This window comes from Chelonus insularis, unplaced genomic scaffold, assembly GCF_013357705.1.
Source record: "Chelonus insularis isolate UGA/USDA-ARS -01 unplaced genomic scaffold, ASM1335770v1 contig_63_pilon, whole genome shotgun sequence".
Lineage (NCBI taxonomy): Eukaryota > Metazoa > Arthropoda > Insecta > Hymenoptera > Braconidae > Chelonus > Chelonus insularis.
In genome coordinates, this window is record NW_023276680.1 from 1 (window position 1) to 263,343 (window position 263,343).

The window sequence follows — 263,343 nt, forward strand, 5'->3', positions numbered from 1 at the left end:
TCTATTCCATTTGCAGATTTCTTGAACTCTTCGTTGAATTCTCTTAACTTTAGCTAAATCTCGTACTGGTTTTACTCCAGAAACTCCAGTCATGAAAACTCGATCTTTAACACTATTTTCTTTACCTCTTTGAGTATATTCACGATTTCCATATTGATTATGTTGTTTTTTATCCCCTTTGAAATTATCGTATTCTAAACACCAAGTTGGTAGTGGTGGTACAGGAAGTGCATCATTCTCATCATCATGTCGCCTGTATAACTCTTTAATGTAGTCTTCCTTATCAATTCCAGGAGGTCTAGCAGTTGAAAATTCACTTACAGCAGTATCCAAGTTAAATATGTTACTTTCAACTAAGTAACTTATTAAAATAAACCCAGTTCTATTAAAACCGTGGGTGCAATGAACTAGAATGATCATTAAACTCCTAAATCCAAAATCATTATACTCCTAACTTTAATATCATTGATAGCCTAAAATTTTTAATGAAATATAAGGATTAACTACCTCTTCCAAAAAATATAAAATTTTCAAAGAAGGCAAAATTTTGTTTGTTTAATCTGTTTTTATTACAGCCATTTTATTATTATTATCTTTACCGGTATTAGCTTATGCAATTACAATATTGTTAAGAGATTGAAATTTAAATACTAGATTTTTTTATCCTTCTGGGGGTAGCGATCCAATTTTTAATTCAATTATTAAGTAGTATTATTTGTCCTTCAACATTATCTATTCGTTTAATGGCAAATATAGTTGCTGATCATTCGTTGATGACAGGGCCCCCGGGGTTGCATAGATGTCTCTGCTCTTAAGATATGTCGCGCAACAACGGGGGCAGATTAGACTATAATCCGTCGTACCCCACTTTCGTACTGCCCTATATGGCAGTCTGAATGGGGGTACGTCGAACACGCCGAGCGCGAGACGCGTTAGCGACCGCCGACCAAAGCGGAGAAAGTTGGTACTACGGGAGGCCAAATTCCAAGCCCTGTGCCTGGGGCTGCAAAGTCAAAATATGACATGTAGGACCAGGTACAACTGGCCAATTGAGGTCGGACTCGTAGTGGTATGTTGTAAGGCCTCGGGCTTGTTACGTGTATCCCTGTGCCTGTTCTAGGTGCAGGTATATGCGTCCCGGGAAATGCCATCGCTAAGATAGTAGTGTAGTATAATTTCCTAGAGTTATGCCCAAAGTGGCGAGGTACTCATTACCGTCCTTCGGACGGGGGAAGCATGGCATGGCATTCGTTGATGACTTTATTAAGAAATTTTTTATCTATTTTAATATTTTTTTATATTTTTATATTTTTTATTCAAATTTTATTATTATTATTATCATCTTGCGATTCGTCAAAGGGCTCCGACCCACCTGGGGCCTGACCAGACAGGATTATCCTGCAGACACCCGACTCCCTCAGGTTTGGGGGTGAGCCGGGGCTGCAGTCGTTCAGTCAAAATTTTTCCCAAACGTCTCAGGATACGGAGAGAACCAAGGATGACCGCTTTCTGCATACGAGCCGCGAGAATCTCAGCCTGACTACGGCAGTCTGGTATTGTTCGAAGCTCTATCAGAAAGCGGTCCCTATGTATTCGTGATAGACATTTTCATGACCTCCATGAGCTCTCTGTAGCGTTCCTGTTTACTCTCTTCTTTTTTTTATTATTATTGTTATTAGAAATAATAGTTTCATTAATTATTATAATATTCTTACCATTATAATAATTTAATCAATTTTTTTAATATTTATAAAATAAAATTTTGTATATAATTATATTTTTTATATATCTTTTATTACAATATTCGCAAGAGGTATTCAATATGCTAACAGGTGGCGCATGGTGACATTTCATGACATTTCACTACCAAAAGGCACCCAATAACTAGTTATCTAGCCAACCAGAAGGGGTTTTCAATCACATAAGAATTGATTCTCGACCTGTGCACATCGTGTAATTTTCGCTGTGATATTTTTGGGTCCGATGATATCCACGGACACAACTTCTCATGGGTTTGTTGTAACAATAGTGCCCATTTTTCCCGGTGTTTGTATTTGCGATGTCTTGTGCTGCTGACAGTTCAGGCATCTCTTGACATAATTAACGATATCTTGTCTCATCTTGGGCCAGTAATAACTTTGATATATTCGTGCTGAGGTTTTGTAGTGTCCAAGATGACCAGCAGTTGGAGCATCATGATTCTCCAGTAATACCTGAGCACTAAGCTCTTCAGGCACCACTATCTTGCCCATTTCTGATGCAGTAATCCAAAAACTTCTCCGGAAATTGTGAAATGTGTGAGAACATCCTCTGGTACCATTGATCTTTCTCTCGAATATTCAAAGCAAAAACTATCTCATCGGAAGGATCATCCTCAACCTCTTCTTCAGCCTCGATCGGGTTACGAGAAAGTGCATCAGCGACCTTATTGTTTACACCCTTTCGGTAAATAATATCGAAATCGAACTGTTGTAAGAAGATACTCCAACGAGCTATACGACCAGCTGGACTTTCAAGTGTGTGAAGCCATTTTAACGATTGGTGATCTGTAATGACGGTAAACGCGTACCCTTCGAGGTAAGGTCTCATTTTCCGGACACCTCAGACAACAGCAAGACATTCCTTCTCAGTAACTGAGTAATTCTGTTCAGCTTTATTTAGTGTACGACTTGCAAAAGCTATGACATGTTCCCCATCATCATAGTTCTGCGATAGCGCCACCCCTAGACCATATTTACTGGCATCAGTCTGAAGAATAAATCTCCTATTATAATCTGGAGGGACGAGAACAGGATCTGATTGCAGGGCTTCCTTGAGTTTCTTGAACGATTCCTCGTGATCAGTAGTCTATTCCCATCGAGTGGACTTTTTCAGTAATCTGGTTAACGGAGCAGTCAGATTAGCACAGTTTGGGATAAATCGACGGTACCAGGAGATCACGCCAATAAATTGCCTCAACTCCTTTATGTCTGACGGAGTCGGAATTTCAGTAATTGCCCTAACTTTTTCAGGATCTGTCCGAATACCATTGCCGTCAATCAGGTGTCCAAGATACACCAGCTTCTTTTAAAGAAATTTACTCTTTCCCACATTGATACGTAGATTTGCATCTTTGAGTCTTCTAAAGACTTCTTTCAAGGTATTAACGTGGTCTTCCAAAGTTTTATTAATCACAATGATATCGTCAAGATAAACAAAAACGTTGGGTTTGAGTTCGGGACCTAGCACGGTATTCAACGTTCGTTGAAATGTCGCAGGAGCTGCATGTAGCCCAAAAGGCATTACTTTGAAGCGAAATGAGCCACGCCCTGGAACAGCAAAAGCAGTGATGGGCTTACTCTCCTCAGAAAGAGGTATTTGCCAGTACCCATCTTTTAAATCGATAGTTGAGATGAATTTAGCATCCCGGAGTTTGTCAACAGTTGCAATCACTTGAGGCAGTGGATATACATCATGCTCACAAATTTTTTTAATTTTTCGAAAATCAATACAGAAACGATATTCGCCATTTTTCTTCTTTACAACGACAATAGTAGAGCACCAAGGACTAGAGGTAGGCTCAATAATATCCCCCAACAGCATCTTATTAACGGCCTTGTTGATTACTTCTTGCAGAATTGGATTACGAGGAGTATAATGAGTCCGAAATGCAACTACCCCTGGCTTAACCCTAATGACATGGTCAGAAACATGGGTTGGACCTTGAATCGATTTGAAAGCTTCAAGTTCCATTCCAATGATCTCCCTGGCCACTTCTTCAGTCAGGATCGTGGTTAATTGATTTACTCCAACTACAAGACGACGATTGTCGTGAAAACGTATACGATATCTCAGTTTCTTCAAGTTATCTACCCCAAGTATCAGCGTACTACCCATTCCAGGCATCACAGTAAAAGGTAACGTATGTTTTCCTTTTCTTAAATAAGTCACCAACGTGACTATTCCAGTAATTGGCACTTCTTTACCATCTGCAACAGTTGCTGACCATTCTACTGTAGTAAACGTTGAAAATAAACCTTCCTTGCGAATCTCTCGCCACAGTTCTTCACCCATACAGGATTTAGTGGCACCTGTATCTACCAGTGCTCTAATTTCCTTATCGCCGACCTTCAGCTTCACATATGGACGGCAATCATCACTTATTCCATCATCTGATTCTGAGGAACCGTCACTGTCGCTGGAGGAACAGTGGATGGTAAAATTACTGGAATCTTTTGTGCACTTGACCCCTGATGGTCCTAGTTCTGTTTCTGGTTGTCGGTTCGACGATTTGACTGGTTCGACCGGTTTCTCGATCGGCTTCGATGTTGGTCGTTGTTGTTGCCTTTGTTCTGGTTCTGATTTCCGAGGTCCTGCTTGACCCAACCCGTGGCTCGCTTAAATTCTTTTTGCACTCGCAATCTCTGGTCAGAGTTTCACATTTACCACAACGTGAACAAAATAATTTAGGTTTATTTTTACACTGAGCCCGGAAATGACCCCTTTGTCCACATCTACAACAATCTTCCTTTGGGTTAAAAGCCTTATCTTCTTGAGTCGTTATCTCATTAGTCTTTTGCCTTCTTTTTGTCGTGTTATATGCGGTCTCGGGCATGACTGAATGCTGTACAGCTGGAGGCGGTTTGTAGGACTTTTCCGGAAGTACAACTCTTTCGTACTCATCGGCCCAACGAAGTAAATCTTCCACAGTGCGGACATCAGACTTTCTAATATAATATTTATATTGAGGTTTTAAATTCATGTAGATCCTTTCGACCTCTGCAACCTTGCTAAGACGACCATATCTTCTAATGAGTGTCTGAATAGCGATAATGTAGTCTTTAGCTAGCTCATTTGGACCTTGTGTCCTATTACGGATCTCGTCTTCGAGTTGAAGTTCTAGATTAACAGGTAGAAAGAACCCTTGCAAAGCTCTAGCGAAATCTGACCATGTCGTCCAGTTTTTAGACGAGTTTCGGTACCATAGTATTGCTTTGTCTTTTAATAAAATCGGGACACAACTGAAAAGTTGTGCATCCTGCATCCCATATGCCAGCTTCATCTCATTTACCCATTCTAAGAATGCAGTCACATCCTTTTCTCCATTGAAGGTGACTCCCCATTTCCTAACGAGGTCGAGCAACTGAAGGTCGAGACGAGGAGGAAAAGAAACATCTGTCTGGACTCGACACCCCGGAATATCACTCCCTTCTGCGGGAGGATCACAACCCCCTAGTGGACGCGTATGGCCGGTTTCTGCCATTACTGCACTTGTCCCAGCTTCACCCATTGGACCCCTTGGTCTTGGGACCTCTCGTTCCAGCGCAGTACTTAGCCTTGAGTCCCCTCCTAAAGTTCTTTCTTCCTCAGCATCATTGGAAAACAAGTTATCCTCGTCGCCCGATTCGCGAAAGTAAGTGTCATCTCCAACTTCAATACCCGGAGCGTTTTCATCCCCAGTGGCTGCAGCTTCAGCCGGTGATTCTGCGTTTGGATTATCTCGATAATAATTCCTGAGAATTTGTCTAAGCAATTGAACTCCACTTTGTTCATCATACGGAATGTTAAAGTGATCCAGATATTCTATCAAGACCGCACGCCCTGCTTTCCAGATCCTCGTAGTGTGTGCCGTCTCCATCTATCCTCCTTTCTTAACCACAGACCGGAAATGCAACAGTTAATGCCTATGCACTACTTAAAAACGTGAAAGGAGAAGAGCTTCACAACCACAAAAAGCTAAGAGCTTGGCTCAGTTGATAACCGAGAAATGAAAGTGCATTTACTATGCACCCCCTGAAGAAATACCTTGGAATTAATTTCTCACCGTCTTGTCAACAATGCACCACCGTTGCATCCGAATTCGTCGACCCCCCTCGCGAGTGTAACGATCAAAGATACGTTCCAACAGGATAAACAAATTCGGTCTCGGGTTTTTAATTACTTGATTTAGTAATAAAAAATTGCAAACAATATTTAGTTTATGATAGTCAATCATAATCAGTATCTTCACCAATTTAATCTGAGGGTTCCGTAAAATCGGGTCCCTGTTCGAGCGCCAAAAATGTAACGGTTACTTCCTGGTTAACTAAAATTTTACGAGAAATTTCAACAAATTTCTAATTTTTCCAGAACAAGTAATGTCAATAAAACTATTAATTACTGTGGTAATTATTGACCGATTTACATAGTTTAATCGACTATTTATTTTTATTCACTAATAATAATAATTGATATCGCACAGAACAGACTCAGGTGAAAGTGAAGTATTTTTGACTGCTTAAGCTCAGCGGTCCAGGATCCGCTCCAGGGAGTGTTACTTCCTCCCACAATGCCGAAAGATGGGCCTAGGATAATTAGTGAAGCTAATTATCCTAATTTATGTTTTTTTACCGCCTCAGAATTAACTTGGTGGTAGGAATTTTAAATTAACAGTGAGACCAAATTTGTATCGAACAATAAAAACAGTTTATTAATAATAGTTAAACACACACACACACAAACAACGTATTTACAGAGATTTGAATTTTGCCGCTGATTATGCAGACTTTCATCAGTCGGTAAACTAGAAATAACATAAACCGGTGATTGGCTCGATTTTACTTATGGCGAGTCGGTAAATAAATGACTATTTTTATCGAACCTCCCAGTGGATCAGTATTTTAAACTTAACGTTATAGGCCCGCCCTAAAATGGCGGCTTAGAAAAGATTAATTATAATGATGATTTTATTTACAGTGGTTTCGGTACAATGTTTAAATACTTTTAACCAATACAAGTCCTCTACCCGTGTACAATACAGACAAAATAAGTAGCTAGATGTGGTTACAATTACAGTGATTTTAACGAGAGTACTTCGGTTTTTAACCCAGATCACAATATTAATACTTCGCGTTTCTCGCGATCACAGACACACACGGCTTTTATGTCGCGTTTCACACCCACACAGACCCTAGTAAGACGACGGAGAGGTGAAATGCTCACACCCTAAGTTGTCCTTTTCAGAACGCCAAAAACGGTTGATTTAACGTGGTGAAATGCTCACTCACCTTAAATCCGGTCAAGTAGGTGAAATGCTCACACAGGCTTGACTGGCAGACACGATGCCGTGTTGCAACAAATTTTCCAATATATAAACTTATTTGCCCGCATAAAGTGCGCGTTACGGATTTGCCGTCGCCACCTAGTGGCTCAACATAAGCTAACCCATACGTATAGAGACTAGAGCTAAATTCACTACGCCCAAATACTGTAGGTTTTGTGAGTCAACCCTCACAAATGATGCAAATAGCATGTCCACAGAAAAACGACATTCTTCAGAAACTTGATTATTAAACTCATCAGTAAGTGGTGTTTTAAACGCGAGAAATTTATTGTTCATTGATTTGATACTTTTGCAAGGACATGATAACCATCGTGAAGGAATCATCCCTTCACTACCTTTGGAACTTCGGTTTGACATTGTTTTATCACTTCACCTTAACTGTATAAATTAATTATTTCTAATCACAAACACTCACTTTTACTCTTAAATGTTCGTTTTTATGTTTTACTTATGCAGTTGATATATAAAAACACAATTGCACTTATATTTTCACAAAAATATCACAGCGAAAATTACACGATGTGCACAGGTCGAGAATCAATTCTTATGTGATTGAAAACCCCTTCTGGTTGGCTAGATAACTAGTTATTGGGTGCCTTTTGGTAGTGAAATGTCATGAAATGTCACCATGCGCCACCTGTTAGCATATTGAATACCTCTTGCGAATATTGTAATAAAAGATATATAAAAAATATAATTATATACAAAATTTTATTTTATAAATATTAAAAAAATTGATTAAATTATTATAATGGTAAGAATATTATAATAATTAATGAAACCATTATTTCTAATAACAATAATAATAAAAAAAAGAAGAGAGTAAACAGGAACGCTACAGAGAGCTCATGGAGGTCATGAAAATGTCTATCACGAATACATAGGGACCGCTTTCTGATAGAGCTTCGAACAATACCAGACTGCCGTAGTCAGGCTGAGATTCTCGCGGCTCGTATGCAGAAAGCGGTCATCCTTGGTTCTCTCCGTATCCTGAGACGTTTGGGAAAAATTTTGACTGAACGACTGCAGCCCCGGCTCACCCCCAAACCTGAGGGAGTCGGGTGTCTGCAGGATAATCCTGTCTGGTCAGGCCCCAGGTGGGTCGGAGCCCTTTGACGAATCGCAAGATGATAATAATAATAATAAAATTTGAATAAAAAATATAAAAATATAAAAAAATATTAAAATAGACAAAAAATTTCTTAATGAAGTCATCAACGAATGATCAGCAACTATATTTGCCATTAAACGAATAGATAACGTTAAAGGACAAATAATACTACTTAATAATTGAATTATTTTTCACTTAAATTCAATTTCCGATTTTTCGAATTTTAATATATAATATTTTAAATCAACGGTTTAGAGTAACAGTGACGAAGCACTTTTCTGGAAATGACTAACTTTCTCTTTATCTTATATTTTTCAGCCTAAGTGGTCAAACTTTAGCCTTTGACAATTATAATTGCCTTGCCAACCTTAGAGAATGCAATAAAATCTATGATAGAATAAAGGCAGAAATGTAGGGCAATAATGTACCTGAACTCTCTTAAATGAGAATTAAAATGGGAAAATCCGCTGAAAACTTTAAAAATCACGTAAAGATACTTTAAAATAGACGAAACTAGTTTTCTTTGGAACGAAGATGTACAAATCTAATTATAAATTACCAAAACTTTGAAAGAAAACTTTGACTTTTTCGTAGTACTTTTATGTTTCAAATGATTTCCCCATTTAAATCCTTATTTACAACTGTTCAGGTACATTTTTACCCTAAATTCCTTACTTTATTCTATCATGAACATTATTGTGTTTCTAAATATTTAAAAGATTTATAGCAGAAAAAATCGATTTCTATCTTTATAGAAAAAATTCCCTTATATCTTAAAAAAAACCGCTTTTTGAAACTTACCGATATTGTAGCGAGCATTTATTATTGTACCATCAGATGTTTCGATAAGCATACAATTCGTTATACCTACAGCCTACATTTTTTTTTATCATAATTATTTTTATTTAAAGTTCAATTTTGGGAATCTCTTTTCTAATAAACTAATAATGCGTAGGGTAACATATTTAAAAACCGACATCGTGGCCTAAGTGGTAACGTGCCAGCCTGGCGAACTATGGGTAGCGGGTTCGATTCTCGGCCGAGACACGACCCATTTATAATATAGTCTTTTCTCTGACCACGATGAGCGGAAGGTCTCTCAGAGGGCAGTCAAAGGCGTAAGCTATCGTGCTGATGACTGTATAGTACAAAAGTGCTATTACCGCCACGATGCCCTTGGGGAACCAGGCGACACCCCATTGTAGTACAGCCTCGCTGATGCTGAGTCTGAAACCAAGACCCTTGAGGTCACCGGTAGAATCTCCTAGGGTAGGACGATTTCTTGTGGCAATTGGGGCGACCTCAGGGTGTTGCACCAGGCCTATAGATCTTGCCTACCTAAGGCTGAGGAAAACCGGGGAACCCATGGGGCTTAGCGGAATCTCCAAAGGCAGAAATAACGTTCTTTCGTACACCATATATAATATTATATTGGAAATCGACAGGGACTGTTTCGGGGCTCAGAAGGGAACCAAGGCACTTTGGGAACCTAGGGAACCTGCAGGCCTAAGACATAGACGACCGCCTTCACTGTGCAAACAGACCCTGTACAATGGCCCCGTGGCTAAGTGCAGGGGAAGGCGGGACATTCTAAGACACCTTCCAAAAGAAAAAAAAACGTATTTAAAATGTTTATTTTTTTATTACAATGCAATGCAGCATTTATTATGGGCTTAAAAATTTTTTCTTGAATATAAATGAATTTATAGTGAAATATTAATCTGTAAACGAACATGTTGTATTTGATTTAATTTTTAACTTTTCTAGCTCTGCAAAGAAAATAAGATTAATATGTAAGATACTATTATAACTAAGACTGCTTTAGTACATAATGTTTAATGTTCAATTAGTGATGATAAAATAAACAGAGCAGTAGGTAAGAATTGTATTAATTCTTTATTGAAAAACGTAAACGTAATACCCAGTACAGTGATGTAAATGACTGCAAAACATGTCATCATAAGATGTTTGTTATTTCAATAATTATTTGTGCAAAATAAACACATTTATATTTATTGTTATTATTGCACAGTTAACTGTGTAGGAAAGCAGTGAAAAACCGAAGGATGTATACGACAATGAAACAACAAATGTGTACTTATCTATTTCAGATAAAGAGAAAAAATGTAAAAATTTGAACGAGTTGTTGAATTATCAGGATATTGTGTAAAAAAATTAATTTATTTTATAATTTAAGATTTTATGGTAAAATTTTTTTATTTATTAAGAAGGGATATGCTGAAAATTACCAACAATTAAATCAGAAGTGAAATCTTCTCGCCACAGCACCAAATCCACCATATCTTCTAAACGAAGTGGTAGAATAATCTTTTAAGTTATGGAGGTATGGTCTTTCAGAAAAAATTTGAAAAAAAGGTTAGTCAACTGTCAGTTTTGCCAATGCAAAGCTACTATAATTATGGTTGTTATTTAAAATTTATAATAGATGATTTGAAAGAACGTATTACGGAATCAGAAGACTAGTTAGCACAAAAAAAAGAAAAAGTTTAATCATATAATAATGTAATAGTGGCACTAGAGAACCAGAAGTTTGAGCTCATCCAAGGTAAGGAAACTTTCCAATCTTATTCTATTAAAATGCGATTTTTTAAAAATATCTTATTAAATATATTTACAGAATTACATGAAGTAAAACAAAGAAGTGTTGACATTCGATTCTTTAAAATGTGTTGAATTTGAAGAAAAAGAAAAAATATGCAATGATATGCGGTGAGGTGGAGATGCTTATTTTTAACGAGGGCGATCTCTCTCACCTGTGTTGAATGGATGACTCTAAAGGTCACCAACTATCCTAACGTCTTTTTCTATACAATTTTCAAATTATGAGAGCAATCCAAGTTTATCAAAACGACTCAAAGACTTCAAATGAATCAAGTTATCTGCTTGAGCAATAAATGAATGTTTTCAGGGAGAATAATATTAACTGTAAGGTTCCCCGTAAATAAATAGATTAATTAATTACAATAAAACAAAGTTTAATTTATTAAGATACGACTTTCTTGAAATATAGTTGATTGACTCTCAAATGACAATAATTTAACATGAACTTGACTTTTTATATAATAAATGTCTCGATATAAAATTCAATAATGATCATATTACATTTATGTGATCAAAGACTCATATTTTGCATTAAAATTGAAGCATTTATGACTTCTATAAGATTCATCAATATGCATCTACTACAACGATACAATAATAGCATTTGCAATATTAGCAATAGTAATAAGAATTACATAAATTCATTCATAAATAACATAAAGAAAACCATTTAAGGTACGGCACCGCCTTGATTATTATAATAATATGAATAATCATTTAATACATAATTTTCCCATCAATACGGGCAAAAAAAACCATTTAATGTACGAAAAATCCATATGTCTGCAGCTCGAGAAATTAGTGCAATTGTGTCAATAATAGCCACCCTTTAGTTTAAGTCAATCACCCTCAATCGTACAAAGCAACTGGCTGGACGTACATGACTCGATTTGTTGACTTCTTGGAAAGCAACACTGGGCACCGGGTACAATACTGCGATCTCTGGACGTCTGGAAATCCGGAACACGTCGTCGATTAGTGACTGCTCCTTATGTCTCCTGTCTCTGGAACTTCCGATTGACCTCCGGACTACGGGCTGTCTTTTCCTGTCGTTGAATTCACAATCCTCTGCCAGACAAACAGTGCCGACAATAGTCTTGAATGACTTGACTTTTCTTGACTATGACAATCTGTCTGAGTGCACTAATATGACTACAATTGACTTTATAAAGAATTATAGAACAACATCATCGGCAGAGCAACTACTTTAGATGCCTAGTTGTCTATAGGAAGCTTCTGGGCTGAGTGGCGTCGGTTGTGCCGGCCGGGATCCTCGTGGCTTCGGTTATCCCCTCTTCTGCATGCATTTCTCCCGCTCAATTCCTTGATGCTGCTTTGCCTGGTATTGGAGGGCTGAAACTCCAATCAAGGGCGTTAGTTCCCGTTGGTAAAATCATTTGGAAGCCTAAGACATATCTGAAACTGGTATATTGCCGTTGGTCGAGCCCAACACTTCACAGCAATCAGGATCAAAACAAGGACATAGTAAATGATGTTACAAAAAATAACTTAGAACTAATGGGAGTATTAAATAAATTACAAAACCAAATGAATGCGGCATTAAACAAAAAAAGTGCATTAGAAGAAAAATTCAATAAATAATAGCTATAGTGAAAATAATATAACAGAAATTATTATCTAATTATCTTCTTACATGATTTTTCCTTATATTATTATACATCTCTTTATATTTCTTTCAACCTCTCAAATGAATAAAAATTATTCATTCACAATTATTTTTCCTCAATTCGTCAAAGTGAATGTTTTTTTTTATTGAGAAAACCATTCTTGTGAGAGTCATATCATACATTTATATCAATTTTTGTATCTTTTGTTATTAAAAAAGAAAAAGTTAACTTTTATTCTTATTAAAAAAAGAATCTTTCTTATCTGAAAAAACTGCTTTTTAGTAGTTACCGATATTATAGCAATCTTTTATCATTTTACCATCAGAGATTTTAATAACCATACTTGTAATACCTACAGTCAATCAGAACATGCTCTTATTTTAGTCAAAGAATACTAAGGTACATACATACCTTAGTATTCTTTGAAAGTTGGGTAATACTTCTAGAATTAGAGTCTCTTGTCTCTGTGGTAAGCAATGAAGAATTCGCATTTATTTGTGTCAAAAATTTGTTGGTATCGTAGAAATAGACCTGTCAAATTTATTTATTTTTAGAATAATCGTAGATATGCTTAAAAGGAATATATTCAATAATAGTTATGGTATGAGCAATAGTGCTAGAATATTAATTATGAAAATATCAATAATCACTTTTCAGACAGTTATTTTCGTATTATCCAACTTGAAATGTAAGTAAACAATTGAACGACTAAAGAAATATGGAAAAATGTACTAAAAAATCATGTATTAAGAAATTTTTCTGTACAAAAAAATCGTTTTATTCAATTTATGTCAGACTTTTATCTCCAATAGTAGCTAAAATGTTAGAATTCACGTTTTCTGAACAACTTGCTTACTTTACTTGTTAAATCCACTAGGGGCCGATAGCCATCTGCTACTCATGATTTTTAATATTAGCGTAGCTATCGATGATCACGTCTTATACGTATACTTTATCGTCTTCAAGTCTTTTTGATATTGTTGAGATGAACTTGGAGAAATTGCATAGACTTCAGTGTAGTCCACAAAACTTAATGATGATTTTATCACGAGTAGGAAAAATAAAATATCACTAAAAATACATGTTTCAATATTATTTGAGCGTACAAGAGAATTAAAAGTCTTTATAGTAGTGGGTCCGATTTTGCGAATTCCAAATTTTGACATATCTCCACGTTTTGAGACCCCCAAAGTCGAATACAAGAGTTTTCTTGTGAACGTCTGTGTGTGCGTATGTTTAGAATGATTTTTCGTCTCAATGATCTCAAGAACAAACAATGATATCGACGTGGGACTAATTGTGTTCGATGCATAATTACGCAACTGAGAATTGATTAGGTTTTCAGCAAAATCGGTTTAGATATTCTTTATGCAGAATCAAAAAACTGGAAAAAATAGTAAACTGCAAAAATTTTTCGTGAAAAATGAACTATGTGTAGGTAAAATGTACCAAGCAGTTTGGTAAAGCTACTTTACTGTCGGCTTTTGAGTAAATTTTACCAAGCAATTCATGGTAAATTTTACCTCAACATTTCTGTTTGAATTTTACTGAACTTTTGGGATATTTTCTACCGTCATTGTCGGTGAAATTTTCTTCTATAAACTTTTTTTTACATATCTTATGTATGTAGCAAAATTATTTCAAACTCGAAAGTATCTAATAAAATAGGTGGGTATTATATTGATAAGATAAACATTTAAGTACATCATAATGACTTTATTATTTAAAGATTTACCTTCTAGATGTAATATAATAATAGTTATTATTATATATATTACTTTGATATTGTTACTTTTAAAATGTACTGTTTTTACTGTTAATCTATAATTTTTGTCATATTTTTTATTACTCAGTAAGGCTGAAGATTTTTTTTGTTGGGGAAATTTCACTCAACGTGCTTGGTAAAATTCACCTAGATGGTTTTGTAATAATTCATACGCGTAGTTTGTAAAATTTCTCAGATTTCGAAAATATCACGTGTTTAAGCCAGTGTTAAGGGTAATTTTTTACGAAAATTTTTTTCATTGTAGATAACTCTTTTTATTCTTTCCACTGGAGAGTTAGTCATGTGGACTTTTTGGGTCGCACTGGGACTACTTAAGACCACCGATATTTTATTTAGTAATTGAATAAAATTTTTTTACGATTTTCACAATTTCTTGTAGATGGTAAGGTATACTTTAGAAAATATGAATAAGATAAGCCTATGTTACCCGAGTAAAAATGATCAGTTTTTGGGCGCGCCTAAAGGAGACCCAATTCGAGCCCAAATGATTTTTCAGGCTCTCAACGCGCCCAAATCAGGCCTAAAAACTATTTGGCCCGAAAATATTTTTGAGGTCCATAATGCGCCCAATCCAAGCCCAAAAATATTTGAAACCTAGAAAAGAAAAAAAAATTGTCATAAAAACTTATCATCAAATTAACTTTGGTGCTACAAATTTACATTTGTAATAATTTATTGTCATCATTGTCGAATATGATCTTAGAAAATGGGCTTCAATTTACTCGGGTATTCAATAGAATTTTATTTTTAAAAAGACACTTATAATGCAGCAAGTACGATACATGTATTTATGGTATGACTAAAAATTGATAAAATATATATTTTTTTAAAGGAATTTCTTTTGTGAACCCCCGCAAGAGATTTTATAAAAGGAAATGATAAATAGTGAATTACTGATTTCTGGGTAACTATAAAAGTGACACATAGAAAGTTATCTGTGATAACTATATTGTAAATTTGTCAAATCAAGAACGAGGATAGTTCCGTTTGACGTTCGTTGCCAGTCAGATATATTTTCATTTTGTGGTAGCATTATTAACTGAGTAAGGTAAAAGAAAAAAAATTTTTTTTATAATATATAAGAACATACTTTCTTTATGAATACTTTTAAAAAATTTTGCATCAATTCAGAAGGGTTCCGAAAAACGTGTACATATATATCTAAATTTCGTTTTTCTTTATTGATGAAGATGATGTTAGTTTGATCACAATCGCTGTTGACATAATTTTGAATCTTGCTTTCAAGAAAATTGAATTATTACTTGATATAATAATATAACTTTTTCCATTACAGAAATATGGAAAAATCTAATTACATATATGTTTTTTTAATAATGGTAATGCCAATAGTATTGTCTACTCCATTATTAACCACAAGTGAGAGTATTCTCGAAAAAGCATCAATAGAATCAATCATAGCACCATACATAGAACCTAATAGACTGGACAAAATAGATATAAATGTTTTTTTAGAAACACCAAGCTCTTTTTTCCAGATGAAGAAAATCAAAAATATCTTTAAATCAATTCTCGATATTTTCAATAATGTTAAAGAGCCAACAATCTCTGAAACTTTCGAGGAAATTACTTCTCAGATACATTCTGTTATTAATAAACTCAATAAAACTGGAATAAATCTTTATGATGAATCAAACATTTATACTGTCAGTAAGATTATAAATTCTAGATTACAAGGAAGTTGTGAAAACTTGAAAATATTGTCGAATTTAATCGATAATATTAATTACTTATTCAAAAATCACTATCTCGAATACTTAGATAGACATACTTCAAATGCTTCATTAAACGTTTTTATCTCAAAAGCAATGAGCTTAGATGCTGATGGTCCAGGAAAAAGTGCATTCATGATTGAGAAAATTCTTTATTCTAATGTAGATGGTTCATTAGATAGTAAATTTTTGGAAATGATTATCACTGAGATAAATGTAAGTATTTCATGTATTTAGTAAATCATTTCATTTTATTGTTTCTTTTTGTAAAATTATAAAAATTTTTGGTTTTAGAATGAAAAAACAACATTATGTTCAATTCGTCAAACTCAGCAACAACTTATATACAACTTATATTATTTATTCGCAACAACCGAGTTGAAAGCATATATCATGGTTGTTTCAGCTTATAAATTATACGCTATAACATTAAATGGTAATTTATTTATTTATTTTTTATATAAAATGAGCATAAAATTGGTGATAACATGTGAACTTTTTTCAAGATAATTACATCAAAGATTTTGAACGGGTTCAAGCTGAACATTTAGAAAGGATAAAAAATTATCTAATAATATTCCGTGATGCTATTGATAAATCTTCGATTGAAATGATCGTTTGTTCGAAAAAGTTTGAGATGGAAAATATTGCAACCCAGGTCAAAGCTATTAACAAGTTACCTAAAGAAAGTGATTACTCCAATAACAAGTTCAGTATAAAGGCTATTATTATTATGTACGGAATAAATTTTAGTAAACGGAAAGAAAGATAAACTTTGAAAATATTATTAATTTTTCAGGGTAGTAACTGGTGTACGATTCGTAATTAAGAACGAAATACTCCATCTGCAGATAGAGGAAGGTAAATTAATTCCAAATGGGCAAATATTATCAGGTAGTGAAGAATGGATACCCATTGATGATATGAATTACGCTGATCGTACAATTTATCGGAATGGACATTTTGCAAGAATGCATCAATGTATCGAATATCATTCTGTTACTTCAACAGATTACTGGCATCTTAGTGACGTAATAGCTTCACCGAATTTCATTGTTATTGGTATTAATACGTCGTAATTTTTTTGCTCTTTCTGTTTCGTATGACTGAGGAATAATTTTGCCAATGAATTTTCTATTTATGAAATAACATATTTTATAATCATAAACATGAATTCATTTTCATAAATGATTATTGCAGGTGCCAATTTAGAAGTTTATACATCAGAATCAATCAACAGTAAAATCATTTATCTCAGACTAAAATTCGCAAAAGTTAATATCACAACAGCTCAATTAAATGTCAGCCAAGAACGATACAGCGATGATTTAGAAACTTTTCCTGCAGAATTCAAGTAAATTTTTAGAATTGAAGTCTAATATCCAAATTTTGAAAGAATTATTGATAATTATTTTATTTTTTAGTAATCAGGACTTAAACAACGATGCTAAATATGTTTATCTTAGAGAAGTAGATACAAACTCATATGACTATATAGATCCTTATCAACAAAGACGTACTAAAAAAGGTCCCTTTATTGATTTACAAGCAATTTATGGGAACCCGAGATATCCTCTTATGGGTATTGGCACTTTTAATGAAGAGTCTATGGAAAATAATATTATTTCATTGAAAGCTTTTGTTTTCAATTTTTCATCCCTTGTGGATATCAATTGATAATTATGACTCATGACAGAATATATATTTTTTTGTATGATGAACTAATAAATATTTTGGAAATTTAACAAAAAATTATTTAACTGTTAAAAGAGTTTTGACTTTTCAATTATATTTTTATGCTTTAATGTATAAGAATTTTTTAATTATATAATGTATTTTATACTTTTATATTATGTTATTAATTAATGAAAGACAATATTCTTATCATTGGTTAAATGCTTTATATAATATAATATAGAGTATCACTATAAATTGGCAATTCTGTTTTTATTCCCAAGAAAAATTTTCCTGGATGGAAAATTATGAATAAATTCTTTTTGGCATAATAACAATAATGAGCGAGTTATGTAAAAAAACATCACTTTACAATTTAATTATTAGTTTATGGAAAAGATCTATAATTAAATTGACATTTTTGCATGCATTTCAATTTATTTTTATAAATTTTCTATATAATTATATAAATCATCATTAGTACTGTTCCTTCTTTCTGGTTCTTTTATTTATATAAAAATATAAATAAACATTCAAAATGCGCATACTTATCTGGTACAGACAGCACCATTTTTACTTTTTTTTAGTGGCATCAGAGAGAAAGTATTGGAAATGGGCATAACCATACTCTATAATAAGCAAAGAGCACGGTAGACATAGCTCTTTACATCGGATCGAGTCAACAATTCTTTACCTAATGAAATTCGTTTTCTTATAATAAAGCATTGTGAGAAGATAGAAAATATAATTTTAATTGAAATATTCATATACAATTTAATTATATTAATTAATACATATCGTATAGTAGAATCTCTCAGAGGTCCGATTTCAACAAATTTTTTGCGGATTAACTCGTTTTAATTCTTACTTCAAAGTATTTGGATACATTGTTGGCTCAAGTTTGTACTACATTTATTATGCTCTCAAAGGTTCGAGAATTTCAAATTGTCGGACCTTCGAGGGAGTTTACTGTATTTATAATTTAAGAAATAAGTTATCGAAACTTGATAAATGAATTTACTGTAATCAATTGTCTCTCTTTATTATTAAGTCGACGTAAATATAAAATTGCATGTCACGTAAATTAAAAGTTCTTTTCGTTTTAATGAAAGCGAGCACTTAAAAATCAAATGTTTTTCTTTTATTTCTCGAATGAGAAACAGAATAATACTCAGAATGACTATTAAGTCTAGAGTTGATGATCCATTTTTGAAAGGGTTTCGGTCGATTAATTTTGACTAAAATTTGTTAATCATGTTGTATTTATATTTTTATATATTTTTTATTCAAAATGATATATAAAATAGATTTTTATCAAACTGATGAATTAAGTGAACTCATCGAATAAAATTTTAATATTTTTATAAAGTTTTATTCTTCAACTTGAATATAAAATTACAAAAATTACAAGGCAATTAATGTCTTATGTTGATTCATTAAATTATTTTTTATTTATTTACAATACAATTAATTGTGATTGGAAAACTAGCTAAAAACTATTGCATCCTTAGCAACAAGTTGTTACTGTCGTGTGCCTTGCCACGAGTACCCTGTAATCAACAAGTGACTCCCGTTTTCTTGCCACGGAATTTCTGTATGATTCCTACATAATTCTTTTAGATCTACAGGTGGTAAGAAATTTCAATTCCACAATTCTGATAAATTTAAGTACATAAAAAATGCATGCTTATTAATTTATTTAATTTTACTCCCATTTGGAACAATTTGAAACAAATTATAAGAAAATTTAAAAAAGACATTTAATTCTAGTCACGTTATAATTGCATTAGAGCTCTTGTTTTTTATCCTGGCAGTATAGTTGACGAATAGCTTAAAAAGATAAAAAAAGATAATTATTTTTTGACCTTACAGAAAAATCTGAAAAATTGGGATAAGCGTGACGATTGTCCTTCCTCAGCACTATGTAGTAAGAAAATGAAAAATGGTTCGGAAGCTGTGGGATTTGCGAGGGTGTCAATGGTGGTTTAATAAAGACTTCTGAGTGTAGTAGTCACGCTCATATCATGCATTCTTCAAAGTCCTGGAATTTTCTTGAAATAAAGAATAGAAGTATTAATACAATAATTTATTTATCATTTATAGAATAATAATCGACGAAAAAAACTAATATTTCAGATGAATTATCGTTTAAAATAAGATAGATATTCCAATTTGTAATCTAAAAAAATGTATCTGATATTTTTTGTTAAATTAATTCATCACATATTGATGAATACGACAATCATCTAGTAGGAAAGAGTATAGTTGAAGAAAATCCACTCGTACAGTAAATAATGAAGATAAAAAAATGAAGAGGGTTGACAAAAAAAATATTGAATGTTCATGTATGTTTTAGTACACACATATAAATCATAAGTCTATGAAAAATTTAGCTTGATTCCTTCAGAAATAATGAAAGTTCGAATCTATTGGAGCTAAAGAATTTCATTATGATACGGGTGGTAGTGGAAGACGTGCGAAAGACAGAAGGGAAGAGAAATCGAAAAAGGGTGTGGGTGATAATGGCGATACGAGGAAATAGATGTGGGCGTGGGTACAATAAAGGGGATAGGTTGTGGAAGTAAGGCTCGTACGACTTTATGAAAGTGGTGGGAAGTTGTGGACCATGCGCTTTAGCCCTGGAAGCATATCGTGGTCATGAATTGAAAGAGGAAGTTAAGAAGCTATTCGAGAGACGTAGCTGACGTTACTAGAGATTGGGCCGGTGTGCCGGCAACAACATCAGGAATGCCACGTCAGTGGTTCAAGTTTCAATTAACATCGGGAATCCTGAGGGCTAGTAGCCACAAGTTTGGTATCTGAAGACAGAAAAGATTAGCAGAAACGTGAGTCCACTGTTGGAAATTTTTTCGGTGAGTATCAATTTTTAAAAATGATCTACAATGCATGACTTTAAAATTAAAATCAAATTTCCTTTTATTTTACGAATATCTTGGTTTTTCTTTTATAATCAGTAATCATCATGATTTAATCTGTCAGAAATAAACGCATGTTCGTGACATTCTTTTGTATTTGGACATTCATACTGCGCTCTCTTTAGTTCTCATTTCCACTTGTCACCACCAGAGAGCTTTCGATGTGGACAAAGAGCGACATATAGAGGTCAAAGTGACTTTAAACAAGTTTCCCAGACAGTCGGAGGTATGAACATAAAGTTGGAAATGTTCACTGAGGTTAATACTTAATAGAGTGATGCTAATAATATTATAAAGCAATCTGTATAACTTGGTACTTTGTTACTGGATCTAGGCATCTTGTAATTGCTAGTGATAACATTATTACTAGTAAGTCAGGGTAGCACTTGAGATGGCTATCTCTCTAGGTACCTTTATTCAATTAAATTATTATTCGTTATCAGTCTTATTATTACTGTCTTTCATTTAACTTTTTGTCTTCTCAGGAGATGAGTTTTCTTTTTTTGTTTAATAGCACAGTTGCCAATGAGCATATCAATTAGGAAGCTAGTTTATGGTCCTCGAATAAAAAAAAAAACATATTCTCTTTATAAAACTTGAATGAGATTAGATTTCTACTTATACTGACACGTAGAAAATTTGTGAGTACATCAGAGAGTGAGGAAGTAGGTAAAGCAAAAGCGTTTTCCACAGTGGATAATGTAATTGACAAAGTAACTCGTTTAGAGTGCAATATCGCGCGACAAAGTGGCGAGACGGGCAGCCAAATGGATGGGTGAGAAAGAACGCAGGGAGAAAATAACCCCAACCACGGGCTAGCATATTATAGAGCTAATAACCCTATATATATAGATATATATATATATATATATATATACATGAGATACACATGGCTATTTATATATATTTATTTTTTCATATTTTTAAACTCTATTCCTATGGTAATCGTATTGTTATTTATTATCCCACTATTTGCAAATAATAATTATAGTTATGAATTTATATAAAGCACGTTGCACTTGCATAATTATTTTATTTATTCTAATTACTATTAGTCTAGAAAATTCTAATGCAAAAAAATTTTCAATTTGGATGGAATTAATTGAAAATTGTAAAGCAGTTTTACCAATTAATGATCGATAGAAAAAATAAGATATAAAGTTGTGAAAAAAAATCTTATTCATGAAATTGATTTTCTTTAAAATAAGATTAAATTTTTTGCAACACATATTTTTACTTTTAAATGAAAAAATTTTTACTATCAATGATAAGCTTCTCGAAATCATTCAAACTATATTCAACATAATCTCATATAACTGAACTAAGTTTCAATCACATTAATATAGTGATAACAGCTTTCCTTCCTTCTTCTCTTCCTATTACGACAAGAGTCTCTTAATTGACGATCTTCTTAGTTTGATCACCGGATGCAAGTTCTAGCTAAAAGATCCAGCGATCTATTCAATGAGAACGTAACTTTAAATTTGAAGATACTAATTGGACCTCTTCACTCGAAAATTAACTTCTTATTGAGTTTTGATTCACTTAGATTTCACTTAGTGTTGCAACCTCTCTAAGTTGTTTATTTTATTTACATTGTATTTTAAAATCCTCTAAAAATAATTTTTGTTTTTTATTTGAAAAACACGACAAATTTATCATATTCCTTTACTTCTACATATATTTATTCGTTTTCCTCAATCTTTAATAAAATTTATTACACATAAAAATATACATTGTGCATGGTCACGTTTGATAATAATTTTTTTTAGATGTGACGTTTGACACGATTTTTCTATTAGCTACAGTCAGCTTTTTTCTTTTCATCGTGCATTTCAGGTGTGCAAACGTTTGTACGTGATAAATTTCCTCCCTTGTTATAAAGGATCAGGATTTTAATTGTCTTATACAAAAAGTGATTCTGGCAATTACATTTATGATGCTCAACAATGAAAAATGATTAATAGTAAATCATATAAACTTGTAAAAAATTAAATCTTTAAACTTTTTTGCATTTTAAGAGTCATAATAATGGTGTTAGATATTAACATATTTTAGTTTTTAATGTTTATTCACTATTTTTAAATATACATTTCAGATACATTCCTTATTTCTAATTAAAGTTTTTTTCCAATTTGAATATTTCTGCAACTTCTAATGAGTGCTAAATTGTTATTCTATTATTTATATTTTTAAAAAGATTCGTTGATAATTAACAAACTTTTTCGCGCTTATAAAACTTTTTAAAATGAAGAGATCTCACAATCAGTATTGAGGAGGTTTAACTCCATGAGGTTTACATTAAGGATAAGGAACATCACTATAGACTTAATAGCTAACTTGAAAGCTCAAAACGAAATTCCTCGTTCGAATGAATTCTTTTTATTGATTATTTAATTGTTAAGTACAATCTTCCAGTCATTTATATTATTCTATAGAAAATAAATGGAATTCACAGTAATTTTGAACTTACTGTTGTATTTTAGGAAATTAAAAAAAATATTTATGAAAAAATAGATTCAGATACTGACAATCAATAGCTAGAAGAGTTTTATATGGTACTGAAGATTGTTCAACTATTTTGTCAATATCGGACATAACTCTACATTGTAAATCCTGCAAATCTTAGAGTTCTTTTTTTTTAATTTTTACTCAAATGTTCGCAATTACCCTATTTTCGCAATATATTGATACCTTTGCGACAATAGTCGTAACTATGACAAGAACAATAATATTTGTATAAACAATATATATTTATAGGACAAAATGTATTTATGCTCTACAAAAATCAGATGCATTAATCTTTAATAAACTTTTTTGAAAACTACAATCTGATGTAAGAATTTTGAATAGGGCTTATGTACTTTTTGATAAAATTATAAGTAACCAACGATTGAAATATAATAAAATATTTTTATTTCTTAAAATATGATTTGATCCATTAAACTAATATAAAACTCCTCCAATAAAAATTGATTTTGTATTTATAAGGAGTTTTTATTTTTTATACATTTTTTATATTTAATTATCAATTTAGTGTGTATTTATTTAGTGTATAATTTTTTCTATGGGATTTTTTGAAATTTATGTGTCTAAAGTTATGGTTTTAATAAAATTGATTAATTTCACGATTCAATGGAGGCTAAAATAAACCGGAATTCGTGTGGAATATTTTATTAAGATAGAGGATTACTTTTTTTCTTGTCTGTATTGATAATTTTTATATTAATTGAATAAAAAATAAGTGAAAGCACTTACATCTACTTGAAACCTGTCGATTGCAAGCTACAAATGTCAATCGACCGTAGCTACTTGAATTCGACGGCCCTCAACAACCTGTTGTCATTCTGATTGTGTTGGTGTTGATTTCACGCAAAATTATATATTTATTAAATAATGGAAAAAGTTATCACAATTGTTATTTAAAATATGTTGAATAAATAGTTTAATCAATAATCGGTCCTTAGAAAAAAATTAAATGATAAAAATGAGAGAAAACAAGAATGAAATCATCAAAATGTTAATCTTTTGAATCAGTACTCGAGAAGTAAGTTCTCAATAAATAAAGTCAGTCATTCTTCTTATAATTACTAAGTAGAGACGTGGAATTGAAGAGTTTTCTCGTGAACGTAAGAGAAATTACAAGAGAAAGGAATAGTGAAGGTATTTTTCTTCGTCTCTATACATAGATACTTTTTTCTCTTTCTCACTTTCGATTCTCTTTTCGAGAAAATAATGCTTCCACCCCAGGGATTGTGTTCTCAAGAAAATGCTGATTGACTTCCTTTACTATTAATCCTCTTCTTTTACTGCCTCTTGTTAATATCAATAATTCATAATTATTAAAAAGAGTTGATGTAAAGTATTCATTTTCTAAATGAACTATAACGTGAAAAAATATGTTACTTTTTTGTGTGCACTTATCTGAGAAGAAATATTACACTTTGTACCAATCAATTATTCTAAACGGCGATGAAAAGTATTTTAGAAAAATGCACCTTAATAATGTGAGATAAAAATATAGATTGTCATAAAAGAATATATTCTACCAAATGAGAATAAAATATGGAAAAATACAGTTACAAAGACCAAATTTTTTTTAGTTATGGGGTACATTAAAGATGATTAATAATTCATTTTAATTTATAGAAGAAAAGCTCCACGTGTCAGCCATATATTGAATTTTTTCAACGACGAACAGGCGTGAGTCCGCGAAAAGTGCAGGAAATTGTGGTGAAAAGTAAAAGGCAATTTTCAGCCTTTAAGAAAAATGTAAAAACCCGAGATTACTTGAAAACTCGGAAAATGATTTCCGCAAATTTTATCTTTTTTTTTACACATTGACCAAGAAAAATGCGTCACAATGTCGTTAAGATTCTACGTAAAATCTCTTTCTTTTTAATGCTACCATAGAAGGTAATTAAATTGACTTTTGAATTACAAGGGGATAGGCAGTAAATGAAATATTCTGTATTGAGAAAGAAAATTTTAGTTGATCAAATTTTATTATTTTTTGTGATTTATTAAAAAATTTTTATTATTAAATTAATAATCATATTCTAAATAATTCAATTGATTTAAACCATTTGATAATAGTTTCTTTCAGTAGTTAGAGTAGCGATCCCAACAATAAAAGTAGAATGATGGCCGAGGGAACATGGAGCAACTGGCTTCAACGTTGCCGAGAATCTCGGAAGCTCGTTTTAGTGATAGTAGCAATTGCACTCCTTCTAGACAATATGTTACTCACTACTGTTGGTAAGTAATATTAACTTTTTTTTGTTATGTATCATTCATTATTGTCATAACACATTTTTAGTGAAAGTTTAAGAAAGGCATTTTTCCAGAGTTTCTTACATACATTAGCTTCAGTTTCTGTTAGTAGGTCAAGAGTACTTAGTTTTTTTAGATCTTTCCAACTGCCTTTTGAAATAAAGAAATAATTATTTAAAATCATTGACATCTAAAAAATGAAAAGTTTATATGTTCTAATTTATTTACATACACAGCACCCAGTGTAAATTTAATAATCAAATAAATTTGTACCGTCACTATATTGAAGACTACATTTTTATTTTTGTTGAAATCTTGAGAAATTGCCAATCGTATTAGGAACTGTAAAGGCATGTACAACGTCTATGTATTATAAATCGATGTCTTTCTCTCCTGAGGAAAGAACGGAGATTTGCTTGGATTAGATGAGATCCTTCTTTGAGTCATGATCAATTGAATGTCGAAGACCCCGTCAATTTATTGATCATAAAGAAAACGGGAGTCAACAAATTGGATAGATATATTCTTTATAAATTGACTTATTTTATTTTAAATTTTTAGATTAACTTCTAGCTAAAATGATCATACATTCAGCATATATTTATGATTGATGTCAATAAGTATGCATTATATTTTAAACAAATTGTTTGATTTTAGTTACTCGGGAAATTGAAAAAAAAAATTTATCCTATACGTATTATATATTTATATTGAATAGCCAGAAAGCAGTTTACAAATAGAGTGATTCATTTTTTCTCTTATGTATATTTTATTTTACATTTATTCAATACATCTATCAAAACAATTAAATTTGTTTAAAAAGATGAATAATAATAGAACTTTAAATAAACTCATCATATATATAAACTCTTTATTAAACTTCCAAGTCACACTTATTTTTGTTAAATTCATTTAAATTGTTTGGATCATTAACAGTTCAACAAATACGATTTAAATTAAATTTACTTGAGAAAGCTTCTTCTATCATAAGCTTATTGTTGGAATGTTTTTTCATGTGTGTATTCGATGATATCACTATTAATATTGTTCACTTTCATTTATCACATCAACAATCGATATTTTTAGCAATAATCTTTTTCAATTAGGACAATCTACGTCATAAGAAATTTTTTCATGCGTCCCAATTTTTGTATTGTTACATTTATATTTCCTTCATAATTTCGATTTTTATTGTATCACTTATACATCTATGTTTGTAAGTAGAATATTTATTGTAGTTTAAAGATAGAAATAAAAACCATTTGATTAATTCTAAAAGAAAATTTTATTACATAAAAAGGCTTTTGTACTTACTGTACAAAGTTATTTAGTCAATAGTAGAAATAGCAGCTTCAGATAAGCTCTCCAGCTATGAAGGAATTGATGGAAGTATTGTGAAGTGTAACACACGTGTGGTCAATCATTTAGTTCCAGCTTTTAACTCTCCACATCGTTGCTCCCTACTACCATTTTTCTCCCTCGTATAATCTTTAATTCAATACCTACTCATTCATGGTGTATGAGATTCACCCCCAAGTGCTATAAGAGAAGAATAGTAATCATGTGTCAAGAATATACCAATCCTGATAAGTGGTCATGCATTTATGGAAAATGTAATGTAGTATTTTTCTTTATTCACTGTCAATTTAGAATTATCCAAAATAAAATATACGAACTATCAATGGAGAGGATAATAACATAGTTAAGTTAATTGAATCGGATGATTATTTAGTTTATTCTTCATCTAAAAAATTTTTAATCTTAATCTTCTTAATGTGAAAAAAATGCACAAAACTTCCATTTGATTTATAAATACTGTCAACATACGATAAATCTTTGAAGAAGTGATTAAGTATTGGTTTTTTTGTTTACTTTTCTCGAATTTTATTACATCAAAAAACTTAGATATTTAATATGTTCTTGAAATATGTACTATATTATAGATATAAATAAAAATTAAATCCCTTGAAATATGCAGGACAATCAATTCTAGATTTTTTCTTTCAATTCGATTTACTTCGAGGAGGATTTACTATAGCTTTATGTTCGAATAAAAAAAATGTTAAAAAGATTTATTCGAGATTAATCAGAAAAGTTAATTAGAAACTACTTACAGGCCTTAGCTATTATTTATTATTTAATTTTTTTCCCAATTGTAGTTCCGATAATTCCGGAATTTCTCTACGACATCAAACATCCAAATGCAACGTTAAGTGAACATCTTGAAGGAGGACATCATGTAACTAATCCAACAACGATGATTCCTATTATTAAAACGACTCCATTTACTCCAGCTAAATGCACATGTCCTTCATCTAATGTTTCTGATAACAGTCCACTAGAATTTCTTCAAGCGACAAAAAATCCTACATCTGTCAGTGCACTTGGTAGGCATAATTGAAAGAATTTTAAACTATAGTTATTTGTTTTCATAAATTTTTATTGATATTACAACAAAAATAATGATATTATCATGGTAAAATGTTATCAAGGTCTAACGGTGAATACATCAAGTGTTAATATTACAACCAAAGAAGAGCTTGAAAGACTCCAGAGACATCATGAACTATTGGAAGAGACTACAGCAGTAGGCATCATGTTTGCTTCGAAAGCATTTGTTCAATTACTGGCAAATCCTATTGTAGGACCTCTGACACATAAGTAAGTGTTAACGTAATTTTATGTACTACTAAAATTTTCTTTATAATTTGATAAATTTCCTAAAACAAACAATTTGTATCACTAATAAAAATTTTATAATTAAATTTAGCTATAAAATTTTATTATAAACATTTCAGAATTGGTTATAGTGTTCCTATGTTTGCTGGTTTCATTATTATGTTTATATCAACTCTCATCTTCGCATTTGGTCGAAGCTATAGTATTTTATTTTTGGCCCGGGCTCTACAAGGTGTTGGTTCATCGTGTTCTACAGTTTCTGGTATTAATTAAATACTCAATAAGCTTCATAATAATAAATAACTTACATCATAATCAATAATTCAACTTATTTACTAGTATAAGTGAATAAAAAAAAAATTGATGAACAAATTTTATTTAAGGCATGGGAATGTTAGCTGATCGATATCAAGATGATAAAGAAAGTGGTAATGCAATGGGTATTGCATTGGGAGGACTGGCTTTAGGGGTTTTAATAGGGCCACCTTTGGAGGGTTGATGTATGAATTTGTTGGCAAATCAGCTCCATTCCTGGTTTTATCAGTATTAGCTCTTGGCGATGGATGTACGTAACATGATTAATAATTTATTCAATTTCATTATTTAATAAGAAAATTAATATTTAATTTAAAAAATCTCCCCCTCCCCCCTTCCCACACAAAACTACAGCTTATAAATAATAACATGACTTCACTTTCAGTATTACAATTGTTAATGTTACAACCATCCGTTGTTTACACTGAAACAACATCACCATCGCTAAAAGCTTTGATTTCGGATCCTTACATCATTATAGCTGCAGGTATAATATAAAAAATCATTGTAAATGCACGATTTTTCCTTTCCTTTATTTTGTTGGGATGTTCAATTTTTTTTAGGTGCTATCACATTTGCTAATATGGGGATCGCTATGTTGGGAACCAAGTCTACCCATTTGGATGATGGATACTATGGGAGCTAGTCGATGGAAACAAGGTGCTACTTTTTTGCCTGCCAGTATTAGTTATCTGATCGGAACAAATCTCTTCGGTCCACTTGGACATCGAATGGGAAGGTGAAATTTATATTTTCAATTTTCTACAGTAAACGCATGATCGATCATCTAACATTACATGAATTATTATTTTAGATGGTTAGCATCATTAATTGGGTTACTCGTGATTGGAGTATGTTTAATGAGTGTAAGTACTTACTTGTGAAATTACTTGGATCGATGACACATAAAATTTATTTATCTCCATTATTTTGTAAATTTTAATGAGTTTTATTCAATAAAAAATTAATTTTATTTTTTTTAGATACCGTTAGCCACAAGTATTAATCATCTTATCATTCCAAACGCCGGATTAGGTTTTGCGATTGGTATGGTTGACAGTTCAATGATGCCCGAGTTAGGCTATTTAGTTGATATAAGGCATACAGCGGTTTATGGAAGTGTATATGCCATTGGAGATGTTGCGTTTTGTTTGGGTTTTGTTATTGGTAAGCATCGATTATAGACTTTTGTTTTAGATAACATTCCTATGATTATATGTTTCAAAAAAATGTTTAATTTGTAAGGCAAATGGTGTATTATTATAGTAAATGATCAAATGTTACATGCAGAAGTTTATGATTGAGAAATCCATTTTAGGTCCTGCATTAAGCGGAACGTTAGTCAACAGTATTGGATTTGCATGGATGTTATTTGGAACTGCAATTTTGTGCTTCATTTACGCTCCTCTCATGTATCTACTCAAATCACCTCCTACAAAAGAAGAAAAAAAGGTAACAAATTATATCGTGAGTCATTTTATCTTAAAAATGATTCAAATAAATATACTTTTCGTTTAATTTTATATTTTCAGTCCCTTATTATTGGGGAGAAGTCATCAGTTCGGTACGTTACTTATGAAAATGAGGAAGATGAACCGTAGGAATCATTTTTTGTTTCCAATATATTCGATCACCACTAGATGAAAAATTAAGTAGATGTATTTAGAACCTTTAGTATATATATTCAAAATTCTTTAAATTCAAAGAAACTTTTAATAAGTTTCTATGTTGAATAATGTTTATTCATTTATATAAATGAATGGATATTTGAGATTAATCATCAAAAATATTAGATATATTGTTTAATAAATTAATGTCCGGAATTCCATCTCTTGAGGCTTAAAAAAAATTACCAATGACAATTGTTCTGTTTTGTAGATAGAAATATTGTATGGTCATATTAATTAATTTTATTCATAGGAATATTCTGAAAGTATTTTTGTTGAAAAATATGCATGATGCATGTTACAAGCTACGTGTACCACTTGTAATATAATTGATTGAAAGAAAATGAACTTAATAGTTACATTAAAATATCTATACTAGATCGACAACAACGACCAAAGTGGAGATAGACGTGAGGATAACTTTTGTTACACAACAAGTGAATTATTTATCATTGGAAATATTTAAACTATTTCTGTTATGCTTTATTAAAAAAAAAATAATGTTGTACATTAAAACTATGGATTTAATATTGAAACTACTTATGTTTTTAGACATCATTTTACTAAAATTAATTTACTTCAATATTTATAATATTGGAATAGTATAAATATTTATTAAAAATCGAAAGAAGAAAAGATAATGGACAATAGCGTTATTTAAATGATTATATAAAGTTACAAAAAGTGTATAATTAAATAATGATGAATTTCGGATGCAGAAAAGTATTTAAATTGTTTGATATTAGGTATAATAGTCATGATGATGTGTGGATATAATTAATAGTGAATGTTAATTTTATTGAAAGTAGTAGAATTTTTTCCTCAAAATTTTATGAACAAAATTTTCAATTCGGAGAGCCCCCTAGAAAGAATTTTCTGAATGGCTGCAGAGAATTCGTAATGTAAAGAAAAGCTAGGGATGATGAAGAGCTTTCCAAACTTTTGGCATTTAAAGTCTTAAAATTTCGAAGATTCGAATTATATAATGAAGGAACAGAATGTTCATAAAAATTGTACTACTTTCAATAATATATTTGAATGTGATAATGGAATAATTATTTTTCCAAGAGATGGTAAAAAATGTTGAAAGAATATCACACAGTGTAGTCAGAATGAGATGTTTATCAATGTTTCGCGATTAAAGTGAAATAATAAAACGGTTAAACATAATGAATTCGCGGTTGAAATCTACTACATGAGTGTTTAGTAGTTTATTGTTAAGAAAAAAAATGATCAAAAATGGAACCGTAAATAGAAAATTCGTAGAAGCAATACAAAGTTCATTATTCATATATAATTAATCTTCAGATGCTTCGACCAACTATATTAAGAAAATTTGAAATTTTATTCTGGATGTTTATGAATCTTAAATGTCTATTTCAAAGATACTTATATCATAGAGTAAACGATTCACAAATCAACAAAAAATATTTATAAAATACTGTCGTTGTTACTGTCATGTATTTATTGAATAGGAAAAATATAGTAAAAATCTCAAGATATCGCGTTCAGATCCTAAATTATACGAATTAAAAACTTTGAAGAATGTTGATGCGCAAAACGAGGTCTGGCTTTTACCCTTTACATATTAAAGCGGGTTGATTATAGGCATGAGTAAAATTTTGATGGTTAAACTATTTATTCGTAGGTTTAATCTAAGTGTTTGATGGAAAAAATCATATATTAAATATCGCCGTATTAGGTGTTATTTAAAATATTAATAGAAATTAATGGTGTTTACTGTTTCAATGTTTTAGGATAGAATATAGTAGGTTCCATTAAAAATATTTAGGAAGAAACTATATAATCTTTACATAGTTTAATATCAGATTTTTATCGCGAATTTAGGCTTCCAGAGGCCTACTCCTTATGAATAAGACGAGTCAATTTGAAAAAAATTATCGAATTACTAATTATTCGATATTAATGGATTTAATGAGATTTTGATAAACATCTACGGTACATTGTGTGATATAAGTTGAAGGGTTGAAATGATTAATCAGAACAGACTTTGAAATAGTATAAGAAATTTCCTTAAAAGGACTCTTAGATGATAGATTATACATAATTGTCATAGCAAACCTATATTTATATCAATGTTCGCAGTTGTATTTGATAAGTACAAGTGTTTGTTTCAATCAGTAAATATTGTAATCAGTAATCAGTTTTTAATTTCTTTATTTCATATTCTATCATATTTTCTATTCATGTATATGTGATGATTTGAATTTTATTTACACTTGTATATCGATACAAAGAGCGAGCAAATACTGGAAAACTGTTGTTTTACCTCAATCAGCATCGCCATATGCCGATGTATGTTTGAATTGCCAATGCAATCACAGAATGTAAAAACATAAAGAAGTATATTTATAAATTATATTATGAATTACGTATTGATGATAAATGCGAATAACAACGAAAACTATTATTATGTTTACAATAATTATCTTATGATATGAAAAAAACTTCTGATAAAAAACAAATAAAAAATATTAGGTTTAATTAAGAACATCAAATCATTGATGCAATACAAAGAAAAATTTGTTTTTTAAACGCATGTATTAATTCTCGAGCTGCTATTGTGAACAGACAATAAGCAATGACAAAGAGCTCAACTCCCGGAATCTAATGGATTGGAGTCTAGAGTTTTATTTCTTTTTTAATATTGAATATATATTAATTGAAAATACTTCACCTCATAAGAATTTTTTCCTCTCGTCATTCGTCCACATTGGCGTTAATATTTTTAGTGAAATTATTCATAATTTCATTAGATAACATAATATCACAATAGGTGATAATTTTCTTAAATAGATTATAAATCTGTCACTTCAAGTACTGTTTTAAATTTTTATCAACAGGTTTTTGCTATACATTATTAAGTATTGATAACAAAAAAAATTTATGTATTACGTTCTTACATACAAAAAAGAATTAAAAAGTTAAGAATAAGAATTTCAAAAATACATATGTATTGTATTTAAATCAATGAGCTGGTGTATGGGTCCGACATTTATCTGTTTTAAAGGAGAACAGCGAGAGAAAGATGCAATAAAAATCTTTCCGCAAATTTCTATATCTCACAATGAGTATTAAGTTTCATTGAACAGTAAAATATTATTTCTATAAATATTATTGTATTAATAAAATTTTCACGTATATCAAGAAATCGTATCTGTATTTACAATAAGCGTTCAACACACAGTAAAAATTGTGAATGTTAATTAGTATAGTATGAATAAATAAATTCAATGATATTCAGTGATCTATACATATATATATATATATGACAGGTTTAGGTTTTTAATGTCTTAAAATGTTAATTGCAAAAAGTTATTTAATAATAAAAATCATTTCGTTTGTCATTGACATTTTGAATAAGTACTACAATAATATTTCTTTTTTAAATACCTGATACATTTTATATTTTTAGTTTTTGATTATTTAAAAAATAATAAATAGAGTGCAATATTAATTAATATTGCACTCTATTTACTTTCTACAGTGTTTGGCACATTTTTAAAATAAAGAATTGAATCGGTTTTCATGAAACTTTTCTCTACTGCGAGAGACTGGAGGCACTACCTGAGGTAGCCAGGATCTGCAAACTGCTTACTTCAGGCAGGAATGTGGCGCTCCGGGGCCTTGAATCCCTCGAAAGGAGGATGATCGATTATCATCAGGGCATACTAGAGCTCCATGTCAAAACGCACTTTCCGGGATCAACTCCATTGCAAGAAACCACAAGTGAGACTGGGAAACCGCCAGGCGAGTGGTGACTTACGATCGGGTCAAATGGGCGGTCGGTACTTTTGGTCGCTACAGAAGCACGGGCACAGACGGACTATATTCGGTTCCGCTGCTAATGGGCGGCAAGCGACTATGGCTAAGGGTTAATTTTAGCAAAAGTGAACTGGTTCTATTGACAAGAGGAAGGAGGACGGATTTCCGGCCTGCATCCATCTTTGGTATACAGCTGAGCTGTTCGGAAACGATGTGCTACCTTGGAGGGACCCTAGATAGGAAGCACGAGGACAACCAGGTAAAGAAGGCCACGGTTACCTTTTGAACCTGCAGAAGAATGTTCAGCAATACATGAGGGTTGAATCCGAAAACAATTAAATGGCTGTACACAGCCATTATTATTCCCCAACTAACCTATGCTTCCATAGTATGATGGACCTCTGCTCGAAGGGCCGTTTGCAGGAGGCAGTTGAATGAGGTCTATAGAGCGGCGTTGTTAGTTATAACGGGGGCGTTGAGGACGACCCTGACCATGGGCTGCCTACTGAGCATCCCCTCAGCGGAGTTTATGGTGGAGGCGTTAGCAAAGAGGGCGGCCATCCGATACTGGCCTCAGAGGACCCCACGGGACTCAACTGCAAAAGGGTCGACCGATGCCCCAGGAAGCTGGAGTTCTCACCTGGGTATGAATTCCGCGCCAACCAAAGCGGATAAAACTGGTACTACGGGCGACGGAAATCCAAGCCCGCACCTGGGGCTGCAAAGTCGAAAAACGACATATAGAACCAGGTGTTTTCGGTTAATTGAGGTTGGACTCGTAGTGATGTGTCGCAAGGTCTTGGGCTAGATGCGTGTATCCTCGTGCCTTTCTAAAGGCGTGAGAATATCACGTCCCAAGTAACGCCGTCATTAGAAGTAGAGCCATTCCCAGAATTATGCCCTATAAAGCGAGGTACTCCAATAAAATGTCCTTCTCAGGACAGGAAAACAAGAACTGGGTATGGAGTCTTTTTCTTGGACAGACAGACCTGGATGGAGGAGGACGAGTAATCGCTTACCTCTAAGGGGCCTGTCTGGTACTTGGGTGGGCTGAAGACCAGAGGAGGAGAGGCTGGAGCTGGAATATGGTGCAGTGGACCAAAGGTGAAAGAATCCTACACTTGAGGCCGGAATGCGTCCGTTTACGCAATCCTGTTGTGCGCAATGCATATTGTGAATAGACATTGCGACGGGCAGCATTTCTATATCTGCAGTAACAGCTACGCTACTATTTTTTTTCGAAAGGAGAACATTTGAACGATTTCTGTAGACAATTAATGAATTCTTTTTGGTAAATAATGTGTCTCATAAGATCCTATAATTTATCAGTTAATGACGCCGTTTGATAAATATGATGAATATGGATTTAACCAAAAAATTCTTAGGTTGTGAATAACTTTTTTTAAGATAAATTATATTTCTATTTGATCGTTACTTTAAAGATGAGATAAGCTGGATTGTCATTTGATAGATAAATATTGATATTTTTAATTGAAATGAATAAGAATAAATGAATTTAATTTCAATTATCAAATTATATACATGTATTTGTGTGTATATGTATGTTTAAATACATCTTTTTATTTACTAATTTATGTAGTCACTAGTTCAACCAGTGAAATTTTTCTATTTTCTATAGCGTCACTGAGCAGTGCTACAAATAGTAAATATTCACATAGAATTAGTAAATAGTACTAATTTATTCTTAGAGAGCTGACATATAAATAATTATAAATTACTTTATGCAAAAAGTCTACTGTAGAACACCTGACAAGTGTTGATTGGTTTACAGGAGATTAGAAATCTAGGAAATTTATATTCTAGGTGTTATTGTATTGAGAACTCTAGGTTTGCAAGTACTGCTAAGATGCCCCAGGAGTATGTTTGGAACTCCCTTTTGGGGTTTCAGGACTCCTTGGGCTTTTCTGTCCTAGGCGGGTCTAGTTTGTATCCTTCCGGAACCGTGTAGAGTTCTTGTAGTCAAGTTGGAGATGTAGACACTTCTTGGAGGCTCGCTGTGCCCTCCTGGAATTGGGTCACACTTAATCCTGCCCTGCAGGTGGACTCTCACAGAGACTGTCTAGTACCAGGAAGCTCGGAATTATTTCGGAGGCACCCCACGACAGTTTGGCATTCATGGCTCGGGTTGTCCTTGATGGCGGGGAACTTCTCACCGTATGGATCACTGGAAGTAGCTCTGGTCACCTTCCCCAGGTTTCTCGTAGAAATCTCGTGGATGTGGAGGATCACTGGCTTGCACGTAGTCACTTGCTCTTTATCCACTTGTTTATAGTGTTGTAGAAAAATAATCGAAAAATCGATTGTTTGGCTTACAAAATCGATTTTTTTAAATCGAGCATGGTTCTTCCAATTAATTGAAAATAATCGATTTCTTTTTTTTTCGATTTTTCAACATCGATTTTTGATATAATTCTCATTTAAATTTATGCAAAATCGATTTTAACAATCGGTTATGATAATTTCGATTATGCAACTTTAAGGTTGTAATAATAAGAAACTTATTTATGGACATGAGATTTTTTTTAATAAAAAATTATGTATAAAATGGTTTTGGTGCTACAATTAAAAATAAGTAATTACCAGAGGAATCTCTATATTTATATGAATATATGTATTGTTACAAATTGTACAGTTTTAGCGCGTGTATACTATAGTGCAATAGCATTCCAATACTATAGTATCGTCTATAAACCCAAGATTCGAATCAGTTATGGCACTGACATTCTTATGTTTTTATTGTGGTAAATTGTTATTCTGGGTGTATTTAACAAAAACATTTCTTCTAATTGATTGTCGTAAAATAACTATGGCAAGTAAAAGTAAAATATGGAAATATTTTGTAAAAACTGACGAAGGGGGAAAATGCAAAATGTGTGATGAACATTTTAAATCAAAAAATACAAACACCAATCTTCACAATTATTTAAGAGCTATTCATAAAATAAAAGCTGAGCGACGACAACAAGTAAATGAACCATTGCATTTTGATGAAAATCAGGTATGTTTCTATGATGCTAAATGGAAAGTATCAATAATTTATTTATTTATATACATAAGTAAATTCATTCAATTACTTTTTTCAAGACTGTGAGTCATAATAATGACAATAATGAGGACATCCCTAATCGTCAACAACTAAAAAAAATCGTGAGTTATATGATTGAATAGTCAATTCTTTAAAAAAATACTTTTCAAGATATTGATTAAGATTATTTTACAGAAATTACAGTCTAGTATTCCTGAAATTATGGAAAACGTTCAGTCATATGAAGGTTGAAAATTAATTTTTTTAAATTTAAACATGCGAATTATAAATCAACTTAGTGACGTTGTTTTAATTTTCTACATAATTATATTATTAATAAATATTCATGATTTAAAAAGATTGTTTACCATTCCGAACGGTGGAAAAGCCAGGTTTGTTCGGTTAATGAAGACTTTGTGGACAAGATACAGAGTACCAAATAGAGACAAAATTTCAGATATAATCTATAATAAATACGATGTATTGTCCACACAAATTAAAGATAAATTTTCAAAACTGAATGTAGTAAGTTCAACGTGTGACGTGTGGACAGAAACTATGAACACTTAAAGTTTTTCGGGAGTGACTGCTCTTTACATCTATGACGATATATTACAATCATCTACAATTACAGAACAAAATTTAAACTAGAGTCACACCGCTGAATACCTTGGAAGAGAATTAGAAAACATTTGTACTGAATGGAATATTTCTCTCTCAAATATCTCCGCCGTAATGACTGATAATGCTGCTAATATTACCGAAGCAATTCAACTTACTTTTGGGCGTGCTAAACATCTTCCATGTATGGCACATCGAATTTATGTGTGACTGACGCGATAGCTAATACAGCAGATTTAAATATTCTGGTAGAGCAAGTTCAAGAAATTGTAGCATATTTCAAGCGGTGTGATGAATTGAAAAAAGTAACAGGCGATAATTTTGACGAGCCAACAAGATTAAAACAAAGCGTTATCACAAGGTGGAATTCTACATATTATATGTTGGAGAGATTTTTATTATTAAAAAAAGAAGTCGCTACAGTTCTATTACAGTTTGGTGCAGCACCAAACATGGTTCATGGCAAAGACATTGAAATTTTGCAAGAAGTCACTGATATGCTGAAACCTTTTGAAAACGTCACGCGAGAAATCTGTGCTGAAAAACATGAAACATGTGGTGAAATTATACCTACAATATATAATTTGATAGAGGATTTACAATGTTTACCATCTCAATCAGAAATATCAAAAAATCTTAAAAAACGGTTACTCGATAACGTTGAGAAAAGATTTGACAAAATTGAATTCAATTTAATACCAGCAGTGGCTATGCTTATGGACCCTCGTTTCAAGAAAATGGATTTTTAAAATGCTCTTGCTGCATCAAATGCCATTGCGCATGTTAATTCGAAATTGGAAGCGATGAAAAAATCTACTGAATGCGTAGTGATTAATGATAATAATGAAAATAAAATGTATGGTATATGGAAGCATTACGAGAAACGAGCAATAGAATCATTAAAATTGTTCGAACAAAACCATATTGGTCTCCATTTCGAATTAAAACAATATTTGTCAGAACCTACAATTGCATTCAACGAAAATCCACTTTCTTACTGGGTTAGCCGCAAAGGTTTCTTTACGTCTCTTTACAAAATTGCTGAAAAATATTTAGTGGTTCCTGCAACATTGGTTCCCTCTGAGCGACTATTCTCAGCTGCTAGCAACATTATGACGACGAAAACCGTATAAAACCTGAAAAATTACACAAAATACTCTTTCTGCAGTGTTTAAATGTGGATGAATGGTGATTAATCTTCAGAAGAATGCCAATAATTTTAAAATAACTTTAAGAAAAGTTTTTTTTACTATGAAAATAATGTTTATTTATTTTTATGTGAACAAATAATTTTTCAGACCAAACTTAAATTATAAATTATTTATTTTTTATTTAATATAAAATATTTTATGTTACTTTTCACTAAACGGATAGTTATAAAAAATTCATTTCTGTATTACCCATGTTCGAGAAATGTTTATAAAATTCTCTGTAGAGTAATAAGTTAATATGTAATAAAAGTTGCTTTGAAAAATATTTCGGATTATATGTTGATATTATGTTGAATCATGCGCGTTACAAGATTTGGAAACTGATGCCAATTAATTAAATTTTATACTCAAATATTAGTTGTATGAATAATACCTATTATAATATAGATTCTTATAATCGATAGTTCATGAACAATTTATCGTCTACATCGATGGCGCATACTTGAACATATTCGATTTAGTCCAGTCAAATGAGGGAAATGGGATAATTTTGGTTTGCTGCGGCCAAATTAATGATTTATAGATGACTGGATCGGAAATTTCGCGAGAAACACAATGGTGTAGGTTAAAATTGTTTGGCACGCATAGGGGGGGAGTAAATCGCGAAAAACCGCCCCCCTCGCGAATTTCTCGATTTCTATGATAGATATGAAAAAATGTTTTAAATAAAAGTTGTTCAGAATTTAATTTTAATAAAAAAAGTACTGAACACTTTTTTCATATCTATGATAGATAAAAAGTTATTCGCGACTGAAGCTTCACTATTGACAAAAGCTTCAGTCGCGTCTAAGAAAATTAATAAAAAATACTTAATGTTAGAAACATTACTTTTTGGCGATTTATTTCGAAAAATGCGATATTAAATTTCATTTTTAGAGAAAAATTTTTTTTTATTAATTTTTTCATTATTTTTATAAACAATGAATTATTTAAATCATTCCCATTTTGGTTCAAATGCACCGATCAGCCCGATTTTGGGCTCAAAATGTGCAGAATTAAAAATGGAACATTTCATCTATGCAAAGTTTTTTATTATTTTGCACCTGTTAAAAGTTATACAGGTATAACCAAATATTTATAGCTTTTGTCAATAGTGAAGCTTCAGTCGCGAATAACTTTTTATCTATCATAGATATGAAAAAAGTGTTCAGTACTTTTTTTATTAAAATTAAATTCTGAACAACTTTTATTTAAAACATTTTTTCATATCTATCATAGAAATCGAAAAATTCGCGAGGGGGGGCGGTTTTTCGCGATTTACTCCCCCCCTATGCGTGCCAAACAATTTTAACCTACACCATTGTGTTTCTCGCGAAATTTCCGATCCAGTCATCTATAAATCATTAATTTGGCCGCAGCAAACCAAAATTATCCCATTTCCCTCATTTGACTGGACTAATTGCTTATAATCGATATTTATTTTTTGATTCGTGCAACACTACTTGTTTACAAAATATGAGATTTTGAACGCACGAGTTTCACAAAGTTGGTTACCACACGACTCAGTAAATAGTAATTGCTACCAGGTCAAGTTTTCCAGACCTTTTATATGGCAATTTTCCCCTCTCTAGGTTTTACGTTTTTCTAGAATTTTCCAGGGCGTTCGAGGATCATGCAGGACTATACAAAATTCATTTTATTTCATCACAGAGCAGCCAGAGAAATATTTGCTTTTAAAAGAAGTTAAATAGGAAAATATAACGCTCGTGTTCATTTGTGCTCGAAACATTCCTTCGCAGTGGTACTAATCTTTGTTATTAGTGCTCAGTGATTATCATCACGCAACTTCTTTTTTTCACGCAGTAATAATCCACTCACACTTCAAGTGGTACTCTGTTAAAAATTCAACTGATTAAATTCTTAGGGTAGTGACACTCATTAATCTCATTCAGTGGGGCTCAGTGTTCTCAGTGAACTCAAACACTCATCTTCAATGCTTAGTTAATTCATTCAGTTGCATTCAACTTTCTGAACTCAACTTAGTGCTCAATCTAGTGTTCACTTCAACTTTGACTGAATTCATCGTTCGTGTTCTGCAATCTTTGGACTCATCTACTCATTACAATAGCTGATAAAAACAGGCCGATGAACTCAACACACCTGATGTACCTGAAGGTCATCTTAAACGACATCTCATAGTAGATGATGAGCTAGCTAGTGACTCAGATGCTCAGGGTGATCTAGACACGGACGCAGGTGGCACTCAACAAGAACGTTTGGAACCTTCTAGTACAAAAACTAATGACTGACCAAAATCTCCTACGTCCAAGGCCACCATGCAATGAAACTCGCTAAATTACCGTCTTCGAATCCAGTACAGGCATCACAGAATCCTGTTGGAAGAGGTCTATAATTGAGAGACCTACTTGAACTTATCACTTATAGTTGCTGACTTGCTCGCCAAACAAGATGTCCTTGACACAATTCCAGAGTTTAGTGGTAAATATGGTGATTGGCGGCCCGTCCGTGATTTATTCGTTGCCATGGTGAAGGACCACCCCATCATGCCAGCCGTCAAGAAAACATTAGCTCACAAGTCGGCAGACTTCTCAAATTGCCTAGTTTCATCAGAAAGTCAGCGGACGCACTCAATGATCTCATCCATATACTCATAGACTCACTCAATGCACTCAAGGCCCGTACAATACTGGGATCACCTTCTAGTTCCCCTGGTAACCCCCAAGCTTGATTCTAGCACCAAGGAGGCTTGGGAAAATAAACAGGGTGTATCAACTAAAATGCCTGAGCTCGTTGCACTGACGGAATTCGTCACGGGCAGAGCCCGAGCTCAGGATCGGCTGGAGAGTGCTCCTTCAACAAAATCAACAAGCTTATCCTTCAAATCATCACCACACAAGACTTACAAGTTCGAGCTTATATAGTAAGCGCTGAACTTCAAACAAGTACACCGCACTCATGAAGTGGTCCAACCAATACTCAACAGCACTCAGTTAGAGCTTAACAAGCCTCCAGATTCATTCAGAAGTCACTGGTAGAAAACCACAGTACCCATGTGAAATGTGTGGAGATCCTGACCTTACATTGTCACCTGTCAGGACTTCTTTAGGTTGACCAGGCAACTTTGATTAGAGTGAAGATCACCCACACTGGTGAAGACGTGAAAATCATCCGAGCTGATGAATAGTTTATCCCACTCTCGTGGTTGTTAGTTTTTCTTTATTACAGTGACCTTAACTCTCTTCTGGACCTGATGGGGCCACTAGCCGTGTGAAAGTCATCGTAGTAATAGTATTTCATTTGTAAAATTAATAAATTTGTGAGAGAAATTTGTAAACTACAATTACAGTCCATTGTTTTTTAATGTCACCCTTCTCGAACAAAACGTTTTTTAGGATTACGCATGGATGTTCCGAGGTTAATTGCCTTATTAATGGACAAATAAAATGTTAGAAATTGATTCAATTCCAATTTCTGGTGGACAATTCCACTCATGAATTAGCTAGTCATGTTCCTCCAATAGTTCTTGAATCAGAAACCGTGTCTAGTTTTTCTGAGCAGTATATGTCAATACCAAGTGTTCAAGTCACACCAGTTACAGAATTATGCACAACAATTTCAACAGAATCTGTTTAAGCAAATGTTAATTCAGAAAAATCAGTACCTTTACTTCTTCCTAAGCAAGAATCAGAGGTTAAATCTCCTATTCAAACGTAAACAGTAACCTCAATAACCAGAATGAATATTTTTTAATCTGAGATTGAAGAAGACTTTAAAACTTACAGTGCGCTTCCTTTGGAAGAACAAAACACAACAAAATTGTCGAAGATCGAGAATGATTTAGTAAAGAAAAAGTTAGTAAACTATTTTACTCATTTATTACATTATATTACCCCTTTTTCTATAGATATACAGTATGATCAGATGTAACAAAAAAGATAGAAAGTTTGCAACGATGGGAGATGGAACAAAATGCTAAAATAAAATTAGCAGGAGATGTAGCAAGGATACGATGAGAGTTGAGCGGACTGAAGAACGTTTAGAACAGCAGAAACTTTAATTTAATAACATGGAACCAACTTGAATTTTAACGCTAACTTCCGAGTTTTGATTATTATAAATAATCACAATAAGAGCTCATACTTTTTCAAATAAGGCCCGATCGTGATCCACGTCACCGGAGTGTCCTAGAAACCCGGAACGATAGTGCACTGTTTGCACCTCGAGTTGCAAAGGTCGAGTTGTGAAATATTCGTAAATGTTTCACGACTCACGAATGAGATCTAGGTCCCGAATACTCAAAACTACAGCTTTGTCAGCTGGGTCACTAAACTAAAAAGAAGAACAACAAAAAAAATCAAGAGCAGAAAACTTAGACGTTTCGCAAGAGGATTAAAGTTCTACTTCTAAAATTTTTATTTTATATGAAATTATTATTATCATTACAGAATTAAAACAGTTATAATATTCTGCAGCCAGTTTTTGTACATTATGGACTTTCATATGACTTTAACATACAATTTTGTATAAGTTTATAGCTATGTCACATTTTTGTTTCATTTATAATTATTGGCTAAAATAGCCATAAAATTGTTATCAACAGTAGTAACATCCGTTCCATGTAATGTTTATTTTCTATGGCTGGAAACGTCTACGATGAAAGTCGCAATCGACTAACTGAAGATCATTTCTCTCGTTTGCTATTCTCAAAGTCATTAGATTTATCGGAATGGTGCTTCTAATTAATTTTCTAGTTATTGAGTGCAATTGATTCAGTCAATGCCTTAAACGTATTTTTAAGAGTATCCAAAGATCAGTAAATATCATTAAATATAATTTGAATAAAGAACTACAGCAAAGTAGAAAAAAGAAAAGTAAATAACGAAACACCATATTTTCTCAAATTTCTTTAAGAGATTCAAGATTTTTTGAAGGAAATAAACTAAGTAAATTTCATTCTCTAACAATTTTTGTAGACAAAAATTATTATGAAGAAACGATATTTTAAAAATTCTGTCTAAATATTATAGAAACTTCTATGAAGAAGTTAATATACTGATAATGCTTCAAGTACTTAACTAATTAGCTTAGTCTTTTATTCAACTTATATTTAAATAAAATAATAATTAATTCAATAAAGTTTACTGTTTTTTAAAGTTAATATTAATGTTAATATCATAAGTTATTGTAATAATAATACTCAAGACTGAAAACTAATCGAATAAAGAGACAAAAGTTAATTAGTTTCATTGTTTCGAAGTAGAATCTGTTCCATGAAACTTTAGTTATTAAGAAGACACTCCTTTAAAAATTGCTCGTTTATAATGGGAGTGTGTATTGTTCAAATCCGATTGATAATAAAAAAACATTAAATAAAATGACTAATTTCTTATGATTGTAAATTGCCGCTATGAGCAAAGTTGTACATTTATGAATATCGATATTTTTAATTAGTCGTGAAATTGTAAATTCAAATTTTCCCGCTCATTTTTTATGTGATTCATTAAGGATGTTTTGTATATTTTTAGAAATAGCTAGAATTTATTGAAAAAAATAGGGGTGACTCCATCAAGTTTCCTAAAGTCTCACAAAAAATTTCAAGTCATTCCACTAAATTGATGAAAAGTTATTACAGATTTTTTTCTAATAAATCTACACGTAGTTATATGGAAATCGTGGTATCAAAAAAACATAAAATGCAAGAATATTTAGTACTTACAGTATTAATTATCAATAAAAAAAATAAAAATAAGCGACATTTACCGAATGATGGAAAATAGGGTTTCATCCAACGTGAAAACGCGGTAGCATCGCAAACATAACTATGACGAAAGTATAGCAAATTGAAATGTTTCTATAATATATGCTACTGTACAAATTCGAATATCATCTGAGTGAGTACAAATAAATCAACAGCTCAAGTTTATGATGAAATAAAATGTATTGATAAAAACAAAAGAATTCATACATATTTAAAAATTATACTTTTTCAAATACTAGCCAACAATTATAAAACTTAACGCAAAATAAAGCACTTTCCATTTATATGAATTCTTAGAATCTATGCCAGTTATTCTTCGATTGGTTGATAATTTACGGAACGAATTTGTTAATATTTAATATGGACTCAACCAGTCTATGATTTTTTCAATACTAGATTGGTGCATTGATTGTAATTGTTTTTCTTTTATTTTATTTATAAGGAATATTTCGAGAGCTTTTTTATCTAAAGCGTCGTGTTTGCTCTTCAAAATATCCATGCTGATTCCGGCTCGAGCTAATTTTTGTAAAATCGATAAACCAACACCATCCTGTATGCATAATAGACTGGACAAATTTTTTTTCACAACTACCAACGATTTTCAAGATTTGACTTGGTCTGAAAACGGCATTGCAGATTCCAACAAAGTGATGTTGGTTACGCTCAATTTCTTCAAAATTTTATCAAGAATTCCACAATCATGAATTGCATGATGTGCTTCAGTTCTAGCAATATTTAATATGTCAGCCAATTCTATAATTATGCATGAACCTTTACCCGTGACTTTTCTGATCACTTGCAACGTGTCAACAAAACCATAAATTACCGCCGAAAACTCACTTATTCATTCATTTTTAACAAGAGCTCGGAACAACCTAGGCCTATCAAAGGTTAAATTTTGTGTAGTGATACAATATTGTTTTTCAATGATTTCAACCATTCCAACAAACTATCTAAAGCTAATCGAAAATGAACGGATAATACTTTTTTTCATTATAAAAGAGTTCACCAGAACAATTTATCAGTCCATGGGCTTCATTTGCCTTTGTAGAAATTTGTTAAACTGGATTGATGTAGGTTGAAAAAGTATTCGCACGAAATTTAGAAGCAATTTGAAGAATATCGCAATCAGCCTCAAACCCAGAAAGTTCTAAATCCAGAATAATGATTAAAATTTCACAATTATCGTCTTCTAAATTTGCATCTTCACACTTGGCTTCATTTTCTGGTACCGCAAATTCTCCAGTAATGAACAATTGCTCTTATATATAACTGCTTCTCGATTTTCTTTCTTATGCCGTGGCATGGTACGGAACTTTTTCAGCTGCATCCGATGTTTTTTATACTCATGAGTTATTATTAATGCACGTCTTTTTAATAAAGCTTCATCTTTGAAAAGAACATGGCGTGTGTGATGTTTACCTGGTGACAGGGCTATTTTTTGCGTGTATCCTTCTCCAACATTCTTCTGTCCTACCACGCATGCAAAACGATAATCAGCAGATGTAGTTCTGCTATAACATCTTGATTTTGGAGCTTTGCTAGCCATCATAGCATTTAGACTCTCATTGGCATTACTAGATGCATCATTACAAAATTTTTACGCATTCGCTGCTAATTTATCAAATATACTTTTTAATTCGTTTAATAATATTTGATCTTCAAAACCTCCTGGGATAACCTTATGCACATAATTTTCCTGATCTGTCTTATAACCACACCAGATACCACATTTGGAATGATCATTAAAAGCATGGTAGGCAGGAATACCAATTTGGGGGGTTGTCCCCTCAATTTCAGAGGGACAAAATGTAGAATGGGGTTTTTTTAGGGGCTTTAAATTTTTAAGGGTAATTTGAGGGGTATTTTAAGAATGCTCCAAAATATGCCAAATTATAATTTAAATAGATACCTTTCATTTCTATTTTATTTTGGTGTAAAGAACCCTTTTTATAGTATATTGTTTAATTAAAAATCTTATAATTATTAAATAAATGATTCAATTTTTATGTAAAATAATATTCATAAATTATTTCTGATATTCCCATTGCTACAAATAAAATGAAAAGATCTCCAATATCGATTTTTATATTCAAAGAAAGGAGTACGTTAAAACAATTCTGAGAATTCTAAATAATGAATAGAACAACATGGTTTGAAAAAGTTCCAGGAATAAAAATGCTAAACGTCCACAGTTCATTTCTACAGCTTTACACGCGCAGTATACGGTTAAATAGCTATTGGATAATAACAACTTTTTAGTTAAGAGGTAATTAATTAGTGAAAATGAATTAATCAATTACATTTACAATATTATGAACAATGGAAAATACTAATGCTAGAGAAAGTGCAGTAACAGTGGAATTAGAGCCTATTAAAACCCATGCATTCAGACCTATGGGAATATTTTTAATTAATGGTATTAAACAATACGGGTTCTTACAAATAGCAGGTATGTATTTATTTATTCATTTGTTTTAGACTATTTTGATGAAAATATTTACATATTTATGTGAATTCATCATCATTTATAGAGAATTCATTTTTGTTTAAACCCTGTAAATTGCTCTGATTCGAAAATGAATTAAGTGAAAATGAGGATGATGAAGTAATAATGAGTGATGAAGATATGATGTGGAATGGCGAGAGAATGGCATGGCTTGATTTTCGGGAAGAATGATTTTTAAAAGAAATTTAACACTGTTGATATTTAAAAAATTACGAATCTGTTTGATAATGTCGAAAAATAATAGTCAAAAAAAAAAAATACTATCAAAAATATACTAAAGTTTGGAAAGCAAATCCAGAATTAAAAGGTAACAGTTTTTTCTTGTATTTTTCCTTTTGATTATAAATTTATGAATAGAATTGAATCATACTTGTAATGTTTTGTTGACGGTTCATTTTAAATTTTGGCGCGGCTTGCACTTGCGCGAAGGAAACTGCCAGCTTTTTGAAGTAGATTTGCTCCGTCTCATGCTTACCTCGTTTTTCTTTTTCTCTCTCTTTTTCTATTCTAAGCCATGGATGCTTCTATTCGTTTACACAATCTAAAGTTTATTTTAAATTATTTTAATTATTAAAAATTGTTTTTTACGAACTGTATTCAATTTTAATTCATTTGTGCAAAGTGTTTATATACTTATATAATAAAAATGAATCATTTCTCTATTAGAGGTAAATATGTGATGTACAATATAACCTCATAACTTATCTCACATGAATCTCTACTGACGAGTTTTGAAAATTTTTCATGTCACGATGTTTATGAAGTAATTGCTAGTTTTTTTTACAATAAATGTTTAAATTTCAGATTAGATTGCATCTGATAGCACAGATGACACCTTGGCTCTCTGTAAATATTGTAAGATAACCGATAAAGCTCACAATAAAGATTTGATTAGCCACTCAAGAACTGAAAAGCATAAAAAAGCGGTGGATCTAGAAAAATTGACGAAGTCATGCAAATCTTTAAGGGCCACATTCAGACTAGTTTTGTCAGACAGTTCAAAAGTAGCAAAATTAAAAATTGCAGCATACATTGCTGAGCATAGTGCTATTTAGGCCATAGATCATTTGATAGACATATTACCACAGTTGGATTCTTCATCAGATGCTCTCAAAAATCTAAAACTTCATCGCACTAAATGCTCTATGTTATTAAAAAATGTTCTTGGTCCATCTATGCCTGAATATTTAATCGAAGAAATCAGGAATTATTCCTACTCATTAATTATTGATGAAAGTGCTGATTTTTCGACACAGTAAATTTTGTGTATCATGGTGCGATTTTTTAAATTTAAAACTAAAACAATCGTCACAACTTTTTATCGAGTAATCAAATTAATAAATTGCAATGTAGAAAGTGTCTACCAAGTTCTAACAGGTCAACTTAAGAAGGATGGGATCAAATTAGAGAATATGATTGGTATTGGTGTTGATGGAGCAAACGTCACTCAGTAACTTCATTACTAAAAAAAGATTTAAGTGATTTAATAATTGTTAAATGTGTCAGCCACTTATTGCATTTGTGTGCTAAGAAAGCAGCTGAAGTATTACCTCGACAATTGGAATTTCTGGTTCGAGAAACTTATGATTGTTTTACCTACAGCCCCAAACGGTTAGAAGAATATTTTACATTATTCTCTACTTTCTAACGTTAAATTCGTTACGAATTCTTTCAATTGTTCTTCTGGTACCAATCAAAAATCTATTGTAAAAGATTGTGACGCGTGAGTGTCTGGTGTGCTTGCATGTGACATCACACATTCAATCGCATTGCCAGCCCTAACTCTCTGACCTTGACGAGTCTCTAGCCAGAGTTATAAACAATTAAGTAATATTTCGATTTATACTTTTGGGTTAGTTAAATTCTATTACATCAATTACTTATTAATTAATAATTTCGACACAATTAATCATTTTCATTTCTTTCCAATACTTGATCTTTGATTCAGTTCTATCTAAAAACTGGGTGGCACCCACAAATTGGTAATCATTAATATAAATTCGAAGTTTCAGTATTGCATGATTAAATAATTTTGTAAGTTGAATAAAATTTGGAATTCGTCTCAGTTTGATCAATTAAGTACGTATTAATTAAAAGTGGAAACGGGGGATTTTTTTTTGTTTTGTATTGCGTTGAGTTGATTTCTTGGCCACACATATCTGTAGGGTACAGCAACTTCCCCTCCAGGCGCGGTGCGGTTACAAAGAAATATTAATTATTCTTCAATTACATTGCATGCGAATAACTATTTATAAATATTACTATTGCAAATTTTTATCATTTTTGTTGGAGGACTGAAATTTCGACAGTTTCCATTTAATTCTTCTTGAATTATGATGATTCTTTGAGTAATTCTGGAGTTAATTTATTTCGCTTTTTTGTTTTAATTGATGATATACTTAAGAATGTACATTCACAATCAAAATTTGAACACAGGTAAGCATAAGAGTCGAAAAACGAGTTTGCACAATGTTACGTCTTGACCTACGATCTTGAGCTTGTGTAAATTTCCAATTGAAGGGAACTAGAAAAATTTGTTTTTCATTTTTTTTAAGGGACACAATGACGGTTATATCGTTTTAAATTACAACGTTTTAAAAAACCATTTTGCTATCAGCTTAGTTAATTTACATTTTCATGCAGGAAAGCGTGCTCATAACATATTATCATGCGACGATATGGGGCTTAAGGGTAGAGATTCGCATATTATATGATTGATGGTTATATCGCCTTTAATGTAAACTCGCAGTAAAAATCATGGAGCTGTCGCGTTGAGCAGTGCTACCGGAAAGACAGTTTAAATTCGAACTGATATAAAACCCATGAATTTTAATTGTAATCAAATGGACTCGCCGTTGGTACCGTAGGATCACTCATTCTGGTCTCTAATTCAGGAGAAAGAATAAAAATGATGAACTGTAAAGTTTTGTGCACTATTCACTCACTTAAGTTACTGTTTATGCACAATAGTCCATAAAACAAAATGAAAAATAACGCAAAAAAAAGTTCTCGGGGATTACTCGCACTACTTTATAGTCTAGCAGTATTTCGTGACTAATAATTCTAATGTCCTTCTTGGGGAGTGAGCTGGTCTGCGCCTGGCCGTCGGTGAAGATTCGGTCGAGCACTTGCTGTCCTTTGTGATAGTTCTTTATTATCCCACGCATCTGGACACGCCACCCAGCTCGGATACTCCTCTTTTTTGACTTGGGCATGTAGGTATCAATTTCAAAGAGCTTATCTTAACTGTTTTTCCTCAATTTTTAAGCTTAAAAAATTACATCAATAATAAATTCAGAAATCCACTTAGGAATCTACTTCGGAATCCACTTTTAGATTAGGTACTAATACCTAATCTAGAGATTAAGTGCGGGTCTCTAGTCTCTACTCTCTCACTACTCTCTAACGCTAGACCTTTATTGACGTCCTAAATCCCTTGTTAATATTTTGAAGTGAGAAAATAGAGTGATTCAGGCCGTTTTTACAATTTTGTAACAGAAAATGATTTGATTATTTAATAATTATTTAGTCTCAAGTAATTAATACTGAGAATATCGCCCTGGGAACATTCGGTGTATGATTCGACCATCTCGCCTTTTATTTAAATAATTTTTAGCTGATGCTGCGTGTAAACGCGCATACGCTCATGCCCACGTGTATGTGCACACACGTACCCCGTGATATAACGTATTGAAGTAATTGAAGATTTTTGGATTTCAAAATTTCAAGTACTTTTGGGTCTTAAAATTCTCGAACCAGGTTCCCAAAGGTGTATTTCAAAAATCACCAGGTAAATTATCTTTTTTTACCCGATTTTCAAATAATTAAAAGAGTCGCTTCGCCTTGTGAAGTATTAGGCGAGAAGAAAAGCGAGTAAGTGTTTATTCACCGCATGTTCCAGGTTTTTGCTTTACCGGCCTCAAGGCCCTCGTCTGCCCCGCCACTCTAGCGGTGGGCGAACGAGCTTACCGCTTGGCATTTTTAAACTTATTTTCTTTCTTGAAATACTAAACGCATAAAAATATGGTAAAAAGGAATAATTTTATATTGATGGCATGAATCGAATTCATGTCATAGATTCCGTGGTTATCAGGGGATCAATTTTTATTATATGTAGAACTATAAAAGTTTTCCGCTCGGACACTAAGTCTGCGCGCGTGCGCATTGGCTTTCGCCTGCTGCACGAACATGTGCATGAGACTTGAGTGCTTGGTGCGAATGGCAAACACATTTTATATATATTGTTGGGCGATATTTCGCAAAGCTTTTGAACAACATTGGAGTGTTCACCAAACATGACACGGGTTGTATCAGCAGAAAATCCTATTAAATTTGATAATTTCAATCTATACTGTGTGACACAGTTATAGATGATGTTAAATAAAAGTTCTGATGTTTTATCATTAACTTCTACCAGATCAAGAAGCTGTGTTTTAATACAAAAATTTTGTGATGAATATTTTATAGTAATTGCCAAAGTACTTTTAATTGGAATATCTATTGATTCATCAATAATAAAGGCGTATTTTACGTCAGAAATTGTTTCGTAAGTATTTTTTATGCTGATCTTGTTCCCATTTACTTCTATAATGCTGTTTTCGAGTCTGGAAAATGATCTACATGTAGTATAAGGTAGATTTTTCTATATATTATTAATTATGAGTATCTTTCGTCTTTATTATGCACACATTAATTGGTACTTACATTTTGATGGAGTACAATAAATATTGTTATCATTATACATTTTTATTCTTCAGGTTTATCTGGATTTTCATACAGGTATTCTAAATCCTCGTTCTTGAATGGCACTATATCGTCTTCAGCTGGAAAAGTATACCTCAGAATACTCAAAAATTCATCAAATTTATTCAGTTCTGGATCATTATATAATTTTGAACGATCTTCAAATGGAAATGAATCGCAACAAACACAAAATTTAATGTCACCACAGTTCTCACCAATCTTTCTGCAACTCACGCGCCACGAACCCTCGGTCCCCTGCCCCCTAGTAGAACGAAATCTGCGACCAGGCTCAATCGAACCACCAGGCTGCTCACAATGCCTACAAAGCTTACCCAAGAGAGCCCACCTTCTTTAACAGACAACTACAAGGAGCTCTCTTGTGCTGTACTTTCAATCAAGCCAAGAGGAAAGAGTGGATTGCGTTCTGCCATACTTCTAATGATCACATACCCTTCGGTCTGATCGAGCAAAAAATTAAAAATTTTAAAAACCGAACTCTCAACTTCTTTCCCGCCCCAATTTAAAAATTCCGGGCTCTAACGTAGACGCTTTTCTATCCTGCTACAGTTTGTTAATGCCAACCGCCTTTTCAGCCCGAGGAGGGCAAATAGGGGTATAGGCTAGGGCCTAATCTCTGTTCCCTTCTTCTTTGAGTCCTACGTTGTCGATGCCCCACACCACATTGATCAAAACTCTCGAATCCTAAAGTTTGCTGACGACTTCTACTTCATTGCCTCGAACGCCTCAATTAATCTTGATATTTAATCCATCCAACGGTCTCTCGATAAAATTACCCCATTTCTCTCGGTGAAAAATCTTTATATTCTGTCCTCCAAAACTCAATTTATGGTCTTTACAAAAAAAAGCACCCGTACACTTAACCTTACTACTAACGGTACCACCATCATCCCACAACTCCAGGCTGAACTCTTCGAAGTTATATTTGACCCCAAGCTAACATTTGTACCTCATTTGGCTCATGTCGCGTTGAAAGCAAAGACCTTTTTCCCAATAATCAAAATGCTTAGAACCACATGGTGAGATGCTAACTCTTCCATTCTACTCAACATTTAACGCTCCCTTATCAGGAGCTAATGGGAATATGGCTTTCATATTTTCTCCTTTTCAAACTATACCACTGTCACTAAATTAGAGAAAATACAATATCCACCCGAAACAGATATCGTTCGATATCCGTAAAAAAACGGCGCCACGTCACTGTTGTTTGAAAATCAGATATTTTCAAATTGTTCTCCATGAAAAAAATGTTTGAAATCATATAATTGCGCCAAGTTGAACTTGCCATAATCGCAAAACCATAAAATTGTTTTTATCAGTTGTTTAATAAAAAAATCACATATGTGTGCATAAGAAATTGTAGATCGAATGTTTGATCAAAATGTTAATAAACATTTGATAGCATAAATCTTATTCAGAATTTTCCTTCAAGTGTTTGAAGTGACCCACTAAAACTGCCATCATCGGATGAAAATAAAACTTTGCGCCATGTACACGTCTCAAAGGACTCTGCAAATAACCAAATTTTCATTTTTGAATAATCATTTAGAAAAATTCTGGAACATCAAAAAAGTTTGAAATCAAATGGAGTGCTATGTCATCTATAAAATTAAGTCTTTTTTTCTTTACTTTCGATGAATTGTGTAAGGAAATACTTTTTCGAATTTTCTTGAAATAATTTAAAAAGTGATTTTGTAGCTGGAAATTTACAATAAATTTTTTTTTGCAATCAATTTTTACTTAATCTGAAAAAGTAGCTAGTTAAAAAAAATATCATAAGACACGGCTAAATTTTTAAGAATTATAACCGGAAATCTTTTATCAATAGACAACATTACAAAAATTGGGCCACGTCTTATGACATTTTTTTAGCAATGTTTACAGCAAGGTAAGTTGATAACAAAGTCGAAATGATACCAATCTTTTCACACTGCAAATCCAAGGCTGTTATTCTTGAAGACACTTTCAACACGCTAAGCCTCTTCAATGTTAAATTCCGTAAATGATTTTTCACACACTATGAAATGTGTAAAAAGTATCTACAAATATTGTATAGTTTGTTTCTGGACATTTAACATTGAATACGCTTTATGTGTGTTCTTTTAACACGTTTTTGGAATCTTGGGATTTGCAGTGCACAAGGGTAAAGAGATTAAGTCTGACAAATGATATAGGATGTATTGGTTTTTTTCTATCTTTGCTACGATACAAGCTTATTCTCGCAAATTTGTCAGGGTGAATGCTATTTGACTGGTATAAACAGTAATAAATTAAAAGAATTGATAGACGAAAATGAGAAATCATTTATTTTTTCAGCTAATTAATAGAATCTCTTATTCATTGTTGTTCAGAATTAATTAATTCTCAATTTGAATTTGCCAGCTGACAGGAACTTCGGCGGCCATCTTGGAACTGGGTCGATAACCAATCGACCTAATAATCAATAATTCTTTATCTAGTCACTCATTTGACTTATTTTCTGTGTCCTTTTTGACTAATGAAGTTCCTGTCGCCATTCTTTCACTGTTCTCGTTCACGTGTACACGCCATTCTCATTCATTCTCAACAAATCTTACAATTTTGAGTCAATCATCAGTACTAGTGCTATTGTAAATCATCAGAAAAATTCAGGCTTTACTCTAAATCTATAATCAAGTAATATTTCACGATATTTCATTGTAAATTCAAGACATTTCATCAAAATCATTTTGCATTGCATTGATAGGCTAACGCCACGTGCACAATCATATTCTTGCTCAACTTGAGAAGCGTGCTGAGCTCGTGTAGGAGGTCAATAATACTGAACACACCAAGTTGAGTATTTTTTAGACATTCAATTCACATTCAGTAATTAAAATTAGACATTCAGTGATTTTGAGCGACATTCAGTCTTCCTAGTGAACAACTCAAGTTTGTCAGTGTATTAAGTGTACCTGTTAGTGCTGAAAATAAAGATATTTTATTTTTGTTATAAAACCTGACTTCCGTTTGCTCTGTTCCGGCACAATCATCCCTATCCTTAAACGGTTAGGTTAATTCACAAGTTGAGATTTTCTCAACATTTAATGGTCCTTCGAGCCGGATCAGAGCTCTCGGTTTGAAGTACAAATTTTTGGTGCTACCAGTGTACTGCTTTGGACAATCAAGTGTGTAAGTGCACAAAATGGCCGACCAAGACAGGAATAGTGAGGAGCAAGAGTCCACGACCTCGAAGCCTCAACCAACAATCAGCGTGACTCCTGACGATGGTGCAGAAGAGTTTGGTAGTCCAACCGATCAAATGGATAATCCATTAGCTCAGCCAAGTAGAAGATCAGCTACCGAAAGCATCATTCGGGTTGTTACACCACCCAATCCAGGTCTACCCATTCAACTAATGTTCAAAATCAAGTCTCAAATGGCTCGGCTACGCTTAGCCCAGTCATTCACTCAGCAAATCAAAGACCAACAACAGACAATCACAAAAGAAGAAAGACTCTCGCTGGAAAAACAACTAACAGCGTTACATGAGTCTTTCAATTCAGAACATCAAGTGCTCGAGGAGGTTTGGCCACCATCTCAACTTCATCATCCATACATTGCGGATGATGTCTTCGAGACATTCAACAAATTAGTCTCAGACTTCTTCATGATATCTGCTAAGGTAGCTTCCAAGGAGCCTCCAGCACAATCAACATCAACCAGTGGTGCATCTGATGTAGCACAAGCATCAGCCCGACTTCCAAAGTTATCAGTACCAAAATTTCATGGAACTAGTGCATCCTGGTTGTCATTCAGAGATCAATTTGAGTCCATGATAGCCAATCAACCTGGTCTGGATGAGGTAATCAAGTTTAATTATCTCAAATCAGCTCTTTCAGGTCCAGCTCTCTCTCTGGTAGAGAACCTTCCTTACACGAAGGAATCATTCACCAAGGCATGGTCGACACTCAAATCCAGGTACGAGAATCGCAAGAGGCTCATCAATGATCACCTGGAAAAACTCTTCAGCCAGTTTGCTGAGTCTAAAAGAGCTGCTCTTCATTTAGCCAAGATATCATCCCTACTCACCATTGTAGACAACTCATTGGACTCACTCAAGCTATTGGGACAATCAACCGAGAATTGGGATACAATTCTCATATTTCACATTCTCAAACAACTTGACCAACATTCTCGTGAGCTCTGGGAAACTCAGGACAATGATCTTGAGCGGATGCCTACGTACTCAGAGTTCCGTGAGTTTCTGCTGGCTCGGATTCGTACCTTGGAGAAACTGGAGCCACGCATCAAATCAGACAATCAACAACGCTCATCGCATTCAACTACAAGTGAGCGTAGATTCATTTGTGACTGCTGCAATGGTGGTCATTTCATTGTAGTCTGCCCAGAATACAGGGCTTTGCCTCTCGAACAACGATTGAGGACGGTAGACAACAAAAAACTCTGCAGGAATTGTCTTGGAAGACACAACACACCAGCCTGCACCAATAAGAACAGATGTAAGGAATGTAACTCCAAACATCACACCATGTTCCATTCACTTCTATTCAGACAATCATCAAGCAACAACAATCAAGCGTCTTCCAGGACACAATCATCACAACAATCATCATCAGACACTCAGCCTTCAACTTCATAGCAATGAGGAAGCGAAGCAGTCTTCGAAGAACATTCAAACAATTCACAGACATTCAAGCTTGCTGATGGACTTGCTCTGGAGGGTCAAACTGACTGGATGACCTTAGCACATGAGGTTTCGGCCTCAGGAGGGTTGAGGGTTCAGTTGGAATGGTCCAAAGGACAAGTTTAGAAGCAGCAAAATCATCTAGGACAATCAAGAGATCAGAATGACCACAAGACAATCAATCCACATTCAACTAGTAGTGCTATCAGCACACAAAATCATCAATCAAGTGACGTTAAATCAACTCAACTCAGCAGACAATCACCGACGAGAGCAATCTGCTCAAGTCAACCAATTCCAGGTCATCTACATGATGATCATTCAACGCTGTTAGCAACAGCAAAAGTCAAAGCCAATTTACACTCAGAGAGTTACATTGCACGAGTGCTCGTAGATCCTGGATCAGAGCTAACACTAATCACGTCTCATCTAGCCAATCTGCTGCAACTGAGAAAACACCATCAGACAATCAACATAAGAGGAGTGGGCAGCTCTAAGCTCACTCAAACAAAAGGTGTAACATTCTGCGAGCTACAATCATTATCATCCAATCATTCAGTACACATTCGAGCTCACATAATGAAACAGTTGACAGCTTTAATTCCAAAAGTGCCATGTAATTATCCCAACAATCACTGGCCTCATCTCAATGGATTAACACTAGCTGATCCAACATTCAACATTCCACAATCGATAGACATTCTACTTGGAGCTGACTGTTATGGACAAATCATCGAACAAAATATCATATTTCATTCTCCAACAGCTCCTATGGCTCAACTTTCTATCTTTGGTTGGCTAATTCTTGGTCCAGTAGCACCAAATTCATCAGTCAATCACTATCACATTCATCATGCTACTACAATCACGAACCATGAAGACATTCAAGAGTTGCTAACAAAATTCTGGGTCCAAGAAGAAGTCCCTATGTCAAATCAACATCAATTATCATCCTTGGACCAACAATGTGAAGATTTCTTTAAATCAACTCACTCTAGACATTCATCAGGACGATATATTGTTAGAATCCCACTCATTTCTTCACCCTCAGCTCTTGGGGACTCCTATACAACTGCGTATCGATGTTTGAGGCGTCATTTGAGGAGATTAACCAACGAGACTGAATACAGCAATCTGTACAGACAATTCATGAAAGAATACGAAGAACTCGGTCATATGAGACCTGCTCCAACAATCAATCCAGAATCTCAAGACATTCATCCATATTTTATTCCTCATCATGGGGTATTAAGGCCAAGTAGCACTACCACCAAGCTCAGAGTAGTCTTCAATGGATCCAGCCCGACGTCAACTGGAATCTCATTGAATGACATCACTCATACTGGAGCAAAAATTCAATTAGACATCTTCGACGTACTTCTTTGGGTTCGTCAACATCAATACGTATTCGCAACCGACATAACAAAAATGTATCGTCAAATAATGGTTCATCATGAAGATTGGAAGCTTCAACAAATTCTTTGGCTAGACAATCACAACAGAATCATCCCATATCAACTCACAACAGTAACCTACGGCACTAGATCAGCTCCTTATCTAGCAGTTCGTGTGTTACTGCAATTAGTAGAGGATGACGGCCATAAATATCCAAAAGCAACTCAGACAATCATTAAAGGCAGATATGTCGACGACATATTTGGAGGAGCAGATTCTCCAGAAGAACTAATTCAAGTTGCTAAGGAATTAATCAACTTGTGCAAGGCGGGCGGCTTTCCCCTTGCAAAATGGCAATCAAACAGTCAATCACTTCTTCAAAAAACGTCACAATCATCAGGCAATCAACAAAAAATCACCTTCGAAGACTGCACTACAAAAATTCTTGAACTTCAATGGAATCCAAGCTCAGACACATTCACATTCACATCAAAATCAGTCACTCATGAGTCAACATATTCAAAACGCCTCATTCTTTCAGAAGTAGCTCAAATTTATGATCCTTTGGGGTTTGTGTCACCAATCACAATCAGAGCTAAGATGCTTCTTCAAGAACTCTGGTTACACAACCTCAGCTGGGACGAACCAGTCCCACAATCAATCATCAATCGCTGGCTGATCATCAGAGAAGAATTCACTCAACTCCATGAGATTTCACTTCCACGATGGATTCACACAACCAGACACTCAACTGTGGAAATTCATGGATTCTCTGATGCTTCACAACTTGCGATGGCTGCAGCAATCTACTTAAAAATCAATTCACCGTCCACAGGGCCCAAAATCACACTCATCTGTGCGAAAACTAAAGTAGCACCAATCAAACAAATCACGATCTCCAGGCTAGAGTTAACTGCTGCGTTAATTCTAGCGAAACTCACGAAGTATGTTCGAGCTACACTCTACAGAGTGAACATACATTCAATTCACTTATGGACGGACTCGTCAATCACCTACTCATGGATCTATTCAATCGCAGGACGCTGGAAGGACTTTGTCAGGAACAGAGTAGTGCAAATTCAAGAACTAGTTGCGGACGCGCACTGGCACCACATTTCTGGCAAGGAAAATCCAGCGGACTGTGCTTCAAGAGGCATCACAGCCAATCAATTAAAAGATTACTCGCTATGGTGGAGGGGACCCACCTGGTTAGCTGAAAATCAAGAAAACTGGCCAGTAAATTCACCACCAGCTGACGAGGCTTGCAACTTAGAAGCTCGTCCTGGAATTTCACTCATCGCAGCAATTCAAGATACAATAATTCAATGGGACTTGGTCAACAGATATTCAACACTCAATAAACTACTTAGAATCACCGCCTTAATCATCAAATTCACTTCAAGACTTCGACATTCTTCAGTTACCAGTCCTTTAGCATCAATCACAACAGCTGACATCGAAAAAGCGAGAATCTTCTGGATAAAGTCTACTCAAGCAGCACATTTTCACCAAGAAATCAGGACTTTATCCAACAATCAACATCTTCCACCAAACCATTCATTTAACAGACTCACAGCATACGTTGACTCATAAGGAGTTCTACGAGTAGGAGGACGACTTCAGCATGCTCAGTTGAGTCATGATTCAAAACATCAATCAATTCTACCTCGACATTCACCATTCACCACTCTTATTATTCGACATTATCATTTAATCACGCTACATGGTGGCACTCAACTTACACTCACAACAATCAGACAACGTTACTGGATCATGGGTGGAAGAGCTCCAGTGAAAACATTCATTCTTCGGTGCATCGAATGTGCTCGACAAAGAGGCATAAGAGCACAACAACTCATGGGTCAATTGCCACAATCACGTATCACTCCTTCACGGCCATTCTCTCATACTGGCATAGACTATGCTGGGCCATTCACAATCAAAGCATCATCAGGCAGAGGAGCCAAGACTAGAAAAGCTTGGGTCTGCGTATTTGTCTGCATGTCAACTTCTGCAGTTCATTTGGAAGCAGTTAGTGACTATTCAACTGAAGCATTCATTGCTGCCTACAGGAGATTCACCTCTAGACGAGGATTATGCCAGACAATCTATTCTGACTGTGGCAGAAATTTCATTGGAGCTGATATAGAACTCAAGAAATTATTCACACAATTCACCAGAGAACATGAGGTCATCTCTAGATTCATCATCACCAACGGCACTCAATGGTCATTCAACCCACCTGCAGCACCACACATGGGTGGCAAGTGGGAGTCAGTAGTGAAATCACTTAAATTTCATTTGACGAGAACAGTAAAAGAATCACTCTTCACGTTTGAAGAGATCACCACACTACTGACACAAATAGAAGCCATTCTCAACTCAAGACCTCTAGAGCCAATCAGTGATGACCCAGAAGACATTCAAGCACTCACTCCTGGACACTTTCTTATTGGGTCAGCACTCAACACTGTTCCTGAACCATCAACCTCAGAACCTGCACATTCAATTCAAAATCGATGGCGGATGATTCAACGACAATCACAGCAGTTCTGGTACAGGTGGTCACAATCTTACTTACAAAAATTACAATCTATTTCTAAGTGGTTTTTCAGGAACAGAACAATTCAAGTTGGTGCACTAGCCTTGCTAACTGATGAAAGATTTCCCCCCCACGAAATGGCCACTCGTGAGGATAATTCAACTACACCCAGGGCAAGACGGGCTGCCACGAGTAGCAACGGTGAAGACACCAACAACGACGGTGGTCAGACCAATCGTCAAGCTAGCCATTCTACCAATCAAGCCAACTCCTGAAGCCCAGCAGCAGAATCAACCAGAAGACAATCATCAACCAGTTGCTGATGGCGGGCGGCATGTTGAGGATTAATTAATTCTCAATTTGAATTTACCAGCTGACAGGAACTTCGGCGGCCATCTTGGGACTGGGTCGATAACCAATCGACCTAATAATCAATAATTCTTTATCTAGTCACTCATTTGATTACTTTTGAGGGTCTCTGTTGACTAATGAAGTTCCTGTCGCCATTCTTTCACTGTTCTCGTTCACGTGTACACGCCATTCTCATTCATTCTCAACAAATCTTACAATTTTGAGTCAATCATCAGTACTAAAGCTATTGTAAATCATCAGAAAAATTCAGGCTTTACTCTAAATCTATAATCAAGTAATATTTCACGATATTTCATTGTAAATTCAAGTCATTTCATCAAATTCATTTTGCATTGCATTGATAGGCTAACGCCACGTGCACAATCATATTCTTGCTCAACTTGAGAAGCGTGCTGAGCTCGTGTGGGAGGTCAATAATACTGAACACACCAAGTTGAGTATTTTTTAGACATTCAATTCACATTCAGTAATTAAAATTAGTCATTCAGTGATTTTGAGCGACATTCAGTCTTCCTAGTGAACAACTCAAGTTTGTCGGTGTATTTAGTGTACCTGTTAGTGCTGAAAATAAAGATATTTTATTTTTGTTATAAAACCTGACTTCCGTTTGCTCTGTTCCGGCACAATCATCCCTATCCTTAAACGGTTAGGTTAATTCACAAGTTGAGATTTTCTCAACAATTGTAAATAATCGATGTGGCATGATTGCGTTACATAAGAATCGATTGATTGAGTGAAGTTTCAAATAAAGATTTCGACGTTTTAATGTCCCAATTCTAGATACGTAATACTTTGTGATAACATAAAGGAAAAAGAAAAAATAGGTCTGAGCACACTTTGTCTGTGCTAACACGACGAACTTCCTATTAGTGATTGTTTATAACAAATTTAAATAGTTATAATCAAGGTTCGTTAAAAACATCTAAATCCATGTGATATACACATTACTTAATCAATTAATACAATTTTTAATTGTTTATAACAAATTCGTATTGTTATAAACAATGTGTAATTTTTACGAGTCATATTTCATCATTAACAATATTATTTTGTTAAAAGCATCCAAATCCATGCTGACAAAGAACAGACAAGGATTCAAATTGGAATGTGCGAAAAACGGAGTTAGGGGCGTGGCCTAATCTGTATCTCGATGAATACTCGATAAAAGCTAATGGTCATTATTGATTGTATATTGAAAATCATTCCATGATGTCGATGTTGATTAGATAAAGAGATATTTACAATTAAACATTGCGTCTTGACGTCATGCTCAAACTTTTCTGTATAGAGTAGCGTGTTACTCGCCACTATAAATATGAGATGCGAGAGCGTGCTAGTTGGACGTAAGGCAATGGTTGGACCAGGGGCAAAATGTGCGGGTGACGTGGCGCCGATCATCTACTGCTACTCTAGATTTGGCAAATTACTCTCTCTGCAGAATAACTTGTTAGCACCAACAAAGATCTCGCATTAAATAAATTGCAAACACGAGCAGAAACGTTCGACGGGATGCATCCCGTATTTAGATTGTGATAGATCATTTAAATACTCACAGACTTTATACGCCAAGAATTCGGCGTATCGTGGCCAGTATCAGACTTGAACATCATACTCTGAATACTGCCGTGTTACTGATCCTAAAGGAGAGGAACAAATGACTGAGGGATTCATTATGGCTTACCAAGATGGCGTATTTTCAACACTCACCTATGGGCGTGATTTTATACACGAGCAACTCAAGGACACAAGATGCCGAGTTTGCTACAGCGATGTAGATGTGATGCTATTTTATGTCTAATCGACTTGTTCAATACTAACGCGCTCAGCCTACATTCACCGAAATAATGCCGGCTTAAGAGTGCTGTATTAACACCTTCGGCAGTCTTATCGTATGGATGAGACGCTTAGTGTTGCTGTAAGTGACTGATATTGTATGTGTCTCTTCAACGGCATCTCTAAGTAGGATAGTATGACGGGGCTAAAATAGGCCTAAGCTTGGGCCAACTTTGCAGAACTTTGGGCCAATCTTGTAAACTAGTGGTGGCCCAGCCATGGTGAGAATCTGGAATGATAGCACGGAGCCATGCATGGTTGCCACGATTGACCCACGCTTGATTTTCAAGTTGGGGCCATCTTTAATTGTCAAGACTGGCCCATGTTTCATGGGCAACACTGAGCCATGTTGGAATAATAATATGAACAATAAAAATAATTCCCATTACATTATCTATTGCTCTATATGAATTTCAATTACATCATATATAGAAGTTAGTCTTGTGATGGTGGAGGTAATTGTGGATGAAAAACTTTCTGACGTTGAGATCTGCCACCATCTCTGTCTTTTACTCCGGACAAAAAACGACTAACAGCAGTCACTACTGTTGTTTGTCCCTTGGATGCAGCATATTTGGCTGATAGAAATTCTACAATAATAAACATTATTATATAATCATAATTGATATTATATTTCTGACATATTAATTAAATATTTATTATATACTTTTTTTTTATTAATTTCATGATGATCGCGTGGACATCATCTTCTATATTAGTATTTCCAGCCGAGATCATTTGAAAAATATCCTCCCGTAAACAAATGTGTAGATAATTTTCTAAAAATTGTATAATAATTCATTAACTTGGAATAATTTGTAAGAATGCATCTGATTTATAAAAAACTGATAAATACCAATGCAATTTTCTTTTGTTGACTATTTTTTAAAGAATCATCAAATTGTTTGAATTTTTCGATTTCATCAAATGGCACATCTTCGCCAATCTCTTTCCATACTTTTTGTTTCTCTGGTACATCTCCTGAATACTGAATTGTTTTCAATAATAATTGAGTTTGTTCATTTATGGTGTGATTGATGCGTTGTCGAAGGCTCCTTAATTCTCATCGTAAGAAACCTCCCATGTACAGCGCCAAGCTACGGATATCGACAACTCTTAAAAATTGTAAAAAAATTCACCATACTATTATTAATTAAAATGTAAATAAAGAACAGTACTAAGAATTATCAAAATACATTGATAAAACATGAAAGAAACTTTCCATAACTTTTAGATTTAATTGAAAATTTTTCGTTTTGATAATTAGGCTTATTGATCCCTTGATTACAGTCTTCTGAAATTAAAATAAACTTAACTCTTAAAGATGTTGCAAACAACAACTCTGCATATTTTTTATCCTTAAAATGATAAATTATTATAACCCTTTCAATATTTGTTTGTATACAAACAAATTTTCAATATTCCCTTGTCTTAAACAATTACCATTAACGTTTAACACACTCTCAATGAAAAATATTCTATTGTTATCTAATTGTATAATATTATCAGGATGACTACATGAAACAGTGATACCACGTAATTTTACTTTGTTAATTTTGCGATAGTTTTTTATGGTGTTGCGAGAGGTTAATCGCAACCTGTCAGCTGGACTCGCTCTCGTCTTAGCTCGTGCTCAGTCGAGCTCACCCGATCCTAGCTCTTCTTTTAGCGTTCAACTAATTACAGCTCGTCTTCTCCAACGTAGCCAATGATAGTTGTCCTTCTATTGTGCTAGGTCTACGACGCCGACTACAACGTGTTTGCAGCCGTTTGTAAAATATTCTCTTATAAAATCTTCTAGGAAATCATTCGATAAATTTGGTTTTGAATCACCACAGCATAAGACTACAGATACAGGGCTGCTTTCATAATCACGATCATGTACTTTTAGTACAAAAGGCCACGCTTGAGTCACTGAATTATCAAAGAGTACAATTCCATCGATATGAATTTGTACAGATATAGTTTCCTTCTTATAAATATCTGAAGATATTATTTTTTCCAAAACATTTTCAATTCCGATGTATGTATAATTACTCGCTGTTTCGCGCTTGCTCATAATAGTTTACATAGGACGAGAGTGTTTCGTTCCCAATAATTGCTAAAAATTTTTTGGTAAATCTTCGTGACCTTTCTTTCGTAGAATTGTTAATAATTGCGTCACTACATTGAAATGAAAAAAAAAAAGAAAAACTAATTAAATTGAAATAACAAAAAAAATGGAGTTTATTTTAATTGTGACTTCGGAGCTCAACGTCCAATGTTGCTGTATGGATGGGGATACAGGAGCAACGTCAGGAGTTTTCAGGTGGACTTGGCAACGCTGGGACTCCGAGCCGTATCAATGAAGTAGTCATCCGACTCATACAATTGGATATTTTTCTAAAGTTTCATATAGTTTATATTTAATATGTATGTTTTTAATGATTTTCAGGTGCTGCGGTCCAGTTAAAGGTGTGCCGTCGCGGCCACCTAACTTATTTTATAAGATTAAGTAATCATATTTTTAATGCTAAGTATAACGCTGTTCTTCGCGTTTTTGGCAATTTGTAACGGAACATTAATTTTGTTTTATAATATTACTATTGCTGATTACTTCGAATTTAGTCATGGGAACGTCCAGTCAACAGATCCTACATCTCGCTTTTGTTTAAACTTTTGGCTGACGCTGCCTGTGAAAACGCATCAGTCGGTAAGCATGTATGTGTACACATGCACATGTTCAGTTTACTTATTTTTGTTGGAACATTTAAAATATGAAATTTAGAGGATTTTTGGGTCCTAGGTAATGAGACCCCTTTCAGGAACATATCGGCAGGTAAATTGTTAATATTTCTCGATTCATTGAATAAATAAAGTACCTCTCCGTGTCAGAGAGTATTAGGAGAGCATGAACGCGAAGAGAGAACCGTTAGCCGCGCGCCTCAAGTGCCCTACCATGCCGGCCTCAAGACCCCTGTCTGCCCTGCCGGGGCCTTGTTGCTTGGCATCTTTAATCTCAATTTACTCCTAAAATATGAAACATATAGAAAAATTATATATAATAATAAATTTTTTGTCTTGAATAGATGCATGAATAGATTTTATTACTAAAATCCCTTGGTTATCAGGAGATCGAACAATTATTCCCTAAAACTACTCAAATATGTTTTGAGCTCTAAGTTCACGCGCGTGCGCAGTGGCTTTCGCCAGCTGCACGAACATGTGCGTTGGACTTGAATGTAGTGGTAAGGATTAGGTACACCTAACTATAACTGTAGTAGTGTATTTTTATTTAGGAATCAACTCTATTAAATTCGGACCCGGTTCAAAGTATTGATTTAATGATACTCCAACTGTACACTTGCTGATGCATCAAACACTGGTCGTAACCTCGTTGTACTATTATCTTTCAACACATGACGATGAGGCAAGTAATGACCCCACATACTGTATTCTTTAGCTGGAACCTTTTCAATGATGCCTTCTTCGAGCCACTCTTTAAATACCTGTTCATATTCTTCATAAAGACCTTGCTGTTTTAATTTTTCTTTCGTCATCTGTAGTCATTTTTGGGGTAACTCTTGAAATCTCAAAAAACCTTCAATTGTCGTGAAAGGAAGAGTTTCTTTTAATGTTTTTTTTCGCATCTGATAGATCCGTAGTTGGAGCTTGAGCTCTTGTGTTCATGATCAAATTATGTTTTAGTTCATCAACCTTTTCTTTTAAATCATTTTGTAGACTTCTCTTTATGGAAGTAAGTTGATCCTTCATCTCTCTAGTCATTTTTAGGAATTTTGCATCCATGTAGTTTTTCAATAATGCTGTAAGTCAACAAATGAATTAAATACATTGCATATATTAAACTAAGTCCAGACTGTTACAATAATGCTACTAACCTTATTCGGGATGATTTTGGTCTATTTTATATGTTAAATCTTTCAAGACTTCTTCTGAAAAAAGTGAAAATAAATTCTTTTCTAATTAATATTATTTTATTAATTTTGAAAGAAAAGAAGTTCATTCCTTACCATATTGACCAACTTTTTTAATAGTTGATGTTTTTATATTTTGTAGTGATTCTACAGGTAATACTTTATGAACTCTCCTTGGGTCATCGATTTTGAAAATTAATCATAAATTATTAATTGAGAACAACGGCTCTATTCCCCGCTCCATTTTCTTCATTGTTCTAGGCGTTAATTTTTTGTGGCTGCTGTGACATTCTTTACCTTTGTTGAGAATTAATCAATTCTCAGTTTGAATTGCCAGCTGACAGGAACTTCGGCGGCCATCTTGGGACGGGGTCGATAACCAATCGACCAAATACTCAATAGTTCTCAATTTAGTCACTCATTTGACTAATTTTCAGTGTCCTTTTTGACTAATGAAGTTCTTGTCGCCATTCTTTCCCTGTTCTCATTCACGTGTACACGAATTCTAATTCTTCTCTCATAATTCTTTATTTTCTGAGTCAATCATTAGTACTAGTGCAACTTAAATTCAACAGAAACATTTCTCAGACATTCAATAAAAATTCAGTGAATCAAAAATTGACATTCAGTGATTTCTCACGACATTCAGTCTTCTTATTTAGTAACAAAAAATCTTTCAGTGTATCTTGTGTATGGTTGGTGCTAGAAATAAAGATATTTTATTTTTGTTATAAAACCTGACTTCCGTTTGCTCTGTTCTGACACAATCATCCCTATCCATAAACGGTTAGGTTAGGCTACGATTGCCTCGTTCTATTCCTCGATCAAATTATATAAAAGGAAAGTTCAGTATTTGAAATTAACACGGAATTATACAAATAATTCATGTAAAAAAATTACTCACGTGCGCATGAAATTATTGTCACTAGAAATAAATTCCATTCATCTTCTGGATACTTTAAAGATGACAGCCAGTCTGGTATTTTGCGATAATCCTTTTCTGGTGGATATTCACAGAACATATTGTTTTCGTTTATTTTTACAATCCACGATGATCGTACAAAGTCTATTTGGGACGTTTCTTTCTGTTAAAAACTTAAAAACTCAAATTCCGCGCCGTCAGCTGAGATGGCGCAGCACTCACTCCAGCACACTCTAGAGCCATCAGCAGTTCATGAAACTCACAAATTGGCGGCATAACGCCATTCCCGACACTCGACCGAACACGTACGGATGTTCAATCGTTTTATGCAACACTTCAAATGCTAAAAACTCGTGAATTTAGTGCAACACTCCACAAAAAAACACTTATCATTTCTCACTACTTCGTACAAACTCAACTAAGTGAACCAGAAGTGAAAAAGAAGTGCCAACACCAGCTCAAACATTCGACTGTGATCTTGCAGGTTAGCCGCGATCACGTGTACACTCAGTTGTTGTGTCAAGCCGGGCTGTAGATCCATAAAGTTAATAGAATGTGTGTATCAGTGCAACGACAATAGAGAAACTCCATCATCACTCAGCCAGAGCTCCACAACGATTCAAATTCATAGTAAAATCTTTCGAACACTCATGCATTGTGTTGATGATGTCTGCACTAACACACACTTATCATATAGACATGACACAAACATTGAACACTCAAATTAGCGAATTGGTGTGAAGCAAACGTGAATAAATATTGTTGATTATTTAATATAGGATCTCCTAGTTCTTTTTATTTTCAGCATTCCCTGAGCCTAATATATTTTTCAAACTTCTAACTGTAATCATCAAAGTGCTAAACACTTTCTTACTTTTTTTAATAAAACTTATGATGGCGTAAAGATAACTTTGATCATCACTTATTGTTGTAATTTTCAAAACTGTTCTAACACAATAAATTCCACTAGTTTTGTCAAAAACGCCAATAACATTTTGTGATGTTCACTGTGAGACTCACGGTGGGCAACCGATTTGGTTCTCAAAAATGTATATGTATTTACAATTCTATCTAAATTTTTCTCTTTCTCTTCTTCTTTCTCTCACTGATATTGAAATTCACTTGGTATATCACGAGTTAAATTTATCATCATGTGCTTTAGACAATTAACATGCTGCACGCGAAGATGTGGAGCACGACTTCTTGATAACCATATGTCCATTAGATTTTTCATCACTCCACTGTACAGAAGGTACATTGAATTTAATACAACTGAACATACTGGATTGAAATTAGGTATTTGAAGTAGTGTAGTCTCAAGGCCAACTGTATGGTGTTCAACTTGTCCTTTATTTATAAATGATTCTTTTGTATGAAATGATGTATATATTACGAGATAAATTCGTTTTTCATTTCAACCTTGTTCTACCTTGTTCTTTCGCAGACATAAAAGCCACCAGCTCCTTTAATGCACTTCAAATATGATCTAGCTGGAGAGTCTGCAATAAGAGCAATATTATAACACAAATACCTTTTCTTGCCTACAGTTACACCATCGTTTATCAATGCTTTTGCTTCTTGAATAAAATCATGTAAGCATTCACACACTTTTTTAGGCTTTGAATCATCACAATAAATCGCAGCAACGTAAGGTTTTCGAACATATTTATCATGAAATACTTTCACAGTTATTGGCTACACTTAAACTTGGGAGTTATTATATAACTGCATGCCATCAATATGCACAAATATACTTATTTCATCTTCTAAATACAGATCAGGTGAAATTATTTGTTTCAGATTCCTCTCTATTCCTATGTATGTATACTGTTTATTGTTTTCTTTACTTGTTTCCATTACCTGTAAAATTCGATGATGAGTCGTACCTAATAAGGCTTGCGTGGTTTTCGATAGAGACAGAAAACTTTCCTCTCTTAATAACAACAACAGCTCAGTAATCAGATTCAATTGCAGAGTATTCGAATTTCTTAGTGCCTACTAAAGAATTTTGTAATTTATTCCATTTCTGGATGTATTTTCGAATAAAAGATTAATATTTTCATTTGATGATGCTGACGCATTGAGAGTTTCTGTAACAGCATTTTGATTAGATGAATTCGATGGCGTTGTTGTGATTAAAACTTCTACATCAAGATTTTCACTAAAAAATAACGGAGACGTGAGAACTTCTGCATTTTCTGAACTGTCAAGGTTTTGATCAGCTAAACTTTCATCACGAGAGGACACACAATCCTCAACACTTTCACTACACTTATCTATATGTGCTATTTTTTTTTTAAACGATGTTTCTCAATACGACGCTTATTATTTGGCATTATTTTTATCTCTTAATATTGATATGTGGTCTAACTTGGATGGCTCTAAGTCAGATAGTCTACAAATATTCAAAATTGCTTAATGCCGGACTTGTCCATCGGCGCTTCAGTCATATTACTGGACCAATTGTCGAGAAGTATTTCCCTCATGGCCCAGCAGACAACTCTACGGCCCTAGTAACGCCAACAAGCACGCAGTCGAGCACTTGTGGTGACAGTTAGCTCCAGGCAAATCACGCGGTCGACTCTGTAAAATTTCTCGCAGTCAAATCGCATATTTGTGCAGCAAACTCACATTTTTTAGTCGGAATTCAGTTCAGTCGTTTCAATACAAGTCTCAAGAACAAACGTGTACTATAATAAACAGTCTACACAGTGCCAGTGGTCCAGATCAATCCGTTTTAGTGTTTTTGGGCGCGAAGCTGAGCTAGCGTCGACGCCATAGTGCCTCACGGACAGTCGCACACACAGTACACACCCGAACAACTCCACTGTAATTGTGTGCATGTTGCTACACGCTGTGGTAGAACAGTTTTTTTTTGTGATTTTATCATTCAGACAATTCTTTCAGTGATTGTTAGATACAGAAAATGGACAACTCACAAACATTTAGTGGTTAATTAGTAGTTACTTTTAAAAATTCATGGGCTAAGTGATTTTTGTATTAATAAAAAACTAGAAAAACCCGACTTTTTGAGCTGTGTGAACTCTCCCGCGAAAGAAAAGTAAAAAATTTTTTTTTAACGGATATCTATAGTATTCAACGAGAAAATGAGTGTGCCAATCTTAATTTCGTTAGTACCAGCTCCAATTTAAAAAAAAAATCAAAATAAAAATTTTTTTTGTTTCAAATAAAGAAAGGAAAATTCTTAAGGATTGTGCCTCGTTAGTAGATGATAGTACTGTTGTTTTTTTGTTAGTACCACTTCCAATTTAGAATTAAAGATTTTTTAAAAACAATAGTTGAGCTAGAATTCGTCAAACTAAAGTAACACTACAATGAAACTTGTTTATGCTATATGTAATTGAAACATTGATCCAAAGTGAGACCTTCCAGAGAAAAATAAAATGGATCTACACAGGTCCACATTATCGCGATGTTTTAGATCTAATTTAACCTAATTGGATCAACTCATATAAAAAAAGCTAAAGCAAATTTAATGTACGTAAATCTATGTACATCTAGTAAAATCAACACATATCTACGAAAATTACTGTACGTCTATGAAGATTTTCATTGATCTCGATATTTAATACATATACAGATATCACAGAAGATCTAAAATCATCAAAACAGATGTACACGGAACAAAGTAGATCTAGCTGCGCCGAAGAATAGATTGGAGTAGATCAATGTAGATCTATTTTACTTTTTCCCGGGTTTGCCGCTTATCAAAGATGATAATTCTATCATCAAACGAGATCAAACCTACACATATCCATCCTAAGAGTAAAATAACAAAAAATTATTCAATGAACGAAACAATCAATAGCAAGCTCAGTGTGTTATTCGATCGTAGATAATAATACCATTAAAAAACCTAATTATACCATTAGATATCCATGCTAAAGTTGGAGTAACAAGGAAATTTTTCATTGAACAAAAAAAAAGAGGTTAAACCCTAAGTGTTTCTTGTTAGTGGATGGTAATACCGTAATAAAATCATATTATACCATGAGATATCTATCCTAAAGTTGAATTAATAAGTAATTCTTCATTGAGCAAAAAAAAATAGGACATGCCCCGAGTGTTCTATGTCAGTAAGTGATGATATTATAATCTATTCTTGTTATACCATTAGATATTCAAGCTAAAGTTGAAGTATGCATAAAATAATGGATATCATTATAAAAACTGGTTTTGAAAGTGTAAAACACAATATTCGTTTTTAACCTCAAACCGTGTTTTTGGTAACCATTGGTTTCTTTTCTATATTTTTTAAAGATACTTTTATAACAAACTCCTAAATAATATTATAATTAACCTCTCAAACAACGAATTATTTTAGTTAAAACTCTTTTATCTTTAGTAATCATTGGTTTCTTTTGCATATTTTTTTCAGATAATACTCTGATAATGCTTTCTTCCCCATAGTTCACAAGTAACTTAATAACTAATACTATATTCAGCTTGAAGTATAAAATGCAACGTTGTCACGATCTCACTATTAACTTATGTTTAGTAGTGGGTGCGTGTATGTACATGGCGCGGTATCATGTATTGTATCAGGAAGGTATAAAATTTAATCCGGAACCCTCCAATAAAAAAAGATTTATAAACACAGCAATATTAATGTTTTTAATTTTTTTATTATCATTTAAGAAAGTCTTCAGAATAATTTACTAAATTTACAGCTATTTATTGGAATACTTGTAAAAAATAGAAATTATATTTTGGAGGGCCTGTACTCATTTTTTGATACGGCCCGGAGCGAAAGAACTACCTTAAAGAGGAAGAGGTTACATAATTCGACCGTATACATATTTTTTTTTTGTTTGTTCGCGGATAACTTTGTCGTTTATGAACCCATTTTGATAATTTTTTTTTATCGGAAAGGGAATATTCCCAAAGTGGTCCCATGATAAGGAAACCAGGATCTGATGATGGCATCGCAGAGAAATCAAAGGGAACTTTCGAAAATCGTAGGGGTGACTAGTGCGTTTGTTAGTTTACTGGTTTAAGTCGTTTTTTTTTTGTTAAAAATGATCTTATATCAGTATAAGTTATTGTAACTAGGTATCTTTCATACAAGTATTCTTGTTTTTTTAATGATTTCGAAGTTTTATCTAAAAAATGTCTAAAATAATTGATAAATTGAGAAATTCAGGTCATTTTCCATTTTTGCTAGTTTTTTGGTCCTGCAAAAAAAATGGCTGGACCGATTTTGCTGAAAATCTAATCGATTTTAAGTTACATAATTACGCGTCGAATGCAATTGGTCCCACATCGATATCATTTCTTGTTCTCGAGATAATCGAGGCGAAAAATAATTCTGAACGTACATACGCACACACGAACATACACACACACAGACGTCCACTGGAAAACGGTCGTATTCGACTCTGGGGACTTTAAAAAGTGGATATATGTCAAAATTAAGGATTCGCAAAATCGGACCCACTACTATAACTTCCCACTGGAAAGTTAGAAATAATAACCTTCAAGTTATGTCGTCTTAAAAGATGAAATAGACATTTACAAAATCATAGAAGAAGAGACTCGTGTAAGAATGATTTAAAAAAATCTCTAAAGATTTCTGGTATACATATTGATCCAAGACTTCAATAAAACTTTCCGTCCCAAAGCTTCAGGCTCCATGTAAATCATTCCACAACGAGACACAGTAGCAGGCGATGCTGATTCTAGGTCCATTGATTCATATAGGATTATATCTGTCATCTTTAGACTAAAAAAAAAGTTCCATGTAATGTGTGACAATCTAACTTACCCTCTGCTTATTTTCAGCATTTATAATAGCAATGTTTGATAGTTGGTTTCGAGTGGTGAATGGAAAAAGGTGTCATGAAATGTCCCGCCTTCCCCTGCGCTGAGCCACAGGGCCATTGTACATGGTCTGTTTGCACAATAAAGGCGGTCGTCTTAGGTCTTAGGCCTGCAGATTCCCTAGGTTCCCAAGTTGCTTTGGTTCCCTTCTGAGCCCCGGAACAGTCCCTGTCAATTTCCATATTGGTGGTACGAATGAACATTATCTTTCGCTTTCAGAGAGTCTGCTATTACAATGGGGTGTCGCCTGGTTCCCCAAGGGTATCGTAGCGGCAACAGCACTTTCTGTACTATTCAGTCATCAGCACGATAGCTTACGCCTTTGATTGCCCTTTGAGAGGCCTCCCACTCATCGTGGTCAGAGAAATGACTATATTATAAATGAGTCTTGTCTCGGCTGGGAATCGAATCCGCTACCCATAGTGCGCCAGGCTGGCACGTTACCACATAGGCCACAATGTTGGTTTCGAGTGGTTCACTAATGACTTAAGCGTACATTTTGCTAAAATAATCAGCATTGGCAAAGTTAGGTGACATTTCCGCTGACCACAATCAATTAATAATAATTAGACATAATGTTTAATTAAAAATAACATTCAAAATTAAAATGACTAAATAATTAATAATCTAACCATCTAAGTAATTAAAAATAAATAATGAAATTTTTTTTTTCCTTTTCACTGACCCGCCTCCCCTGCACTTAGCCACGGGGCCATTGTACTGGGTCCAAACTTATAGTAAAGGCGGTCTTAAGTATTTATGGGTTGGTACAGCCCGGCCTCGTAACAAAACTGCAGAAGCCTGTCCGTCCCGACCGTCACAAGAATGGGTGCGTCGGTTCCAAGGTTCCATAACAGGCGCTACCTGGGTTCCCTTAGCCCCGAACATTCCCTTATCATGTGGAGAGGCGTCTCCTCTTCCTCACCACACCACCGGCACGCGGATTCCTCTCTGCGTCCCAGCATCTTCATATGACGTCGAGTTAGCCAGTGCCTTGTGATGGTGCCCACGGCCACTATTAGCCTTCTTTTATGCAGTTCAATCAGGTCCCTACTCACTTGAGTTGTGGGTTTCCTGATGAACGCTCTGGTGTGCCTCATTCCCGAGGTCTTCGCCCAGTAGCTGGTGAATCTTTTGTGAATCCACTTGTCCCCCAGCGCCTTCACAAGTTCCCCGGGAGCGTTAATCTCCACTGGGCCCCTGTCACCTCCACCGATAGCGCCAATACGGGCCAGCCTATCTGCTTCGGTGTTACCGCTTATACCGCAGTGACTTGGTACCTTTAGCAGCTTTAGTTTATTGCGGCATGCCGTTTACTTTAATACCCTTCTGCAGTGGTCCACAAGTTTTGAACAGGTAGCCACTTGCGAAAGAGTCGTTAAGGCAGCATAGCTGTCACTGCAAATATAGATATGTTACCCAGTGCAATCCCTTCTGGTGATATGCATAGCGCATAACAGGATTGCGTACACCTCTGCCTGGAACACGGAAGCGTCCTGGCCCAGGGTGTAAGATTCTTCCACTCGTGGTACCTCGCACCAGATTCCAGCTCCGCCCTCTCCCCCCTTGAACTTCGCCCCATCCACGTACCAGACAGGCCCCTTAGAAGTAAGCGATTCCTTGCCTTCCTCCAACCAGATCCATCTGTCCATGAAGATGACTTTGTATCCGGATGAGAATTCTAGCTTCTTGGGGCAGCGGTCGACCTTTTTGCCACTGAGTCCCGTGGGGTCCTCCGGGGCCAGGATCGCCGCATGCCCTGCTCGAAAGCTCTTCCACTATCTATGGCTCTTCAAGCGGATGGCCGCCCTCCTCGCTAACACCTCCACCATCAGTTCCGGCGGAGGGATGCTCAGTAGGCAATAGCTAGGGTTGGGGTCGTCCTCAGGGCTCCCGTTATATCCAGCAGTGCCGCTCTATAGACTTGGTTAATTGCCTCCCGCAAGCGTCCCTCCTGACGGAGGTTCACCATACTATAGAGGCGTAGGTTATTTGGGGAATGACAACAGCTGTGTACAGCCATTTTATTGTTTTCGGCTTCAGACCCCATGTGACGCTAAACATTCTTCTGCAGGTCCAGAAGGTAGCCGTGGCCTTCTTGACCTGCTTGTCCACATGTGCCCACCAGTAGAGCTTCCTGTCTAAGATTACTCCAAAGTAGCAAACTGTTTCCGGGCATCTCAGCTGTTTGCCAAAGATGGAGAGAGGCCTGAAATCAGTTCTTCCTCTTGTAAACAAGACCAGTTCAGTTTGGCTGGGGTTAACCCTGAGCCCCCGAACCTGGCACCATCTCTCAACGATGTTGAGGGCCGTCTGCATCCTGAGGGACAGACTTCCCAAATCGTCGCCTGTGACCGTGATGGTCACGTCATCAGCGTAACCTTGAACGCTGAAGCCCGCCTTTTTCAGGTTCGTAAGAAGTTCGTCCACCACCAGGGTCCACAGCAGGGGGGATAGGACATCTCCCTGTGGGCAGCCCTTGGCCACTGCAGCTCGAACTTCCGTACCTTCTAAATGGGCGATGGTCATTCTATTGGTGAGTAAGTTCATGATTCAACGTGCAAGCGTAACGTCTGCTCCGAAGTTCTGAACTGCCTCCTAGGTCATGGAGGGCAGTCTCTACAGACTTGCCACTTTGGTAGGCGTGTTGCGCTGAGCACAAGGGCCTGGTGCACAGTGCGCTCTCCTTAAGGTAACAGTCCACAAGCCGCTCCAGCGTTTTTAGGACGAAAGAGGTTAGACTCATGGGCCTGTAGGCCTTTGCTTGGTCGTAGTGGTCCTTCCCCATTTTAGGTATGAATACCACCCTGACCGTCCGCCAAGCCTTAGGTATGTAACCCATGGCAAGGCAAGATCCGTAAATATGTACCAGTCTGCGTTACAGTCGCTCCCCGCCCATTTGCAGCAGAACCGGATAGACTCCGTCTGTGCCTGGACTCTTGTAGCGACCAAAGGTACCGACTGCCCATTTTACCCGATCGTAGGTCACTACTAGCCTGGGGGTTTCCCAGTCAGCCCTTACGAGCCCACCTGGTCTATCGGCCTCGCTTGTAGTTTCTTGCACCGGGGTCGATCCCGGAAAATGCGTTTCAATGAGGAGCTCCAGTATGCCCTGATGATCGTCGACCATTTCTCCTTCCGGAGATTCTAGGCCTCGGAGCGCCACGTTCCTGCCGGGAGTAAGCAGCTTGCGGATTCTGGTTACCTCAGGTAGGGCCTCTAGTCTCTTACAGAAGCTTCTCCAGGCTTCCCTCTTTACTGACTTGATCATAAACCTGGATTTCTTCCATGACGTTTTGAATTCAATCCATATCTGATCTGTCTTGAGCCTTTTTGTCCTGTTGAAGAGTCTCCTGGTTTCCCTGCAAGCCTTTTCAAGCTCCCTGTTCCACCATGAGACTCTCCTGCACTCTTGCATCACCCTGGCTGGGCATGAGCAACTATAGGCCCCTGCAATAGCGTCTTGTAGGTCCAGCACTGCCTCATCGAGGCTAGCCGGAGACCCTACACGCTCTTCCGTTCCGGGTTCCCCCATGAGTCTTTCTAGTTCCTGCTTCAACAGGCCCCAGTCAGCACTTCTTGAGTCCCTACGAAGTTGCGGTTCCACGACCTCCTGCCCGACCGAGGTAACAAACGTAGGTTTCTGCCCCCTGTTCAGGACTTCCAGGCCGTGCCGAGTGAGGTATTCTAGCAAGCTAGCTACTCTCTCGTTAGTGTCACTGCTGCCCCAGAAGGTGTGATGAGCGTTGGGATCACATCCTAGTGTAAACTCATAGTTCGCCCTTCAGCAGTACTCCACGAATCGTTTGACCTCCTCAGTGGGTGGTGATTCAGCAGAGTCATAAGGAAGGTATGCCGAGCCGATGACGACTTTAACCGGCTGCTTCCCCAGCTCTATTTTCACCTGTACTGCCGCCAGATCCCTTTTGCAGTATTGGCTGAGCCCCTTCCTGCAATAAGGTTCTTGGATCAGGGAAACATCGATGTGCTTTACCGCTAGGTCCCGACAATGTAGTTAGTTAATCTGTGAAATCTTTAACAGCCCCGATATCACAGGGATTTTGGCGCCGTTTGATTTCGCGTGTTGGGAATGGGATTTGGGATGCGGGAGCGTAGGAAGAAGTTATTCCTGCATAGAAGGGCCAGCCATGTCGCCGTCCCTTCTTGCGCCCTCTCCCGTAGAAGGGTTACTCGTAGGTTCTGCTCCAGGCCTTACCATATCGGTCAGCCTTATCTGAGACAGGACCCTCCTCACCTTTGCAAACTCCTGGTTTTTCGTGGGTCTCCCCCGTGCCCCAGGAGTTGGCGTAACCCGTACACTGGTCTGAGGTTTGCCTTCTCCACAGCGCGCCTTCTCAAGCCCCTGTTATGGCTTCCTCAGAGGTGGGGGGTTGGTAGGCCCTCCTGGTGTTCCCTTCTCCTTCGAGGCAGAAGCTGCATACGTTTCTGCACGCCTCCTCTTTCCTCTTGAAGGGGGGTACTACCTTGAAGGTCCCTGCCACCGGTAATTGTCTCTTTCCGGGTGTGGCCTGTTTCAGCCTTTGGCGCCTCGTAAAATCGAGCTCTGCCTAGGCCGCAGTCAAAACTCATTCCTAACCTTTTCAAGAGCTTTAATGACTCGTCGTCCACACCAATGACTTAGCTAGTCAGTGTTGGCGTCGCCTTCGTGCTCCATACCCGCCAAAGGTTGGTATGCAGTCCGGCGTTTTGGCCTTCGAGCCTTTTTAAGATCACCGCCGGATCCACCGGTGACCCGGGAAACGTCGCAGTGACCCTGGAGAGTCTTGGAACTTTCTCCCTCTCGAGAACCTCCTGCCAGCACTAGTTCCCCTTGCTACCTGCTGAGGGTCGCAGAAGGATAGAGGTCCGGCGCGATGGCCACCCTCTTGCCTCCCGCAGCCGCTTCAGCAAAGCTGCCAGGCCCAGGTGCTATGCGAGCCTTCTTCGCTCGACAATTTGCGTAGGGGGGGGGGGTGCAATCCTTCGACCTTTGCCTCTTGGTGTTACCCGCGGCTTCGGTAGAGGACCCCGACTTGGTGGAACTAGTAGCCCTGAAGTTGCCTTGCCTCCAGAGATTCCGCCGGTTACCACAGGGGCCCCCGGCTTCCTCTGACTTGGCTCAGCCTTCGCTCCGGCTGTGCTAGCTCCGGATTTCTCCAGTTCCAGCAACCTAGCCTTCCTCTTTCTCTTCTTCGCTGCCCCGCAAAGTCTTTTCTTATTGGGGCGTAACGGTGAATCAGGTTTATCGAGATTCTTCCCCTGATCCTCCTTGCCGGTAGCAGGTCGTTCCTTACAAGGCAGCTCGGTTTGTACCTCGCCGTCCTCGCTGGTTCGTCCCGCCTCGGCTTTTCCCAGTCCTATCTCTTCGTCAGAAGAAATAGGACCGCCACTACTCCGAATGTTACCAAGGTCATTCATTCGAGTCCCATAAGTATTGAGGAAATAAAGGTCCACCTATGCAGAGCCTCTTGCACAGGTAAGGCTAGCTACAATGGGGGATCGCCTGCTACCCCAAGGGCATCGTTTACGACACAGTGTCCCAGTGCTATTCAGTCTTCAGCACGACGGCTTACACCTTGACTTGGGGAGTTGGTCCACGGTGCCTCTTAAAGTGTGTACACACCCAAGCTGCACTTGCCAGCGGCTTCCCTCGGAACGCCTCGCCGCCCCCGAGGCCTCCACTCGGTATTACCCGGACAATGCTCCTATCCGCCACCTGGAGACTCGCCCGGTAAGTGCTCAACCAATGTTCCACTCACTCGTTTATAGAAATCGCGGAACCCCGGGAAATAATGAAATTAGTACTATCATTGCAACTGAACGAAAAAGAGCTTCGAGTTATCAGGTAATTCAGTTCTTCTTACATATCCTGGATTTATTGTAAACTGCAATTTTGCTATACCATCGAAACATTTTTTCAAGTGTCGTTGGACTCTATAAAACAACTAGTTATTGACGATTTATTTTTATTTCCTGACCTGTATTTGATTGTTGACATTAAAATCTAACCTTGTATGATCTTTAGTTTCAGATGAAATTTCTAACAATTCATTGTTCGACAACAAAAAGAACCTAGGAGAAAAAGCCTCTTCTTCTCCAAATAATCATTCAAACCCTTTTGAATTAAATCTAACAATCCAGTACACTTTTTTAAATGATCCAACATTTTATCTATCTCGATAACAGAAATAACCTTTGGATCCTGCACCACAGAGTTCATTATATCTCTCCAGATCTACAAACTCTCGTTCGCTGTATAATGTTTAAAAATGATTATTCAATCTAAAAGTATAAAATATTATTCATCTTTTTACAGAGTTTCTTTCTGGAATGGCTTAATATTGAAATATGGCGATTGGTCGGAATTGGAATTTGGATGAAGATGGAGGAATACGGAATGGTGTTTTATGTTTAAATATGCTATTTGGGGAACTTGCGAAAGCGCGGAAAGAATTCTATGTTTAGCAGGGGATTATTTCTGATGTAGGTTCTAAGGGAATAAGATAGGAAGTGGGTTTGGTGTCGATGGGCTCAGTGATCGGACTTTTCTTTCTACATCAGAAACCAAGTCTCCAATCTACCTATTTCAGAAAAATGTAGGATAAAAGGGGTATCTTATGTTACCAGGGATTTAAAGTGGTGTTCCCGCGAGTAGATTCTTATGTGACCTTGAAGAGAATTATACGTATTTGGCTACAAGAATGTAATGCAAATTCTCACTTACCTTTCCGAAGATATTGTTCTCAATATTCGGTGTAGCTTTCGTTCGATAAGAGGAAAATTAGAGAAATGGATCAATAATTATAGTGAGAGGTTCTTGGACAACCAACGTGCCGATAACGACGACGAGAATTCACAGCAATATAGATGTATGGACAAATGTCCTTGGGAAAGTAGAGTTACGTCTCCCTCGAGATGTCTCCAACCCTGTAAGGCATGCAAATAAGGGTACGCAAGGGATTGACCGGAATAATTTCTTCACACGAAAATTGAGATAGAAAGACTTTTATCATAAAGATGATTCCCCAACAATAATTCGTGGGGTTATCCCCCCGCGTCCTGAAGCGAGCTTTATAGTATCTTATTTGAATATTACAGAAAGTTATATAGAGACAATCGGGTCAATGATCCGGGTACGAGACGACAAGATTTACAATTAATTATTCTCCAATAAATTGATCTTTACAATAATACGAATCAGACAGGCGTTACAATATTGTTTCCGCTAGCTTCTCACGGACTCGCCCAAATGCCCTTGAATAACAAGAATGACTTGGGGATGAGCTCACCAGTGAGTGTCCTTTTCCTTCGGAGATGTTGAAACCTCACCCTTGCCGGGACTGCAGGTCTGGCGTTATACGTCGTCAGGAGTCCTGGAGAAGCACTGTGACTACCCGGCGTCCCTCGGAGGTTGCAGTGAATCGTGCAGGAACTTCCCTAGCTCCTTGATAGAAATGTCCTTCATGATGCCACGTTCCCAGCCTCGTTCTTCCGGCTCCCGGTCTTACTTTCCACTTTATTGCGTGAGATTAATTAGCGTACTCGACGAGCGTCGTTTGTGCGTGTTTACTCGGCGACGGCTGAAGCCTAAGTACTGACTGACTGATCTCGTGTCGGCGTGCTCGAGGCTTCGTTTTGGCGGGATCCCCTTCCATCTCGAGGCTCCGCCCACTCTGTCCTTACAGCGTCATTGGTCGAAGCTTCTGGTCGTTGATGTTTGTGACCTTTGAAGGTCATCGAGGAGTCTTCCGTACTGACGGCTGGTGTTGGTGGTGTTCAAGTTGTTCTGCAACAGTTCAAGGAGTTTTCCCTCCCACAGATGGCGTGATAAGTGTTTATGTAGTTCATAGAGACGATACAGACGTCGCCACTTGTCTCGGAGGGGCATGATAAGCTCTCGTATTGTAACAAAATATAAAGTGAATTTTTAATTTAGATTGTAAAATTAGGAAAACTTACCAGGTATTATATTCTTTTTTTTAATTAATAATGTATAATTAGTAACATAGAAACCGTTTTGTACATGAGGATACGTTTTTTATATAAATTTTTTACACGTTACCCATATGAGATTTTTTTTATCAACGTTCTGTGATGCTCAAACATATCGACATCTGCTATTTTCTGACAAAAACAAACTATTTACATATGTACACAAGTATAGTGATTTCCCTTTTTCGTCTGCTTTCCCGATCTGAATCACTGAATGAACAAGATGATGTTTTTATATCATTGTATTCGGTCCATTGATCGGGGCTTCTTTCAATAAAACTGATGTAGTGTGCAGGTTCTATCTTCATATCGTACTCTATTATCCCAAGTAATTGATAAGATTTTTCTTTTAATTGTATTTCTCGCGGAATATCATTCCAATCGAATTTGGTATTTCTCGAAAACCTTTCATAACATACGCAGTTCTACAATGCACACCATCCGTGTCGATGAACACGATTTATTGGATTTGACAGAAATATTTTTTACATGGTCGCATTTGATACGCGTCGATTTTCCCAAAAATTCATCGATACTTTCTTGCAATATTCGCATATTATTGTCCCAAAAATTTGTCATATCAAGTGATAGAACTGTCTTTTCCAGTATCAAGTATTTATAGCAATACTCTCGATACTCGCGTAAACTTTGATTGTTGAAAGATAGTGTACAAGCATTTATTAATGCAGAAGAATAATCAATGAGAATTTGTTCCGGTCTGGGTACACCAGTTTGCAGCCATTCTCGAAGCCAAAAACATATTGAATGAGTATTATGTTGTTCGGACAATAATTTTCCATGTAGTTCAATACTTGTCGATTTTCGTTTCTTGCCTCGACATTGTCTTTTTTTGAGGTGTTCAGGACATGATCCTTGTATTATGTAGTTAGTGTAAAATAATAGAATAAGAACAACTAATATTAAAAGTTAGTTTATTGAAAGTGCCAGATTCAAATACAGAATTAAAGACAAGACGTCTAATGTTAGCTAGTTTAATTATTGAATTCAAAATACTATCATCATCCTGAAATTTAATCCAATCGGAATTATCATTAATTTCACAGATAGTACGGAAAATATTATTATTAGAAGAACATTTTTCATTAGCATCCATTTTCAAACATTTCTTACAATCACATGGACGTCGAGATAAAGCATCGGCATTACTATGACTTTGACCAAGTCTATGTTGAACTTCAAGATCATATTAAAACAAAATTTCTAACCAACGAGCAACTTGGTCTTTAGGTGTTTTGAAAAAAAGTAACCAGCTAAGAGAAGCATGATCAGTTCTAATTGTGAATTGTTTCCGAGAAGAAAATGACGAAAATTTTCAACCAAAATAACAACAGCTAACAGTTATTTTCTAGTAACAAAATAATTCCGTTCACGACTATTCAAAGTCTTACTAAAATCCGCAATAATCTTTTCTGGATAAATAATTTCACTATTTTTTTTAATTGAAATTTTCTAAGATAGAACTGCTCCAATTTCAACATTAGAAGCATCAGTGTCAAGAATAAATGCAAAATTAGGATCAGGATAACCTAAAATAGATAAAATTTGTTTCAATTTTTGATTCAACAAAATGAATTCATAAATTCGATTCAGTACCCGTTAATGAGCATCTGTAAAACACAAAAGAATACGGTAATTTCAGTAAATTCCAAATAATATATCGGTCCAACCAATCTGAAACACGGTGTGTGATCGATCATTTTCATGGATTCCTATTTTTTCCCACTCAGATAGGTTCAAAGTTAATCGTTTATCAATCATACCATCATATTCAACTGAATCACTTTGTATTATATCATCAGGAAAGAACAGAAGAACTCACTCACTTCAAATTGATGTGCACTCTACTAACTGTCAAAAAAAGACTGCCAGACTGCGTCACAGGACGCTATGACGATGGTCACCGAGAGATAGTCTTAGTTTATCAACAATTTTGATTTGCTGATAGGATTGTGGAAGGAAGCGACATAAAAAAGGGAATAGTATTAAAAAAACAGTTTGGGAAAAACCCTGAATATTTGTCATGTGCGCGCCTCATGTTAAAAGGATTTTTAGCATTTGGCAGTGCGCCGTGATGTCCTAGGATGCGCAAGGATTACAAAAAACCCAAGCAATAAACTTTTACATATTCGCAGTTTTTTTTAAATACGTTTTGGCTATACATTTATTAAAATATTATTTTCTCTCTATTATCAATCTTGATTCGATTCTCTTTCAATCCGTCTGTTTCAATTAAATAGGTAACGCAACTCCAGGTATCACTCCAAAGACTATAAAAATATAACTAAATATTTTAATGTACATATGCACATGCTTACCATTTTCTACAATATATGCGAAGATTTTATTTCTCTTTTTTTTTCAATTCTGTTTTTCAGTTTATGTAGGTTATCAATCAAGATGCCACAAATTGCTGCAGTGACCCCGGATGAAATGATTAGTGCATTGAAAGATAGATTTAATTGTTTCAAAGATGATACTATATTGTTTCCTAAAAATCACATCATTTGGAAAGATGCTTCAAGAGCCTTGAATCACAAATTAAAACCCTTTTCTGTTTATATGTACATTGATAAAAACTGGCATAACACATTTTATGCTATCCATGAGAAAATTTTTTAATTGTCCGAAATGTCAAAGTGTCAAAAAAAAAATCTATGGATGACGATATTCACAATCCTAGAAAGTTATCTCTAATAAAGGGAGATATATTTTTCACTAACAAAGGATGGATGCAATTAGATTTTGGAATTTTGTCCTGGATGGGATGATATTATTAACGGCAAGTTAGCAGCAATAAATTATCTATCTTATGCGTACAAATTCGATCCATTGAATGTTTAACAAAATGAGGATTCTTTCTCAATTAGTAGTAACGGTACATGTAGTCAATGTTCTACTGAAATACGAATTCATGCAGAATTCAAGAGTTCATCGAAAGAAATAACATTCCATTATAATATTTTTGATACAAAGAGTATTATTCATAAAAAGAATCGTATCTTTAGAAAAAATAAATATTACCAGCTATCAGTACAACTGGTTTACCTTATAAAGAATTTAGTGATGTCAAATACGATGTTACAAATGCAGTACAAGATTTCAATGATGATGGTTACTTGATGAACTTACCTTAGAGTAATGCTGTTTATTCTAGATCAATTAGGGAAGTATCAATAGATCCCTTTTTTGTGATGTATTGGCTACCAGAACAAATAGATATTCGTAAGAAAATTAGCTTTGAAGCAATCAATATTTTATGCATCGATACTTTAACAACAAATATGATACGATGTATGGAAGGCGAATCAGCTGATATCACATTGTATTTACTGTCAGGATATTTTGAAGGGAAAATTCTTCCACTTTCACAAATTCTTACAAATACATCGAATGATAATATTTTGTCTATCTGGATTCGAGAGAACATTGTATCAATACCAAGGAAGTTTGATATCGTGAATGTTCAAATGTAACTTGTGTTATTAAAGACAACCGTTTTGTCCTGCACAAATAAAGAACAAGATCAGTATCTACTATATTGCTATCAAATTATTTCCTCATCGATAACATTCTGTCAATAATATTATTAGTAATGATAACAAGGATAATAATTTCGTTGACGATGAAATACTTAAAATCTTCAGTGATTGGACAAGTGTTGAAAAAAATGAATTGATGGAATTTATCTGAAAAATAAAAAATTGGTGCAATACAAGAAAAAGAATGTACCAACGAATTTTACTCTCATGATTTCATAGATACATCTTGCGTCATGTTAAAGTTTTTCGCTATTTGGACAAAAATTTTGCCTACAATATCAGCGGATACCTCTTTTTTCAATGACTTTGTTCTTGGTACTTTACAACATCATACCTCTCACATTGAGTATTTGAAGAATAAAATTGTGCCTAATACACAATCTATAGATGGATTTTTGAAAACTTATTACGAAAATGTTAAGAAATATATAAATGATCTCTCTAATGAAACTACTGAAATTGATGAACCTAATTTTCACTTCACAAACACTAGCAAAATGATTGATCAGAGTATTCACCCTAGAATAGATTCGAATCTGAAGATTTTGTTACCAAAATTTGACAATAAAAGTAATGTACTAAATAATATGACATTAAACTTATCATCATTTGTTTCATTAACTGCTAACAGTACGGTGGGAAACGAAGAAAATATGGTTGATCGTAAGAAGATTAGTGATATAAATATGAGTAACATAATACTAAACTTTTTTTTATGTAAAAATGGGAATCAAAAAATCTTGACGTCGGCAGGAACATTATTAAAAATTACCAACACTTGCATTCGATGCTATATTTAACAGCATAAATATAGCTTATCGCACGAGTCATGATTACCATAATTATGTTCTTCAATCCGACAATCAAACATTTTAATTAGTTGGTCAATGCGCAAAAAATGGATGCATGCCAGATTCATATCGCTTGCGAGCGGATATATTGAGCGCACGGCCACATTCCAAAATATCCACATGCGGAGAGCTCAATTGTTATTCAAGTATTTACGAAGTTATGAATGAAGTATTGCATGATGAGTTTTCTTTGAACATTCATCAGAATAGTGTTGATTGTCAACAAAATTTTGAAACGTCAAAGATCGTTCTTAATATAGAAAATAATAATAGCAAAACAAATGATAATGATCAGATCGAAAATTGTATTTTATCTTATTTCGATAATATTGATCAATATTGCAGACATTGTAAAAAAGAATGTCTAACAACATTCATTACTGGCTGTCATATATTATGCGACTTACGAATGCTGTATTGACAGTATAACAGTACGAAACAAAACTATGTGCAAAATAACAAATAATTTTGAATATCTGAATGTCCTCTCTCGTTAATCGTTAAAACTAAGTGTTATTAATTAGTTGCTATAATAGTTTATAAAAATATTCGTCAACAAGGACACTATTATGTGATTGCATTAGCTGATAAATGGATTAAATTAGATGATAATGGTAATTTGAGACCAATTATCCTCACCAATGAAGAAAAAGAGCGAACTTAAATGAGTCATAGTTTAATGTACATACGAGTTTGTAAATGAATTATTTATTAGCATATTTCTATGTTTGAACAGATAATAATTATTGGAATAAAACTAATACTAAACTAATAAAATGTGTTTGTCAATTAATGCAACCAAAAAGAATAGCTGCATGTTCTTTAAATTTAGTCATTAAAGATAATGACCAAAATTGTTAATCATAAGAATACGATTTAGTATTAGACATCAATCATCCAAATGTCAAACTGGTCTATGCTTAATTGCAATGTAAAGCTAATTCTTCTGGTTGGTTCAATATGTTTTAATACTGAACAATGGCATACATAAGACCGACGTAAAAGACGAATTAGAAAGGACAACAGAAAGTGGTTCAAAAACTGACTATTTTGAGCGTTCCGGCGAAATGTGCCGTTGAGCGCCTTTTTAATCAATTAAGATAAAAAATACGTCTGCGCACACTTTGTGCTAACACGACGAACTTCCTGTTATGTACCAGAGTACACAACATTTTTGTTAAAATAAAATAAAATATATTAAAGTTAAAAAAGAAAAAGAAACAGTAAGCAGAGGAAAGTCAGGTAAAGAAAAATCAATGAGTGAAGTCAGACTTGAAGGCACCAAGGGGAAACTCAAGGACGCTAGGTGGACAGACAGGTGAAGGAAAGAAGAGAAAGCGGGTGTAAAGGCAGTTCAAGAGGCCCGCACGTGGATAGCCTGACTAAAGGAAATTTGGATATTCAAATCTACCGGATTGGCAGAAAGAGCAATAAAGCTACCACCTCCAGCTTTTCAGAGGGGTTGGAACCCTGGATAAATAGTCCAGGTTTTTCCAAGGAACTTCACTCTCTTCCAAATTTTCACTGGGCACGGTGCAAATCCGAACTCAGCTTGATAAAATTTTTCAAACTCAGAATACTTTTAAATTAATTCTTGATTCAACTCTAAAATTCAAAGAATAATTTTTGGGCTTGAAATATACTCATCTGAGATTAAATAATCCTACGTGGATTTTCTCTCAAACAAATTGCATATTTAAATTCTTTTATTTTAATTTATTTATCTCCTAACAAAAAATTATTAAAATAAAAATCGGGAGTGTAAGAAGAAGGAAGATCAGTCAACTAGAAGGCTTCAACGAAGATTTCCAACGAGCCAACGACAACCTTTCACCAAGGCAGCCATAAAACCATAAAATCATCTCAACTACGCCGAAAGACGCCGCACCAACGCCGAGAGCCGAGAATCGAAGCGTCAACCAATCCAAGCAACTGCAGCCTTTCACGCGTATACAACCTTCTGCTACCTATCTACCTGTTTAGCCAAGCTGTAAAACAATTTAGTGAGTAAAAAGATGACAGAAATTAAATAAAGAATTGACTATCATAAGAACAAATCTCTATCTTTCTTCGAGAAAACTAAATGCACCAGTGTGGTTTGTAAAGCACTAAGAACCTTTCCTATTTCTTTAATTCTCCATCTAAAGTATATTCTGCGTGGTCTCCGCACCCATGGTGAGTAGAGGACGATTGGGTCTTGACTCGAAAAAGAGACTATTCTGTTACTGAGACGTAACACTTCCCATTGGTAATTGTTTATAACAAATTCATATTGTTATAAACAATGCGTAATTGTTGCAAGTCATATTTGGTTGTAAACAAAACTGGGTAAAATTTACGCCTGGTGTCAAATTTGAATACTAAACGTATAACATTCATTAACTGTAGATTATTTATAAATTTAAAAAGTATAAAAAGTTCATAAATGAGTTTTCATGAAAAAAAATAATAATTGTAATACGTTTTGTTCACTTCAATTATAATAAATAAATTACATAATTAATTAAAATTTCTATCAGATGATTTTTTTCTATTATAATAAAAAAAAGAATTTTCTTCTACAGAAGGAAAAAGATTAGAAGGAATTAATGAAAAGGTTTTTTTCAAAACGAAGAATTTAGATTTCATTTGAAATCATGAATAAGTTATTCAATTTTTATTGATTTACTGCACATAACATCTTAAATATTATGGCCATCTTCTTACAATATAACTATCACCATTGCTGATTGTTACAATGTGTGATAACACAATGGAATCTAATTGATCTAATCGTAGAATTTTCCACTCCCATATCATACTTGCAATTCTATATGACTTAGAAATAATTAGAAATAGTATTTTAATTTATCTGTATCACTTTTGATTCATATTGACGCGTACTATACGGAGACTGTTGTACTACTGAAAAAAACAGTATGTCTACGCATACGTATCGCACATATGATGATTACGAATACGCCCGAAGACAACTAACCGTTGTAATCTCACCACTTCAGAGTGTAGAGAAATATAACACTCTTGAATAATCACGCTTCAGAACAATATAACTTTGAGTCAACATTTATTTATAGACATAGAATCGACAATTAATAGAAAATCGACGTTTTCGGAAATTATTCCAGAACTTAGGATCAACGATAACCAATATAAACTGATAGCTGTAATTGCAAAAAGTTACGTCGATTTAGAAGCATATTATACAAGTTTTGTACATTATAATACAAACCAATGGGAAAAACATGACGCCATGAGAGCAGTTTCGAAGCCGAAAAAATTAACAGTAAAAGAAACAAGAATTGCATGAAATATTCAAATATGTTTTCATGCATGTAGAAGTAATAAAAAGTAAAACATGCATTTAATGGCAGTACATCCCGCAAACATACCATCATATACCAAATCAACCAAGATCTCAATTCTGATGCTTTCCAATAATTACGTTCTTCTAGCGATCTTAGTGAACGTGTAATACATGAAGGAGGTTGAATTGAGGTCAAGCGTGAATTGATAACAACTATAGAACCGAGTGCATATAGTCAGGCACCATTCCTTTAGCTGAGTCAAAACCTTCCAAATTCATTCAGACCGACGGCCCTTTAATGCCCATATTCGAATCCGGATAAATATTTTCGTGTGTTGCAATTTCCATTCTTAATTGTATTGAAGCGTCCGTACGATCAGTTATACATTTAGAATCTGAAACGAAGATTTAACGAGATCTGAAACGGAACCAAAAACGTACTATTTACATAAAAAGTGCAAAGAAGTTCGTCTACGTGATCTCAAGAAAAATGCAAAACTTTCAACGTAGATGATACATTTTATACTTATTGAATCCTAAAAATTTTTTATTTATAAATTATAAACTACCAGAACTAGTCTAGTATAACTTTTTAATTTCCAAAAATTTAGATAAATGTAGTTCACTTAAACTGATTAACAATAATTCATTTTTTAGTAAATTCATGTATGTATGTATATTTTTCAGGGTAGTTAGCTTAAATATAACATTGCTGTGCTATTAATATAAATTAATATAAAAATATGTATGTACTATTTTGAAAAAAAGTATATACCTGAAGTGAAATAAATATAAAAATAATAATTCTGTTAAAAATTTTCAAAAAATGTATATATGTATGAAGTGGCAAAAAGCGAAATTGTTGACCGCAACGCAATTATTGGCAATATTAATTTTATGAAATAACTTAATGTTTTGTTTTTATATTCATTTACGCTAGAATATTAATTAATTTTTCGTTAAGAAATAAAAACCAAAATTTATTACATTTATGAAATAACAATAACATGGCTAATAATGGCGGTGAGGCGAACAATTTCGCTTTTTACGTGAAAAATTTTTAAAAAGCGTAAAAATTTATAAAATTAGGCTTTTCTACGTTAATCGACGCCAATACATTTTTTTCGGATACTACGCGTTTTTACGCACAATAAAAAACATGTCTGAAATCGCGCACTCTCTTGTAAAATAGCGTAGATTCAGCGTATTTAGTTGTAGATTATATCTAAGTTTTCATTCTTTCGCGTAGTATGTTGTAATTTATTTGCCGTAATTTTTCATAGTTTATTGTAGTTTTACATACTTTGGCGTAAAAAATCGTAGAAATTTTTCCGCCAGGGATCTCAGCTCTTGAGATGTATTAAAAATCCCTCATGACCTTTGTGGTGTAGTTTTTGTTCCACCGAACAATTAATGTATGACTTGATTTTCACAAGATGGTTTATAACCTATTTTTTTAACTGCTTGTTTTAAAATGTACGATCTCTGTGATCCACTGACCATAATTATTCTGACCATGTGTTCTTTATCCCTGTTTCGTAGTACAGTCAGACTCCTCTAATTTCCTAACCCTTAATTTCCAATGGGTAGGCCTTACTCCTTACTTTTTTTCTCCCCACTCGCGCTACTTAGCATAGAGCGATACTATGACTCTCAATTTCCAATTTCGAGAATCATGTCTCCCGAGTTGGGGAAATTAGAGGTGTCTGACTGTATAACTCTTGAAGTTTGTGAAAAAACCTCTGGTGTTGAAGGTACATTTGCCAAAGTAGCTTCTTCATTACATTTTTCATAATCTTCTGCAGGTGCTTCTTTTGTTAGGTTATCTTTAGGCAACATCTCTCGACATAATAGTATGGAATGTTTTTTTTTCAACACCACTCACATTCGGTATTAAATTTGCATGTCTTATTACTGTGACCAGGTAACACACAACTGAAACGACAGCTCTTTTCTTCCACTCTGCTCCATTTTTTATCAATTGACATCTTTTTAGCTTTTTCACATCTTGTACTTCGATGATCTTCGTTGCAGAATATACGTTAGTAATTGTTATTATTTTAGTTGGAATTTAGTTGGTAAGATATCTTTTAGACTCTTTGAACGTCTTAACCGTACGGTTCGTTATTATGTCAGGAAATAGACTAAGCCTCTCCGTGACGTCACCTGCGCTTTTTTTCATGCTTCAGTCTCTGAGGGCGGTCTCGGTATTTCATCATTCTCCTCAAGGATTCAAGAACTAGTCAAACAGAGGATTTCAAGTCTTAACTCATCTAATTTCGACTGTGTGAAAAAGGCTTATTCTAGCAGATGGGCTCAAGGCCGTATCAACTAGACTCAAGGCCAGAAATTTCTCCACAAGGACTAGGCTACCGAGTTACATCAATCTGTTGACGGCTCCGAGCTCAAAGAGTGCGATCAAAGTCGTCTATGTTTTAATTAGCCTTATATTTCTCAGGGAATGCCTACAAGGGATTGGCTGGCATATCTGAAAGTTTGAATGAATTCAGACCGCACAATTAAATGATTTTGAGTAAGTTCCTTTTTTCCGTTTCTTTTATGTATTTTGACTGAATCCTAACTGTACTCTTGACCTGTGATAATTTTATAGTCATTATTATTTCTCAACTTAAGAATATTACGATTCTCGATCTAAACTGTGATAATATTTATAAAAATAATTATAGTACTAGAAATATTGATATTAATTGTATATATACACGTATATTCTATTTATCAAGCCTCTAAATTTTGTATACATGTCGGTTCGATCGATTCAACATTAAAAACTGAGTCGAAAAAAAAAAATTTTACTTTTTGATTTTTTTGAAAACGGTTTTCATGGGGTAATTCTCACCTCCGGGTGGAGAAATAACTTTATTTCCATTCTATACTTTGAGAATGCTGACCTTGTGACGTCAGCTTCTCTTCCTTGTGCTTAAAAACTCGCAATGAGTGTGAAGAGTATTTTTTCCAACTTTTATAGTAGGCGAAATTTAATGAAATGGCAAAGGACTTTTCATTCTTAAATTTTATTTATTAAAACTACAATAGATGCGAAAAAATGTTTATACAAAAGTTGTAGATGTTCATATTTTCTACAACTTTTATTTAAAATATATTTCTATATCTATAATAGTGTACACTAAAAACGTTAAAAAAGAGCTTTTGGAGCAATCTTCCCTCCTTTTCACCCTGACGCTGGGTTCGCAAACCCCTTAAAACTATCCTTGATCAAATTTGGCATGCCTAGGAAAATTTTAGTTAAATTTGACCGAGGTTGAAAAATTGCCGTTTCAAGTCTAACTTAAGTAGACTAAAACAACCAATACAGAAGAAGAAGGAGAAGTCGTTATTTTCCGAGTAAAAATAAATAGGCCCAAGAGAAGCCCAAAATGAAAAATAAGCCCAATACAGGCCGGATTGAAGCCCAATCTTGACTTAGAGAAATTTTCAGTGCGATTTGGGCGCGTTGTGGGCCTGGAAAAGAATTGTGGACTTGAATTGGGCGCGTTGAGACCCTGAAAAATCATTTGGGCTCGATTGAGTCTCCTTTAGGCGCCCCCAAAAACTTATCATTTTTACTCGGGTTAAACTAAAAAAAACATGATGTTAATATTAAAGAAACGTAGTTTAAATTTAAAAAATTGCTCTTTCAATAATTATCTGTTCAATATAAATAAGGAAAATAATGCATGAGAAAATTATCATATAATAGGTTATATTACCTATATCATATCATTTTTCATTAATACCAAAAATTTTTATATGAAAGTATCAGTATTGTGCGATATTAGAAGTATCGATAAAATAAAATAAATATTATGATAAAAATATGGAAAATATATTCTAAAATGTTTTTTGGCCGTCCCGACCAGCAAAGTCTTGGTTTCACCTTAACTTGGTAAAAAATCTCAAACCTTGTGATTTCGTGCTTTCGTCTGGGGATCAAGAAAAATCGTATACAACCCACGGCTAGATAGTTGGGTGCCCTGACAAATGGGACATAGAAACACGCCAGGAAATCCATATTTCTGGCCTTGGGGCATAATATACTATCTTGTTGGATGACCTTGACTACCGTGCATAGATCACGTTTTCAACTGTTTATAACAGATTCGATTTCATAAACGTGTTAAAATAGCATACTTATATCATGTAAAATGTCTATAAACAAACTATACATGATTTAGGAACGTCAATTAGTTATAGCCAACATGGCTAAATCATGTGTTGAATTGTAAGATTGTATGCTTCTTTTTTATTTTTTAACATAAATTTTTAAGTAAAATATTTTATTAGAATCATGTGATTTTATGTATATGATCAATATTATTATTAGATCAGCATGGTTATTTTTATAAAATGTAATCCATTTGAATAAATTAATGAATTATACATAGGCTTAATTTTTTCACAATTAAATTGAATTTTTTTTATATAAAATGTGAATCAAAATCAATAAAATATTATATAGTTGATGATATGATAAAGTAGCAATATGAAAACTCGATAAATTCTGATCCAACTCAACTTAATCTTTAAAACATTATGTTCTGTTGGTAGAATTAATTTTAAACCTCAATCATTAGGATATAATTGTTCATTTGACTCTTTTTATGATTCTTTATTATTTCATTCTTTCCTACCACACTATTTTTAACTTCCCATTAGGGAGTTATTGTAATGGTCCGATTTGGCGACGCTGGAATTTTGACAGATCTCGATGTTTTAACATGTGAGGAGTTCATATCGATAGTTTTTAAGAAGATGTATGTATGTACGTACGTACGTATGTACGTATGTGCGTTCGGGTTGCAAGTTATTTCTTTCGTTCACGGTTTCTCAAAAACTAATTAAGATATCCACTTCGGATCAATTGCATTCGATAAAGAATGTGACAAAGAACAGGTGAAAAGATTTTAAATAAAATTGGTCGATTAGTTTTTTTTTTTATGGGCAAAAAAAGAATTACAATACAAAACTGGCGAAGGTTTCAAACTTATATCTCGAGAACGGTTGGTCCTACAACAAAAAACTAAAGTACTTTTTTGTAGAGAATTTTCTTGCGAATATTTTATGTCCTATGTTTTTTTTCAGGGGACCTACCATTTCAAAGTTATTCAAGGTTAAAGGTCCCAAAAAAGGGAGGTATTGTACAAACAATAAAACGGTTGGTCCTAAAAATTGAAAAAACTTTTTTATTAATAATTTCGCACAGTTTACTATGATTATTTTAATTTGCTACGAGAAAATTATTATGATCGTTTGATTTCACAATTTCTGGATTTCAACATATTTCGACATTTTAACGTGTGGAATTCATATAAAAAAAATGAAATATCATAATGTCTTCAAAACAGTTATTTTTATGACGAAATCGATAACGACTATTTTATAGTACATTATTTTTTAAACATTTTCTGGTAATTTCCAAAATGTTTTTGAATTTTTGGTGTCGATTGTCACTAGGTAGCGTAAAGCTTAAACAAGTTGGACTTACAAATGAACATTGTTGCTGATACCTATTGTACGATAATGTTCATAAATTTCAGGAAAGCCAATTTGTAATCGAAATCGTCTAATGAGAAGTTCCTCGTGTGGGCGCCCCGAATGGCCTTACACCAATTTTTCTTTTTTTTTTTTCATTCAGACCTTCTGGAATAGCTGATGATCTCTATTCCCACTATAAAACTCTTCTTTCTTCAACTACGACTATTAAATCCGCTTCAGAGCTTGAAAATCTTGAAACGAAGAAGAATAATGATATGAATTTCGATATAGCATTTGAAGAAATCGTTAATATTATTATCTTCCCATTAGGAAGTTATTGAAATTGGGTCGATTGGTGAAATTTGAATTTTCATCATATCTTCACGTTTCATGGTATTTGCAAGCATACTGACCAATTTTTTATGTATGTATGGACGTCAGAATTTTTTTCGTTTTCGATATCTCAAGAACGGATTAAGATATCGACTTCAACCAAAATTAATTCAAAGGATATTATCATAAAGAAGATCGGAGTAAAATTTGAACAAATTCGGTCTAGCCGTTTTTTTTTATGACAAAATAATTAATAAAAAATGAAAAGATTAGCTATTTAAAGCACTTTTAAGTCAAACAATAACAATTTCATTTGAAAATTGAGTCGATACTGACTAGACATTATTGTTCACAACCAAATATGACTTTCAACTTTGTTATAAACAATTACTGATGGGAAGTTCGTCTCGTTAGCACAGACAAAGTGTGTTCAGACTTATTTTTGTATCTTATGACATGGGGTGGAGTAAGAGAAGAAATGGAAAGAGTTACGACAGTTTAAATGGATATGCTGCTATTATAGGTTTTTTAAGTAGTAAAGTTTTAGATTATATGACTTGCACTCGTAAGTGTAAATTCTGTGATAGAGGTCATAAAAAAGAGGACCATGACTGCTATAAAAATTTTGAAGGAAGTGCTAAGGCAATGGAGCCTGCTGCGGGGGCTTCATTTTTGAATTATAGCGCAATTTTGGACGGGCAAAATCTATGTGTTAGAAGAATGATAGGTGACGAAGATAGTTCCACTATACAAGCAACAAGGACTATTCACAGACTTTCAGATAAAAATCACCTTATGAAAGGGTTTAACAATGATTGATACTCTTTGCAACCACAATATAAAGAAATGAAAAATAAAAAAACTATACCGCATTTGAAAAAATGCCTTAGTTATGCAGTTGCGCGGAATAAGGGAAAGAGTTAAGAGCTAGCAACAACTTTACGGAGTATTCCAGACCACGTTTTTAATCAGCATCAAAATTGCGGTGATTGGTGTCACAGTAACTCGGATAGCGATTCATCTAAACAAAAAATTATTTTAAAAAGTCCAGAATTATACAATAAGTTGAAAATAATACTTTTCAAGTATGCAGCTAATGCACCTAAATTTTCGATTACGGCTTCTAGTCAGGCTAATGAAAACCTAAATAATATAATGGCTCATAAAGCTCCTAAGAACCAATGTTATAGTTTAACTGAGTCAGCTAATTTCCGATATGCGAGTGCTGACAATCTTATTTACTAGATGTAAAAAAAAATTTAACACTGTCACCTGGAAAGCATACATGCAAATTTATTGAAAAAAGAGATGAAATAAAACGAAAGAGAGCCACGAAAGCAGTATTACCTTCTTCTAAACGTCGACGGACTATTTTGACTGAAAATATTTTAAGTAATTTAAGGAAAAAAAATGGAGAAATCAGAAGGAGTGTAGCATCAGTCGAATGTTGGCTTGTTACAGGATGAAAATGACTTGAAGCTTTCATCAGATTGTCAAGATTTCGACACTAACTCAGAGGTATTATCGATCACTTCAAAAACTTGTAACTTGGTATTTTTTTATTTGGAGACTTCCGGATTAAGAAAGCATGATGAGATTTTGCAGATTGGAGCTCAATTTAAAGATCATTTATTCAGTGTTTACATTACTCCTACAAAACTACTAAATTCAGAGGCTTCAAAGCATACAGGATTAAAATTTATTTCAGGAAAATTATACTTCCATCATAAAGAAGTTGATTCTATTCCATTGGAAGATGCATTAGATTCGTTCAGACAATTCCTTAACTTTTCTTCAAAACCTTGTGTGCTTGTTGCACATAATGCAACCTTCGATTCTCTTTTTTTAATTCACGCTATTCTTCATAATAAAATGATTCAAGATTTCCGTCTCATAGCTGGTTTTTATGATACGTTTGCACTGTTTAAACAATGTTTTTTTCAAAGAAAAGGTGAGGGAAAGTTTAAACTCGAAACATTAGCTAAAGATTTTACTACTGATAAACTAAATGGAAGTTTTCGTGAAGCATTATACGATGTCAGAGTTTAAAAAACACTTACTTAGTTTATAAAAAAAAGATCTATATCAAACCTCTAAAAGTTTTGCAGATTCAGTAAAACGTGTGTTAGAATCACACGACATTACCATTAGATTACGATATTTGGAACCTTTAAAAATGTATTAACCAATACTATGCTCAAAAAATTAGCTAAAGAACGAATTTTACAAGCAAAATTCAATGAGAGAGGCGAAGATGGTTTATTAGAATTTTTAAAAGACAAAAAAAATAACGGCAAGCTAAGATTTACTAAACATCAGCGAATATTAAACGATATAGTAGTTTTTTTCAATCAAAAGAGAAACAATTAATTAAATATATGTTTTGTCTTAAACTTAAAAATGTGATATCTATTTATTATAAAAGTCAAAATGCTGTCACTCTAATAATTTTAATATTTTCGATGTAAAAAATTCTTATGTTTTGCGAAAATGCTTTAATAAATGCTTTTATTGAAAAATAAATAAAAATTTTAATTATCTATCAATAGTTTTGAAATGTTAATGGTTAAGCCTTAGTATACCCAGATAGACTTGGTTGATCATCATAAAATTCATACAACGATTTCTGGAAATTTTATGTCAACTTTCTGTACTTTTTATTTAATATATTGAATTTACTTCGGATTTCCACTAAATTTAAATCTGTCCAGTTGAAAAGCGATGGATCAGGAATAGGGTATTCCAATTAGCAATCAATTTTGATTATAAATTTGTGGAAATTTGAAGTAAATAATCCGGAATTTGTCTATCTGGGTATATAAAAATTCTTTATGAATATCACAGGGGTTCGCCCTCTTTTTAGCTAAATACAGTGTTAGATTTTTTCAGTATAAAATTTGAATGGTTATGTATGACAAAAATTCTTTCGTTCTAATTATAATAAAATTAAAAATATACAGAAAACTGGTTTTATTGTATTTTGAGCATATTTGTGTAACAATTGTTCGCGATTCTGGAGTTTTTTATTAAAATCTATCGAGAAGTTTAGTCAATAAAAATAAAAAACTATGATCGAAGAAAAGCAATGTGTATGAAGCATTGGCCGATTCTCAAAGAATAACGTACTTTGATAATTAATATCTCATCAACTAGACAGACGAAATTATTTAAATCGTGGGATTAGATAAATATTACTATTATGTATGTCTGTGATAAATTCGATCGATTTTTATCGACAAAAATTTTGCACAATAACTACCTTAACTGTTGATGATGAAGTAAAACTTATTGTGTTTAAGATTTGATTTGTTAAATAAGATTTAATTATATTAAAAACTTTTATAATAGAAAATTATTTATATGTAGAGATTTAAGCTATAGAGTAGTGATCGATACGCGTGTTGTGTATGAGTGAAGTTGGCGCATGGGCGAAGCGAGTGCGTTAACACGCCGTTCAAAAATACGCTGGCCAGTTTCGATTCATTTAGCAAAATTTGATTGGGTGTATTTTTCTGTGTTTTGTTTTCCAATTAAAATGAATTCATAATTTGGGGTCGATGGCTTCGAAAATGAATCGATTTAAAGTTGTTTTGGCATCTACTCCTCTCAATGTCTCTAAATATTTTCGTTATCACCTTGTGATATCTCATCGTTCTCAAATTCTTTATATTCATATTCATTATTGTGAATTGGAATTTTCCAGATCAAATTAGATCGAATTCGATTAGATCAGATTAAATTAGTGTCATATTTAAGGTTTGACTAAATCTAAATATAACTGAACTTATTTTCACCGGATATACATATTCTTATTCAGGATGACAAACTTGATAACTTACAAAGTTTTCAAGATAATCGGAAATGTATAACCTAATTTGCATAATTACCGATAATATTTCCATTTCAGAATTTTATAAATAAATGTTTTACCATAATGCAATCGATTCTAAAAATTTTAATTATTTCTTAATGAAAAAATTGATGAACTTTATCCTAAGGTTAACTTTATCAGGATCATTATTTATATTTTTTAGATATATAAACAAATACTTCGATTGAATTATTTATTTTTCAATGTTATCACGAGTATTTTGATGTATATTTTAAAAAAATGTACATATATTTACTTGTTGTGAATGTGATAACTTATATTATTATCACTTCTAATAATATTTTTATTAAGATTATAAATATATATTTTCCGTTAGAATATCTGTATTGCAACTGATAACTCTGCCTGTTACTGATAGACGTCATGTGTATACAACAATTTTGCTGGGAGGGAGAGAATCATGATGATTACATGAAATGGATTCAGTTGAATACTTGTAAGCGTACATACCTGAATAATAGGGAAAAATTGTGTGTATAAAGTGAAATTAATTGATGGAGCTCACAACGCTATTGTTGGTATTCTTATTTTTACTGATTGCTTATTTTTTTTATTCGAATATTAATCCTTTCGAAAAGTATGGAATACCTTATATTAAACCAGTGCCAATATTTGGTAATATGGCTACACCAATGTTATGTCTGACTTCATTTGGTGAAATGGTTCAAAAAGTATATCAGTTTAATCCAAAAGCTAGATATGTTGGATTTTTTGACTTTAATTGTCCAACAGTTGTGATACGTGATCCTGAACTTATCAAAGATATTTCAATCAAAAATTTTGATAACTTCGTAGATCATCGAGGATTTGTAAATCCTGAAAATGATCCTCTGTTCGGCAACAATTTATTTTCTCTTCATGGAGACAAGTGGCGTGAAATTAGAAACCTTTTGAGTCCTTCTTTTACTTCAAGCAAGATGAAAGGTATGTTCAAGCTCATGTCAGACTGTAGCAAAAATTTTACTGATTACTGGATAGAAGAATCTAAAAAAGGTCCTGTCAATATTCATTCTAAAAATGCTTTTGGTAGATATACAACCGACGTTATTGCCACATGTGCATTTGGAATTACGACTGATTCAATGAGAAATCCAAAGAATGAATTTTACGTTCTCGGCTCCAAGTCAACTAGCTTTCAGGGTTTACTTGCTTTTAAATTTTTCTTATTACGCAGTTTTCCTAATATTTGTAATTTTTTCAAGGCAAAACTTATTGATTCTAAAGTAGAAAAATTCTTTCAAAAAATTATTCGTGAAACAATACAAATGCGAGAAGAAAAAGGTATTAGCCGTTCTGACATGATTCAATTAATGATGGAAACAAGAAACAAAACAAGCCAAGGTACAAGGTTAACCATTGAAGAGATGACATCTCAAGCATTTATATTTTTTTTTGGTGGATTTGATACAACGTCGATTCTGATGAGCTTTGTTGCTCATGTTATCGCTGCGAATCCTACTGTTCAAGCAAAATTAAGAAGTGAAGTAGATGAAATATACAAGAAATCTAATGGTGATCCTACTTATGAAATGATAAAAAACATGGAATATCTTGATGCTATTATCAATGAGACATTAAGACTTTACCCCATTGCTCCAATTCTGGATAGAATTTGTACTAAACCTTTTGAATTACCACCTGCTTTGCCAGGAGGAAAATCATTTCCTTTAAAAAAAGGTGATTGTGTTTGGTTTCCAGCTTTTGGTCTTCATCGGGATCCTGCTTTCTTTTCTGATCCAGACGAGTTTAAGCCAGAAAGATTTCTAGTTGACTCCAAGTCTTTGTTGAATTCTCCAGCATATCTTCCCTTTGGCATTGGGCCAAGAATTTGTATTGGTAACAGGTTTGCATTGCTAGAAACAAAAATATTATTTTTTCATTTAATTGCTAAATGTACTTTGAAGACCAGTCACAAAATGCATCTTCCATTGACATTGGACAAAGGTGTTGCGACGTCAGCTAAAGGAGGATTCTGGTTGGTTATAGAACCAAGAACTTTATAATAAAAATCAAGAACTTATCAATTTATACTTATATATAGTTTAATCAACTACTTACTTACATGTAAAATATAAATAAAAATGTTTTATAATAATTATACTTTCTTATTTTGTTAATCGAAAATTTTTTAATACTTTTAACGCAATGTTTAGTAAAATTTTTATGTTAAGTACATAAGTTATTATTAAAGGAAGTAGACGGACATAAGTCTGACGAAAATGCTTGAGACAGAGCTGGCTACGAGGGAACCTGATCAAATATATTTCAACAACAGTCGGCAACATTGCATGTAATATTTCATATATATACAATTATGATTGTATTATTTTTATTATAAAATCTCAAAATCATACTTATTTTGAAGTGTTTAGTTTAAATAATACATTCAATCACCTAATTAAAAAATAAACAGAATGTTAAAGCAGTTTGTTACCATTCAATGGTTAAATTATCTATTGAAGGTTGTCGCTAGCTTGTATCTAAAAGTTCCTTCACTATTAACGACTGTTGAGTTAAAAATCTACAACAAATATACAATGTACAATTTGTTGATAAGAATTGATTATGTGATCTTTAATTATATCTTAATTTAATTATAATATTGAAATCATGATCATCTCTGACATGTCAATACTTAATTATATTATAAGTATGAGTCTTCTTTTTCTTAATTTAGTTTATGTAGCGTAGAAAATTAGAAAAAAAAATTTTCTTTATTGATTAACAAGAACTAAAAACAAAAAAAATGATCTATTTAAACTTTATAAAATATAGTTTATAAAAACATTATAATAACATAATGTGAACACATATCTCATAAATAATTATATCTCTATGATTTACATACTTAATGATATTAGTAAAGTATGAAAATTAAGCTGGAAATCATCGCAGTTTTTTTTAATAAGAACACTCTAAAAACACCAATTCTGTAACTCGATGTATTTAGGGAACATCCCATAAACTTGTATATTTTATCTAGATATTGAAACGCTCATCAGAACATGAATATTTTAACAATTTTGAAGTTTCGTCAACATTTTGTTATCAACTGTTCAATTATGTTTCCTTTTTACTTTTTGGACATTTATAAATTTCATTCAGATCACTTGGGCTTTTTATCTAAAGGTAAAATTTTTATTTTTCTCTACACTAGTGACAAAAATAGGAAGAGAATAAAAAGGTAAAAATGTTACAGACCGACGCAATATTCCTAGCTTACATTCAACATGTCCTATAAGTTGGCAGTTGTGCTTCCATGCAGCGACAGCTTGACAGGACATAGCTCTTTCTTTATTTTCTTCTTCCATCTCTTTTTTTTTCTAGCCCTTTTACGGTGTTTCAAAGAAAAACTTTATAAGGTGGCATCTGTGCGGGTTGGGTTTGACTGTTAGTGTCACTATCATTTTTTAAGAAACAAGTGAAAAGACAAGTAGTTTAAAATTGGGAAAAGGGTACACGAATGTGTCAACTGAGATAAGTGGCTGACACGTGTGTCGAAATACTTCGGGATTTTTGATTTAAGGCACGTAAATGAACTTTATTGAAATTGGAGAGAAACTTCTATTCTAAACTGCTTAGTTTCTACGTGTCTGAAGTCATCAGATTGTTTTCAAAACAAATTTTGTGTTATGATTTATATTTTAAACTAGTTGTTTATTGATAAAAATATATATAAATAAATGTGAATATGGATTTTTTTAAAAATATTTATCTTTTCAATATCGTTATCGCTATAACAAGATTAAAAGGATGTGAATTTCCGTAGACCGACCACATTTTCGCAAGCTAACAGCAATAGCAGTAGTGGTTTCGATCGGATTATGACTAGCGGTCGACTTATTTCCGTCGTACTCGGATTATCTTCCATTCCCTACGGCACTTCTAATATCCGTATAATCTCATTCCACGCATCTACGATGTTGAGAACACTTGCCAAATATGTATCAGCTAGCATGTGACAAATTTTATCCTTGCAGCATATCATTCTCTAGAGCAGGATATATGGGGATTATTATTGATAAAAAAACGTACGCTTAAAATATATGATCCTACGTACGTATTGTTCGTCATGAAATAGTAAATGCATGACGACTGAAGTAAATGAATAATAAAAATCAAAAACATATCATTTTTTAAAAGATGGATTTCATTTTTAAGCATTGTATGTATTGAAATATTTATTGATCATTTTTTTAATTTAAATATAAAAGCTTTCAATCTTTTTAGTAATGTTTATAAAAATTTATAGTATTATTAACCATAATGCTGTTATAAATGAAGGAAAATTATTGGAATCAAGTTTTTTTTTAACTAGAATGGTTTTCTCTAAGGGTAAAAAACCCGTATTTGAAATATGTTTTATTATCTTAGTATGATGATAGGAGTTATCGAATTTTACATAATGTTACTCAATTCGTGAACTATTCATGATTTAAATCATCCAGAGTGGTTAAAATAAAAGCTGCTGATTTATTATTAAAACTTTTTGCGTATTATTAAAAATTATTTTTCAAATTTCTACCTCTCATTACGTTTTGTTATTACACGATGAATCACGGATTCAGAAATATTTTATTTCAATGGACTAAAAAGAATTTAATATGATGCAATTCTGTAGCTGCATTCGAATGTCTAGGTATTTTTTATCATCAACCATTTTAATGTAAGGTTAAGTTAATTTAGTTGACCTAATTTATAGTTGTGGATACAAATGAAAATATATTCTTTTTATTCTTTAGCGTAAAATGAATTTAGTTTTAATTGTATTTACATCTAGGAATCAGTACAGCAATTCACCATTTTCATGAAAAAAATCGCTTTAATGATTATACGATTGCAATAGCTACAATGTAGCAATATAGACACTTTCCATGAACGTTTAATCATTTCTAGGATATTTTTCAAAGTCATTTTTTTGTAATGTTGAAGCTCGAGGCCTTGTGTACTATTTAACCTCCCATTGGGTTTTCATTCTTTTCAAATACTCGTACAGTTATTTCTTCTCCATCGTCATCTCACCTTTTAATGGTAACATCGCAAGTTGCACTATATTTCAAATGTCATATTAGCGAAGGCTATGCGTCTTCCACGAAGAAATGTCCATGCTAGTACCGTATACTCTATATTTCTTCGCATCACTAGATGCTACCTCCTCTTCTTTCACCAACATTACATACTGAAATCATATCACCTTTCAGACATGCTACCAATTAAAAATTAATGCTTCGACATGTTATACGACCTGTGGTCGACGTGGGAATATGTCGTTCGCAGTCAATTAACCCACTTCCTTACATACTCTGCTGTCTTAAGTGCCAAGTTGGATGTGAGAGACACCCACCAATACCTTTTATCAGACTATCAAAGTCTTATATCACTCTGGAAATTATCGGCCAAGTAAACGAGTCCTTTGGGTGTCATTATTGTTCTCAGGAATATTGTCAGTGATCGTCATTTATCAGACATATTCATTACTCACTCATAGCTTATTCTAGATTTTTTTGTACTGATTGTGAAAAATTTTCTCACTTTACTAATTACTTTTTTCTACTTTTGGTATTTTCAAAATAATTTTATTTTTCAAAAATTTAATAGTATAAAACAGTTTCATATACCATCTAATAAATAGTCTTAAAAGAATCAAGCAAAATCAATATAAGGTTTTTTCCTTCATATCTTAATCACTTTATTATGTTGAAAACATTGTTAGAATTCTCATAAAATTCGATTGGTACACTGCAAATCCAAGTGTACCATTCTTGCAGACACTTTTAATATGCTAAGCCTCTTCAATGTTAAATGTCGTAACAAACTCTAGATTTTTCACACACTATGAAACGTGTAAAAAATATCTACAAATCATAAATAGTTTTTTATGGACATTTTACATTAAACACGCTTTATATGTGTTATTTTAACACGTTTATAATATCCTGGGATTTGTAGAATAGTATAAAACAGTTTTTCATATTTTCTGAAAATAAACAGTATATTGAAGAAATCCAGCTGCGATAATTCTATAACCATAAAAATTTTAATTATTTCCAATATTTTCAAATAGCCGCGTGGACTAAGCATTGGTTGTGTTGCGTGCGTAAGTTTAAGTGATCGTATATGAATACCCATAGCCTCGAATTTTCCTAATAGAATATTCTTTACGAGGTTACAATCAGAATACATAAAATCTAACAGGAGTAATTTTTTAATTATTTGAATTGTTTTTAATTAAAAGAGTATAATATCTCCTGAAGATTATAGGAAATGATACTTTACGTTTATGAAATATATTGTTGCTAATTTTACCAAATTATAAATTTTTTCAATATACTGTTGAATAATTTGATAAAATTAGCTACAATATTTCTAAAAATTACTTTTTAGTCAAATAAATTTTACTAGAATTTATTGTAAACCTCGAGTATCTATTGACGAGACATTTTTAGTAATAAACTTTGCTTAACTCAACGATCATCCATATAAGTGAAGGAGTTTCTAGTAAAATTTTCTAGAATTCTAGCAATATTGCTAGTTTTCTTCTTCTAGCAATATGACTGTTTTCTTCGTCAAAATTGAATAGGTAAAAATATATATTACAGATGCCGTTAAGGATAATATTAATATAACAGTTTTGTAATAAAAAATTTATGATGAAATTTTTGTATCTTTCAAGATCATTCGATATTTTTTCTTACAAATTTATTTTTTATTTCTTTTAAATACGTTATTAATTATTAATAACAATAATGTCAGTGTCTAATGTGATCAATTTTCATCATTCATGTTCCATTTGCGATTGGATAATCTGTTAGAAAAGAAAAGAAATAGGATTATGGGTCACTTTTTGTTTTTATTCAATTACATTTCACTCTGTTAAATTATTATCAATTATCATTTTTCGAAGTTTCTATTTATTGCCAATACATTATTTTTTAATACATGAATTAGCTGATGAAAGACGTACCGTGTTCGCATAATGAACAAATAAACTATATTAAAGACTGGACCATAATCCTACCTGCTCTCCTATATATAATGAATCGAGATCAAAATAAATTTATTTATACTACAAGATTGAATGCATTATAGTTACAATATTTTCAAAAATTGTATTTTGCCCAAAATAGTAAGAGATATAATGTGTCACTGACAAAGCTACTGCATATACGTTGTTCTTGTAATCATCCTTTGTGTTTTCTCATATTCTTTCTCTCCTACTAACGTAATACAGTGTGTGTTTTATTGGTAGTTATCTTTACTTTATTTGCTAGTAATTTAAACTTCAAATTTGACTATTGTATACATGAAATAGGCAATTTCATTGTAACAATTTTATTTACAAAAAGAATCCAAATGCTTTTTTAACCAATAAAGTAACTCTTTGTTAATAAAATACCTACATGCATAATATTTTTCATTTCTTTGTTATTTTCCAAGTAAATATGGCCAGTACTTGCAATACATTTAAAATTTAAAAGTTGAAATTAACTTGAAGTAGAGAAATTAGATTTGTGTTTGCTTAGAACAGACAAAGTAGGAGATAACTTAAGAAGAAGGTTGATAAAGGATAATAGTTGGATGAAAGCAGAAACGAGACAAAGCAATATAGAATTTCAAGATAAATGGAATGAGCACTAGCTTTGCTTGATGTAAATCAAGACTATACCGAGCCTGACACTCATGAGATAATTTCAATCCTCCGAATTTCAACTTCTCTGAAGATAATATACTAATTAGAGATTCTCGAATCTAATAACTAATATCTATATACGTGATAGATAATAAAAATACAATTTATTAAACATTCTATGAAATTCTCTAATGTTCTCTTGTCCCTTTAATTTCTTAAATCAAGTTGAGTCAAAATGTTTTCCTTAACAAAAAGAATGGAAGAAATAAATAAACATTTATTTTCAGAAAAATTACTCAACATTTTTCTTGGCAATTTTTAATAAATTAAACGCAATTTCTAATGAATGAGAATATAATTAATGAAACTAATCATGAAATATTATTTAAATTACTAATATAAAATTTTAATGATTGTCAAATTAAATTAAAAGGAAATTTCAAATGAGTTAATGACGTACTTACCGCGGACGCAAAACTTTCTGATTAATCTCCGAGTTAATACCTCGGAGATTCTCCAGATTGAGGTGTAGTTATAGATATATAGCAAATTTAGGAAGGGGGAAACTATAACAATAGGTGCAAAGAGTCGGCGCAACCGTTGAATGTCGGAAAGGACGTAGTTGATAAAGGAGTGAGGAATAAAGAGGAGAAATAGGCACGTGGATTTTAGAACGCATGCGTTACGTTGTTGCTCCTGCAAGAATTTTCTTCTATGACCAGTCTGTGTCTCAACTTCGTTACGAGAAGATTTTTTAATTCCTTCGAGTGTTGTTTTTTTCAAATGAAAGGCAAATTTTATAATTTTTCAATTATTTGTCACCAATAGTGATTCATTAATATTTTTACTGTCTCAAAACTACATAAATAATGACTATTAATAAGTTTTTGGGAACAGTGTTTATCATCATTTTCATCCTTCATGCTGAGGGTAAGTACTATGATAAATTTGTTTAATACGTGTCTGAGAATATTTTTTAAAAATATTTAATACTTTCAAAATGAAAGATATCCAGTTAGAAATTAAATTTTTCGTTGAACTTGAATAAGGAGGAACGTTAATTTGACTGATAATATATATTAAGTTAATATTCTTGGAATGAAAATTAACTAGTGATTTTCAGAGTACTTGATTTATAAGTGAAAAATGATCTCACTTACAGCGTAGATACACAAACGGCTTATGGAGAACGATGAAAGTTGTTATTTAAGAATTGTGTGCGGATTATTAATGATAAAATTAACAGAGTAATTCGATAATTAGCAGGAAGAACAAAAAAATATCGTAGAAAATTCATTTATGTAGGTAATTACATAATAAGAGTAAAATTTAATTGGGTACGTGACAATATCTTATACGTACACGTGCTCCCAGGAGTGACTATAAAATTAGAGGTTGATGTTGGGGTTAGAAACTTGCGATTATGATCAATTTAAACACCTAAAATGTTTATAATTATTCTACGATCTATTGCAGGATGAACATAATAATAATAATTATTATTATTAATAACAATGAGTCATCTATTTAATGAATAACAATTTACTTAACATTAAAATGCTAATTTCCAATGGATCTTATTTTTTTGTTAAGTTGAAGCAAAGTATTTGATCGATTTTTATACAATATCTCGTTGAATCAAAAGTTCGATAGTCGATTTTTTCTAGAGAATTATTATCAATGAATACAGCCTGCAGCATAGCTATTTGAAAACATAAAATCGAATGGTCGTTAAAGTTCAATTGGCTTGCTAATTAATTTTCATGTAGATAGTCACACTTTTCCCCTCTGGGTAAAGAGAAAAATATCATACTGTATATTTAGTTCCATACGTTACGTAATTATTTCAATTTTTCTTTTTCAGTTCATTTAATTAACAGAAATCTGTTGAATTACTTCTGATATTCATAGTAATGATGTTTATATAAAATTGTATTTAATAAAATAACTTTTAACATTAAATTTGTCATGATGATTGTGCGAATAAACAATATCAAATGTTATTATTGTGTGTTTGCATAATCTTATGGTACGCTATATCATATAATAATATAGTTTATCAATAGGTCAATAGCATAAGAGCACTTGTATTTACCAACCACAAAGTATAAAATGTCACTTACACGTGGTGTTTTGTAAACCTCCAATGAAATCGCGAACATAACCACAACTATTTCTCGTCACCCACACAAAATTCCCTAGTTCATCCAATCATTCGATGCAAAAATTTGATCGTCATTCAACCCATTAAATTGAATGGGGGTAATTTTATTTTCATTGTTTTTAATAATTTGTTCATGTAATATTCATAAAACTACCTTGAAAAATAAAAAAAAGCTATTACTAACGTACTCGATAATAAAAGTTAATATTAAATTTGATTTTAAAAAATGCTGATATTTTTTGAAAATCTAAATTTGTTTTGTGAAAAATAGATCAAATTGAAAATAGATATAATACACAAATGTGTATACAAAAAGTCGAGTGTTTTCCACTTTGAGCAGAATACTTTTTTTTGTCATATATCTGGGGTGTTGATCTCACGGGCTTTCGGTCGGTAAAGGACCGGAATGAAATGAAATGTTTGACAATTTCATCTTTAAATTAAATTTCGTTCTTTTTTGGAGAAGGCTTCGCATTCTTCTTTATGGTCTCTATAAACCCATCCCGTGTTGTACTCTTATCCCTTAATTGTCTTAATGTTATTTTTATCGACATTTAAACTGTAGCAAAAAATAGTATGCACAACTCGGACGGTAGTTGATTGCATACTTAGGCATCTATTTTGTGCTCTTGTTGTTCAATAAACCACTATCGTAATAATTGTATTAGAAAAAAAACTTCTCTAAGATTATTGCTATGGAAGGATATATTTGTTCTCAAACTGTTGGGCTATTATAATTATGCTTTATTGTATTATTATAGTAATTAATTGATTTTACTCAGAAAAATTCGGCTTTTTGGAAGGCAAGCGCGGAATCGTGGGTCTAATATGTAAAAAGTTTTTTTAAACTTTAGTTTAAATTAGTACAAATGTTAAGGACTATCTTTATATCAATGAAGTTTACTCAGAGATAATTTCTCTGAAATGCAAGGACTACTCAAAAAAAAAGTAAATAAGATATTGTATTTGAATAGTAAAATAAAAATTTTTTCACTGTCATAATTACAGATAATAATGATGTTTTCAGTGAATTAATGGATGAATGGAAATTTTAATATTCATTCAATTTAAATATGACAATTTCAAAATATCGTAAATATTTTTTTTAATTGTACATGCTTAAAATAAAAGTTATTTAATAAATTAAATTAATTTTCACGAATTTTACTTTCCATATCTAAATATTTCGTTTTTATTATAGCATATATTTAAAATTGATTTTATTAAAAAATACTTCGAGCTGTAAATTTATTAGAGGAAGGTGGGGTAAAGTGGAACACCAAAAAAAACGTAAATCAACAAATTAACCATCAATATATTAGCAAATGTTAATTTTAAATCCATTAATAAATTAAACAATTGATAAACAAAAAGTGCAATAAGTGTTTTTAAGCTTATGTTCACGAATTAGTAAATTGTTTTATTTTGCTCCCACATTCCACTTTACTCTCCCTTGCTCTACACATAAGAATTATTAAATGAAATCGTAGTTGGCAGTTACTTAAAATTTTCCGTAGAAAATAAATATCAAGCTTGTTGCATATATTAATGATCCAATAAATATGTAATTTCGAGAAAATTATTTAAGGATTTGCTTTGAATATGCGTAGTATGATGAGTATTCAAAGTTTCGAGTTTCTTGACGCGTGACACAACTGTATGTAGGCACTGTAATGTACATATAATAAAGTACACTATAGAGAAATTATGTCTTCTGTATTCTGCTATTTTCCCTCATTTCCTCAAGCGTATTATATAACTTCTATAGAATATTGTATTCGAGAATACTTACTGCAGTTTATACAGTCTTTTCCGTATTAAGAAATAGAAAAGTAGTCTGTGAATTAAAATAATATTTGTTACAATTTAATATTTGACTATTTTTATTTTTTTTTATTCAACAGGAACATGATAAAATATGGTGGCAGTCATAAACATTGTTAACTGAATCAGAAAATCATATAAAAATTTTATAATACATTTCAATATTGAAAATTCATCAAATTACAAAAAAGAGAAGGAATTTTTGTTTACTGGTCCTCTTTTAATTCAAGCTTTTCAATACTGCATGTTCAGATGACAATAGTAACTCTTATTAAGCAGTCTTTTATTTAAAAATTGAAATTTTTATCATGACAGGTATTTTTATTTATAAAAGTTTAGTTTTTTTCAACTATTATCATCCATAAAACTGTTTTAAAATTAAACTATATGAATTTTTTCTATTTTTATTATTTATTCTTATTAAGTAACATGCAATATTAATATACCATAGAGGAGGGCGGATCAGAAAAGAACTAGTAAGCCAATAAATTACTGTAAATCGAAGGTGTGTTAAAATGACACACCTTGAGTGTGTTCAATATTAAATTGCTATACACAAACTTGTGGCTATTTCTAACATACTTCAAAGCATAACATTGAACACGTGTAGATAATTTTACTGTAACACATTTTGAATTTACATTAATAGAATTCATGGTTGGGTGCTTCACATTAATTTGCATATTTTTTAAAAGAAATCCAAAAAAGTGCTTGAGATATTAAAAATTTATCACGATAGTATGAATTTATGTCATTCAAATAAAAATAGCGCTTCTATGAAATTTTTATTCCATTTATGATAAGAAATTTTGTTTTATATTCAATAAAATAACGTGTAAATACTTGAATTCGATAAATTTTTAAATAAGTTTTCATTTTTCCACATTAATTTTATTTTTTTTTTAATTTTTTTGTATTTTGATTTTTTTATTTTTATTTTAGATAAAATAGAATTTTTTATAAATAATCTATTTACAGTTATTTACAACTTATGTGACTATTTTTTAATAAGTTTTGAACAATTTAATGACTCAGTATGATTACATTTAATTACATACTCAGAAAGAATTGTCAACCAAAAACATAGAAGAGGAATATAACGTTTATGTCATGGTTCGAGTTCCTTATCTATCTTGTAAGCAGTGTCAAAGAGAATTGAATGTCTGACAGAAGGAAATGCGAGAAAGTATCACATTATCCAAGCCAAAAGGATTTAGTATTTGAGATATTTTCGAATAGAATAGGAGAGAGCTGGGTAGTATAAGAGTAAGATAGAAGTTAAGAAACGAAGGAACAGACAAGGGTGGTATTTCTTTGGCGGCTGCGATTGTAACGTCGACATCCAAAATCCTTTTGGCCAGTCGTTTCCACCCGGATGTATCTCTAACTCCTACCCCTGTCTTTGCCTCTTTTCTTTTCCATGGCCGGGCGAATAAATCTATTACAGCGAAGGACGTTCTTTGTGAAGTTCTTGGTCGTCTAGATAGTTGGATGCTACGGAGTTTGGGTCGAGGACCTAGAAGAGAACACGAGAGAGCCAAAGAAGGAAAAGAGGTCTTGGTATGTTGGCTATTGTTCAAATAGTCTATCTGACAATAAAAACCTATGCACGTTCTTTAAAACATTTTTTTATTTTTATCAACGAATTCAAAGGCTTAAGACTAAAAATTGTAGGAATATTAGAAGAAAAAATGTTCTTACATCTATCTATCTATCAATCTGTTTATATATCTTTATTTTCTTTACTCTCTTATAAGTTTATATTGTTAGCCTTTTTTTTTATTTTCTCATTCTTTTGTCTTTCTTCCTTCTTCAATTTATGTCTTCTTTACTTTACGAAACCCTCGTACTACCAAGTTCTAGTTACAAATGGAGCAAGAAATGTGTTTGTATTTGGAATCTGGCCAGATAATCCGCAGTAATAAATATCTGTGTGTACAACGCTGTGTGATTGGTTTTATCTCGTTGTGTAGACACAACCCCTCTTCCTGACGTGCCAAAGGCTTTAGCTTTAACAGAATGAGGCAAGAAATATCTTGGTGAGAAGAGGAAAGCAATCAAATGAAAGGTGTCTGTGAAAACCACAACTCTGCTTTTTTATTTACTCTTGATTGAAGTTTTATTTATCGTGTATTACGTTTTATTCTAAATACTATATTTAAAATTAACCTTACATGTGTGTCCTTTGACTTTTAGTATTATCATCAGACCAAGGACTTCTTGGTTAAAAGTATGTTGAGGTGTTAGTAATAGATATCTAAAAGTCTTATTGAATATCGATGAATTGATAATTAATTTTTAGAATATTCCAGTAAATTCTCTAGAAAAAATAATGTGATTTATATTTCTTATTACGTCACAATATCTTCAAATGGTTTTTTTTAGTAAATAATAATATTAAATAGAACTCACAGAGATAAACTGTTTTACTACTTCTCTTTTTTATTGTTACTGTCATGAAATCATAAAAAATCTCTAATAATTTTTCTCCATAGTAAAAATAAAAGCTGTATGCTTTAATATAAATAATTAGTTCTTTGTTTGTGAAGTTCAGTATGGCAGGATAATTTTCAAAAGACTTTAAATTGTATTTTAAATGCTAATTTTGCATTATGCTGTTTTACAAAAGCAGTCAACGTTAATGTTTTCTGTTATTTTTACAACAAGCTACCTCTAAGTGTTCTTACAAATATTGAAGAGTAATTAGCAAAGTTTACGTTAATGGATATAACACAAATGAAGAGATAGAAAATGATTGAAACTTTTGTTAAAATTTTGTCAATCTGTCGAAAGATCTTGTTGCAACGTCAGCTTATCACCAAACTTGCTTGGTACCACATACTAAACCACAGTGGACCACATACATGGATATAGAATTCAACATAAAACAGCATACTACTAAGCCAAATGTTGGACGTACGTAGCTTAAAGGATGACTGAACCCACGAGTGAATTGAGCCAACTCGAATTTTCTCTTTCATCCTGGAATTCCTGCCATTCATCTTTTTTTCTTCGTGCATGTGCACTTTTAATTCTAACTTATCTTCCTAATGGCTTAAATTTGATTCAGAGCCAAAAAAAATCTCAAAATACTTTGTACTAGATTAATAGTCATTGTAGGGAATATGTAATACTATTAAATCATTATCAGTTCAGTTTCTTTTATATTTTATGAAATTTATTAATATTAATTGATTTAAACTGCTATAATAAATTGGTACAAAAAATTCCTTGTGTTTTATAGATATTTAAATTGATTTTATTTAATAAGAGTTGAAAGATCAAAATTGTAGAAGATTATCGAACTGGGCTATCATTTCATAGATATTTTCATTTCATCATATTTCCTTTTTGGTTTCTTTGCAACCCTTTTATGTAACGTTACCGTGTGATTCGTCATGGTCAGTATTAAAACCACAGCTTCTACCAACATATAGGCACTTAAACCTTTGGCTATCATCCAACTGTATAGGGTCTAACGTTCTCATAACGCCCGTTGGTTAAACATAAAAAATATACAAGAAAAGTAAAAAGTATAAAAGCAACAGTTTTAGTTGGTCGATGTTGGCACACATGCTTGGGTGGTTTTGCTCATCGGAATGGCAAGAAGAGAAGATGAATAAAAAAGTCTTGCAGTTAAGACTGTTACTAATACTGCAATAGTTTAAGCAATGTGATTTTAACAGGCTGATCAATAATTAATGGAACTAGTGTTAGTTTTAAGGATTTTCCTGTGAGTTATAGGTATTAGGTAAGATAAACGATATCTTCAAAGAATCGACCGCGTGCCTACCTAAGATTTATTTAGCTGGTCGTATAAGAAGAAAGAGTTTAGTGGTTTGGGTTCAAATGAGTGGTTTAATCGACACTCTAATTTAGAGCGGCAAGATCAACCAAGACCACACGATACTGCCACCACAACGACGATAAACCAAGTTAAAGGATCTTTTACTCCACTTACAATCTCTTTACAAAGATTCTCTTATCTTTTCCTTCTGATAAAACTTTTTTTTTAAAATTAATTCCAATATTTTAAATTTAATTAACAAGAAATTCTTAATTTCAAATTGATGATATCAATTTAAAAAAATCTATATCCGCTAATATTTTATTAAAAATTTAGGAATAATTTTGAATATATTTAAAACAAAGTACAACAAAATAAAATAATTAATTGTTACAAGTGCAGTTATTAATTAAATAACAACAATAATAAAAACACAGTAGTCATATTATTTTAATATAATTACTCAGGGGCTGCAACAAATTATTTTATCAATTTTCAAACTACTTCATTAATTAATGAAAAATTACAAATTACAAAATAAAAATTGTTTTAGTTTTGATTTTATCAAATTATCTATTTAAAATAAAATAAATAATTACTTCATAAAATATTTTATAAATGACAGTAAATCTTTTAACAACGAGGGATTCTTAATATTGCATGCCACTATATTGAATCTTTTTTACAAACAAATTCGTGAATTTTTTATTATAATTTTTGTAACAAACAAAAAAAACAATCGAAGGTTTAAACAAAGTCAATTCGTTCATACGATGAAATTTCTAAGTTAAAAAAAAGAAAAGGTCGAAACTTCAGTGAAAAGTTTAAGAGAGCAAAGAGGGGTGTACGCGCTCGATTAATCTCGCAATCTGGATGAAGTAGCTATGATAGACTCTATGAATAACTCATGAGCGTTACCATCTACCTGCTTTTCATGTAGAGACATTCAAGTATAATTCAGCCACTTCATTTGTCCTCATTATTATAACCGATCAATTATACAGATAGTGATTCACAGCTTAATAACATAAGTTGTAATACGAATTTCATCTTTCTTAATTTACTAAAAATATTAGAAAGCTTTGAATTTAAACTAATAAATTCGAAAATTTCACATGATATTTGTTTTGTTTTAAAATAGAATAAATTCAATTTGGTTCTTTAGCATGTTATTTGGAACTTGGAATTTCGAGCTGAAGGTTAGCTTAATCGTCTTATAATAATAATAGTGAGATACCTGCTTGCTTGCCGTGTAAAACGATTAAGAGTTCTCAACTATATGTATGCATATTAATTTTAGTATAATAATAAAAGTTATTATTATTCCATGTATTGACTTATTTATTAAGTAATAATTAATCAGAAGCAGAATTTATTATCGATCCTCATTTGCTTCATTTAACGCGATTTTCACTTGTTAATTAACATAAGCTGTATTTTTTTCAATATTCATTTACACTATATCATTGGATAATGAAAAAAAAAGTATTAAAATATTTTTCGTCTTTCAAGAAATTTTTATTTAATTAAATTTGTCAAGACATTTTAATGATGTAGATTACTACGAATCAGCCTTACTAGAATTTATATGTACTAGAGGCTAATAGAATAATTTTACCTTGAAGGATTGAATAACTTGTGTATTTTAAATAAAGTTTTTGATAAACGATTTTTATCCACATGTATTTAATGGCTTTATCGTGATTAAAAAAAAACAAAATTATTCTTTGTAAGATCTAAAAACTTTTCTAAAAGTTCATTGGCCAGTGAACAAATGAATAGAAAAACATGAGTGAAAAGCTCTTAATCTCTTTTACTAAAACCTTTCGAACATTTTCACAGTTTTCAATCGCTCTCCTACTCTTTTTGTTACGTTTCTTTGAAAAAAAATATTTATAGAAAATCGTCTAAATTTTTTCATTCTTCTTTCAGAAAAAATAAAAAAAAAATGAATCATCTATCTCGTCAAAAAAAAAGAAAATGAAAATTTATCAAAATTATCCAGAGTGTATTTTTTTATCACTTTATTCAAGGGATCGTTCAAGAAAGAATAGTGAACGTTGATCGAATGAAGTTAGATAAAAACGTAGGCATATCGGATGAACGGATGCAAAATTCAGAAGTGCACTTATTATTCACAAGAAATGAAAGATGAAAAAATTATAGTGGCCGGATTAGTCTTATTTGATCGACGTCGAAGTTCTGGCTATGGAAGAGGTTGAATTTCGTTTGACTAGGTCATGATCGATTGCCCGTGCATCCCGTTTCACCAGCGGAAATAACTCTATTAGTGATCAGTCTTTGTCCTTAGTACAGGTAGTAAATAATTGTTCGAGGTTTCCCGATATTAAATCAACAAACAAAATATCTCTGTAAAATATCACAATGCCAATTGATTTTTTACTAACTCCTACAATTCCATTTTAATAAATGAATATTAAAGTAACTTAAATCATTATAAATTTCACGATAAAAAATAAATGATGTAATTATTGGCTCATCAGAAAAGAGATGTGGAGTGTTATTTTTTATGTATAAGAATGATAAATTCTTAAGAAAGATAAAAATAACGTTGAAAAATAACGAGGAAATATGTTTGAAAGAAATGAAATTTATAGAGAATGCAGGAAAGATTTGCCGGAGGATAGTGAGGGCAAGCGAGGGCAATTGGCTGTGCTCACGCGGATAGAATAGGGCTCCAAGGCAATTTCATGACAGGGTCTTAGGATGATTGGATCACTGTCCGCATGTGTAGTATCTTCTATACACAAACACCTTATCAATATAACTCTATTATCACATGGCGTACGAAGAGTCCAATTACTGGAATATGGTGGTTTTTCTGTATAGAAAATATGAACTTATTGAATTTTCTCTTCTTATTTCTATGTTTGAAAGTTCTTTTATTTCCCTTGATATTTTCAATAATATCGTATCATTACCTCAATATTACTAATAATGAATCAATCAAGTTTAGATGGTATTGAAAATTTTATTTACTACTAAATTATTCATCTAATTATGAATCGGTTTAGAATGCAATATAATCGTTTTTATCATCAATCGCTATAAATTATTTTGTTTCACATTTTCTACTGAAATAAAAAATTCAACGTCTACTGCATTTTTCATCATCGATTGCGTGATTTCATTCGAATTATTGTTATTTATTCATCAACAAAATAAATAGAAGAATCGTTTTATATAATTTATTATGAAGTATAAAGTATCATTGATAAGTTGAATTTAGAATAAACCTAAATTTGAAATTGAAAATAAAAATTTTTTTAATCCACCAAGTTTTTCTCAAATTCACTGCATTTTCCATTCGATGTTTTTTTCTTGACTAATACTTAACATTTCATTGACCACCAGCGTGTATAGATAACATGTCTAAGTAATCTACTGTTTCAGCACGTAATCGACTGGCTATTCATCTCATGAATATTATCAGACTATATTTTTTTCGATTTTGTTTTCTCGCTCACTTAGTAGTTCGATCAATAATCCGATCGATTCTAAATTGAAATTAAGGTACAGGATAACACTTCAAGTACAATTATCGAAATTAATGGTTTGATAGCTAAAGAGTTAAATCACCATTGTAACATTCTGTACCATACATCAGTTTTATGCATATCCAATTAATTTTTATTAGATTATCTCCATTATCAAAACCATAGAATAATTTCTTCCCTAATAATTGAGATTAGTAATTTATAGTATCATGAATAAAAAATTGAAAATTAACTTTAATCGATAAATTTGATCTTCAACATTATGATAATATATTTTATTGATATTTTTACTGGAAAACTTCATTTACTTATTCACAAGTTTTTATCGAAAACTTGATTATACAAAATATCTTTAAGTATTGTGATGAAATTTGTTAGAGCAAAACAAGCAATGTATGAATTGTAGAAACAGTTACAAAACGACAAGACACAGCAAAACCGTCTATAGAACATAACCGACTATCGTAGTTCTTCGAATTCCATACCGGAAATTCCCTGCTGGGGAATGCATGAGCAACGTATTCTTGCCACAACCTTCCTTTCCTCTGGAGTCTCTCTGACGCGCCACTGCAAACAAAAACCACGCCAGTAGTTATTGTTTCTCGCTTTACGAGCGTGCTAACCTCATTTTAGTAGTAACATTTATGACTTTAAGTCGTTATACTCTCAAGCATAAGATCGTCACGATAAAACAAAGGAATTTAGAAATTTCAATTGATATCTAACTGAGAATTTTCATTTTTTTTATTTTTCATAAATTTTAAATGTACCTTTTCATGACATCATAATAATGTTAATGAAATTCATGCATATGTTAATATTTCCCAGTTGTTAAATATAAATTAGTATGGGTAGAGTAATAAACATGAAGGTCGTTGAATTGTGTGTTTGTCTGACCACTGGTGGACATATCTACTGTCGGACGCAACCACTTACGTAGGACGTGGTTTCACTGAGGCTTACAGAACTGTTGTTAGCGGCCAATCATAGTGATTCATTGCAACTGACCCTACATCTCTCTTCGTTCCTTTTGTAAATCCCTTTTCCCCTCTCTCATGAGACCAATCAATCCTCACACATAACCACGACAGTGTGGTTTACGTTCTCATGTGTAATTACACTATAAACTTTACTACTTTCATTAATTTTATTATCAATCCTCTTATAGCTTGAGATGATGCAAACTTTAGTTTATGGACCTGTTGAACTTTTTTTACCAAGTATTGATATCAAATTTTTTAATCAACAAATCTTTCATCTTTTGATACTGAAATATATATTTACTTCAATTTTCGATTTATATTCAACCTTTCATATGTGTATCTGATAAAATAACTCATATTAAATTTTAAGCTAATACCAAATATAAGTGCATAAATATTTGTATTAACATTTATTACTAGCACATTGGAGATTATTTGTTTGTTAATCATCTTCCATAATAAAATAAGGCGAAATTAGTGAAATTACGTGGATCTTTTGAAGTGGTTTGAAACTGAATGCAAAAGTACCCGAGTAAAAATAAATAGGCCCAAAAGAAGCCCAAAACACGCCCAAAATGGAAAATAAGCCCAATACAGGCCCAATTGAAGCCCAATCTTGACTTAAAGAGAAATTTTCAGTGCCTAAAACAAGCCCATTACAGGCCTAAATTTGGAAAGAGCCCAATTGAAGCCCAAAAACATTTTCTAGGTCTAAAACACGCCCAATCCAAGCCCAAACATATTTTAAAAATCTAGAAAAGAAAAAAAAAAACTTATCATCAAATTAACTTTCGGTGCTACAAATTTACATATTGTAATAATTTATTGTCATCATTGTCAAATATGATCTTAGGAAATAGGCTTGAATTGGGCGTGTTTTAGGCCTGCAAAATATTTTTGGGCTCGAATTGGACATGTTGTGGGCCTGGAAAAGAATTGTAGACTTGAATTGGGTGCGTTGAGAGAAAAGCTCTAGTCATAAACTAATTTTTTTGTTTTATTATTATCGTTTATAATTCATTGCCCTATTCATAAATATCTTTAAAATGCGTTGCTGTGTCTACAAAGCACTTTATTATGATCTCTTTCTCAAATTTCGGTATTAAATATTGATAAAATTTGATATGAAGTTAATTACTTTGATTCATTTTATTTAATTAAATAATATTAATATTTTGTGTTTTATTCAAATGCAAGGAGTTGTAATTTAATTTTATTACAACCGTGAAAATATTATAACTACAACTACAAAAATCTCATCTTTATGTTTCTTCATGCTTTAAGTCTAGATAAAAAAATTTGTAGCTACACAAAAATATTATTTTTATATGATTACATAAATTTAATAATAAATATAAAAAGATATTAAATATATTAATAGCTTTTTGCTGTATTTTGGTAAATTTAAAAAAACTGAATATTCTTTTTTGAATTTCAGTAATATCTGGAAAAATATTTATGTGATTATTAAAACAAAATTTAAATTTTATTCATGCTATTTCTTTAAATCTCATTTGAAAATAATTCCCAAGTTACTTAATATTGAAATGAAAAAACTTAAATGAGTAACTAAGAATGAGTAAGAATATACTTTTAAATAGTTGATAATAAAAATAATTGACTTACTTAAGCTATTATTCACTAACAATGTTAAATAATATAATTCAATTTAATATGCCATCTGACTATTGTATATAGTCTACGTACCTAGAAAAAGAGTATTACTTTTTCACTTTACTTTCATAACTGAATCGTTGAATATTAATGATAGTCCGCGGTGATGTCTCACTCTTCGCTTTCCTCATTTCTTTTTCTTTTCTCCTTATTTTCTATTACTTTTCTCCAAGCTTCTTAACGGGACAGCAATCCGCCTTAGTAAAATGGAAATGTGAAAATTATAAGAGTTCCTTAGTAAACTGTTCGAAATAATGTATCCATTATTGATATGATGTCCTCAGATCATTCAGAGAGTTATTGGTTTTAAACGATGGATTATTAATTTCATTGAGATTTCAATCCATGTCATTAAATTTTTTATTTATAGAACATATTATTTTCTTCAAAAAAGAATGAAGTAGTTGGTCATAAATGGATAAATCAGGGCAAATGTATTTAGAGCAAATTTATAAATATTCTTTCCAGAGTGTAAAATTATTCGCAATATCTTCATTGATCTGTTTAAAAATAATTTAATAGAAGACGAACCGTGTAGAAAATAGTTGATTATATTTAAATTGAGTCTAGAACATTTTGAAGTTGAGTATCTTATGGTATTAATATTTTTACATAAAATAAGAATTAAGAAAAACCGGGATAAGATAAAATTCTTCCAAAAAGTATCGGGAATAGATAAAATTTTAAAATTTTAGTTGAAACAAAGTAAAATAGAATAACTATATTCCAATTTTATAGTTCCTTTTTTTATAATTTGATAGGTCCTTAAGGAATTATAAAAACTATCAGAAATAAAACTTTCTGAACCATACAAAATAATATTTAAATTATCATTCCTTTTTAAATTCATAAAATTCTTACAAGAGCTGCCTAACCACGATTTTCCCTACTACAAGATTACTTTTAAATCATCCAAAAAATAATGATTTTGGAGGCAATTTTATAGAAATAAATTCAGTTGTTTTCCGATAGGCAGTAAGACTGAACCAGTCCAATTAACTGTGATCCAATGTTGGGCTAAGAATAGTTCAGTCTTGTTCCCTAGCAGGGTTATAGTTATGTAATAAATAACAATTTTTAATAGTATCCCAAATTAAACCTAGAATTTTCCTTAGAATTATCACACATCTCGTACAATTTTTTAATTGAAATACATTTTAGCTAACAACATTTTCTTTAAACATTTTTTTCAAAATCAAAACTAACTATATTCTAAACAAATGAACAAATTATAATACCTATTATTGAAGCATCCAAGGAGAACGTCATTCGTAGAGTATTAACAACACTTATTTAAAAATAAAAAATGAATAATTCGTAGGTTATCATGAGTTGAAACCGATGGACGGATTATACCCCAAATACATTTTTTGATTTATTACTGAGGAATGTATTTTGAGGATCAATAATGTAATACCCACATTGAGTCATCATACATAAAATATATTTTTATCATCATTATCGTTCAGCCTCTAAAGACTATTTTGCAATTACAAATCCTAGTTTATTTTATTAATTAACATATGATTATTCAATTATCTGCCCATAATTACACGCCTTCGTTAATGCAATGTTTAAACTCCAATTAGATTAGTATAAAATTAATTTACAGAAAAAAAAGTTACTGCTATTCATTACAAAAGTTCTACTCTCAAAGGAAATGAAAAAAAAAATAAAAGAATGTCTCTATTCGACAACATGCACCGGTAAATACATTCAACTTACTGCATTTTATACTTTATTTTAACCGTGGCTTTACTGACGATGAAAACGTAACAAAACTTGGCCACGTCGGATAACAAAAACTCGACAATCCGCTTCCCCACCCGTAAATTCACGGATACTCAGTGTTTCTCACAATATTTTTACTGTTTTTTGTCAAGGGGGTAAAACATTGGAATAAAATAAACAGACTGAAAAAATCACTTGACCTGCGTATACTGCTTCAAAGTACATTGATGTAAACTTTACTGATTCCGTCAACACTTTTTCCTAAAGTTTTAATTTAAGCAATTTTCCTTTACTTCCAGCATGAACGTAATATGTTGCATTGTTATTTATTCACTAATTTTAAAATATATGACAAAAGTAAAAAATGCATATGAGAAATTTATGCGGAATGTTTTTAGCATAAATATTATTAAGCTGCGTAAAGGAGAGACATCTGGTCGTTATAATGGAAGTTACCTCTCACATAATAACACTTGTTATTGATTAAAGAACATACGTATTATCTGATAATGGATGTTGAGATAATCTTTTGTATGTAGTAATAATGTATGTTTTTCACAATTATTGTACTTTGAAGCCATTACAAGTAGTCTTGATAGACGCATTAAAGATATTTATTATAAATTATAATAGATATTTACAAATGGAAAGTACACTTCAAATCCAAAATCCCGTCACACATGTTTGAAATTCACATAAATAATGGATAATACCATGAATGAAGTATAGTAATTTTATAGATACTTTTTACACGCATAACAGTATATGAAAAATTCACACTAGTTTGAACAATTGTTAATGGCACTATAAATGTAATACACATCAAATGAATGAATTTCACACGTGTATGAATCATCTTGGATTTGCAGTGTATGACATTCAGATTATTGTTGGAATGTTTTTTGAACACTATTGAAATAATTTTCTGAATGGTCGAACACAAATTACACAAGACATTATTTATTCAAATATTAATCTTAAGTATATTTAAAAATGTTAATGAAGAAAAAAAACAAGATTTCTATAATTATTCAAACAAATTTCAGGAATCCTAAAAGTTACTTAACTCTTATAACATTTTTTTCAAATTATTTTTATCACTCATCATTGAAAAAAATTTATTTTCACTGTTTATCTAAACAAAATTATTTATTTTGTACTAGTAAAGATTATTTGTTTTTTCTTTTTTACAATCTGCTTTATTGATTTAGAGGATATTCTGTATTTGTTTAATAATTTATATTATCTGTGTTGATGAAAACATAGAGTTAAATAGGAATACAAACTAACAATTAAAATAAAATTAAATATCTCCGCTATATTTTTTAAAAATTATCTTGTTATTTCCCACTTCACTTTATCTATGTTCTGTCATCAAGTATAGCTTAAAAGTCCATTTATATAAAATATAGCTTGATATTAACGATTGCTTTTGTTTTGTAATAGGCTATTTATGTGATGACGATGTGAAAAAAGCATTCGAAAGCTGCTAGACCTTCATTAAATAACTTAAAGATAGGATATCATACCCTATATTTTGGTCTTCAGATTCAAGGCTTATTTAGCGATCCTCAGACAATCATTTTTTCCCTTGACTTCTCCCTCTCAGTACACTCACATGTGACCCGATTGCCATCAAGGGTGAACATCTAGATCGACCATCCGCTTGACGATAACGAGGGCTCGAAAGGCCAAACACTTGGAGATTTTGTCGTCATTATAACCATAACAAAACCGTACTTAAAATACCACAATGTGCCAACCAGAATTTTCGGGGATTCTTATATGCTTCTCAATAGATCTTCAATCTCTAGCACATCTGTAACAATTTGACTTTTTCTATAAGTATATCAAGAACCCTTTCTGAATTAGTCACTTCTCTCTCTCTTTCTTGAGTAAAAAAATTCCTCTTTTACAATATCAATAATTAAACTAGTGATACTTGAAATACAATAATAATGGATAATTTTATTTAATATAAAATATAATAACAACAAAGTTAAATATTCATTATTGACTAAAGTAATGAAAATGAACTTGTAACATGTTTCAACTATTGTTTTATTAATATTAAAAATTGAACTAATACTTTCGTTTAGTTACGTTGATTATTTTAGTTGTTTAGAATCATGTTTGAACAAACAATTACTTGGGAAATTATCCATTAAACTGATGTGAAATGAATACAACTGAATATAATTTTTTCAACTTGACGGTTGAATTAGAATTGACTTGAGTTTTATCAGTTGATTGTACCAATGTGAACAAAACAATTCCAATTTCTGTTCGAATAGCTTATCAAACGCTATTCTATTCACCTGTCAGTTACTAGTTTTTCCAGTAACAGAATTTTTGTGCAAATAAAACCAAAAAATAAATAAATAAATAAAAACGAAAAACTATAAAAAGTTTTAAGACATTCTGAAGTCTTTTTTGTTTTTATTTTCAATTAATGTTGACTTAACTTTACAATTTGCAATCAATTTAATTCAAGAAATGTGAATAAATTACGTAAAATAAGACCATTACAATCAGATAAAAGTTATTTGGCTAGAAGTTAGATAAGTATATTAGTAAACAAAAGAGGATACATTTGTAAATAAAATTATCTTCACATTTTTCTCATGAATGAAATAATTTACCATGAAAGAAAAATTCATTCCTTATAACTAAACCCAAGTCTTCTTTTTTTTTACCGTTAAAAGTTTTATAAAAATTTTTTTCCCCTATAGGTTTCTCAAGCTCCTTGCTCCCTCCGGAAAGTAATCTCTCTTTATATACGGATAACGACGATCGATAATAATCGCTTGGGAAGATTCCGATGGTCGTATAAGAGGGAGTAAGGGTAGATTTGGTGAATGTGCTTGAAATGTGAATTGGTTTAAGCAACTAGCTGAGTCAACGTTCCCATTTCCAAGCTTTTCACGTGCCAAGAAATTTCATATATCGCATTAATACGTGGATTATACGCAGACGGAGTTATAACAGTCGATTCGAGGAGGTGTGGTACCTTCGTTAGAAATGAACGTGACTTTGTCACTAGTACTTTTCAGTCACATGCCAAGTTTTCATTCCACTCCTTTAAACCATCACTCCGTCAACCATTTTACATCTCTCAAGAGTTTATAATTCATCTTACAGGACTGTTTTATACATTCTAATAATTCACCAGTATTCTTACAACATAATTATAATCTAGAAAAATTTAATTGACATTGATTTATCTTATAAAATATATTTCAATGCCAATTAATTCTAATTTTTTACCTTTACTTTTTTTTTATTAATATTAAAAAGAAAAAAAAAAATTAATTCAAACCTTTCGTAATCCAATTTTTATTATAATAAATTATTTTTTATTATTGCATTAACTATCTCGAATAAAGTGAAAAAATTATGTCACTTTGTGATGTTAAGAGTCAAAATATTTGTATAAACGAGTTATATAACAAATTACGAAATTGATCAAATTAATTTTTTATTGAGTTTAATTTAAATGTATATAACTATTCAATTCTTTATGTCATTAAACTGAAACTAAAAATCAAAAATAATTGTTAAATTGAGAGCTGGTAATAGTTAAACTTGTTTTATTTATTGCAGTGTAAATGATGAAAATCATGGTATCAATCAATAATGTAAAAAATAAAGAGGATTGAATTACCAATTTTTTTTTGTGGCTAAGTACGCATTATTTATAAGTGTATGTGAATGCGCAATGTGCTAGAAGATGGTTCAAAGCGGTACGGGGACGTGAATCGCGTGACTATGCTTCCCCCTCGTCGAAGTCTTAAGCCCACCCCGTCACTCTTAGCATCTCCAATCTACGAAAAGCCTCTTTCTCTTCCTCTTCACCTTATGTCTATTTCCCTCCTCTTTGTTCGGTGGGTTGCTTTCGCTCTTCCTTCCTTCCTTCCTTCATGAAGGCGAACTGTCGACCGATACGGTGCGCAACTTCTTAAACCTTCCGCTTGTCAGGCTGCATGTTTATCTTGGAATATTTATGCGGACCACGCGCATCGCGGTTTCATCCTTCTTTTGCTGTTTATTAGCGCCACTCACGCAATTTCCTCCTCTGAGCTTTGACATTCTTCTAAAAAACTAAGAAATCAAAAGTTCGGTTACTTTTGTTAAAATTGTTTTGAAAAATATTTTATACACTATTTCAATAGATTAGTGTCAAAATATTCATACTAATAATGTGGTATGAAAATTAATTTTAACATTTACTTAAAGAAATCAATAAGTATTATCATATTTTATATAATATATTGTGTGCTTAGATAATGTATTTACATTCATATCATTATTAAATATTTTAGCATCAAAATCTTTTGCAGGATTAGTTTGACTTATTATAAATATTCAGAACTGAGTGACTAAATTTTAAAATAACTAATACTGTCCAGAGGTGTGAAATTAATTCGAAAGTGAAAATAAGTGAAAAAACTTAACTGAACTTTTAATTTTTTATTATCCATAAATATATGTAAAAAAATACTAACTATGAGATAATTACTCAACAAATATTAAAGTTAATATTTTATTGATTTAAAGATTTGGTAATCAATTACCAAATTATAGATTTTTAAACTTACATCAGCTTGATGTATTTAATCATGTTGGTAACCTATTCGGATTACATACAACATAAAGTTGAAATAACTAAACATATCTAAAAATTGATAGACGTCATAAAAATTCAATCTTCACTTTTTTTTTTGAATATTAAAACACTCGAAAAGTGGAAAAACAACTTCGTGTTTCACAAGTTCTCCAATTTTCTTTACATCTAGAATAATCATTAAAAAGGAGATAGTAGTGTCTAATAGATCAATAATAATTGATTTTTTCAAATTTTACCACTCATTAAAATGTCTGTTCACTCCGAAGCCTATGGCTCCAGAAAGCTTATATTTATAAACTTTTATTTAAAAAAGGGGGGAATAGTTATATCTGGGCTTGACAGGGTGTGGTCTTAAGGGTGCACTCTATTATATTTTTTCTTTCTTATAATTCGTTTTCTTTTTCTCATTCCGATTGCTAAGGAAACATCGATCCCACTTAATTGAACCAGTCACTGGGGTATCGATTTCAAGTCTACTCTCGCGTGACCAAAGATTCGATAATCTTTTTTCCGCCACTTTTTTTCTTCTCTATGCATTCCAAACGTGAAGATGAATTTTATGCCAGTTGGATGTGCAAGCTGTCCAGTGGAATTAGTGAATCGTGAAACGAACCCAGGGTATTAAATGGCTTGGGCTCGATGGACCACTAGCCAACCATGCAAATGTATTTTATTTCGATTCCGCTTACCTTGAGTCTTTGTTATATTATATGATGTTATCATGTTATCGCTAATAAATCTGTAGGAATCAATCAATTAATCGAATTCCTCGTTTTTTATTCTCAACGTTTTCAATTCTTACCTGACAAAGAAATTAGTAGATTCGAATGAAGGTTGAGAAAAGGAAGTCAAATATAATTAAAATGAAAAAAATATTGGTTTTTTTTTAATTAATCGTTATCCTGTTCCCTTTATTTCTTTAACGATCAAGTTCATGTTGAATTAGAATTTTTTAATGTCCATAGAAGTAGATAGTTTGTAAAAGTTAATTCATCACTAAATATTCTACATATCTTTTTATAATATAAATGCCAAATTGTTATCTAATTTTAATAAAATAATTTGTAATTTAATTTAGATATAATATGCATATATACAAAATAACCACTTTTTCCCAATTAAAAAACAGGCCTTTCTTCATGAAATATTTAGACTATGATTTAAGTGCCAATTTACCTTGAGAATTCAGCTGTTTTACGGCTCGCAAAGCTGCTGCAGGGTTGCAATTTTTATTTGTTTGTACTTCATATAATAGTATTATGTGTGTCTTTATTTTGTTGCATAATATTTGATGCCACAAGAGACCATAAGAACTGAGTTTCTCAAGCGACCGCTTCTGAATTTCCAATTTTATATCTTGATTAATAATTCCAAGCTTCCGACATGTAATACAATTTTTTTTTATGTTTCAAGTATTTTCGTTATAATTTTTTTCCCTCATCGAATAAGGAGAATTTTTTTTTTATTTTTCGTTTTTATCCTTACTCTCGTGTTTTTAGTACAGAGGACAAAAATGGACTCACGTATTTCAACGTAATTTCTGTCACATTGTTACGACAATACTTTATATACTGACGAGTTAATGTTTCGACGTTGCATTAGCTGTGATGGTGACAAAATAAGAGACATAGAAATAAACGTATGGCCTTTTGTACCATTAGATAGTGAAATAAAAATTTATTATCTTTTTGTCCATTTTTCCAATGGTATTTCGATGGCTTCTATTTTCTCTTTGTTAAAATTCAAAGCAATAATAGTTATTTATGCAAACATAATTGAACGAAAAGTGATACTTTCACCAAAGTATCGGATAACATTATATTATAGAATAAAAGCTTTTGTGTTGTGAGTTTATCAAATGAATAAAAGATCTTACACTTGCATAGTCAATATTGATAAAATATTGACGATGCTTTTTTATCGCAATTTATTTTCGTTTTTCAATAATACATATCGTTATTATATAAATAATAAATTGAAAGAATATGAAATTATAATCAAAGTAGTATTATCAATTGTGATGAAATAGGATTTCATTAATTAAAAGTTGGAAAAAAAAATTATATAATTAACTGATAAAGTCAATAATGATGTTATCTAATGGAATAAAATAAATTAATTTAATAAATGTTTATGGAAACCGGTATTTTCTTAGCAAGTATCAACCAATTCCAATACTAAAAGCTTCAGATAATGACTGGCAGTCACGTGCGAGCAAACACGATCAGAGTTTATTGAATCAACAACTTCGTTATCCTTATTTCTATATAGGTGAGATTGAATATGTGGATGTAAAAAATTAAGCTTATATTACACGACATGAAGCTTTTCAGTGGTATCGAAAAAAAAATCAACAAACATTTACTGATTTAATTTCATATCTTGTTGTTCGATAATAAATAATTCTCAGTTTTCACTTATTTTGATTCTTATGCCAAATAAAACAATGAATCTAAGTTTGCTGTAACAATGATTGTCTTATAAAAGTAACAATTAATTCATAATTATTATTTTGATGATTTTTGTCCTTGGTTTTGTTATTTTTTTGGAGTTAAGCAATTAATTATACCAAATTTTGGGTATATAAGCATTTTTTATTTACATCGATACAATACATTGTCTGCTACTAAATATTTACTTTAAAATGAAGTTTCATTTTTTTTTTCATTTGAAGTTTCATCTATAAAATGATTCTCATAAAATTTGTAGATATTACTATATGTAAAGAATAATGATAATATTTTTAAAAAATTTTTATGGATTCACTTAACATTTAGCATTATTTCATCATTTTGAATGGAACGAATAAATGTCAAAACATACTGATAGAGTATTTTGCTTGTATTTCAGGATATTGTTTAATTTTGTGTTTCTCGCTACAAGATTCTGCTGACCCACAGTTATTAAAATTTTATATTTTCTCATCATTCTCCTTCGTCTTATAAATAATAACTTGTTTCAATACCTAATATTACCACGATAATAGATATTTAGTCTATATTATCTTTTAATGAAATTTTAGTTAAGGAAATAAGGCGAAAGTAAAATTTTTACAAGCAATTGTAAATCATTTCTTTATCTGTTTTCGACGACAACAGTATTTTCTTCCTACATGTACGCATTGTTTTATTTAGTTTTATATATTCTCGTGCGTTAATACTTATGCATTCAATAGATAAACTAATATAATCCGTTGACAATCTTCATTCATGATTATCTATATTTCTGCACTTAACAGACCCAAAGATTTAAATTAATAAATGTACACTTGAAGCTGACTCAGCAAAATCTAACGACCTAATTAATTTCCTTCTTGCACTTTAAAATCAATCTGATTGATAATGTAACAACATATTTTTCAAAGATATGTTTGAAATCTTCTTCTGAAATATTACTTTTAGATTACTTCAACTTTTTTAAATTTTTTACTATTTTTCACTCTGACTGCTGTAATTTAATGTAACAGTTATAAATAAAATGCTTAGATGAGCTTGATATCGGTAAATTATAGAAGTATATTGAGATTGAAATTTGTTCTTATTTCAGTAATCTTCATAAACTGAATTAAATTATTTATTGTTCTAATATAATTCATCAGTTGGTTAAACTTAATGATATGTTACATTAATTTAATATAACTCAGTGAAGGTAGTACCAGACCACATATTTATTTCTCTCCGACAAACCTAGAATGTAATTGCTGCGCAATGGAAATACAAGTGGCCTACATTCATTATAGTGGAAAAGGAGTCAGCCGACTAGAAACAGTGTTAGAATGCACACGAAAACGTTAACTGAGTACTGTTTGATGCACAGAACTCTAAAGCTAATATTACAAAGACAAAATTGAAATACTTATGTAATAGATAGCAACTATCTTTGAGATCAAAATAATAAAAAAAGAAAAAAAAAATAAAAAACGATTTAATTATGAATAAACATAGTAATTTTATCGCTTTAAACTCACTATGTAACGTATAGTTTAACAGACTAGTAAAATTTATAGTATTGTTTTTGTTTTTATTTAGTCGTATTAACGAAAGAGTTACCGAAGTCCCGAGGGTTTTGTGGCCTTTTTCTTAAGCCGGTTAACGTTCTTACTTAGCTTAACGTTCGTTAAGGGAGAAGGTAAAAAGAAAACAAAAACAAACAAAAATGAAGAAAAAGAACAACTCAATGGAGGTCGGAAAAGGGGTGCCGTAGGCACCATCTCTCGACTTGTGAAATGTCGAGTTTTTTTTTTATCTTCTCCTTGCTCTCTCTCTTTTACACACTCTATGTTTCCACTTTTTAACCTTCTATTTCTCGTTCTTTCTTAACTGTAGTCTTTTTTCAGCTGCAATTAGAAGGTAGGAAGAAACAGTAGAAAATGAATGAAGAGCTTTTGCCGTTACCATAATTCTAGTGACTTTCGAAAAAAAAAATCTTCGTAATACTTTATTCCTGAAATCTTTATGCTACGAAATGTAGAACATATTTAATTATTTAATGAGAGCAAACACATAGTAGAATGGGCTTTTACCTAATGAAAAAGTGTTGTCTAATCAACACCTAGGCACATATGTACCGTTGTTAATTTTTTGGAATTAAAGTGAGTAATGTCTTAATTATCTAAATTTTTTATTTTTTTTCAACCACACATGGTAATCGGTGACCCTTTCCTTTTAAAATTATTGTTACAGAAATATTATAATAAATGTAACATGGAAAATTTTATAAAAGAGTCCTTGGTGCAGAAATGACAAATAATGTGTAGTGTTTCATTATTCAGCACCTATTGTTAAATATTCTTAAAATTATAAAATCAATTTACTTCAATATTATTTTTCCTATTTTTTTGAATTGAATTAAGATTCAATTAATTGGTTTTTAATAATTTTTAAATTTATACAGTACTAAATTAAATGAAATATTCTTGAAGTGATTTGAACTGTTAGTATTTATTTTAAAAAAGCTTTGTATCCAAAAAGAACTTTGTTTTAATTACCTGAGTCGAAAAATTTCGAGTTTTTATTGGTAACGTTGCTTTGACATTGTAACCTCTGTATAATTTCCTTTTCTGTTGTAGCAATGTAAATTCAATCTAACATAATTCTGTCATTTAACTGAGAAGATGATTTATTCTATTGGGTTGTTTCAAAACTTGAGGTTTGTAATAATCCCTTGTACATTTGGTAGTTGTATGGACGTGATTTAAAAATTTCTAACACCCTCAGATCTAGGACAGTGTATATACGCACATATTACTGTTACCTTTTACCACTACGAAGGAAACAAGGGCTTGCCGAGCTTGAAAATCGGGTATAAGGTTGGTTCATGCATTATAGATAGACTCATTCACACAGAAGCTTCCTAGTGCAGTGCAACTTTAGATTAAATAAAGTCAAGACACTATTGCTTCAAACCAATATTTCAAATTAACTTTATTCATACAAAAACAACTAACGTGTTATATCAGAAAAAAAAATTATAAATAAAATAAATATAGCTTTAAGATGAACTGCAAGTAGAGTAAGCGAAGAGTAAGTGTACATTTCAAAAATTGATCTCTTGTAATTGCTTTATCGCGTTTTTAAAATCTTTATTCAAAGCTATAAAATATTTTCACAAATAGTTTAAACAGATACAATTTTGTTCTTTTACTACTTTTGTTGGAAAAGTTTTTGCTATATTTCCGAATAAAAATAAATAGGCCCAAAAGAAGCCCAAAATAAAAAAATAAGCCGAATACAGGCCTGATTGAAGCCCAATCTTGACTTAAAGAGAAATTTTCAGTGCCTAAAACAAGCCCATTACAGGCTTAAATTTTGAAAAAGCCCAATTGAAGCCCAAAAACATTTTCTAGGCCCACAACACGCTCAAATCAGGCCTAAAACTATTTTACAGGCCTAAAACGCGCCCAATTCAAGCCCATTTTCTAAGATCATATTCGACAATAAATCATTACAAATGTCAATTTGAGGCACGAAAGTTAATTTGATGATAAGTTTTTATGACAATTTTTTTTTCTAGATTCTTAAAATATTTTTGGGCTTGAATTGGGTGTGTTTTAGGCCTGCAAAATATTTTTGGGCTCGAATTGAGCGTATTGTGGGCCTAGAAAATATTATTGGGCTTCAATTGGGCGTGTTTTAGGCCTCGAAAATATTTACTTCCCAGTGGAAAGTTAAAATAATGGGTCCGATTCTGCGAATCCCGAATTTTGACATTTCTCCACGTTGTAAGGTCCCTAGAGTCGAATACGATCGTTTTCCAGTGGACGTCTGTGCGTATGTTCGTACGTTCGTTCGGAATTTTCCTTGTCGATTATCTCGAGAACAAAAAATCATATCGATGTGGGACCAATTGCATTCGACGCCTCATTATGTAACTTAGAACTGATAAGATTTTCAGCAAAATCGGTCCAGCCATGTTTTTTGCAGAACTAAAAAACTAGCAAATATCAGTGCTCTGCAGTGGTCTGGGTGCGACCCGAAAGGTCCACACGACCAACTTCCCAGTGGAAAAAATAAAAAAACAATTTGAATAGAACCCGTTTCCATTTTTTATAACAAATGGAATTGTTATAAACGAAATGAGTCTGTTTTTATTCATTTGATGTGGTTAGTTACTTTATTTCAGTAAAAGAAAAAATTGTGCGTTAGAAGAATTCGAATGTACCTTATAGATCCTTTTTTTCATTATTTACAACGAATTTCATTGTTATACACGAAAAAAGTATGTTTTCATTTATGGCATACGGTTGGTAACATTTTTTTAGTAAACGAAAAAATTATGCGTTAAAAGTACTCATATATATAGAAAGGGCCCCTATTTTTATTGTTTATAACAATTTAAAACTTATTATTTAAATATTACTATGATCAATAATCACTTGTTAGTAACAATATTCAATTGTTATGAACACAATTCCATATTATTAACAATCATTATTGACTATTATAGCGTCTTCAATGCTGTTTTCTCAATCCCGACACGAGTTTGGAATTCTTTCATTGCTGATTTTGTTTTTTAAAATTTTTTTTTTTCGATGAAATATTGTCATTATATTTTCATACAACTATTCTAATCATTTAATATTCATATTTTTTAAAAGATTTTGAAATTGTGTCTAAAAAATGAAATAATTTATAAATTGCAAAATTCAAGTAATTTCCTTTTTTTCCAGTTTTTTGATTCTGCCAAAAAATGGCTTTACCGATTTTCCTGAAAACATTTTCAGTTCTAAGTTACGTAATTACGCGTCGAATGCAATTGGTCCCACATTGATATCATTTTTTGTTCTCGAGATAATCGAGGCGAAAAATAATTCCGAACGTACGTACGCACATATGCACATACGCACAAACGCACATACGTACATACACACACACAGACGTCCACGTAAAAACTGTCGATTCATTCTAGAATAGGCTTTCGAATTCATTTATTATTAACTTTTTTTTAGCAAAAGAAAAAATTACGCGTTAAAAGAATTCAAATATATTGTATAGATCTCTATTTTCATTGTTTATAACAGATTTGATTGTTATAAACAAAAAGAATGAGTTTTCATTCATGTCGTACGGTTGGTAACTTTTTTTTAGCAAAAGAAAAAATGACGCATCAGAAGAATCCAAATATATTGCATAGATCTCTATTTTCATTGTTTATAACAATTAAAAAATTTTTTATTCAAATATTATTATGATCGATAATCATTTGTTATTAACAATGTTCAATCGTTATGAACACAATTTCTTATTATTAACAATAATCATTGACTATTTTCTTATCCTCAACGCTATTTTCTCCATCCCAACACAAGTTTAAAATTTCTTTATTGCTGATTTCGTTTTTTAAAAAATTTTTTTTCTATAAAATACTGTCATCATATTTCTGTACAATTATTCTAAACATTTGATATTCATATTTGTCAAAAGATCTCGAAATTCCGTCTAATAAATGTTATAATTTATAAATTGCAGAATTTAGGTAGTTCAATATTTTTTCAGTTTTTTGATTCTGCATAAAAAATGGCTGGACCGATTTTGCTGAAAATCTAATCAGTTCTAAGTTACGTAATTACGCGTCGAATGCAATTGGTCCCACATTGATATCATTTTTTGTTCTCGAGATAATCGAGGCGAAAAATAATTCCGAACGTACGTACGCACATATGCACATACGTACATACACACACAGACGTCCACGTAAAAACTATCGTATTCAACTCTGGGGACCTTAAAACGTGGAGATATGTCAAAATTAGCGATTCACAAAATCGGACCCATTACTATAACTTCCCACTGGGAAGTTAAAAAAGGAAATTACTTGAATTTTGCAATTTATAAATTATTTCATTTTTTAGACACAATTTCAAAATCTTTTAAAAAATATGAATATTAAATGATTAGAATAGTTGTATGAAAATATAATGACAATATTTCATCGAAAAAAAAAAAAATTTTAAAAAACAAAATCAGCAATGAAAGAATTCCAAACTCGTGTCGGGATTGAGAAAACAGCATTGAAGACGCTATAATAGTCAATAATGATTGTTAATAATATGGAATTGTGTTCATAACAATTGAATATTGTTACTAACAAGTGATTATTGATCATAGTAATATTTAAATAATAAGTTTTAAATTGTTATAAACAATAAAAATAGGGGCCCTTTCTATATATATGAGTACTTTTAACGCATAATTTTTTCGTTTACTAAAAAAATGTTACCAACCGTATACCATAAATGAAAACATACTTTTTGTTTATAACGATTAAATCTGTCATAAACAATTGGAAACGGGTTCTATTCGAGGTGTTTTTTCATTTTTTCCACTGGGAACTTGGTCGTGTGCGCCTTTCGGGTTGCACCCAGACCACTGCAGAGAACTGATATTTTTGGGTTTCAATTAGACGTGTTTTAGGTCTGCAAAATAGTTTAAGGCTTGATTTGGGCGCGTTGAGAGCCTAAAAAATCATTTTGGCTCGAATTGGGTCTCTTTTGGGCGCCCAAAAACTAATGATTTTTACTCGGGTTGTAACTGAAGAGGTAGGACGACATTAAAAGTGAATCAATAATTAGATGTCTTGTTTATCTATTTAATAATAAAACTGATATTTATGCGTTTTATGAAAAAAAATTCGAAGTATGCAGTTTCAAAAATAAAGAATGCAAGATATTGCTAATTTTAATTACTTGTAAGGTATAAAGATTACTTAAAAATAAATATGATAATTTTTTTTTTATCGAAAATAGTCCAATGGAGAAGCATACCTCACTCAAATTAAATAGAAACTATTTATATAAATAAAATTAGAGTAACTGTCTATGATTTTGGAAAAAACTACATCAAATAGAATAGAATAGATAGATTTAGATGAAATAGAATTTTTGTCTGTCCGTCTGTCTCTCCAGAGTGATCTCGGAAACGATGTAATCGATTCTAATGAAACTTTACAGACATAAAGAGGAGGATGGCAGGAGTAAAATAGGCTACTTTTTGTTACAATTAAAATTGAATAATTAATAATCGGCAGAAAGTTCCGTGAGTCGAGACTTTTTTCTTGAAATTGATTGGCGAATCGGATTCAATTGTTTAATTTACAATATCTATAGAATTGATAGATATATTACAGAAAACTTGAAAAAATTTTTTAAAATCATCATACAGCTTTGTGATGACAAAGGTTTAACGCATGCGCGCCCACGTTTATACACGTGCGTCGTAAAAGCGATCATATTTTACCAAAATTTTTTTTTTATTTTATTAAAATTACTATTATTATTACAAAATTACAGCTGAAATATAAAAGAAAATTTATAAATAATGTTAATAAAATTTATTGTTGGCAAAGAAATTTTTATATTCAAATTAAATAAAAATTAGAGATCAGGTTAGTAAAATTTGCCGTGCCAGCACAGTAATTTTTCTATTGCTGACCGATAGATTATATAAGAGTGACATCTTGCGCCCAGTTTACCGTGCCACACGGTAATTTTTCTTGGAGTTTCCAATATTTTCTATTGGAATTTTTTCTTCGTGTACGCGGACGAGTTGGATAGTAGTTTACAAAATCTTTGCGAAGATAGTCAAACACAGATTAGTAGGGAAGTGGGGGAATTGTAAATCTATATGAAAAATATTTTTTGTAACGCACCTATCATAAATTTATTTCAAAAAGACATTGTAATCACTTGGAGTGTGCACTTTAAGAATTTAATTTTGTTATGTTACTGGGCAAAAATGGTGCACTTCACCACAACTACTCATTGCGTTTTTTCGTTATACTGCTGATCGGTTATGAGGAACAGATTGAGTGTAAGTTAAAAATAAAATATTCTAAACCTGCTGAGTAATTAAGCTGTTACTACAGGAGATAAAATCCAAGATATATGTTTCCTATAAGTGATATTTTTTGAGAAAATAAATGCTAAAAAAGCTCTAAAGACATTATCCAGACTTCACAACACTTGAGTGATTTCACAAGTGTTTTATTTCACTATCATTTTGATAAAGTACAGTGAAAATCATTAGATAATTATAGGTGGTAACAACTAATAAGAAAAACGTGATAGTGAAACTGTTAAAAATTTTCCGATCACAAATAGTCTTTCCGAGTCAAAATGTAAGTATTTTTCGAAACAGTTAGCTTAATAAGTATTTCAAAAAAAATAACACTGTAAATTTTAATCAATTAAATATTATTCTTCATCATTGCTCCTTTTTTTGGTATTTGCGTGGCCTCTTATAATGTTTATGTGTTTTGATTATGTATAACAATTTACTTTAAATCCATTACTGCAAAGTTCTTGTCAGCGATTTTAATTTTAATATCAATTTCTCACATAATTGTTTTTAATCGATACATGACTTTAAGTAGATATTAGTTCTTGAAAAATTTAAGAGAAATAACATTGTGGATTAAGAAAGGATTATAACTGAAAGAAAAAATTGTAAGTATTATAACAGACTTCGGAAATGGCAAAAATGATCTAAAAAGACGAACAAGTCCCTATATTTTGACATAAATGATAAGAACGAAAAAAAAAAATGACAAGATTAAGAAAAGTGTAGTAGTAGTAGTAGTAGTAGTAGTAGTAGTAGTAGTAGTAGTCGTAGAAGTAGTGATAGTAGAAAAAAACAGTTATGATATCTTTAGTCTAACGGAAAAGAGCAAAGGTGCGGGAAGGAAGTGGTGTCTTACATGGGTGCAGGCATTCCGAATGATTTACTTCTGCCTTGAGGTTGGATCCGCCATTTCGTTTCAATCACTCATAAAAAGTATTCTTCTTTAGACAGTCTTAATTTTTAAAAATTTTTCCTTTAGTGACTTTCATGTCTTCTCTTTAACCTTATGTTACCTTTTTTTACATTTCCCAACTTTAAATTTTATGACAAAATTTTTACAATTTTTGGCAATTATCATCCTCTATTTTTCTTTTAACAAAATTCTCAAATGATTAAAGATAGAACGTAGGCAATTTATTGTTATATATTTTTCTTCAAATGTTTTTTGTACGCTATTTATAATACATTTATTTGTAAGAATAGAAATAGTTGATTACATCGCATCGTAATGGTAGTTAAGAAATTTCGCTCTTGATGAAAAAATCGCTTTTATAACAGGCGCCTTCATCGCAAATTACTTGAGCTTGCTAGTCTCGTTCACGCACTACCTTATTCAATTATTGCCTACTTGATCTTTCTACCCTAATGGTTAAACTCAACCTAATTCCCTGTAAATTTTTTAATTCCTTACAGGGATCGTTTATAAAAAATTCAACTGACTTATTGAAAGAAACAAGCATCTCGCTAAAGGAAGAAATAATAGTACATAATAAAAAATTATTATAAATAAAAAAAAATTTTTTTTATTCATTATTAAAATCGCTAAGCCAATAGAAATTTTTCTGTTCATCTCTATTTATCCCTATTAATCAAATTGCTTAATCTACTTTCAGGATTTTAGTGGAAAAATTTGTTGAAGAGTTATGATGTGGATTAAATTGGAAATAAGGTCAAAATAAATAATAAAAAAAGGACGAATCAAAGTTCTCATAAAATAAATGCTAAATGATGATTTTTTTATCTGTTCTTATTGTTAAGTTAAATCTAAATAATGAGACAAAAAACAGGCTTTTATATGGAACAATAAAGTGCTAAATGGCTGATGCAATTATTGCGAAAATTTTGAAGTCACGTTCTATTGTGTCAGAATTACAATTAAATCTATGAAATAAAACAAATAAAATATAACTGCAAATTTAATAATTTTATTCATGCTGTCAAATTCATCTGCCTTCAATTTTTCTATTACCTTTTTTTAATAAGTTGAAGAGCTTTTAACTTATTGAACGCCCAATTTATTTATTCATTAACTTTCTTCGATGTCTAAAGCGTGAAAAAAACTTTAACGAATATCTTGAACGAAAAGAAATTACAATACATTTAAATCTATGTTGATGTTTTTACTTCATTTAGAAAATGTCCTTCTGTTTAACAATAAATTTTAGAGTAATTAAAGATACTCACAAGTTTTTATAACCAAGATTTATGATGAAACAACATCAGATTGAATTGTTTTACATATTACATCGAAATATACTAATACACGCTTGACTAATAAAAGTGGTCCGAAAAATTTTTTCTTTCATTCTGTCCATTGTAAAAAAAATATATAACTAAATTCAGAAGTGAAAAAATTAATAATTTAAAATATGTTAAAAAGTTTTTTTCTGATTCTTCAGACATAAAATATGTAAAAGTATATAAGTATGAAAATATAACATCAAATATTCTACCTTTGAATTTTTCGAAAGTATATCATAGAAGCTTTTTATTTTAGAAATGCATCTTTTTTATCATGACACTATAAAACCCCGATTACCCTAAATAATCATAGCCACTCTTGTTTACATTTCTCTTTTTTTATCAAACTGTTTCTTTTATTGTAAGTAAAGAGATCAGACGACTCTAAAAATTTAATCCATGATGTTCTATGTTGATAGAAACACCTGTAGAACATGGTTTTGTCAAAATAAAAAAATATTCCATGATACTGTAAATACTCAAGTCATAGTTAGGTTATCTGTAGATGAATTTTTTACAGGCATATAGATACAAGTGAGAGAGTATCTAGTATAACGAGCTAGGTTATAAATAACAAGAGAATGAAGGATAGCGGATATCTACGTATAGGTAGAATTTCGACTCTGGGGGGTCTGAAGATGTATTTAACCTGAAAGAAATACAAATCGATGGTTTCCGACTTTGAAAGCGATCTTTTAGAGTGAAAACTAGCGAGTTGTCTGATGCATTGGGAATCTTCAATATTCTAAACACTTTCATGTATGATAAAAAATAAGCTTGAAGTGAAAAATTTTTCCTATCAAAATAAGAAATATTGCTAGGTAGATGCTTTTTTACTGCTCTTGGGACTAAAAGTTTTACTCAAATGTTTTCGTACTTTAAATTATATTTACAAATAACTGATTTCAAGTCATGTTTTACAACATATTATACATAATGTTTCAACAGCCCTTCTGCTCTTCAACTTTTGAAAAGGGTTTAAAGATTTCAACTCAAGTTTAGCCCACTGGGATGAACAACGCGTGCCTAAAATGTATTTCCAGTAACACATAATAATAATAATAATAATAATAATAATAATAATAATAATAATAATAATAATAATAATAATTGCCTTGGAACACTCTAACTAGTCACTAGAGTCGAGAGTCTGCAACATCAGACAGCTGTCGGCATGGAACCCCTTGGGCTTTTCTTCTCTCTTCGCCTCAACTCCTTCTAGTCGATGTTCTGTGAATTTGAGATTGAAGATGTGGCTGACTGCACATATGATATTAGACGTTCAGTCCATAATTTTGTAATATCATACTACATACATGGATAAAAATTCACTCATTAAATTATATTCAAAAGTTAATGTAATTATTTAATTATTAGTGATTAATGACAAAAATTGATTAATTATTAGTGATTAATAAAAAAAAATATGTTCATTAATGGAATCTCATAATTCATATTTTTAGTTACAACCTTATTTAATCAAAATATATATCATGCTATTCAAGTACAGGCTAGACAAAAAAAATTTTAATAATACACATGAGTTAATTTCCAGTTAAATAAAATTAGTTGTTTGAAAGTAACATTCATATTGTGACTAATCATTCGACTAAACTTAATTATTAATGGAATATTATTTAAGCTCTACTAACTGTAGTTTTTTATTAAAGATTCTTGGTCTATAATTTTTATTTTTTGAGATTGGTAACAAGATTTTTAATGGTTGATATTGTACTATTATATAAAGTCATTCAAGTATTATTTAATGACGTCGTGCACATTTTAGACTAAGTGCAAGTACCATTGAAGTATTGAGAAAGGAGATTTTGTTGTATAACCAATAAAAAATTTTTCAAACGTGAAAGTATCTACAAGTATATTAACATTATTTTAAAATTATAAAAATAATTGCATAAAAATGTCAGACTTCTGTAATATCAGCAAGAAAATAAGTGAAGTCGAAATAAGAGTAGAATCGAAAAATGGAATAAGATGTCTTACGTTGAAGTCTCCTTTCAAGAAAAATATAACGATGGACGTGGAAAATCTAAAGAGTATGCGGCCAAAACCATTTCTCAATTTAATTTGCGTTTTCAGCATTTTCTTCTAGTTTTTACAAATAACAAGTCTATTACTATATTCATCAAATGTAAATGACACATTTCGTTTCATTCAAAATTTTCTTCATTCTCTGAAAGGTTCGTTTTCTTTATAATTACATTCTTGTTTATTTTGAAAAATGAATAACCATATCATATTTTTTATAATAATATATAAAATATATTTTTGCTATGATTTTATAAACTTGTTAAGTATAAATTAATTAAACTGAAGACTTTATGCTTGTTATGATCAACGCCTAGGTCATGTTGTTCAATACTTGCACTATGCTGCCTGGTGAAAGTATGCTAAGGGACGATATAAAACATTAGCGAACTTATGTAGCATAAATTCCCTTTTAACATGTTCTTCTATACAAAAGCAACTTGTTAACTAGCGATGAACTATGCTTTTAGAACTTTTAGATGATAATATTTCAATCGCACTATATTCTATATTTAATAAATGTTTCATAAAATAAGTCTTTTTGTGCTATGCAAAAAATGATTTTTATTTTAAATGTTCAAAGATTTTTCTATTATAATTTTTCTAGGCTCATGGTGAATAGGGAATTATTTTTAAAGATAATTTTTTTCCGAATTATTGGTAAAAAGTGATATGAAAGGAAATTTCATTTAATAGATTATTCGTACACGAAGAAAATAGTCATGACCATATTTCTAGAATTCTAAAAAACTTTAGTAGAAACTCTTTCACTTATATGGATGATGGTCGAGTCAAGCAAAATTTACTAGAAATGTCTCATCAATAGATACTCGAGGTTTACGATAAATTCTAATAAAATTTACTTGACTAGAGAGTCATTTTTACAAATGTTGGGGCTAATTTATTCAAATTTTTCAACAACATATTTAAAAAATTAATTATTTGGTAAGATTATCAAAAATATATTCCATCCATGTAACGTATCAACTACTATAATGTTTAAGAAATTTTATAATCTTTAAATTCTCTATCGTAAAAATAGTGGCGGTTTACGCAGAAAATGCGAAAGACGAATTAATAAAAATAATTGAGATAATTGAAAAATTATTTTTGATAGGCGCTATATATGTCTATGCTGAACACCAATTTTACGTATTCACAGTTTAAAGATTGCAGAAAACGCAGTTTTAAGCTAGTAAAGAATATTCTATTGGGGAGATTCGAACCTACAATCGCTTATAACGCACACAACCAACTAAACTGATGCTTTAGCCCGCTTGGCTATCCGAAACTATTGGAAAGAATTAAAATTTTTATTTATATAAAATGGTGGCAACATGGTTATTCGAATACTGTTTATCAGAAAGTATGAAAAACTGTTCCATACTACCAATAAAATTTTTCTAGAATTCTAGCAACGTTTTCTAGAATGACTTGACTCGACTAGTCAACTAATAAGGCTCTCATTATTTTCGTCCATCCAGTCATTTCTACTAGACAACATAAGAAAGTGATTGAGAAATAAAGTAATAAATCTTAAATTGACTCTGCTTGATTTTTCTAATACTATTTATCAGATAACATGACAAACTGTTTCACACTGCGAATAAAAATTAATTAGAATTCTAGTGACATTTTCTAAAATAAGTTTACTTGATTAGTCAAGTAATATAGCTTTAATTATTTTTCTTCGTGTATAAAACAATAAAATATTAATAAGGCAAAAATTCTAATGAATGTGCATTTATTTTGAAATTGATTATAAAAATTGATCGTTTGAAGAAATCTGGAACACTTTACAAATATTTTGAGATTTTTAGAACATTTAAATTTAAACTTTAAGTATTTTTTTTTGTACATCGATCTTCTTACTCTTTTTTCTTTGATATATTATGTGTTTAACATAAAAGATTTAAATAATTTGTTTTTCTTTGCGGGGATCTGCCCCCCACTACTCCTCCTCAACCCTCCAAACAAACCCTCTACCACTCTCGTAATGAAAAGTAAAAAGTGCAACTATAGTTGCAACTATAGGGCAGTATCTAGCCGATCTATGATGGCAGTTAACACCCTAATTGCACAAAATATTTTTCGATGAATGTTTTGATTGAATTATAAATGCTATTTATAAACAATCTCACAGTTTTTGTTTTATCAATCGATTGTTTTATTAAACCTTTTTTAGCTAACTACTTCATTAAATTGATGAGATATTTTTAATTCGACTCAACTGTCGTAACTGTCAACTTAACATTTGACTCATGATTTATTTAACCCTCTCAACTTTTACCCTATTCTCCCATCTGTATAAACATCACTCGGTGCAAGGGTAATTACTTTTTCAGAGCTAGATTGAACATTCAATTCTATCCACGATGCATGTAGACAACGATAGAACCAATTGACCATCCAAATGGTGATCGTGTTTCGCCGAGAATGTTCGAAGTAGAGTGGCCGTGAAGCGAACGAGAAAGAGAGGATAAAGCAGGAACAAGGGGATGAAACATCAAGGGGCGGCTTTTGAACGCTCGGCAAATTCGATCTGCCAGATATTCTCATTCGTCCTATGGACGTTTTCATTCACACGTTGCACCTGAACAATAGAAAAGTTGAAATATAAAAAATAAAAAGAATAATGCAAAAGGGAAAAAATGGGGAAGACAAAAAATGATAGGAGAAATATGAAAAGCGAGATAGCATCGCATAGGTAACACGTTCGCGCTTGGAAAAGTGGAATCCTTGTTTCCTCTTGCTAGTCTCATTCACTCCACTTTACTTTTTACTTTTCGTTTTTTTTTCTCCATCCTATTTTTCTCCTTTTTTTATGATTTTACACCTTTCTCTTTGTTTTCTATTCATCGGACAGTCATATTTATTTCTTACATCCCTTGTTTCAACCAAATGCCATATGTTCTATTATGATCTTGCTTTTTGCTTTTTACAACCTATAATTAACTGTAAATCACCATTTTGCTTTATTTATTATAATAAAATATACTTTTTTAAAAATTATCCTAAAAGTGTAAATTTATAATGAAACTGAATTTCTCGCTTATGTATATTTTATCGTCTTTATGGTTCATTTATGCATCATTTACATATGAAAGAAAGATTCTCCAGGTTCTACATAATAAATGATTATTATTATTATTTTTCATTTCATATGAATGAAAAGTGAATCAAATGTTATTGACGAATTAATAAGTAAAAAAAATATTCCGAAATCTTGAATTTCTTTTATATATTTTTTTACTATTTTTCCTGCGTTTAACGAAAATTTTTTGATGAACTCATGTATAAAATTTTTGGTAAGTAATTTAGAGTTTAGTTGTATGATACTTTTCTCGTACATTATACATATCATTTTAACATAAGTAGCTTCGGTTAGTTCTCATCTATTTGCTTCGAAGTTATTCTAGAATTTTTTCTTAGCAAATGATATGGATCTTGGTTATCGGATAAGGTAGAACAGATATGTTCTGGAGGCATTTTATTCCTTTCGTCCGTATTAAATTGAATGCCAAACTATTCTCATGCATGCCAATTCTCTACTGAACGTTTACGAGATTTATGCGTTGACGTTGAATATCGTTGACTCTCACCTGCTGCCGTTGGTTTCGTCCTTCTGATTCATATGGAATTCCTCTAAAAGAGTACAAAAAAACATTTCGATAAATAATCGAAATATGTTGAGCCACCCATCCATTTTTTAATATCCATCACGTCATATTTCTAAAAGAATTTTTTTTATAATTTATTAATATTTTTTATTTATTCCATTTCTTACCGATAAACTCTCGACATATGTCAATACTCGAGATTTCTTCATCCTTTAATTGAATGAACATAAATGAAAGTGTAGATGTAAGTTCCTCGACAGCTGGAATGTGAATTTTTTACGATGAAAAAAAAACCTGAAATCTAGTAATCGAGTTGACGGAAATTTCTAGATGTGGGGTGTCGGCACGTTCCTATCTGGCTTCGATTCTTACTCCTATACTCCATACTTTCAAGAAATGTTTCAAGATACTGTGTGACTTGACTCAATATCACTTGAATCGATAAAACAAAAATGTTCATTTTTTATTTTCAATGAAATAATAACTGTGTAGAAAAGATTTTTCCATAGAAAAAAGTACTTCTAATGAAGATTTTTATTTCTATATAGAAAAATAACACAGATCGAATCTTATTGTAGTGTTTTTTTAACATCAACTAAATATTTCCATTCAATAGATAAAATATTAAATTTGATACTTTTCAACATAAAAACAAAGTTACCCGAGTAAAAATAAATAGGCCCAAAAGAAGCTCAAAACACGCCCATAGTGAAAAATAATACTCAATACAGACCTGACTGAAGCCCAATCTTGACTTGGGAAATTTTCAGTGCCCAAAACAAGCCCATTACAGGCCAAAATTTTGAAGAAGCCCAAAAACATTTTCTAGGCCTACAACACGCCCAATTCGAGCGCAAAAATATTGTCCAGGTCCATAACGCGCCCAAATCAGGCTTAAAACTATTTTGCAGGCTTAAAACACACCTAATCCAAGCGCAAAAATATTTTCTAAACCTAAAACGCGCCCAATTCAAGCCCATTTTTTAAGATCATATTCGACAATGATGACAATAAATTATTACAAATGTAAATTTGTAGCACCGAAAGTTACTTTCATGATAAGTTTTTATGACAATTTTTTCTCTTTTCTAGATTTTGAAAATATTTTTGGGCTTCAATTAGGCGCGTTAAGAGCCTGAAAAATCATTTGGGCTCGAATTGGGTCTCCTTTGGGCGCACCCAAAAACTGATCATTTTTACTCGGGATAACCAGTATTTATTGTTTTTTTATAAATCATTTATGAAAATTCAATAGTAAGTGATACAAATCTACTTATGTCAGACGATAATTTTAATAGGTGAAAAAGAATAATCTGTTGTTAGTATTAACCTATTTAACTTTTGTGAATAATAAATACTATACTGTCACTAGTGTTATCTAATATATGTGAACAAACGTTCATGTAGCTTCAATAACTTGAGATTTTAAGAAAATTGCGTCAAACTAAGTTTAGAGGATTATTCGCATGTTGTAAAAACGTAAATGACCATTTTTAGAATTTTTGTGTCTGTCTGTAAATAAAAAAATAACATGTTTTTTAATTTTTGAGCATTAATTCTTTCAATTTATTACTGCTCATATCTGAATCTATTATTTCACTTACAAATAAATAAAATAATTTACTTCATGATGTTTTGAATGCGTCAAATAAACAAGAAGAATTCACATTTTGCATAATCTGTTACTGCCACACCGAAGATAAACGATTTAACTTTAGAATGAACTAGTATTTGAAAGTTATTTGCTCCTAACCCCTAAAATATTAGTAACTAAAGTTAGCGATAGCTGATTTTCTCGAGTTATCCTATATTTAATTTCAATAGTGGTGTTAATAGCTGAGAGTAAACCTATCCATTTTCAATAATATAACCTTTAATATTGAGTTATTTTAATAACTTTCAGCTCCAATATTTTGAAATTAAGATTCAAGTGAGAAACTTGATAAAGCAAAAGCTTAACCAACAATATAATATCCTTTCATAAAGTGGAGGAACTTTCAAAGATCTCAGAGGATTGTAAAGTTTTCTCATGATTTTCATTCTCTTATCTCATCGAGATATTGCAATTTTGCCCTTTGGATCCTCATCACGAAGTGTTTAATGCTGACTCATTCAACGATGAAGTATAATGACTGTGACAATGCCTTTTAATCAGTATATTTGATTTTATTATTAACTATGATCTGCACTCGATAATTTTTATCTGTTTCCTATGAATATTTAAATCGAAAATTGTAACACAAATCCGTGCTAATTTACCTGTTGCGCCATAAACTAAGAGGTTAAAGACGCAGCGATTATTATTTAGGACTTTATTACATATTTTATATAAGAATTTAACTATTTGAATTAAGAACAATGATTGGATACCAGGCAGAATCAAATTATTTTACAATAAATTTTATACTGAGACGTATCTTGATTTTATTAAATACACAAATTATATTGAGACTTTCAGAGTGTGAGTACAATAACTAATAACCTTAATATGAATAATTATAGTAATTCGACATCCAGTCAAGCTTACTGAGGTACTAAAATACGAATAATAAAATGCATTATTTTAATGCGGATAAGTGTGTTAAATATGACGTCACCCATTTGATTAACAATGTAGTCACATTTAACGCATAAATAAGTATGTAAAAAGTGACGACAATGTTAATCGAATGGGTGACGTCATATTTAACACACTTATCCGCATTAAAATAATGCATTTGGGAAAACTGTGATTTCCAGTGTACTGTTGAAACTCTGTAGTCTTTGACTCGGAGCACCGCGCAGTTTCCATTTGGACTGCAAGAGGACACAATTGAATCGGACAATTATGAGATGATAGACCCCGTCGAAAGAAGCAGCTAACAATGTCGAGTAATCGGCTATGGCTGATTATCCTGCCCAAGCGGCGCGAATAATTTCAGTTGACACTGTCAAAGCACCGCCGATTGACTATCTCCCCGGGTAACTATCATTAGCTAACTGGCTGACTGACTAACGTCTTACTACTAGTGTAGTGTCTGACTGACTGACTGGCGTCGGCGATCTTCTATCTGGTGTGATCCTGATAAATGGCCAATAAAATTTATTAATTCACGTGATTGGAGAATTTTAGTTGAATTATTTGCAATTTTTTACGTTCACGGGGCTTCTGTAGCTCACGTACAAGGCTACGAAATTCGAGTACAATCGTTGATGAATTATTTGAATGATTTACTATAAGGGATTGTTCGATGGCAAAAATTACCTCGTTATAAAATTAAGTAACGCAATCACTACATAAATTTTTAAAAAAATATCTGTTGCCATTGAACAAATTTTTTTCAAGAATACCTTCCAGTGAATTAAATTTCCACAAATCTCATGTGATGTCTTCATTCAATCCACCGACCGGTTCATAGATAAATCCAATCGTAAAAATCAATGCTTATAGTCAATTTACATATTTACAACAGCTGCTTTCACCGACAGCATCTTTTTACCTTTGAGCGTTCACATCATCTCTGCAGTCATCTTCTTCTGTTTTTTCTTTACGGATTTTTTGCTTAAAACAAAGTGTCAGTCTTAAGAGTTAACCAGAAATTACTGCAAAATTCTCCTCAGCTCATATAGGGCTTTGTAAAGTCTCTTGACTAATAAAATCATATGAGTAAACAACTTGAAAATTATGTGTTGTTAAATATTCATTCACAATCTCGAAGTATAAAAATCAAACATTAACAAATAAAACATTACATGAGATGCTAATTATCTGAAAACCTGAAAGTCATTGTGAATGTATTTCTATCATTCACTTGTTAAGAATTTTAATGCTACTATAATTTGCTGATTAATTATTTACCAGCGTAGATGAGTTGAAAAACAATAATACTATCTGAATAATTTAAAATTACAATTAGTTATACCCATTTTACGATGAAAATTGAGTATAAAAAAATTTAAATAAATTAATCTAGATATTTTAAAATTTTGAAAATAATCAATTCACAAAAATAAGACAGATAATTCAATGAAATCATTATTTTAGTAGTACAACTCGAAATTCGAGTCTCCATGAATAAATAACTTCACAAGTTTTTATACTACTGCGAGTAATAAAAATAGAATTGCATAGAATAGTAATAATTCTAGCCGACGATTTATCATTTCTTCGAATCACGAAAAATATTCCAATAATGCAATATATTTTATTTTTGATGATAAAACATCTAAGAAAATCCGCAGAGAATTTTGAATTGTCCATTTCAACAGTCTGAAACATTTCTTCCACCATCTCTGTTCTGCCGCCAAATTGAAATCTCTCACGTAAATCATGCCGGAACAATGGTTTTCTCGAGGTAAGCTCGCGGTTCTGGCCCCAGTGGTTGCTTAGCCGCAATGCGGAATGGCCAAGCTCGCTTTTGAGAATTGTAACAGTCTAGTTGTCGGCATCCTCTTCGTCTCCAAGTGTAAACTCCCTTTATATGCTTCCCATACTTTAGTATTAAATCTATGATTTAGATCGCTGAGTGTTAACGATCCTGTTGTCGTTTTCTTGTAGTCATAACTGCTTCACCGTATGATAACTTACTGTTTAGTAGAAATAAACTCACTGACTATTAACCTCAATACGATTATATATGAGCTCCTTCCAGCACTAATATTAAAAATTTTCATTCTATGCCAAGATACAGTATAGAGTTCCGTGATAAAAATTCTTATCCTTGGCAAAAAATGACTTTGTAATTGTGATAGGTTGAAAATTTGTTTCAGCAACAATTAATTTTTGTTGAATTTATAAAGAGAACCATAAGATATATTTCCTTTTGTGGCTGTCACATATTTTTGTTCTTGCACCTAAGTTGATTGATTGATTTTTTTTTTATAACTTTTAGTCTAAATTTGATCATTTCTGTTCTAAAATTGTTCCTTGAATGCAATAATAATTAAAATATCCAATCTGTTGCAACAATACAATATCGATAAAAGCAGTACACATTCACACATTAATATCCTGTGATATTCACTCATGAGTAAATTTGTTTGAATATAAGCATTGATTTGTTGTAATGATGAGGTTGTGCCACCTAGTATCACCTAAACTGATACGAAGCAAATATATTATGAAGCCAATCACCCTCCATAAAGTTATTTTAACATGAGATATAATTTTAAATTGATAATTACCAGCAATAATGAAATTTAATGGTTTATTTTTCCCAACACATAAAACTTTTTACTATTAGTTTGTATTTAATATAAAGAGTTTTGTATTGATAATATATATTATTAGTAAACATATACATAAATGAGCAATTTGATGAGAGGTTAATCACTAAAAACTGATATCTTAGGTGGTTAATTGCTTCCTTGTATTATTTCATTTAACCACGCATTATCCTGTCTATCACAGTCATCCAGGTGGCCATGTCGTGATTTGCAAAGCGACCAATTCCCCTTTCGTATACACTGTTAGATCTGTCAGGCTAATGGACTGAGATGCGAACAATAGAACTAGTGTAATAGCATCTTCACTATCCAATTCATTAATGATACGAATAACAATCAGATTTTAATTAATTGATAAATAACTGTATTGTTCTTCTCACAATTAATAAATGATTTATATTTGAAAATTAAAAAAAATACTCGACTGATATATGTTTGAATTTATATGATCATTTTAATTAAAAATTTGTATGTTCAAGTTATTTTTAAAAGTTACTTATGGAATGATTAAAGTTTGATACTTATTTAAATGAGTATGTAGATGTCCATATGTAGATGATTCATTTTCGCATTTATTCTTGTTATTCAAATAATCTACTTAACATGAGGTTTATTTCTTATTTCCGTTTTTGTTTTTAAATACTTCACATATTGATCATTTTTTCTAAAGTGACCTAAAAGACGAATAGTCCACATTCAATAAATAAACTTTCTATCCAAAAAACTTTAAACTTATTATTTTTGCTTATTTCATCAACAAATTATTGTTTACACATGCAATTTAACAATATTTTAATAAACAGATTATAATAAAAAATAAAACTAGAAATGTCACGAAAGGATTTAAGTCAGCAGTTTTGAAATGTTAATTTTTTTCAATAGTTAAAATTATATATTTTCTTAGATTTCAATAACATTTATCATTGTACGTTTGAATAGGATAGATTAGGATTAAGAGCAAACAATTAAAATTAAATGCTTAAACCTAATATTTTTTTCCCATAATCAACAAGAATATAAAATTAATCTGTTATACTTAGAAAATTAAATTGCTTAGATAATTATTTTTACAAAATTTATCAAAGAACCATGGTTTTATATTAAAAAAAAATTTTCCTTTAATCGTAAATTTAGAAGAAAAATCTTGAATTTTTTTCATGTTAAATGATTCCCATAAAAATTTTCTCTTTTTTTTAAAAAGTTATTTCTCTATTGTGTCGTATAATTCAAAATAAAAGACTCATATGGCTACTAAAAATGTATGGTTTCAATCGATTCCTATTTATAATATATTAAATTAGAATAAACTCGATCTAGATTATTTTCTATTTGATTTTCTACCAAGTAATCTTAGTCTGATTTATCAATAATTCCTGACATGTAATTAGTGTCATAAATGAATTAATGAATCATAAATTATAACAACATAATCTATGAATAAAAAAAAAAGAATTTTAAGTCAAAAACCTGTTGCCATTCTATTAATTGAGTCTATTTGAATTTTTTGCAAATAATAATACGAAGATTTCAAAGCTGGATAATGAGTTTATGGAGAAATTCCAAGAATAACTTTGGTTACCACAAAACGCTTCGAAGTCTAGTCGAAACATCTATCCCTGAATGGTTCCACTGTCTTTAGGCATGCTTATATTATCAGAGGAAGAAGAGTCGATCACCATAGTGTTTTTCTTTTCATGTCTCTAAAGACTTTTATGTATGTTTAACTATATAGTTGCGTCAATGACATGTTGAATTGTACCATAAAAACCGCCAATCGAGTCATCGATGGAACCTATTTAGATGGAAGAAAGCTTGAACCAAAATATAGCAGGAGGAGATGTAAAGTAAAAATTTGTTATAAGCAATGTTATGTTAAAATTGTATTGATATTAAGAGTATGGGCTTATTTTTGAATATTTAAATATAATAATAAACTTATATATAAATTCTGGAGTAAATAAAAGCCTAAAATGTTTGGTGTCCCTTAACTGTTCTTCCAAAATTTTTGTTCAGTTTGAAACTTCGAACTATTTTTTATGATGGTAATTTTAAATATATTTATGGTGTAATTTCATTTCGTTTATTGAAAAATTCCCTTCCTTCTTAAATAGCAAATTAGGTTGATAAATCATTTTATTCTTTATTGAACAATGCCATGAAGACAAAAATAAAAAATGGAAATAGACAATCTGGTGGACGGAAATAACGGTATGTTTTCGTAATCAGATATATGAAGCAGCTTTCTCTAGATAATATCCTAGTCGCAACGGATTATAGAGTTAGTAATATATGAACATAGCTTCGCTAGCTTCATTTTCGTTCAATAAACTCGTTCGATCATTTCTGCATTAAAAAATATTGGAAATGTATATATAACATGTATAACTATCAGATGTAATATTGACATTAAAAAATAAGTTTCCTCTCTAACAGAAGAATTATTCTTTTAGTCAACTAGTTTTATAGACAAAAAAATATTCTACTGAGTTAACAAGGAATTACGTTGATACGAGTAAAAAAATTTTGCTCAATATATTCGAAATAGTTTGAATTATTTCCTGTTAATTGTTATAGTTTCCAATTGAGTTCCAATACTTGAATAATAAGATTAATAATTATCAAAAATTAATAGTAATAGATGAAGAGTCGTGTAAAATACGTCAAAAGAATTTTTCTAACCAAGAACAATTTGTAAAGCTAAATCTAGCTAACGATTCATTATTGTTATCGAGTGCAGCACAAAGGTAACTTTTGATGTCCGAAGGTGAACGCCTTTGTTCCCTCGTTAAAACTAAATAGAGATTCAGGCGTTGACTCGAGACTCTAGAGCTTGGGTATTAACTTTGCGCGTAGCATTGTCGTATACATCAAGCGCTGATGAGAGAATTAGAGTAAGAGAGATTGTAGGTCATCAACTCATCCCATTTGTTATCCTTCATTTTAGATTAACTGAATTTTCAGGGATGAAATTCTCAATGAAATATAAATTTAGATATCACAAGAATAATATATAAATATTCATTATTCAAATAATAAATTATTCTGGGAAATTGCATTTATCATTGAAAAATAAAAAGATCGGAAATCTAATGTATTTTCAAGCACTAAAACACATTTGTAACAAAAAGGGTTTGAAGCTTTGATATAGTCCTTTATGTCACAAAGATTGTCTCTTTTATAACCTGTTATGGTCTTACAAGTGACATATTTTACCATTAGTTTTTTTCTAGGAAAAAAGTTCAAAAAATAAACTTTAAAATTATTGAAATAATTCAAATTTTTTAAAAAAATCAAGCATATTAAAACATATGAATTCCATAATAATATAGTATCTTTCACAAAAATTCACATAAAAAATTCTATAAATATTTTCTTCAATTTGTATTATGTTCATACAAAGTGACATAAAAAATAAAAAATCTCAATAAAATCTGGGTATTCGTAAATGACTCATTAAAAATAATGTAACTATCGGAAAAGTGTCATTGATTCAATATGATTAATTAAATTATACATTTCATTCAATAATAAAATTATTAATCTCAACGAGCTTAAAAATTAATTGAATTACTTAGGTTTATCGAATAAGATAACTGTCAGTAAGATAATTAATTTTTCAGGTCAGATTTAAATGAATGACAAATTTCTTATGTTAATACTGACGCAATAAAAGAAATATCTTATGAATTATTACTGCAGTTTTCATTGTACAATCGAAATTGAGTTGGTCTGAAGACGAAATTAGCTCCTTTAAAATAGCCAAAGTTTGCAGAGTGCCCATAAATAAATAGGAAAACGTTGAATTTTTTGTCCTTTGATTTTTATCAGAAGATATTCAGTGGATTTCGCCCAATAGTTTTTGAATGGTTTTACTTGTTTGCCAGACGCTCTTTGGAAAAGCCAATTTATCCTCAGGCAAGTACAAACGTCAAAGCGATGTGCTAGAATAATGGTGATAGCGGTCGGATCAACGATGTACGAGCGTTTGCTGTACTAACCTATGATCTTTGATGGCCTGCAAGCACGTTCCGATGTTCTGGTCCACTTGGAAAGCATGCTTCTATAGTAAGTCCACAGAATCGCTCATATAACTAATTAGACTTCCTTTCAAGCAACTCATTCATCAAAGTTCTATTGATGCGATTTGTGATTGCACAACGTTATTGATATTTGTAACTAATTCTTAGCATGTCTCAAGGAAATACCGAATAGAATACTAAATAAGTATTAAATTCTTGTTATTCTCATAAATTATATTTTCAAGTATGAGTTGGGTTAATTTCTAAAATATATTTACATTATCTTATGTACATCTCATCATGCTAAGATTAATGTTTTATTCGATACACAATGAAAAGTTAAGTATTTATAAAAATACATAAAATTTATTTCTAAAATTCAAGTTTCATTATTTATGATAATTACAGAAAGAACTGATGTTCAAGAAATTATTGAAGTAGATCTATTTTTGAATTTTAGCATCTCAACAATTCTTCAAAGATTACTGCATCAACGTTTAAAGTACTTTTCTTTAAGTCTTTTTATATCAAGATAGAAAATACTAAAAGAGTGGTTTAAAAAAAAAATGATTTGTTAGTGTCTGTGTTTGTTCAGTAAACTCACTTATACTCAATGAAAGCGTCGATGAGAAAATCCAAAATTTGCTAGTGTTTAGGTCAGATGTGTAGAAATGCAAGTATCTTCAAATATTAAATCAGAATTTCAATTTCACCGAAAGTAAACATTTTTCCTTTGAAATCGCTTTTGAAAAATCTGCCATAAGAAATTTAAAAACGATTTCTGAGTGATTTGGTATTTAAAGAATTCAAAATGAATTCGCTTTGACGTTTTTTTTTACTTTTTTGCTCTTGATAATTTTTACAGAAGATGAAAACTCAATAGATAAATGAATCCTCTAAATAAACTTATTCTATTGATACAATTAATGATTTGATCTGACAATTGATTTTTAGTTTAATTTATTTTATTAATTTAAATATTTCTGATATTTTTTATGAATTAATACTTTTTTAACGTTCTATAAAAAGCATAAATATATTTGTTATATGCATTTAAAATATTTTTATTAGATTTGAAACAAAAAATTATTTGTTTCGTTCGATTATATGGCTTATAACATTTTAATTCAAATACGAAAGCTATTTTTTCAGTGTATATAAAAAATGTTACTATGATGTATTTTCAATAAGTTAGTAGAAGAAAAAACAATCTAGAACTTGCTTGTTGAGTATTAGCTATGCTGTTCAATAAAAAAAGGTCAGAATTGATTGTTAGATTTTATTGTACCGGGTATATGCGGTAAGAGGAGGGTGCAGTATAACCAGTTGAACGGTACTGCTATTCGGTCTTTTAAAACTAACTTGGAGTATTGCGGAAGACTTTCATTCCTTCCAATTTCCACATTCTTTTCAGCAGAACTATTTTTTGCATTCTTTGAAAATTGAATTACCGGATTTCTCGAAGGCAAGAAACGACAAATGGAAGAGTAAAAAAAAAAGAAGTAGTGAAAATCTACAATGAACTTAACCTTATCTCAGTACATGGAAAACATGGAAATTCTTTGCTTTTCTTTGTCGCCTCGACAGACTGTTTTCAATGCAAATTTTGTGGCAAACACGCAAATCCACAAGTAAGAGTTTTGTACTCGCTACTGTTAGATTTGGGAAACTTTTAGGATAACGCTCTTGCTGAAAATGGTCACAAGCTCTAGTGCAATTTCATGCTTTCAGCGTGCTTATTCGCTTCATTGGACACTTGAAAGAATTATTGCTTAACGTTTGAGGACAACGAACGCGTGTTTTTAATTTACTTTTATTTTTTACCAACTTTCAATCGTTTTACTATTCCAAACCAGTGGTAACAATACTCTAAAGTATTGCTGGCAGGAAAATCAACTGATTTAGACTCTCTATTTCCAGCATTTAGATTTCATATAACAATTTTAAAAAAATCAATTTCCTCTAAAATCAAATTAAAATAACGTATCATGTAAAATTATACTTTATAAATACTATCTCTAAAAATTACAAGTTTTTTTTAGTTTAGGAATTTATAACTTTACATAAAAATAAATTTTATCATCATATTACCTTTCATTCAAATTTATTCCAAAAAAATAGTAATGATTAGTTCAACTGGAACTATTCTATTTTCACGCTTATCAAATACAGCACTATTTTCTCTAATTCAAGTTTTGTGATTAGGCTCCGGTTAATTTTTTGTGAGTTGGTTAATTAATTGATTTTGTATTATCCATATTTTTTCTTCAACTAACAAATTTTTAATTTATTTTTGAGAAAACTATTAGTTCTACAAAATAAAATATTCAGTAATTGCAACTACTAAACAATTGTAGCCCTAAAACGAATGTAAAATCTCACTTTTAGGAAATTTCTAAATATTTTAGTTGAGTTATAGAACTGATAATGTAGTTTATGTTAAAATTAGTATTACTAATTCAAGACTGTCATGAACACGATATATGTCAGAAATAAATTGTACAAACTTTTTCACCAATTGCTCCTGAATGGTTACAGAACATTGAAAGAAATAGTAGAAAGAAAAGTTGGCGGAAAAAAGATTGAACGTGTGAAGAACGGCAATAGGATAAAGAATAAAAAGATATGGAGTATTGCAAAGAATTGGTGCAACTCAAAGAATGAAAAGGAAGCGCTAGAAACACGTCATTGGGTTGACTGGTATATAGAGACGAACAAAGTTGAGAAACAGCCGTAAAGTTTGGAAGACCCAGGCGGTTTATACGAATGTGTAGCGCGATTTAGAAACAGATAGAGATAGGAAGGGAATTAAATAAAATAAGATAGTCCGAGATAGTAAGAAACTTTACCTCTGTATACTAGTATACTTGTTCGGACATCATTCTGAATGTTTCAAACATTTCCGGTCGCATGATGTCATATTGATTCTGTTGAAATAATTAAATCTAGAAGAGTCATCATATTATACAAGTTCAGCATATAAATTAAATATAGTTGTAGATACATGAGAATCCCAATTTCGATTTCTCAATTGTTTGGTTTTTCAATTTGACGTGCAGTGATCAGTTTTCAGGTGGTATTTCCACCTAAATTGAGGTTAAGATGAAAGATTATATCAAGGAGAATTGGTGTTACGAGCAGGAAGGTATTCGTTACACGTGTTCACGTTCCGCGTCACCACGTGCGCGAATCACGAACCTAATCTAGCAAACTGACATGGAAAAGTAGAAATAAATCGAAGGTATTTCAAATCAATCCGTGTGTGATTGAGATCTTAGCATTTTTTGAGCTTTCCACTACTTATGTCAAAAACTTTAATCAAACTAGATAGAAATATTTTGTACGTGTCACCATTTGTCATAGTATTGTTTTTTTTTTGCAGTAGTAGTTGTTTATTTTACGTTTGTTTCAGGGTTAAATATCTATCATATACATAACATCTTCATTAATTAAATGAGACAGTTGAAACTGGTGTAATTGAGTAAAAAAATATTTCTTGAGAGAAAAAACGATGCTTGATTTTATTCACTTGTTTTTTACATCGCTATCCTTGTTTCAACATTATTTTATGTCTGGCTTTTTTTCTTACTTTCTCGATCTCTACTTCACTTTTATCTTCTCTTTTTCTCTTTCTCTTGCAGTTGCTCTCTATTTCTCATACTCGCATTTCTATATTAATTAATCGAAAATTGTTCATTACATATTCAAATAAGTTTTTATAGCTCATTCTACATCTCCTAAACAAGTAACGCTGTATATTCATTCAGATATTGCATAAAATTATCACAGATATTATTAATTGGTAATTTAATAATCAAAAGTTATAAATGAATTGTATATTAATTTATTTTTAATAGTATTTTTCATACATTTTAACAGTTTTTATGTTTTGAGTAGTGATTATAAGATTAATTTATTGTAGTTTATTAATTCGTTGATATGTTCGTAATTTTTTTTTGGGATTACAATTTAAAAACTTGATGAAATATCTAACGATCGAAATAGATAAAATTGACTAATTTTACCGCTTTCAAGATATATATGTTTAAGATTTTTTCTCAACCAAAAAAATAATTTTTTATATTAACACATAGGTAACACTTTAATCGATAAGCAAATAAATGAAATATCTAATAAATTATCAAAATTTGATACATTTTTATATTGACTTAAAGTGAAATTTATTTCTTAGCCCTAAATAATTAAAAAAAAATAAAAAATAATTTGCTATTTGTGATATGATAACAACATTTATGTATCTAATTTTAGTCATGTTTAGTAACAGGATAAAATATAAAAGAGCAATGAGGGTATTTCATTTAGAAAAGAGCGTTAGCAATATTCTGGAACACATATTCCACCGCATTTTCATCGACGTAAGGGAAAAGCATTATTATTTCTACAGGTATTATTCATGATGCACATCTGCAGCAGTAGAGTATCTACGTTATTTCTGTGTTTGCCTCCTATCATCGATTATTGAATTCTAGGGAAGAACATAATGACGACTTTCTTGCAAGTTTTTATATTTTTACGTTCTCTAGATAGCTTTATTTGTACGAAATATTTTTATCCCGATAAGACGAAGTTTATTGATAATAAAAAATCTATGAATAATAAAGTACAAAAAATATCTTTGTTATATATTAATCAATAGCTTCGTATATGTATTTTCAAAAATCTAACATTATAATTATTTTGCTTAATCGATACTGATTAAGATTCTTCTATAAAAAAAAACCCAAAGGAATCAATTTCTCTGTACAAATCGATTATTTTGAATTAATAATTTTTAATTCAATTAAAATGTTAAAAAACCTTCTATTTATAAACTGATGTGGGATTTTCAGACGTTTATTTAAAATAAAGTTCATTCTATATCCATAGTTCCATCGTTAAGTAAAATATATAAATATTTAAATATTTATTGTATTTTTCATTCCATTTACTATCTAGAATTATTATTAACTATTAGAATCGACGTAAACATATTAAATTTTACCTTAGACGTTTGTTATTAAATTTTCATGAAAAATATCAAAAACTATACTACTCTATTAATTTTTAAATTTCAACCAATTGAGACAATGTAAGCAAATCTAATATATTTTATAAATTGTTCTAAAGACACAAACAATTTAATTTATCACTAAAAAAGAAAGTTTTCATTAATCTTACTAATTAAAATTTTTTAGATGTTATTAATAGAGGAGAAGGTAAGATTATGGGTCACTTTTTGTTTTTCTTCAATTACATTTTACTCCGTTAAATTATCACCAATCATCGCTTCTCAAAATTTCTCGCATAATAATCGAATGGGCCATATTAACGACTGGACCATAATCCTACTTTCTTCTTCATAAAAAAGAAATATTCAGAAATTTTTTTTAATCTTTATTTAAAGAAATGTTCCTTCATTCATATTCTGTACAAAGGTAAAATAATAAACCACGATGAATACGAATCAATAGAAAAATTGTTTTATGCTCTTTCTATTATAAAAATTAAAGCATACTGAAAGGCGTTGAAAAATTTAATTAAATCATTTAATAAATCTAATAAAACTTTCGTATTCAGAGCCAAAGTCAAAATGCATTTTCATTCTAGTCATATTATATTCGTTTTAGCGTGTGTCACGATGAGGAAGGCGGTACTGAGAGTGGTGATTGTGAAAGACACGTGAAAGGATAGTCTAGCGCATGCGAATAAAGTACCATCTCGACTATCCCGCAGAGGTAGTGGTAGTCTTGATGGTAGGGGATGAGAAAGGACCCAGTAAGCGCGTGGAACTCGAACCCTTAGTGTGAAGATTGTCAGTCCGCCCCGAGATCCCGGAGCGAAGTGTTGTTGTGTAGTGTTTTATCTTATAATAGATGGATGTCGCCGATTCACGATTTTGTTACGGCTCTTTACGTCGTTGCGTTTATCCCGTTTGTCGTACAAGGTCAGTGATTAGTTATTTTTTCATTAAAAGTCATTAACTTGAATGTATCGTGAAGTTTGTAGAAAATATTCTCGACTGAGTTTTAGGAATAGTGATGAATTTTTAAAGCTTTATAAGCATCTTTAGTGATTGCTCTTATTTAAGTGTACATAATACGCATCAATCATCATAACGTTTATTTGTTAACGTTAGATTAATCAATACCATGAAGGGTCAATTATCTTCCGTTTGATTACCAGTGGAATTACGTTTTTAGTACAATATTTATAGCATCAATTCCCCATTGAAATGAATTAACAGTCGTGAATATAAATTTTAGATTGATCGGTTACTCAACCATCAACACTTAATTACCAATGTATCACGAGAATAATAATTGATACGTTGATGGAGTTTTTTGCTATGGATATCGGAATAATTAGAATTTCTTGCAAGCAATGAAAATTCATTTGTTATTACACTCTATTGTACGATGATGATAATTTCGTTCAACTGTTACGGAACCGACATCATGATAAAATTAATTTAAATAACAAACTTCACTTATTCACTGTTTCGAATCACAATAAATCGATAAAACTTAAATTTCACCGCAATAAATAACGTGAAGTTGGGATACATATTTCCAACGAAATTTTTTACATTCCTCTCCTCGAATTTTACCGGAGTGACTGTAATTTTATGCTAACTATTTGTACATTATCAAAACATTTATCTACGCCATTAGAACGTTTATTTCAGGTTTAGCATTGCAAATTATTCAATTATTGGATATTATCTTGTGGCCCAAAAATTTGAAAAATTAAATTATTCTACTTTTGTTATTTTTATAAATATATATATTCAGTTTTTATCAATGTGTTAAACTAATGTCCATTAATTTTTATTATTCAATTATTTAACGTTAACTGAATTTCTGATATAATTTAGAGTAAATACACATTTCGACAACTGGTAAATCATGAAACTAACTATAATTTTGTATTTTATAATTATTTATAACCAATATTATGACTTAATTTTCATAAAATGTCAACAAGTGAAATACAGAATAAATTTATACGTTTGTGATAATTAAATTATATTTTTCATGAGCTTTAAATTTAAATTAAAAATAATTTGAATGTTTAACGCATCGATAAATATTCATTCCTATTCCACGTAAATTTTGGCAACTGTGCATTTCAATTTAAAAGAGCGAACATAATACATGAAATGTGTGTCTTTCATTTCTATATTTGTATTAATAACTGTATGGAAATTATTTCATATCATATTTTTTATTTTCAATTCTAACGAAAGTTGTAATTTTCAACTAAAAATTATCATACTTCAATTTTTCATTTGCATTTATTTTGAAATAATGACAATAGTATATTGGTACTTTCTTTATGTTCATTTGAATAGATCTTACAATTGTTAATTATACTCAGTCCGTAATAATAACTACCGTCTTTATTCCAATCTCTAAAGTGTGGCGAATTTCTGGAGTACAGATGAATTCGGAATAAATGTCTTTACGGTAATGTAGAGAAGGGAAGTTTCTACATTTGCCGGATACAGTAACTATCAAGAAGCAATTATTTTATTGCATAATCTTTTGTTGATAGGCATTATTAATATTTTACAAATAGAAGTTAATTATATCTATTTTTAAAAATTACTGTCCTTGTGATCATTCTTGTTATATATTTTCTGTACCATAGAAAAAATTTATCTTTACAATTTATAGATTCACGTAGAACAGATTAATCGATTAGGAACTCTAACTTGAAAATAAATATAAATTTTAAGTTTTGAGAAAACACTTTTTAAAAAATTAAGTATTTAATTTACTTTATATAAAAATTGGTCTAATACACTTTTCAAAGTTGCGTGAGTTCACATTAAAATATTTGGAATATTTTTATAATTGGTTTGAAATAATATTTTTCTTACGAGTCCTTCATAAAACGAATAAAGAGGTCTCATCATTCTGTGTTTGTATTATTAAATTATTTTTTAGCTAAAAAATTTATGATAAATTTAAAAAACTTCATACATCAAAGTTAAAACTTTTGTTTTAATCTCTGTCAAATATTCTCCTTATACTTGTAACAGTACATCATGATAACACGTGACCCAGTTAGAATGAATTTATATTGGGTATAAAATTTCAATGAGTAAATATTGATTTTTTAAAATAAACATAAAAGCTTTATCTAATAACTATAATAACTGATCAACCAGTTAGGCTTGAATATAATCTATTTTTACGTGAAAATTACATAAATTTATCCCGAGTCAGAATTTTACTCTTATTTTGCCGCTGAACCTCCTGAAGTCAGGAGCATCGGCGGGAAAAAATTATTTTTTCGTATAAGAAAAATAATATAAAATATTTTTATATTTTGCCCCTGAACCCCCTTCATAATTCCCGATTCAGGGCCTTCAGCGGCATAATATTTTTAAAAAATTCAGGGGCTTCAGCGGCAAAAATAATTTCAAGGGGTTTAACGTAAAAAAAAATTCAGGGGGTTCAGAGGGATTTTTTCATTCAGGGGGTCTAGCAGGAAGTAGAGAAAAATCGTTGATGTTCCCGGTGGTCACCCATCCAAGTTCTGTACACGAGAAATTTCGCTTAACATCGAGAGATCGAGTCCAGGTTCCTGCATCCACTGCGCTGTGTCGAATTTATAAACTTTTTTTTTTCTACTTATTTAAATCCATAATAATTAATATTATAAATAAAATACTATTAATGGTAACTCAATCTTATAATGAAAAATTAATTAAAATATACAAAATAAAAAAAAAATTTTTAAAAGTTGCAATTAATAATCACTGTTTATTAAAAGTAACTTAATAATTTTTTTTTTAATAAATATTAATCAAAAGAACTGAATACTATTAAAAATAGTTTATAAAAACATTCTGTACTCAGTAGTAATAAAATAATCATATTAAATATAATAATGTAATGTTATAAACAATTAGCTATTATAGAAATGTTTCCTCGCCATTACTAACTATTAGAAATTATTTTAAATCATTACAAATAATTTTTAATCGTCAAATGTTGATAAAACTAATTTAATAGTATACATTTCATAAATAAATTCATAATAATTATAGACAACGCGTAGATATTCTGGATGAAGACAAAAATTTTTATTTTAAATAAAGTATAGTAAGCAGGTTCAGCGGAAAAATAATTCTGTCAGGAGGTTCAGCGGCAAAAATAATAGTAAAATTCTGACTTGGGAAATAATATATTATTTCCCGAAGCTCAACTATTACAATTTTTCATTATAAGATTCAGTTACCATTAATAGTATATTTCATTTATAATATTACCCGAGTCAGAATTTTACTCTTATTTTGCCGCTGAACCCTGAATAAGAGTAAAATCCTGACTCGGGTATATTCTAAAATATAGAACATTGTTTGTCATCAACATATTTTGTTGATATTATTTATTATGTGTATGCTCGAATTTATATTCCATATATTTACTTGTACAGAATGTATTTATTCTGGTAAAAAGTAACTTTACAGTGCATTTATAAGGATTTGATGACTCATACATTACATTGTTTTACCACTACACTAGTAAACAAAAGCCCATGTCAATTTTTGTCTATATGAAAGCTTTAAGCTTCAAATTTTTTGCTGTTGCATAGAAATAGATAAGAACTACAACACTATGTAGTAAAAAACATCATAAAAAGGATGCAACTACGTTGGAAATTAGATGAAGAAAAACTTTTAGTAACAAATTATTATTGTAACATTTTATTAATTATTTTAATTATTTTTTCATGCCATACTTGAAATCCGTAATTTGAGTTTGATTTATTTTTCATAGGAAATATTTTTTCTTAAACTGATATTTTATTATCAAGTTTTCTTAGTTAATGATTTTGGGGGTTTCCTTTAAGAATAGTACATTTTCAAAAGATTTTTTCTGAAAAAAGAGAAAAATTTTTGAATTCGTCATTGAGTCAACGATTCGACATTCTCAAATATCTTGAATAGATTTCTCTAACAATGCTGTATACGACAACTTTACCGTGTTCTAATGAAAAAGTGAGATTGAATCGATTTTGACTCACTTTATTCTTATAACATAACGATTGTCGCTTTGGGGTACTACATCTTTATGCAAAAGCTGTTGAAGTAGCGTCATTTCAACGATACGTGTGAAATTTATAAATTGAAAATGCTTTTTCAATGTAATGTACCTTCAAAAAATTGATTGTATACCTTCACTGAACAAACATAATAGTTGAGCTTCCATTTTAGTTAGTTTCATTATTTTTAGATCGAACTTAATTAAAAAGTTATGCTGAATAGTTCATTTATAAACTAATTAATTATTTGCATGAAATACTAATCTACTTTTACAAGAGATTAAGGTAGATTTATTTTTTGGATTTCATGAATTCATAATAACTTTCAGTTTAATCTTATGAATCAAAAACTATTGTGATACTTGTAAATAATTAAACATGAGATTTACATGAAATTATATAGAGTAAGTTGAGGAGAATATTTGGTTCTCCCAACATCACCAAAAGTAAGAAGATTAATTGAAACATTTATGAACATTTGTAGTGAGTATGAAAACAATTGAATGGAGACAATTATAATTAATCTATACGTATAGCATCATTCAAAATATTATTCTTCATGGCCGAAACATCACCTATAATAACTAAAAGAATCAACACTTAGAAATTATCAAACTGACATGAATGTATTGTAAATGGAAATGAAACAGAATAGTCCGAGCATCTCTGATTAAAATTTTTCTTTGTCAGTTTATCAAATTATTTCTAATTTTGTATCACCAATAAAATTATCCATATTTTGATAAATTCACGTGAGTTGGTATTGTACGATAATACGTTGTAATAAAATATGATTAAGCGAACTGAATTTCAATTAACTTGCTATCTTCGTTCGAAAATTTAAAATAATTTTTCTTCTACTCTAAATTATTCATTACTTTCATATTAAATATATAGAGTAAAAATGATTCTTATTTTTGCGTCAAATATTTTAAGATTTATTAGAAGCGATATGTGACGAGTACTAATTTACGATTGTTTTGTTTTCATCATTAGTATGTTGTTAACTTTAAATTTCTTTTATCGATGGCATATTTCTCTCATTAATAATTTCGTTGCTTTGTGAATGTCATTACTGACCAATAAAAAATATTCTCAATTTCTTTTATTTGTCAAAATAGCATTTTAATAAAATTTTAGACTGTCAAGGGCCAGTACACATCTGCTGCAGTTGAATCACAATTTTCATGAGCTAAACATTTTAATTTAAAATATTTTTCAATGTTTATGCAAGAAGGTTTATCTGTGCAATAATTCACGAGCATTTTTCACTTAATTATTTTAAAAGATTAACCAAGCCATAATAGAACAACTATTTTCTCATAAAATTCACTTTTATCAAAAATTTGTAATAAATTAACATGTGCATGTCATTGAAATGACCAAATTTAAAATTAATTTTTGATGTTTCTTTAATAAATTCGTTAAATGTTTACTTAATAGAGTTCAACTTTGCAATAAAGTTAATCCTGTATACTACTATCAGTATATATCTATGCTGAATGCATTTGTATTTGTATTCGAAAAATTAATCAAACCAGATAAAGAGAAAATTTATTTTCACTCTGACAGTACATTTTGTCATACTAGAATTTATGACATTAATTAATGATATATTTCGTAGATACACAGTCGATGTTAGACGATGAAAGTTCCCCTAGTTATTTATTTTATTAAAATCTCACTCTAATAAAATGTGATACCAACAACTTAAAAGGATAGTATTGACTAGTCTTAAGCGATCTGTTACGAAAGATTACGTCGGCTATAAATGTAGCTTGACTGTGGACGCTATCGGCCTGAATGCCGACATGTATCGTAGAAGCTAGTAAAGAGGGTCATGAGGGTCATACCGTTAAGGTTCGTTAATAGATCTTATACTTTCGGACATTTATAGTAATAGATAGTTGCAGGAAAAATTCTAAAGTCAATTTATAAGAATTAATTCCTTTCCAATATCATAAATAAATCATCAATAATTTTCTACACTCAATAATTTTCAATGAAATTTATTTTGTAACAATAAATAATGGTTAGTAAACTTGAGCATTAGTTTAAAATTTCAGAAAAAAAAAACAACTAATGAAAACATTAGAACATTAATCGTTCAAATAAATTTTTAATGAAAAGTATTATTGAATAAATGTAGTAATTGCAGTACGTTGGATTATTGTAGCAATGGAAGAAAATTTTTTTTTAATAAAAAAAATACATTCCGGAATAAACGGAAGTAAAGTGCCAACAGCGTAGAGAGAAGTAGGGAGGAAACATTTTACTACTGTTTGGCTCAGCTTAACCCATAACATGTTCAGTCTGCATTAACACCAGCTGCATAATGAAAATGTGTCGTAAAGAAAAAAATTAAGCATTTATTTGAAAATAATTTTTAACATAGTCTCTAACATGCATAAATTTCAACCATTTACATTAACAATAATTGGATTAACTATAAAAAATATGCTCTTATCAACATTTACAATACTTGAACTTGGCGTTTAAATAATATAAAAAACAATAATCTGTTGAAGAAAATTTTACTCGTTAAAAATGAAACAGTGAAAAAAATGAAATATTCTGCAAAATTAGTGAATATTTATGAATTTTGCAGTGTAAATTGAACCACTGCTTGAATCAGTTGTATTATATTCACTGATTCTACAGTTTATTTCATTATTTTCACTGCTTTATTTTTAGAGAGTACAACAGATAAAATTTTGATCGTTCAATTATATGTTTAGCAAAAAAATTGACTACTACAAAAGAATCCAATTATAATTTAAATTTCTTAAAAATTAAAATGATTTTTTAGTGAATAATTTGAATAAATTAATTGAAAAAATCTAAGTAACAATGAGCAAATGAATTTCATTATAAGTTTCTCTAATTATTTTTATTATTTAGAAGTTTTTCAAACTTATCTAAAGAACTGTACAAAAATCTCGAATTTTGTTTCAATAAAAAATTCTTTATAATTATAATAATAGGTAAATGAATGAATAACGTAAACTCAAGTCTTTGTACAGTAATATATTATACAGTAATATATATATATCGACTATTGAGATAATATTTTCTCAACGGGTTACGCTTTGTTAATTCGTTCTTTTTATTAATAAATGTCCAACACAATTCATTATAAGTTCCCTATTTCCATTAAAAGTATTACATTACCTTTAATTGCTAGATAAATATACTGTTTTATACGTTATCATTAATAATTAATAATAAACATTGTATATTAATAACGAACATTTACCTAGTCTGTAGTTTTTATGGGACATAAAAGAAAGACAAATAGAAACCTTATGAAATATTTGTTTACCGATAGTAATACATGTAAAACATTTAGTCATTATTCTTATGTGTAGTATGACATAAATAAATAAATAAATGAAGCTTAATTAATGAACACTCGTTGCGTAGAATTTAGGTCACAAGTTGGATGTTTTTAGAGGTAAACAAGCTTTGTATACCCTTGTGGTTTACTGTGCAAGTGGAACGAGTTGTATTATGGTCAGACAACCTGTATGATAAATTATCGTATTGAATTATTACAAAACACTTATTAATTTATTTATCATCATTTATAGATAATTTCGATGTATCTAAAAAAAGCACATACCTAAATATGATGATATTAATGATAATTATCTTAATGTTCTCAAAGTTGGATAAAATTTAGACATAAATGAATGGTAAAATAAGGCTTTAATTAGTCACGTAAAACAAATGAGAGTTCTAAAGCATTTTCTAAGCGAGCAATACAGTTGTAGGATGATGGTTCCATCAAAGAGAATTAATGGCCGTGGAGTTTCTGAAATCTGAGATAATTAATCACTGCGAAAGGTTTTACTAACGAAGCTACGACCTTCTATCTCTATTGTTTTCTACTTTCTGTGTATTTATACATTGAGATAAATCTAAAATACCTTAACGACTTGAATGTGTATATATTTCAATATTTAGAAGCCATCATTATCATCAGCTGAAGAAGCTTCTGAAGTTGCGGTTAAATAGTGTTAGCCGGAAAAAGTAGGGGACTAAAATGGGTAAAATTGAAGCAAAGGGTGAACAAAGGGCCAAAGATTTTGAGGCTCTGTTATACCACAAACACCACCATCGAATTTATGCTAATGTTCATAGGCCTTGAGAATAATATTATAGTTGGTTTGAGATATTCACCAACTCAATTGAAGTCATTTTGACAGGCAGCCTGAACAATGCTTGAGTTTTAGAAACCCTGGAATTTGCTGAATATATTATTACGATTGTTATTTGAACACATCCAATTTCATAGCATCTCGATATTACATTGAATAATCATAACAATTTGCTTCCTTACCTATTTTTATTTTTATTATTTCTATTGATCTCATCTTTTATTGTCCAAATGTAGATTGGTTTATAGAACATTACTACTTGTCATACAATACGTTTTCACTCAAGCAGTCGAATAAGTAGACCAAATATTTTTATATTATATTTTACTAATTTATTTTTCTATCATTGTGGATATTTTTTGATCATATAAAAAAATTTTCAAAATAATTACGTAGAAAACTTGATACGTTTACATGCAATAGTTAATTTTAATTTAACTGAGTTTCGTTATGTAACAAAAATATTTGTGTTAATTTTTTTTTAATTTTGAAGCGAGTTATGATAAAATTTATAATTAAAACAACTTCCATTTTCATCTTGTATTTATGTAAAGCGTGTATTTGATTTTCTATAAATTTAAAATAAAGTTTTTCTTGAAAAAAATTATGAAAATTAATTAATAAGCTAGTTTTTAAGTTATTTTCAAAACTTCAAAATATATTTTTATTACAGAATTATTATTTTTTTTTTTCTTAATTATCATACAAAATATAATAGTACAATATTTTTACATTTTGAAACTTTGTTTTTTGGAAGTATATTTAATGAGTGTTAATCATCTAATATACATAGAAATAATCGATTTTTTGTAAATTGATAATAATATAAAACTTTTGAAAAGTAACATCAAAATGGAAGTCATAACTTAGATTGTTCAGTGAAAATGTCAAAATCTTATCCGAATGCCAAACAAAGCAATTACTTGAAAAACTAATTATAGTTTAATAATTTTCTCGAGAAGAAAAAGGAAAACTTATTGAATATATTTTCATAAAAAGGAGCATAACGTCTATTGAAAATTATTGTTATGGTTATTAAAAAATTTTTTTTCGGTCAAATAGTCGAGACGATATAAATTTATTTAATACCAGTTATATACTACTTCGCGAACCATTTTCTACCGTGAATATGAGAAAAGTTTTTACCAATTACGTAACTTTTACTTTACGAGTAGTTTTTGTGCTTCATCTGTGATGAACTAGATATTAGAATAATTACAATTATACATACTTATATCGATTCACACTTTATATATATTTATATATATATCTACATAAAATATAGTTATATACTTCAGCAAAAACATTAAAGTTTTTAATGAAAATCGAAGGAAGAGTATTATACCCATAAAAAGAATATCAAGTAAAAAAATACATTACTTAGGTATATCTGCAACAAGATGACGCATCGCGATAGTTCTTTTTTTTCAAGAAGAGGGCGTACGACGCCAACGAGTAACTCATAAAATACGTTCGTGCGAGGAAAGGTTAACCAATTAAGCCAAGAGTTGTTAGAAAGGAAGATAAGTACGTACTTGGTAAATTGGCTGGTTACCGGATTTATCTTCTTAAATCATTTTCGCAGTCCGCAAGTTGTTCTGGTCCGAAAGTGGAAGAGAAAGAAGAAGAAACAGTAGTGGTAAATGAAAAAAGATGGAAAATAAGTGAGAGAAGAAAATAGACAAGTAGTGAGTGGGTTGTGGTGTTTCACAGTAAAGCTAAAGAAGAAAGGATATAGCTAAAACTTGAGGATAAGCGAAAATTGCGAGAGTACAAGGCACGTTCGATAGAAGTTTCACGGGCGATAAGCCGACATCGACCTCTACACCTATGACATCCTTTACTATCCTGGTAACTTCTCTATCTCTCTAACCGTTTCTTACGGTGCTCCTAAACTTTCTGGCAGGTCTAGTTGTAGAATTAATGCATTTTCCCCATAAAACATAATTCTTTAAAAATGCTTAAACTTGAGACTCTTTATCACTTTTAAAGACGAATCGAAAAAGTTATAATTTCACGAAAAATTCCACTTGTTTCTCGATTTCATGGTTCTATATTGCAAAAAACATGTTTCTGTTGGAAAATAAAAAAATCAAGAGTTAACATATCCTTAAACTAAGAAGTTTATAAGACCATATGCGAAGAGTGGTCAACTGCCAGACTCATAGAATAGTTAGACATAGGTTAGCTCCCTAGGGTGCAAAATATTCGAGTAATTTGGTGACACTGCCAAGCTTTGGCTCTTTCTATCTAGGTGTTAGCCGGCTTAGTTTTATCGTGGGCGCATTATCCTCATACTGCTGCACTCACTGTCTTGCCATCTATCAAGAGCATCACCAGCAATCCTATACTACAACTCTCATGTTACCTCTTACCTATTCTGGATTAATGCCAGATTCTCCAAACCCTCGTACTACCTACTCGTTTCTCTAGGTACTCTAGGGTTTAGGTAACTACTACACTATTACACATCTCACTATAGTTTCCGCATATACTCCTGATCCTTGTTTTACTCTGAAATCTTGTTTTTTAAATTGAACTATCATCTACGTGCAACCTGTATACTCTTTTAAATCTCATCTTATAAAAATCCAATTATGCTATTATCGTTAATTATTGATTTATTTATTTGGACATGATCCAAATTTTCTTACTTTATACTTTTTTCTTGTCAAGCATACCAAGTCTGATAGAAAAACAAAAGCGTTAAACTATTACTTCCAATCTCTAATGACTTCTTGAATAATTAATTTCAATTCTAAAGTTCAATTGTCTTTTATATTTGATATTTTTACATTGAAAGGAGGTTCATTCAAATTTTTGTTTATTACTTTTGAGTTAGTAGTAATGTAGTTCTTTTACTTATTTAACTTACTTATACATGAAAAATAATATCTTTTGCAAAGTTGATCCATTCAATGAAAGGTAATTTTTTAATTTATTGGTATTAAATATTTAACTAAAAATCGATAAGATGAAAAAATTATACACCTTGATTTCAATTAAATAGTAATTATTATCGGATCTGATAGAAATTATGAAACGATTCTTTTGCCATTTATTATCTCGCTAGAATGCCAAGTAACAGTAAAAACAATTGCTATTATAATAATTTTGATTATTCTGTTTGAACAACCATCATTAGCTTACAAACCAATATATTGAAAGGTATGACTATTTATTTCTAACAAAAACATGGATGACTATACCTTCAACAATTTACAGTCTTTACAACTCTTCACCAAGAGATATTTGAAATAAGGTACACAATACTGCATTCTATTTAGACTAATTATTAATGTAATTCAATTGATAAGTTCTCAAGTTATTGAATCTCCAAGTTTAGTAATTAAGTGAAGGTACTAGAGTATGGTTTTAATGAGAGAATAAATTAATACAAATGTTTCTAGAGCTTGCTAAATGTACTGTAAAGTAATTTGTCATGGTTTAATAGTTAATACAATCTTAGTTATTTCAATAAATATATATATATAGACACTGTAAACCATTATAAAATGAAGGAAGTGTATAGTAAGAGGCTATAGGTTAATTACACGCTAGCGCGTAACGCGGTGTGAGCAAGGTTAAACTTTGGACACCATTGATTTGTGGGTAACTACCGCGGATGTGGAATGAGCAAGAGTGAACCAGAGTAAGAGAAAGGGCGATAGAAGGGAAGATAGTCAACTACTCTTGGTTAAGATCGTGTTGGTGATCAAGAAACTTTTGCGAAACCAGGTCCTCTCTCATCTCCAAGACTCTAGGCTACAGGAGACCAACGTTCCTCAGTACCGACGTTCGTGGTTTCAAATCTTCTCAAAACTTGGTTATATCCTCAGGCAAGACGACTCAAACTGCCACTGGCTTTTGAGATGTTTCATACATTTTGTTGTTGTTCTTGGACATGTTCTGGAGAATTTGAATAGCTGATGATATCTTCTACAAGCAGGAAAATTAAACTACTTAATTAATCACTTGGTTTCCTACTTAATTGATGAACAGCACTTAATTAGCTAAAAAATTGAATTTACTTTATTTTAATTGGTCATAAAATAATTTGTTGATTATTAAATAACTTTTTTTAAAAATAACTAAATATCATAGTTAACATAAGAAAATACTGAAATCTATTATATGGGAATTTTTTTATTATTCTTTTATTTATTATCGTATTAATCTTCAAACCATAAAAAAGTTGATTGAAAGTTTTCCAGTGGTATTGAATGTGTCAAGTTAAAAGAATATTATTGCTCTATATATAGTAAACTTGTATATAAATTAGTAAAATCATTAAACATTTATTCATTAGCAAAGTACAGTAATTTATTATGTTTGATCCAATTCATTTTAAATTGTAAACAAAACTCTCAATTTTATTAAAAATTCATCATAAAACATTTTTATTGATCAAAATTTTTTGATAAAAATGATTCCATCTCTAAGTGTATTAAAGTTATTGATTTTTCGTAAAACCATTTTAAAATGGCAGCAATTTCTTAAGTAAAGACAGACATAAATTTAGATTTATGTTTAATATTTATTAAAAAATGAATTTTTGAACGTATGACATTCATCGTAAAATGCGTTGTTGATATTAATAAGGAATATTTTAAGCAGTTGAGCAGTAGATTTTGTTTTCAGACTACTTCCACGAAAAGATACGAAGGGACTACACGATAAAAGAACTAATTTATAGGATATAGCATGTAAAAAAGTGTTGATTTGCAAAGAAAATCGGAAGATAGAAGGGAGAAAACAAGTGGGTGGGCGATAGTGCAATCTTCCAGCAGTGTTGCGTTTTCTGGGTGAGTGATTTCACATATCCCTGGCGTCTCGAGTTTCCATATGCTATTCTGCTCTCGGTACAACTCCCTCAACCAGTATCACAATACGACTCGTCAACATGGATTTGTCTCACTACCACTTTTAACAGTTTCTCCAATGCAAGCATCGACCACAGTACTGTTCTCACCATTGTCCACCATTTCCCAATGGAGGGGTCGACAAGCTTCTACTCATCTCAAAGCTTTATCCTATGTCAACGGTTTCTTTTAACATTTTCAAGAAATTCAGTTATATACGCAAACTCATTATAAATGCATTTCCTAGTAGATTACACTTCAAAAAGATAGCGCTTAATTTTTGCTATAAAACATTTTTTGCATATAGATTTTTTTTAACTCACGATCGAGATTCCTTTGTGAAAAAATTCATTTTAAAATTTATTAAAATTATACTTTTACTTAAACTATATATTTCAAAAGAATCAAATTTTTCAAATCGAGTTAATAGTATCAGGAAAAATTATATTTAAGTAGTATAATAATTATCAAAATTAAAAATAATTGTTATTAAATTTGCTGAAAAAATAATATAAAATTATTTAATCTATTCTTTGAATTGTTGACTTGTTTATAAGTAAACCTCCAATTGGAACATTACTAATTGATTTATAATTATTATAGTTGTCTTAGATAAAGTAGTCTTAAAGTAAATATAATAGAATCAATCAATACTTATAAAATAATTCAGTTGAAAATTCAAGTTGAAAAACAATAAAAATAAGTTGAAAATTGTATTTCAGTTTACACAATAACTTATGAGTCTAGAGAGTGACTATTTTGAAGAATACTAATAAAATTTGAAAGTGTAAATATCATAGTAAGTATTCGACTCATATATAACTCATGTATGAAACTTGTCCAATTATCGTAAGTTATGCTTATATGCTTCAAGTTAAACACAAGCTTAAAGCTTGCTGACGTTAATGAGGCATTTACTCCAATAGTCATATACCGTATTCTTGAGGGCATGAAGACAGACTAATCCGAACCAATGGAATCTGCAAAGTTCTATTTAGGTCTCTAAGCGATTTCACATGTTCCTTTGAGTAGAACGAACCTTCTCTCTTACAACTGAATTCATTCAAGCAAATACAGTAGAATAAGCAGAATTATGTTTTCTTACGGACAGAAAGTGCAACAGTATATATGTTGATATAATTAAAATTTACATTATTCCATTCAACTTATTTAAATGATACGCACTTAAAATACATCGTAATACTCTTACATCAGAGGCAAGTTTCAAATGATTTTCATTTCTAAAGAACATACCATTTAACGTAACGTAGTAACAGAATAACAACTCATATTTATAAAGAAGTGTTAGTGATGATCACATTCATTTTATGAATTCAGTTCTATATATTATTGAATTCAAAAAGAATACAACCATTTCGACCGAATTTCATTTTTGGAAAATCGTTTATTTTGATAAAACAATCATGAGTAATGTTTTTTTATTAATTATCATTAATACCAGGCTCTAAATATTCAAATGCATAATCATAATAATTTGTTAAAGTCAATCGTTAAAAAAATTCATGGTAATTATTTAAAAGTAAGGCTCCAGGCCGAATTCAATGAATAAAGAAATTAAAAAACATTTTACATAATTATATAACAATATTAATTTTTTATTATTTAAAAAATTAATCTAATAAGTTGTTGGGATAAATTTTATCAACTATTGATAAGTAGTTGAATTTTGAAACAATTGATTATTGATTGATGAAACAATTGAATCGATTCAAAAGAAAATTTTCTTCAAAAAAATTGAAAATGATTAAATAATGAATTTATATCATGATGTCAGAGTTCTTTCCTGTTTTTTCTTATTAGCAATGAGTTAACAGGCAATTGACTGTAAGGTTTTCAATAGAGCGTCGTTTAAGAAGTTGAGAAGTCGTTAGCTGGGAGTCCGACTGGTAGGACAAAGAGAAGTTAGACAGTAGTATGGGAGGAAGACAAGAGCTTTAAGAAACTTAGGAGTGTCCATAAGGACGGAGAGACTCGAGACTACTAAAGGCAAGGGAAAGAAGGAAACGAGGACCTATCATGTTCGAAAACTCCAAGAGGATCGACTTCGAATCCCGTCTTAATAGGGATGTCATTCTGGATAAATTGCGGGGTATCGTAGTGACGAGGACGCTGCCCGTAGCTCTGAGTATACGTGAGTGGAATTTGGTTACACACTTAAACTTTCCTTTGACGGTTCGTTATAACAGGTTCTTTTATGTTGTACCGAAGTCTACTTGACATAACGAGACCTTTTTATGATAAATTTGTGAAAATTTCAATAAATTAAACTAAGCAAAAATGAAAAAGAGTGTATGCACAAAGATGTATACAATTTGAAGAAAAATATTATTTTATATATTTTTTTTTTTAAAAATTCAAACAGAAACAATTTTCAATGAATAGGCAATTGAATCGTTTTATGTTTCAAACGTAACGATTTGCACAATTTAATAAAGTAAATTGAATGGTGAATAAAGTGTTTTAGAATTTGTATTCATTTTTTATTTTATTACGGATTAAATACTTGAATAATTCTCTATTCTATGGTCTTTCTCTTTTTCCTTATTGATCAATATCAACAATTTATGTGTTAGCCTGCCGTTTTGATTCACCGAATTTCTCTTTCCGACCGTTCATTCAAAAAATTTTGCATGATAGCCCTGGAATATACTGAAAGTTCACCAGGGAATACTTTTAGAGATGATGCTTAACTTTTAGACTATTGTGAATATACCAATTTAAGCCACTATCGAAAATTGATTCTAACAACCCTAGAACGAGTTTTTTTATTCGTTTCATATGTAAAGAGAAATACGTTTATTGAGTTTTACAAATCCACAAGTTAATCAAATAAAACGTACGAAAAATTTTGTCCATTTTTTTGCGTTATCAAATAAATAAACAGAGCAACTAAAATTACCAATATTTTGACTTGTTTTGATTTTAAATAAAAAAATTTACTTAGAATGATCGTTACTTTTCGATAGAGCTGGCACTATACTGTTAAATATCATATTCACCTTGTTAATATAAATGTAAATGTCATTCGTTGGTCCCGCTTCCATAGATGCATATATCGAAATTCTCTTGGGTCCAATTGCGTCCTGCGAATATTGCATAGATAGTCGTTCGAGACGTCTTTGCAATTGAATCAAATGTAAATCTGCTTTATTTCTTTATAAATTAATTTTTTTTCTCTATTTACAAAAGTTTAAAATTATTTCTTTAAACATATAAGAAATCCTTTTTTTTAATTAAAATCTTTCGGGATTTATTAATGAAACAGTGAAAAAAGGCTTAAGTAAAAGTAATGCAAAAGAAAATAAAAATTTAATTTCATAAAACAAATGATATTTAATTGGTAAATAAAGTTATGTAGTTTGCTTAAAAATAGGTTCTTTCATTGTAACATGATTCGAAATATTTGTAAAAAAATGTTATTTATTTCTTTGACTTGTGATTGAACAACTTTTAAGCTGGAAAAATATTTTCTCAAGAAAAAACGAATGACTAAAGTCTGATTGGATTTTTTCTACAAATTGTGATTGCTCGAGGATATTTTCTTGCGGAAAAGGTTCTAATATAATTTCGCAGGTGTGCAGGAACTTAGAAGAAAAAAAAGATAAAATGCGAATCTGGAGTTTGCGGGAGTGACCTGAGTCTTTTCTTATTTTCTTAAAAAAGATTATTTGAATGCCAAGCAAATGCATACCTAGTGGATTTACTTTTTTACTAAACCTCAATATACTTTTGTTTTCATACTTATTTTTTCATACTTTTCTCATTTTCATTTGTTGATCCTACATTTTTTAACAATAATTTAAAACTCTATAGTGTCTACTACTAAACAGATCTACGTTTAATTTAAAAACTTGTACCAACCTTTTTCTGTATCTACTTATACTTAAATTTTCATTCCAAACTCACGCTAGGCTAAAACGTTTGCCGAAAATGCACCTGGACTGTTGAGTCTAGAAACAGAAAAAATAAATGGATTAGAAGACAAATCGTCAAAGAAAGTAAATAGTACATCTGTTGTTTTCTTGTACTTACCTTCTTTCGCCAATAGAACTTTCTATTCGCTTGAAGTTTGCGACTTATCTTCATGTGTGTTTCTTTACTCTGTAGAGTTCAGGTATTTCATTTAGTTTACGCTAGTGAACTAAATTGTTTATTTTTTTTTCTTTTCGAGAGAGCCAACTATAAAATGTTACGTAAATATTTACAAACCATTCTTTTCAATTTTTTGCAATTTATCCGAAATATGTTTCAATAAATAAATGTAATTATTTTTTTACAGCTTCTGTCAACACAAATTTAGATATGAAACATAAAGTATAACGGATTTAAGAGATAAAATGAATTGTCTGATTTCATTTTTGGAAAAATCGAATATCTGTAACAATATGTAATAAGCTTTTAAACAATCAAAATATATTCGTCTGATAAAATAATGATTTCAAGTTATTGTTGACTCAGAATAATAGAAAAATACAATTGAATTTTTATAATACAGTAATTGAAAAAAATATTCTGACAAAATTATTATAATGACAAAATTTATTTGTCATAAAAAAAACCAAATACCCTATCGCTGTTACTCATGACTTCATAATTAATTCAATTTATAGAATTAATAATTATAGTATTAATAAAGATATTTTAACATTATTTCCTGTTAATCAACATTTTCTATTAGTATTGAAACGAACAATGACTATTAAAAAACTTGAAATCAAAATAAAAAAGAATTTTTATTGAAAATTGAAATTTCTCGATTACTAATTGAAGCTAAAACTTTGAATAAAGCTGTGAAAATTTGTATATTACCCGGTAATATAATGTGGTGTATTTTCCTAACTACATTACGTTCACATACGGTTTATTAAACCTCATTTTGTCTTTTGAAGTAACTGTTCAACTATTCGAAGCAATTTCGGAATTAAATTTCGTCCAGTGTTTATTTTTGATTTAAAGTTTGAATAGTTGATATAAAATAGCCACGTTCTACTAAAGTACTTATAAAATATGAATATTTAATTGTGTGATGAAAACTTGAGCAACATAATTCATTTCTAGATTGCTTAAATTAACAATATTTTCATTTTTAATCAAGAATCAATTTTTTCTTCTTATTTTTAATGAACTTAGCTAAAAGTAAAATTAAATTTATGCTCTCATAAGTTTCTTTCATTTCCCCACTCACGATACTACTCGGTTATTTCTTCTCACCAACGCTTGACTCTACAACCGTAAAGTTATTAATTAAACTCGATTTTCCTTGCTTTTCTTCTACTCTTTTCCTTCTTTATCATCTTTTTCTGTACTTCTTACGTTTTTTAGTGCACTAAGTATTGGAGAATAAATGGAAAACGAGTCCGGGATTTTACGGGCTACTTCAGTGTAGCAGTAAAAATTTTTTTATTTTCCTTTGCCTCTTCTTTTAGATCATTTTTCTTGTCTTACTTTTATTTATTTCAATTCATTTTATTTCCAATAGTTTTCAAACATTTTAAAGTACGTATATTTATTATAAAAACACTATACTGTTTATAATAATGCATTATTGCAGAATAGTGAAAAAAAAGGAATGCAATTTTTACTTTTAATCATACAAATAATTTTTTTATGAACTGTACTTCGAACGAGTTAAAAAGTCTTTAAGTGGCTGGAAAAGAAGAATAGAAGAAAAAAGAATAAAACAAGATAAAGATTTTCCAGCCAGAACAAGTTGAACTTCATCAAAATACCCCTTGGGGTGTATAAAGCCATATTAGACGTTGCACACTGTGAGCTTCGCAATAGCTGCTTCGTGGTTTCTTAGCTCTCTGGAGTATTCGTGTCTGGTTGGGTTCCTATCATTAACTCCAGCCAAGTAAATACTATTATAATGCATCTGTTGACTGATCTTTATATTTAAATAATCATTAGCCTGACAAAATATTTTGTTATTTGCAGTCTCAACAATTCAACAATATCGCTGGGTCTATGCATTCTGAAAAATCATAAACGTTGAGAAATGTTGTAATCAATTTTAGTAAAATTTAACAAATGCTACTTTCAAACTTTTTCTATTCTTAATTATATTTTTTAAGTGGTTCTTCTTTAACGATGTACTTTGTACAGTTATTTTGAACAAGTTGTACATTTCAACCTATAATATAAAATAATAAAACATTTAATGACAGTCATATTGCTGATTAAAAATTGATTATTCTTTCAAAGGGTTATTAAGTACACATATAAAAGTGTGAAATTAATTCCAACATTATGAGAATTTCAAAACTAGTTGAGTCTAAAAAAATATTATATAACATGTTTTTTTAATAAAATTAATTATTCGAAACACAAAAATCATTAGTTATTAACGTAACTATTGATTACAAGTTGATTATCAAATTAATTATCATTTTCACCATTCACTCTTTCTAAACTTTTTCATTCTTATCCTTACACTTATTTCTCAACTTACTTTTATTTTTCTCCCCTATCTCTTAGGTTTTATTACCAATTTGGTTGTTTATTTTACAAATAATTTTCGGTTTTTCATCAATTTGGAATCCTTTTATTAAGCAAGCACCTACCAAAAAAATATATAATTTGTTGATTATCAATATTTTTATGAACATTGGTGATGCTTTTTATGATTTTTGGAAAAAGCCTTTTAGATTGTAAAAACCTTCGACAACTTCTGATAAATGGCCTAAAGACATCTGCTACACGATTCAGAGTAGCGTTGTCTTCTTGTCTATATCGTCATCTCTTTCCTCTATGCCTTCAGTTATCGTTGTCATCGTGATCGTAGAAGCAAAGATAAATTGATGTGAGTCACGCGTGGTTCATAAACCCTCAAAAAATATCACAACTATTGTCAGTGGACACGAGAATTTTTTAAACTAAAATCGATCGTTTTATTCTCAATGGTTTCGTTCATTTACTCTATATATTTGAAAGAAATAATGTATATATATATACAAATATTACACAAATACCAACAAGTTCCATTACTTTTTGACTTGATTTCAGAGATTAAATTGCGAGTCAGCTCGCGATTCTTCCATTAATCGCAGTGCTGTCGCTCTGCAACGACATTGTTGAACGAGACTAAGCTCACAGGGTGGTCACAGTATAGTCAAGTCTAAGACATAAAAAGAAAGAAAAAACATTAAAGAACAATAAAAACGTAAAGTTCAACCAGAGAAAGAAGACAATGAAACGGAACGAAACTGTTGTAAGAAGTGACACGACAACAGAACACGCGTAGATCTTATGAAACAAAAAACCACGATTTTCATCAAGAGCACCGGTCTATCATAGAACTGAGTAACAATCGATCGTGAAAGAAAAAATAAGACTAGAAAATGACAACAGGTTAAATATCCTAGTAATAATGAAAATACAATCCAATATTTATTTTTAAGCTTTTCTTGCTTTTATGGAAAATCATTTGTTAAGTAGTAATTTTAATAATTATAAAAATTATGAATGCATCTGTAAAATGAAAAAAGGAACGAGTTTAGACTTTAAAGAAAGCTAAATGTAGAGTTAAAATATAGAATACAGGAATAGTAAAAACAGTCTGACTATTTATTGCCCTAGTCACATGTTAATTTGTGCGACGCGCATCATTCTTTCTCCGCTTGTACTCACTATGAGTCACGCAGGATTTCCATGTTCTTTGTAATCGAGTCACTTTTAACTTCCCTTTGGTCCAGACGAGATATTGGATCTTTAGCATAAGTCCAAGTTCATCTTTTATTCTTTGGAAAAATGTCGGAAATTCGTGAAATAACATTTAGGATTAAATTCCAAGTGGAATTATCTTCCCTAATAGATTGAAAAAAATAAAAATGTATGAATTTCTCGTCTAAATGTGCAGTTTTTCAGTTAATCGTAATAATGATTTTTTTCCATTGCAGGAAGGCGTACGAGAAATCTAGATATCCTTGGGGAAATACCGAGTCATCACCTGCTATCTCTCGACTCAGGCGCTGACGACTCCAGAAATTGTAAGTTTTTCTAATTAATTTTTTTTTATAAAAGAAGTGTCATAAAAAATTGCTAAATCATTCGGTTAAATGGCATTCAGGTATCAAGATGTATGACAAATATAAGTTTCAAATGAATACTCTGTGAAGCAAATAAAAAGAAAAAAAATAATAATAACAATGAAAAAAAGGCAGGGAAACGGAAAAATGAATGGAAACGGAATCTGTGTCTCACTAATGACCGCATCTCTAGTGGAGAATTCATAAAATGAACTGTTTCACGGCCTCATGGTTGTACCACCCTCTCGTTGGATCTTCTTCTCATCTCTTTTGTTCTCTCACACCAGCAAGCATGAGCATAAGAATGATTCTATACCGCACCCTCTCCGTTTACACGCTCGTAGATTCTCACGGTCTATTTCCGTCGGAAGAAAATCGATTTTTCCACTGACTTACCAATTGGAATAAAGTCTGTCTTTATGCAAAATTATACATATTAATGATAGCGAAAAAGATAGGGAGAAAAGTTTATCTATATTATCTTCGCTGTTCAATATTTGTTTATTTTTAACTCTGAATATTTTATGGAAATTTCTCTTCAATTACAACAAATTGCATCTCACTCTCGACCCGATTTCATCCTCTAACAATGTTCCGTCTTCGGCTTTAAAATCAAAAGGTAATAAATCCTCCTTTATCATGCTTCCAACACACGTTCTTAGATTCTTTTGCTTGCACTTTATGTGATTATCAGTGATGTCAACGTTCAGCAATTCAACAGTCCGATTGAATTTTCTGAAATAATTTAATGTATAAGTTGAATCCTTAAATATATTCGCCATTTTTATTGACTTTCCTCGGAATTATAAAAAAATGTTTGCATGAGACACGATATATTTCCAATAAAAATGAAAAATTTTGTATGCGTGATTGCTTCATGTTATAAAAGTAAATGTGCAAACAACTTTAACAGTTTTGTGTTTTCCTTTAATTGTTCTGATTTAGGTTCTATTTTGTTTAACTCTACTCGAGTAAAAATAAATAGGCCGAAAACACGCTCAAAATTAAATAAGCCCAATACAGACCCGATTGAAGCCCAATCTTGACTTCGAGAAATTTTCAGCGCTCAAAACAAGCCCATTACAGGCCTAAATTTTGAAGGAGCCCAATTGAAGTCCAAAAATATTTTCGAGGCCCACAACACGCCCAATTTGAGCCTAAAAATATTGTCCAGGCCCATTTTCTAAGATTATATTTGACAATGATGACAATAAAAATATTACAAATGTAAATTTGTAGCACGAAAGTTAATTCGATGATAAGTTTTTATGACAATTTTTTTTTCTTTTCTAATTTTTTAAAATATTTTTGGGCTTCAATTGGGCGTTTTTTAGGCCTGCAAAATAGTTTTAGGCTTGATTTAGGACTTCAATCGGGCGCGTTGAGAGCCTCAAAAATCATTTGGGCTTGAATTGGGTCTCCTTTAGGCGCGCCCAAATACTGATCATTTTTACTCGGGTAATCGTCTTATCTAATATTATAGTTTTTAAGTAATTATTTTAATGCAAAGAATAATTTTCAATATGTACTTGATAAAAACTATAACATCCAAATAATTACAATCTAAAATAGTAAATTTTCACAATAATTTCTTATTTATTACTGTAAAAGTATAATATATCTTTTTGTAATCTAATTTGTACTTAGTTAAAGCAAATTTTACTAAGCAATTTTGAAATACTTCAACAATAATGAAGCAAAGTAAAGAATTTCGTTAGAAAAGATTGCCAAGAATATGAGATGGCTGAAGATACTAGTGAAATCTCTTGTTTAATAGTCAGATATCGATTATAACAAATTCACATAGTTGATGACAATTTAATAAAGTTTTTTTATAGCATACGAGTTTTAATTATCATCCTATCTTGCTGATTATAAATAAATATTGCTATCAACGATTCAAGATTAAGTGTTGTGCATAACGTTTTTCTTAGAATAAGAATAGAATATTGTTAACAATTAAATACTATGTAATAACATGAAGTACAATGTTATATCGGTAATTATTGAGGAATATTTGAATTAGCGATGAAGGATTGTTAACAAAAGTATTGTTTCTTTAATTTCATATATTCTATCTTTCTTTATAGTATCTAATTGATTAAAATATTCCTTTTTTGGAAAATTGCTTTCTCAATTATAATTTTATTGCAATTTTAATTGAAATTACAATGGAAACTATAATATGTTATATATTTATGCGTTAGAATGCATTGAATACCCACTTGGCTGTCGATTTATTAAATAAGTTATGAAAATAGAAGTCAGAATAACATCATAAAATATTGTTATTTAAAAAATAATTCATCATTAAGATGAAGGAAAAATATTTATATAAAATATTAGTCTTGATTAAACATGTATACGATTGTTTTGAATTATTACAAAATTACTTATTTGATAGCTCTTGATTTTATTTACCCATAGACTGAAAAAATACCGTATTATATTTTTAATTTTATTAGGATCTGATCATACTCTGGAATACTTGAACTAATTTCTAGTCGGCTATATCTGAAACAATTTTTTTTCCTAAATGAATGATTGTAATTACGGATATGTTTACGTGAGCTGATTAATAATCAAAAAGCTATGTAAGCCGATCTATTCTATTATGCATTAACAAAAAATAAAAATCCATTCAGCTGCATCGGTCAGACGCCCAGTAATCTTATCCCTATGTGTCAATAGATATCCATTTGATGTACTGTAATATCAATTTCACTTTGTACCAATTAGTAATCAACAAATTTTTCTCTTAACGTATGAAACTAATAAACTTTAAATTAGAGTTAATGGAATCATGATAAAATCAATTTTTCAATTGATTGGAAAAAAAAAAATTTTCCTCGTTAATTTTATAAAATAATTATCTCTTTACGTAATTTATTTCCCCAGAATTTAATTCATTTCCCCAGTAACGGATCAAAAAAATAAATATCATTAATTACGTAAGTAAATCGTTAATTAGAGGACAAATCAACAAGTAAATATTCTCAGCAAATACTTTTATTTCAACTTAATCTCTAAAAGTCAGAACTCATTTATCATTTTTAGTAATTACTTTATGCAGATGAATTATTTACCCATTATGTTATTGTCACAACTTGCACGTATTTTATCATGGACTCTCATCAATTAAATGCTTTTTATTATCAAGCAAAGCTTTATGGTTATTTATATCGATTACTATCTTTAGTAATTTTATGAGATTAATCATTTAGACAAATTCTTTTATTTATTTATGCCGGAAATACTACATATAGTATTTCCTACAGACATTGAATGGCTTGAGAAAAAATTATAGTATTAAATGTAACTTATTGAATATTTAATATACAATATTCTGAGTACTAGTAAAGTAATTTTATAAAAAAACAAATTGTGTTTATAGTCAATATAGTTAAATTGATTTTGTAGCAAACTATTGTGATATAAAAATCGGTAAATTATTTGTAAGAGATAAATAATAAAAAAATCATTATTTACAAAATATTATAACATGATCTAACATGATGACCGCAAATTATACGATGCGGAGACGAAGTGGCAAAGTAATAGCATGAATATGAATGAATGCGCGTGGGAAACGAAATAAAATGATTCAAAGAGACGTGGGCTTCTAGCTTTTTCATACTTTCATCCGAGTAACGAGACGTTAAAAGTTGGCATTTGCGTCAAGTTGTCTTACTTACAGAAATGAAAATAAAAACATTTTCATACTAAAAACGATGAAAAAAAGGTTAGAACTTTCAAATGAAATTTAAGTGAAGAGTTTCCGAAAGTTTTTCTTTTACATTTTTACAGTCGATGGAATTATTTTAAATGTCATTAAAACAATATTATTGAAATTTCTTTTACATTAATTCAATTACTTGAAGATATAAATCATGAAAAGTGAAGATGTATGAAAAAATGTTTATTTTATGGTTGTTCTTTGTTAATTACTTGTTTCTATTTATTTTTCAATTTCGTAGATACTTATCAGATAACAATTACAAAGCAAACAGTTTACAAAAAAATTTAATTAAATCTAAAATCTTTAGAGAATCTGTAAACATCTTGGTTGAGAGCAGACAAAAAAGTGCTTATGCAATTGTATTATTTTTATTAACAGACGTAGAACATTTTAATTGAAAATAGAAGATACAAAAATACATTTAGCATAGGTTTCAATGATTTTTCAGCACCATTCAGATTGAAAAAAAATAAAAGATATAGAAAATTTCACGTAAAAGATAGACCGTGAACGAAAATACAAAGAACTGAATAAAGATTCTGCGCTTCAGAAAATCTGGTCTTTAATTACGTTCTCGTAGAATCTGTCTTTGAGAAGAGTAAATAAGGGTAAATTATACTTCAGACTTTACTTCTATCTTCTTTTGATTTATTAAGTTTTCCTTTTCCGTTTAACATTATTCTTTATTTTCTAACGACTTATTTTACTTTATTTGCTCATAAGTTTATACAAAACATTTTGTCTAAGAGAGGTATTCTCAAAAATGTGTAATAATAATGATGGAATGATAAAACGAAGAATAGATGCATTTTATGTCACTACTGATCACAGTTAATCTCTTTGCACCACGTTATAACAGGATTTATAGCCATTAGAGACTTATATCTATAGCATACCAAGGTTAATGCTCAATAATAATACTATATGCACTCCGGACGTGCTTTTTAGTGCACTATGAATCTCATAGATTAACGACCAGCATATAGTTAATGTTGTTTTAAATAAATTTTGTATAATATTTTTTCTTGTTAATTCATTGATCGAATCAGATATTACAGGTGTTCAAATTTAAAAAATAATTTCTTTTGATATTAGGAAAGCGATATGTGGTTACCACAGAAGATTGAAAAATCAGAGATCAAAATTTATATCAGTCTTGATGATTGTTAAATCTACAAAGAAGAATTTAAAGTAACAAATATCAATTTTCGATAAAACCTGAATAATGGTCAGATGATCCATAGTTAATGGCTCACATTGCTATAAAAAATAAAATTTAGATGACAGATGTAGAGAAAAAAACTCTTTCAATTTTGACTCATTATTTGACCATTGTATTAAACGACAATTCAAATTTGAACTTTAAATAAGTTAATCTTCAGATCAACGCACAAATTTTTTTGAAATTTCAATTGCATTTTCATATAAATATTTAACCTTGAGTTTGTAAAAATTTTAAGCTAATCTTTAGTCAAATGAATTATGAAATTAATTGTTCATATTTTATTTTTATAATTTTAAATTATGATTTGTTTCAATGCACAATTATTATTATTTAATAAATTACTCATATCTTCTTCACTAATCTGTAATTATAAATGAATACAGTTATCTATTCCTGTCACTTGTTATTAAATGACATTATACTCTTTCTAAAATTAGGCCATGGAAATAGCCTTCAATTTACGAGTAATGGTAATCAAAATTTGTCTTTTAATTATAATAACAACACATTTTTATTATCAATATATTAAGTCTATCGTTTATTATTTAGCAATCATCAATTTTATGGATAAACTCATTTCATTGGTGAGGTTTGTAGTATTATTTCATTAAGAAAAAGTTGACACAACAGTTTATGTGATCAAAGTGATTTTTTTCAATTAAAATATTGATAAAATAAATTTATTTTCTCGTCATCCATTGTAATATCCTTAATCGACTTATTCAGTTGAAATCATATGCAAATTTTTTTGTTGATATTAGATGTCTTTTGCATAATCGATACGCTGCATAATGAAGATTATGTTGTAATCTGTTACATCGGAGTATTCATTGATAACTAATCCACAGAAGTATATAAATTTTGGTAATATCGGTGTATATTAATATAGGATAAACATAGACTTATAAAAACATTTTGTCAATTGAAATGATTTTCAATTTTTGTAATTACTCTGGAAATTTCAATAAATGTATTTCTAAAAATATCTGGTATTTTGAGCACTAAAAATACAAATAAAAACTCAATATAATAGAGGAATATAACGAAAAAGATAAATAAATATTACTATATTTAATAGCTTTTTAATACGTTGAAATATATTAATACAAAAAATAGAATCTCATCACAAATAGATTTTTTAAAAATAAGGAAATTTATCTCTTGTACTGAATTCATGAAAAATAATAATATTAAAAAAATTACTTTTATATAAATAAAATAGATAATTTTACATTTTATTAATGAAAAATATCCAGGTCACTGAATAGACGTTCCTTTATTTTTCTCTTTATTTTTTAAATTGAATTTCTATGTTTGCATTCATACTCAACCTATAAATTACAAACCTCTGAAATAGTATGAATTCGATACCAATTAATTGAATTGACCAGTAGAGAGAAGAATAATTTTTGAAATAAATTCAACAATTCAAAATTTCTGTTACAGATGCAGATGATTCTATGCCAATATTCGCAGAAGCAATATCAAACGTGACAGTCAGTGTTGGTAGGGATGCATTATTAGCGTGTGTCGTTGATAACCTTAAACGTTATCAGGTAAATTAATAATGATATTTATGTATGATGAAAAAATAAAAGGTTTCAAAAATTTACAGTAAAATATTTTATTCTTCATACAATACTTTTATGATTTTTGCAGGTGGCATGGGTTCGCGTAGATACTCAAACAATTCTTTCAATTCACGACAATGTAATCACTCAAAACCCCCGGATTTCATTGTCATACAATGACCACCGCTCGTGGTATCTTCACATAAAAAATGTGCAAGAAACTGATCGAGGATGGTACATGTGTCAAATCAACACTGACCCAATGAGAAGTATGCAAGGTTATCTCCAAGTAGTAGGTAAGTTAAAAAAATTTTCCATGTTAGGATGTTAAAAATTATTTTATATATAAAATTATATAATGATACAGAATAAAATTTTCTTGTATTTTACAAAATAATATAAAATGTGTTGTATTCTTTGCTCCATTAATATGGAACCACTGCTGGTCTAGTCGATGAGCATGACCAGATGATAATACCATATCAAAAATGACCTATATAAGTTCTTAATTCATTTGATTTCTAATTATGCATTCAGTTTAATAGAAAATAATAAATACAGACACATCAATTAAGCTTAAAAATCCAATCGTTATTCCTATTTTCATATATAGTAAGTTTAATTATTGTTATTGTAATTAAAACAGTGTCTGGAGGTCTATCATTCCCTTTCCGAACAGGGGAGAGTCAGGGAGTTATCAAACTGGTAGAATAGTGGAAGGGAGAATCCACAATTACTATACATAATTATAAAACACTAGGGTATTTTACTATAGTCATACCTCTCAAGTTATGATTCATATAGAATCTGTAGATGAAAGGGTTAGTTGCTATATCTTGTTTACACATGAAAGTGCTCTAATCAAGATTTTTTAATGGTTTCGAATATATTGAAATAAATTAAAACTTGTAGGATTATGAAAAGTTTTAACTTCTTATTTTTATATTAACATAATACTTTTATGCTTGAGTAGTACAAAATATAATTGAATTATTTTTATATTAAACATAGTTATGTTTATAAAATTGTTCTTCAAATAAAAACCACATTAAAAATGAGGGTTACGCCACTCCAGCTCTCAAAGCCTCATTCATCATTGTAATCAATCATAGATTGCTTCGAGAACTCAAGAACTGAGTGTAGAATGAAAAAGGAAGAAAATTCTTTTTTAAAATATTCAAATCATCATGTTATTGTAACAACTCCTCTGTTCAATTTATTTTCTTTTATGCAGTTGTGTTATTTTTGAAGAAAATATAACAGCATCGCTATATAAAGTTCTTTCCTCTATTTTTGTATACCGAAGTTCATCAATAAGACTTGTTATAATAAAAAAAAATCATGTGAGCTGGAACTAGATTCCAATTTTAGTAGACGTTTTTCATTTTTTCAATAGTTATTGCTTCGTCATTTAATCTTAGATATTATTTTTATTTGTATTCTTTAGATTTTCATATTTTTGTCTAAAATCTATTCATCTGTTAGATGATATTCTTTAATCCTTGAAAAATTACTCTCTTTATCATTTTTTAAAAGAAATGAAATGATCTCTTTGTCATACATAATTTTTTATCAATAGACAAATAACAACTATTTTCTTTTTGTTCTGTGCTGCAAAAGTTGTTGCTTAGTATAGACATCCTTAGACTTTTAAACTAAAACTTATGCCATGGATTTCATTTATTTTTTTTAAAGTAAAAAGTAAAAAATAGGAATTTAAAAGCCATCTGAATTAATTTTTTCTTTGTCTTCTTAATAGTTCATCATGTTTCATTTAATACCACCTAGTTGCAGAAAGAAATAATTTTTTCATTTGTTAGAAAAAGAAAAGCTAAATTTCCCTTTTAATGTAGATTAATGGACGCGTTTTATACACAAAGTTTTTTTCTGTTACAAAAAATTTCTTCACAAGTGTGAAACAATTTTTTCTTGGATAAAAAGTTTAGTTTCTTACTAATAGTTCTCGTATTGAAAAATAAATTAAAAAGTTTTGAAATATTATTCAAACTATTTATAGTTCTTTCATCATTTTTTTAGTAGCTTAATTTCTTAATTATCTATTTGAAAATCTATTAAAAATGAACAAATTGTTCACAATACCATACATTTCTTTTCGATATAATATCTATATTTATTTGGATAATTTTCATATCTGTTTTAATATTCTTTTTTGGTTTTCTGTGTTTAATATTCGTTTTTATAATTGGATCTTTATATTTAACAAACCAAATAATAATTTCATTTCCGCATTTCTATTTTCGGGTTTATTTAGAAGAATATTATTGTAGTCTCTTCATTATATCTTACATGGTAGTAATATTTATCTCAAAACAACTCGAGCTTTCATCAGCAAACTTATCTAATACGGATCATGATAATAGTATACGATTAAATACTTTTATACGTCATCGACTTATACATGTCTTAAATAATTCATATTTGAACATAATCTAATGTCTATCATATTTTGATATTCATTTCATAGTGCTGTTTCGTTTCATAATTGTAAAGATTTCTGTTAATTTTCTTCAGTAAGTTAATTAACTGATATCATTTTCTCGGGTGTTTATAATTGACTTCGGGAAAAAGTTATTTATTCAACGAATTAAATATCAATCTAGCTAAAAAAGATGGTTTTAAAAAAAAAATTATATCACTGTGAAAAGTCTTCTATTTTAGGTAAAAAGTCGTCCTCTACTGTTGAGGAAGTCATACATCTCGACATACGTACTTGTTTACTTTATCTATTTGTAAACTTTTAATGATATGAGCTTATTTGAAGTGCAAAATATTTTGTGTTGCTGTAAAAAAAATGCAAGTTTGAGTTTATTAGTACGTGTTATACAAGTTTGAATAAAGTCTGTTTAAAAAATAACATTAAATACAGAATACTGGTATTTAGATAATGATAATTATAAAAGTTTGAATTCGAGTCAGAATTTTACTCTAATCTTGCTGCTGAATGCTCTAAAAATCTACATTGTTACTAGAGAACTTCTTGACAAAAATTATTTTGTCGCTGAACCTGCTGACATAGGTTATTTGAAAAAGAAAAATTTTATCTTTATACAGAATATCTATGCAGTCTCTATGATAATTATAAACTTATTAATAAAAAATAAGCGAATAAATTAATTCAACAATATATTATAATTAATAGAAATTGAATTTCATTATTAAATATTAATTGAAGAATAAAAAGAAAAGTAGTGATTATTTAGTCAAAGCTGTACACGGAGAAAAATGCAAAATAAAAATTATAGTCCAACACTAAAAACTGGACGCATTTTGTCAGTTTAGTGATTTTTATAAAGATTTAAATGAAAAATTATAAGTTTCACTAGAAAAATTGTAGTTTAGCTAATAATTTTTATTGTTCAGCACGGTAAAATTTCAATTTCTCTCTCACTCCAAGCACACAGGCGATTGAAGGCCCATATTTTACAATTAAAATGAAATGATTAATAATCGGCAGAGAGTTCCATGAGTCGAGACTTTTTTCTTGAAATTGATTGGCGAATCGGATTCAATTGTTTAATTTACAATATCTATAAAATTGATAGATATATTACAGAAAACTTGAAAAAATTTTTTAAAATCATCATACAGCTTTGAGATGAGAAAGGTTCAACGCATGCGTGCCCACGTTTATACACGTGCGTCGTAAAAGCGGTCATACTTTACCATTATTTTTTTAATATTACTATTATTATTATTATAAAATTACAGCTGAAATATAAAAGAAAATTTGTAAATAATGTTAATAAAATTTATTGCTGGCAAAGAGTGACATCTTGCGTCCAGTTCACCGTGCCGCACGGTAATTTCCTTAGAGTTTTCAATATTTTCTATTGGAATTTTTTCTCCGTGTATACGCTCGATTTCCTTGAAATTTTAGTATGTTGTAGAGAAAATTATATTGATTAATTTAACATGTATAAATCAATAGTGACATCATTGCATAAGAATTTACATAATATATCGATTTCTTTATTTACATTTTTCTGTTATTGTGTGTTTTTACAATTTGCTTTATCAGAAATGTGAAAAGGACTTTATTCATATTCACCTATAATTAAAGCATTCATGAAAGAAATGTCCCCAATGTATCTGATAGAAACTGATGACTGTCTATACCAGTGAATAAATTATTGACGGGGAGGGAGGTGTTGAAAATTGTGATTAGATTTTTAACAATCCCCCCACTCTCAAACATCTCCAACATCAAATATTTGCGAAATACCAATTATTCAAGATGGTGTACATTTTACAATTTTCGAACCTAAAAAACTATGTGAAGGAATGTTTTACGTATCTAACATATATATATACATATATATATATATATATATATATAAATTAATCTATTGTATTATTTGGACTGGTATCACCCTCTCGATTTCCAAAATTCCCGTGCGACTGAAGGCACGCTTTTCGGAAAAAAGTAATTTTTTCTTGCGACCAGGACTCGAACCTGGATCCTCCAAGGTTTGCGCATTAGGTGTTTTTTACCACATAAGCTATCGCAATACTTTTAATTACTATTCTCCTAGATGCACCCATACTCATCATGGTCCGACGAGAACTCCGTCGTCCTTCTTACGGTCTTAAATTTAAGTAAATTTAATAAATCGCTAAAAAAAAATAATCCTGCAAGTACAGCGTATGCAATTACAGTGTACTTTTGCCCTCATTTTCACCTTTTTTTTCAAAAAATAAATTCATTACAACGTGGCAACCTCGTGTCCTCAAATAATACCTTGTATATAGATCAGTGGCTCAAATAATACGTTGGATACATGATTTTTTTGGGGGATTGTCCCTAAACTATACAAATGTCCTCAAATAATACCTTGTACTTAAGAAATGTCCCCAAATGACACTCTGATTAGATTTATATGTATATAGACTGAAAAAAATCATGTTTAATTAAAGTAAGATTTATAAAAAACTGTATGACATACTAAAATTTCAAGGAAATCGGGCGTGTGCAACCTAAACTAAATAATTACCAGAAAAATAATAGACCTAAAAAGGATCAATAATAGTTATTAAATAGTAATAGAAAATTAATATTACTTTTTACAGGGAATATTATTAAAAACAATTAATTAGTATCAAAAATAGTTTATAACAACAATCTTCATTTGACAGTAATAAAATAATTTTATTAAAAACAATATTATGCTGTTAGAAGTAATTAAATATCATAACAATCAATTTATCGTTATCAATAATTATTGAATATTATTTTCATGATAACATATTGTTTTGTATTTATTTGAAATTGATTTTATCAACATTTGACGACCAAAAATTATAAAGAAGAAGGTAGAATTATGGGTCACTTTTTATTTTTCTTCAATTATATTTACTCTGTTTAATTATCATCAATTGTCACTTTTCGAAGTTTTTGTTTATTAATAATTACCGACAAGTTATTTTTTAATTGTTTGTGGATAAGCTGATGAAAGATGCATCGGGCTCAAATAGTAAACGTATGGACCATTAATATTATAGACTGGACCATAATTCTACCTTCTTTATCTTATGATTTAAAATAATCTCTAATAGTTAGAAATGACAAGAAAATGTTTTTGATGATATTAAATTATTTATAATGATACATTATTGTATTTACTTTTGAGTAAAGATTGCAGTTATAAACTATTTTAAACAGTAGCTAATCATTGCTATCAATGTTTAATAGGAAAAAAAATATCAACTATGAATAATTAATTTTTCTCCATACCTCAATCGAAAGTCCGTCCCTCCCGCACCGATTTCAAAGACGAAAGCGTAAGATTTGTGCACCGGTAAGGTTACACACGCGCGCCCTCTAAAACAGCTGTTAAGCTATGCTGTCTGAACGTAGGCATTCTTTAGTTCTGTCACTTTTATATGTGAGTCGTCTTATAATTTATAATAAATATATTAGTTAAATAGTGATGTCCAACTCATGCAAATGAACAAATTTCAGAATGTTTATCAACAAATTCAAGATTCAACAAAGATCCATGTAATATGTATATGAATTGCGTATTTCATGGAAATATCATAAATAATTTCTATTATTCTTGTATTAATTGTAAAGACAATAAAAAAAAAAATATGCAATAAAATAGCGTTTAATTAAAAATAAAGTAATTCTTTAATGTAATGTGAAATGTGATCTTTGAAATAAACAAATAATTATAAAAATAAAATTTTCTTTTTTAGTATAATTAAATTAAAATATTATTATGATTTTTATATGTTTTTAATGTCTGCCCCCTCCCCCCTGACCAGTAGCACTCGCTTCCCTCGGGCAGACAAATGTCGGGGCAGGCATTAAAAACATATATTCTATTCAATTTTAAATACTTTTATTTTTTTATTTAATTTTAAAAAATAAGTCTGTGAAAGAAAGAAAAAAAACCGAAGCTTCGGGAATGTCCGAAAGACGCGCTGGAATAAGGCGCAAAAGTGAAATATGGCCGTGTTATGGGCTGTCCGCTAAAACGTGGTTTTTTATTTATAGCTATTAGACGGACTTTCGACCGAGATATGAAGAAAAATAGTATACACTACATGGGCAGGAAGTTGAAATTCCTGCCCATGTAGCGTAATATACTATTAACTTTCTGATGAATTTTGTTTTTGTATATTTTTAACTATAAAATTGAGTTATTAATCATAGAATTTTTTTTATAATATTAAATATTGAACATTTAAATATGTTCAAAAAAAATTTTACGTTCAACACAGCGCAGTGCATAAAGAGATACCCACATGATCGTAAGACGTCAAGCAACGTTTCATGAACGGGTGACCGTTCGGAAACACCACTAAATGTTTACTATGTCCTGCTTGACCCCCTGAATTTAAATATCCCACTGAATCTCCTAAATATTTTATTAAGTTAAACCCCTTAAATTTTTTTTCTTGCTGAAACCCCTGAATTCGTTCAGGATATTATGCCACTGACAGTGCTTAATTGGAAATTATGAAGGAGGTTTACCGGCAAAACATACAAATATTTTATATTATTTTTTATAGGAAAAAAAAATTTTTTTATGCTGATTCTTCTAACTTTCAAAGGGTTCACCACCAAAATTAAAGAAGAATTCTGACTCGGAAAGTTTTTTCAATTGATTTATTTTGAAAAAAATTTTTAATTAACCATAGAAAAACATTTTTTCCGTATGTATATAAAGATTATCATTCTTTTAATTAAAAAAATTAAACAATTTTTGATTTAAATAATTAGATGATTTCGAGGTAACAATCATGGTAAGATTTCATAACTAAACTATTAATTAAATAGTGCTAGTACATTTTTTTCAACTTTCTGTTTTCAATTTTACCTTACAAATTAATTTTTTATGCTCAGTACCACCTAAAATAATTGCAAAGGAAACGAGTACAGACATGGTTGTAAGAGAAGCATCAAATGTAACGCTGGTATGCAAAGCAACCGGATATCCGGAACCCTACGTAATGTGGCGTCGCGAGGATGGCAGAAATATTAACTACAATGGTGAAAGTGGTAAGTTCGAGTCATAAACTAAATTTAAAAAGTATAATGTAAAAAGTAGAATGAATAGCATTCTTTGTCTGCTTATTTAAGATGTTTCATCTAATAGTGATTCATAATATTTAATATTCAAATTAGATTACTCTCGTCACTTACATTTTTTAATTATTTTTTTTTGTTTTTTTAAATAAAAACAGTATAAAATATCAAACATTGTTTTATGAACTATTTTTGAGTTTTTAAAAAGTTTACATCATTAGTTCTTGTTTATTGTGGAAAATCCTGATTAGAAATATGAATTATTTTAAAAAATATTGAAAAAAATGCAAATTTTTAATGGAACTTCAACTCCAAAAAGTAAAATTAAATTTATGAATTAAATTTGAAAATTGATTATAATGAAATAATGAACATTTCTTCTTCATATTAAAAAAGCGTTAATTTTCCCATCGATTGTAAACTGAATAATTCATTAAAAAATTTGAAAAGCAAAATAAATTTATGCTTTACTTGAGCACTGGCATCGAATATGACACTAGTAACCTGTCGGTTTGGAGCATGAATTCATTGGACCGATAATGCGGAAGCAGCATTGAGAATGACGTTCTGTAAATCGATAGTACCTATTGATGATAGGCAGAGGAAAAGAGAAAGCAGTAGAAACAGAATCAGAGAACTATCGAGACTAGATTCAAAGGTTGAACACAGCAACTGCATTCGTTCGTTACTGGCTTTGTAATCTGGCTAACTTGTGACATTCAGCAACGTCCACGTCCCCACGAGAGTTATCTGCATATTTGAAAAGCTCGAATGTGTCACCTAAAACCAGAACACTGAATATTTCTCGTTTTTTTCACGCATTCAAATATACAAAAATCATTTGGAACTGTTAATTGTTCATTCGTGGAAATTCAATTGACACGAATTCCATACAGAAATTTCTATATAGATATAAATGCTAAGAGAAAATTTATCGACTCTATTTACGTCAATTGCTATTTATATTTTCTATTCTTTCTCTTTTATAACGATAGTTATTCGACTTCAACATATTAGTTTTCCTCCATTGTATAAAAATTTTATTTTTTGAGTAACAAAAAAAATTACTAACCGAAATTTTTTCTATGGTTAATGATAATAATAATAGAATTAATTATAATTGACAATTTAGCTATTCAATCATTTATTTTTACGGATCTAAAATCAAAAAAATTGTTGTATATTCAAGTCAAACAGCATGAACTATTCAGTTAGCTGTTGTTGATGGTTTCCGATAGAGTAATAAAATATAACGTTAAAGTTAACTATTTTTTTTTCATACCGAGTAATAAATTTTTCTATAAATTTATCAGTGCAGAGTATAACATCAATAATAAGATAAAATTACAATTCAACTTTAATTATAATTTTTTTTTTCAATACATATGTAGGGGAAGACGGGATAAAGTGAAACATCACGAAAAAAATTTAAATCGACAAATTATCAATTATATTAAAAAATTTTAAGAATTTTTTATGCATTAATAAATTGAAAAATGGATAAACGAATAATGCAATAAGCGTTTTTAAACTTATTTTCATAAATTAGTATATTTTCTCGACCATTTCACTTTGCCCTCACGTCCCACTTTACCCACCCTTCCCCTATAAGAAATGATTGTTTAAATTACAGTTTAAATGAAAGTAGGTTATTAACCGTTAAAATGAATGAAATTCAATCGAAACATCGATTTTTAGAATTGTTTCGCACAACAGAATATAGCTCCAATCAACATTAATAATATTCACGCATTCTAAATTATATTGACTTTGGTAGTGTGACATACTCAACAAAACTTTAGAGTATATTATTCAAAAATAGATGTCACTGATTAATCATAAATTTAAATGAATATAAGTACAAAAATCATTTGACAAAAAAATCAAATTTATTTAATAAAGAATTTTGTTTTGATGATAAAGTATTAAAATTTTTATTTTAAAACAAATAATTAACCCTCATTGATAAAATAATTTTTGAGACTTTTCACTAACGTAGAAGTTCCTTATACCCTTCTATTACTAGTAATGAGTCTGTCCATTATAATTTAGTATACTAATTATGTTTCCACCTATACACAATACAGAACCTATGAGAAATTTCAGCTGGAATGACAGGCATTTGTCATGTAATTATTTAGAGGTGCTACGGAACATTGAGGACACATTTCGTGAAATCTAATGCTCATGACATACACTGAAGGTTGGTCAGTATGGGTTGATTCATCGATTCTCTCTACAATTGACTTTGTAATAATGAATTAACGACACCCTAATTCTTGTGACTGACATCCATTAGAATAATTAAAGCAAATTTAATATGTCAATAATAGTCAAATTTACTGAACTTGTTTTTTATATTCACTTAGTCTGTATGACAGAAAAGTTAAACTTATTGAATGATTGATATTAATTCAATTATTATAGACTAGAATAAAGAGAATCATTTCACAGGAAGAGTGATATTTATAACATCAATATTCCAATAATCATCATGATACTTACAATATGTTCTATGAACATCTATTGACTAAGTGAGTAATATATTAATGACTGAATATAACAAAATGAGTTATTATTACTGATTAAACATGAATAAATTACTATGGTCTTGATCAAATTGCTCTGAAGCTGAAATTTTCTAATTTCATTAGTTTTTCACTATCAGAGGATAAAATCACTTTCTCATCAGTCAATTAAGTTTGGTTGTAATCTTTGTTTGTTCAAATTATTATTATTGTAAATAAAAAATAAGAAATTGATTTTCTAAGAAACAATTGATGATCATAAAGATTTATGATGTTTCATAGTTTCGATTATAGTTGTATTGAATAAATGGCAGATGTAGATACTTTATAAATTATAATTTTTTGATATCATCGTCAATTGTATATTCTTTACTTTTCATCTAATCTTATTAGTTCAACAAACAACTAATTTCATAAAATAATAGAAAAATATCTTTTTGTTTGAAACAAGGACTACAATCCGAATGGTATACACAATGCAACCAATACACTATTTAGTTTGGGGGAGCAAACACTGCTTCATTGAATAAACAAAAACTGTTTATTTTATTTTTAAAAAGATTGATCTCACATTGCTTCATATGATAGAATGTCATAAAAAATTGTCAATGCTCTTTTAGCTAAAAATCATTTTTTTCACACACGATAAAGTTTTTTAATTCCAATTTTCATTTGAATAAATATTTAGTATAATGTTAATTTTTTTTAGCTCAATAATTACAATGAAAGAATTAAAAAAATTAAAGAGAGAAATTTAATCGAATAAATCTACTTTTGATACATGTATGAAGCAGAAAATTTCAATGAAATAAAAAATGGTATGAGAATATTTATTACAACTGACGAGAATGAAAGAGAGTTTGAAACTTTATGGTAGCATACTCTGTAACCAATTGAGAATCATAAAGTCCTCACATCTGCTGATCTGACACGAATCAAATGCCAACACATTCGTATAATAAACTTGATCGACCAATCGTCGAGATTTGTCGAGAGAGCGATGGAACTGAGGAAATCTGGATTCGGTTTGTTATGGTAGGGATCCCAGGAGAGCACTTGGGATGTACCTGACCAGCTCGTGCATTTTCGTGTACCGAATATATATAGAGTGATTGCTTGCCGCCAATTCCCATGCGACAAATGGTCAGCCTAGTCATGTGCATAATACCAACATGTGGATCAACCAACATGTTATCTAACGATCTTGGAGACTGACCTAATAGATCAGTTTTGATTATTAACATGATGTACGAGGTGTCCAGGGAAATACATAAGATACATAAAAAAATTAATAAACATTGAGCTAGAATCATTTTACTCACCAGTTTCATCGTGACTGATGCGCTGACCTCCAGGGATTTCAAAGGATACTTGATGTCATTAGGTGCTGATAGCCTTTATATACCCGACAATTCGACCCTCTTTTTCGCAATTTAGGAAACGTAATAAAGCACAGATTACCTTGATTTCTTTACGACATAGAACAAAGAAAATCTCGATAGTCTGAAAATAGAGGAGAAAAACTGATTAGAGTAAATTGAAGAAAGATTATTGTGTATTCAATCTTTGTCATTAAAGATATTATTTTATTAGATGCATTCATTGGAATTAAATTCTTAAATTAAAAAAATAAAAAAACTATTAAAACCTAAATGTCATAACTTGCTACTTAATTAAAATTGTTAATAAATTACTGTATGTATTGAGTATACTGTATACTATATCAAAAAGTAGTTTGAATTTTACGGTTCGTAGACATTTTTTTATGTAACGATATAATTCATCTATACTGATGAAAATGAGAGATTACTAAATTAGTGATTCAAGTGCTTAAATTAATTATGTTAAGAGCTTTACTAGTTAGAAGTATCACTTAATCTCTGGTTACATGATTACACGTTATGTGATCTGTGAATTACACTTCCCTGATAGACAAGAGTTGAAATTTGTATTAATTTGAGCTTAATATGTTATAATACATACATATTGAGCTTAAATTAATGTTAAATTTTAACTTTTGTCTATTACGGTTGGGTTATATCAAGTTGAGTTAATATTTTTAGATGAATGTGAATTGTTGCAACTGTCTATAGATGTTTTCTTTAAATAATAAATATTAAAGAAAGGAAAGAAGAGGTTTAAAAATAGTAAAAGATGCGCGAATACGACATTACGAATGAGAATATATCAGAAATTATATTGATACTAACTTAACCTGAATGTTTTGGATAAAAGTATTATTTTGTGCTAACAAAAAAGAAATACTTATGCACTGCACTTTTTATGAGGTAAAAAGAATGACAAAAATAGAGATTGTACCATAAGTTATTTTATAAATTACTCAGTAATGAGCAGTTAAAATTTTCTTTTTTATCCATATAATAAGTAATTTATGATTTTTTTTTATTCAATATTTAACTATTGTTTGCATACAGTAAAGGAGTCCAATTAAAAATATTCAAAAAATTTTCCTGAATAAATAGATTTAAATATACATTTAATGAAATTGTTCAAAACTATAATTCAGATTAACGGAAAAAATTTTGGGAAGCGTATAAATTACATACATTAATGCCAAGCCAACATTACAAATTTATAATAAAAATAAATAGTTATCATGCAATATTAACTTCAAACATTATATATTTTAGTTGAATTAATGGAATTCATAAATGCTAATTCGAGTTCACAGAAACAAACTATATGTAGTATAATTATAATGTTCATTATAAGCATCTAAAATAACTGAATATAAGTGATTATTTTGAGAACTTTATTCTCAATATCACAGTTTATATCAATTCGGAGTAGAATGTTAATTTCAATATTTCTGGAGAGTACAGATTTAACTGAAATACATCAGTGGACTTCTGAATAAACCTCATTATTTGCAATAATTTATAATTCCTGTTTTAGTTTAATATCATGACTTTAAGCATAATGAAAGCTCCCGGCATATAACAAGCAACATTGAAAATGAATATGGAGTATTGGTGTGATAAGGTTAAATCTCAAGAGTTCGAGTTTCTACTAATTAGTGCAATAAATTTTAAATAATATTATTTTAGAATGTTTGATATTTATTTTCAAATTTGATGAAAAAAATTGAAGACACAATATGTATATAGACGATTGGCTCTTGTCAAGTTATCCTTGGTTTTTGTCTTTTTTTTTTTACTGTCCACATGTTATATCATCATTCTTTTTCTCTTACACTCCTTTCAGTTTTCTTCTCTTCAATTCGCTACTATGTCCGTCGATTTTTCTTCTGATTTATTTGGCACTAGAAACAACCACTGGATATTGGCCGGGAATTACTGGACTCGCTGTCGTGTCGACAACGTTAATCCGTCGTACGAACAGCGACAGGAAAAATAACGCAATGCGAGCAGAAAATCGAAAGCGACGATACGAATTTGTCCCAGTTGTGATAGAGTTCTATGGATAGAATCGAAACGAATGAGCTTTTCACTTTTTTTCTGTTTGCTTTTTCGTTAATAAAAATTGATCAAAAGGATAGTTTTATTAGTTTTTAATAACTATCTTCCGTTATATGCATTTATAGCGTTTATTTCTATTCTTTCGAAGTTAAAAATAGCTTAATTGCGAAAGGCTATTTATTTTTTTGGTTTTTTCTTTAGAAATTTAATTATTTTCTTTTTCTTGAAAGTTCTTTGATAATATTTTGAATAAGTTTTCTAAATGTCAAACTAAAACTACATATTTATCTTATGAAAATTATTCAATGGAATGTTTTTATGATGAATCAATAGAAAAGTATAATAGGTTTAAATATTTAATGTTTAACCAAAGCATGAAAAATTTTTCACTTTATTTGTTGATATGAAACTGTGGCAAAACAATTTTATGGATTCTATTCAAATTTAATGTATGGATACTATATGATAATAGCCTGAGATGAAATCACAATATTGATTTTGCCTATCTAAAAAACGGATGGTTTATGGTAGACTATTATATAAACAGAAAAGTTTCGAAAGAGCTTTGAAAAAATTTATCAGGAAATTTTTTCTATTTTGATTTATGACATTTATTGCTTCTCCTTTTATTTATTTTTTTTCTATTTGATTTTTTATTTAGAAAAATTATTGCAAGTTTCACTGAAATTTGATTTTATAAATATTTATTTATTTCTGAAGATATTAACTTCATTTCTTCATCTGAAAAAAAGGTATTATCATGCAACAATATTTCAAAACCGTATGACTATCTCCGAACTCCAGAGAATATTAGAAAAATATCTATTCATGAATGTTACATTTGCAAAAAAAAATTGTAAACAAGATTGATTATTCACAATGGAATATTGGAATTCATATTGGTAAAAAATACTCTGCTAGTATAATGATCAGAAAATTTATAATAAACTACAAAACTCTAATTTTGCTAATGATTATAAAAATAAAAGAAATTTTACAAATATCTTGGAAAAATCGAGCAGCAGAGATTCTTTCGGTATAGTAAAAGTTTTAAATATATTTTTTAGTTTTGTAATGGCCGTAGGAAACCGATAGTTCCAATATGAGACCCAAGAGAACACTTGATTAAAACCAGCTTCATTTTCGACTGGCGGAAGTAACCTCGAATGTTTGAGTTTGGCCGCAGTATTTAGTGCATTGTTTATAAAACAATAGTATTGTTTAGGTACGCAATACCGATCGACAATAAGAGAATTACTTTTCTCATTCAAATGCGAATTCTATGATTATTCATTGTTATTATTATTTTTTGAACTTTATTTGCCGAGTTTCATTATTTAATAAATTTAACATATCAATGGTAATTTCATTTATCTAAAAATATAAACCGGTTACAATATTACAAATAAAACAGTGAATTGATCTATTTATATACAATTAAATTAGATAAGTTTTTAATAATTCCATATAAAAAAGTTGAAAAGATTGAAAGGAACTTTTTTTTCTCTTCATTTATAGTTGATAACGAATAATTAAAGTTATTTTCAATCATTCCTTATAATAAATTATTCAAAAAAATATTTAATCAACAAAAATTATAAAAAGTTCTTACACAATTCATTGATGGATTTAATTAAAATCTTATTATCGAGTATGTATGAATCAATGTGTTAACATACATGTCAACACGTATTTCAATTCCAAACAAAGTGAGTAGTTATAATAATTTTATTTATATTTATAAAGTAAAATTATTGGCTTTTTTACCAGAGTGAAATATTGTTAGAAGTATATTATTAATAAAATAAAATACGTTGTTGCTCCAGTAATGCGATGCATTAAAACAAGAGCATTTGGTGTAATCAGAGGAGGTTATTAGCATAATTAAATACCACAGTGAGCATTCTATTGTGAACTAACAAAAAGATATATTCACTGAAAAATAAAAAGATCTTAATATTTAGTCTATTGTAAATAGCAAAATTTTCAAAAAGAACAAGCTGTTTATGCTGTATGTTGTAACTATATTTGAATACATTAACATCTACACGCTATTAATGGTGCTATTATATTGTAATTTAGACATAAAATCCAATAAATGTTACAACTATAATGTTTATTGTACTGAAACTTTACAATTGCCTTCATAAATATTGGACTGTTTATTGATAATAAATATTTTTCTCTTTTCTATTTAACCAATCATTTGATCATAAACATTCTATTACATGTCTCGTTCTCAATGATCATAGAATGTAGTAGCATGTTCATGCTCGAAATATCACAAATTCAGAGCATTAAATTCAAATTTAAACTTGAATTTACCCATTGCGCCATCTACCGATTCCTGTTATGTTTTCGGGCCCACAATCCATTTCTCTTCATATTGTATTTTTGTGCACGAGGTATCACACGTACAGAGTATTTTTGCAGCCACAAATTAGAATAAACGAGAGAGATGCCACATTTAAGTAACAAGAGACGGTCCAGATCATCGTCGAGGGAACGTAAGCGTTGGAGACATGACGAACATCATAATAAGAGATTTGAGATGATTGAAAATCAAATAGCTAACCTCGCCACCGCGTTGGAAAAATTTATGGAGGGTAAGCATTTTGTTAGGAGAAATAAACTTGCGTTATCTATTCGAGCAACCAAGTGGTCCGTAAATCCATTCGATTTCTGACAAGCCTCACCTTACAGACAAAGTTCAATTAGAACGGTTAAGTCTGAGGTAACACAGTTAGTGAGGGGCACACACACACACATTTTCCCTAGAGTATATACATATGTATATATGTATATGCATTAAAAATATATCAATAAGGTCTTTGTTGACAATATGAAGTTCAATTAGTAATGAGTGTAAAATTACACATTATTGTATGGCTAAGTATTTAGTCATAGTTTATCTTTTCCGTTTATTTACAGCAAAGGTCGACCAGAAAAATAATTCTGATGGCGAGTTGGTGGATAATCGACAAGAGCTGAATGAGGTTGAAGATGAACCAATAGTGGCAGAAAAAATTAGCACAGAAACGAACGAAGTTGTGGTAATTGAGGAAAAAGCAAAAGAGGTCGCAAATGAAGATATTTTAAAAATTTTGGGCGATGATTCGATAGAATCGGAGAAAATAAAGATTAAACTCAAGCCAGAATTAGTGAATACTTGGAAAAAATGGATAAAAGAGGGCATTTCTGAAAAGATTCGTGACAAGGCTTTAGAGCTTTTCCCAAGAAAGAGTGAACTAAACACGGAAGCTCCAAAAATCAATTTGGAGGTTTTTCCTATAGTAAAAGATAGAGAAATGACCGAAAAAAGAGATAGTCATTTTGTAAAAACGCAAAATTGCACTGATGCAGCAATTACTGCTCTAGGAGCAGCTATGACAATGTTATTAAAAGTAGATAAAGAAGAAGGCTTAGATCAAGAAGTTTGTTCCAATCATATAGCGTTTGCGGGCCAGTTAATGACAGATGTATTTCATCAATTAATCATAATAAGGAAGTCGTTCATTACTCCACTATTAAATAAGAAACTTAAACCCACTTTAAAAGCTACTGTAGCAGATGAATGGTTGTATGGAATGGAGTTTGCAGACCAGGTCAAAGAAGCAAAGGACATTGAAAAAGCTTGCTCAGGAATAAAGTCATTTGATAAGGCTAAATCATCAAATGTTAGCAATCAGGGAAACGTGAATCGCCCACTTGTAAAGAATAGACAGGTGGGCGGTTACTCAAGAAAGCCGATGATAAAATTCGGGTACAAGACGTATCAGAACAACAGTAGTTCGTCGAAGTCATACAACAAGAGGAGGAGTCAACCATATCAGAAAAAATAGGGGAAAAGGTAATTGCAGGACGTTTAAAACATTTTGTAAAAAATTGGGAAGCAATTATTGGTGATGAATTTGTGTTGAATAGTCTTAAAGGAAATCAGATTTCTGTTATTTTCTCTCCATGTCAAAACAATAGTTTTGTAGAACATAAAACGAGTACGGAAGAATTAAAAAAATTAAAGCTCAAAGTAAATAAATTATATATAAAAAAGGATATTGAAGAGTGCGAAGAAGTGGCTGGACAATTCGTTTCGTCATTTTTTCTTATTCCAAAACCCGATGGCAGTATCAGATTCATTTTTAATCTCAAAAAATTCAATGAATTTTCAGAGCCTCAACATTTTAAAATGAAAGACATCAAAGTAGTTAAACAGTTGGTAACGCAAGGGGTTTACATGTGTTCTCTGGATTTAAAAGATGCCTATCATCTTATTCCAATTCACGAAGAGTCTAAAAAATTTTTAAGATTTAAATTTCTAGGAAAACTTTATCAATTCAACTGATTGCCATTCGGACTAAGCACAAGTCTATTTGTTTTTACAAAAATTATGAAGCCAGTAGTTAATGTGCTAAGAAGTCAGGGAGTTGTATTAGTTGTTTATCTTGATGATTTATTAATTATGGGGCAAACATATCAGCAGTGTAAGCAAAGTGTTATAGTAGTAAAAGAGCAATTAGAAAAATTAGGCTTTGTTATAAATTACTCAAAAAGTAAACTTATACCATCCACTAAATGTAAATACCTGGACTTTGTCATTAATTCCAAAGAACTATCATTAGAATTAACGAAGAAAAAGAAAAGGAATATAATAGAGTTTTTAAAGCGTATTAAGGAAGGTTGTTGGGATAAGATTCGTGATATAGCTCAACTTCTAGGTATGCTTACAGCATCCTTGCATGCAATGGCTTATGGTTCAGTGTATTGTAAACGATTAGAACGACAAAAATTTTTGGCATTAAGTCTAAACGGGAACAACTATGAAGGAAAGATGCTCATTGATACAGGTGTTATGGAAGACATAAATTGGTGGAAAGGTAATATTATAAAGGGAAAAAATCTTATTCGTCGACACTGTTTCAAAAGAGAAATATTTTCTGACTTGTCCTTGTCAGGCTGGGGATGTTGCTGTAACGGAGTTAAAGCATTAGGTTTCTGGAGTGTTGATGAGAAAAAGTGTCATATTAACTATCTAGAGTTCCTAAGAAATACTTTTACAATTAGACAATACCACTGCAATTGCATATGTAAATAAAACAGGGGGTATTCAACACCCTCACTTAAGCCCGTAAGATTTGGTTATGGTGTGAACAAAGAAATCTTTATGTGGTAGCGTCTTATATTCCATCAGCTGACAATATTGAGGCTGATGCAGCATCGAGAATAACAAATATAGACACGGAGTGGGAATTATCTTCAAAAATATTTAAACAAATTGAAAATGAATTTGGAGAGTTCACAATAGATCTTTTTGCTACAAGAATGAATACAAAATGCAGCAGATTTTGTTCGAAGTATCCAGATCCAGATGCAGCTTATATTGATGCTTTTACGATATCTTGGAGCAAAGAGAAGTTTTACGCTTTCCCTCCGTTTTGTATAATATTAAAAATATTGCAAAAAGTTATGAATGATAGAGCAAGAGGAGTAGTGGTTGTACCTAATTGGCCAGCACAACCATGGTTCCCCGTATATAATTCACTGCTAGAAACAGCACCGATTAGATTCAATCCTAATAACCACCTTTTATTATCGCCTTGCAGGAAGTTGGTGCGTCCATTGGCATTAGGCCTTTCACTAGTGGCAGGGAAGTTATCCGGTCAGCATACGTAAATCAAGGTATAAACGAAAAAGCAGCTGAGGTTATGGTAGATTCATTGGTACCAACAACACTAAAGCAATATCAAGGATCATTGAGACTATGGTGGGAGTTTTGTGAGAAAAATAATGTTAGCTTTTTTAAGGCTTCGGCGATAGATATTGTGGCTTTTCTTGATGAAAGATTCAAAGAGGGGGCTAATTATAGCACTCTTAATACAGCTAGAGCAGCAATTGCATTAGTATCTCAACAGAAGATATCAGAAGACGGCTTGGTCTCCAGGTTCCTGAAAGGAGTATTTAAAAACAAGCCTACCAAACCTAAGTATACTAGTACTTGGGACTCAAAACCAGTCTTAGACTACCTCAAGAATCTTCATCCAATTAAGAACTTAAAACCAAAAGAGATTGTAGAAAAAGTGACGACGTTATTGGCGCTTACAACAGCTCATAGGTTACGAACTATAGCAATGATCAATATTGAAAATATTCAGATTACAAAAACAGGAATAACAATTAAGATACCTGACATTATAAAAACATAAAAACCAGGTGCATTTCAGCCAGATTTGAGTCTTCATTTTTTTTAAAAATGCCCACATCTATGTGTAGCATCAGTAGTGTTAGAATATTTAGAATATACAAAAAAATTTAAGAAAGGAGGGTTGTGGTAATCTGCTATTGGCAACAGTTAAACCTTATGGCTCAGTCTGCGCTCAAACTATAAGTCATTGGATTAAGTCCGTGTTACAAAAGGCAGGAATTAATACACAGCAATTCGCGGCATATACAACAAGACATTCAGTCGTGTCGTCAGCATACCGATGGCCGGCGAAGTTTGATCGAAGTTATATGAAATGTCTCGTTCGAAGATGATCATATCCCTCCCTTCATTTACCCATAAACACCGTTTCTACCCATGATCATCTTCGGGGGATAAATGCTTTTTGTTTATTTTTTCATGTGTGGGCTCTGAAAAATATGAAGAGAAATGGATTGTGGGCCCGAAAACATAACAGGAATCGGTAGATGGCGCAATGGGTAAATTCAAGTTTAAATTTGAATTTAATGCTCTGAATTTGTGATATTTCGAGCATGAACATGTTACTACATTCTATGATCATTGAGAACGAGATATTTCATATAATTTTGATCTTACAATTATTATTTAAATAGAAATGCACATATATTTATAATTCACTTATTAATTAATTAATTTAAACCTTATTAATGTTCTATTACAAATTTGCAAAAATCAAAGTAAGGTTAATTGTGAAACTCAAAACTTAGAGTGTTTTTAATACCAAATGCCATTAATAAATTATAACAATTAATAACGGTTTATTTCTAGTTGTAAGCAATAAAAAATTAACCGTGTTGAAATTACAATTATCTGATAATTTAATTATATACTAATCGTTATTCATTATTGTACTTAAAGAAAGAGTGAAGTTTTAACGCATAGTTCTCTTATCTTTTTTTATATCTCGAAATTAATTTAATCTAGGATTGAGCACTAGGTCGTAAGGCAAGAGTTAATCAGAGCAATTAAAATTGGCAGACAAATAATTAATTAAAGATCAGTATCAAAAGTGTTAGATTTACGAACGCTTTTAATGTAAATCTAAAATATGTTAAAATAATCTACCTTGAGTGTGTTAAATTTTCAATTACTATACCCAAGCTGTAGAGCCTTGTAATCATTTTTTACACACTTCAAGCAGCGTTGGAATCTTTAGCTTATTTATGAGGTTTAAAATTAAATACGTGCAGATATGTTTACTATGACACACTTTGGATTTACAGGATGAATGGAGAATCTCAAAAAACGAAAAGTTTAATTTAAAACTCAACTCACTCGCATCGAAATATTCTTCGATAATAATCAAAATATATGTCAGTGAAGCTTAAATCAGATTTAAAAAACTGAAGGAATATCATAGATCATTCGAAGATGTTCAAACAGAATTCAGATCATTATTGTCACCTATACACTCTAAAAGATAGTAGTTGAGTCTCATAGTTGGATTTACAATCCTGTGTTGATTTCTCATTTGATTGAAAATAGTTGAGTCTTTTGCAAACTATTAATAGTAAATTCAACTATATGGTTTTCTCTGTGTAATATATTCCGCAAGTAAGCACAAATGAGAAAATACAATTAAATCAATAATGTAGCGGTAAAAGACAGTTTTTCGAAGATAGATTTTACATGGTAGTTAAAATACCAACCGGAATCTACCCGAACAACGAAATGAAGAAGTAGGTTACACGTGAATAACAAAACTACTAGAAATTAAACAAGCAGAATTTGATGGAGATTTTGAAAAATGGATGGTTTTTAAGAATTATTCTGAAACTACATTCCATAATAATAAGGATTTACAAGGTTCTTAGAAGCATCACTGTCTCATCAGTGTGCTCAACAGGGAAAGACGATCAACAATCGAAAAGTTTGAAATACTGAACGACGAGAATGATGGAAATGCATGGGAAATTCTCAAAGATACATATGACAATCAGAAAATGTTAATTGAGATTATAAAAGACAATAAGGCAGAGTCCATTCGAAAAATAATTAGGTACATTCAGACTCATATTACATTATTGAAGTCTTTAAAACAAACAGCATCACATTGAGATATGTAAATAATTCATTTGGCAAAAGAGAAGTAAACTATACAGAACAAAAGAATTCGTAAAGTAAAATCAAAGGCTATACTCCACAAAACATGACTAGATTAGAACATTTTATCAAATTTTTGACAAAAAAATAACACAGTCTTAGATCACTTTAATAAAACAAATCATAGAATTTAGCAATAAAAATAGTTTCAAGTAGAGAAAAAAATAATAATAACAAGAAAATAACTCTAGTTCAAGCAACAAAGAACTGAAAGCTCTGTGATGGTACTCATTCGTTATTCAAATTTAAAGCATTCATGGCACTTTCACCAGAGGATAGAAAGAGAGAGGTTATCAAAAAAAAATTATGCCTCAATTGCATAGGTTTAAGTCATATAAGGCGAAATTGTAAATCTTGATCATGTTGACATTATGGAGATCGTCGCAATACTCTTCTGCATCAAGATAACAGACAGTTAATGGAAGATACTAAAAACACTTTGCCTACGACAAATATTGCCAATCATTCGAGTTTTCATAATACTTCAATGAGTTTTTGTTGTGTTAATAGACCACAATCTAGAGTAATTTGTAATGTTTACTTTTTCTTCTATTATCAAGACATATACACAGAGAATATAAATCAAATTAAATTTTGTTATTACACGCAAATAGTTTTTATTAATTTCAAAAAACTATAGAATAAAAAGTGATTTTGATCGACATTCTAAAACATATACACAAAGATGGCACATTAGCGTATGAGTTAAACATAAAAAATTTATTCTGACCTTCAAAAGATCAGACTCCAAAAAGTAATGATTTATCATGAAAGCCAACTTAGACACTTGTTCAAGGGGTACATCACTGTATTCGCCTGCTTCAATACAAAAACTATACATTTGGAATCAGTCAGTGAATTGACAACAGAAGTTTTCTTAGTGGCTTTAGACCGATTCACTGCAAGACAGAGTCTATATCAGATACTGTATTCGGATAACGGCTCAAACTTTGTCGGAGCTTCAGATCAATTAACAGAAATCTTCAGTTTTCCGAAAATAATACACCTGAGTTCATTAAAATTTAGCTTTTTTTCAGTTTTTTGATTCTTCATAAAAAATGGCTAACTGATTCTTTTGAAAATCTAATCAGTTTTAAGTTGCGTCATTATGTGTTGAATGCAATTGGTCCCACATCGATATCATTTTTTGTTCTCGGGATTGTCGAAGCGAAAAATAATTCGAACGCACGTACGAACATGCATACATACATACACACACACAAACGTCCACTGGAAAACTGTTGTATTCAATACTGGGGACCTTGAAACGTAAAATTATGTCAAAATTCGGGATTCGCAAAATCGGACTCATTATTATAGCTTCCCACTGGGAATTTAACACTGAGAAGCTAAAAATAGATTGGCGTTTCATACTCTCTTAAACTGAATCAGTGAAAACTACTGCGAATCAGTGAATATTCACTGATATCCAGTGCCAATCCAATGACTGATTCTTTCCGTAATATGATTGACACTGGCAATCAGTGAATTGCAGTGAATATTCACTGAATTGCAGTAGTTTTCACTGATTTAGTTTAAGAGAGTATATACTTCCACGTTTACCTCATTTAAGTAGTGCATCTTTATATAAAAATTCAAGGAAGGTAATTAGATTTTGAGAAGTATTTTATAATGCGGGCCAATTTTGAATTTGCGGTTATTTACATCCTCTTAATGATTTAAATAATTGACAAGCACTTATACTAGCGTATTTTTTAGTGGACAACTTTCTTGTTCAACCCATTAGATACTGTTGTGCCCATATCTCGAAAAACAAACTGTCAAGCTAACATAATTTATAACAGTTACTGCAGATCTTATAGCCACATTGGCATAAAGAATATTTGCAAGAGCTCCAGCAAAGAGGAAAATAGTTAACTTTTGGCTGTCAAATTAATACTATTGTATGACTCATAGAAAATAAGATTCCACCACTATATTGGCTACTTGGTAAAATAATAGAATTGTATTCGGAAAAATGCATGGTCAAGTATGAGTGGTGGCTGTTAAAACGCGTACCAGATTGTACAAAAGAGCAGTACGTAAAGTGTATCCACTACTGTTAAGTGATCAAGATGATTAATGAACCAAAGTTTCTTTTACTCTACTCTACATCATCTTACATACATCTTTGATAATTTTCATATTTCTAATATTGTTTTAGTAATTTAAATACAATTATGATTTACTTGTCAGCTAATTATCACATACAGTTCAAGTTGAAGAGTCTTTTCAAGGGGCCCGAGATGTTGGACAGAGTATTGCGCGTTTAGGTTTTGCTTCAACCTTTGTTCAAATGCTCAATAATATGGTTTGTTATAATGTAGAAAAATAAAAGACATCTTCAATGAGAAATTGGTGTTCAAAGATCATTTCTTTTACATAATTAACAGAACGTATGCGTGTCACAAAAAAATTCATAAACATACATGCACACAGACATAGGTATCTTTCTAAAAAGGATGAATTCTAACTCTGAAAATCTCAAAACGTTGAGACATGTCAAAATTCTCAATTTGAAAAATCAAATTTATTGCAATAACCTCTAAATAAAAAGTCAATACAATTAAAACAAGAAACATTGGTAAGTCAAGCGAAAACAAAATTAGTAGAAGAAAGCTGAAGTTGCATCTGCATACGCTTTGATGTTTTTTTTTTCTATTTTCCTATAAAATATTTTACGGTTGAAAGAATTCTTGTAAGGTTAATCATTTTTCACTCACACACCTTACGTAAAGTTGAATAAAAATTGACTCATTTTTACTCTCTAACGTTTTATATATGCAGATGAAAAAAAAGCATCATTATGAAAGCTCCATTCCAAATACAGAAACCATTGCAAATCTTGCAAATATTTCTCGTTTTAAGTTTTATAATGATTATTTTATTATTTTCAGTCTACCACAATGTAACTGTAGCTGAAAAGTATACTATGCTATGTACACATCTATTGAATTATTTTATACTCTTTAATACTAATTCCTACGTTTATTATGGCATATTAGATCATCATTATGCACTTTATTGTCTTTATTTTGTTTCTTTCTATCTGATTGCTGCAGTTAAGTAAAAAATCAGTGAAACTTTCCATGGTCAATAGTCTTGAATAAAGTCTCTTAAGACTTTATGGGACTTTAGGCAAGACTCCAGCAATATGGCGTTCTCTTGTCAGACTCTATCTTAAGAGACACTAACCTTGCATTGTTTTTTGTTTATTGTATTCTTCCAAAAAGATGACTTTGTTTTTAATATAAAAACGTGAAATGAAGATGATTAAAAAAATTTTCGATAATTATTCGGAAGTGGGGCCCACCCTATTTTTGGCTAGAAAAAATCGAAAAATTGACATTTTGACATTTTTTTTTTCATTTAATGCTTTTTCACGGCGTATTTATGATAAAAATTGAGATAAGTACGAAAAATTAATATTTTAATAAGTTTTTAGCACTTGAAATAGTAAAAAAATTAAAACTCTCATGTTTGTCATGAAAATGTTAATTTTATCATTTTTTAAAAATATTCTTGTGATTTTTTTTAAAATCCGTCATCAACATCTTTGCTTTGCTTGAGTAAGAGGATTGATACAGCAATAATGCATCAAGAGATTTCAAACGAAATGTTTTTGAGAATGGATATCAATTAATTTCATTCTTCAAACAAAACAAATAAAAATCACCACAATCAAACCACAGTTATATTCTTCATCATTTTTCAATATCATCTAAGTTGAGTAATTTTTTACTATGTTTATTCATCATAAATGTTTTTCTTTTTAATATGTCTGTGTTCAAACTTTTTTTTTCAAAATTTCGAAAAAAAAGAACAAAAAGATAAAGTTTTTTAGCTTTTCCTAACAATCGACGATTAAAATCAATTCTTGTGCATAATACAAAAAGTCTATATCCATTTTCAGAAATTGTATACTCCAAAAAAATATCTTTACTTTACACCGAATGTATTTCAATGCAAATGGATACCACTAACTTTCTTCGCGAAAGCTACTATAAAAGTACGAAGTGCTCTTTGCCGTATAGTATCCAATAAATGGTTGTCGTGAGTATGTACGCAGGTTTTGCTTCTCTAGACTGAAGTGGCTCTGTGAATGTTCGTCGTCTTTGCTTGAATTACCGATATTTTCAAGAGAGCTGCTAATACTACCACAAAGTCTTGAGCTTTTAACAACGACGCTTCGAGCATCGTCACTAAACGAAATATGACATGCTAACGGTATACTATAATTACATTTACTCGAAGTAAATCCTTGAAGATCTGTTTAATTAAATAAAAAACCATTTATTTCTATTGGACATCATTTTTTTACTATCAATAAGTTTTCTATACTTCAATTTGCTTCGTCAAAATAAGTCTTTATATTTCAAGTGGTGATACTACTGCATTTTATGACAGCTATTCTATAATATTTTCCACAATAAGCAAGCGTCCTAATTTTGTGTTGCAGACAAGGAACATTTTATTGACACTTGTATGAAGCATGAACTCAAAAGTTGTGTATTTAGATATTTATATTTTATACAATTTTAAATATTACTCATGAAATTTTGAACAAAACTTTGATAGTTTCAAAAATTAAAACATACTTTAATAAACTTGCTTTAATATTAAATTGATAAAAATTGAATTCGATTTTTACGTAAACTATAAAATAAAATAATCGGAATTCTATCGGTGGGAAAAAACTGACCAACCGAAAAATTGTGAGTTATTTTCAACATCTATGTCAAATTAACTCATCTATAGATTATCTCATTCATGAATATTATAAATTTTATCAAATATTTATTTTTTAACAGTCACATAATTATTTTGAAAATATTATTGAAGGCTATAGTTTTGTAAGATCATTTTATCAAATCTGCAGTGATTTTTACTATTTTATTCTTTAAAAGTAATATTGTTTCATCATGAAAATTTTTAAAAATAAATGTTCTGCAAGTCGAATATTCGTTCTTGAAAACTTATTAACAATATTTATGGATAAATATTACACAGTTATATTTATATATTTAGATGAAGAAGAAAAGTAAGGTCAATAAGCAGTAAAATTTTATTCAGTGTCATTTTTATCTGGTTGCAGTAAGTGTCGTAAATGGAGAAGTGCTTCACATTGTAAAAATCAGTAGACTACATATGGGTGCTTATCTATGCATAGCAAGCAACGAAGTACCACCTTCGGTCAGTGCTCGGGTGGATGTTCGAGTACAATGTAAGTCATTTTAACTCTATCTTCTCTAATTAAATTATTATTTTCTCTGCAATATTCGACATCTCCTATAGTGATTTACATATAATTAAACATTGTATATTTTCATTTCAACTTTGAAAAATTACTTCTGAAATATTTTATTCAGATCTTTTTTATTTTAACATACATCAATAGATTGAATTACATGTTTTTGATTTTTTTATTCATTTATTTTCTGATATATAATAAGGCAAATATTTAATCTGAAAATTTTATAAATACCAATGTTATTTGAAAGTGAATACAGTATTTCATTATTTTAACTGGTAAATTTTGTAAATCACAAAATTTCAATAAGCTGTATTTTAAAATATTTATTCTACGCGATTATGTAAAAGATTTTTTTTATTTAAAATAAAAAAATTCTTTGTTAGTGAATAAAATAGATACTCAGGACCAAATTGGCTGTAAATAAATAAAGAAAGAAGGTCATAAATGTTCTATTGAAATTATTGGAACTCAAACGTTTTATTGGACTATTGTTCAATAGCTGAAGTAAAATTGCCAACTCTCAATCGCTTGATTTATCGTCTCGTATCGACGACATGACACAGCACGCGTTTCCTACGATTTCGAGTCACGTTTCGTAGGCGATACCCGTTCTCTACAACTCGATCCATGAGAGGGTAGACGCCCATTCTCGAACCATTGAACCATTGAATACCATGCAATGGAATCACTGTTACTCTACCGGATAGAATCAATCAAATCTGTGCCACTCCATATTGCACTCAAGCCCCCAAAAAATGATGCTTCATGAAATGGATTTCCTGAATTTCGATATTGCCTATTACTCTTCATTACAGTGATTTTTTTTATGTGAAAATGCATGTTTTGTATTGATTAACAATTTTATAATTTTGCTTCAAACTTTATCGTGTTAATGTGTCTGCTATAGAATGTTTATTATTTAATATTTTAATTCGTTGCATAAATTTATATTTATAAGAGAGTAATTATTTACTCTATTTAAATTTGTATACTATCGAGAAAGCTGATCTACAAACTCGTGCAAGTAAAGATGATCTATATCACTTCCTTGATAGTTTAACGAGCAATCGAATTAAAATTACCCTAATTCATTAATTATTGTACTGAAAATTTTAAAAAAGCATTTAAAATTTTTTATTGCATTGTATAAATTGTGATAATTATGTTTCATATAAACATAATTATAGCTATTAATGAATTTATCACATATAAGGTTTTCCATTGCACATGACATTGTTAATTGAAATTAATAGTTCGCTAAATTAATTTTAAAATTACAAAGAAAGTTTTTATCAGTTTTTGACAATGCATTACAAATAAAAATTATAGAAAAGTAATTTCTTTAATTTGTCATAAATATTCCGTTCTCGTTGAAAAAAGCCAGAAAAAATGCATAGTAGCATTGATTTAACAAAGATTTTTTGTAATAAAGTCTTAGACTCTAATTGAGTCAACTTAATTCTGATAAGAACTTGATTAAGTTTTTTTCTGCATGAGTATATTGAAATAAAGTACACGGGAAAAAAGTCTTAGCAAATTCACTAAGCTTAGTACTGGAATATAAAAAGTAATGACATTGAACAAAGAAAATTTCTGACAAAAATCGAAAATAATTTAAGGTAGACATAAGATGTTTAATTGACAGACTTATAATGTATAAAAAAATTTTTTCATTCTGTAATTGCTATTATTTCCCACTTCGACCATCGGAGCCATCCGTTTATAAGACTACATACGAATTTTTCTCATTGAGAATTATATGAATTTTCATCTCATATAGTCACTGACATCACTAATGAATTAAATAATTTTTAAGTTCCGTAGCAAACAAAACATTCTATTAAATCTTTCGAAGACATATTATTCAGAAATTTATTAATTAACGGTCAACATTTCATTTATCAACCACCTCGGAATGTTCATTCGAATCTTTATGCAGATTTACAGTATTCATTTGGTCTTACTTTAAATATGTCAGCTATTGGTTATCAATTATAAAGATGAAAATATATCTCTGAAACTTAAAGAATTAATGTACAAAAATTCAAAACCATACTATTTTTCAGCTAATTGAAAAAATCTCTCATTCATAATTTCGTGGTTTGAGTGGCCCAATTCTAGATACGTAATACTTTGTGATGGAATTAAAAAAAAGGTCATAAATTCATGTATATTAATAATAAACAGGACAAAACATGTTATAAACAAAAAGAGTCAATTTCCATTAATGTTATATGGTTCGTAACTTTTTTTCAGTAAAAGAAAAAATTCCTCGTTAAAAAAACTATGATTTATTACATACCTTCCATTTTCAATTGTTTGTAACAAATTCAATTGTTATAACCCTCTGAGCTTAGTTTGAGGCAGTTTTCGCAAAATTACATACAGACACTCTAATTTTATTCATATAGATTAATAAATTTTATTAGTAAAATGAAGTAGGGGAAGAGAGGGTAAAGTGGAACACGACGAAAAAATTTAAATAAACAAATTATCTATTACATTGAAAATTTTTAATGCATTAATAAATAATAAAAATGCATTAAGCGTTTTAAACTTATTTTAATAAATTAGTATATTTCCTCGAGCATTTCACTTTGCCCCTGCGTTCCACTTCACCCATCTTGCTCTTATAATTTTAAAATAATTCAAACTGTGTATTAATATTCTCTTTAACAGATATATTTTCAGCAAAAAAAGTGGTTTTTAGAGTTTTCTGACCGTTAATTTCTCAATATCTAAATGGTATGTAGTAACAGTAATATATTGTCTTACCATACTGGGTAATAAATACGAAATAACTCTACAGTATCTTCATCTTTTGTAAGTTTTTCCTATAGGGGAATTCTTAATTTATAAGAAAAAGTCATATTTCTATTCTCACATAACAGCGATTTTACACGCTACCACCATTTCTTATTACGTTATGGATTATTTTTTTATACATGGAGTTCTAATAGCTCTTAAAGTTTCATCTTATTATGAACAATTTTCGATTCTAAAAATAAATTTAAAATTGATAATCAATTTAATACTACTTTTCAATGGACTACATAAACTCAATGAGAACAATTTTATCTTACATTTAACATCGTGTAATAATGATTAACGCTACCTGATGGAATGAAATGAATACTTTTGAAAAATAAACTGATGTAATTACACGCTTCACCATCAATAGGGGTTTATCCGTAATCATAATAGTTTTTGATCAAACAATATTTTAATTAAAAATTTTTTTAGCGAATTTACTGTTTTATATTCAAGATTTGTTTCAAGCTCAACATTTCAGTTTCAACCTGCATTATTTTAATTAAGTATAACACTGTTACAGTGTCTTTAAAAATCCTTTCAAAGTTTTGAAATGTACACTACATACTTTTGCAAAATAAATTTTACCTATTAGAGTGCTATAAAAAATCCTTTAGACAGTTTTTCTATATCCTTAAACATTGCAAGTAGACTATTATCGGATGGAGGCCAGAGGCAATAAAATGTGATTTACTTGAGCTCGTAAACTTTAAATGACTTTTCTACATTAAATGTTAAGTTATAGTTTTTCTCCAATTTGTACTCTACACATGATTTCTTGCTAATGTAATTCTTTTTCATAATTCTTAAGATTTCTAATATATATATATACATATATATATATATATACTTTAGAAAAAATTTCACATTATTAAAAGTTTTACAAAATACTTTCATGAAGTTGTATAATTCAATTTTCAAAAAAGTATAAAGTTCCTGTTAATAATAAAAATAATAAACTTATAAAAAAAACCTTTCATTTTGGCCATGTTTCAATTTGGTTTAGTCATTTTCTTGATTATCTTTGCTCTAAATCTATTCATTATCGACTGAGTTTGATTTATTAGAGAGCTTCTATTTTCCAGTCCCTCCAATGCTGTCAATTCCAAATCAATTGGAAGGAGCTTACATCGGCCAAGATGTCATTTTGGAATGTCACACAGAAGCTTATCCGACGTCAATAAATTACTGGACTACAGAATCAGGCGAAATGATTGTCTCTGGTAATTTTATATTTTCTGATAAAATTGAAAAAGTCATTTTTTTGTTTCATCAAAATGAAGCATAGTTTATTTGATTAAATTGACAAAAAAATTATCGGTAGATACAAAACTTAATTAATACATGACATGTATTTATAATAGAATTCAACTTTTAAATGCAGTTAATAATAAATAAATTTTAAACATTAAATTCTATCAAAATCATAGTTATTGTTTATTTTTATTCAAATTTAGTTTAATCAATATAGGAAGTTGATCTCTAAATAATAAGTGAATGTGTTTAATGTAAAGTATAATATTCATGAAGTAATATATTTCAATGAATGTGATTTAAAAAAGCTTTTTACAAAGAGAAAATATTGGAATAAAATTTAATTAAGCACTCATATAAATGGACTGTCATAAAAAAATTAGCTATTAATTATTTTAGGAAATTTTTCCGTCAATAACTATCTCATGAAGTTGATTACTATCTTCTTTGGACGTTTCAAAAAAATTATAACCATAAAAAAGTTTATTGGATATGGCGCTTTTTATCGAAATAAAATGATGAATAAAAAACATATTGAGAAAGTCGAATAACAATTTATTTTGACTAAAGTTATGTCGACAATTTAATTATATTTTATTTGATATTTCCAGAGCGTACATAGTTCAGATTGTTATTTTTCATCTAACATAAATAAATAAAAAAGTTATTATCATCAAGGGGCTTTATTTTATATCAAGATTATTTTTTAGATTTTACGGCAAATGTATTTAGAATAAGTTGACTCAAAAATTTCGATAAATTATAATAAAGTATAATGGTAGGTCTGATAATAAAAATGTAACTCACGATTTCCTAATAAGATCAATAATTTACATAAATTGTACAATTAAATAAATAAAGTAATTAACTCTGAGAGGCTTACTGGGTACAGCTTGGTGAGCTTCTCACACACACACAAATCCGTTGAAACTAAGAACACTCTATGAAAGTTTGTGGAACTCAAGTAAGATTCAAGTACAGTAGCCATAAATAATCCAATAATTAACATGTTTTTTTCATATTGACTACTTTTTACTTAATTATTGATCAAATAATGAAATCAGTAAAAATTTTACTCCAGGTTCAGAGACGGATGTTAATTTACAATATTAATAAAAGAAAATTCATCATTGATTGTTTTGTTATTCTTTTATGTATATTATATTAATTATTTTCAGACAATTATGTTCTTTTTTTTATGATTGTTTATTTATTCTAAAAACTATTTACATTATAATGAGTAGAGGAATTAAAATATATTTTAATTCCTCTACTTATATGGAAATGAGAAAACAAAAAAGGTTTTGGAGTAAAATTTTCTTGATGTATCGATTCGGAATAAATCTTATCACAAGGATGTAATTTTAATATTTAAACGCCAAGTTAGTTTGTATGAATACTATGGACAAAGAACATGGTTTTACTTTCCCAGGTTATTACCATTCGATTGCAGGTGAAAAGTACGAGGCTTTATATACTGACAGTGGCTACAACAAATATATGATGCTGAAAATACGAAATGTTGGACCTAAAGACTTTGGGTCATACAAATGCGTGGCACAAAATTCATTGGGTGGAACTGATGGTGTTATAAAATTAGATGGTGAGTAACTTGAGAGTAGATTAAGGAGTAGGAGTAGGTATTTAATGTTCAATAAATCGATGACCCTGCAAAGACTTCATTGTTCAAAGGACAATTGGATACTCCCGAATACTGACGCTAAAGATGGCGTCTCATGAGATACAATTATTGAGTCTTTGTTAAACCATTCTGAGCTTTGAGTTCTAAATAGGTTATACTATTGACATACATATACTGCTTCTACTAGAGTTGCATTTTCAATAATTAATTAAAGATGATAATCTAATGGGATCATTTATTTTATGGTTAAGTTAACGCTATTTGTTTTTTCATTCTACTCATTTTTACTCCATTCTGACGGCAGCAGAATGACGAGTATAAATTGAACGGAATTAAAAGTCTGACGAGCAATTTTCCTCGTTGATTGTGTTATCGGTTTTGAGGGGTGAATGTGGATGAAGTGCAAGAGGAGGCTGATGCCTATCGTGAGATTCGTGCTACTCCGGTGATTTAGAATCACGTGGGAATGATAATGCATTTATTCACGATCTCACTTTAATAATTCTATTGACAAGCTCAGAGATACGCATGCGCGAAAATTTGTTCGATTCCATTTCGATTATTTTATTCAAAATAAAATTCATTATTTTATTGTTACATTTTAATCTACAGTAATCATTTTTTTTAAAGTTTCATTATCATTCTGTAATGCTATATTTCATGATGTTTTCTCTCAAGTAATCAGCAAATTAATTGTTACAGAAATTCCAGCGCCATCGACAACTACAACACAAGCTACCTATTACGTTACTTCGTTAATGAAAAAACATGGTAATAACTTGATTCTATTGAAAAATCAATTTAATTATGAATTAATCAACTGTTATGTATTTAGAACTACCCGATCTTTGATTATTATAAAAAATGCATATCATATTACTTTGATTTTTTTTAGGACGAAACGGGAATAAAAAATATCGACAGCGTCCTAATGACTACGAAGTCGAGGAGTGGAGAGACGCGGGTAAGTAAATAATTGATCAGCTCAGTCTTATTCATAAATGTAGAGAAATTTAAGAAATATTTTTCTTGTGCTATTGATTTTACTTCGTCACATGAAAGATATTTAGTACACGATTGACAATTTTAACAATTAATTTTGTTTTAATATGCCATAGGATTTAAAGTTTTTTTAACTTCAATATATGTTGTTCAGAAATTTATTATAAGTTTTATCTATTTGACAGAGTTACGTCAAGTTTATAAAGTATAATTTTTTTCGATTTGTACAAACTGATTTTATGTTTAATCACAAAACTTTTCAATTATTTATATATTTATTCAAGAAAAACAGAATAATAAATAATAAACATAAACTGGAAAACATTACACATAAATGTAAATATTCAAAATAAGTTACACAAAGAAGAATAATTTGACTATTTGAAATATTCATCGTGATGATAGTAAAAAAGCTATGATTTAAGAGTCAAGTCGAAAACACGCTGGAATAAAAGTTCACTTACATATTTGAGGTAATATTTCTTCTTTCCTTCATACTGCAAAAGGCTATGTTGATTATCTTACCATGACGGATCAATATTTAGAATGTAAACAACATTTGCGAATAGAACAGTCATGATCTAAATTTCTGAAACTTATTTAATCAACGAAAAACATTAAAATACGTATTTTTTTTTAAACCAAAATATTTGTTGTAGTAGATTTATCTTGAATCGGATATTTCTGAAACTATCTGAGATATTCTCCGGTGTCACTAACATTCGAAATTTATATTTTCAAGGCAACTTAGACTCGTCTATAGCAAATGTTAGTTTTAAATTATATCTGACCGATCGAATACTGTTTCTTAGTCATTACTACGGAAAACTACATTCTGATTGTAGTTTTTTTTTCTTGATAGATAGCCGCAGTTTGAATCGATAATACACCCAAAAGTCGCATAAAAATCCACCAAATTTTCTTTTTGTTACTTTACTTTAGAATTTCTTCTCAACTACTCTGGATATTTCAAAAGATAATGATAGCAAATTTCTCTTGTACGCAGACTCTTTTAGTCTAATACGTTACTAACATACAAGATATCCATGAATATCTTGGATACGTTCAGTGAAAATAAAATATATTGATGATGATTGATTAAGGTTTTCTACACGCAGAGAAATGTATAGTAAAAATTACCCTGAATTTTATAGTAATTTGGTGACACTGCAGGGTGAAGGTAAAAATTACTATACATATTAAAAAAATTATTGTGCACATTGTAAAAATTACTAAACTGCATAGTAATTTTTACTCTAATTTTATCTTAAAAATTACTATGCAGTTTAGTAATTTTTACAATGTGCACAATAATTTTTTTAATATGTATAGTAATTTTTACCTTCACCCTGCAGTGTCACCAAATTACTATAAAATTCAGGGTAATTTTTACTATACATTTCTCTGCGTGTAGCAATAAATAAATTTTTCCAAACAAATGTAAAACTCATGTAAAATGTCAATACTATTTATCTTCTTAAAATACAATTATAATATTTAGTTTATTTTTTTTTTTTTTTCGTTTAAAATAGTTGAATTATTTAATTGTGTTTATAACATTACAAAAAGATAACTATGTTAGATATTTAAAGTTTCTACGTACGGTCTTGTTAAATTTTTAGAGCAGAAATTTTTACAAAATTTTTCAGTAATAATTTTATGAAACTAATAAAGAAAAAAATCTCTAATGGAGTTAAATTTTTTCAAGCATATTTTAATTACCAAAGTTGAAGTTAATAACAAAGTCTTCATTCTAAGTTTGGTGCTATTATACATGAAATTTTCAGTCGATTAAGTTAATCTTCAAATTTTTGAACTATTTAAACAATTCATCTTTATTTTGATTTCAAACATTTTGTATGTAATCAGTTATCCATTTCAAATAAAAATAAAAATCTTAAAAAAATCTATTTTATCTTAGTTATAAATAAAAATGAAACGAAATTTAGTGAAACCAATTTTAATTAATGTAAAGAGTATAAAAACAATTCATAATTTTACCATAAAGTCTAATAATTCACTTCATTCCGATTATATCAATATGTAAATAGATTTGATACTATCGGTTACCATATGCAACTACTTTGTCGCACCTTAGCATAAGAGGTTCATGCAAATAAGCAGAGCAGAGTAAAATGATGTTATATACATCACTTTAATAAAAACTGTCTGAAATATTATAAAAATAACTAAGAAGCTTGTGCAATGAAAATATAGTTGTCGGCCATATTTTCAGATTATGATCGAGATTACGACTCGACAAAGAGGCCGATGATGGATGCGGGCAATGAAGGAGCAAGTCGGTATTCTGAAGCATTACTCGCATGGTTTCTTACACCACTAGTACTGTTCACTGCAGGGAGGTGATTCTTGAGTTCCGGTTGGGGCTTCCAGTTAGTGTTTAACGGCCATGATCATGAAGGATGTGAAACGTGGCCAGAGATCTAGTGATCTAGCCCAATGAATAACCCGCCCGTGGCGAGGTTTGCGTGCTAAAATTATTTTCATACTCGAAACAACTTCATAAAAGTGTGAATAGATGAACGGTTATTCATTAATGATGAATAGATAATGTGAATTCATTTGTTTGTTGGATGATTGATTGTCTAGTGTTATGAGTAATGAGAGTGAGACAAGAGTGATAAAAGTTTAATATATATATATATATTAATATATAAATACACATATAAATCAGTATAAAAATCATTAATAAAATATGAATGCTATATGATTGATATTAAATAAATATTTTGCATAGGCTTCAAGTGCTTCGACATGAGAATTTATCAGTCGTAATAAATACTTTCGTAAAATTTTAGTAAGTTTTTTATTAGATAAAATGTTTATTTAATATTTGGAATTGAATTGAGGCTGGAATTGAGAACGGACCGTCTATATTGGAAATAAACGTGTCAAGAACTTCATCACGTAGATCGGACAACTTTGAAAAAATATTGATGAAAGTGAAGCCTCTTTTTTATTATTTAAAAATAAAGTCATTGAATTAATTTTTTCTATAATTTATTCTTATCGTAAATTTCTTTTCTATTATTCTAATATTTATGTTAAGAATTTCATGTTGCTCTGCAGTTGCTATTGTAAAATATGTTGAAAGAAATTGTAGTAATATTTATTTTTGTTTGTAGTTGTTAATAATCGTTAAAGAAATGTGAATACATTTAAAAGAAAGAAAGTAGAATGGATTTAGATTATAGACACTATTGCCAAAAGCGCATTTATCTAAATACTATTGTCATTTGACAAAACCAAAAATTATTCCAAAGAGAATAATATTAAATAAACAATTTAAATAAATAAATAATTCAAAAAATTTTCCATCAGAAAATTTTATACACCCAAATTTTTAAAATCAAAATAAAACTAATATTTATTAACAACTGTAATGAGGCATCAAATCGTAAGTAGTTATGTGAATGATAGGACTTATTTTCAACACTATAAAGTTGCAGACGAAAATTATTTCGTAAATAAAATTGTACGAACTTATATATCTATAACAAACAATTTAAGTTGACAATCATTGGAGTATTTGTCATTGATTTTTGTTTTTAAAACAAAGCTAGTAATAAGTCAAACAAGCTGTTCAGTATTATTGTGTTTATTAATTAATTTATTTATTGTAGAAAAACACATTTTAATAAAAAAAAAGTAAGAAATTTTGTGAAACAATAAAAATATATATTGTATTGTATATATCTATCGTTGCAAACTGTATCGGTGATTAATTATTATAAAATACGTGGGATTTTCAAAACGCTTTGCAGTAATATGTATTTATTATTAATTAATGAATATTAGAATATAAAATTTTCATTAATCAAGTGATAAAAAATAATTACAAAACTACATCTGTTTATACAGCACGAAATTGTATTATGTGAATTGACTAAATGTAATTAATGTGATCGTTTGTATTGATTATCCATTTATCGTTTGATCATTTTTATATTCCTAGAAGCTCAATACTTTTTAAAACCTTTATGCCATTAATCATTTATTTCAGTGACTATTATTACTTTTGTAAGATCATTTTTTATCTAATCAAATCTCCATTATAGTTTTAAATGTCAATGTATCGAAGAATGATAAAAATGTTGCAAAAAAAAAAACTATGTAAAGAGCGAAAAGTGCGATTGGATAAATCGAATTATAGAAAAAATTATTAGTTGAATCATTGTATTAAGAATGTAGATGAAATTAATATTGTTGTAATAAAAATTATTGGTTAAAAATTGTCATAAGAACTTAATAGAAAAAAAACATATATAAACATCTCTATGAAAAAAATACAAATAAATATTAAAAGACAACTAACAATTAAAATTTTTTATTCATAGTATGATAAGTATCTTTTGTTTTTTAAAAATTAAAAAATATTATAAAAAAACATTCAAATTATTATTCAATAACTTAAAAAAAATGATTGTACTATATACTTTTATTTTTTTTTTAATATCATCATAAATAATTTAAATTACTGAAAAATAAAAAAAAACTCACGTGTGATCAAACAAATAGAAGAAGCATTCCCAAATGATATTCATATTAATTGTATTGTTTTGTTCTTCATACTGATTAAGATTTCAAGTATAAAAGCGTTAGATTTTATGAGGTAATAAATTTCAATTATTTTCCTCTAATTTTCAATAGCACAAGTAAAGTTGCATAGACGGAGAGTGCGAGTTGCTGAACACCACAACTCCACAACATGAATTTGCTCGCTGAGAACAGTGTATCGGAGAGTAACGAGAAGCGCTGCATTCAGAAAATTCGATTTCTCCTCTTGGAGAGCCACGAGGATACGGAAATCAGCATGATCCAACTGGATTGCGGTTGCATGTTTGCTACCGCATCATTTCCCACTATGCTTTCATACTATTGTTGGAGATCCAACGTGCCGAGAATCGTCGTCACCCAGTAGCCATTCGTGGAAATGACCCTCGATTAAAAGTACAAAAAGTGTCGAGCTACTGAACCTTTGCAATGGGGATGGCAATCAATCAGACCAACTACCATTTATTTTTTTCCCGTCTCTGTCGCTTTTCACTCTATTCCACTTCCTCTTTAGCTCTTCATCGTTGCTAGAGCAATTGAGCTTAAACTATTGTCTCAGTAGAACTAGACTTGCGTGCTGAAGTTTAGGACAAGCGACTGTAATTAGAACAATGCAGCCGAGAGTACGAGAAGTGAAACAGTATCAGCATAAGTGCGAATTACTGATAAACTAGTTGCCAAGGCTACTGAAAAGTGTTTAGGAGATGTACAACATTTGAATACATGTCGTTCATTAATTTACCTAGCATTCATTCTTAGATCCTGATGCTGATTGCTTTAAATTAACTTCATTATCTCAGAAAGGCTATTCGTGCTCAAATACAGTAAGTTTTACTTGGAGTATTTGTATTCAATTAACTGTCATTCATTAATAATATAAATGGAAACTTTTGTTCTGAAAATAAAAATCTTCCATTCCCTCTACTTCAAATAAATCTGTAGTTTGAAAATTATTGAATTGGATCAAACTAGAATATGTGATATTTTAGATATAATGAATCTAATTAACATCAACATATCCATTTCAATTTGCAACTTTTTAACTTTGACATAAAATTAAGGAATTAAAGATTGTTATGACAATATTAAATTTAAACGTAATGTAAATCTACAAATCCAATACCAAATTTAAAACCAGTGCGTGAAAAATCAATACAGAGTAGAAAGGTGTAAAAAAAATTCAAGAATATATTGGATAAATTTATTAAAAGTTGAACGAAAAACAAGAAAAAAAACGGAATTAATTAATGTTTTATTCATGACCATTTAGAATAAAGAAATCATAAAATATCAATACAAGCATATTTAGTTAATAAATTTTCATTCTTGAATCCTATTTTACCTTTCATTCAATATAGTATTTTATTGTTCTCATATAAATCATTTCATTCATATTATTCAAAAAGATTATGACGTAATTCATTCAATGGAAAGACCAAATGAATTTTAGAAATGATATTATCCGTTGAACAACGACTCGTTAATACCATTATTTCGAATAATCCCAAATGATTAATTATTGAAATGATTGGCAATTTGCAGTGTTCCATGATACCTGAATTCACTAATAAGCGAATGTAATTACCTGCAAAACCCTACTTGGATAATTGTATATTTTAATTATTTACGTATTCAGTTAACCATCCGATTAATGTACAAAGATTTTTATCCTCTGAATTAATAATCATGATTATCATTTATTTGTTGACAATAGAAAGTATAGAACAATACTGATTATATCCGGAATAATAGAAAGAGAAACTGGTATCAGTTTATTCTCAAATGAATAATTATTCATATCGAACGAAATATTCACGACATATGTCAAACGAAAGAGATTACGTGTCAACGAATACATAACATATTTTTTCCAAAAAAATCGTGCTCAAAAATATTCTATTGTCTATCCAAGAATCTAACATTGAAGAAAATCTCTTATCTGATCTATTGCAATAATAATTTTTTAACAAATACATTGTTAAGAAATAAAGAAAGAAAAAATTAAAACATCAGTTATTGTATTTTTTTTTTTGCTTATTTATGATTGATGATAAAAATATATATCAAAAAATAAGGTAAATGTCCTCGTGTTTATAGATGTCTTGATTCTCGTTCAGTGAACTTCGTGTTTTTTAAAAATTCTATAATTCGACATGTATTTCCAGAAAAAAGTTTTTAAAATATTAAAAAAATATTGTGTCAAGTTCAATTTATTCATTTTTTATAACATGGTTATGAATATTTTGGTTGAAATTTTTTTCATTATAATCTTTACAAATAAGATTATTTTCTTTGTTTATTAGCTAATGATTAAAAATATGAAACGATAAAATTACTGAGAAAAAATTATATATTTCTGTTGATTACATGCACACAGAATTGTTAATTCATATATGACTCTTTTTACAATTTATATTAATGTGTGCCGGAATACGTATAAATTGATTAACTAATTTGTTACCTACTTTCAATGAATTATTTTTAACGTCATATTAAATATTCATTGATGAATGAACAATATTGGCGGTTACAATGCTTTTATTTTACGTACTACAGCTCTGTATCGAGATGCATGTATATTTAAAGCAAAAATTAAATTTAAATAATATACAATAAAGGAGAGAAAAATGGAAAAATTTGATAAAAATAAAAAGCGTCTAAAGTGAGTGGTTTGAAATATGGAGCAGAAGGGAACAGCTGGCGGGTAACGTGTCACATTATTTTTGCACGCGGCGATGCGACGCGTGAATTCAACAGAGTCAGCAATATAAACGTGATATTTTATTTTACACTTTTTTTACCTATTCATAAATCAAAAATTGTCAGTACTATTTTTTGTGAATTAAAATTTTTTGTATTTTATTTTTTACCAATTTGAAAAGTTATCAAATATTAAATGAAGATTTAGGTGAAACATTACAATATCTATTATAGTATAATTATTATTATTATTATTATCATCATTATAAAAAAATTAAATTAAAAAAAGGCATAGTTTTTTTAAGTGGTATATTTATTTTCGATAAAAATGCTGTTAAATTGTATGAAAAAAGAGTTTTATTAGAATAAAACTCTTTTTTATTGGAATTTTTTTTTAGACGTTCGAAATTCATTATATGAGTGATAAAACAGTGTTTTTAGTCATCCCTTATATTAAGTACGCACTTATATCTTTTACATCACATAGTAAAATATAGTCAAAGTCTATAAGGGGAATCACCAGCGTGAAAATACTATCGCTTTCCAATAATATAAAGGATCGAGAAATCGCGCCAAGTGCACTGGCACCACCGAAGAAACTGAATATATTGTCGCAAGTACCTCGCGCCACACCTCCTCCTCTTCCTATCTCACGCCTCTTGGCCATATGGTGGCCGACGTATTTCATATAAAGCGCCAATTTTTAACTCAGTAAAGACATATTTTATTGGAATTTTCTTCCGAATTTTTTACTTGCGAAGAATGTTATGGATTTTTTTTCAATTTTTCTTCAACAACAGATATTAATACTCTATTAATATCAATATTCATAATGAAATAAAATCAAACTCAACAACCATGCGTACTTAGAGTGAAGAAAAATTTCCAGTTTTTTTCGATGTCGATCCTAATTAGAACATACACATCAAATTTTCAAATTAATCAGTTTAGTTAGAAAAATCCAATGAACACGAGTAGTAAGTAATAGTATTGGAATAAAAGAAACGAAGTAGAAGAAGCATCTGGGAGAAAAAAGTGTTTTTGTAGATCTGAAGCAAAAGGGAAACGGCCGCAATATCTTTTAGGGTCGAAAGTGCACACAGTTCAACGAACGTAGACCCTATCACGGGTCGTAAATCCTCTAAGGCCATTTTCACTCGGTTTCTCAGCCTCCTTCTACTTGGTCTTTTCCTCATCCTACAACTGCTATTCCGTTGCTTTCATTTCTTACTTTGTCTTTGGCACTTGGTGTCTTGCGTCTCGCAATTCATCCCCATCTTATGCTTATAGATATATTTTTGCTTTAGCACACTGTAGAAATACCCGGAATCATTTTCTTTGGGGTTCATATCGCATCATTCCATCGACCACCACTCAGTCTATCTAGGTGATAACAAAATAAGAACGACCAACAACTTTCTCAAAAGCTATGCTATTGTTGAACGATCCTATTCTCACTCTCTCACCACCACCACCAACTTTCTGCTTCTTTGTCGACACTCCCGTACTAACTGGGATTTAGACCAGTTAGAGTTTCACCTAAATCACGTCGAAGGCTTATACAATAATCAAAATGTATCTACCTCGTTAATTAAACTCATAGAAATCTCATTTACGGAATTTAAAAAGCTAAAAATGAGGCGTTTTTTTTTCTATGAATTTAATTATGAAAAATAAATTCAAAACATACTTATATAAGTAAGCTTTACAGTAAATAAAATTTATAGTTGTAGGAGCAATCCAAGTATAGCTAAACTTAATCGCCGTCACAGCAATCCTTATGCCTACTCTAATTATTTAGAAAGTTTTTTCAACTATCTAGATAATTACTACAATTATCTTAACCATATGAGCACTTGAAGTATTACTACAGTAACAATACTACAAATTTTAGAAGCGGCTTCGAAAAAAAAAATTTTTACCCGTGTAGAATTTATCATGGGCATACCTAAAGTGTAATTGGGCTCTAATTGGGAATCATTTAGATCAGCCCAAAATAAGTATTCCTAATTTATGCGAAATGAATTTGTTATTTAGGTATTATAGGCACAGCCCAAGATTTGTTCAATTTCGCGTTGCCAATAACTTCTTCATGATAACCTTATTAAGGTAATAATAATTTAATATTATCAATCTTTTAAAAAATTATACATATTGATCTGTTCATATCAGTACAGTAGTAATAATTTCTAATTAGTAAGAGTTAGTAATTAATTAGTAATAATTGAATGAATTGCCGAGCAGGTAAAGGTACTGGGCTGAAATGCATACAAGCTAGTAATCGTACACTGAGAAAATTTTTCGTGAAAAATTACCCTTAACTTTGGGTTAACCGTGTGATATCTCCAGAATCTGAGAAATTTTACAAACTACGCGTATGAATTATTACAAAATCATCTGGGTAAATTTTACCAAGCACGTATAGTAAAATTTCCCCAACAAAAAAATCTTTAGCCTCACAAATAAATGAAAAAGGTGTTCTTTTACTTATTATAAAAAATTGGACAACACCTAATTCAATAAATACCAGGCTCAGAATTAAAATTTCTCGCCTATGAGTAAAAATAAATATGCCCAAAAGAAGCCCAAAACACGCCCAAAATGAAAAATAAGCCCAATACAGGCCCGATTGAAGCCCAATCTTGACTTAGAGAAACTTTCAGTGCCCAAAACAAGGCCATTACAGGCCTAAATTTTGAAGGAGTCCAATTAAAGCCCAAAAACATTTTCTAGGCCCACAACACACCCAATTCGAGCCCAAAAATATTGTCCGGGCCCATAACGCGCCCAAATCAGGCCTAAAACACGCTCAATTGAAGTCCATTTTCCAAGATCATATTCGACAATGATGACAATAAATTATTACAAATGTAAATTTGTAGCACCAAAGTTAATTTGATGATAAGTTTTTATGACAATTTTTTCTTCTTTTCTAGATTTTTAAAAGATTTTTGGGCTTCAATTAAGCGTAGGCCTGGAAAAGAATTGTGGACTTGAATTGGGCGTGTTGAGAGCCTGAAAAATCATTTGGGCTCAAATTAGGTCTCTTTTAGGCGCGCCCAAAAACTGATCATTTTTACTTGGGTAACTAACAAAAAAAATCATTCTTCTTCTATTCAAGAGTAAGTATGCATTCTTTGGATACATTTGAGGTCCGTGGATATTCAATTTTAGTATTTTCTTAAACTTTTTCGAGGAACGATCAAGTTGGTCAGTTTGTGTGAAAAAATGTAGAAGTGTTTTGAGTTGTGGTGTTTCTTTACTAAATTTGTGATAGTAGTGCAAGTGATATTGTTTTTAATGGCAAATAATTTTTTAGCATATATAAGATGGGTCGAAAAAAAAATTTTACAGTAAATAATATCCCTAAAATCCGTTAAAATTTAAACAGAAATGTTGAGGTAAAATTTATCATGAATTGCTTTATAAAATTTACTCAAAAAGCGACAGTAAAGTAGCTTTACCAAACTGCTTGGTAAATTTTACCCCCACATTACAGTTGATTGTCCCAACACATTGTCCTAATAAGGACAAGCGTTTACATTCTCAAAGTGGGCCTAATGTGGTATCCCACTTGGCGCCTCACTCGAATTTAATGGGTAATGGGTCCGATTTTGTGAATCCCGAATTTTGACATATCTCCACGTTTCAAGACCCCCAGAGTCGAATACAATAGTTTTTGAGTGGACGTCTGTGTGTGTGTGTGTGTGTACATATGTGCGTTCGGAGTTATTTTTCGTCTCGGTTAACTTGAGAACAAAAAATGATATCGACGTGGGAACCATTGCATTCGACGCATAATGACGCAACTTAGAACTGATTAGGTTTTCAGCAAAATTGGTCCAGCCGTTTTTTTGTAGAATCAAGTAATTGGAAAAAGTTAAATCTCATTATTCTTTCCCCAGCACAGTAAGTCGTGTGGACCTTTCGGGTTGCATCCAGACCACTGGAGAACACTGATAGTTACATCTATTTTTTGAGTTTATTAAAAATTTGATCATAATTTAAAATATTGTGAATTTAAAAATTAGAAATAATCCGATTTCGAATATCAAGTGTCTTGTTTTTCGTGCAGTGCTTGACATTTAAATTACAGAAACAGTTTTCATTGAGTTGAATTACATGTATCTAAGAATATAACAAAATATAACATTTACATCCAACTTCTTCAAAAAAACATGCTTCAAAAGACTGTGAATAGAAAAAGTTTTCATAAAGAATCTGATACAAATGTATTTTTAGTCAAAAATATTTTATAACAATATAATATAATATTTTATCAACAATATTAAACTTATAAATTTGTTCTGTAATTTTGGGAAAAACATGCCCATACTGCCAAAGAATAGATCATTGATCCATTACAGTAACAGAACATTTTTTCTCAAGTATAGGTTTGACAGATCAACTCAGAAAATAAAGCGAAAAAGAAAGTTCAAGATTATAAAAGGGCAAAGTTAGTAAACTATATACTGAATAGTAGGTCAAAAACGTGCTTTACATTGAGAGGGTAAATGTCAGATGTTGCAATATCGCAACACCTGCATAACTGGAACAGAAGATAAAGAGCACCGACGTTCATAAATTTGTTGGACGCTCGAAGCCTGCTGAATCCTCCGTAAACTAGGATTAACCAGCCGAAATCAAGTTTAAGGCTTCTCAATGTGCTCCTTAATACTTATATCAAAGATTATATAGGCTTTCGATTTGTAAAATTGATCACACAAATAAATTACTCGTTATTATTTTTGCAATAAAAAAGTAATAAAAAAATAACAGTTCTCAATGATTAATTTATTTTTAAAGAATGGCTCTGGACTTTATTTGAACCTTAACAATGAATTGCTGTTAATTGAAATCCATAATTTTGTCATTTTTCGATTTAAACAAAAAAAAAGAAAATCTCGTACTGTATTTATTATTCTACGATAAAATTTTCCTTGACAAATAAATAAAAAAACCAATAATTTTCATTCCCAAAATCTAACACATGTTCTACATAATTTTATGTTTCTCTGGGGAGCATTGAATTCTAATTTAATCTACAAATAAATAGATTACCCTAAAATATGATATAATTTCCATTTTACAAATAATTATAGGTAATGTTAATATTAAATTTATTTTTCACTTTGTTTTTCGTATACAAATTTTATTAATGATATGTAAATATTTTATGATAAACTTTGAAAATTTTGATTTAATAGCCTTATGGAACTCCACTAGTTTTTATGAAACAACATATAAAATGAAGAAAATGTGAATCAAAATATCATATACTTTTCAATTACTTGATAAAATTCGATGAAATTCTACAAGATTGTTTCATTCGACTCAATCCATTGAAATGACAATTATTTGCAACAGTTACATATTCTTCAATATTTCCTCTTAGAATGAAAGCAATACGTTCAACTATTCTGTGATATCTATTATCAATATTATCATTATCATAATCATTATGGAGAGATTCTACAGTACAAATAGAATACGAGACACAATTTACTCGAATTCTACATTCATGTTTTATTACCTTGAGCATCACATTACGGCAATCGGATTATATGTACATATAGTGTAGTGACAATAGTTATCGCTGTTAATTAGTTCATAGAACAATGTTATTAAATAATAGATACATTAAAAATTTATTGTAATTATAATTTAATAAATTTATTAAAAATTATCATTGTTTCAAGTATTTTATTCACATTTATTTGAATACCTGCCCTTGCCCATACTACCGTTTATCAAGAAAATAATTAGTAATTATTTTCAAAGGGAACTAAAATTAAATGATATATCATTTAAGTATACTAGAAAATATGCGTCAATGGTTGAATGATAATTTGAATTTTTTGAGTAATCCCAATTAGATAAAGCTGTCAAAAAGACATTTTTCGGATGCTGATAAAAAGATGTCTGAATGCTATTTTATATTCTTAAAGTTGTCTTATAAACACCTAAAAAGACGTCTATTTCTCCGTAAAACTTTATTCAAATAGTATCCAAAATGATGAATTTTTAAAAAATTAAGGAAAGAGTCACTTAGTTTTCGATTATTGGCTAACTTGGTATGTCCATGGGAATTTATAAATAGAATTAATTGAATTTATTCCAATCCATTATTTGTGTAATTAACCTCTGGTTAATTTATTATTCTTTGGGAACTAGCATATATATACCAACTATTTCAATAATAAATTATCAAGAGATTTAAAATCAATTAGGTGAAATATTTTATTGTATTATTGTTTAATTTCTTTTCTGCGATTCAATAATAAATGGTTTTTTTTGTTTATAGTCCATTGAATTTTTTTTTCTTGCTAAAAGTTACCTATCAAATTTATTGTGTAAAAACGATTTGAGCATAAATATAATTATTATGTACTATCAGAAGTATAACGTTTTGATTTTGTATGAAGAATGTTTAATAAAATGCATAATAATTATTGAATAACGTATAAAATCAAAAGTTTATCATGGAAGTTATGAGATTGAATTGTCATTATTAAATTGAAAAAGTGACAAAAGTTATTATAATATGCAGTTCAATAACTTATGGAATATCAAAAGATTAGTTCTTATATCAGCATGTTTTTAAATTTATATAAAACATAATTGGGTAATTATCTAGTCAAACTTACACCCCTCCGATTTGTCTCCTCAAGAGAAGATGCTGCTACTAAAGTATTCTAAAATTGCTCAATAAGTAGTATACGATTTACTACTACTATAGTAGTAGTAAATCGTGCTAACGTAAAGATAATTTTAAAGCAAATATTATTAAAGAATGCCGAGTGACAGACACTCTCCAATCAAATTTCTCCGGAACATCATGACATTTCGATATGTTTTATCTGTTACTTCCTCTTCTAGAGTCATTTCTTTTGATTCTGAACGGGTTGTGCACTAAGAAAGACCAACTCGCTTGGTATTTCACTTTCTTTTATATTGATATTCGTCTACAGTATAAAGCTAATTTTTCTGATACCGCAAGATATCCGGTTTAGTCCTGGACAAGGCAGGTGTTATCGTAAACAGTAGGGTAAAGTATCTGTTCATATATTCAGTATTCATTTCCTGGTGATTCCCTACAAAGTTATCAGGTAGACCTGCTGAAAGATCCTTTATATGTCTATGAGAGTCTCTGAATGACAGACTTGTGTCTCTCATAAAGAGACCTGTGGTTCTCAGTTACGTCTCTTGATACTCTTTGAGAATTGATGAAAATCACTAAACACTCATGTAGAGTTTCTATTTTACTATTTTATATTGGTCTTTACTAACTTTTTCAACCAAAAGAATCATTTGTTAATGAACAAACTGTATTTTTCAGTAGAATAAACTTTTGTGCTTTAAAAAATTCAATACATTTCAGAAACTATTTTATTAAAAAACTGCTCCATTCAAAATGGATCAAAAGAAAAATTGCTTTACATACAATAAAAAAATTATATCACTATGTTAATTAATATTAAAACGTTACAAATTTTTATTTTGAGGATAAATTGTTTGAAATGAAAATTGTATTCCAAATTTTTAACGAAATTTACATCAATCGCGGTGTTTCTGTCTAGTTGATTTTAATCTAATAAAAAATTTTTCATGGAGTTATAATGATTTAATAACAGTATTTGTATTTTAATAAATTTATATAATTCTACACTAGGTTCACTTAATATGATAGAATAATTAAATTAACACCAAGAACACAACAAGAGAGATAGGCGGTAATGAAACTATATCTTATGGTAATTTTTATTTTTATTATTATTTGAAGCTTTTTTCAGCGAACTAACATTATTCCAAGTAAGAGGAAATTGGAGGTGTATGTAGGAAAAGGAAGTATCGCGAGTTCAGCAGGTTTGCTAGCGACTAGCCGAGCTTCGCAGAGCTTACGAAGCGTAAAATTAGTTTCTACGTTCAGGGGAGCACTAGTAAAAGGGCTTTGAGTTTTCATTTCATTTTTTTCTTACGATTCCACAGAGATACAAACCAACGTAACTTCTCTTGATTTATTAGTTTGTTGCATTCAACTGTAGTGAATAAATTATTGCGTTTGTGATGTTATTTTTTATACTGAAAATATTATAAAAATATGATTGATCATCGTCCATCTCATCCATCTCAAAATTACATTTACTTGAGCACAATCGAATATTGTTCATAATTACATTTTATTTGATTAAATTATTGTATTTAATGAAATACAAACACTTTATAACTGGAATTTGAATAAAATTGTAAAAACAAGTTTCATTTGTTATTTTATGAAAAAACGAATTAGAGTGCTTCAAAGAAATTCATTATTTATTAGTTCAAAAACACTGAATGGGACATCTATTTATAAACCACTTAAATTACAAAATTATTTAAATAATCTTATAATTCAAATGATTTCTTCTTTGAAGCTGTTAGAAGAGGATATTTAAATGAACGTTTAAGTAAGGACCTTGTTATTCCGAAAGACCACCTCTCCGCCAGAGTTAAACGATCAAAGCTTTTCAAATGCTTTTAAAGTAAAATTATCTTGTAAGCCCTTTCGATTGTTTCAGCTTGAACTTTATTCCAATGTTTACCAAATTTTTGTACCCTTTTATTTTTGAATACATTTTTAACGATTTCTTTTGTAGATTTATGTTTTAATTAAATCATATAAACGAATTTATTGTCATCTAAAAAATATTATACCATGACCCAAGCAAATGGAACTTTGTTCTACTCACTAAAATGTTATATAGACTAGTAATTATTTTTTGTTTAAAATAAATTTTTCAACAGATTCGGTTTTTATACTTTAAATTTATACTAGCCTTTCCATTTACTCACTACGAGCAAAGTCACGACAGAAGAGGTCAAGAGACCACCAAGCAATTTCTTTGAGTGCCATCACAGTAGATGTTCCACACATTCACTATTGTCCTTTCATTGTTACTCGATACTTTACGTTATATTCGATCTAGTACTTATCTAATGTTTTCTTTCCATTCTTCTTATTTTCTACAGTCGGTTTTTCTAATGACATTGTATTTCTTTTTCTTTCACCAGAGAAGTCAATAAAATAGTGTACATAATTTAATGTAGCGCTTCACAGATTTAGCGAATATATACTTTAATTTTGTTGGCAAATACATAAATGAGATAATTAACAAATTGAAACTTTTTTCCATGTGAATGATAAAAAAAGACTATTCCTGACATTTGGACAAAATTTAATTCTATTTGTATTTTTTAGAAGCTTTTCTATTAAACATTCTTTAAAGTATTTGAGATTTCAAAGAAAAATGGAAGAATTCAACCAGAAAAATTGAGTTTGATAATTACTAATCTCGTAACATCACAAAACCCTCTTAGAAAGACGGCCATGTCGAAGAACGTCCCTTTACAACATTCAGGGTATGAAGAGCAAGGGGATAAGACATTCTTGTTGTTTTTTGTATTCTTGAAGCAAAGTCATGAGTCGCATTAGCGTTAAAAGCAAGGAAACAACATGGTCACGAAGCGTAAAGTACAACCATCTGCCTTTGGTGAATATAACAAAAGCTTGATTAATGAAAATAATAGAGTTGTCGCTGATAAAGTCAAACATTTCTTGCTGTACATTTTTTATTGGTTGTTATCTCAAAATAGCCTGACTTCTGATCGTTTTTTTCTGATAGTAAAAATTCACTGATGATTAATTATTTAATAATATTATAATTATTATTATACTATTGCTATTTATAAAATATTTAATAAATTAGTCAATGATGACAGTTTCAGAAGTAGAGATATGATTTATATAAGGCCAATTCTTTTCTTTTTTTCCGTCTATTTTTTGAGATATTCGATTTCAAAAAATGAAAAAGAACGTGCTAACCCTTTCACAGTTATCATGCCAATTTATCGGTATTTCAGAATTCTTTCCAATCGATCTCAAAATGATTTCTTAGTATAAGATCGACAAATCTGAATGAAATTCTGAATTAAAGTATTTCATTGACAATAAACAATATAAGACATAGGAAAAAAAGAAAAACGATTGAATTTTTCAATATTATGCTTTTTATTTTTAATTTACAGAATATTTATAGTTGGTGAATTAATTCATTGTATCTATGATGTTACTTCTAGCTTAATGAATAATAAAACTTTCTATATTTCAGGATTTAAATCCCCAACAGAGTTGAATATTGAATTTGCTATTTGGCTCTTAAGCATGGTACAAGGACAATTTTTGCCACTTTAAGGTGCTAAACAGGATCTTATTTTAAATGCAATTAAGGCCTATTTTTAACTTCCCATTAGGAAGTTATTGAAATTGGGTCGATTGGTGAAATTTGAATTTTCATCATATCTCCACGTTTCATTGTATTTCCAAGCATACCGACCAATTTTTAAAATGATGTGTGTGTGTACGTACGTACGTATGTATGGACGTCAGCATTTTTTTCACACACTATGAATTTGTTATAAACAATTAAAAATTGTATTTATTGATTAAGTAGTGTTTATATCACATGAATTTGAATGTTTTTAACAATCATTGATTATGACTATTTAAATTTGTTATAAACAATTACTAATGGGAAGTTCGTCGTGTTAGCACAAACAAAGTGTGCTCAGACTTATTTTTTTACTTTTAACTTCTAAATGTAGGGAAGAAAAAGGTTCAATTGAGGTTCAATATTTCAATTTGAGAATTATTCATAGCAAATAATTCTTTGAACGTTAAAAACTTTAAGACCTTTCAACAAAATAATAAAAATATCAATGTCCTTTAGCGGTTGGAGTGCGACCCGAAAGGCCCACACGATCGTCGACCAACTTCCAAGTGGAAAGAATGAAAGATTTTTTTGTTTTTATTATTACTAGGTCATTATGTGCGCGCTTCGCGTGCTCTTTCGTTCATGTCAGTAAGTATCATGAATACATTGTACCGCCATCTTGTGTAACAAATTATGATTTATACTTTTTGAACTATTTTAACAACAAATTTTAATAAAATGTAAAAGATATAAAAAAAAACATGGGTCTGGGCTTAATTCGTGCTCTAACAACAAACTTCGCATTAATTGAAATCCGTAATTTTGTCATCTTTTAGTTTTTTTGTTCACAAAAAACTACTATTGTTATAAACAGTATTCAATTGTTTAATCACATCGAGTTATTTATAACAATACTCTATGGATATTTATCGAATATAATCATACATATGATAATTCAATGAATTGAAACCAATGTTAATTGTTTATAGCAAATTGAAGTTATTAGAACCAATATATAGTTGTCCAGAGGCATATGAACTTATCAACAACATTGATGTCAGTTGTCAATAATGTTGATCATCTTATAAGTAGAATCTATTTCAAATGTCTTCTTTACTCAACTTATTTTACACTCTTCTTGTTATTGAAAAAAAAACGGCTTGACCGAATTTGTTCAAACTTTTGCAAATCTTTTTTCATTGTAATATCTTTGAAATGAAATTTGTCCGGAGTCGAGATATCGAAAACGAAAAAAAGCTGACATACACACGCACTCACGCACATACATGCATACATACATCCATGTAAAACGTTTTAATATGCTCTTAAGTGTTTCAACGTTTTTGTTCTTTTGATTCTCGACATAAACTTTTAATATTTTCTATGAACAAACTCTTGATAATGCAATATACAGTTGATCATACTGATTTTCTGAAATGGTTGACCTCAAGCTCTATTAATGGTCATGGCAAATGCTAATGTTATTGAAGATCGTCGTTTTTTACATTTAAGGATGTACGAGGATAAGAGAGAGGGAAATCGAAATTATTGGGAGAAGAGGTAGACATGTTTATGTGTGTAGGTTAAGTTAGAATGTAGTCACGTGATTTCTACTTTATATTTGACAACGTTGTAATCAGTTTGTGAGGGAATAGTTCGAATTTAACATATAAAATCATGTTTACACGTGATAAAAAAGGAAAACTCTGTAAAAAAAGAAAATTGGCAAATGCTGAAAGCATGGAAAAGCGAAGCAAAAAAGAAGATGTTCTAGAAGATCCTAACCTAGGTTTGTTACATATTAATGTTCAATATTTATTTTGCAGATTAAATGATTAGTTATTTACTTTTATTATATTATATTTTTATTATATGAATGTTTCAAGTGATATATGATGTTACTCATTCATTAATAATTTATTATTCTTATTCCATTATTTTTACTTTTTTAAAAAAGTATCTAAAACTTATAAAGTTTATTTATATTTTTAAATAAATTATTATAACTTAATTATAATATTTATGTGATAATAAATTTAAAAAAAAAAATTAGAAAATCAAATTGGAAATAAACTATTTACGGTTTTAAGTTTTTGAGTTTTCCGCTCTCTGCTTACAACCAATAGAAAGCGTTTTTATTTGTTGTATCCATTCACGATAATTACAACGTTGCCAAGCGTAAAGTTATCAAGGAACTCATGGTGGTTTCTGATAAAAAAAAAAGTTTAGAATCATTTTTCTTTAAATATAGTCGGGTAAACAATTTTTCCATAGTACCAATATTTTTTTCCATTATCGAATTATATTGTTTATAGTTTTTTTTTATGCTAGCCAACTGATTTATTAATATAAATATCAATATATTGGAAGTAGTGCCTATTCTTCCATAAGCCTAATGCAATTTTAGTCGATTTTCAAAATCAACTATTTTTAAAAAACAGTCGGTTAGCTACCCTAAAAATTACATAGTGGATGTAAGTCATATTGTCCTAGTTATATGCAAATTTTCAGGGTAAAACTCGATCATAAGTTTCATCCTTATACATCCTTAAATGAATATATACTCTCACAGTATAAAAATGATACGATTTATGAATACTGCATCTCCAGCTTTATCGTCATTCGATATTTTACATTTTAAAATATTATTACCTAGTCGAAAAATGCGTAACCTAGTTCCATTACATAATCCTTCATCGATATTGAGACTTCTAATTAACATGACATCGATGCTTCATCGTAATCGAAGTTTGTGAGAAGGATAATTTAGTAAATCGAGAGTATTTAAAAATTCTAGTATTATAATATCGTTAATATTATCATTATCACTGTATTCTGTACTGCCAATCCTGATAGATTGTTTTTTACCAGTTAAATCTAACAATTGTACAACTTCTTGATAGATTCAGTTAACATCAACTTTTTTAGCAGATAAAATAGCATACTGCGATAACTCATTAAATTTTGTTTCTCATTAATAGGCCATCTGCACAAAACAGATATCTTCGTATAGTTGTAAAAATCAGCGCCAAGCTCATATTCAAATGATTTTTAGATACTCAAATTTAATTGTGTTGAAAACAAAAAGTTTCTGGAATCATTCACTCGCATCATGCTCTTTTTATTGATATTGTAAAATTCATGGAGTTTCAATTATTTTACTGAATCATTTCAATTAAATTTTAAAAACTTTCATAATTTTTATCTATGTCTCAGAAAAAAATGCCTATATTTTCCTATACATAATGAAAATTAAAAATGAGTGTACCATTATCTCATAACTATATATAACATGCAGGAATAAATTATAAAATTTCTTTTATCTTCTAATTCGTCAATAATTTATAAAATTTTAGTTGTCTATTATTAGACGTTTTTCAATAATAAATTGAGATTATTTACTTATTTTCAAATAAAAATTCTCCCTGCTCGGCTTAATTTTTGAGCCAAATTTCTATGGAGACTATGACTAATTCCATCTATCTACACGTGGGAAGAACTCGAATATATTGCATCGATCCCGTTTTCAATTGTTTATAACAAATTCAATTGTTATAAACAATAAACATAAACAAAAATTAGCCTATGTTACTCCTGACATCCTCATTTTTATGTCTGCAAAGTTTCATGGTAGTCGGTTCAGCCGTTTTCGAGATTATTTTTGACAGACAGACAAACAAAAATTCGGAAAATGGTCATTTACTTTCTTAAAGTATGCGAATAACCTTATTAGATTAGTTTGAGGCAGTTTCTTCCGAAATCACAGTCAGATACTTTAATTTTATTTGTAAAGATAATATATTTTGAGCGCAAAAGAGAAGGCCATATAAAAAAAAAAAAACAGCTTAACTGAATTGGTTCTCATTTATTCTACAGTCAACCTACTGAGGCGCATGTATCAAATCTAAACTTTTTGCACAGATTTTGCTGAAAAACTAATCAGTTTTAAGTTGTGTAGTTATGCGTTGAATGAAACCGATTTTGCGTCCATTTTTTTTTTTCCTCTTGAGATAATTGAGACGAAAAATAATTCCGAACGCAATAAGAACATACACACACAGACGTCCACTTGAAAACTGTTATATTCGACTCCACGGACCTTGAAACGTGGAGATATCTCAAAATTCGGGATTCACAAAATCGGAACAATTACAATAACTTTTCACTGGAAAGTTAATAAGGTTCATATAATCGATATAATGACATTAAGAAACATATTAGGTAAGCTAACAGTATCATCTTGTCTTGCATACGATCCCTAGCGACCGATTAATGTCATTAATTATCGCAAACCCCGATTGCCCAATGGGTGAGTCTACATTGTGCACTCGGGACAAATCGTTGTACCAAACTGAAGCACTTCCTCTGAGTGTGGTAGTGTCCCAATGGCTAAAGCAAGTTCAACGAAGTTTCTAAAGGTTTAGAGGAACTTTCGTATTTTTCTGCTCGTTGCTATTCATGGCTTGGAGGAAAAATCGCGATGTTGGTCATGGGATAACTTCAAGAGGTTAGCAAAAAAAATGGTAGAAGAAAAGGGAAAGACTAAACTCGAAATTCATGAGAGCAAAAAGCCAAAAAGATCTAGAATACTACGCACATTGGTAATTGTTAGTTTATTAATCACTATCTTGTATTGATATTATTTCACCTAAAAACTTGTAATTGTATGTATGTAATAAATTTTATCCACTTGGAATAATACCAATGTCAGTTAAATAATAATTAATGTATATAAATGTAACGAGATGATTTTCACCATACAATAATCTCTCATAAGACATTAATTTACGCGTTATCTTCAAAATCATTTCAATTGGCGTACTCTTATAATCCAAGAACGATGTAGAAGCTGTACAACGCTCTAGATGGAAATTGCTGAGTTTCAATAGCAGCTGCCAAGGTGTACCGGCGGTGTCGGTTCATGCAGCAGCCATATTGTCAACGAAACCAATACAAGCAGAAACTCTCCAGGTTGGTCAACCCAAAATGGGACATTGTAAGTCAAGTTTCTTGTACTAGTTTCGCTAAATTTCTTTTTATTTTATTGTATGAGTCAATTGTATTCCTCAAACTTATTTTTTTGCTTGTTTGATGTCGTTAAGTTGTCACGTCGCATAGATTATTCGTGTGAGTGTTTTACGCGCCAAATTCTAAGAAGTTTGGCTTGAGTCCACTTTCTTGATTCTTCTAGCTGAGATGTCTAGAATAATATGGTCATGATAAGTTCTTAATTAATAGTCAAAGTACGTTGTATTATAATTTTTATTGTGGAATAATTGTTTATTGTTTGCAGAGTGAGGCTGCCTGGTGCCTGATTATTGTCTTTCTTTGTTGAAAATTATCTCGCATAAATGTCCTCACAATTTAGAATGACGAACTTGACAACATGCTAAAATTTTAAGTTCATTTCAGAGATGAGAGTTTAACTACATAATTATTGACAAACTTTTTTGTTTCATAAAATTTTAATAAAAAAAAACCATCAAGAATAAAAACTATTTTTTATTCACAAGCATTGATCATAAAATTATTCAAAAAAATAAATGTAAACTCAATCATAAGGAAATGAAATGAAAATTAAATTTGAACTATCACTCTGTGCTCTCCATTATTTGATTTGAAAACTATTTTATACCAGTTTTATTTTATTACCATCTACAGACTCATTTTCTTTGATATCTTTTTATGACTATCAAACAATTAAATAATTTCAATTGACTTCAACATTATAATTTGATCAACTTAATTATTAAATCCTATTAATTGTAATTTCAATATATCTCCGTGACTCTATATTTAAATCGAGAACATTTCTTTTTTAACTTCTGAAGATAACAATGTTTAAACGGAAAAATATGATGAAATATTTTTAGCAAGATTATTCACAGGTAGACAAAAGTAAAAATTTCAAGTAAAGCTTTAAAAAGTACCTAGATAAAAAAAAATTGTATTTTAATATATTTTTGGGATAAAATATATTTTTTCCCATATGGATATAACCTAACTTTCAATATTTCTAATAAATTCTACGATATATTTATATGTATGAACAAAAGTTGAACTAAATAAATTAATAATGAGTACGAATGCTCAAATGAAAAAGACGAAAAAACGTAGGTAATACCTATAATCCAATGGAAACATGAATTCTGTCGAAAGAGAAATGTTCGAAAAGCTCGAGTGTTATCTCATGTTGAACTCTCACGAGCTAGTGTAAGCTCTAGCTTTTTTTTGTTAAACGAGAGTCAAGAGAATTTGAGTTCAGAAGCAGTCCCAAGTGATGGTAGTTGGCAGTGGGACTTTGAGAAGAGTTTAGATAGGTTCAACGATTTAAATCAAGTTGATTTAGGCTTTTCTACATTGCTTGTACTCCCATAAAGTGTTGTTGCTTCAGATTCATGCTATTATTCATCAGTTACTTTTTCATCAAGACTTTTGATGTGATTTTACCTGTATTATATAAATCAGGATTGAAAAAAATACTTAGTAAATTTAAAGAGTCGCTTACGATAGTAAAGTTAAAAATGTAAGCTTTATTTGAAATAATACATTTTCTTCTAAAGATAGAGACAGTTCAGTAAATACTTTTTTTACATTAATATTTAAGTTAAGAAAATGACATACAGATCCCGCGTACATATGATCTTCAGATGTTTTTAACTGTAAAGCTGCATTCATATCGATTTCAACTATAGTTATAAGTAAGTAATAATTTATTATAGTGTAATAAATACACTATCAAGGTGAAAAAAATAAAATAGTATTTTCCCATTGTTATATTAAATATTGGAATAACTAAATAACTCTGATGATGGTGGTAATAATGATAACGTTGCTAGTAACTGAATGATTGTATGTATACTGGAAATATGATTTAGATAAGTATATTCAATGACTTTACTTATCACTTAACTACTCACTTTCTTAAATAGTAATTCCTCTTTTGCAAAAACACGAAGTGTAAAACATAAACGATAATTTTGAAATATTCTTCATTATTTTAAATTTCGAAAGAAAATAAATTTTGATTTTGAATACATAATCTTTATTATAATATATATATAACCCAAACTTGACTTGACAAACTTGATTCAAAATTTAATCAGCTCCAAACTGAAGATTACTTAAATTTTGCAAAATATTGAACCAAGTGCCTTGAGTTGTTTTTACCTTATGTAAGCAATTATTTAAAAAAAAAATCGACTAAGAAGTTCTAAGTCCGATCCCTAAAGGCTAAACGACTTAAAACTTGTTTACCGTTAAAAAGATTTCCAAGCATTTAGTTTTAATTCGAATACTTCAACTTGAACGAGTGATTAAATTGATGCCAACAATAATCAAGTAATATCTTTCATTTACATAAAATAATTAATTAAGTTCATTGATAAAAATGACTAATTGCAAATTTATAGATTCAATTTACTAACTTATGGTTCAATATTTATCAATTATTCATTTGTATTACCATGAAACAAATTTGGTAATTATGTAGTTAAGCCTACACCCCTCCGATTTCGTGAAAATTTTAGTATATTATAGAGAAAATTATGCTGAACAAGAATATATATATATATAGGGCACAAAAACCATCCCTTAAGGTACTTTTTTGCGATCGAAGAATCAAATAATTGTAATTGTTCAGTGATTGTAATATTCAAATTAAACGTTGAAAGGAATAAAAGAGGGACAGAGTAGGACAATGTAAAAAGTTGGTCTTAAGTTTCAATGCTATCCCCCCCCCCTTCCTGGCCCCTTCCACCCCTCTCAACCATCAATTTTTAAGTAATCATTTAATCAAATTTAACAATTGTTATTTATGGTTTCATAAAAATTGATAGTTAAGAGGGGTGAAGAGAGTCGAGAGGGGGGGAAGGGAGGGGGGGAAGGGTTTAAAACATTAGACCAACTTCTAACATTAGCATAATAAAATATATATACAATTTAATAACATGTTCAAACCTTGGTATCTATTTATTCTTTCAAATAATTATCAATTTCTATCGGATACATCTGAGCCGAACGAAAAGAAAAAATATCGATAGATTTACTAACGATAGTCGTATGTAAACAAACTAGACTAAATTCTCTGCAAATTTTATAATATATGATGTCATCATTAGGTAATGAAGACATGAGATGCTAAAGTATGATGCATGAAATATTTTTCTTTTTCTCGAATTTCAAAGTTGAAAAACTATAAGAAGGGATGGTTTCCGCGCCCTATATGTATGTATCAAATTTTTTAGCATAATTTTCTCTATAGCATACTTAAATTTCAACGAAATCGGAGGGGTGTAGGCCTAACTAGATAAGTACCAAAAATTTCATTTACAAACGGATTTAAATCGTTTAGAACTGTAATCAAGTACAAAACCTATTCTTAAACTTGTTATTGTAGACTTTTTTTAAAATTACAATGAAGTTTCCACAGGAATGAATTCTTTCTTATCAATACCAAATTTAAATATTATATTTATTATCTACTAGCAACCAAATGAGTAATTTATAAAAAAAATACGAAAATTGATCATAAAAGCATTTTTGAGATATTTTTTTAAAGCTGGTGGCAAATTGTGGTTATATGTCTCATGTCAACTTCCAGCTCACGTAATAAAAATTCTTGAGTGAAATATGATACTTTTTTAGTCCATTTCTACACTCGTAATGCTTATGTTACTTTAAATAATGTACAAATATAAACTACATTGCCAATAAAAGTATTTTTAATAGACTATTTATAACATATTCGTTTCATTTATTTTGTTTTTAACTATACAGATTGAGGAATGAAAGTGCACTAGACGTAATTGCATTCCATCCTGTTTTTTATTCACATTCGAATGTGAAAAATTTTACTCCAAAAAAATTATATTTGAAAAACTGAAATCATAAAACCTAATATAAACTATACCCACTGAATAGTAGATTGTATACTATATAAAAATAAACTTTTGAATATTTTATGTTGACAATAGCTTTAAAAAAATTTTAACACTCTTGTTTGAACTTTGATAATTATTTGAAGCACATAATTATGATTTTAGATTGCTTCTGAATTTTTTACTATTAATGTATGAAACACAACATACCCGAATTGTAGTCATATTAAAAACACTATAGAAAAATTGCAAATATTTTTACGTACTTCATAATGTTAAAATATTTACAGTTTTTTGTCTCTTTACATGAAAAAGATTTTACTCTAGATATTTAAAAAAAATGTTGATAAACTAAAATTTAGAGTGTAAACTATAGCATCAAAGCCATCGATATCTTCGAACTAGATAAAATTGAGTCAAAATATAATTCCATCTGTCATGATATTTGTGTTTGATTCAAGTTGTTATGAAATATATAAAAAAACGAAAATAGAGAGAAGATCAGGGCAATATTGGATACCTGATACAAATTGGAACAGTTGAAATAGATCGAAATCACAGTCATTTTTTTATAAGAAATTCATAAGTTTTGTTTGAAAATATAATCAATTGGATATTCATCAAGCACTGTTTTTTCAGAAAGCTATTAATCCATGGAGGGGATACTAGTTTTGAAACTGTCCCTTGAAGGGATACTGGGAACTTTGTTCCCGCTTCACTTCAAACGCAAATAACTTCGTTCGTAATATTCGTAGATTTTTTTTTCTTTCTCAATCTAAAGTTCAAGTGATTCTGAAGAAGATACTATTCATTTTTTCCGATATTAATTGATTTAATACAAGTTTTTTTGATTGAGAACGAAAAAAAATGACATGTTTTCTGATTTTTTAAATCAAATCGTAACTTAGCATAAAATGAAGATAAATATAAAAAATATCAGTGCTCTCCAGTGGTCTAGGTGCGAGTTGAAAGGTCCACACAACTAACTTCCTAATGAAAAGAATGATAAGATTTAGCTTTTTTCCAGTTTTTTGATTCTGCAAAAAAATGGCTGGATCGATTTTTATAATTTTTATAATCTTACGACTTTTTTTTACTTTTGAAAATTTAACTACACTGAAAAGAATTATGTTTAATTGAAGTAAGATGTACTAATAATTAATATAGAATTTTAACTATAAACATAACATATTAACTATAAATAAATCCTATTTTCAGTGTAGTTATACTTTTTGGAACCAATTGAGAAATGGTTAATACTATCTTGTAGATTATAATTTGATCTTTCAGAAAACCAGCTATTCTTAACTTCCCAGTGACAAGGAAATATTTCTCATTTACTTTGAAAAAATTTTAACAGAATCAAGCACCTTTAGCCAAGGGGATACTGGAAACTTAGTTCCCAGGGTCTTTTCGTTAGGAACGTGCTGCACAAAAACTAATACAAGAATAAACTTAGGGCGACGAAAGACACTGTCCGTAGGTTCGAATAAAATTATGGTAAGGATTAAAATCGTTTCCCTTTATTCGATTCTTCAGATCAGTATACCTGACAAAGTTGGTAGTATTTAAAAATCATCTATAAATGGTAGTAATAATAGAGCTTTAATTTGTTGAGTGAGTCAGTCAACTAAGAAAAATTTCTTTAATTATTTTTATCTATTACTTTCAGTATTTTTCTATCAAAATCAGCATTTATTCGAACTCTTGTAATTGAAAAAGTAATTGTAAGTGATGAGAATTATTCTTTTTTTTATCTAGTGTCACTATGGTGTCATTGTATATATGTATTGCATTGAAACGGTTTTCGTGCAACTTCAACAGCATTTGAAAAGTATTAGCGTGTCGACTCATTGATGCTGGCTTATTAGCTGCCTCTTTCTGTTTTAGATGTTTTACACGACGTGTGGCGTGTTTCCTGACACCTTTCAGTGCATAATTAATTTGAAATTATTCCTCACGGCATTTCATAGAAGCTTTACAGAGAAGAAAAGCTCATGTCAAAAAGTTTAAACGGAATTTAAAGAAAAAAAAAAACAGACATATAGTTCCACAAAACGTAAAGGAATTTTTTATCAAGTGTCAGATCATGATTGTATATACAGAAAGAATTTTTCACTAAATGTAAGTGTAAAAAGTGAGAAGTCCACGTTTCGAAATTTAGAAGTAAAAATATTTCTTTTCAATGGTAAATTTTGAGTTCTTGCGACAAAAATTACTTACGACAACTCAAAATTCACTGTTAAACAGAAATATTTTTACTTCTAAATTTCGAAACGTGAACTTCTCACTTTTTACACTTACATTTAGTGAAAAATTCTTTCTGTGTATACATAAAGATTTTTCATACTCAAACTTAAATTAGTTAACAACAATAATAACGATTAATGAATTGATAAAAAAATTTTAATCGATTATTCTTTCAATACAAATCAAATAAATATTCATTTATAAAATAATCCAACGAACGTTTACACAATAAATTTGATTTTTTCTATAAATAATTGGGGGGGATCAAAGAATAATACTAAAACTACAATCAACGTAAATATTGATTTCAAAAAACAAAAAAAACACAAACACACATGAAAATAATAATAATAAACAAACCTTGTGTTGTTGAAAATCTATCACAGTGGAGTTCATAAATGGGTGTGACCTAAGGCTAAGACCACGTTAGAAACTTTTCAGCAAAGGATTACAAGAATAATTATGTAATATTTATAAATGGTGACAATTATTGTCAATGAATTGTAAAATCAAGATTTCAATTTTTCCAATTAAAAACCAAAAAAAAGTATTTATGATTTTTATGAATATAACGAAAAAAAATTTTTTTAACGCAAACGATCCAGTATGTTCACGACTCATAATTTTCTCATAAATATAGAACGATCGTAAAACATCTCGACTTTACAACAATATCTATTTGAAAAGATTCTAACGTAGAAAAAGCGAATGCTTTCTTCATCACAATAGTGATAAAAAGTAATAAAAATAAAGGAACAAACGAAATGTTCGCTACACTTATTTTTATCGTCTCCGCCACGAACAAGTACGCCTCACTATTTTACAACTGGTAAAATTGACGATGCATAGGAGCTGACAGGAGAGATTTATGTCATAGGATGGTAGTAGAAGTCATGCAGAAGATATTGAATCGAAGAGGTAACCAATATAAGTAAGATACAAATGATAGTCGATGACGATGAGTTTGGTGATTTGAAGAGTGAGGACAATAGTTTGGTGCCAACGATACTGCATAGACTAAACGACGACAACCACCAGGCCTCATGGTTATATCTGTATCGAGTATATAGAGACTGTAGAGAGAACTGAGCCGCGTGGGACACGAGTGCTGTTCCCTGTTGTACTAGCTCCCTATAGTTCGACATCTACCAAATCCCAAACTCACACTACTCCCAACCTTTTTGCTCTTGGACCTAAACCAATTTCTAACTCACTTTATCCGTTTCATTCTACCCATCCTTCTTATGGCTATCTCTCTTTATCACCACTTTAACGGTTACTTCTCAATATCGTCAGTTCTCTCATTCGTCCAACGTTTATCCACTGACAATCACCATCCTCTCGCTTTAGCCACTTCAATTTGCATTACGCTCGACCGCGCATAGCCGAAGGATCAATTAAATTTCTATTAAGCAGACCACCATTTTTCACATGGTTCATGCACACATTTGTAGTCAGATAATATTATGAGCTTTCTTCTTCTTGTAAAATTTGTAATTTTTAATTCTGTTTGTTTACCATTACTACCAATTATTTCATTAATTTTCCATTATCTTCTCTGTCTTCTTTTCACTTTTGTTTTCAGCTAGTTTATTCATCTCATATTTTTCCAAGAAAATTGTATTTAATTTCTGTATATAATTTTATTTTACTACATGGTCTCAATGACTTGTGACTAAATTATTATTCAATAGAAGAGACTATTTAACGGAAGTCTTTTTAATTTTTACTTGAGGTAGATATTGACTCAATTATGATAATATTTGATAGTGATTGAAATTTTTTATTGTAATTTAATCATTTGAAAATTTTAACTGACCTTTTTATGATGTAACAATGAAAAATGAAAATAAATTAACCACTAAAACTGTACTTACTTTTTTTTGTCTCTAACAAGTTTAATTAATTATAGAATAAAAAAAAAACAATTTTAATGCTGTATTACTCCATTCATTTTTCATTCAATGCCACTTTCATAGTTGTACAGTCGTTAATAACCAATCGGTCTTTTTAATATAAATGCTATTTATATCGTTGTTATAGTAGTGATGGTCTACCACTTGTCAGCCGCAATCGCACACTGTTCTATTCATTACAACCGCTGTTGTATTGAACTGATATAAAAGATAACTTCAAATTCTCGATTGATATAGTAGAAAATAAAATTATATAACTTTTATTTTCAATTAAAAGCATAAATTTTATCAGTATCAATTATTATAGTTCTATTAACGTTATTTTTATCGAAATATTTTTTGAATTAGAAAATTATGTAACATTGATAATACCTCACTAAAATGAAAATAAATAATATTATAATTTATTACATACTAACAAGATAGTATTATTTTTTCCTTATCCCACAATTATTGATTTGCTGATAACTAGTTTATTATGTAATTTACAAAACAATATACATTTTAAAACTGTAAATAGTTTCGATGTGCTATCTGATTAGTAGTATTGATATTAGTTGAAATAAATTTTATCATTAATTTAATAGAAAAGTACATATTGTAATTCTATTTGAACTGAGATTATTCTAAATCGATATGATAAGTATAGTTTTGAATTTGATCAAAGTACGTGACCATTAATCGGATAATAAGAAAAGTAGTCTACATTCCTAAAGTTTTATCGTTAAAATTCCTCAATGAAAGAATAAGAATAATAATTTAAACTATCATCTTTCTATATAACTTCGATTATTAATTAAAATAATTGTACCGTTTTCCCTGACGTATTTTTTTAATTGAACTTATCTAAAGTTAAGAAAATGAAGCTATAAAAACTTCTTCAATATTCCAAATCTCCAGTACTGAGAATAATTTATTGATTATTACTTATTATTCAAAAATTCGATTAAATATTAAGTGAATAACAAATTACGAGTCGATTTTCATTATATATTTAACGACATCAGCATTTTTCTCAAGATAATGTTTAATTAAAAATTTTGTAATTGAAGCGAAAGATAATATCTGAAATGATATTGTAAAAAGATTTAAGAAAAACTTCTTAATAATAAATATCTACTTGCACAATTAGCATCTCTAAAAATTATTAGCTTTTTACAAATAATATATGTATTTTCATAAACAATAATTTGGCAATTATAGTTGAAATTTCGATTAAGCGGACAAAAAATGGCATTTAACGATCTAACAGGATCAGAAAAAGCTTTGGATTACATGTTCACAGTAAACAGAATGTCATTTTCCGAAAAAAATAGTAAGTTTTTATATCGGACAACAGCAGATGGTGCATTTGTGTTACAGCACACAAAAGACAATCGCATTTGCCGTACACCAGTGGGGTATTTCGTCGCAAAAAGGTCATTTTGTACTCTTATCCGTCATACCGATGGACGAGAAGGTTTTTATGACTCATAGCTGAACTCGTGAAGGTTGGATATATCGTGTTACTATACGTAATCCCTGATTATCGAAATCGAATTGCCAGCGTGGAAAGAGGGATAAATGTGGACGCATTGGTTCCCTCCGCAATTTCTCGGTCAAACCTCTCTCCAAACCAATAACCACTAGTCTAGGCATGTTACGCTGATGAGGGACAGGTGGAGTATGCAACTTTATACATGTATATTCATTTGTAAATGTGTTTACGTACATGTGTTCACCAATGATCGACATCGATTTCACCATTTCCATATATGTATTCGGCTTTCATAGTCACTAGAGTTTTCGACCACCAATTATGTGATGAATAAAAAAACCCCTAATGACAGAAATGTCTCTTGAGACTCTTCATCTGTTTTACACTCATTATACAGAACTCATTTATACTCAGAAGAAAATTAGATATGCACTATATAAATATCTAAGTTTGACTTTTGAATAATTACCCGACAATCACACACTCTCTTTTCCTGCAATTTGATTATGTTATAATAGACCCGACTCGATTCTACTACGCGAATAAAATATTCAAACTTTACTCAATGAATAAACAGTAACTTTCGTTTGCAAAGGAAACTGATTTTAAGTTTGCTTAACTTATAAAGTAAACACCAAAACGGAGGAGTCACATTTTTTATGACTTTTAGATTGATATCTAGACGTTTAGCGGAAACAAGATATACTGAGCTTCAGATCGTTTACTCTGTATGTTTTGATAACAATCAACGTCTTCTCGAATTTTTTTACATAGCAAAAAATATTCTGTTGTTCTCATAAACATCAAATCTGTAGTAGTTGCGGCAGAAGAACATTTTGTTGCAGTTAAATATGGCCATTATGACTGCAACAAAAAAAATCGTTGCAGAAAACAATTTCTCTAATAAAAATTTTTAAACAACTACCATTATTAGATATAACTTAATCCAATGATTTAGCTATTTACATTTACCATGGTATTAACAAATATATTTTTATAATATAATAAATATTATTGATTTAATCCCAACCACTCGGAATTGTTTGTGCAAAAAAACCAATAAACCAGAGAATGTCAGTGAGTTTTTATAACAAAAAAAAAACAAACAAACAATTGATTAAGAGTCATGAAATAAAAATGAGTCTATGAAAAATTGCACACTGACCTGAATTTTACTACTGAGTACAACCTTTTCATATAATTGCGACATTCAAATATCAATTATTTTAAATAAATTAAAAGCTAATTAATAATAAATAATTGTCACAAATAATAAATTAAATTTGAAAGAAACTCTTCCTTTATGTGGAATTTTTATTGATTTTTAAGAGTTTAATAGTCTACAGAATCTGACTTTTCTAAAAAATGAGTATCACTCTCGATTTTTAATTTATTTTGTCATTTTTAATTATATCCGGATAATTAATTAAGCCTGAAAGACGTCGTAACTTTAGCTGATTGTCTAATATTACCTCCCAACATTCTTTTGCCTATTTTAATAGATATAGATGCAGAAAAGAGACAAGTTATATTTTTTCATGATATCAGAAGTAAAAATTAAAAAAAAAACTGTTTATGACAACATTATCACAGAATTTAATTAATAAAAAAAAAACAAGTAACAATGCTAAAAATTTATATCGTATAAGTAGTCAGCTCAATTTATGATCTCATTTTTCTAAAAGGGAAAATAATGTTGTAGGTCAATATTTACTAATTGATTTATTAACGAAATCTATATTTTTTTTCAAATTCAATCTCTAATGTAGGATTGCACATATTTTTATTTTATGTATTTCAGGAATAAGTTCCATAATTTTTCCATGTCCTTTAACTGAAACATTTTCATTTAATTTCATCATTATTGTAAAATCTGAGAATTATATTCTTATTAACTTAACATGTTTCTGCATTGCCTTAAGATATTCTGTAACGAACAATCAAATTTTTTCCATTGTTTAAGTTTGTAGGCAATTGGTATGTAAATATCGAAAATTGTTATTGGAATTAAGGATGATTATCCTAGAGTAGTACACTAGTAAAAAAAATATTCTTATGAAAAGAATAATAAGAAAGTAAAAGAAAAATATTAAATGATGAAGAAATAATAGCAATTTAATTGGTGGCATTCACCTACTCCACAGTTAGCATTCATCCCTTTACACTAACCCTCAGAGCATTGCTATCGTCATCCAAAAGATAAAACTCTATCCCTAAATTCCCAAGGGTGCCAGCCATGTTCCACCATTTATATACGATTTTTCTCGTAATCGCGAACATCCATTTACGACTGCTCCTTCAATTTCTCGTTACCATCTTCCACTTTCATGTTCTGACATCTACCTCCCTTCTTGCCTTAGCTCTAAAACTTGTGGCTATTGATTTACGACGACTATTTGCAAGATCACGCCGTCCGCGTTGAAACTTTCTGCAACTGCTCGCGTTCCTCCTTCCCTTTCTTTTTCTTCTACGACTTTTTATTTTTTCTTATCCTTATTTCATTCCTGTTTCTGGTACTGTTACTTTAACAGTTCGAAGACGGCCTCTCACGTTTTACGCCACAGCCATGTACGTGCTAAAAGTTTAGCTACCAGATTGAAAAGAACAGGAAAATCAGGACTCGTGACTCTCAGATGTTTAAAAAAAACTGAAGTTCATACTTTTTTATCGTTTTCGAATTTTTTTCCTATCATTATTTTTATCATTACATTTTTATTTTTTAACTTCGTAGACATTAATATCTCAACAAGAAAAATTTTATCCGTCGCAGATCTACAACTGATTTATAACCGAAAGTCCAGATCAAAAGAATATATGTTAGAAACGTTGTATCTAAAAGCTTTAAACTTATAATCCTCTATACAAATCTTATTTAAACATGAGCCATAAATTATGGCCAACTATCAATAGTTTAGGAGGTATTTTGAAGACTTCACTTTCACAATATATAGACTATCGTTAAATCAAAATAGAGTAAAATAACTAAACTCTTTTCGAAAAGTTTAGTTTCAGATTATGTGATAATTAATTCAAATTTATTAAGTTAAAAGAAAATGTGCTCGATTATTATTATGTGTGAATTTACAAATACATTTAATGGAATTCAATTTTTGAAACTTTGCTTCACCAATCATTCATGTTTTTTAAAAATTTACTTGTTTCAAAGCTCAGACAATTAATTATTTGACAACTCTTAAAAGTTAAATAGAATGTTTAAATAACATCCCACTGAGAAGTTAAAAAAAATTTATTTTTTTCTATTTATGTAGAATAATTTCAGATTTTCAAAAAGCTAAAATACGGATTTTTCAAATATCACACATTTTAAGAACTTAATTTTTCTGTCACGAGCCCAAGATTTAAATCGCTCTAAAAAGCCTATTTTTCAATTTAACTTTTTTTAAAAATTATATTCCACGATTCTAATAAACATAAAATCACAAAATTGCAAAAATATTTTATTTTCTAACATCTTTTAATTTCGTTTTGTCTCTAGTGAAAGTATTGACGTTTTTTAATTTCAATAATATATTGAATACTTATTTTAACCTTGAAATTTTATAATTAATGTTTTATTATAAAAACTCATTTGTTTACACAACAAACACAATCATTTAATAAAAAGAGTAAAAGGAAGCATTTCCGAAAGCACAAAGAGTATAATAAATTTGAAAAAATTTTCTGAATAGCAAAATATCTATTGATATCTTTAGAGCCTCGAGCAGAGTATAATATCTTGAGGGGAGAGACAGTCTTGGGATTATTAGGTTGCATAAATTGAGCCCACAGTCTGGAGGTAGTAGAGCCCTCAGAAGCAGGATGCAAAGGGTAGATTTAGTAAGATCTTGAGCTAAAGTGTGGATATTGGGGGTATATCACTCACAGTCTGTGGTTTCGACTCTCCCCATTAACCCCCTGGTCTCTCTCGTATGTGGTAAATCTCCGTTGACCCAACGCTACCCTGCAAGCCTTCAAAATGGTAGTTCACTACCATGGAAACAGTAGCAGAGATAGTAGATCCAAGCATGGTCGTTAGGCCTGTTCGTCCTAGTCAATCTATGACCTGATGATTCGTATTCCTCGAATTCGCACGTCGTCTTTTACTAACTATGCAAATGAGTGAACCGTTATAGTATGCTCAATTACCTTTCCAAGCTTGCTATCATGCGTACATTCAAATGTGTCTGTTGAATCTCCGTTTCTGTATTATATCATCTCAATCCAAGTGAGATACATTATTAAGTATCCAAATATTGCAGATATTTATCACAAGTTACCAACTAACTATTCTAATCAAGTTCAAATAAACTAAATGAACATTTCTATCAATGAATCCATGTCAGCTTTAAATCATCATCATTTATTATGAATCCAACTAAAATGCTTATTCGATAAAAAATATTTCATATAAAATGAAGACTTTTTCCAAAATAGTGATACCTAGAGTTTCAAATAATACATAAAAAAATTGATAAGAACATTTTTAACATCTTGCAACTGAAACAGAGTCACCTAAAAGAGTAAAAATTCTTTCAAAGAAGTATCAATCCTTACTTTTCAACATTTTTCGTTGCGAAAAGTCGTACACAAAGTAGATATTTCTTTTCTCGATATACCAAAGCTAAAGAACTCGCTATAAATAAAATAAATCTATAGCGACTGCTCCCAAAAGTTGAAACTTTGTTCAAATAGAACAATTTCCTTTTTAAAAATATGTCAATACACGAATATATCGTTAGACTTAAACATTGGTATTGTTTTATATTAGACTCCATCTAATCAGATTCACGTTTATATAATATTTAAACATGAAATTTTCTTCAATTAAATTTATCATAACTAAATTCAAGTAACATCTTGATTGATTGATTTGCAATTGTTTCAGCAATGGATATCGACATTTTAGATACTAAATCCTGTTACAATAGAGTATATTTCCAAAAAAAAACTCTTCAAAAGACTGAAAAAATGAACTTGAGTACATTAAGTTTTAGAGAGTATCTTTTGTTGAAAGATTCAATGATGAAAAGTTGTCCAATTTGAAAATTCAAGTTGAAATATTTTTTAAACAGTTTAAGTAAATTTATTTGATAGAGAAAAAATATTTCCTTGTTTCTGATATTATATACTAATTTCTAGGTACGATTTGAGCTTGAATTATTTGATGGAATGTATCATTTCCAAAATAATTTTCCTTCAAAGTGTATATTACTAGCATAATTTAAAATAGAAATCGATCATGCTGCTGCAGGCATACACAATTCAAATTATCAAAGATCGTTGTAAATGAAAATAAACTGTTAATTATCATTTCAAATCAATATTGAACACAGTTCTAATAAAGTGAATGTTTGGAATGATTAATAATTTCATTAGATATGCAATATATTCAATGAATACTATATTAATTGATAAATTAATAGTCATTGAGATTTTTTTATTGAGTTATGAAATTAAATATGATTTATATTCTAGAGTATTATTGAGTACAGAAAAACAACTAGATAAATGTGAGAATTTTTTCTTTTACATTTACTGAAGTAACAAAAACTCATACTCATTACTGAACTGCAGAAGAATATGTTGCAGTAGAATTTATTTTCATTGATACTTTTTTATAGAACCGCGTAGAATTTATTTTCGGGAAAGAGTTCGCACCCAATTCGAATTTTCTAAATTTGAGTTAGGTGCCAAATGGAATATCACAAATAGGCCTACATTCGGAATGTAACGCTTGTCCCTATTGGGATCAAATGAAGAAAGTCCAATTAAGGCAAGTTAAATATAAAAACTAAAGTTTCTTAAATATCGAGTTTTTTGAGATCTTATAGTGTTGAAATACTTAATTATTAAATGTATTTTCCGTGAAAATACATGTGCTAAAATTTGTTCTTTGAGGGATTTGAACCTATGACTGCTAGCTTGCTTGCATCTGAAAACCATTGCCTTTACCCGCTCGACTATTTATTCAATAAAAATTATTACAATTGTATGAATATGGAAAAATGAATATTCATCATTTTTTAAAAGATTGATATAAATCCTTATTTACTTTAAATCTCAGTAATAAATAATGTCAATGGTTCAAATATTTCCATACCTTTAAATTTTGTATTTTTTCTGAAACTAAAATATATTTCCAGTCAACATAATCCAGGTCAGATTTAATAAAAACAATTAGCTATTACCATTATTTAAAGAAAAAAGGATATCTGAAATTAGTGTAATTATATTTAAACGTTAGTGGAGGTTCAGTTACAAATTTTTAATTAAATATATTAGTTACCAATTATGCATATTAAGGAATTTTATTCCAACTATAATTGAAACCTAGTAAAATTTTCATTACGCTTTTCAAACTCAGCTTTAACATTCGAAAAAAGGATGCTTATTTGAATATGTCCAATCATGAACCAAAAAATTTTCTGTTGTTGGTTTGCTCGTTTTTCCGAAAAAATCAAGAATTGAAAAAAAGTATTCAGTATCAATGTATAAATATTCTCTATGAGTTTCAATCTGCCATTACATTTCAATAAATTTTATAATTCAAATGCTCAACAGTTTTTAAAAAATAATTGTTTATCATTCCCGTTTTGAATAAATTATATTATTCAAAAGGATTAATTTTTCTTTCAATTTTATACAATAATACATTAAAAATTTATTTTATGTAGATTTACTGTAAAGAGTCTATTGATACTTAAATATCACATTTACGAACTTTGAAGCAAGTTAATGTTTAAAGCTTGTTAATGACCATTTTTCGTTAAATATTTCATATATACTATTTAAATAATATTTATACTGACTAAAACATTTCTTTTTATCATACTAAACTCCTGTATTGAACTATAAAATTTCATACCAATTTTTACTTTGCCAGTTTGAAGACAAAATTCTTCACAAAATTGTTTAAAATAATGAAACTTTCATTAAAATGAGAGAAAAAGTATTATCACATCTATTGATTATGGTTAAGATAATGATAAAAAAATAGTTTATATATGTTTTTGAAAGGTAAGATACATTATACTCATTCATAATTGAAGGAATTCAATCAAAGAACCTTAGATCAGAATAGTACGAAATGAAATTCGTTAAGTCTCCAACAGGTAGAGTGTGAATGCGACACAAAGCACTTCGTAGAGTACCTGCTAATGGGAATTAGTACTGCACTTCTGGTCACATTTCTAGTCTTTAGGTGCTTGGTCCAATGAAATATCTGATAGTGCAGTCAGCGTTACGATGACTACGTTTACATCGTGGACCACGAGCTCATCAATTCACTACTGGTGCCTCTGGCTGCTCGTTCCTATCCTACCTCGTTCTCACTATCGATTTACTTGCTTGCATTGTCCCCATGTACTCAACGATGCCCTGACGACGTTGTTACTCCAATCAAGGGACTTATGTCTCTGCTGTAAATACAGCTGGAATGAAATGCAAAATGCCGCGAGCGATGCTTCCAACCTACAGACATGAGCTTTTATTATCGATAACAATAGACGACACTGAATCAAACTTCTAATGTAACTGCACAAATAATAGTACAACACTATGACACCACATATGTTATGTCAGTATTTCTTTTTAAATATAATTTAAAATTTTATTCTGGAAAAATATGAGTTTCATTCTTCCTTAAATAATAAAAAAAGAGTTCAAGACTTGGAAAATTAAAAAAAAAATTTTTGTGTAAATGTCATATAAGTGTATGAAAGTAAAATAGTTTGACTTAAATTAAGCTAATGAAAAATTGTCTAATGTATTAAAGTATTGTAACGGTTACCTCGGAATACTTGCGCAAACTAAACTAAAAGCATGCAGCGTATATCTATATTACAAATACAGTTTGTGAGATGATCTTCACACTTCCTTTTTTTCAGAAAAAAAAAGTATTTTGCACTTTTTTTTTACAAATACAATTTTCGGTAGTGCAATAACATGCACTTTACAAAACGAAGGCAGTAATAATCAATGAACAAATTATGTTTAAATTATTTCTACGGTATCCCTTATTCATGCTGAGTAAGCTTAACAGGTTCACAGACAGACAGTATCTTCTCCAGCTTCTGCTGGACAGAGTTTGACACAGCAGCTTCTTTACGACTAACATTTACCTTGTTGATAAATGGACAGTATTTGATGAGCGATGATTAACCGGAGTATTCTCAACAGTAATTTTCTCACCACAGACAGTCGAAGCAAAATCGCTTCATTGGAGAACAGACAGCATCAGTTTCAGTTGGATCCAAGGCTCTAAATGGGTCCGACCGGTCAGTTTGTCGATCTTATACCCGCTTAAAGGACCTTGAAGACAATTCTCAGTTCTAATCGCATGATTCCTTTGATGTCGATAATAAGCTTTACATGCAGTTTCAGGCATCAGTGATTGTTGAGCAGACGTAAGTGTTTTTAATAACATCAAATGTAATTCCAGCATTCAAGATTTTAGTTATTATAGTTTTAGAAATTTAAAGAAGTAATCCATCAAATGCAGCTATGTTGTCTTTTCTGAATCTTATATTTTGTAAATCTTGAGTAACTCTGGGAAGTGATAGAACGTGATTTTTTAAATCATCATTTGTTATTGCAACTTTATTTAATATTCGTTCTAGAGTTCTGGTATCATGGAGTGCATTATGAGCTCCAACTACTTATGCCTTGCCCAGTAAATCACAGGTTAAAATACGCTGATTAAATTTTTCTTTATTTTTTTGCCGTTCTGGCATTTTTATTTTTAGCGTAGGGTACGTATCTGCAAATCCCCATACTACTGTTGAAAATTCTTCGAAGAGGCCAGTCTTTTGAATAGAGTGAATAAAAAATCTTGCATCGAACCTAAAACAATTATGAGCAACTAATACAATATTGTTGCCTATGTTTCTTAAGAAATATAAGAAACGTTTTAAAGCATCATCTAAAGATTCTCCATTCACAAGATTTCCATGATCAAACATAAGACCATCCATAATTGATAATCCGGTGACTTCCGTAATTTTTCTGGGAATTCCGTTTAATGAAATAACATACGAGTTGAACTCTTGATTACTGTATTTACATGCAATTTGAGAAATTTCGCATAGTAAATTACTATAACCTGTCGTTTCAAGATCAAAAATAACGAAACATATGTCTGCTGGAATGTTTTCATTCAGTGTTGGCTTATTAATGAACTCGGAATTTCTCTGGAGACCACAATCTGATAAATAGGTACAACCTTCTTTTCTTTCAAAAACAATTTTTTTTTTTGATCGAGACTTCTTCAATTCTTTTCTTTTTTTTTCAATTTAGGTTCTTGACAAACGTTAGCTCGTATTTTTCGCTTGCCATCTTTTTCATATCTATACTTTTCCGTTATTTCACTAGTAGGTTTTCCACATTTCTTGTTTAGATCGAGAACATATTTTGTTCTTTCATTTTTTTGAAGAACTGCCGCATTGACCCTCGCATTACACGATCCAGAACTTCCATAAAAACGTGATTTTGGTGCTTTACTTGTTACTAATGCATTAAACGATTTGTTAACTTGGCTGGAACCACAAGGAGCTAAGGTTTTAGCATTTCTCTAAAAAAGTTCAAAAATTTTCGTTAATGTTGATTTTAAAGACTCCCCTCTCAGTCCCTTTCCACCTGGTAGTCCATTCTGTTTATAACCTTCAGGATCGTCATTATATTTGCACCAAATACCACAATCTTTTTGCCCATCAAATGCATGAGGAACTATGTTTTTTATTGCATTTTCTACTGCTGCTACATCATTTTCATTTTGTTTCAAACTATAAGTGAAACAGTTTTTTAAATACTCAATCACATGTCTATCAATCTTTTGAACCC

At 30.6% G+C, this 263,343-nt stretch overlaps 7 protein-coding genes and 1 long non-coding RNA gene across 10 annotated transcripts; 7 read left to right on the forward strand and 1 right to left on the reverse strand.

Annotated features, from left to right (window-relative positions):
• Positions 1 to 12,895: 12,895 nt before the first annotated feature.
• LOC118070517 (uncharacterized) lies at positions 12,896 to 17,648 on the forward strand. The gene is made up of 8 exons (XM_035089152.1): positions 12,896 to 12,911; positions 15,061 to 15,276; positions 15,523 to 16,174; positions 16,253 to 16,394; positions 16,465 to 16,666; positions 16,758 to 17,020; positions 17,159 to 17,312; positions 17,383 to 17,648. Exons 3-8 carry the CDS (start codon positions 15,527 to 15,529, stop codon positions 17,633 to 17,635), a joined length of 1,662 nt encoding a protein of 553 aa, XP_034945043.1. The 5' UTR covers positions 12,896 to 12,911; positions 15,061 to 15,276; positions 15,523 to 15,526; the 3' UTR covers positions 17,636 to 17,648.
• Positions 17,649 to 20,482: 2,834 nt separating this feature from the next.
• LOC118070524 (synaptic vesicular amine transporter-like) lies at positions 20,483 to 30,529 on the forward strand. The gene is given in 14 exon segments (XM_035089188.1): positions 20,483 to 20,505; positions 25,165 to 25,326; positions 27,501 to 27,728; positions 27,834 to 28,002; positions 28,140 to 28,282; positions 28,404 to 28,505; positions 28,508 to 28,585; positions 28,721 to 28,822; positions 28,899 to 28,936; positions 28,938 to 29,074; positions 29,150 to 29,201; positions 29,319 to 29,502; positions 29,654 to 29,787; positions 29,868 to 30,529. Coding segments are annotated over 13 exon segments (1,554 nt in total). The 5' UTR covers positions 20,483 to 20,505; positions 25,165 to 25,208; the 3' UTR covers positions 29,937 to 30,529.
• A 24,289-nt stretch (positions 30,530 to 54,818) lies between these two features.
• Positions 54,819 to 56,276, forward strand: LOC118070525 (uncharacterized). Its single transcript, XM_035089189.1, has one exon. The coding sequence runs from the start codon at positions 54,819 to 54,821 to the stop codon at positions 56,274 to 56,276; it is 1,458 nt and encodes a 485-aa protein (XP_034945080.1).
• A 96-nt stretch (positions 56,277 to 56,372) lies between these two features.
• LOC118070526 (uncharacterized) lies at positions 56,373 to 59,309 on the forward strand. Its single transcript, XM_035089190.1, has 2 exons — positions 56,373 to 56,407; positions 56,519 to 59,309. The coding sequence occupies exons 1-2, from the start codon at positions 56,373 to 56,375 to the stop codon at positions 59,307 to 59,309; spliced, it is 2,826 nt and encodes a 941-aa protein (XP_034945081.1).
• Positions 59,310 to 59,489: 180 nt separating this feature from the next.
• Positions 59,490 to 60,533, forward strand: LOC118070527 (uncharacterized). Its single transcript, XM_035089191.1, has one exon. The coding sequence runs from the start codon at positions 59,490 to 59,492 to the stop codon at positions 60,531 to 60,533; it is 1,044 nt and encodes a 347-aa protein (XP_034945082.1).
• Positions 60,534 to 62,113: 1,580 nt separating this feature from the next.
• LOC118070530 (uncharacterized) lies at positions 62,114 to 62,436 on the reverse strand. The gene is made up of 2 exons (XR_004690787.1): positions 62,338 to 62,436; positions 62,114 to 62,267 (listed from the first exon to the last, which is right to left on the reverse strand). It is a non-coding gene; the product is annotated as an uncharacterized lncRNA (long non-coding RNA).
• A 36,477-nt stretch (positions 62,437 to 98,913) lies between these two features.
• On the forward strand, positions 98,914 to 100,661 carry LOC118070514 (cytochrome P450 9e2-like). The gene has a single exon (XM_035089148.1). The coding sequence runs from the start codon at positions 99,060 to 99,062 to the stop codon at positions 100,566 to 100,568; it is 1,509 nt and encodes a 502-aa protein (XP_034945039.1). The 5' UTR covers positions 98,914 to 99,059; the 3' UTR covers positions 100,569 to 100,661.
• A 6,055-nt stretch (positions 100,662 to 106,716) lies between these two features.
• Positions 106,717 to 225,054, forward strand: LOC118070516 (neurotrimin-like). 3 transcript variants are annotated; one of them, XM_035089150.1, is made up of 11 exons: positions 106,717 to 107,125; positions 180,969 to 181,058; positions 187,508 to 187,617; positions 187,721 to 187,928; positions 195,005 to 195,160; positions 214,592 to 214,720; positions 218,647 to 218,784; positions 220,248 to 220,418; positions 221,160 to 221,228; positions 221,353 to 221,421; positions 223,696 to 225,054. In XM_035089150.1, the coding sequence occupies exons 1-11, from the start codon at positions 107,065 to 107,067 to the stop codon at positions 223,824 to 223,826; spliced, it is 1,332 nt and encodes a 443-aa protein (XP_034945041.1). In that variant the 5' UTR covers positions 106,717 to 107,064; the 3' UTR covers positions 223,827 to 225,054. The 3 variants fall into 3 exon arrangements, with proteins under 3 accessions (XP_034945041.1, XP_034945040.1, XP_034945042.1); XM_035089149.1 differs by lacking the exon at positions 106,717 to 107,125 and adding an exon at positions 159,769 to 159,915; XM_035089151.1 differs by lacking the exon at positions 106,717 to 107,125 and adding an exon at positions 159,769 to 159,915 and having other exon boundaries at positions 220,269 to 220,418.
• Positions 225,055 to 263,343: the final 38,289 nt, after the last annotated feature.

Bases quoted from the DNA above. Each gene is read 5' to 3' on its own strand.
- LOC118070517 (XM_035089152.1), top strand. From the start codon at position 15,527: ATGGAAAAATCTAATTACATATATGTTTTTTTAATAATGGTAATGCCA. The intron at 16,175-16,252 runs GTAAGTATTTCA...TTTTGGTTTTAG, and splicing joins TGATTATCACTGAGATAAAT to AATGAAAAAACAACATTATG. The intron at 17,313-17,382 runs GTAAATTTTTAG...TTTATTTTTTAG, and splicing joins ACTTTTCCTGCAGAATTCAA to TAATCAGGACTTAAACAACG.
- LOC118070525 (XM_035089189.1), top strand. From the start codon at position 54,819: ATGGCCGACCAAGACAGGAATAGTGAGGAGCAAGAGTCCACGACCTCG.
- LOC118070526 (XM_035089190.1), top strand. From the start codon at position 56,373: ATGACCTTAGCACATGAGGTTTCGGCCTCAGGAGG. The intron at 56,408-56,518 runs GTTGAGGGTTCA...ACATTCAACTAG, and splicing joins GAGGTTTCGGCCTCAGGAGG to TAGTGCTATCAGCACACAAA.
- LOC118070527 (XM_035089191.1), top strand. From the start codon at position 59,490: ATGGGTGGAAGAGCTCCAGTGAAAACATTCATTCTTCGGTGCATCGAA.
- LOC118070514 (XM_035089148.1), top strand. From the start codon at position 99,060: ATGGAGCTCACAACGCTATTGTTGGTATTCTTATTTTTACTGATTGCT.
- LOC118070516 (XM_035089149.1), top strand. From the start codon at position 159,849: ATGTCGCCGATTCACGATTTTGTTACGGCTCTTTACGTCGTTGCGTTT. The intron at 159,916-180,968 runs GTCAGTGATTAG...TTTCCATTGCAG, and splicing joins TATCCCGTTTGTCGTACAAG to GAAGGCGTACGAGAAATCTA. The intron at 187,618-187,720 runs GTAAATTAATAA...TGATTTTTGCAG, and splicing joins ATAACCTTAAACGTTATCAG to GTGGCATGGGTTCGCGTAGA.